The 221,022-nt window shown below is 45.5% G+C and overlaps 4 protein-coding genes, 2 long non-coding RNA genes and 3 pseudogenes across 12 annotated transcripts; 5 read left to right on the top strand and 4 right to left on the bottom strand.

Annotated features, from left to right (window-relative positions):
* Positions 1-7,552: 7,552 nt before the first annotated feature.
* LOC125344442 lies at positions 7,553-18,941 on the bottom strand (annotated as a pseudogene).
* A 1,453-nt stretch (positions 18,942-20,394) lies between these two features.
* On the top strand, positions 20,395-24,866 carry Tmed4 (transmembrane p24 trafficking protein 4). Its single transcript, XM_048339356.1, has 5 exons — positions 20,395-20,615; positions 20,791-20,891; positions 21,055-21,180; positions 21,673-21,819; positions 23,468-24,866. Exons 1-5 carry the CDS (start codon positions 20,456-20,458, stop codon positions 23,615-23,617), a joined length of 684 nt encoding a protein of 227 aa, XP_048195313.1. The 5' UTR covers positions 20,395-20,455; the 3' UTR covers positions 23,618-24,866.
* A 2,194-nt stretch (positions 24,867-27,060) lies between these two features.
* On the top strand, positions 27,061-39,041 carry Ddx56 (DEAD-box helicase 56). 2 transcript variants are annotated; one of them, XM_048339355.1, is made up of 14 exons: positions 27,061-27,219; positions 27,301-27,462; positions 28,908-29,014; positions 29,181-29,351; positions 29,488-29,578; positions 30,678-30,922; positions 31,456-31,575; positions 32,589-32,702; positions 32,800-32,894; positions 34,187-34,260; positions 34,392-34,481; positions 36,156-36,261; positions 38,138-38,211; positions 38,467-39,041. In XM_048339355.1, the coding sequence occupies exons 1-14, from the start codon at positions 27,160-27,162 to the stop codon at positions 38,542-38,544; spliced, it is 1,587 nt and encodes a 528-aa protein (XP_048195312.1). In that variant the 5' UTR covers positions 27,061-27,159; the 3' UTR covers positions 38,545-39,041. The 2 variants fall into 2 exon arrangements, with proteins under 2 accessions (XP_048195312.1, XP_048195311.1); XM_048339354.1 differs by having other exon boundaries at positions 28,854-29,014; positions 38,467-39,040.
* Positions 39,042-44,693: 5,652 nt separating this feature from the next.
* Positions 44,694-85,938, top strand: Npc1l1 (NPC1 like intracellular cholesterol transporter 1). 5 transcript variants are annotated; one of them, XM_048339348.1, is made up of 19 exons: positions 44,694-45,470; positions 57,808-59,336; positions 61,722-61,822; positions 62,236-62,408; positions 62,634-62,762; positions 63,092-63,274; positions 65,121-65,235; positions 65,426-65,553; positions 66,434-66,574; positions 66,802-66,891; positions 71,332-71,522; positions 71,622-71,746; positions 72,509-72,635; positions 72,777-72,832; positions 74,871-75,021; positions 75,920-76,151; positions 76,300-76,413; positions 76,501-76,663; positions 84,600-85,938. In XM_048339348.1, exons 1-19 carry the CDS (start codon positions 45,390-45,392, stop codon positions 84,797-84,799), a joined length of 4,029 nt encoding a protein of 1,342 aa, XP_048195305.1. In that variant the 5' UTR covers positions 44,694-45,389; the 3' UTR covers positions 84,800-85,938. The 5 variants fall into 5 exon arrangements, with proteins under 5 accessions (XP_048195305.1, XP_048195307.1, XP_048195308.1 ...); XM_048339349.1 differs by lacking the exon at positions 44,694-45,470 and adding an exon at positions 55,927-56,232; XM_048339350.1 differs by lacking the exons at positions 75,920-76,151; positions 84,600-85,938 and having other exon boundaries at positions 76,501-76,657.
* On the bottom strand, positions 81,078-83,484 carry LOC125346616 (annotated as a pseudogene).
* Positions 85,939-92,844: 6,906 nt separating the features above from the next.
* LOC125346618 lies at positions 92,845-96,935 on the bottom strand. The gene is made up of 4 exons (XR_007209978.1): positions 96,375-96,935; positions 94,714-94,737; positions 93,953-94,485; positions 92,845-93,456 (listed from the first exon to the last, which is right to left on the bottom strand). It is a non-coding gene; the product is annotated as an uncharacterized LOC125346618 (long non-coding RNA).
* A 1,108-nt stretch (positions 96,936-98,043) lies between these two features.
* Positions 98,044-99,069, top strand: LOC125344426 (annotated as a pseudogene).
* A 946-nt stretch (positions 99,070-100,015) lies between these two features.
* Nudcd3 (NudC domain containing 3) lies at positions 100,016-199,333 on the top strand. Of its 2 annotated transcripts, none has more exons than XM_048339347.1 (6): positions 100,016-100,486; positions 105,252-105,571; positions 167,256-167,388; positions 179,749-179,892; positions 191,013-191,201; positions 199,172-199,333. In XM_048339347.1, the coding sequence occupies exons 1-6, from the start codon at positions 100,295-100,297 to the stop codon at positions 199,196-199,198; spliced, it is 1,005 nt and encodes a 334-aa protein (XP_048195304.1). In that variant the 5' UTR covers positions 100,016-100,294; the 3' UTR covers positions 199,199-199,333. The 2 variants fall into 2 exon arrangements, with proteins under 2 accessions (XP_048195304.1, XP_048195303.1); XM_048339346.1 differs by having other exon boundaries at positions 100,020-100,486; positions 196,986-199,333.
* On the bottom strand, positions 161,842-172,861 carry LOC125346614. Its single transcript, XR_007209977.1, has 5 exons — positions 172,165-172,861; positions 171,748-171,751; positions 169,896-169,901; positions 165,279-165,282; positions 161,842-161,854 (listed from the first exon to the last, which is right to left on the bottom strand). It is a non-coding gene; the product is annotated as an uncharacterized LOC125346614 (long non-coding RNA).
* Positions 199,334-221,022: the final 21,689 nt, after the last annotated feature.

The raw sequence follows: 221,022 nt of genomic DNA, 5'->3' as shown, positions 1-221,022 counted from the left end.
TTGGGCAAAGACAATTCAGACCTTAGGCTCCAAGCTTTACGTGGAAGGTATATGGATTTAGACCTTAAACCGCTTTAAGTTTGTTGACAGTTTATCCATCACATGTAAATTATTTTATCTCCGCCATCTATCGAAAGATACGGTTTTCACCATTTTTTTTTGTTGGATTTTTTTTTTTTTTTTGCTACTCCTAGGGCATGGACTCAGGCCTGGGTCCTGTCGCTGAGCTTCTTTTGCTCAAGGCTATAACTTCATTACTTGAGTCACAGTGGCACTTCTGGCTTTTTCTGTTTATGTGGTGCTGAGGAATCGAACCCAGGGCTTCATGCATGGTAGGCAAGCACTCTACCACTAAGCCACATTCCAGCCCATGTCTTCACCAATTGGCTATCACAAGTAATGCTGCAATGTGCACTAGGATAGAAGTATTTATTTGAGTATTACTTTATTTTATTATTTATTTATTTATTATTTATGTACTTTATTTGAGTATTGAATTATTGAGTATTGAATTGAGTAATGAATTACTTTGTAATTCATATGTTTGTAGTACAAATGATTGAACCCAGTATTTCATGCTTTGTAGACAAGCATTCTTGAGCTATGGTCCCTGCCCTTTTGCTTTTATTTATTTTTTTGTTAGTCATGGGCCTTGAACTCTGGGCCTGGGCACTGTCACTGAGCTCTTCAACTAAAGGCTAGTGCTCTACCACTTGAGCTATAGGGCCACTTCTGGCTTTCTGGTGGTTAATTGAGATAAGAGTCTCATGGACTTTCCTGCCCGGAATGGCTTTGAACTGAGATCCTCAGATCTCAGCCTCCTAAGTAGCTAGGATTACAGGTGTGAGCCACTGGCAACTGGCAGAACCAAATAGTTTTACATATCACTGGTAGAGAATTGTCAAATGCAGGTCTGCATTGTGAGGTTATTTCAGATTCACTTTGAAGTGGACTGTGTGTCACAGGCAGGAGAAAATGCATGTGAGGTGGAACCTAGCAAGAGAAGTCCTTCACTTTGGCAGGTTTCCTGCAAGTGGCTTGCGACTTGTGACTGGGTAACAGGTTAGCATGCCTGAGGTCTCAATTTGGGATATCCTTCCTTTCACAGTGCCAGATGAGAGGGTAAAATCTGGTGTGACAGTCCATGTGTCTGATGTTTCTGATATGATTTGATGTATTTCGAATGTAATTGTTCATTGGCACAGATAAATCAGTTTGTATCTTGTGATGTGTTGGCAAGTGGTAGTTGTTTGCTTGTATAAACAAGATGTGTCATTTTATTTTCTCACTGATACTCAAAATAGAGTAACTTAGGTTGAAACTGGGGCACTATAAAAGAGTAGGTCAAGCTAGACATACCCTTAAAGCTCCTGCTTTTCATAGCATAAAGTAACCCAATGCAGGTCCTACTTGGTCTCCCCCCCCCCTCTCTCTCTCTCTCTCTCTCTCTCTCTCTCTCTCTCTCTCCCTTGCCAGTCCTGGGCCTTGAACTCAGGGCCTGGGCACTGTCCCAGAGCTGCTTTTGCTCAAGGATGTCACTCTACCACTTGAGACACAGCTCTCCTTCCAGCTTTTTCTGTTTATGTGGTACTGAGGAATCGAACCCAGGCCTTCATGCAGGCTAGGCAAGCACTCTACTAAGCCATATTCCCAGGCTCTCCCCTTCCTTCCTTCCTCCCCCCCACCCCCCCGCCACACACACCCAGAGCCTCATGCTTAGCTACCACTTGAGCCAAGACACCAGTCCTTTTTTGCTGTCAGTTTGCTTCTCAGATTGGGTCCAAGATCTTTCTACCTCTATCTCCTTAATACCTGGGATCACAGATGTATACCACAATGCTTAGAAACACTTTTTTTTTTAAAGTTTCTGTAGGTAGGTGCTGGTAGCTTATGCCTGTAATTGTAGATACTCCAGAAGCTGAGATCTGAGGATCACAATTCCAAGCCAGCCTGGCCAGAAAAGTCCAATCTCCAATGGAGCTATGGCTCACTCAACCACTAACCTTGAGTAAAAAAGGGACAGCTCCCAGGCCCTGAGTTCAAGCACCAGTTCTGGCACACACACACACACACACACACACACACACACACACACACACACACTATTTTAGCTATCAAGCTGGAGATGTAACTCAAAGAGTATATGGAGGCCTTCGAATCCCCGACATCTAAAGAAAGTTTTGTTATAGCTGCACTAGTGCTGCACTAGTAAGTATAAGGAGGTACTTTTCTTGTTTTTAAGTGGTTACTTGGAGAGAAGAGTCTCACGGGGCCTTTTTTTTTGCCTGGCCTGGCTTCAAACTGTGATCCTCAGATTTCAGCCTCTTGAGTAGCTAGGATTACAGGTGTGAGCCATGGGCGCCCAACTTTTTTCTTTGCTTTTCTTTTTTGCTTGCTTAACAGTACTGGGGGGCTTGAACTCATGACCTCAAACTTCCTAGACTAATGAAATACCACTAAGCCAAACCTCCAGCCCTGCTTTTTAATGGTTATTTTTAGGATAGAGTTTCACTTGCACTTGAGCACATGCTGGTGCTTTTATCTACTTTTTTAGGCTTTTCATTCTCACTAGGACCATAGGTACACACCACTGCTTCTACCTTCCCATCCTTGGAGATAGAGTGTCATGGAGTTTTCTGGCTGGGCTGGCCTAGAACCAGAATCCTCCTAATCTCAGCCTCTCCTATAGTTTGGTATGCCAGGATGTACCCCTGCATACAGTTATGGGTTGAGGTCTTGAAAGCTTTTCTTCCCAGTCTGACCTTGAACTGTAATGTTCCACTTCTCAGCCTTCCAAGTAGATTATAGGCATAGGCCACCAGCATCCACCCATCAGTGTACTGTTCTGATTGCTGTAGCTTTGTAGTAAGTTTTGAAATTGGGAATTGTGAATTATCCAATTTTGTTCCTTTTTCAGGATTGTTTTGGATATTCAAGGTCCCTTTGCAAAACAGAATTTTGACTAGGATTATATTGGATCAGAAGATCACTTTTGACATTATGTGTCCTGATATCTTAGTAATACTGAGTCTTCTAGTCCATGACTGTAGGTGCTCATTCCTTTCAGCATGTTTTGCAGTTTTCATCCTTGATTGAATTTATTCCAAAGAGGCCTAGGATATTGCTCAGTGATTGATATTACTCACATTTACCCAGTGTGCACTGAGCTCTAGGTTCATTCCTCACCATAGTAAGACAATAAAAATTTATTTCTATGCATTTCATTCTTTCTAACATTTGCAAATGGAATGTATTTTGTCATTTCTCTTTCAGATTTGTCATTACTGTTGTATTGGTCTTGGGGTTGTGAGTTTTCTCCTTGTAATTTATTAGTGTTTTTGTTGTTGGTGGTGGTGGTGGTCATCGGACTTGAACTCTAGGCCTGGACACTGTCCCTGAGCTCTTCAGCTCAAGGCGAGTGCTCTACCATTTGAGCCACAGTGATACTTCTGGCTTTCTGGTGGTTAATTGGAGATAAGAGTCTCACAGACTTTCCTGCATGGGCTGGCTTTGAACTTCTATCTGAAATCCTCAGATCTCAGTCTCCTGAGTAGCTAGTATTACAGGTGTGAACCACCACTCCCTGGCTTTATTACTGGCTTTATTAGTTTTTTTTTTTTTTGGCCAGTCCTGGGCTTTTGGACTCAGGGCCTGAGCACTGTCCCTGGCTTCTTTTTGCTCAAGGCTAGCACTCTGCCACTTGAGTCACAGCACCACTTCTGGCCATTTTCTGTATATGTGGTGCTGGGAAATCGAACCCAGGGCTTCATGTATACGAGGCAAGCGCTCTTGCCACTAGACTATATCCCCAGCCCCGCTTTATTAGTTCTTATAACTATATTATTTTTGGATTCTTTGAATTTTCTTTATATAGAATCATATAATCTATGGATATAAATAGTTTTCCTTATTCCTTTCCAATTTAGGTGCCTTCTGTTTCTGTTTCTGATCTAGCTATTCCACACTAGAACATCCTGTACAGTGCTAAAAAGCAGTGGGGAAAGTGAGACTGCTTGCCTTGCTCATAGGGGAATGTTTTCAGTCTCACCATGAGACATGCTCTTTTCTGTGGAATTTTCATAGATGTCCTTTAGCATATTAAGAAAATTCCTGGCCAGGCACTGGTAGCTCATGCCTGTAATCTTAGCTACTCAGGAGGCTGAGATCTTAGAATCACAGTTCAAAACCAGCCCAGGCAAAAAAGCATGTGAGACTCATCTCCAGTTAACCACTTCAAAACCAGAAGTGGAGCTGTGTGGCTCAGAGTGGTAGAGGGCTAGCCTTGAGCACAAAAGCTCAGGGACATCACTCAAGCTCTGAGTTCAAGCCCCATGACAAACAAAAAGAAAAGAAAGAAAAAAATAGAAAGTTCCTGGGCTATGGATCTAGCTCAGATTGAAGAGCACTTGCTTAGTATATTCATGGCCCTGGGTTTGACCCTAACAAAGGGAAGGAAGGAAGGAAGGAAGGAAGGAAGGAAGGAAGGAAGGAAGGAAGGAAGGAAGGAAGGAAGGAAGGAAAAGGAGAGAGGGAACAAGGAAATAAAGAAGGAAAGAAGGGAATGTGGCTTAGTGGTAGAGTGCTTGCCTAGCATGCATGAAGCCCTGGGTTGGATTCTTCAGTACCACATACGTAGGAAAAGCCAGAAGTGGTGCATGGCTCAAGTGATAGAGTGCTAACCTTGAGCACAAAGAGACTCAGGGACAGTGCCTAGGCCCTGAATTCAAGCCCTAGGATTGGCAAAAAAGAAGGAAGGAAGGAAAGAAGAGAGAGAAGGGAGGAAGGGAGGGAGGAAGAAAGAGGAAGAGTGACAGGGAGGGAGGGAAAAGAAAGAAAAGAGGGACAGAGGGGGGAAAGTTCCCTTATCTTTTATAAAAGTAGTTTTATGAGTTTTTTTTATTCATGAAAGGGTATTGCCTTTTCTTCACTAGTTGAGATAACCATGCATTTAAAACCCTTCTTTTAAGGTATATATTATATTCGTGTGTGTGTGTGTGTGTGTGTGTGTGTGAGAGAGAGAGAGAGAGAGAGAGAGAGAGAGAGTGTTCTGGGGCTTAAACTCAGACCTGGCTACTGTCCCTAAGCTTTTTTTGCTTAAGGATAACTTTCTACCACTTGAGCCACAGTTCTACTTCCAGCTTTTTGGTGGTTAACGGGAGATAAGAATCTCACAGACTTTTCTGCCCTGGTAGGCTTTGAACTGTGATCTTCAGAACTCAGCCTCTTGAGTAGCTAGGGTGTGAGCCCCTAATGCCTGCCCACATTGACCCTTTTTCTTACATTCAAGGTAGGTCTCCAGGTGACCTTGAACTGGCCCAGTTCTCCTTTCTCACTTGTAGTTCTCAGGACCTACTCTAGAATGTGCTGAGAATGCAACAACCCATGATAAGAGTGGATTGACCGAGCAACTTGGGCTTTGTTTCAGTTTTCCCTGCAGACTGGATGACCTTCAGTCCTTCATTGTTTAGCCAAGTGTGTCATGTGGCTCTCAGGATATAAAGCCCTGGGGCAGACTGCTTTCTGGACTCTCAGCTGGAGTGCAAGTGCCGACCAGACCCCATATGCCCCAGGAAATTTTCTTCTGCTTTAGGGTAGCTTCTTTCCCTGAATCAATAGCTTCTCTTGTCCTGTAGTGCCTATCTGTAAATAATAAGCCTGGTTACTAGCTTATTTGTGTGTTTTTGCCTCACTGGCTTCAAGCAAGTAGTATAAGTACAGTGCCAGATGCACTAAGCCAAAGTGGAAACACCAGAGTTCAATGGACCCATTTCACAGACCCACAGCTGCATTCAAGGGAAAAAAAATCCCATAGTGTCAAGGCTGAGTTCAGTGAAACATGCCTGTAATTCTAACTACTTGGTAGGCAGAGATTTGATGTCTTGAGGTAGCAAGGTTTTAGTTTAAGGCAAAAAAAAATTACTTTGATTTGTAGCATTTCTGGGTCTTTGTTAAGGAAGTTCCGTCCTGTGCCAAGGAGCCCAAGTGTTTCTCCTACTCCTTCTTTTAGTGTTTTCAGGGTATCTGTTTTAATTTCGAGGTCTTTGATCCATTTGAAATTGATTTTGGTGCAGGGTAATATATAAGGCTCTAGTTTTAGTTTATTGCAGGTGTTGAACCAGTTTTGCCAGCACCATTTGTTAAAGAGGCTATCTTTCTTCCATCTTATTTTTTTTTAGCCCCTTTATCAAAGATTAAGTAGGCATAGTTCTGTGGGTTCATTTCTGGGTCTTCAATTCTGTTCCATTGGTCTTCAGACCTGTTCCGGTACCAATACCAAGCTGTTGTTATTACTATAGTTTTATAGTACAGCTTGAAGTTTGGTATTGTAATTCCTCCAGCACTGTTCTTTCTGCTTAGGATTGTTTTTGCTATTCTGGGTCTTTTATTGTTCCATATGAATTTCTGGATTGCTTCCTCTATTTCATAATATAATATCAATATTAAATTCTCAACTGTCTCTTAAAATGAATTGTAAACTGCCAAGTATTATTAATTGTCTCATACACAAAGTTTAAGCCTTGAATGAGTTTTTGTAGATTTTACATTATAAAAGATCATTCCTGGTTCAAAAAAAAATTACTGACACTTCGTAGGGCTGGGGATATAGCCTAGTGGCAAGAGTGCTTGCCTTGTATACATGAAGCCCTGGGTTCGATTCCCCAGCACCACATATATGGAAAACAGCCAGAAGGGGCGCTGTGACTCAAGTGGCAAAGGCTAGCCTCCAGAAAAAAGAAGCCAGGGTCAATGCTCAGGCCCTGAGTCCAAGGCCCAGGACTGGCCAAAAAAAAAAAAAAGTAAAAAAATTACTGACACTTAGTCTCAGTTAATAAGCTGGACCTGGCAGCATGCATCTATGATCCCACATACAATGAAGGCAGTAGATAGGAAGATCAAAGGTCTGAGGCCTGCCCTGGGCAAAAAGATGAGACTCTACCTGAAAAACAATTAAAACAGAAAAGGGATGGGTTTGTAGCTCAAGTAGTAGGACACACCTGCCTAGCAAGTGTGAGGCCCTGAGTTTATACCCTAGTACTACAAAAAAAAAAAAAAAATCTTGGGTCATGCTGTATAATTTCCTTACTGTGCTGTTGGATTTGCTTTGGCCCTACTTTGGGGGAGATTTTTGCATCTCTAGCCATAAAGAAATATTGGGGTTTCTTTGACTGGGGATATGGCCTAGTGGCAAGAGTGCTTGCCTTGTATACATGGGGCCCTGGGTTCAATTCCCCAGCACCACATATACAGAAAACAGCCAGAAGTGGCGCTGTGGCTCAAGTGGCAGAGTGCTAGCCTTGAGCAAGAAGAAGCCAGGGACAGTGTTCAGGCCCTGAGTCCAAGGCCCAGGACTGGCCAAAAAAAAAAAAAAAAGAAATATTGGGGTTTCTTGTCTTGTGATATGCTTATCTGACTTTAGTCTCCAGTAATGCTAATAGAATGAGGTAGGAACTTTTCTCTTTTCATTTTATTGAAAGAATTAAAGAAGGATGGTATTTATTAACTGTTTTTTATTCGTTTTGTTCATATAAAAACCCAGAACATATGTCCAAGAACACTCAAATAATAAGTCAAATAAGATCAGACAGTAAGATTGGTCTTCAAATATCATAGCCAACAATGTTACACTTGCCTATGATTTCTCCAATATACAACCACATCCACACCTCAGTGTCCACCAAACCATTCAGCATAGCTTCCTTAACTGTGAGCTGTTTGAAGCTACCAGTCTGAACACTATGGACGATTTTTTTTTAGGCTCTGAATAGCTATGGGGAGCTCAGCAGGGGTTGGAGGAACCAGCTCAATCTTGGCATAGTGCCAGAACGTGGCCAATCAAGGTTTGGAGTTCACCAAGGTTCACCAGTGTTGGGGGCCTTCTCCATGAGGTTGCGCATGAACTGGGCTATGGCTCCAGGAATGACTCATTAAATGTTTTGATAGAATTCACCAGGGTAAGCCAAAATACAGAAACAACCCAGATGCCCCTCTACAGATGAATGGATACAAAAAAAAATATGCGGGACCTATACACAATGGAATACTACATAGTGATTAGAAATGATAAAATATTGGCATTCGCAGGGAAATGGTCAGAACTTGAACAAATAATGTTGAGCGAGACAAGCCTAGAACACAGAGAACAAAGGGGCCTGGTCTCCTTGATATATGACTGTTAAGGTGGGGGTGAGGGGACAGTGGAGACCAGGTCTATGAAACAAAAAACTTCTTGTCAAATGGTATTTCCACAGGTTTGGGTCAGCGGCCTTACATTATGTAAGGTTTACATTATGTAAACCAAACAACTACTAAACATAAAAAGGTCTAAAATAGACCTCTCAGTGGATCACAATAGCTCAGCAGCTATGTATTTATGATTATATAAGACAAGGATAAGCAAACTCTATTGTTGATGTTATATTTAAAGTTCTAGGTGAATTTCCTTTGGCGTATGCCACGTGGCTACTGTATGTGATTTTGGTACACTGGGTATTGTATATATGCCTACCTGATCTAGGGAAGGGAAAGAGAAACAAGGGTGTAAGATATCACAAGAAATGTACTCACTGTCCTATTATGTAACTGTACCTCTTTTGCACAACACCTTGTCAACAAAATTTAATTAATAAAAAAAATTGGAGATCAAAGTCCAGACTTTCCTGCCCAGGCTGGCTTCAAACCACAGTTCTCACATCTCAGCCTCCTGAGTAGCTAGGATTACAGGCATGAACCTCCAGCACCTGGCTTTCTTCCCAGTTTTGATACTGAAGTTCAGTCATATTTCGTAGTATCATTGGGGGAAAGGTGATGAGTGCATGAAACCTCCCTGTATTTTGTGTGACTTTAAAAAGTGTTTTGAGGGCTGGGAATATGGCCTAGTGGCAAGAGTGCTTGCCTTGTATACATGAAGCCCTGGGTTCGATTCCCTAGTACCACATATATAGAAAACGGTCAGAAGTGGTGCTGTAGCTCAAGTGGCAGAGTGCTAGCTTTGAGCAAAAAGAAGCCAGGAACAGTGCTCAGGCCCTGAGTTCAAGCCCCAGGACTGGCAAAAAACAAAAAACAAAACAAAACAAAAAAAAACTATGCATGAGAATCCTGTAACCTATAGCCTTCTACAAGCTGAATAAATTAAATGAAAACAAGACTTTAGGGGGCTGGGGATATGGCCTAGTGGCAAGAGAGCTTGCCTCGTATACATGAGGCCCTGGGTTCGATTCCCCAGCACCACATATACAGAAAACGGCCAGAAGTGGTGCTGTGGCTCAAGTGGCAGAGTGCTAGCCTTGAGCAAAAGGAAGCCAGGGACAGTGCTCAGGCCCTGAGTTCAAGGCCCAGGACTGGCCAAAAAAAAAAAAAAAAAAGAAATTCCCCTTTGTGGGGCTGGGAATATGGCCTAGTGGCAAGAGTGCTTGCCTCGTATACATGAGGCCCTGGGTTCGATTCCTCAGCACCACATATACAGAAAATGGCCAGAAGTGGCGCTGTGGCTCAAGTGGCAGAGTACTAGCCTTGAGCAAAAAAGAGGCCAGGGACAGACAGTGCTCAGGCCCTGAGTTCACAGCCTAGGACTGGAAAAAAAACAACAACAACAAAAAACAAGACTTTAAAAAAAAAAGTGTTTTGAGCTATGTTCATAGGTTAAAAAAAAGAAATCTAAAGACTAAATATAAAAATAATTAATACAGAAAAATTCAAACATTTGGCAAGGAAAGAGAAGCAGAGAAGAGAAGCAGGCTCTGCTGGACAGGGTGTATGCTAGTCAAGGAGGTTGCACTAAGGAGAGTGAATAAGGATAACTAAGTTCTGTCTGATTCATGAAGAGTTCCCAGGTTTTTTATCATTTCAAAGGGAAAGTCATATTTAAGTCACTCAGCCGTCCCATCCAGGAAATCAGGAAGGAGCACATGCCAGAGAGAAAGCACAGGCATGTCCTTCCTGGGGAGGGGAAGCCTCCCAAAGGCCAAGTGACCTTAAGACACATAACAGAACACACACTGAAAAGAAAGAGCATGAATGTCACATCTGTGGGAAAGCCTTCAAATGGCCAAGTCACCTTAAGTGACATAGCACAGTGCACACTGGAGAGAAAAACTATGAATGTCACACATGTGGGAAAGCCTTCACTGTGCAATCTTCTCGTGCCACACATGAGAGAAAACACATAGGAGAGAAATCCTATGAATGTCACATCTATGGGAAAGCCTTCAGTCTGTCATCTCAACGTGCCAGACATGAGAGAATACACACTGGAGAGAAGCCCTGTTAGTGTCACTTCTGTGAGAAAGTTTTCGGTTTGGGCTCCAGCCTTTTTCACCTAAGAAATTACACACTAGAGAAAAAATGATGTGTGTCATCAGTGAGTGAAATCATTCAGTATCTCATTTAAACTTTGCCAGGACAAGAAATGAGAGCAATCACACAAATGCATCCTGTGTGTGAAGGTTTTGGTACACCCTGTAACCTTAGAAAGTAAGAGCAGTCCTCCTGGAGGGAGAACTCAGGAGTCTCATCTGTGTGGGAAAGTCTTCAGTCAATCAACTCATCTTTTTTTTTTTGTGGCCAGTCCTGGGCCTTGAACTCAGGGCCTGAGCACTGTCCCTGGCTTCCTTTTGCTCAAGGCTAGCACTCTGCCACTTGAACCACAGCACCACTTCTGGCCGTTTTCTATATATGTGGTGCTGGGTAATCGAACCCAGGGCTTCATGTATACGAGGCAAGCACTCTTGCCACTAGGCCATATTCCCAGCCCTCAATCAACTCATGTAAGACTACAGCAGAGGACATATACTAGACAGAAACCACCGATAGAAACCATCTTTGTGAGAGGCTTTAGGCCTGACTATCCGCAGGTGAGAAAGACTATGAACATCGCAGCTCTGGGAAAGCCTTCAGTCATCATGGAGAGTTGGCTCCCTCAAAGAACAAACAGCAGAGAGAAACTGTGAGTATCGCTCATGAGAAAGTGGTGAACTGACCTACTCCTCTTATACAGAATCAAACGATGCACACTGATGAGAATCCACAAGAACATTTTTCAAGTGAGAAATCCTTCTGTCTTTAGTCAGCCCTTCAATGTCATGTGGGAATACAAAAAGGAAAGAATATAGCTGTGTGTGGTATTATATCTTGCTTGTATATTATGCACATAAGAACTATGACTGTGACTCAACCTTTAGTGTAAATGTAAATATGATGAACTAGAACCAGAAAAGCCACCTAGAGACCTAAACTTAGTTTGGCTAGTCAGTCCCTATGCACAAACACATTTAAAGATGTAGGTGTGTAATCTGCTTGGATTCTAGTGAATGTAGGAGTCTGTAGTTAAACAATGTTAGTTTCAAATACCCTAAGGGCCTTAGCGGGAAGGAAACTCCTAATCCATCCTTAATGGAGAAGTCTTTCCATCTAAGATGTTTTTGCGTGTGTGTTTTGGTTCTTTGTTGGTCTTCAGGCTTGAACTTGGTGTGAGGGCTGACAACTATCCTTTAGCTCTTTTTTCTCTAGGCTAGCACTCTACCACTTTGAGCCACAGCCCCAATTTCAGCTTTCTAGGTTAACTGGAGAACTTACCTGGCCCGGCTGGCTTTCAATTTTGATCCTTAGATAATCAGCCTCCTGAGTTGCTAGGATTACAGGCTTGAGCCATCAGTACTGGGATACAATGTGTTTGTAAGTAATAGGAGAGCACGTCACTTGAAATACCTCATTTGTTTTTATTTTTTTGAACAAATATTTAAGCATCAGGTATAGCATGCAAAAACCCCTCTAGTGACAAGTTCTAAAAACTCTAAGTATTCTATCTAAATGAATGATGAACTTTTATAATTGTTAGCTTTTTTATTTAACAGCCAGGTTTGTGGTATATGTAATGTTCCATATTGTATATGGTGTTTAGTGTCGTGAGTGATGAAAATCTCTGAGTGGATAACGATGTAGTTTTCAACAGTAAGACTCACTGAGGAAGCTTGATCTTAAAAGAAAGTGGAGTCATTTCTGATTTATTGGATGTCAAAGTATCTTTAAACAATATATAGATATGTATGAGTGTATACGTACAGTAGTGAGATTGCATAAAATTAATAAGGAATCATCACATGTAGATTTGGATGACATGCAATCCAAACTAATGGTCAACCCGACAGAACCTAATTTGCAGTTAGAATTAGGAATACAGATATCAAATAATTGAGAGACTAGTTTGAGAAGATCTGACATTTATTTTGTTCTATTTTTTTTTTTCTCAAGGCTAGCACTCTACCACTTGAGCCACAGCGCCACTTCTGGCCATTTTCTATATATACGTGGTGCTGGGGAATCCAACCCAGGGCTTCATGTATGTAAGGCAAGCACTCTTTGCCACTAAGCCATATTCCCTTTGTTCTACTTTTTATCATGAATTTTAAACCAGAACATTGGATCTGAACTCCTTGATAGGTGGGAAGATATTCAGCCCATACTTTGGGCCATCCCTTCCTTCAATATCCTTTCCACTGAGATAATTTCCAACTTCTTCATGTTAGCAGAAATCCCCAAATGTGCTGAGAAACACAGCACATGGTTTTCTCTCCTTCCCAAGTGTCTAGGAATGCCATGACTATGTCAAAGGTGAGTGCCTGGGTATGCAGTCTAAGGCATTTGGGGCTCCTCGGTCATCATCAGTACGTGGATGTTACCATGTCTGTTGGTCAGGCCCTCAGAATACTCCTGATGTTTGTCCTTAAACATCTCCTTTGGGCAGAGTAATGGTGGGAGCTCCTCTAAGTCAAATCATCATGATAGCCCTGAGATAACTTACATAAAATATATGGAAACATACATCATTCACATCAAAAGTGCCTGGCCCGAGTGTCTCAGATATGTAATCCCAGCTTGTCAGGAGGCTGAGAACAGATTATTATTATTTTTTTTTATTTTTTATTTTTTGGCCAGTCCTGGGGCTTGGACTCAGGGCTTGAGCACTGTCCCTGGCTTCTTTTTGCTCAAGGCTAGCACTCTGCCACTTGAGCCACAGCGCCACTTCTGGCCGTTTTCCATATATGTGGTATTGGGGAATTGAACCCAGGGCTTCATGTATACGCGGCAGGCTCTCTTGCCACTAGGCCATATTCCCAGCCCCGAACAGATTATTTTTTGAAGCCAGCCCAGGAAGGAAGTCTATGAGACTCTTACTAAGTGCCGCAAAGTCAGCTATGCAAACGATGGCTCAAGGGGTAGAGTGCTAGCCTTGAGGAAAGAAGCTCAGGCACAACACACAGACCCTTATCTCATGCCCAAGGAATCAAAAGAAGAAACAAAATGAGAACCTCCTTAATTAAAGAGTTTACCGATATTATGTAAGTAGTCACTGGTGTCATATTTTCAATAATGTTGAAAAAGTATGCTTTTCAATATACCTTCTCAAATTACCTATATTCAGGTTACTGATGACCAAGTACCAGAAGGTGCTTAGAAAGTATATTAAATAGCATTATTGTTTGCTGTAAGATGCATGTATATTTTTAAAATTAGAAATAAATGCCCAAATGTCAAGATACTGAGCATTTTCAAAAACATTTCACAAGTGCCTGTGTATTTAGTGTGTTTTCAATTTGCTTTATAGAATATATTCCTGTTTTTGTGTTTTGATAATGTAATATTCCCGGTAGACTCCTGCTTTTAAAACTTTGTCCCCAGTGGACTGGGCTGTTGTGGAACACTTGTAGACCTCTGGCTGGAAGAAACAGGTCATTTTGGGTATGTCCTTGAAGGCTGTACTAGGAATGTCTTCTGCTCTCCCTCCTCCTCCCTCCCCTCCTCCTTCCTCTCCTTCTGCTCTTCTCTCTCCCTTCTCTCTGTCATTTTCAGTGTCTCCCTCAGCCTACTTCCTGGCTGCTAGGAGGTGTGGTAATTCTCTGCTTCATTTTCCTACTGCAGTCATGTTGTGTCCTGTGCATGGGTCTTAGGAACGGAGAATAGAATACTTTGAAGTAATGAATTAAAATAAATCCTTTGTCCCTTAAAAAAATAAATAAATAGGCCTTCCTATTTTTTTCACTATTACCAGAGCTTAAACGCAGAGCCTTTGCACTCTTGCTCAGCTGGCATTTTACCACTTAAGTCATGCCTCTAAAATTTTTCTTTTTACTTGGAGATAAGAGTCTCAAAGACCTTTCTGCCTGGGTTGGCTTGATCTGTGGTCCTCAGATCTTGTCTTCCTGAGTTGCTAGGATTATAGGCATGAGTCACAGACATTCCTGAATATATCTCCTAATTACCTGTAATTTAAAAAGGTATAGGGGAAAAGAATTTATCTGTTTGGAATTTTTCAGTTTACTTTCTGGTTTGAGCTTGTAGACCACTGATTCTCCTATATTTTTTGCTTTCCATCGCAATTGGAATGATACATATGCCACTATAACCAACTTCTGTTCAGATAAAATCTCAGAGACTTGTGCCTAAATTGCTCTTGAACCATGATCCTTCCAATCCCAGCCTCTAAAGTAGCTAAGATAACAGGTATGAGTCCCCAGGGCTCAGCTTTTTAGTGTATCCTATTTATTTTTGCAAGAACTGGGGCTTGAACCCAAGGTGCTGTCTTTTAGTCTTTTTCACTCAAGACTGGGTGCGCTACCACTTGAGCCACAGCTCCATGTCTAGCTTTTTGCTGGTTAACTGGAATTTAACATGATTCTCATGGGCTTTCTTGCCAGGCTTAGCTGGCTTCAAACCATGACCCTCTGGCGTAGCTAAGATTACAAGCATGAATTACTGGCACCCAGCACGACACTTTTTTTTTTTTTTTTGCAAATTTTGGGGCTTGAACTCAGGGCCTGAGCACTGTCCCTGGCTTCTTTCTGCTCAAGGCTAGTACTCTGCCACTTGAACCACAGCGCTGCTTCTGGCCTTTTCTGTATATGTGGTGCTGAGGAATCGAACCCAGGGCTTCATGTATAGGAGGCAAGCACTCTTGCCACTAGTCCATATTCCCAGCTCAGGACACATCTTTTGAGAGTCACTGTTTAATCAGCTCTCTCTGCTTTCTCTTCCTTGTTTTAGTTTTCTCCTTAACTGTTGAGTCTAGCTGACTTGCTATATAATTTCTCACTTACCTTATTTAGAGGCAGATAATAATTGAGATAAACCTGGAAGAGGGAACTTAAAAGATGCTTTTACTGGGCTTGTGAAATAACTAAAAGCTGAATACCCAGTTCCCCACCCCCACTTTGCATGTAAGCTCTGTGATCAGAGTCGCTTCCCTCTTGCAGTAACTTTACAATTGCCTTGGGTTTCAGGAAGAAAGGATTCACCAATAAACACCTTGTGACAAAAGGTAAACTGCCTCTTGAAGTGGGGCAGTTAAAATTTAATTGGATAGGGGCTGGGAATACGGTGGAGTGGTAGAGTGTTTCCTTAGCATTCATGAAGCACTGGATTTGATTCCACATAAATAGAAAAAGTCAGAAGTGGCACTGTGGCTCAAGTGGTAGAGTGGTAGCCTTGAGCAAAAGAAGCTCAGTGCCCAGGCCTTGAGTTCAAGCCCCAGGACTGGCACACAAACATAAATAAAATAAAATAAATTCCTTTCTTATGTATACTATGTCACTGTAAAGAGACTTAAGGGGAGAATGACCAGACCTAATGTGAGATTCCTGGACGTTGGGTCCCAGTCAAAAACCTTGGTTTCAAAGCCTCAAGGACAAGGAATTTGAACTTTTGTTGCTGTTATGTCCTCTTAGAATATAAGTGCCACAAATGGCTATGTACCACATATTGGCTAAGCAAGCAAAGGAAGGGTGTCTAGACAAACAGCTAGCCATACATGTCTAGAAATGGCCTCAGCATCTTTGAGGAGAAATGTTTCTAAATCTGGAAAATTAAGTTACCTAAACTCAGTTTTCCTTTCCTCTCTTTCTCCCTCCTTCCCTCTCCCCCACCCCTCCTTTCCTTTTTTGTGTTTAACTCAGGGGCTGGGCCCTGTCACTTAACTTTTGTGCTCAAGGCTAGCATAATACCACTTGAGTCACAGATCCAATTCCAGATGTTTTCTTTTTCCTTACCAGTTCTGGGGCTTGAACTCAGAGCCTGGCTACTATCCTTGAGCTTCTTTGTGCACTGTAGAATTAACACTAGCCATGAAGGGTTCTTGCAAAAACAAACAAACAAAAAAATCAAAGTCCCAAATTAACCCAGACTAATCAAGCCTCTAAACAGGCATGGATCCATGTTTTTGTTTCTTTCTTGTGCCTTTACTGGGGCTTGAGCTCAGGATGATGCACTCTCCACAGGGTTTTTCCATTTACAGATCATGCTCTACCACTTGAGCCATGCTTTCAGCTCTGGCTTTTTGCTGGTTAATTGGAGTTAAATTTCTCAGATTTGTCTGTTCAGGCTGGCTTTGAACCTCAATTTTCAGAGCTCAGTCCCCTGAGGAGCTAGGATTATAGGCATTAGCCATCAGCACAGATGTTGATACACTTTTTAACATTATACCTTTTATTTGGCTTGAACTCAGGGTCTGACATCTCATTTTGCTTTCTAATTAAAAGTGGCTCTACCACTTGAGCCACATCTCTAGCCTTTTTTCTCCAGGTCCTTTTTCTGCCAGTCCTGGGCTTGAACTCAGGGCCTGTGAACTGTCCCTGAGCCTCTTTGTGCTCAAGGCTAATGCTCTACCACTTGTGCCACAGTGCCATTGAGTAGTTCATTGGAGAAAAAGAGTCTTCTGGTCTTTCCTGTTGAGGCTGGCTTCAAACTGTGATCCTCACATCTCAGCCTCCTGAGTAGCTAAGACTACAGGCATGATCCACAGGTACTCAGCTTTCGAGGTCCTTTTTAGAAAAAATGCAAAATTGGGCTGGGGATATGGCCTAGTGGCAACAGTGCTTGCCTCGTATACATGAGGCCCTGGGTTTAATTCCCCAGCACCACATATATAGAAAACGGCCAGAAGCGGCGCTGTGGCTCAAGTGGCAGAGTGCTAGCCTTGAGCAAAAAAAGAAGCCAGGGACAGAGCTCAGGCCCTGAGTCTAAGCACCAGGACTGGTCAAAACAAAACAAAAATTCAAAATTGTAATTATGAATTTCATATAAGTTGCTGGGTACCAGTTCATGTGTATAATCTTTGATACTGGGAAGGATGAGAACAAGATCTTGATTATAGGCCAGTAGGAGCTGAGAAGTTCTTGAGAACCTATTTTGAATATGCTTAGTAATATGTAGGACTTGAGGTATGGCTCAAGTGGTAGAGTGTCTGCCTAACAAGCCCAAGGCCATGAATTCAAAGCCAAGTACAGAGGAGGAAAAAAGAAATTAAATATAGGAGTCTGTCAGAAGAGTCTGAAGATTTAACTTCATTTAGATTCACTTAAAGCCTTCCTGACTCTAAATTTAACTTTCTGCTTATAGGACATAAGAGGGACCGAGAACCATATTAAATAAAACATGAGGGGGCTGGGAATATGGCCTAGTGGTAAAGTACTTGCCTCGCATACATGAAGCCCTGGGTTCGATTCCTCAGCACTATATAGAAAAAGCCAGAAGTGGTGCTATGGCTCAAGAGGTAGAGTGCTAGCCTTGAGCAAAAAGAAGCCAGGGACAGTGTTCAGGGCCTGAATCCAAGCCCCAGGACTGGAAGAAAAAAAAAAAGAAAACACCTACAAAAACACGAGGATTCAATCAGCAAGATTAAAAATGTAGAAAATTCTACTGGGGGCTGGTAATATGGCCTAGTGGTAGAGTGTTTGACTCGTGTACATGAAGTCCTGGGTTTGATTCCTCAGCACCACATACATAGAAAAAGCCAGAAAGTGGTGCTATGGCTCAAGAGGTAGAGTGCTAGCCTTGAGCAAAAAGAAGCCAGGGACAGTGCTCAGGCCCAGAGTTCAAGCCCCAGGACTGGCAAAAAAAGAAAAAGAAAATAAAATTCTGTTGGTCACCAAATTTTGTTGGCCAAATGACTGTTCATAAGTAAATGACATGAACAATCACAAAAAGAAAACAGTAATGGTGAAAAAGATATATATTTGAGCAAAAAAGCTAAGGGAAAATTCCTAGACTGAGTTCAAACCCCCTTATGGGAACATACACAAAAGTGCAATAAACCCCTGTGTTACAGGGTTGGAGGGAGGGGATTCCCTGTCCCTCCAAGAGTCCACCACTCAGAGACAGTCTCAAGTAAAAAGATGGGTTTATTGGGGGAGCAAAAAGCGAACTGACCAGCTAGGGATGCAGCACAGACTTGGGAGCTGAAAAGCAAGCGGACTGGCCAGGGACACAATACAAACTCGGGAGCTGCCACCGTGACCCCAGGCAACTCTCAAATTCGGGTTTATAAAGGTAAAAGTGTAGCACAGATGTAGGAGGTTGACGCAGTGGGTAGAGCAAGCAACAAACAAGTTAAGCAAGCCATTTACAGAAACAGAATTTTGGGGTCAGGTCGATCTAATCTACTTCCCCCAACATTTCCTACTCTGTTTCCCTAATCAAGATGGTGTCAGCTGTACTCCCTACAACACCCTGCGGCAATCTGGTCTGTTCAAGCTGCACGTGACCGCTGCAGAGATCTGAAAAGCAGCCATTCTTTTGTATGATGTGATGTATAGAGGAAAAAGTGGTCTGATGGGAAGAGAGCATTATTAAACATCTATTTTAAAAGATTATATACAGGGCTGGGAATATGGCCTAGTGGCAAGAGTGCTTGCCTCCTATACATGAAGCCCTGGGTTCAATTCCTCAGCACCACATATATAGAAAAGGCCAGAAGTGGCACTGTGGCTCAAGTGGCAGAGTGCTAGCCTTGAGCAAAAAGAAGCCAGTGCTCAGGCCCTGAGTTCCAGCCCCAGGACACCTCCAGAGGAATTCCCAAAAGACTCCTGCAAACATTGACCCTTAGAAGTGTTCAGGGCACGGGGGTCACCATCACAGTCCTGGGGCCTAGGATAAAGCAAACTCTTGGCGGCCATCCCTAATGCCCCGGGTTCCCAGGGCCAAGGCATGAGGCTGGCATCTCGATGGGGCCTCCAAGAAATGCAGTATCCTGGCCACCCAGGCGGAACTCGCACCCACGACAAGAAAGTTACCAGCACTTAGTCAATCGGGCTAGGAGTCTTTAGCTGTGCAGCAAGCCTGTTCTCCACCATCGGGATTGTAAAGAACAGCAATGAGGCATCGCAGGGCTGCGTTTTTTTTTTTTTGTTTTGTTTTGTTTTTTTGGCCAGTCCTGGGCCTTGGACTCAGGGCCTGAGCACTGTCCCTGGCTTCTTCCCGCTCAAGGCTAGCACTCTGCCACTTGAGCCACAGCGCCGCTTCTGGCCGTTTTCTGTATATGTGGTGCTGGGGAATCGAACCTAGGGTCTCGTGTAACCGAGGCAGGCACTCTTGCCGCTAGGCTATATCCCCAGCCCCTCAGGGCTGCGTTTTTAAAGGTAAAAGCTATGCATTCTACAGCAGATGGTCATGTAGCACTGACGCAGTGGGTAACTCAGGGGGTAGAGCAAGTCACAAATGGGTTAAGCAAGTCGTTTACAGAAGCAGAATTTCATGGCCAGGCTGACCTAATATCAACTTTAATAATTGTTACCATGTTTCCCTAATATCAACTAGGCAAGCATGATGGGGCTAAAACAATCCAGTACTCAATGATAAGTGGACCGACCTGACAGTTGCCATGGCATTTCTGTAACTACTACTATGGTTGCTACCTAGATACAGAGAGGACCAAGGGTTACACATATTTTTAAATGTCAAATTACAACTAGTCTCATGGGTGAGGGTGCAGCCATCTAGCATGGAGTCACCAAAATGGAGTTACAGAAACTAAGATAGTAAACTCTTAAGACAGTGAAATTTTACAAGCCCTATTGTTTCTAGGAGCTAGGGTGGCTACACTTTTCCTTGGTTTTCACACTGACACTGCCTGGTCCACAAGGGATCCGGGCTGTCACTGTCCCACTCCTCGAGGGCGTGGCCACTTGGCCATTTAGTGCGCACTCCAGCAGACAGTCCTGGAGCCAAGTGCTTACATCCACAGGCCTTCGATCCCACGCCTAGATCCAAACCGCCGGCCTGGGCGGAGAGGGTCCGGAGTGGGGCCGTCCGTCCAGGCTTTGGGGAGGCTTGGGGTCAGCTGAGGTGACTGCGTGCTCTCGGCTCGTTGGCGGTCCGCCAGGCACGCTACGGGGTGCTTCGGCTTTATATGTGGCACTGAAGACACCCCAGGCGCTCTTCGAGCCGTCGGGGCCACTGGGCCTAAAAAGCGACGACGCCCTCCCCACCGCTGAAGCCGAGGACCTCACCCACTCCCCGTCAGTGTACTGGGCAGGCGCCCAAGCCCCGCCCCAGCGGGGGCGGTGCGCAAGCGCGGAGCGGTGGAAGCTCGCGGGCGGTTGGGATGCCCTGGTTTCCTAGGTTTGACTGCGTTGACACGCAGGCGCAAAGCGGTGTGCCAGGTTGCGCACGCGCACGAGGGCGAGGCGCAATGGCAGGTGCTGGCGTGCCCCTGCGGCCAGGGATGGTGCGATCGGCCCTAGTGTTGCTTGTGGTGTACACCGCCGGCGCCCAGGGGCTTTACTTCCACATCGGCGAGACCGAGAAGAGATGCTTCATCGAGGAGATCCCCGACGAGACCATGGTCATCGGTCAGGCGGGCTGAGGGTGGAGAGAGCCTTTGTTTTCGCCTGGTCCTTGGAAGCGCCCCTCCTCCCAAGCCCGGCCCCCTAAGCTTGGCCTGAGGGTACCCCGAGGACGCCCGGCCCCCGCCCAGCTCCCCGAGCCCCCTCGGCGGCCGGTCGTGACTTTGTGTGTGCCCCGCAGGCAACTATCGAACCCAGATGTGGGACAAGCAGAAGGAGGTCTTCCTGCCCTCGACCCCCGGCCTGGGCATGCACGTGGAGGTGAAGGACCCGGACGGCAAGGTGAGCCCGCCCGCAGCAGGGCACTCTTCGTCCTCAGCCAGTCAGTGCTGTTCCCCTGGCCTGCGAGGCACCGCTATGGCCCCGAGTCAAGGATTTGGGGGACCCGAGGTTGCACTTGGAGAGGTCGCAGTGCAGGTGGGACCTTCACCCGTGTATGTTGCAGGTGGTACTGTCCCGGCAGTACGGATCCGAGGGTCGCTTCACGTTCACCTCCCACACTCCCGGTGACCATCAGATTTGCCTGCACTCCAACTCCACTAGGATGGCTCTCTTCGCTGGGGGAAAACTGGTAAGAGGGTTTCTCTTGCCCCAGCCTAGAATCAATTCCAAATTTTGATTAGTCGCCATCATCTGTGACCCTTGTGACATACAGTCATAATTGAGGAGACGATGTGTGTGTGTGTGTGTGTGTGTGTGTGTGTGTGTGTGTGTGTGTGTATGTACCTGTGCACCCAGTCCAGAGGTTTGAACTCAGGGCCTGGTACTATCCTTGATCTTTTTGCTCAAGGCTAGCGCTCTACCACTTGGGCCACAGTGCCACTTCTGCCTTTTTCTGAGTAGTTTATTGGAGAAAAGAGTCTCACACACTTTCTTGTCCTGGCTGGCTTTGAACTGTAACCCTCAAATACCAGCCTCCTGAGTAGCAAGGATTGCAGGCATAAGCAGGTAGCAGTGGGCAGTTAAGTTATTCTTCTGCCCTTCAAACAGGGACAAGAATAATTTACATAAGCGGAGCAGACAGTTGGGGACCACACCACTCAGACACCCTGTTTCCTTTTAGCGTGTGCACCTGGATATCCAGGTTGGGGAACATGCCAACAACTATCCTGAGATTGCTGCTAAGGATAAACTGACAGAGCTGCAGCTCCGTGCCCGCCAGTTGCTTGATCAAGTGGAACAGATCCAGAAAGAACAGGATTACCAGAGGGTAAGGTCATTTATTTCCTTGTTCTTGGAGATGGCAGTTGACTTTTCTACCCACTGTACCTACTTGAAGTTTCCTCTTGGGGTCTTCCCTGCTTGGGCCATCAGAATGGAATGGAGTATTAGTTTGTATACTTGTTTTTTATTTTTATTTTTTTCCAGAGATGGAACCTAGGGCCTCATTTGCATGCTAGGCCATCTCAGACCCTATTAGCCACATCCTAAGCCTTTTACTTTGTGATAAAATACACTTAACATAAAATTTACCATTTTAATTATTGCTAAATATACCACTGAGGCATTAAGTAGATTCATATTGTGCAGTTGCAACTTAATAATCTACCTATAATCTATCTCCTGAACCTTGTCACTTTCCTAGACAGATAATCTGTACCTATTAAACATCAATATCCCATTTCTCTCTCCTGGGCTGTGATGTTTTCTAGCTCTATGATCCTGACCTCTCTCTCTCTCTCAGTCAGTCCTGGGGCTTAGGACTCAGGGCCTGAGCACTGTCCCTGGCTTCTTTTTGCTCAAGGCTAGCACTCTACCTCTTCAGCCATAGCACCACTTCTGGCCTTTTCTGTTTATGTAGTGCTGAGGAATTGAACCCAGGGCTTCATGCATGATAGGCAAGCACTACCACTAAGCCACATTCCCAGCCCTCTGACTTCTCTTAACATACATAAATGGAATAATACAGGAGCATCCCTTTTATTATTTTGTGCCAGTACTGGAACTTGAACTGAGGGCCTGGGCATCGTTCCTGAAGTTTTGTTTTGTTCAAGGCTAGCTCTCTATTACTTCAGCTGGAGCTCTACTTCTGGCTTTTTAGTAATTAATGAGATATGTCTCATGGACTTTCCTGCCCACCTGGCTTGGAACTGCCATCATCAGATCTCAGCCTCCTGCATAGCTAGTATTACAAACATGAACCACTGGTGGCTGACCCTCCCTTAGCTTTTTTGCTCAAGGCTAGCACTCTTTTTTTTTTGGCCAGTCCTGGGCCTTGGACTCAGGGCCTGAGCACTGTCCCTGGTTTCTTCCCGCTCAAGGCTAGCACTCCACCACTTGAGCCACAGCGCCGCTTCTGGCCGTTTTCTGTATATGTGGTGCTGGGGAATCGAACCAAGAGCTTCATGTGTAGGAGGCAAGCACTCTTACCACTAGGCCATATCCCACCTCCCTTCCTTTTTAAAGCTGAATATTCTATTACATGTATCGATACCATTTTGCTTTTTTCTTTTCCCTTGTGGTGCACAAAATTGAATCCAGGGCCTTGTGCATGGTAGGCAGGCACTCTATTACTGAGCTACAGCCCTGGCCTTCTAGTTTTGTTTTTGTTACTTGTATTCAGTTCTATAAGGGAAGATAGAACAGTTCCTGATCTCGTAATAGCCCTGCCCACTTGTTCTCCTTGGGCTTTTATTTGAAATGATAGCAGCATCATTTCACTTCTAACAAAGATGTTTATGGAGGGACAGCACTGTCCTTCCCTTGAGACAATCTCAATGGAGAGACTAAGTTACCATAGGTGATACTTAGAAGGGGTATTTGGTCCTAGCGTTGAACTGTCACATATGAGGAATCCCAACAGTGGAGACTGTTTCTCCTATCCATGTGTCTAGCTCTGTGTTTAATGTTCCATGCAGTATCGTGAAGAGCGCTTTCGTCTGACCAGTGAGAGCACCAACCAGAGAGTCCTGTGGTGGTCCATTGCTCAGACCGTCATCCTCATCCTCACTGGTATCTGGCAGATGCGTCATCTCAAGAGCTTCTTTGAGGCCAAGAAGCTGGTATAATGCCCACTCCACATAGCCTTTTCTTTCCCTCAATTATTTGGTACTTTCCCCATCTAGTCCCTTTCCCACCTAGATTTTGGGAGGGGGAAAAGAACTTATGTTGCCTTGGTATCCTGGCAACAGACCATTCAGATCAGCTCTTTGTTAGCCTAGACCTCAAGGAGACAGGACAGTGGTCCAAGCTTTCAAACTCTTAGGGCTTGGGAGGAGTTAGAATTAACTCAAGACCAAGTCCTGTGTCTTTTTTCCTACAGTGATTCCCACCTGTTCTCTAAGAAATGAGCAAATGACTGTTTTCTCTTTGCTTACAAAGTGGGCAGTTGACATGCTTGTGAACAAGCCCTGCCTTGTTACCCCCTGGTCAGCCCTGGGTTCACCTTAATGGCTTTGTGAATGTAAATAAGGGGCAAGTCTTGGCCCTAGAGAATTGAGATGTTTTTCTATATATTAGAACTATTTTTTGATAAATTATATATTTTCTTTTCTAGTTGAAGTGTTTCTGCCTGTAGCTAACACCAATCCAGTCCTTGTGCATTCTTCTATTCACACATTTTTAGTAACTGCCATAGCATCTCTCTGGATTTCAGCAGATGTTAAATTGCAGATGTTAGATGTTAACATCTAACAGAAAGATGTCAGAAGGCCAAGCCGAATTCTTGTGGACACTTGTGATTCCTAATCCATAGGTCTCAGTCAGAGCTAAGATAGCAAGATAGCTGACACAAGGCAGTGCACTCTTCCCCTCCCTCTTCTCTTGAGTTTTATTTAACTGTAGTAAATTTTTTCTTCAAGGGAATCGGATTTGGTTCTTGATACAGACTTTTTCCCAATAAAATAAAACATATTGTAGTAACTGTGTATGAGATGAAATAAACAGTGGTGGGCAGAGGGTGGCAAAAGAGGAAGAGGAAAAGTTCTTGTCTTGAACTGCCTATGTGGATAACTGAAGTGGACTTGAGTTCATCAGGCAGGTCTGTTCCAGGGGCCTACCAATGGATGGGGTGTTGCTTAATTGTTTTCAAAGGTCAACCAAGTAGACAACATGTCAGTAAGGGACTGCCTGAGTAAATGAAGTACTTGGTTTCTTAGCCTCTGAATCATAAACTTGAACAGCTCTTAGTACACTCTGCTCATGCTCTTCTCCTGTATAGAACCTCATACCATTGGTTGCCCAGTATTGACATTTTATTTCTTAAATTTTATTATATATTTATTTGAAATATTATTTATTAAATTTATCTGACATACAGAACTAAATTCTTCCCTTGTCATTTCTGTGTCCTGTACTATTCCATACATGTGTGTATTTTTGCTCTTAAGATATGTGAAACTTAATTTTATTTATTTTTTTTGTCCAAGACCAGGATTCAAATTCTTTTTTTTTTTTTTTTTTGCCAGTCCTGGGACTTGAAATCAGGGCCTGGGCACTGTTCCTGAGCTTCTTTTTGCTCAAGGCTAGCGCTCTACTTCTTGAGCCACAGAGCCACTTCTGGCTTTTTTTGTTTATGTGGTACTGAAGAATCGAACCCAGGACTTCATGCATGCTAGGCAAGCACTCTACCACTAGGCCATATTCCCAGCCCCAGGATTCAAATTCTTTTTTTTTTTTTTTTTTGCCAGTCCTGGGGACTTCAGAACCTGAGCACTGTCCCTGGCTTCTCTTTGCTCAAGGCTAGCACTCTAACATTTGAGCCACAGTGCCACTTCTGGCTTTTTCTGTGTACATGGTGCTGAGGAATCGAGCCTAGGGTTTCATGCATGCTAGGCAAGCACTCTACCATTAGGCCATATTCCCAGCCCCAGGATTCAAATTCTTGATTTGACACTGTCACTCACTGGCTGATACTCTACTACCTGAGCCATACCTCCAACCCCTTCATTAAATTTTTCTTTGTTGTTGTTGGTCCTAGGGCTTGAACTCAGGGCTTTTCCACTCAAGGATAGCACTCCACTACTTTGAGCCACAGTGCTACTTCTGGTTTTCTAGTGGTTAAACTGGAGGTAAGGGCTGGCTTTGAACCACTATCCTGATTTCAGGCTTCTCAGTAGCTAGGATTACAGGTGTGAGCCACTAGCACCTGGCTCATTACATATATACATACATGCATATATATATATATATATATTGCCAGTCCTGGGTCTTGATTCAGGGCCTGGACACTGTCCCTAGCTTCTGCTCAAGGCTAGCATTTCACTTGAACCACAATGCTGCTTCTAGCTTTTTGTTTATGTGGTACTAGGGAATCGAACTCTGGGCTTCATGCATGCTAGGCAAGCACTCTACCACTAAGCCACATTCCTAGCCACCTCTTGCTGATTTCTGATAGGAAGGGGAGAAGAGTGAATGAAGTATACTTTAATTTGTTTTGTTTTTGTTGTCAGTCTTGGGGCGTAGACTCAGGGCCTGAGCACTGTCCCTGGCTTCTTTTTGCTCAAGGCTAGCACTCTGCCACTTGAGCCACAGTGCCACTTCTGGCCTTTTCTATATATGTGGTGCTGAGGAACCAAACCTAGGGCTTCATGTATACAGGCGAGCACTCTTGCCACTAGGCCATATTCCCAGTGTGAATGAAGTACACTGAGGCAGGTGAGACTGCAATGGCCAGAGAGTACAAACCAACAGTTAAAACACTGTGCCCTACGGGGCTGGGGATATGACCCTCCCACAGTCCAATGGGAGACGACCGGGAGGCGGTCCAGGACCTCAAAGAGTGAGGAGATGACTGCCTCTAGGTGTGCCAGTTACCTAGGTATGGCAGGTACTGGGCAGGGGCTTAAAGGGGGGGGGGGGAATCTGCATTGAGGACCCCCCCACACCTTACAGTGATTGCTGCTTCAATAATACCCTTGATTACACCCTTAAATCCTTGACCTCGAACTCCTTACCAAACATCTCTTACAATATAAAAAGAGGCAGATTGTGGGACACCCACTCTGCACATCCCGTTAACTCAGTATCCATCTTGTACCCAGACGATCTGCAGTGCATGAGCTACTCAACTAAAAAAAAAAAATGGTGTTGGTTTGGGTGCTTGAACTCGGGGATAGGCGCTGTCTCTGAGCCCTTTTGCTCAAAACTACCACTTGAGCCACAGTTCCATTTCTGGCCTTTTGGTGGCGAATTACCGATAAGATTCCCACAGACTGGCTTCGATCCGCGATCCTCAGGTCCCAGCTTCCGGAGTAGTTAGGATTACAGGTGTGGCACGCCTCTCCCTCCACTTAGGCCCGCCTAGTACTGCCGACAGAAGAAATGACCACAAACTGAGTTGCTCAGATCACTCTATTCTCACCCACACTGAGGCTGGATCCAAGAACAGTCAAGCTGGGAAGCCGAGAGACAGCCCGCGCCGGCCGCCAGCGGTTCCCGACCACCTGCCCCTCCCGGCCAGCGGCTCACGCACAGCCCAGGCGCCGCGCAGCCGCGGAGCGGCTCCGGAAGCCCAAGGGCACTTCCGGGAAGAAGTGGTTCCTTTGGCCCGCCCCTCGCATCCTGACGTGATTCCTCCTGCGCAGGCGTGCTGTCAGTGCCTTTCAACGCCATGGCGGACCCAGAATCCCTGGGCTTTGAGCACATGGGCCTGGATGCCCGGCTTTTGCAGGTACTGGGGAGGCTTGTGGGCTTGGGGACCCTGTTCATCCCTCCGCGCCACCGCAGCCTCCTCACTCGTCGTCTCTCACAGGCGGTCACGGACCTGGGATGGTCGCGACCCACACTGATCCAGGAAAAGGCCATCCCTCTGGCCCTGGAAGGAAAGGACCTTCTGGCCCGGGCCCGCACAGGCTCCGGGAAGACAGCTGCTTACGCGATTCCGATGCTGCAGCAGCTGCTCCACAGGAAGGCGGTGGGTAGCGGGCGGGTCGTGGGGAGGGAGAGAGCAAGCCCCAGTGGGAAGGAAGAAGCCCCGTGCCCGAGGGTTTCTCTTGGCCCCTTATCTGGGGAGGCTGACCCGCGAGAAGCAGGTCCTGTCGTGGCATAGGCCCTAGACTGGAGCCTGCGTCTAGTCCAGACCCTTGGTATAATCGTGTTTTCTTTCCTTTTTTTTTTTTTTTTTTTTTTTTTGCCAATCCTGGGGCGTGGACTCAGGGCCTGAGCACTGCCCCTGGCTTTCTTTTTGCTCAAGGCTAGCACTCTAAGCTGAGGCACAGCGTCACTTCCGGCTTTTTCTGTTTTATGTGGTGCTGAGGAATGAGGCAAACACTCTACCCCTAAGCCATATTCCCAGTTCCTCCTTGGTATAATCTTGAACAAACCACTTTATTTCTGTTCTTCTGTAAAAAGGGGGCATGACTCTTTTTTCCACTTAAAAGAGTCATTGGGAGAGTCCAATTACTCTTAAATTATGTTATTCTCATATTGCAGCTCCACAAGTTACTTTTTTTTTTTTTGTGTCAGTCCCGAGGCTTGAACTCAGGGCCTGAGCACTGTCCCTGGCTTCTTTTTTTGCTCAAGGGTAGCACTCTACCACTTGAGCCACAGCACCACTTACGGCTTTTTCTATGTATGTGGTGCTGAGGAATCGAAGCCAGGGCTTCATGTATAGGAGGTGAGGACTTTACCACTTGACCATATCCCCAGCCCCACAAATTACCTTTTTTTAAACACATGACAAAGATCTTAATTTTATTTATTTATTTATTTTTGCTAGTCCTAGGGCTTGGACTCAGGGCCTGAGTACTGTCCCTGGCTTCTTTTTGCTCAAGGCTAGCACTCTACCACTTGAGCCAGAGCGCCACTTTCTGGCCGTTTTCTGCATATGTGGTGCTGTGGAATTGAACCCAGGGCTTCATGTATAGGAGGCAAGCACTCTTGCCGCTAGGCCATATCCTCATCCCCACAAGTTACTTTTTTTTTTGGCCAGTCCTGGGCCTTGGACTCAGGGCCTGAGCACTGTCCCTGGCTTCTCTTTGCTCAAGGCTAGCACTCTGCCACTTGAGCCACAGCGCCACTTCTGGCCATTTTCTATATATGTGGTGCCGGGGAATCGAACCCAGGGCTTCATGTATACAATTTAGGCACTCTTGCCACTAGGCCATATTCCCAGCCCCACAAGTTACTTTTTAACCAAGTAATTTTTTGAATGCAGTGCCTAGGGATAGCCTTGAATTATGTTTTGAATGTAGAGTGAATAGTTGATGGTAATGCAATTAATGGGTCAGACTGTTCGCTAGAGGTAGGGAAAAGCATCAGTGATATGCACTTCTGGGTGAAATCTTTTAACTTATCGTCTTACAGATAGGTCCCGTCGTGGAACAGGCTGTGAGAGGCCTCGTTCTTGTTCCTACAAAGGAGCTGGCACGGCAAGCCCAATCCATGATTCAGCAGCTAGCTGCCTACTGTGCTCGGGATGTGCGGGTGGCCAATGTCTCAGCTGCAGAAGACTCAGCTTCTCAGAGGTGGGTGAAAGCTACAGGGAAGGAAGCTACTCACAGATGTGGGAGTGTGTGTGTGTGTGTGTGTGTGTGTGTGTGTGTGTGTGTGTGTAGCAAGAGAATGGTCTGGTCAAAGGTGAGATTTCAGCAACTGAATTTTTTCCTGAAAGAGTTATTTTGCCATTTGCAGAGCTGTGCTAATGGAGAAGCCAGATGTTGTGGTGGGAACCCCATCTCGCATATTAAGCCATTTGCAGCAGGACACCTTAAAACTGCGAGACTCCTTGGAGCTGTTGGTAGTTGATGAGGCTGATCTTCTTTTTTCCTTTGGCTTTGAGGAAGAGCTCAAGACTATTCTCTGGTAAGGAAACAAGGGGAGTAGTTCCTAGTGGAAACATCTATAGGTAGCTACTTGGGACTGGAGAGGAATGGGTAGAAGTTTACCTTCAATAATTAGAGGCTGGTTGCTGGAGCCTAACTAGGCTGTTTTCTTTCAGTCACTTACCCCGGATTTACCAGGCTTTCCTCATGTCAGCTACTTTTAATGAGGATGTACAAGCGCTGAAGGAACTGGTTCTACACAACCCGGTAAGAGGCACTGAGGGAGAGTCTGGAGCTATAATAGGCATAGAGATCCTTAGAGGACTTTGTCCTTCACAGAGGAAACCTTTGGTGTTTTGAGTGGGACTATTATCTTTGGATGTGTCATCTCTGGTTCAAAGGCATTGAAAGCCAAGTCATCCAAAATCATCATGTATTTCTAAAGGGCCTTAATTCAAACTGTACTTTGCCTAAAAGCCTAAGCAGAAGCCCGTCTATTCCTCAGAGATTGCTTTGAGTGGTATAACCAAAATTGTAAGGCCAGAATTTTCCCCTGATGTTACTTTTACTCTTTAGAAGACCTATTGCTGTTGGCTTTCCTTATGCAACATTGTTGTCTGTCCAAGTTTTTCTTTACCTTAGGTATATTATACATAGTTTCTGTACACCACAATAGTTAGGGAACTTTCTATTTCTCTCTTTTTTTTTCCCCTGATGATCTTGGGGCATGAATTGAAGACCTGGATGTTGCTGCTGAGCTTTTATCGCTCAAGGCTAGCTCTCTACCATTTGAACTACACTTCAGGCTTTTTTCTCAGTAGTTTATTGCAGATAAGAGTTTTACAGTCTTTCCTCCTTGGGCTTAAGTCTGGATTGAACTGTGATCATCAGATCTCAGCCTCCTAAGTAATTAGGTTTACAGTCCTGAGGCACCAGTGCTTAACTTGGCACTTTATATTTCTTTTTTCTTTTTTTTTTTGGTCGGTCATGGGGCTTGAACTCAGTGCCTGGGCACTGTCCTTGAGCTCTTCAGTTTAAGGCTAGCACTTTATCACTCTGAGACACAGCACCTCTTCCAGTTTTCTTATGATTAATTGGAGATAAGAGTCTAATGGACTTTCCTGTCCTGGTTAGCAGGATCTGATCCTCAGATCTCAGCCTCCTGAGTAGCTAGGATTATAGATGTGAGCTATCCAGCCAGCAATTTATATTTCTTAGGCTATAAAACTGAAGGATTTGGGTGCTCCAGAAATCTTTAAAGTTCTGCCTACTCTGTACTGAAATGTAAGTGCTTTGGGTGGCAAGGCAATAGCCATGGCATCTGTCTTCTCTTTTTCTCCTTACCACAGGTCTGTCTTTTCCCCAGGTTACCCTCAAGTTACAGGAGTCCCAGCTTCCAGGGCCAGACCAGTTACAACAATTTCAAGTGGTCTGCGAAACTGAAGAAGATAAATTTCTGCTGCTCTATGCCCTGCTCAAGCTGTCGTTGATACGAGGAAAATCCCTGTTATTTGTTAACTCTTTGGAGCGGGGTTATAGGCTTCGCCTATTCTTGGAACAGTTTAGCATCCCCTCCTGCGTGCTCAATGGAGAACTCCCACTGCGCTCCAGGTTTGACATCATATTGCTTAGCAATAAGTTAAAGATGATAACCAGAGGACCCAGTTGATGTTCCTATGTCTTTTATTTTTTATTTTTATTTTTGGGCTGGTACTGGATTTTGGACTCAGCACCTGGGCTCTGTCTCTGAGCTTTTTCACTCAAGGCTAACACCTTACCATTTGAGCTACAACTCAACTTCTGGCTAAGAGGACATAAGAGTGCCCATAGCCAGGGCTGGCTTCAGACCTTGATTTCAGCCTCCTAAGTATCTTGGATTGCAGGTATGAGTCACCAGTATCTGGCTGATGTCCTTATTTCTGCAGTGGTTAGTAGTGGCTGGGCTCTGAATGTAATTGATCGTTATTTCTCACAACTTTGAAGTAAATATCATTACTCCATTTTCACCTGAGGTAGTTGAGGCCAGAGAGAAAGAGATTAGGAGAAGGAAAAAGTTGGAAAGAGCAATGGTTATTGGAAGGTGCTAAGGATGGTAGGTGCTTACAGTGTGCTCCACTGAGCTGACCTCTCTATTTGGGCTGCAGATGCCATATCATCTCACAGTTCAACCAAGGCTTCTATGATTGTGTCATAGCAACAGATGCTGAAGTCCTGGGGGCCCCAGCCAAGGACAAGCGCCAGGGCCAACGGTCCAAAGGAGACAAGTGAGTCCACATTTCTCTTTTTGTCTCAGCTCTTCCCAGAGAGGCGTGTGTGTGTGTGTGTGTGTGTGTGTGTGTGTGTGTGTGTATTTATTGTTGGTCCCAGGGCTTGAACTCAGCCTGAACGCTGTCCCTGAACTTTTGTGCTCTACCACTTGAGCCACAGCTCCAGTTCCAGCTTTTTGCTTTTTTTTTGGCCAGTCCTGGGCCGTGAACTCAGGGCCTGAGCACTGTCCCTGGCTTCTTTTTTGCCTCAAGGCTAGCACTCTGCCACTTGAGCCACAGCGCCACTTCTGGCCATTTTCTGTATATGTGGTGCTGAGGAATCGAACCCAGGGCCTTATGTATACGAGGCAAGCACTCTTGCCACTAGGCCATATTCCCAGCCCAAGTTCCAGCTTTTTGAGTAATTAATTGGAGATGAGTTTCACAGACTTTCCTGATCTGGCTGGGTTTGAATTGTGATCCTCAAATCTCAGCCTCCTGAATAGCTAGGATTTTGTGGGAGCCATTAATGCCTGGCCCAGAGAGGCATTTGAGAGACTGAAGCCAGACTGCTTGATACTAGAGAAACCCATAGGTTTGTCCCTGTGGATTTGGAGAAGACACTGAGGAGCATGTGCTGCATAGATAGCATAAGGGGTCCGGCTAGGTTGGAGTCAGGTATTGCTGTCTTATAGGAGTGATGGTCCAGTTTGCAGAGAATATGTTTCTTATGGGAAAAGGGAAGGCCCCCTAGTCTGTCTACCTGGAGTTCAGGTCACCTTATAGAGCAAGTCACCCTGTGGGGCAGGAGTTATACTAATAACCCAGAGCTAAGATCACAGCAAGGATTTGGCCATGTTTCCTTGACAGGCCAACTCAAGATATCCTAACTCCCGGAATAGTTCTGAATAAAATAGTCTAGTGTATGCCAGAGTCTTGTCTTCAGGTTTAGTTTAGAAACATTTTTGCTGATTAAGCTTGAGGACACCTTCCCAGAGAAGAGTCTGGCTGACAAGGATATAATTCCACAGGGCTTCTGATCCAGAGGCAGGTGTGGCACGAGGCATAGATTTCCACCATGTGTCTGCTGTGCTCAACTTTGATCTTCCTCCCACCCCTGAGGCCTATATCCACCGAGCTGGCAGGTAAGAGGGAAGAAGTGTGGTGGGCATGCTGGCAGATATGGAATGGGCTGGACAGAGTCTACAGGCCAGAGATGCAGGCTAACTCTTTCTTTTGCAGAACAGCACGAGCTAACAACCCAGGCATCGTGCTGACCTTTGTGTTACCCACAGAGCAGTCCCACTTAGTCAAGATTGAGGAGCTGCTTAGTGGAGGTAAGAGCTCTGGCTTTCATGGCCACAGGCCTGGGTCAGGGCCAGAGTTCAGCTGCAACACTTTAAAATCCATGGTAGTGTGGGGCATGTGCCTATGCCTCTATACCATCATTTGGAATGTAAGACAGGAGGAGCAATAGTGACACTGTTAAAAACAAGAACAAAAGCTTTCAATAGCCACCCATGGTGTCTCAAACCTATAATGTTAGCTACTTGAGAGGTGGGAGTAGGAGAATCACAGTATGAGGCTAGTCTGAGCATAAAAAGATAAAAATTTTTATCTCACTGGGTGCCGGTGGCTCACACCTATAATCCTAGCTACTCAGGAGGCTGAGATCTGAAGATCATGGTTCAAAGCCCAGGCAGGAAATTCTATGAGGCTCTTTTTTTTTCTTTTATATACACACACACACACACACACACACACACTCACACACACATATAATCAAACTGAATTACAGAGAGGTTACAGTTTCATATATTAGGCATTGGATACATTTCTTGTACTGTTTGTTACCTCGTCCCTCATTCCCCCCTCCCCCCTCCCTCTGTGAGACTCTTATCTCCAATTAACCACTAGAAAACCAGAAATGGTACTGTGGCTCAAGCGACAGAGCGCTAGCCTTGAGAACAGGAATCTGAGGGACAGTGCCCAGGCCCAGAGTTCAGGCCCTATGACTGAAAAAAAAAGACTCTATCTCGACCAATGGCTCGGTGTTGTGGTACCCTCCTATCATCCCAAGCTATAAAGAAAGCACAATGGCTGAGCATAGTGACACACACCTGTCATCCCCAAAGGACATTCCTTTTTGTGTAAACAAGGGAAGCCCAAAGCAGATTGCATCTAGGTCAGCCCAAGCATAAAGTGAAACCCTATCTTGAAAATAATAAAAGTTCACAATAGTAATGGCAGGTCACATCCCCATTTATCCCTATGTGATATGTACTGTCTCCAAATCTTACCATCTGCCTCGTAGTCAAGGAGTGACCCGACTGGATACCGGCTCTGGCCGGCTTGTGCATTATCTCACTCCAAGGTACTTGGTGTGCCTGGACTGGGAGTGTGATATCATCATGGTGGCCTTAGAGGGAGAGAAGTGGGTCCTAGGACTGAGGGATGTGCTGGCACACAGGGCTCAGACCCATACACTTGTGCTCGTGGGCACAAGTGCAATGATGCTGAGTGTTTGGCATCTTTAAGAAGTGATGAGTGTGACACTTCAGTTTAGCTTCACCTCAGGAGGCTGCCAGTGGAGGTCTCACATACACCTTCACCTCTTATTCCTTCCCAGAGGGTGAGGCCCCCACCTTGCTTCCCTACCAGTTCCGGATGGAGGAGATTGAGGGCTTCCGCTATCGGTGCAGGGTAAACTGGGCCTCATAAGGAGGGGAGGATGTGGAGGAGGGACTCTGGCCCAGTAATCATGCATTGCTTAGCAAGCAATGTAGAGGAAACGGGGGCAGCCTGGCCAATTGACCTTCAGTGTCTACCTGCAGGATGCCATGCGCTCTGTGACAAAACAGGCTATCCGGGAGGCAAGATTGAAGGAGATCAAAGAGGAGCTTCTGCACTCAGAGAAGCTCAAGGTGAGGGGAGAAGGGAGGGATGGGAGAATCAGCCTAACAGGATGCCTGAGCTCTCACTGCTAAGTGCCCAAGAAAAGGGCTGTGTGCTGACTCCTAGCACAGATGGAGAAGAAAAAAGGAACTAGTCTCTTTGCCTAAATAGAGAATTGGTATAACCCTTGATGGTTTTAGAATTTCAAGTTCTTGCTGGATGCTAGGGTCTCAAGATTCTAATCCTAGCTACTCAGAAGGCTGTGATCTGAGGATTGAGGTTCAAAGCCAGCCCAGGCAGGAAAGTCTGGGAAACTCTTATCTCTACCATCAAAAAGCCAAAAGTGAATCTATAGCTCAAGTGGTAGAGCTACCAGCCTTGAGTGCAAAGCTAAGGGGCAGTGCCCAGGCTCTGAGTTCAAGCCCCTGTATTAGCATAAAGAACCCGGTGAGGTTTTCACTCCCTCAGTACACTAGTAAGTATGCATAGTCACATGTATATCCACACTTATCACATTAGTAGGGAGCCAGAAGATGCCCCAGAGCCCTTGGCAGGACTTTCCAGATGTAGCCTTAGCCAGAAGCTACACAGAAAGATACAAGAGCTGTGTGTGAGGGGCCCTGCTGGGGAGCAGTCTGTGAGACCACGGGAAAGCACATGAGTGCTGCTGTTTGTGGCATGGAGGAGAGTGTGGACATGTCACAGCTATGGATGTCCTTTTATATGTGTGCAGGACTCCGAGCAACCTGAGTCCCACCACCTCTGAGCTGGGACAATGACAAGAAGAAAAAAGGGGAAGAACTTTTCATGATATGTCAATTTTCTTGCCTTTTACAGTCTAAACCACATTGATATGTTTTCCTCTTAAAAACTTACTCTGGGGGTAGGGATATGGCCTAGTGGCAAGAGTGCTTGACTCGTATACATGAAGCCCTGGGTTCAGTTCCCCAGCACCACATATACAGAAAATGGCCAGAAGTGGCACTGTGGCTCAAGTGGCAGAGTGCTAGCCTTGAGCAAAAAGAAGCCAGGAATAGTGCTCAGGCCGAGTCCAAGGCCCAGGACTGGCCAAAAAAAAAAAAAAGATCTGAGGATTGTGGTTCAAAGCCAGCCTGGGCTGGTAAGTCCATTAGAATCTTAAAAACAAAACAAACAAACAAAAAAACTGGGGCTGGGAATATGGCCTAGTGGCAAGAATGCTTGCCTTGTATACATGAAGCCCTGGGTTTGATTCCTCAGCACCAAATATATAGAAAATGGCCAGGAGTGGCGCTGTGGCTCAAGTGGCAGAGTGCTAGCTTTGAGCAAAAAGAAGCCAGGGACAGTGCTCACGCCCTGAGTCTGAGGCCCTGGGCTGGTTAAAAAAAAAACAACAAAAAAACTTTGTGAAATTATAAAAAAAAAGTGGTAGCCAGGATGTGTTGGCTCATATCTGTAATCCTAGCTACTCAGAGGCGTGAGATCTGAGGGTTGTGGCTTGAAGCCAGCTTGGGCAGGAAAGGTCTGCGAGACTCTTATTTCTAATACACCACCTTAAAAAAAACAAACAGAAGTGGTGCTGTTGCTCAAGTGGTAGAGTGTGCTAGCCTTGAGGAAAAGAATCTAAAGGACAGCACCCAGGATCTGAATTTAAGCCCTAAGGACCGGCACCAAAAACAAAAAGGTGCTGATAGTACTGAGATCTCTCTCTCTGCCCCTGTCAGACTTACTTTGAAGACAACCCCAGGGACCTTCAGCTGCTGCGGCATGACCTGCCCTTGCATCCTGCAGTGGTGAAGCCTCACCTGGGCAATGTCCCAGAGTACTTGGGTGAGTGTCACTACAGAGTTGGGGCAGTGGGCAGGGGGAGGTGGCCACAGTGTACCTGCCTTGTGATTGAGGATGCTACCAGGGGAATAGAACCTGGACCCCCAAGCCAGTGCAGCACTCCTGAAGGATGGTAGCTGTGATCAGGAAACAGATCTGGGGTGGAGCCCAGCAGTCTCCAGATGGTAGCTGAGTGATAGGACGACTTCCTATGTGCTGAAGGAACAGCAGGCGTTTTCTTTTTGTCTTGTTTGTTCATTTATATGTATTTGGGAGGGCAAGAGATAAGAGGAGGGTGAACAAATGCAACAGTGATACTCACTAGACACTATGTTGAAAATGAACTATACAACTTGTGGGTGGGAATGGGCATCAGTGGGAGGGAAGGGGTTACATTGTCCAAAAAGGAATGTACTCTTTACCTGACTTATGTAACTGTAACCCTTCTGTCCATCACTTTCATAATAACAATAAAAATTAAAAGAAAAAAAGATTGAAGGAGCCGGGGACCAGTACCTCATCTTGTAATTCTAGCTACTCAAGAGGCTGAGATTTGAGAACTATGGTTCAAAGCTAGTCTGAGAAGCAAAGTCTGGGATTTTTTAAAAAATAAAAATTGGTCATGGAGCTTGAACTCAGGGCCTGGGCACTGTTCCTAAGCTCTTTTGCCCAAGGCTAGTGCTTACCATTTTACATCACAGTGCCACTTCTGGTTTTCTGGTGGTTAATTGGAGATAAGAGTCCCATAGACTTTTCCTGCCTGGTGTGGCTTTGAACCACAATCCTCAGATCTCAGCCTTCTGATTAGCTAGGATTACAGGCATGAGCCACTGGTGCCTAGCTGTCTGTGAGACTCTGTCTGTAACTACCCAAAAAGAAAGAGAAGCTGGAAGTGGAACTGTGGCTCAAGTGGTAGCAAAAACATAAAAACAAAACAGAAAAACTCAAGGATAGTGCCTAGGCCCCGAGTTCAAGTACCAGGACTGGCCCACCCCCCCCCCCCCCCAAAAAAAAAAAAGAAAGATTAAAAGGAGAGTGGCCAGGAGTTACCCTTGAGCAACAAATACAGGTCTCCCCCACCAAGCTAGGGTTTTGGTCTGCCTGGGCTAGAGCCAGCTGGCAAGTGTACTGCTTTAGAGGTGACAGGAAGGTGGAGGTAGGACGTAGGGCAGAAAAGGCTCAAGTCACAGGAAAAGAGAGGCCTAGGAGAGATGGAAGCATGAAAATGCTAGAAGGCGGGAGCCGGATTCCTAAGAGGAGACTCCAGTTCTGGTCCAGGTGTGAAGTACTGGGAGAGTCCCTTTGGCCTAAGGTACCCAAGTAGGAGCAAAGTCACTCTCTAGCAGGAGATTTGGAAGGGCAGGTGCAGGTGGGCAAGGTGTTAAGTGTGGTCTATCCTGGGAGAGGAGCTAGAAGGTGGTGGGGAAAAGGGCAGCACCAATATCCAGTAAGGCTAAGATTTGGCAAGAGAGGGCTGGGGACAGCAGTAGGGCCAGTGCAGAAATCACTTTTTAGATTATTTAGTTTCGTCCCCTTCCTTGTTCTCCCTTCTCATCCCTCATCACTTTTTAGATTATTTAGTTTCCTCCCCTTCCTTGTTCTCTTTTCTCATCCCTCCCCTCGTCTATACTCCAGCCCCTCTTTTTCTTTGTTTATATAAAAGTGATTTAGACAGTGGATAGCCAAGGAGCTTACATTGTTGTATATTTGTGCTTATCTGGTAGCCTATAGCTGTATATGATGTGCTCTAGAAGGCTTGTGAGGGTCTGGGGGCCCCATCAGGGTTGCAGGACCAAGTCTTATGGAGTAGGAGTAGCAAGGGAGGCTAGGGCTGAGGATATGGAGTGAGGATGCCACTAAAGCCCGGTATCTCTTTCAGTCCCTGCCCCTCTTCGTGACCTCATACAACCCCGCAAGAGGCGGAAGAAGCTGCCCTCCAGTAGGAAGGCTAAGGTATGTTTCCTGGGGCCACCTCACCCCTTGGTGGTTTTCTCTTGGGAGGGGGTAGATCTCCCAGGAACCAGGGTAGGAGCTGGAGATAACTCCTCAGTTGCCATGGGCCATACTCTGCTTCCGCTGCCCTCCCTCAGCTCGTCTCATTGGCTCATGGCACGGAGACCTTGCCAAGTGCCAGCACCATCCACTGTCTGTCTCCATTTGGACAATCTGTCTTATTCTCTCAAATAACACACACATTTGTCTTTACAGAAGGCAAAGACCCAGAATCCACTGCGCAACTTTAAGCACAAAGAAAAGAAACCCAGACCCACAGCGGCATCCTCCTGAGGTTGTTTCTTGGCCTGGATGGTGTGTGCTTCTCAACGTACACATGGGCCACACACTGGTGCTGGGCCTGGACACACTGAAATCTGGGGTACCATCTTGCCTGATAATAAAATAAAGGTTCCAGCTGGTCCAGGTGGTGCCCCTGGTATGTTGGAAGAGACTATATTTCCTTATACCTCTGGAATTAGAAAACTTCTAGAACATGACAATTCCTGGCCCTGTTGCTGCATGTGGTGTTGCAGTGGCCCACAGAGGTTAGCTGTGTGAAACCGACCCCAGGACAGTGCTGAGAAGCCCATGCAGCCTGAGGCTGTGGGTGGCCCAGAACCCTCAGCTCAGCTCCTGTAGCCCTACTATGTAAATCAGGTTAATCAATGTGCCTCCAACATGTGGACACAAAGATGCAAAGGGAAGTGTTGCCCACCCCTCAGAAGAGCCAGGGTGGCCATCTCCCCTTTCCTTCCTAAACAGCTCATACTGTGTTTCAGATGCACATATGGTATAACACACACACACACACACACACACACACACACACACACACACACCCAATACTAGGTCTTCTCCCATGTCCTGGTCTACGCAGCTAGCTTCCCTCTCAGCACACACACACACACACACACACACACACACACACACACACACACACACACACACACACACACACACACACACCCCAATACTAGGTCTTCTCCCATGTCCTGGTCTACGCAGCTAGCTTCCCTGTCAGCCACACACACACACACACACACACACACACACACACACACACACACACACACACACCCCCAATACTAGGTCTTCTCCCATGTCCTGGTCTACGCAGCTAGCTTCCCTGTCAGCCTGAAAGCTGTGTCTGCTGGCTGTCTGGTCAGGCTACCTCGCCCTGCCCTGAAGGGTCTGAGGCAGTGACTGCTCCAGGTTTGGTGTCTTGTCCATACTTGCTGAAACATGGTACATAAATATTTCCCTTGATTTTTGTCTCTGATGCTGTTGCTTCAGTCACCCTACTGAGGGCTGTGTCCTAGAACCACCTGGATGGGCAGGCTGGGGGGTTTCTCCAGGGAGATTTTGTCTGTGGGAAGGAGTTGGATGAGCCTAGAAGTGGCGTCAGCCAAGATCTAGCCAGAGCTGAAAGGCTGGGTAACAATGTGGCAGCGGTTAATGCCTGGGTAGGTTCCTTCTGGTTGGGGTGGGGTGAGGATTGAACTCAGGGCCTGAGCTCTTTCACTCAAGGCTAGCACTACCACTTTGAGTCACAGCTCCACATCTGGTTTTCTGGTTAATTGGAGATAAGAGTCTCAAACTTTTCTGCCCAGGCTGGCTTTTTACCTCAATCCTCAGATCTCAGCCTCCTGAGTAGCTAGGATTACAGGTGTGAGCCACTGGCACCTGGCTTCCTTCTAGTTTACACTAACCCTTGGGGAGGCTCTTCTCATCCTCTGGGTGGGATTACTGAGGTGGGATTAATAATTTTTTGGTGAATGTGAGGTCATTGAGCAGGTGAGACTGGCCAGGGTTTTGAGTTGGCATGTCCAGCAGTGTAGGGCCACTTGGCCAGAGCCTACCTTTTAGTGTAACTTAAGCTATTGGTTGGGGCAGTGCAGCCACAGGTGCTTGGGTCAGCCTGTGTCTTATGATCAGCAGGTCCTACACATGAGGTCTGAATTGATAGGACAGTGAAGAGAACGGGAAGAGTCTCATCTCTGAGGTATGGGAGGAAATAAGTACTCAGGGTTGACAGGGTTGCCTGTTGGACTCAGTCTGAGTGAAGCCTGTTCTTTTATCATACAAACAAGGCCAATACTCCAGCCAGGCCTTGCACAAGGAGTGCATGGACTGAGTACTGGGAAAGGCCACCTGGGACTGGGATGGAAGTAGCTATGGTAGGCAAGGAGGGGGTGCTTGCTGGAGGCCTAGGGCTTCACAGAGCAGCAGGGAAGCCCAGACAATCCAGGCTGCTGGGCCCCTGAGGGAAGGGACAGTTCAGTGACATCCTTGTCCCAGGTTTGTCCAGTTGTCCTCCATCTAAGTCTGGGTGATGTGCCTCTGTGTGTCTGGGGCATGCAGAGGGATCTGGTATTGGGTTGGGCAAGGTAGGCTGCATGCAGGGACATCATCATATAGACCATAGTGCCCTCTGGGGTCCTGAACTAACATGGAGGTAGAAAGTAGACCAGTACACAGTCCAGAAGATGGTCATGCTGGCAAGCCCCGGACACTGCAGGTCTCATGCATGGAGCAGGTGCTGTCTTCTTCCTTGAGGAAGTGGGGTTTAAGCTGAGACAGGAGGGTGGGAAGGAGAACTACATAAGCAAATTGCTTGCGGTAGAAGGGAGCCTAACACATTTGAAGTTGGGAAGACAGTGGTTTTCATCAAAGTGTGACAGGAAATACTCAGCCCACCACTGTGGGCAATGCAATCCAGTCACGTTAAAAAGCAAAAGGATGGGCTGGGGATATAGCCTAGTGGCAAGAGTGCCTGCCTTGGAAACACGAGGCCCTAGGTTCGATTCCCCAGCACCACATATACAGAAAACGGCCAGAAGCGGCGCTGTGGCTCAAGTGGCAGAGTGCTAGCCTTGAGCAGGAAGAAGCCAGGGACAGTGCTCGGGCCCTGAGTCCAAGGCTCAGGACTGGCCAAAAAAAAAAAAAAAAAAAAAAAAGCAAAAGGACTTGAAAAGGCACTGGGCTAGGGATGGTGGCATGAGAACAGGGTGTGTCTGGAAACCTCTGGACCCTAAAAAGTGGAAGGTTCAGATTAGGTCCAAGGATTAATGACTCAGCTTTTGGGGAATTCATTAAGGGACTTTGGCCCTCAGGGTTAGTGTTTCTGAAAGGGAAGTATAAAGAATTTCCAGCCAGGGACTGAGGATGTGGCTTAGTGGTAGAGTGCTTGCCTAGCATGCACAAAGTCCTGAGTTAGATTCCTCATAAACAGAAAGCTGGAAGTGGCTCACAGGGAGTGGGGAGGATAGAATGCACAAGAGGGTCCAGGGATACAATGAACTATAAAACAAAGCATATATAAAAATGTTGGGCTGGGAATATGGCCTAGTGGTAGAGTGCTTGCCTTACATACATGAAGCCCTGGGTTCAATTCGTCAGTACCACATAAACAGAAAAAGCCAGAAGTGGCTGTGGCTCAAGAGGGAGAGTGCTAGCTTTGAGTAAAAAGAAGCCAGGGACAGTGCTCAGGCCCTGAGTCCAAGTCCCAGAACTGGCAAAGAAAAAAAAAAAAGGTCTGGGCTGGGAATATGGCCCAGTGGTAAAGTGCTCGCTTGTATACATGAAGCCCTGGGTTCGATTCCTCAGCACCACATATATAGAAAAAGCTGGAAGTGGCGCTGTGGCTCAAGAGGTAGAGTGCTAGCCTTGAGCAGAAGGAAGCCAGGGACAGTGCTCAGGCCCTGAGTCCACACCCCAGGACTGGCAACAAAAACAAAACAAAAGGTCTTCCATTGAACATTACAAAGCTCCTAGGCAGGCACTCTGAATCCCATCAGAATCGTCTAAAATACAGGCTCTTGGAGCTGGAGGCACCCTATGAGTGATTGAGCGCTTGCCTATCATGCCTGAGGCCATGGTTTCTCTCTAGTGCCACAAACCAGAGCAAACTCAAAGATGCTTTTCTGCAGGCAGAGCTTGGGATTCTGCATTTCCTACCAACTCCCTCCCAGACGAGACCAAGCCGGCTGGTCTCCTAACCAAGAATGAAGGCCCACACAGCCAGCCACTTTATGGATTGGCAAACAGGCTTGGAATAAGAAGGCAACCCCAAATCACCAGTCACCTAAGTGGTGGTGAGGGAAAGTTGCTTGCTGAGCTCTAGTCTGGAAAATGGGGTGGGAGACCTAAGTACAAATCTGCTAAGAAGCTGTCGTTATTCCCTGTCACTACCTAGGACCGTCGTGGTAAGTATGGACATCCAGATAGATTAAAATTTGGATAAACAGGATTTTGTGGAATAATCACCCAAACCAGTGATGCTCCATGAAGAAGATTTGCAGAAGGAGGAGGCCTCTAGCAGGCCCTTGGTACTGTGTTTATAACATCACAAAAAGTAATTGCAGTACACAAGAAGATTGAGGCCAAGAAATTTGCAAATCCAAGCAAAACTAGAATGCTGGGGGTGTGAGTCAAGTGGTAGAGTGTCAGCCAAGCAAGCCAGCTGAGTAACTATGAGGACTGGGTTCAAATCAGTACTGGAGTGGGGGGGTGCATATAAGGCTGGCACTTGTGGCTCATGCATCTAATCCTAGCTACTCAGCTGAGATCTGAGAATCAAGCTTCCAAGCCAGCCTTGGCAGGAAAGTCCATGAGATTCTTATTTCTAATCAACTAGTAAAAAACTGGAAGTAGAACTGTGATTCAAGTAGTAGAACATCAATCTTGAACAACAACAACAAAAAAAGGCTAAGGGACAGCACCCAGGCCCTGATTTCTAGCCCCAATACATATAAAATGCAATTTGGGGACAGGTATGGGGAGAGGAATGTTAGGCAATACAATCATAATATTTAATGTACACACATGAAAATAGAGCCAGGTAACTTGGGGGGGATGGGTGGGGTTAAGATAATGGGGAAATTAAGGAAGGAGTGACACTGACCAAGATACATTGTAACTAGCCGGATGCTGGTGGCTCCCTTCCATAATCCTAGCTATTCAGGAAGCTGAAATCTGAGGACTTAGGTTTGAAGCCAACTCAGGCAAGAAAGTCTGTGAGACTAATTTTCTATTAACCAGTAGAAGGCCAGAAGTGGTGCTGTGACTCAAGTGGTAGAATACTAGCCTTTTGAGTGAAAAAGTCCAGGACAACATCCAGGCATTGAGTTCAAGCTCTAACACTGACACAAAGAAAAGATGTATTCATAAACTGACACGTTGAATTGAAAGTCCTTCATACAACTATTTGAAAATTATAGCTACTATTATATAAAGTGGCTAGTACAGAGCCTAGATATGGTTTAGGCAAATCTGGTAACAGGTGCAATCAGTGCTCCAGCATCATGGGTGTTCATGGTGAAGAAAGAGGTTGGAATTTGGTTCAAATGAGTGCTCTCCTTTGTTATGATACCAGGTACATGTAATCTTACCCATTTTTCCACTTCTTACACACTTACACTTCTTGTTGTTGCTACACTGCCTTTTTTTTTCTTTCTCATGTGCAAGTACTAAGGCTTGAACTCATGGCCTTGCACTGTTGTTTGGCTTTTCCACTCAAGGCTGGTACTCTACCACTTGAGCAACACCTTCACTTTTTTTTTTGCCAGTCCTGGAGCTTGGACTCAGGGCCTGAGCACTGTCCCTAGCTTCTTTTTGCTCAAGGCTATAACTACCTCTTGAGCCATACCACTTCTGGCTTTTTCTATATATGTGGTGCTGAGGAATAAAACCCAGGGCTTCACCTATGTGAGGCAAGCACTCTACCACAATGCCACATTCCCAGCTCCAAAAACCTTCACTTTTGTGGGTGTTTTATCCTTGTTAATTAGAGGTAAGAGTTTCACAGACTTTACAGGCTGTCTTTGAACCTAGATCCTCAGATCTCAGTTTCCTGAATAGCTAAGGATTACAGGTGTGAGCCATCAGCAGTGCGCAGCTGTTACACCATTTTATCAATTGAGCCCAAAGATTTCAAAGTGGACCCACTCATTAATTTTGGGTCATTGTGCCTTAGGTGTCTGAGCATCCCTTTAAACAAACGATGAATTCTGACACATGTTCTCTTTAGCTTAAGGCTAGCACTCTACCGCTTTGAGCCATACCACCACTTCTAGTTTTCTGGTGGTTATTGGAGATGAGTCTCATGGACTTTCCTGTCTGGGCTGGCTTTGAACCATAATCCTCAGATCTCAGCCTCCTGAGTAGCTACCTAGGATTACAGGTGTGAGCCACTGAGGCCCAACTCTTTTTTTTTTTTTTGGCCAGTTTTGGGGCTTGGACTCAGGGCCTGAGCACTGTCCCTGGCTTCTTTTTGCTCAAGGCTATCACTCTGCCACTTGAGCCACAGCGCCACTTCTGGCCATTTTCTGTATATGTGGTGCTGGGGAATTGAACCCAGGGCCTCATGTATATGAGGCAAGCACTCTTGCCACTAGGCCATATCCCCAGCCCAACTCTTTTTTTTTTTTTTTTTTAATTCTTTTCTACTGAATGTTGTAGCTTTATATAGGAAGTGTAAGATTTAAGGCAAATAGTTCTTTGATGATTTTATTCAAGTGCATTTAATCAATGTTTATCTCTGAGTTTCTGGCTGCTGGTTTTTAGACTGCCTTTCCCTGATCTATCCTGCCCCATACCCATCTCCCATCTAATATTTGTTATATACTTATAGTAATTATTCCTTATTTACTTAAACTTCAAATTTACCTGTGTCCTGCTTATTTCCTAAACTTGGCAGCCCTAGGGTGTACAACCTTTCTCATTTGGACACATGCTCTTTCTAGAACCCTTCCTAGGTTCAACACCCTTCCAGCTTTTTTCCAGTTAGTTATCAGAGGTAAGAGTCTCAGTGACTTTTTTGTCTGGGCTGACTTCAAACCTCAATCTTCAGATCTCAGGCTTCTGTGCAGCTTTGTTTGTGCTTATGATTGCCTTGAACTTGTGGAGCTGGGGGCCTGATCTGCCCTGGTGCAAGGGATTTGGGGAGGCTATGCCGGGCCAAGTTGTGTTCCTGGATCCATCTGTTTTCTAGAAGCTCCTCCTTAAGAGTGTCTTTAACATCTCAGGAGTAATTTTCTTTCCAGCCCAAGGCTCTTGCAGACAGTTGCAGTTAAGAGGGAGCAAGGAATAATGTAGAAGGGACTAGCTGAGCACCTGTGGACTTTGCACCCAGCACAATGGGCAGGACCCTCCCTCTGTATCACCTCCAAGAATCAGGGCTGAGGTGGAGCTTCCAGCTGGGCTACACCAAAGCCCAGGTAAGTGTCCCGCTTTTTGCCAAGGCTGGGTATGAGGTAGGCAGGAACCCCCAAGCCCTCTACACCTGCCTCATGGGCAGAGACTGTCCTGCCCACCTGGGAGACATTGCTGCAGGTCTCTAGTGCTGCTTTTGGACCTGACAGTTCACAGCATGATTTAGCTCCAGATTAGAGGGTGCAGTGCTGGGTCTAGCAAAACTAACTAACTAACTAAATAAATTCTTTTTTTGTGCCATTGGAATGATTTTCTTAATTTCCTTTTTAGATTGTGTTGATTTTTTAATTTGAATACTGAACTTCCTGAAGTTCATTTATTAATGTTTTCAGTGGACTATCTTTTTGTTGTTATTTTATCATTTGAAGGTACTAGAGGTTGAATCAGGGCCTTGCACTTGGTAGGCAGGGACTCTACCATTGTACCGTGCTCCTGGTCCCTCTATTTTGTTTTTGCTTGCTTTAGTTCTTTTGAGGATGGATTCTCACATTTTTGCACAGGTCAACCTGGACCGTGATTCTCTTATTTATGTTTTTCACATAGCTAGGGTGACAGGCTCATACCATCACATGAAGTTGAGATGGGGTCTTATGAACTTTTTGCCCTCACTGGTTTTAAGCCATGAGCCTTCAGGTTCTCTGCCTTTTGAGTAGTTACCTAAGCTTCTATTTCAGTATTCATTCATTTATTTTTTTTTGTGCTGGTCCTGGGCTTAAACTCAGGGTCTAGGTGCTGTCCCTGAGCTTTTTTGCTGAAGGCTAGCACTCTATGACTTGAGCTACAGCTCCACTTCCAGTTTGTTTGGTAGTTAATCAGAGATAGAGTCTCATGGATGTTCGTTCCTACATGGACTGACTTTGAATCATGATTCTTAGATCTCAGCCTCCTGAGTACTTAGGATTACAGGTGTGAGTCACTGGCATGGGGCTTGGCTTATGGTTTTTTAATAACATTATTTTAATAATACCATGTTATCTGCCAATAAAGATAACTTCACATCTTCATAATTTTCATGTCATTAATTTCTTTTTCTTACCAAATTGTTCTTTGAGTGCTATCTTGAATAGAAGTGGCTAGTGGACATCATTGTCTTATTGGGATCTTGGGAAAATGCTTCCAGTTTTTCAGGTGTGTGTGTGTGTGTGTGTGTGTGTGTGTGTGTGTACTAGGGCTTGACCTCAGGTTCTTGTTCTCTCTCTCTCTCTCTCTCTCTCTCTGGTTAATGCTGTACTGCTTGAGCCACAGTTCCACTTCCAGCTTTTTTGCTGGTTAATTGGTGATGAGAGTTTCTTGAATTTTTCTGCCAAGGCTGGTTTTGATCATGTTCATCAGATCTCAGCCTCCTGAGTAGTTAGGATTATAGGCACAAGCCACAAGTGTCTGGCTAGTCTTTTGGTATCAAGTATAATATTAGGGCTGGGGATACGGCCTAGTGGCAAGAGTGCTTGCCTCGTATACATGATTCCTCAGCACCACGTATATATATAAAAAGGCCAGAAGTGGCGCTGTGGCTCAAGTGGCAGAGTGCTAGCCTTGAGCAAAAAGAAGCCAGGGACAGTGCTCAAGCCCCAGGACTGGCAAAAAAGCAAAATAAAACAAATTATCAAGTATAATATTAGCTCTAGGCTGGGAATCTGGCTTAGTGGTAGAGTGCTCACCTAGTATGCATGAAGCCCTGGGTTCAATTCCTCAGAACCACATAAGTAGAAAACACTGGAAGTGACACAGTGGCTCAAGTGGTAGAGTGCTAGCCTTGAAAAAGGAAGCTCAGGGACGTACCCAGGCACTAAGTTCATGCCCTACCCCACCCCACCCAAATTAGCAGTAGATATTTTTCACATCTTTTCTTTATCAGGTTGAGGGTATTTCATGTATTCCAGGTTTTCTGAGTGTTTTTCATCTGGAAGGATATTGGATTTTACTAAATGCATTTTATTTTTGGCCAGTCCTGGGCCTTGTACTCAGGGCCTGAGCACTGTCCCTGGCTTCTTTTTGCTTAAGGCTAGCACTCTACCACTTGACCCACAGCGCTACTTCTGGCCTTTTTATATATATATGTGGTGCTGAGGAATCATGTATATGAGGCAAGCACTCTTGCCACTAGGCCATATTCCCAGCCCTAAATGCATTTTCTGTATTAATCTTTTCCTTACATTAATGTATTATAATAATTGATTTCCATATGTTGAACTATTTTTACATCATGAGAATAAAGACTATTTGGCATTGTGTATGATCCTTTTAATATGCTCTTGGGCTAACTGAAGGAGCTCATGCCTGTAATTCTTCACATCTGTAATTGTGCCTACTTGGGAGACAGAGATTAGAGGATGAAGGTTCTAAAGCAGCTCAAGCAAAAAGGAAAAAATGAATGAGTAGGCACTGTGTCCCATGCTTGTTATACCAGGCACAAGGGGAAGCAGATATGGAAAGACTGACAACTAGGCTAGTCCAGGCCTAAAGTAAGACTCTAATCTCAAAGGATAGGCAAAACAAAGAGCTATGGAATCACTCAAGTAATAGAATACTTGCCTAGAAACACAAGGCCCTGAGTTCAAGGCCAATGTTAGAAAAAGAAAAAGCTGGGCTGGGAATATGGCCTAGTGGTAAAGTGCTCATCTCATATACATGAAGCCCTGGGTTCGATTCCTCAACACCACATATATAGAAAAAGCCAGAAGTGGTGCTGTGGCTCAAGTGGCAGAGTCCTAGCCTTGAGCAAAAAGAAGCCAGGACAGTGCTCAGGCCCTGAGTTCAAGACCCAGAACTGGCAACAAAAATAAAACCAAACAAACAGAAGAAGAAAAAGCTATTGAATTTGGTTTCCTAACATTTTGGTGGGCATTTTCATTCTATATTCATAAAGATTAGTGGCCTATAATCTCCCTCTTTTTCTTCCTTCCTTCCTCCTTCCTTCTTCCTTTTCTTTCTTTTTCTCTCCTTTTCTTTCAACAGAAGCTCCCTATGTAGCCCAGACTGGTCTTAAATACACAATCCTCCTGCATCAGCCTCTTGAGCGCTACAATTATAGATCTGTAGCAACCACACCCACCTTACAGTCTCTTAAAAAAATCTTATAATATCTTATCTTTGGTATCAGAAATCACAAGATTAAAGTACTATAAGGATGGCCTCATAAAATTGTGTACTAGTTTTTCATTACTTTCATGAAATACCCAAGGCTGAGTAATTTGATATAGAAAAGAGGTTTTAGAGGCTTAGAGTCCAAACAACATAGTGCCAGCCCTGGCAAATCAGAATAGTAGGAGCACACAAAAGGAAGGATCATGTGGTAAGCCAGAGAGACTATTAGGAGTCAGTTCATGCTTCCTCAGCAATTTGCCTTGCAAGAACTCAGGCCTCACACTCACTGAAGAACTCAGGCACACACGTATGTGCACATGCACGTGCACACAGACACATATACATGAGCACTGGGGCTTGAATTCAGGGCCTCATGTTCTCACTTAGCTTTTTCACTCATGGCTATCACTCTACCATTTGAGCTTTGCCTCTAGTCCATCATTTTGCTGGTTAATTGGAGATAGTATTTGGGGCTTTACTTCCCAAGCCAGCTTTAAATGTTGATCTCAGCCTCATAAGTAACTAGGATTATAGGTGTGAGCTATCAGTGCCCAGTTCTAGGCTGATCTTAAAGTCAAAAGCCTTCTGCCTCAATCTCTCAATCTCCTGAGCACTCTACCATGCCTGTCATTCCCTTCCCTCTTTCTTTTTCCCTTGTGCTGGTCCTGGGGCTTGAACTCAGGGCCTGGGTGCTGTTCCTGAGATTTCTTTTTTTTTTTTTTTACTCAAGGCTTATGTTCTTCTTGAGCCACAGCTCTACTTTTGGCTTTTTGATTGTTAATTGGAGATAAGAGTACATAGACGTTCCTGTCTGGTCGTTCAAACCAACATCCTGAGATCTTAGCCTCCTGAGTAGCTAGGATTACAGGCATGAGCCACTGCACCTGGCTCCTTTTCCTCTTTTTTGATACATATATTTATAATTAAAAACTTCCCAAAGTGGAGATGTGGTTCAAGTGGTAGAGTGTCAGCTTTGAGCAAAACTAAGCAAGGACTCTAGGCCTAGAATTCAAGCTCTAGTATTAGCATCAAAAAACAACCATTAGCACAGCTGCTTCCAACATTTGGTATGTAGTATTTGTTTCAAGATATTTTATCATATATATCATGTTTGTTACACACACATATATATTTATATTTTTTCACTAATAAAATGTTAGAAGTGGAGGTGTGGCTCAAGTAATAAAGCCCCAGTCTTGAAAGGAAAAAGCCAAGCAAGAACACAAGGCCCTGAAATCAAGCCCTAGTTTCAGCACAAATCTGCAAACTAAGTTCCCTATATATCCAGCTGTTCTTGAATGTCTTAGCTTCCCATGGTCTCCTCAGGGGCCTCAGAGGAATCATTTTATGGCTCCACGTAGAATCTCTTGCCTCGGACATAGCAGTGTCTTGCTTTCAGGCAAAAGAGAGACAGTGTTTACTTCAGTCCTTCAGGTATCCCCCGACAGGTTAGAAAAAAAAATGTACACAGTGATTTGCACATCAGGCCTGTCCTGCTTGCTCTCCAGAGAGAGGAAACTGTGCTGCTATCCCTTTAAGACCAAGACAGTCATAATGCTAGGGAGGAGGGGCAAGGGTGAGTAATAGCCCCATAAAACTTACTAGTGTTCTCTCTCTCTTTTTTCCAGAGTATTTATTTGGTTGCTATGGACCTTTGTCTGCTTTTGTTTGTTTGTTTTAAGCATGCAAGGTCTTGATATTTCTGTTTGTCAGTGGATTTGAACTGAAGCTACCAAGTTCACCATTTTTCTGATATCACTTCCAAATGAGCTATTTGCATCTTTTCTTTTTCCTTAAGTTTGATGCCTCAGGACCACAAGATGATTGCTACAGCTCCTGACATCTATTTATGTCTAGAGCTGTTGAAGGTGGGGGGAATGGGAGAGGCTAAAGTCCCTTTCTTCTTCCTTCCTTCCTTTCTTCCTTCCTTCCTTTCATACCAAGGCTTGAACTCAGAGCTCTTGTGCTTGCTTGATTTTCTTGTTCAGGATTAGCACTTGAGCCATGCTTCTACTTCTGACTTATTGCTGGTTATTTGGAGATAAGGGTCTCTTGGGGGCTGGGAATGTGGCTTAGTGGTAGAGTGCTTGAGTAGCATGCATGAAGCCTTGGGTTCCATCCCTCAGTACCACATAAACAGAAAACTCAGAAGTGGCACTGTGGCTCAAGTGGTAGAGTGGAGCAAAAGAAGCCCAGGGGCAGTGCCCAGGCCCTGAGTTCAAGCCCCAGGACTGGAAAAAAAAAGTCTTTTGGATTTATCTGTTGGAATTAGGTTTGAATTAGGATTCTCAGATCTCAGCCTCTTGGGGGGTGGGGATTATAGATGTGAGCCTATGCTGGCTTCAAACTGCAGTTCTCCAGCTCTCAGCTTCTCCTTTTCCTTTTCCTTCTTCCTCCCTCTCCTTCCCCTCTCTTGTTCACTTTACCTCCTCTCTCTCTCCCCCCCCCCCTCTCTCTCTCTCTTTCTTTCTCTTTTTTGCATATTGGTATTGGAACTTGAACTTAGGGCCTGGGTACTGTTCATTAGCTTTTTTGCTCAAAGCTGGTACTCTACCACTTGAGCCATAGCTCTAGTTAGGCTTTTTTCTTGCTGGCTAACTGGAGATAAAAGTCTTGGGGATTTGTCTTTCTGGACTGGCTTCAAACTGTGACTTTCAGATCTCAGGCCCCTGAGTAGGAAAGGTATGATCTAGTAGCACCTGATTGTTCTTTTAGAAGAAGGTCCTCACTGTATAGCCCAGGCAGGACTCAGACTTATTCTGTACCTTAGGATGGCCTTGATTTCTCAATCCTGTTTCAGCCTCCAGAGGGCTGAGATTACAGGTGTAAACCATCATACTTGGTTTTCATACACTTTTAATGAGGAAATCCAGAATTAGATCATATTGTCACTGCTGGCTGCAAGAGGAACAGGGAGTCATCTCTCTCTCCTGAATTGTAGCACAGTCCTTCTAGAGCCTGCAGTCTGACAGAAAGGCTGTATGAGGTGCCACTAATTGGCTGCTCCTGCAAATAGCCAGAAATGGGGGCAATGGCTCCCCACATTCATGCTGATCACATATGGTTAGGAGCAGAGGTAACCATGGCCCAAATCAGGTGACTGGCTTAGCAGTGCTGCCTACCTTGCTTTCAGTATGGACCCCCAAACCCACTGGATGCTGCTGGAAGTGGAGAAGAAGCCCATGACCCATCCTGCCACCTCTACCCCCAGGCCTGTTCACATGACCTTCTTGCAAACTCTGCCAGACATGGTTTTGTTTTGTTTTGTGCCAATCCTGGGGCTTGGACTCAGGGCCTGAGTACTGTCCCTGGCTTCCTTTTTGTTCAAAGCTAGCACTCTACCACTTGAGCCGCAGCGCCACTTCTGGCTTTTTCTGTTTATGTGGTGCTGAGGAATTGAACCCAGGGCTTCATGCATGCAAGGTGAGCACTCTACCACTAAGCCATATTCCCAGCCCAAGACATGTACGCCAGATCTGGCCACGAAAGTCTGCTTTGCCCATGCTGCCTCCTGACTTAGTGAGAGAGTGCAATCCCTTCTCCCTGCTAAATAATAAGAAAAAGTTAAAAAATGAGATATAAGAAATTGATGGCAGTGGCTCATGCCTGTGATCCTAGCTACTCAGGGAGCTAAAATCTGGAGGATTAGGTATATAGCCAGCCTAGGTAGAAAAGTCTTTGAGACTCCATCTCCAAAATAACCAACAAAAAGCTGGGCTGGAGTGTGGCTCAAGTGGCAGAGCACCGGCCAAACAAGAACAAACAAGTTGAGTGAGCTCAAGGCCCTGAGTTCAAAGTCTGTTATCAGCAGAGAGAGAGAGAGAGAGAGAGAGAGAGAGAGAGAGAGAGAGAGAGAGAGAGAGAGAGAGAGAGAGAGAGAGAGACAGAGAGACAGAGAGACAGAGAGACAGAGAGACAGAGAGAGACAGAGACAGAGAGACAGAGACAGTGACAGAGACACAGAGAAACAGAGAGACAGAGACAGAGAAGAAGAGACAGGAGAGACAGACAGAGAAGAGGTTGAGGGCTAGGAGATGTATGTCACTAGTATAGCCTATGTTTGGCATATTAAAGGCTCTGGGTTCATTTCTCAGCACACAATGAAAGGAAAAATGTTTTCTGGGCTGGGAATATGGCCTAGTGGCAAGAGTGCTTGCCTCCTACACATGAAGCTCTCAGTTCGATTCCCCAGCACCACATATATGGAAAAAGGCCAGAAGTGGTGCTGTGGCTCAGGTGGCAGAGTGCTGGCCTTGAGCAGGAAGAAGCCAGGGACAGTGCTCAGGCCCTGAGTCCAAGGCCCAGGACTGGCCAAAAAAAAAAAAAAAGAAAAAGAAAAATGTTTTCTGCAGTGTTTAAGTTTGTAAAGTCTGACTAATGTAAGGAGTGATGAGTCGCTGCCCATGCTGACTGGCTGGCATTAGTGGGAGGAACCCTTGGGAAGTCATTATAAGTCTGGCATCCAAGGGTTGGGATTGACCCTTAAGCTTTAGCAGCACCTGATAATAGTCTGATAATCCCAGACTAAGGTGAGGGAAGAAATGATGAGCTGTACATTTAAGATTACAAACATGTTCTTCCTCATAAAGCTCATCATTGGGAACTTATTCTTTTTTTTTTTTTTTTTTGGCCAGTCCTGGGCCTTGGACTCAGGGCCTGAGCACTGTCCCTGGCTTCTTCCCGCTCAAGGCTAGCACTCTGCCTCTTGAGCCATAGCGCCGCTTCTGGCCGTTTTCTGTATATGTGGTGCTGGGGAATCGAACCTAGGGCCTCGTGTATCCGAGGCAGGCACTCTTGCCACTAGGCTATATCCCCAGCCCCATTGGGAACTTATTCTAAAAATAATCCCTTGGCTGTGAATGTGGGTTGATGGTAAAGTGCTCGCCTCATATACATGAAACTCTGGGTTTGATTCCTCAGCACATATATAGAAAAATCAGGAAGGGGCGCTGTGGCTCAAGAGGTAGAGTGCCAGCCTTGAGCAAAAAGAAGCCAGGGACAGTGCTCAGGCCCTGAGCTTAAGCCCCAGGACTGGCAAAAATCAAACCAAAACAAACAAGAAAATAAGCCCTCAAAGAAGGAAAGAAATATCAGTAGGCACAAAGAAGATAACTAGAAACTTCTTTTTAATGGTGAAATAGTGGGCTGACTTTGAACCATGATCTCATTCTCCTTAATAGCTCCTATTATACCTGGTGATGGTGAATTGTTGGAAGCCAGCCAACTGTTTTTTCTTTTTCTTTTTCTTTTTTTGGCCAGTCCTGGGCCTTGGACTCAGGGCCTGAGCATTGTTCCTGGCTTCTTTTTGCTCAAGGCTAGCACTCTGCCACTTGAGCCACAGCACCACTTCTGGCCTTTTTCTGTATATGTAGTGCTGGGGAATCGAACCCAGGGCTTCATGTATTTAAGGCAAGCACTCTTGCCACTAAGCCATATCCCCAGCCCCAGCCAACTGTTTTAACGGGGAGAGCAGACCTATCGTGCTGGGCTTCATTATCTAGGATCTATTTGGAGATAGAAGGCAGTGGAGAGGGTTTAAAAGTCAAGCACATCACGATAAATAATAACCAGTATTTTAACTTTATACATAAAGCTTGGAACTTCAAAGTATCAACAGAGGATGCTGAAATGTATTTTACTTTTACTTTGGTCAAATGACTATTTATGATCTGATTTCTTAATTTGAAATCTTTTGAATTAGGACTGTCATTTTAAAGTATATAATTAAAGTCTAATAGTAAAAACTAAATGTAATTCAGCAATATGATTCAAGAAGAAAGTTTTATTTTCTGGATAAGATATAGTTCATTGTATCAGATTTAAATATTGTCTTATAATGGTACCTTCTCTGAAAAGAAAAAACTATCTTAAGTATTTCCTATCCCTCCAAGACATCAAAAAATATTGTAATCTTGTGTTAACGAATCTAGGTGAATTTTGCCTTATTAATATATATATATATTCATATTTGTAGGGTTTGAACTCAAGGCCTACGTGCTGTCTCTAAGCCTCTTGGTGTTCAAGGCTAGCACTCTGCCACTTGAGCCACAGCACCACTTCTGGTTTTTGAGTGGTTAATTGAAGATAAGAGTCTCATGGAGCCTTTTCTGTCCAGGCTGGCTTTGAACCACAATCCTCAGATCTCACCTTCCTGAGTAGCTTACAGGCATAAGCCACCAGCACCCAGCTCAGCTTTATATTTTGGAAAAATAGCAGTATTTTGTTCTTAATGAATAAGAATTTACTCTTTAAAAATGTAAAATACGGGGCTGGGGATATGGCCTAGTGGCAAGAATGCTTGCCTCATATACATGAGGGCCTGGGTTCAATTCCCCAGCACCACATATACAGAAAATGGCCAGAAGTGGCGCTGTGGCTCAAGTGGCAGAGTGCTAGCCTTGAGCAAAAAGAAGCCAGGGACAGTGCTCAGGCCCTGAGTCCAAGCCCCAGGACTGGCAAAAAAAAAGTAAAATACTTACAATGTATTTGCTTATTATATCATCGGTTATCTGTTTATTGAATTTATTCATACATGAATCCATAAAAAAATGTCAGGCATAAAGCAGATGCATAAGGGGATGCTAACAGTGTGTGATCATGATTAATCAATACCCCTTCTGGGCCAGTTCTGGAGGACCCACAGGCAGCAGCACTTGTGGTGAGATTGTGAGCCAGATTGTTACAGTTCGTGCTTCAGAAAAGACGCAAGGAGACCACAAATCTGAACCCTATCTGTCTGTGGGCTAGGTGTAACTGGGCTCTGGGGCTCCACCCGGGTAGCCCCTGAAGGAGTCAACTGGAAGCATCCATGGCAGCTGGTGGAGGTGCTGTGGCCACTTTTCTGTGGTGATTTCTTTTGTTTTTGGCCAGTCCTGGGCCTTGGACTCAGGGCCTGAGCACTGTCCCTGGCTTCTTCCCGCTCAAGGCTAGCACTCTGCCACTTGAGCCACAGCGCCGCTTCTGGCCGTTTTCTATATATGTGGTGCTGGGGAATCGAACCTAGGGCCTCGTGTATCCGAGGCAAGCACTCTTGCCACTAGGCTATATCCCCAGCCCTGTGGTGATTTCTTGTTTGGGGATTCTTGACAAGAAGAAGCTCCAGGGATAGAAGTCATTTTCAAATGACTCTGGATTTCCTCTGATTCTTTTTTTTTTTTAGTGCCAGTACTGGGGCTTGAAATCAAGATCTCATACTCTCACTTGGCTTTTTTTTTTTTTTTTTTCCTCTGAAGGCTGGTGCTCTACCACTTGAGTCACACCCCTACTTCTGGATTTTTTGGTGGTTAATGGAGATAAGTGTCTCAATGACTTTTCTGCCTGGGCTGGCTTTGAATTTCCTGAGTTTGGGTCTGAGTCACCAGTAGCCAGCTGTTCCCTGGTTCTTTACCACCCCACTGCTATTATATGAGGTCACCTCACAAATAATTCAGACCGAGAGTTTAGTCTCCAGGTCTGTTTTGTTGGAACCTGGATGATATCACCTCAGCCCATGGTGTCATCTGGCAGCAGAAAGAGATGAGAAGTTCTGGACAGGGCTATCCTTGCACAAGAGGAGGCCATGGGCACTTCCCCTCAGTCTCTGTTGTCCCCTGCCCGCCTGATATCTCCTGAGTGCAGCCAAGGTCTATGCAGCACAGGAGACAGCCAGGCTGGATGGCTGAAGCTGTCTCACCCACAGGCCGCGTGAGTGGCTTTCAGCATTATCAGTAACTCAGCCTTGACAATAGGGGCCAAGGTCCTGGCCCATCCTGTTGATAGCAGGAACCCAAGGGAGGCCTTAAAGGTTCCTCTCAGGAGCGTTGAAAAGGTGTATGCATGGATTAAGGCCCAGGTGGTACTGGGCCACCACCCAGAGCTCCCAGTTAGGGCTGGCCAATGGGACAAGAGGGAGATAAGAGAGGAGGAGGGGGAGGAAGAACAAGATGGACAGAGAAGTCTGGAGTTGGCTGTTGCTTTATTTTCTTCCCAAAGGGGACTTTTGTCACTGTCACTCCACCCAAACTGTCCCTTGTTATCAGGCTGTTAATATTAATTTACAACTGTTGCTAAGGACTATAGTACAGAGGTTGTGTCTGAGCCCATGGTTGGCTCTGGTCTTAAGAGGTGGTTGGTTAAAGTGTGTGTGTGTGTGTGTGTCGGGGGGTGGTCTTAGGTGGAGCTGGGGATAGTATAGATGTCTTAGGGGCTACATGAAGCCTCCAGGCCAGGGCCTAGTCAGTGCCTGGTTCCACCACTGCCTCTGGCCCTGGTGCTCCCGTTAGCAGGGATTGGGGGTGGGGAGCTGGATCACCAGCCACTCCTCAGCTGCCCTGGCTCTGGCCAGGCTTCAGTTGCACTGGGGAGTGTGTAGGGACCCCAGCTTGTTTAAGGCAGGGGTGGGTGGACTGGGTGGAGGTGGTGGTAGGGTGGTGATGGTGGCAGGGGATGGAGTCAGTGAGAGGGAGGAGAGCAAGTGGATCATTAACCAGCAGGGTTCAGCCTCAGTAGTTCCAACCCCGCCAGCCCAGGGCTGTCACTGGCAGAGGAGGTTGCCTTATTGCGCATTAGCCTTTCTCCAGTACAGCCTGGCCCTCCCTGACCCTGGGATGGCTGCTGTCTGGCTGCTCTGGCCCCTGCTCCTGCTCCAGCCTTTGGTGAGTCCAATGCTGGAGTCCACTCTCCAATGACTCCCATGGAGGAAGAGCCTGGCTGGGTAACTGGGAAGGGCTGCTGTAGGGGGAGAGGGGGATTGTTCCAGAAGAGGAGCATCAGTAGAGGTGAGAGGAGGCTCTGGCCTGTGGTTAGGGGCTGGAGCCTCACAGGAACATCACCTGTGTCTTCCTGGGTGGCTGAGGGGAGGCCCTGGCTTTTGCCTGTGAGGGTTCTTGCTTGCACCTGTGCATGGTTGATAGTGTCTGGCTCTAAGCAGAGGACGGGACAGGGCACTTTTGCACTGCCTAGAGGTTTAGCATGCAGCTTGGGTGACAGTAATGTGGGCACCTCTGCCATCTTACTAGTCCCTCAGCTCTTCCTAAACTGTAGTTTATGAGTCAGTCCCAATGCAGTGGGTCTTTGAGTGACTCCATTATGCCCAGGAATAAAGGCTATACTCCCAGAGGCTCCCTACAGCTCTCCCAGACCCCCTGCTGTGGGTCCTGTCTTCCCCCCACATTCCCTCTGGCCCCATGCTGCAGAGTGTCTGGCTGTGGCAACCACACATACCATGTGTGTCATACACAGAGCCTGGGACCCATATGTGACATTGCCTTTGTTCTTCAGGCCCAGGGGGAGCTGTACACACCCATCCATAAGCCTGGCTACTGCACTTTCTATGAGGAGTGTGGGAAGAATCCGGAGCTGTCTGGAGGACTCACATCACTGTCCAATGTGTCTTGCCTGTCCAACACTCCAGCCCTCCTTGTCACTGGCGACCACTTAACTCTCCTGCAGAGAATCTGTCCTCGTCTCTACAATGGCCCTAACAACACCTATGCCTGCTGTTCCATCAAACAGCTGGTGTCCCTGGAGAGAAGCATGTCAATCACCAAGGCCCTCCTTACCCGCTGCCCAGCTTGCTCTGACAACTTTGTGAGTTTGCACTGCCACAATACCTGCAGCCCCAACCAGAGTGTCTTCATCAACGTCACCCGTGTGGCCTCCCAGCAGGCTGGCCAGCCCCTCGCTGTGGTGGCCTATGAGGCCTTCTACCAACAGAGTTTTGCAGAGAAGGCCTATGAGTCTTGCAGTCGGGTACGCATCCCGGCCGCTGCCACGCTAGCCGTGGGCAGTATGTGTGGTGTGTATGGTTCTGCCCTCTGCAATGCCCAGCGCTGGCTCGACTTTCAGGGAGACACAGGGAATGGCCTGGCTCCACTGGATATCACCTTTCACCTTTGGGAACCCGGTCAGGCCCTGGGAAATGGGATCCAGCCTCTGAATGGGGAGACTACAGCCTGCAATGAGTCTCAGGGTGGAAACATGTCAGCCTGCTCCTGCCAGGACTGTGCAGCTTCCTGCCCAGTGATTGCTCATCCTCCAGACCTGCATCCTTCCTTCTACATGGGACAGATGCCAGGCTGGCTGGCCCTCATCATCATCTTCTGTGCTGTCTTTGTGTTGCTCACTGCTATCCTTGTGAGGTTTCGTGTGGTTTCTAACAGGGCCAAGAGCAAGAGAGTGGGACCCCAGGGGACTCCAGGTGGCACTCACAAGCACAGACTCTCTCCCCATAATGTCCTTGGCCAGTTCTTTGAGAAATGGGGCACAAGAGTAGCCTCATGGCCACTGACCATCCTAACTGTGTCCACTGTGGTAGTGTTGGCCTTGGCGACAGGCATGATGTACCTAAAACTTGTCACTGACCCCGTGGATCTGTGGTCAGCTCCCAAAAGTCAAGCCCGGAAGGAGAAGGCTTTCCATGATGAGCATTTTGGCCTCTTCTTTCGAACCAATCAGGTTTTCCTGACAGCTCCGAACCGGTCCAGCTACAGGTATGACTCTCTGCTGCTGGGGTCCAAGAACTTCAGTGGGATCCTGTCCCTGGACCTACTGTTGGAGGTTCTGGAGCTGCAGGAGAGGCTGAGGCACCTGCAGGTATGGTCACCTGAGGCCCAGCGCAACATCTCCCTGCAGGACATCTGCTACGCACCCCTCAACCCGCACAACACCAACCTCTCTGATTGCTGCGTCAACAGCCTTTTGCAGTATTTCCAGAATAATCGCACACTGCTGCTGCTCACAGCCAACCAGACGCTGATGGGCCAGACTTCTGAGGTGGACTGGAGGGATCACTTCCTCTACTGTGTCAAGTGAGTCCTCTGCAGTCCCAGAGACAAGCAGGTGGTGGCTGCTGTGGCATCCCAGGAACCGAGTCAGGCCTTCAGTCCCATCCTGCAGGCACAGGCGGCTCCCACATGTGCCATCCTGTGCCTTATTCTCTCTGCACCCCTTCTCTGGCTCCACTACCTTTACATTTACTTCCTGTACCAAGTTTTCACCTAGCTGTCACAGCCTGAGTGCTGCTGCTGCTGCTGCTCCTCCCCCTTCTCTTCCCTTTTCCTCCTCCCCCTTTCTCCTCCCCTTTCCTTTCCCCCCTCCCCCTCCTCTCCCCTCCTCTTCCCCCTCCTCCCCCTCCTCTGCCTTCTCCTCCTTCTATACTGGTACTGGGGCTTGAATCTGGAGCCTGGGTGCTTTTGGTGGTTAACTGGAGATAAGAATCGTACAGACTCTCCTGCCCTGGCTGGCTTTGAACTGTGATCTTCAGATCTCAGCCTCCTGAGCAGCTAGGATTACAAGCATGAGCCACAAATGCTAAGCCAGTTTTATTTTCTTATGTCTGTGCCATGTGCTACAGAGCCATTGGTAGAACAAGAGTGACATAATAGGAAAAGGTACCTTTGGGCTAGCTCAGGGTTGTAGCTAGTCTCTGGCCTTGGTCTAGGTGACTCAATTCAGGTCTCATCCACATCCTTTCCTGCTAGGGCTTCTGTCCCTGGCTCTGTCCATTCTGAGTGGTAGCCACAAAATGCTGACAAGGCTGCTGGGCCAAGGAAAGGGGGACAGGCGGGTCAACAGCATCAGAGGCTCCTGGAGGTAAGAGGTCATTGAAGTGGGTTAGTTATAGTTTCTCCACTCAAGTGCAAATGAGAGTTAAAGTGGCAACAGCTGCATCTTAGTGCTATTATAAGGACAGTTTTGACCTTGAAGATTCTGGAGAGATCCCCAGGATTCCCAGGGACTCCAGGCCATACTCACTCTGTGGTCCATTGCATTAGAGGTGAACCAGTTCCCTTTACCACTGGATCTACCTTCTGCCTGGCTCAGAGTATCAATGCCAGGAGCCAGGGACTTTCTCTCAGCAATAGCAGAACAGAAAGGAGCTGTCAGCTGTCCCAGGAAGGCATCAGTGGCCAAGTGTGCCATCCTGGTATGGTGTCTTCATTTTGATTTTGGATGCTCACAACTTTGGAGGTGGTTTGGTGATGCAGGAAAAGGGAAGAATATAGTGAGCCCAAGATTGTACAGAAATCTGTACTGTTAACCATCTCACTCGCTTGCTCAGAGCTGAGCAGGCCAGGAGAGAGCTTTGCCCTGGTATCTTTGTCTCCTAGAGAGGGGCTCTGTAGAAAAGGTCAAGTTGAAAGAGACAAGCTTGTCCAAGGGCAGTAGCTGGTGAGCTGTGGACACAAGGCTCCTGGGATCCAGGGTCCAGATTTTCAACTCAAGCTTTGGGAAGGAGGAGGCACTGAGAGTAAAGCAGAAGACTACGGCCTAAATACAGACTTCCCAACTCACAAGCTCTTAAGAGCTTTGCTTATTTGGGAATCAAATAGTGACAGGCCTGGCTGTGGGAGGGAGCTCACAGTGAAAGCAGCCTATTAGTCCCTGCCTGGCTAAAGGAGGCATTCTTGGAAGCTCCGTCACTCTGTGGATTGGAGTCCATTTGAAATCTTCAGGAATGGGAATGTGGCTTAGTGGTAGAGTGCTTGCCTGGCATGCATGAAGCCCTGGGTTCGATTTCTCAGCACCACATACACAGAAAAGGCTGAAAGTGGTGCTGTGGCTCAAGTGGTAGAGTGTTAGCCTTGAGCAAAAGCAGCTCAGGGACAGTGCCCAGGCCCTGAGTTCAAGCCCCAGGACTAATGAAGAAGGAGGAGGAGGAGGAGGGGGAGGAAGAGGAGGAGAAGGAAGAGGAGGAGGGGGAGGAGGAGGAAGAGGAGGAGGGGGAGGAGGAGGAAGAGGAGGAGGAGGAGGAGGAGGAGAATGGAGAAGGAAGAGGAGGAGAAGGAGGAGGAACAGGAGGAGGAGGAGGAGAAGGAGGAGGAGGAGGAGGAGGAGGAGGAAGAGGAGGAGAAGGAGGAGGAACAGGAGGAGGAGGAGGAGAGGAGGAGGAGGAGGAGGAGGAGGAGGAGGAGGAGGAGGAGGAGGAAGAGGAGGAGGAGAAGGAGGAGGAACAGGAGGAGGAGGAGGAGAAGGAGGAGGAGGAGGAGGAGGAGGAGGAAGAGGAGGAGGAGGAGGAGGAGGAGGAGGAGGAGGAGGAGGAGGAGGAAGAGAGAGTCATTTATGACCCACTGGGTCAGACAAACTGCACTAGTGCCCCTCTTCCTTGAGTGCTGTGGTCCAGGGATGGGAGCAGGGCCAAAGGAACCAGGCAGAGTCAGGAAAGCCTCCTTCCCTTTGTGGTCTCCCTCCAGTGCTCCCCTCACCTATAAAGACGGCACAGCCCTGGCCTTGAGCTGCATAGCTGACTATGGGGCCCCTGTCTTCCCTTTCCTCGCCGTAGGGGGATACCAAGGTAAGCGGGTGGGTCCTGAGAGGCCAAGGAAGGGGCAGCATTGGGGCAAGAATGGTGGGATGGGGGTGTTGGTGATGGGTGGTCCCACAGCCTGGGAGTGACCTGGCATATGGGGACAGCAGGTGACCTGTCCTGTCTCTGCCACGCCCCTCATCTTTTGGAGAGGCTGACTGACAGGGCTCTGGTTTGGTGTCTGAACCCAAAGGTCTTGCCTTTGATTGACCAAAGAAAATGGAGGCTATGGAACTAGGCTATGAACATTATGAAGAAAGGGAGATGAGCAGGAGAGGAGAAGCAGGAGGAAATGGGTGCAGCTGGAGGGAGTAGGGGATGTACTAGAGGAGAGTCAGTGTGGCTGGAGTGAAGAGGAGGGCAGGGTATGCCTGGAAATGGACTGAATGTTTCTTATCCAGGGATGGACTACTCGGAGGCTGAGGCTTTGGTCATGACCTTCTCCCTCAACAACTACCCAGCTGAGGATCCCAGACTGGCCCAGGTCAAGCTCTGGGAGGAGGCCTTCCTGAAGGAGATGCAGGACTTCCAGCAGAGGACAGCTGGAAGGTTCCAGGTTGCCTTCATGGCTGAGGTAGGGGCTGCAGGGTCCCTGGCTCTGCGGGTGCGGTTCTGGGGGTCCTGAGTCAGTTTCTGTGACTCCATCCTGATTCTACCTCTTCCCGGGTGGCCCTGGGCAGTGACTGCCAATACATGATGCTTGTCTTAGCCATTCCTGGAGTCTCACCAGGTCTCAGGTACGGAGCCCAGACTCCCCCTGCCCCCCATGTGATCTGCAAGCGGGTTGATGTGTTTACAGCGCTCTCTGGAGGACGAGATCAACCGTACCACCTTGAAGGATCTGCCCATCTTCACCATCAGCTACTTTGTCATCTTCCTGTACATTGCCCTGGCCCTGGGCAGCTACTCTAGCTGGGCCCAGGCGCCGGTGAGAATGGGAGGGGCACAGCAGGGAGAGCCCAGGGCTAAGGTATCTCCAGGGGGCCTTCTAGAACTTTGCTCAAAACAGCAAGCTGGGGATTGGGGATTTAGCTCAGTGGAAGAGCACTTGCCTGGCAAGTACAAGGCCCTGAGTTTGGTACTCAGCTCTGAAAACAAAACCCAAACCAGTAAGCTGTTCATCTAAAGAGGCCCCTCCAAAGTAAGCTCCTCGCTGGGATGGGTGGCACTGCCCGGTCAGCTGCCCAGCCTGGGAAGAGGGGAGGGTGTGGGCAGTGGGCGGTGGTGGCTGGGAGATTGAGTTTAGCTGCATTGCAGGTGGAATCCAAGGCCACGGTGGGCCTGGGTGGGGTGATGGTGGTGATGGCAGCAGTCGCAGCCCCCATCGGCTTCTTCTCCTACGTGGGGGTGTCCTCTTCTCTGATCATCATACAAGTGGTGCCTTTCCTGGTGCTGGCCGTGGGTGCGGACAACATTTTCATTTTTGTCCTTGAGTACCAGGTAAGAAAGGAAAAGTTTTTATTGTTACTGTAAAGGTGATGTATACAAGGGTTAGAGTTACACAAGTCGGGCAAAGAGTACATTTTTCTTAAGACAGTGTTGCCCCTTTCCTCGCTCTCCCTCAGTTCCTCCCCCAGTCCGCACCTACACAGTGTATAGATCAGTTTCACCATAGTGTCTAATGAGCAACACTGTTGCGTTTGTTCATCCTTTGTCCTTGTATTTCTGTGCCCCTTCACCCTACCAAAGACAGATGAATGAAGAAATGAGATAAAAATAAAAGAAAACAAAAGCAACAATAAAGAAAAAACCTCTTGTTTCCATTTCCTGGAGTTCATTTCAATAAATATTTTATATGATCAGAGGCACATAGGCATTGCACCTTTGTGTTCCTCTTCTAAGAAAGAACTTCTCCACCCTAATTTGTATCTGTAACACTAACATCCTCTCCAGATAGAGCCCCACATCAATTTGTTGGGCATTTTTTCCCTGTCTTTGCTGGTTGTGGGCTTAAACTCTGGGCCTGCGTGCTGTCCCTGGGCTCCTTTTGCTCAAGGCTAGTGCTCTACCACTTGAGTCACAGCACCACTTCCAGCTTTTTCTGTGATTAATTGGAGATAAGAGTCTCACAGACTTTCTTGCCTAGGCCAGCTTCAAACTGAGATCCTCAGATCTCAGCCTCCTGAGTAGCTAGGATTACAGATGTGAACCACCAGTGCCCGGCTCTTTCTTTTCTTTTAAAAATTTTTAAGTAGTTGTTCAAAGGGATTTCAACCCTCAAGTTACGTAGCTCAAAGTTTTGTTGTTTTTTAGGTTGTTTATGAGGTTTGAACTGAGGGCCTGGGCACTCTCCCAAGCTCTTTCACTCACTCAAGGCTAGCACTCTGCTGCTTTGAGCCACAGTCCACTTTCAGTTTTCTGGCAGTTAATTGGAGATGAGTCTCATGGACTTTCCTGCTCCGACTGGCTTTGAATTACAGCCCTCAGATCTCAGCCTTCTGAGTAGCTAGGATTATAGGCGTGAGCCACCAGCACCTAGCTTAGTTCAAAGTTTTATATACTGTACATTAAACATAATGACTGTACTTGTTCACCTGTTCTCTCTCCATTTTTCTGTCCCCTTTTTTGCTCCCCCCCAACAAAACATGTTTTTCTGGGTATTCTTGAAGAGTCCTTTTTTTTGGCCAGTCCTGGGACTTGGGCTCAGGTGTCCCTGGCTTCTTTTTTTGCTCAAGGCTAGCACTCTGCCACTTGAGCCACAGCACCACTTCTGGCCGTTTTCTGTATATGTGGTGCTGGGGAATTGAACCCAGGGCCTCATGTATATGAGGCAAGCACTCTTGCCACTAGGCCATATCCCCAGCCCCTTGAAGAATCTTTTATACATGGGCACTCATCTATTTTAGAAGAAAATAGTGTGTGTTGACATAAATGCATTCATCTTGCCTATATCAGGCTGCAGAGGGAGATTATGGGCAGAGTTAGATGGGAACACACTTTCTGTTAAACCCACGCAATATCTGGGGGCACATTTGAGCAACCTCCTGTCTTTACACTGTGGTGTGGCACCCCATGGCAAGCACAAATCAGAGCCATTTAGCCTCTCCCTGCTGGCAGACATTTAGGTATGGCTGGGAGCAAGCATACTGTCGACTGCCTGAACAAACCAGGTGCTTCTGCTTAGAAGTAAAAAGCGAGCTTGTGTTAGCAGGGTCAATTCCTGCCTCTAAAGGTCAAGCATTTCCTCAGGGTTGGCCATGACTCTGAGCACTTGCCAGCCCTTCTGGCCTTCAGGGGACAATGCCCAGGGCACTCTTTGTACCCTCTACCTCTTGTTTCCTCACAGAGGCTGCCACGAAAGCCTGGGGAGCAGCGAGAGGCCCACATTGGCCGAGCCCTGGGCAGGGTAGCCCCCAGCATGCTGCTATGCAGCCTCTCTGAGGCCATCTGCTTCTTCCTAGGTAAGCTGGACCGGCCCTGCCCTATTTAGGCTCTGCCTTGCTGGATTAGTCCAAGGGAAGTCAGAAATTCTCAGAGGATAGTGGAGCCTAGAGACTCCACTCCCCCGCCCCCTTCTCTCTGCATGCTGTCTGTGTAGGTATTCACCCTGCCCATGATACCAGGGTTCCCTGACAGCTGTCTCCCCCACAGGAGCACTGACTCCCATGCCAGCTGTGCGGACCTTTGCCCTGACCTCTGGCCTGGCCATCATTTTTGACTTCCTTCTGCAGATGACCGCATTTGTGGCCCTGTTCTCCCTGGACAGCAGGAGGCAGGAGGTGGGAACAAGTGGACCATGACCAAGGGGCTTGCTCTGTCTAGGTCCCAACCTTGGCTACAAGATAGATGAGCATCACTGTTACAGATGTGACTCAGAGATAGGGGTGGGGACTGGGGCTATTGTGCTGAGAGGGAATATTTGGGGCCATGTAACCCTCCATTTCCCAAGCTAACTTTTGATAATTTTTGGAAGCATGATCAAACCTTCTAAAACACCCAAGGTTACAAAATAAAAATGCTAATACTTAAACTCAGGGCCTCGGTGCTGTCCCTTAGCTTTTTTGCTCAAAGCTGGCACTCTATCACTTGAGCCACATCTCCACTTCCAGTTTTTTGGTGGTTCACTGTAGATAAGAGTCTCACAGAGGGGGCTGGGGATATAGCCTAGTGGCAAGAGTGCCTGCCTCGGATACACGAGGCCCTAGGTTCGATTCCCCAGCACCACATACGCAGAAAACGGCCAGAAGCGGCGCTGTGGCTCAAGTGGCAGAGTGCTAGCCTTGAGCGGGAAGAAGCCAGGGACAATGCTCAGGCCCTGAGTCCAAGGCCCAGGACTGGCCAAAAAAAAAAAAAAGAGTCTCACAGACTTTCTTGTCTGGGCTGGCTTTGAACTGCAATCCTCAGATTTCAGCCTGCTGAGTAGCTAGGATTATAGGCATAAGCCATTGACTCCAGCTAGACATGAGATGTTAACAAGAAGTTGCATTGGTGGCTCTGTGATGATATAAAATTCAGATAATGGATTAGGGTAGAACATAAAAACAAAGAGAATAGTACACTGGGTATCCCCAAAATGCAGCAGTGGTGACCCCTTCCTTCCTATAGGAGGCAGTCTCCAGAATACAGTGATTCTGAGACACTGCCTCCCCTGGCCATCAGGCTTCCCGTCCTGACTGCTGTTGCTGCCTTGCACCTCGAGCTTTGCCTCCATCTGAGCAAAACAGTGAGGGGCTCCTGCTCCACTTCTTCCGCAAGAAATATGCTCCCTTCCTGCTGCATCCGTTCACCCGCCCCGTCGTGGTGAGTGGGATTAGGGTCTGCTCTCAGCTGCAGGATCTCTACCCCCAAGGGCAGGAGGACTGGGAGAGAGCAGGGTGGAGGATGGATGGAGGGATTGCCTAGCCCAGGTGCTGGAACTTGAAACCTCCCACCTCCAGGAAGTTTCTCATAATCCTCCAGTGGGTACACATTTGGGGAAGATGGAGGCTCTTGATGAAAAAGTTCTCATGCACTGCTTTCCTCTTCAGATGGTGCTGTTTCTGGCCCTGTTTGGGGCAAGTCTCTACTTCATGTGCCACATAAGTGTGGGGCTGGACCAGGAGCTGGCTCTGCCCAAGGTGAGCCTGGCATCTTTCCACCATAGATGCTCTTAAATTTGGAAAGGGGGCAGCACAAGACAAGTGCTCAGCAGTTGTACAGCATTAGCACCTCAGAGACCCCAGCAGACTAGGGTAGAGAAATCTCATGTGTCTGAATATGCTGGAGCTGAGAGCCAGCTTCAGGCCACAGTAGGGGCGATGCCCTGTGTTTGGAGAGCTGGCCACATGATGGCTGGCCACGCTGAGCAACTAACGGTTATGGTCCCAGTTCTATGGATCTGTAGGTGAAATCCTCAACAACATTTATGATTTTCTTTCTTTCTTTTCTTTCTTCTTCTTCCTCCCCTACCCCTTTCCCCTCCTCCTTCCTCTTTCCATTTTCCTAATGTTTATGAAGTAGAATCTGTCCCCTTGTGTTTAAAAAAATTTTTTTTGAGTTAGGGTCACTATGGCCCCCAAATTGGCCTAGAGCTCATGGATCCTCCTGACTCAGCCTCTCCAGTGCTGGGATTAAAGGTGTGCCTGGCTTTGCTGTGGTTTTGATTTAATTTCCCCTAATAATTTGTAATGTTGAATATCCTTTCATGTGCATTTGGCTATTTGTCTACCTTCTTTGAAAAACAAGTCTATTTAAATTCTTTGCCCAGTTTTGTTCTTTCTTTCTTTCTTTTCTTTTTCTTTCTTTTTTTTTTTTGGTGGTGGGGTTTGAACTCTGGACCTGAACACTCTTAGGAGAAATGGGAATACTTCATGGCATTGAAGTTGACAATTTTTTCTTGGATATGGCACAGGTAGCAGAAGAAAAAGAAATGAACAGGAATTTATAAATATTTTAAAAATTGTGCATATAGAAGAACACTGCCAAGAGAGCCTTGGGCTTGCTAGGTAGGCACTGTAGTATTTGAACCACACCCCCTCCTACATTTTTACTCTGACTGGCCTCAAACCACAGTCCTCTCAGTCTCTGCCTCCTGAGTATCTGGTATTACAAATGCGAGCCAATGTACTCAGATTGGAAATAGGATTCTTTTTTTTTAGACTTTTTGAGCTTTTATTTTTGTGTTGGTCCTGTGTCTTGACCCCAGGGGAAATAGGATTCTTTTTTCCCCTAAAAGTTTTTTTTTTTTTTTTGCCAGTACCAGAGCTTAAACTCAAGGCCTGGGCACTGTCCCCAAGCTTCTTTTGCTCAGGCTAGCACTGTAACCACTTGAGCCACAGCACCACTCCTGTTTTTTTTTTCTGTTTATGTGGTACTGAGGAATGGAACCCAAGGCTTCATGTACTCTACGACTAAGCCACATTCCCAGCCCCCAATGATTTCTTTATTGAGATTAAGTAACTACATAAATTTTACAGTACTGTGGTGCTTAGCTAAAGTCACAAACACATTTTAACCTTCACAATAATAAGCATGATCATTATAATCTTCAAAGCTTATGAGCTCTATGAACATTAACAATAAAATTGTTTCTTCCAGATTGAGTGATATGTACATTTCTTTCCTTTTGCTTAGCATTATCTGTTCTCTCTTTTTTCTCATTCTCTCCCTCCAACAATCACTGCCCATGAGTTGCTTAGTTCACTTTTACCAAGGTCCAATGCAGCTGATGGTTTCATCTGCTGTACTCTCTCTCTTTTTTTTTTTTTTTGCCACTCATGGGTCTTGAACTCAGGGCCTGGAAACTTTCCCTGAGCTCTTCTGCTTAAGGCAAGGGCTCTAGCACTTTAAGCCACAGCGCCACCTCCTGGTGATTAATTGGAGATAGGAGTCTCACAGACTTTCCTGCCTGGAACTGGGATCCTCAGATCTCAGACTCCTGAGTAGCTAGGATTATAGGCATGAACCATCAGTGCCTGGCCCTAGAATTGCTATTTTCTTTTTGTGTTGTTTTTTATGGATCCTCCATTTTGTTCATAAATTATTTTCTTGACTTTGTCTATATTTCCTCTCAGCTGTTTGGGCAACATTAGGAAAATTATTATGAAATATCTTAGGTGATGAGACTTAGCTCAGTGGTATGGCACTTGCCTAGTATATTTGAAGTCCTTAAAACAAAATCAACCAACCAAATAAACAGACAAACAAACAAACAAACAAAAGAAATTAAAAGTCTTTATCTAGTAAGTCTGATGCCTATTCTTTCCTGGGGACACTTTCTGTTGATATTTTTTCCTTTGAATGGGCTATATTATTTTTTTCTTGGTGTTTTTTTTTTTTTATCAATTTTTGTTGAAAAATGGAGATTTCAGTCTTATGTTTACATAACCCCCCCCTTTTTTTTTGTCAGTCTTGGGACTTGAACTCTGAGCTTGGGTGCTGTCCTGATTTGAGTCTTAGGATCTGGAGCTCAGATTCTCAGCCTGCCACAAGATTTGCTTCTTAAAAATTAATTTTATTTTGTTTATTGTTTTTGGTGTTTCTGTGCTACAGATCAATCTGAAGTATAGAGCTAATCCTTGTTTGCTTGTTTTTGTGTCCGTTTTGGGGCTTGAACTCAGGGCCTGGGCACTGTCCCTGAGCTCTTTTGCTCAACTCTAGTGCTCTACCACTTTGAGTCCTAGCTTCACTTCCAGTTTTGGAGTGGTTAATTGGAGATAAGAGTCTCTTGGGAACTTTTCTGCCTGGGTTGTCTTCAAACCGCGACTCTCAGATCTCAGCCTCCTGAATAGCTACAGGTGTGAGCCACCAGCACCCAACTGAAGCTGATACTTTCTTATATCAGTTCTGACCCTGTGTCTTTCTCTGGGTACCTGTGGTGCCTGTCTACAATTCCCTGTATTTGTAGTTGCTTTTGGATATCACGGTTTTAAAAGAAATGGCCCAAAAAGAAAAAAGAAAGGAGGAAGTCCAAACAGGTTCTTGCCCTTTAAGTAGAATGAAAGTTGCAACAATGGTTGTGGGAGTTGTAACAATGATGTCTGTACCTTTAAAGCCAGAGACAGTGATTAGTGGTCAGAACATAGGCCCTTGCTATTTGGAGGTCAATGCCTCCCCTAATGCTTATGCCATGTCCATGTGTGTGTTTATGTTGCATAAGGAATGCATAGACCACTGCATGCCTGGGGCTGGGGGTGGAGAACCATAGTTGCTACTGTGCTAAGAGCTGAAATTGATTGAAAGTAACCGGAATTACCAGCCAAGCCTTATTCAGAAGCTCCCAGGCTCAAAAGATCCCAGAGTTCCAAAATAGGAATATCACACAGACTAAGTCAGCGCAATTGTGTGGGTAGAAAGGCAGATCCTGGATGCTTCCAGTTCTTCCACCTTTCCCAATGTTTTTCTGTTATAGAAAACCTTGAAGATGCCTGGTGGATGACTGCAAGTGTGTGTGAACACAGATATTCACATACGCATGTTAATATGGATATGGTCACAGGCCAGCTTGTCTGTCTGTAGAAATTTGGGGAACAACACTGGTGGCTCAAGCCTGTAGTCCTATCTATTTAGGAAGCTAAGATCTGGAGGATCACAATGAAGCTATCCTGGGCAGAAAAGTCTGATTTTATCCAATTAACCAGCAAAAAGCCAGGATGGAGGTGTGGCTTAGGTAGAACACTAGCCCCAAGCTCCTAGTTCAAGCCCTGATACCAGAAAAAAAAAATTAGGTGATGATAGAAAGGGGTAAAATTGTGTGTATGTGTATGTTTGTGTGTTTTTAGATGTGGATTTATATAGGATGAGCATGCTTTGTTCTGAGTTTGCTTACCTGTGTGCATTACCCCCAGGTTGTTTATCTCTGGCTGTGGATATTTTTGTATGTATCTCTGCATGTGTTTCCTATTCTACCTGTTCTTTCTATTCTACATGCCTCTAAGTGTACCATTGAGTACACATTTGCCTATATCTCTGTGTACTTTTGAGTGTATCTCTGAGCATGCATTTCTTTCTTTCTTTTTTTTTTTGTAAGTCCTGGGGCTTGGACTCAAGGCCTGAGCACTGTCTCTGAGCTTCTTTTTGCTCAAGGCTAGTACCACTTGAGCCACAGTGACACTTCCAGCTTTTTCTGTTTTATGTAGTACTGAGGAATTGAACCCAGGGCTTCCTGCATGAGTGTGCATTTCTATATTTACCTTATATGTATGTTACGTGTGCTCCTGTGCATGCATACCTCTGTGCATACTTCTGCATGCAGCTCTGCATGTACCTCTGGGTGTTTACCTCTGTGGGCTTCTCAGTGCATCCTTCTGCATGTACTTTTGAGTACCTCTGTTTACCTCTGAGTATACATGTCTTTTTCTTTTGTCTGACACTGGGACTTGAACTTGTTATCTGATGATTTTGCTCATTGGCTGGTGTTCTCCCATCAGAGCCATGCCTCTGGCCTCTTTGAGCATTTACTTCTATTTCTGTCCATGTGTTCCTTGGCAAGTCCCCCTGCGTTCTGTCTGTCTGTGAGCTGGAGGGATCCCTTGAGGAACGCATGTGGGCCTGACCCTCCCTAACCTTCCTCCCTCCAGGACTCCTACCTGCTTGACTACTTCCTCTTTTTGAACCATTACTTTGAAGTGGGCCCCCCGGTGTACTTTGTCACCACTTCAGGCTACAACTTCTCCAGTGAAGCAGGCATGAATGCCATCTGCTCCAGTGCTGGCTGCAACAACTTTTCCTTAACTCAGAAGATCCAGTATGCCACTGAGTTCCCGGATCAGTAAGTGTGGGCTCTGCCCAGCCCCTGCCCTGCCCAGAAGGACGGATCTCTCCACTTGCTCACTGGTCCTGACCTTCACTCTTCTCTCCTTGTCCTCAGGTCTTACCTGGCTGTCCCTGTATCATCCTGGGTGGACGACTTCATCGATTGGTTGGTCCCATCCTCCTGCTGCCGCCTTTATACCTCTGGCCAAAATAAGGATGAATTCTGCCCTTCAACTGAGAGTGAGTCCATTACAGCTTAGGGAAACTGAGGCAAGGGAAAGGAAAGGACTTGTTAGGCCCTTCAACCACTTCGCTTCCCATAGGGTCCGTGTGGGTAGGAGTACAGGCTCAGCCTCAGAGCAGAAGTCCCTATTTAGGTGATCTTCAGCCACTCACATGCTTGTGATCCCCCTGTACTCTTCTGCCCATGCTCTCAGGACACATTAGCTGTGGGAGAGTGTGGTGGAGTTGCAAGTGGCCCTGTGTTGTTTGTAGGTGATGGGAGAGCTTGTGTTTCTTGTCTCTAGGCATCTTTCCCAATCTGCCATAGGTGAGGGGCTTTATGTAGCGGAGAGGGGATGATCTCCCACAGTTCAAGATGACAGATTAAGCTGGGTACTGGTGGCTCCTGCTTGTAATCCTAGCTACTCAGAAGTCTGAGAACTGAGGATGAAGGTTCAAAGGCAGCCTGGGCAGGAAAGATCATAAGACTCTTATCACCAATTAACTAGCTGAAATCCAGAAGTGGAGCTGTGGCTCAAGTGGTAGAGTACCAGCCTTGAGCCAAATAGCCAAGCAAGAGCAAGAAACCCTGAGTTCAAGCCCCAGTGCTGGCACATGTACACACACACACACACACACACACACACACACACACACAGTTGACAGCATTGATATATTCAGATCCCTTTATGAGCCTTCTATGGAAGCAGATGGGTGGGGGTCAGAGCAGGTGCTCCCCTGCCTGAGGTGCCACTGCCCAGAGCTGCCCTCTCTCCACAGACTCTTGGAAATGCTTAAAGAACTGCATGAACTTCACGCTGGGTCCTATACGGCCCACGGCGGAGCAGTTCCACCAGTATCTTCCCTGGTTCCTGAGTGACCTGCCCAACATCAGATGTCCCAAGGGGTAGGTACACTGGGGAGGGTGACCCTGTGGATCCTGGAGGTGGTGGACAGAGGGGCAGAAGGGGCCCAGGAGGGGCATCTCTGGGTACTATGGGTGGAGGCCTTGCCCTCATGAAGCCTCTGCTTTGTCCTCTACCTACAGCGGCCTGGCAGCATATAGCACCTCTGTGAATTTGGGCCCGGATGGCCAGGTTCTAGGTAAGCATGACCTAACTTGGGAGGGAGAAAGGACTCAAGTTGGCTGCTTCAGAGATCCCCCAAAGCCCTAAGGAACAGCCTCCTGAGTGTGTGTGTGTGTGTGTGTGTGTGTGTGTGTGTGTGTGTGTGTGTGTGTATACCAGCCCTGGGATTTGAACTCAGGATCTTGGCACTGTCCTTGAGGTTTTAGTTTTCTCTCTCAAGGCTAGTATGCTACCATTTGTGTCACAGTTCTACTTCTGGCTTTTTAGTGGTCAATTAGAGATTTTTTTTTTTTTGTCCAGGCTGGCTTTGAACAGGGATCCTCAGATCTTAGATTCCTGAGTAGCTAGGATTACATGCTTAAACTCACCCTCATCTGGCAGGAAAAGCCTCTTTAACTTTGTATCTTTTCTCTTCCCTCCCTTGTGAGAGGCAGGGCTTCTAACTCTCCTGGCACTGTTGGCAGGGGTCCAACTTCCCAATTTCATGCTTCAGACTCTATTCTTCCTGCCCCAAGCCCATGGTCTTTCAGTTGATGTCCTACTCAGGAGCCACTTGCCCCTGCCCCCCCTTAGGTTAAGCCCCTTTTTCCACATGCATAAACCATACCTAGATGTCAGTGAGTTCAGGCAGCTGTCAACAGTAACAAGATAAGTTGCATTTAGACTGGTGGGGAGAAGGCCCTACAGCTGCTGACAGTGTAATACAGCAGGTGGCAGAACTAGATAGCATCTGCCAGAGGGAGCCAGCCATAGCTCACCCTGAATACAACATTCAGGGTGGTGGCCCTGACACAGAGATGGGCCTGGGGAATCAGTGGCAGGCAGGGAAATTTTAGACAGATGGTTTTATTTTGCATAGCAACAATTCATGATTTTAATTACTGTCTACAAACATACTTACTGCGCCCTCCTAACTAACTCTCCCATGAAATCCCTACCTTCCTGGAATGAATGGCAGCCCATGTTGCCCCATCCCTGATCCCCAGGCACAGCCAATGTAGACAGAGTGGCTGGGGATGTTTCAGTTAGGGACAGAGGAATGGGTCCTGCCATGGAGAAAACTGACATGGAACCATGCTTCCACGCCATGGTCTGGGGCTGTTCTGTGCCCAATTTTAGCCTTGGTTAGTTAGAGCAGTATTGCTCAGAGTGAGAGTTTTTGGCCAGCAGCATCAGCATCACTAGGAAATCGCTGAAAAGGCAAATTCCCAGGCTTCATGTCACACTTGGGCTCAAATCTCTGGACTGGGCGAACATCTGGGTGTGAACACTCTCCAGGTGGGTCAGAGGCCTGGTAGGAGGCTCTTCAGGCACCTTCCTACTTTAAGGTTGTATGTCCAAGACCATTCTCTTCTGCCTTTATGTTCTCTACATGTGCATAGCTCTTTTCTTTCTTTTCCTGATACATACCCTCTGTGGGTATGTCTTTTAAACGTTTCCATTTTTCTGTCTTTCTTTCCAGTCTTTTCTTATAATATGCAAGTTGTTAAGTTACTTTTCAAATATCCAATTCTAGTCATGCCTATAATCCTCAGGAGGCTTAGATCTGAGGATCCTGGTTGAAGCCAGTCCGGGAAGACAAATCTAAGAGACTCTGGTCTCCAATTAAGCAGGAAAAAGCCAGAAGCGGAGGTGTGGCCCAGGTGGTAGAGCCAGCCTTGAACAAAAAGCTAAGGAAGAGTGCAAGGTCCTGAGTTCAAGCCCTAGTGCCTGCACAGACATATACACAGAAAGACAAAGACACATACCTACAAATCCAGTGCATATTTTGAAGCCATAGGGAAAGATTTGAGCTTGCCAGGGAGCTCTCTTGCGGCTCCCTCTACCAAGCCAGATTTGGGCTCAGCTCTCCCACAGTGGTAGGAGAAGCTGGAGTTTGGGGGATGGTACAAACGAAGATACAGGTCTCTTGCACAGAGTTTACTAGCAATCTCAAATGATGGTGGCAGAGACCTGAACCCAGCCTGGTCACGTGCCCATGTCCCTATCCCTGGTGTGTTTGGAGGAGGTTCTGACATTCAATTTGCTCTCCTCCATGTGCTGTGACCATCCAGCCTCCAAGTTTATGGGGTACCACAAGCCACTGAAGAACTCTCAGGATTTCACAGAAGCTCTGAGGGCAGCTCGACTGCTGGCAGAAAACATTACAGCGGACTTGAGGAAGGTGCCAGGAACAGACCCAGACTTTGAGGTCTTCCCCTACACGTGAGGACCTAGGGGGCTGGGCCAGATCTGGGGAAGAGGGAGGGAGGGAATAGCTAGATGTAGGAGGTCAGGGCAGTGGGCTTCTGAGGGATGGTAAGGGACAAGGACCAGCTTTGGGGCAAGTTGTCTAGAGCCTTTGCTTTTCTCACACTGGCCAGAATCCTAAATTAAGACTCTCTGAACCTGAGTCCTCTCCTTCTCCTCCTTTTCCTTTATTTCCTCCTCCTCTTTCTTTACTTTCTTCTTCATCCTCACTTTTCCTACTCCTTCTCCTCCTCTTCCTTTACCTCCTCCTCTTCATTTGCCTTCTTCCTCCTCCTCTCCCTTCTCTTTCTCCTCTACCTTCCCCTCCTCCTCCTCCTCTACTTTCCTCCTCCTTCTCTCCCTCCTCCTCCTCTACCTTCTTCCTCCTCTTCTCCCTTCTCTTTCTCCTCTACCTTCCCTTCCTCCTCCTCTCCCTCCTTCTCCTCCTCTCCCTCCTCCTTCTCCTCTCCCTCTCTCCTTCTCCTTTTCCTCCTCCTCTTCCTTTACTGTCTTATTTTCTCTTTCTTCTCCTCCTCCTTTCTTTCTTTTTTTTTTTGTCCTGGTACTGAGCACTGAACTCAGAACCTGGGCATTGTCCCTTAGCTTTCTTGCTCAAGTCTGGCACTCTACCATTTGAGCCACAGCTCCACTTTGAGCTTTTTGGTAGTTGATGGAAGATAAGAATCTCACAGACTTTCTTGCCCAGGCTGCCTTTGAACCTCAGTCCTCATATCTTAGCCTCCTCAGTAGCTAGTATTACAGGCCTGAGCCACTAGCTCCCACCAGTATTGTCCTTCTGAAATGGAGTTTTTCCTGCCCATCAGAGGGGCTCATGAGGAGGTCTATTCTGTGACCACACCTTGCTCTTTGGCAGGATTTCCAATGTGTTCTACCAGCAGTACCTGACTGTTCTTCCTGAGGGCATCTTCACGCTCGCCCTTTGTTTCGTACCTACCTTCATAGTCTGCTACCTTCTGCTGGGCCTGGACATGTGCTCCGGTATCCTCAACCTCATCTCCATCATCATGATCCTTGTGGACACCATGGGCTTGATGGCTGTATGGGGCATCAGTTACAATGCTGTATCCCTCATCAACCTGGTCACGGTAACCTGTTATGCTTGAGCACCTGGTGGCCTTGGAGGAATGATCGGGATGCAGCTTAATTGGATGCTCCCAGTTCTGTATAGAACCTTGATACCTGCCCTACTTCTGCCTTCTGCTCTCTCAGCTGAAATTCCTTTTCTGCCCACAGGCAGTGGGCATGTCTGTGGAGTTTGTGTCCCATATCACCCGCTCCTTTGCTGTTAGCACCAAGCCTACTAGGCTGGAAAGGGCTGAGGAAGCTACCGTCTTTATGGGCAGTGCGGTGAGTAGAGTGCGGTGGGCTTCCCTGTGCCAAACCTAACACTTTGTGTCTCATCTGACAACTGGTTGTGACTTCTCTCTCCCCCAGGTATTTGCTGGAGTGGCCATGACTAACCTGCCAGGAATTCTTGTCCTGGGCCTCGCTGATGCCCAGCTTATCCAGATCTTCTTCTTCCGTCTCAATTTATTGATCACCCTGCTGGGCATGGTGCACGGATTGGTCTTTCTGCCAGTTGTGCTGAGCTACCTGGGTGAGTAGCCAGGCCTGCACCAGCAAGGCAATGGTGACTTTGCTGACGAAAACATACATCCCAGGGAGACTCAGAAGTACAGGATGGCCACAAATGTTGGCAGAACTCCCAGGGCCTAAAGCACGGCCACACCTGATTTGATTTCAAAACCTTCCTTCTCCTCTTCTCTCCTCCCCTTTTCTTTCTCTCTGTGCCAATCTTGGGGTTTGGGCCATGCCCCTGTGCTTTCTTTCTCATCTGGTGCTCTACCAGTTGACCTACACCTCTACTTCTAGTTTTTTCGTGGTTAATTGCTAATAAGAGATTCACAGGCTTTCCTGCCTAGACTGGATTTAAACCATGATCCTCAGATCTCAGCTTTCTGAGTAGCTAGGATTATGGGTGTGAGCCACTGGTGTCTAGCATTTATGACTTTCTTTCTTTCTTTCTTTCTTTCTTTCTTTCTTTCTTTCTTTCTTTCTTTCTTTCTTTCTTTCTCTTCTTTCCTTCTTTCTTTTCTTTCTTTCTTTCCTTGCCAGTCCTGGGGCTTGAACTCAGGGCCTAATCACTGTCCCTGGCTTCTTTTTGCTCAAGGATAGCACTCTGTCTCTTGAGCCATAGTGCCACTTTCAGCTTTTTCTGTTTTTTTTTTTTTTTTTTCCTGTTGATGTGGTGTTGAGGAATGGAACCCAGGGCTTCGTGCATGCTAAGCAAAGCACTCTATTGCTAAGCCACATTCCTAGGCCTTATTTTTATTTTAAACATGCTTTCAGTGGCTCACTGCATTGCTGTTAAAACTTCAAAATATAACCTTCAGAAATACATAAATATATATGTACACACACGTACACATGTAGGGATCAAACTCAAGTAGTGCACATGACAGGCAAGTATTCTACTACTGAGCTACATTCTAGCCCAGAAATACATTTTATGTTAAGAAGTCAGTATGTTCATATAAAGAGGCCTGGGTAACTAAGACAAATATTTCACAAAATAGTACTTGCTCTTACTAAATGTGGAACTTTCTGGTATTTTAGGTTCTAGTCTGTCACTAATTAAAAACAAATATTGGTGTCAATCAACTGAATTGATTCCATGACTCATTAATGGATGGTAACACATACTATTATATGCTTCCACCACGATTTAACTAGCTTTTCCACTGTTAGACAGATTATTTCTGTATTTCTACTACTATTCCCTGTTAGCAGTGAATGGCCTTTAGATAGAATCTTTTTTTTTTTTTGAGGCACAAATAATTCTTTTTATTTCATCCTGGTGGAGATTTTTTTCCTTCTTTATTGTCAGAGTGAAGTACAGAGGGGTTAGTTTCATATGTAAGGCAAGTACATTTCTTTTTTTTTTTTTTACATTTCTTTTCTTTTGGGGGGAGATTAAGCTATTACATATATTTTACAGAATACATTTTGACATTCACAATGATGAAAATTTTTCTACTCTACTTAGCTTATGAAGTCTATGATCTTTAACCATACAGACACTTTCTCCATTTGGGGTGTAGATAGAATCTTTTTAAAACTTTTCATGCTGGTCCTAAGGCTTGAGCTGGTCCTAAGGCTTGAGCTCGGGCCTGTATGCTATTTCTGAGCATTTGTACTCAAAAGTAGTACTCTACCACTTGAACCACAGCCCACTTTCTGCTTTTTGGTGGTTAATTGGAGATAAATCTCATGAACTTTCCTGTCTAGGCTTGTTTTGAACTGTGATCCTCAGATATCGGCCTCCTGAGTAGCTAGGACTATAGGTGTGAGACATGTGCACCTGGCTGAGACAGAATCTTTTGACTTTGTCCTTCAGTGTTTCATTGTGTCTGGGGTGTGTGTGTGTGTGTGTGTGTGTGTGTGTGTGTGTGTGTACGTGTGTGCCAGTAATGGGGCTTGAACTTAGTGCCTGGGTATAGTCTCTTGGCTTTTTTGCTTAAGACTGGCATTCTACCATTTGTGCTACAGCTTCATTTCTGGCTGTTTAGTGGTTAATTGGAGATAAGAGTCTCAAGGATTTCCTGCCTGGGCTGGCTTTGAATTAAGATATTCAGATCTCAGAAGTGGTGCTGTGGCTCAAAGTGATAGAGCACTAGCCTTGAGCAAAAAGAGCTCTGGCCCTGAGTTCAAGCCCTAGGACTGACCAAAAAAAAAAAAAAAAAAAAAAAGAAAGAAAGAAATTCTATAGCCAGTGCAAGTGGCTCATGCCTGTAATCCTAGCTACTCAGAAGGCTGAGACCTGTAGTTCAAAGACAGCCGGGGGCAAGGGGAGGGGGTGGAGGGCTGGGAATATGGGCTAGTGGTAAAGTGCTTGCCTTGCATACAGGAAGCCCTGGGTTCTATTCCTCAGCACCACATATATAGAAAAAAAAAAGCCAGAAGTGGTGCTGTGGCTCAAGTGGTAGAGTGCTAGCTTTGAGCAAAAAGAAGCCAGGGACAGTGCTCAGGCCCTGAATTCAAGCCCCAGAACTGGCAAAAAACAAAACAAAACAAAACAAAACAAGACAGCTGGGCAGGATAGTCCATGAGACTCATCTTCAGTTACCCACCAGAAAACCAGAAGTGGAGCTGTAGTTCAAAGCAGTAGTGCACTAGCCTTGAGCAAAAGGAGCTCAGGGACAGACAGTGTCCAGGCCCTGAGTTCAAGTTCCACAACTGATTAAAAGAAAAAAAACCCTTCAGATCTTATCTTCCTGAGTAGCTAGGATTATCACCATGAGTCACCAGCACCTGGCTGCCATGTAATATTTCTTTGGAGAGAACCTGTGGCTGTTAGCTGTTAACAAGTATTAATACTCTGTAGTAAAGTTTTGCCATTTAAACTTGTACCAGCAGTCGGGCTGGGGATATGGCCTAGTGGTAGAGTGCTCACCTCGTATACTTGAAGCCCTGAGTTCGATTCCCCAGCACCACATATACGGAAAATGGCCAGAAGTGGCGCTGTGGCTCAAGTGGCAGAGTGCTGGCCTTGAGCAAAAAGAAGCCAGGGACAGTGCTCAGGCCCAGAGTCCAAGCCCCAGGACTGGCCAAAAAACAAAAAACAAAAAACAACAAAAATAAACTTGTACCAGCAGTGTGTGCAATTGCTCATTCTCCTGAATCCTCTCAGTTGAAAAAAATCTCTCTGCAGATTTAAACTGAGCTCCCAAGAATGAAGATGTTTGTGACTCTCAGGAGGACAAGCTGGGAGGAATCCAACTTTACTGGTCCTCTACCCCCACTAGACTGTCGTGATAATGTTTGACTTATCAAAGGTTGAGTTTGTATATTAACCTGTATATCATTCCTGAAGTCAATATGACAGATGAGGAAACAGAGACATCTATACTAGGTCACAAACTTAGTCTGCAGAAGTTGTAGCCTATCCAACTTTAGCATCACTAATGTTGATGTCATAGTCTCCTATAGGAACTCCTTGGCCCTCTTTGGAGAAGAGAACAAGTGTGTAGATGAAATGCAAGAGAAGGAAGGAAGGGACAGCTCAGAGCCCGAGTTCCTCTTGGAAATATCTAGAATGCCTGAGGATGGGGAGGGTACATAGAAGCTTGCAGACCACCTTCCTCCATGGAGGAATCAGAACTTACATGAAACTTGGGTCATGTAGGCAGTGATGTAGAAAGATACACGGCAAGCATAGGGGTCCCTGTGCTCTGACTTCGTGTGTGTGTGTGTGTGTGTGTGTGTGTGTGTGTGTGTGTGTGTTCAAGCCCAAGGCCTGTATGCTGTCATTGAGCTGCTCAAGGCTAGTACTCTACCACTTGAACCACAACTCCATTTGACTTTTTTTTTTTTTTTTTGCCAGTCCTGGGGCTTAAACTCAGGGCCTAAGCACTGTCTTCTTTTTGCTCAAGGCTTGTCTTGCTCAACATTATTTGTTCAAGTTCTGACCATTTCCCTGCGAATAACAATATTTCACCATTCCTAATCACTATGTAGTATTCCATTGTGTATAGGTACCATATTTTTTGGATCCATTCATCTGTGGAGGGGCTTCTGGGTTGTTTCCATATTTTGGCTATTGTGAATTGTGCCGTGATAAACATGGAAGTGCAAATATCTTTTTGATTTTTTTTCACTGTTTAAGGAATTTTATTAAAGCAAGAATTTTATAATCCAAATTACGTTTCCTTGCACAGTTATCAATTCTGTTACTTAGAACTGACATCCTGAGGTATTCCACACTAAAGAATTACAAAATTAAAGAAAGGAATGCTTTAAATTTTTGTACTTTGCTGAAAATTCTTTTTCCCAGGGTCTATAAAACATTAATTTGTTTTTATATTTTAATATTTTTGTAGGTTTTTTTTTGTTTTTAAATCAAGCAATCTAGGACTAGCACTGTTTGCTAGACCTGGCATTTGCTCAGTACATAAGGTTCAAAGTTTCCTTTCCTTTTTTATTTATTTATTTTATATTTTGCAATTTTTAAAATAATATTTAAGTTTTTCGATGTTTAGATATTTTTCTTCGGTGAAGCACGAGTTTCTTTTCATGGTCTCTGATCAATTTTTTAAACAGTTGGAACACCAGTGGCACTGTTGACTGCTTTCTGGGCAGCCTCTTTAGCTTGGTGGGCTTGTAGTGCAGCTACAGCTTCATCAACCTTAGAACGCAGAGACCTGGAGACTCAAGCACATGAAGTAATTCTGAATTATCTATCTCCAACAACATGCCAGTGATTTTACCAGCAAGAGTAGGATGCATGGCTTGGATAAGAGGAAACAGCCTTTCACCCAACATTTGCTTTTGCTCTTGAGGGGGGGCAGATGCCAACATGGAAGTAGTCAAAGGTTCCTGACCTTGTACATGAACAGCAGGCTGTTGCATGGTAACTTGTGGCTGTGCATTAAGATGTTGCTGAGGATTTCGGACTCCTGCAGCATATTTATACTGGGGAATGGTGCGGACAGCAGGAGTGGCTGCTGCAGCAGCAGCTGCAAGACGTGGACCCATTGTTTGTGTTGATGTGTTAGCAACATGCTGTGTGGACATGACTTGTGGAACCTGTGAAGAAGCTGGTCTCATAGTACTAAATGGTGGTCTAGGAGCGGCTGGGCGGATAGCACCGGGCATATTTTGGAATGGATGAGGTATGGCACCCTGAGCAGTCCAGCGAGGACTTGGTCTTAGTTGAGCAATTTGGCTAGGAGGATAGTAGGCAGCACGGTTCTGAGTCTGTGGGATAGCTGCCATGAAGTAACTGGAAGGAGGTGCTGGCTGGTAGGGGTTGATTACAGGGTTGGGCACAGCTCGTACACTTGCCATTCTCTGCATGTACTGGTTAGTGAGGTGAGCTTGGCGCTCTTCTTTGCGCTGAGCTAAAGCTACATAGAGTATCTTTGTGGCCACAATTCTACCATTCATTTCTGTAACTGCTTTAGTGGCTTCTTCTGGGGAGGAGAAACATACAAACCCAAACCCTTTGCTTCGACCACCTTTCATCATAATCTTTGCACTAGTGATTGTACCAAATGGAGAAAACTCTTTCCGGAGATGTTCATCATCAATACCATCATCAAGATTTTTCACATAAAGGTTAACACCCTGGTATCTCGTGATCCTATCTTGCTTCATCTGCTCAAATTTGCGCTTCAGTTCTGTCTGTCGTTCCACTTTTTTCTGAGCTCGACCAACGTAAATTTGTTTTCCATTGAGCTCCTTTCCATTCATCTCATCCACAGCTTTCTGTGTATCTTCATGCCTTTCAAAGCTTACAAATCCAAATCCTTTGGATTTCCCACTTTCATCAGTCATTACTTTCACACTTAAGGCAGGTCCAAACTTGCCAAAGAGTTCCTTAAGGCGCTCATCATCCACGTCTTCTCCAAAATTCTTTTTTTGCCAGTCCTGGGCCTTGGACTCAGGGCCTGAGCACCGTCCCTGGCTTCTTACCGCTCAAGGCTAGCACTCTGCCACTTGAGCCACAGCGCCGCTTCTGGCCGTTTTCTGTATATGTGGTGCTGGGGAATCGAACCTAGGGCCTCGTGTATCCGAGGCAGGCACTCTTGCCACTAGGCCATATCCCCAGCCCCTCCAAAATTCTTGATGTAAACATTGGTGAATTCTTTTGCCCTAGCTCCAAGTTCTGCTTCTCGTTCCTTACAAGACTTAAATCGTCCAACAAATACTTTGCGATCATTTAGAAGCATCCCATTCATTTTTTCAATAGCTCTTTCAGCTGCTTCTTGTGTCTCAAAATGTACAAATCCATAGCCCTTGGAACCATTTTCATCACAAACCACCTTAAATGAAAGGATGTTACCAGAAGCAGAAAATGTATCATACAGTGCTTTATTATCAATGGATTTGTCCAATTTTTTTTTTTTTTGCCAGTCCTGGGGTTTGGACTCAGGGCCTGAGCACTGTCCCTGGCTTCTTGCTCAAGGCTAGCACTCTACCCCTTGAGCCACAGCACCACTTCTGGCCATTTTCTGTATATGTGGTGCTGGGGAATCAAACCCGGGGCCTCATGTATACAAGGCAAGCACTCTTGCCACTAGGCCATATCCCCAGCCCCTTGTCCAAATTTTTAATGAATATGTTGCCCACTCTACTTTTACCAAGTGATGGATCACGCTGAAACCACATGATGCGTACTGGCTTGCCCTTTATAACATCAAAATTCATGGTGTCCAAAGCACGCTCCGCGTCCACCAGCTGCTAGAAGTTCACTTACACGTAGCCCAAGGAACGGGTGATCATGTCCCTGCAGACCCGGATGCAGAGGATGGGCCAGGCCGGGCTGAACTTCTCGTAGAGCATTGCCTCGGTCACGTCGGGGTGTAGATCCCCCACATAGAGCGAGGCCATGGGGTAGCTGGGGGTGCTGGGGTTCATCTTGGCACCGCTGCCCGCAGGGCCACAGGCCTCAACCTTTCCGTGAGAGGAGAGCAAGTGCTAGGGCCTGGGGCCTGAGCCAGAGCAGGAGCCGGAGCCGGAGCCGGAGCCGGGGGGGGGGGGGGGGGGGGCGGGGAGGGGAGCGGGGGCGAGCGCAGAGGGACAAAAATCAACCAGAATCGACGACTACTCAACAGCCGCAGAGCCCGGTCGCTTTCGCTGCTGCCATGGCGTGGCCGGCTGCTGGCTGGGAGAGAGGCTGGCGGTGCCGGGTGGGCGGACGGGCGGGAAGGCCTTGGTCTCTGGGTTTCTTCTTGGAGCTGCTGCGGGGCCGCGGGCGGGCGGGTTGGTCTCGGCTGCTTCACCGGGTTATTTTTTGTTTGTTTTTGGCCAGTCCTGGGCCTTGGACTCAGGGCCTGAGCACTGTCCCTGGCTTCCTTTTGCTCAAGGCTAGCACTCTGCCACCTGAGCCACAGCGCCACTTCTGGCCGTTTTCTGTATATGTGGTGCTGGGGAATCGAACCCAGGGCCTCATGTACACGAGGCAAGCTCTCTTGCCACTAGGCCATATCCCCAGCCCCTTCACTGGATTATTTTATAAAAGAGGAGGAAGGAAAAAAAAAGTCTCTGGCGGGGGAGATGTGGATTTTTTGTAAATTTTTTTTTTTTTTAGATTTTTTTTTTTTGGATTTTTTTAATAATAAATGTGTGTTCCGAGCCCGAAGCACACACTCCGCACTCTCAGCACTAACTGCCGGGAGAAGGGTTTTTTTGATATCTTGGGACCTGTTGTTCAGGATAGATGCCTAGAAGTCGAATGGCTGGGTCATAGGGTAGGTCTATATCGAGCTTTTTGAGAAACCTCCATATTGTTCTCCAAAGTGGTTGTACTAATTTGCATTCCCACCAACAATGGAGAAGGATTTCAAGGGTTTTTCTTGAGAGAGCAGGGGGTAGCATAAATGTTGGCTGAAATGGCAACTGGTAAGGTAGAGCAAGAACAGATGAGATTAGAAGTTCTGCTTGTGCTTTGTAGTTTTGCATTCCTGGCTATGATGTTGCTTATATCCCGTTTACACTTCTGAGTGTGGGCCTATGTCTCTGTCTTTCTGCAGGGCCCGATGTTAATCCAGCACTGGTACTGGAGCAGAAACCAACCGAAGAGATAGCAACAGCCAATGAGCCCTCCTGCCCGAAACATCCCTTCCCTCCTGATGTGACCACCAATGTCTATGTCAACCATGGCTTCCAAGATTTTACCCTTGGAGCTGGGGCCATCGGCAGCTCCTTGCCCAAGAGTACACAAGAGTTCTGACGAAGCCAAATCTTTGTCCTGGCTCCATGAATGTGGCTGAGAGGTCACAAGGGTCTCCTCTATGGTAGACTCCCAGCTCCTTCCCTTCTTAGGGCCTGGGGAGTGGTTCCAGGGAAGTATCTGTCACTCTGGCCGTGAGGTGTCCCGCAGCACCAGCAGGGTCCCTTCTACTCACATCACAGGTCTCTTGTGTCCAGGTCCCTTAGATCTTGGCTGGTCTGAGATTACTTCCTCCTTTTGCTTCCAGGGACACACTTGATGTGGGTCCCAGGTACAGATTCTCTCAGGAGTGTCACTTCCTACCCAGCTTTCCCCTCCCCTTACTTCTATCAAAAAGTCTTAATTCCATGATAGTGTCCCTGAGAAGAGACAGAGGGACCCAATTCTAGGCAGTGACACCACAGGAGACTAGGGAAGGCTAATGCTGTCCCTGTATACTTATTATCCACAAGTCTTTCTGATGAGTGAAAGGTCCTGAGAGAATCTAGTTATGGCTTGACCCCACCCAGAAAGTGGAATTTTGTTTGGCCTCCAGTGACAGCAACTATGAATGTTGTTACCATCAACTAGGCTGATGTCTGTGATGGCTGGGAGCTTAGAGGCCAGATGGTTCCCCAGTTCTTGCTCTGGAACACAGACCTGTTGGCTTCAAACCAACCCAACCTAAGCCTCTGCCAAGAATTCTCCAGGTCCATCAGCTGCAGAGGGGGAGGAAGAGGTCTTGCCTGTGCCAAGTATAGGAGTGAATAAAAAATACTTGCTTAGTGAGGAGAAATGTTTTTTTGTTTTTGTTTTTGTTTGCCAGTCCTGGGGCTTTGACTTAGGGCCTGAGCACTGTTCCTGGATTCTTTTTTGCTCAAGGCTAGCCCTCTACCTCTTGAGCCATAGCACCACTTCCAGCTTTTTCTGTTTATGTGGTGCTGAGGAATCGAACCTAGGACTTCATGCATGCTAGGCAAGCGCTCTACCACTAAGCCACATTCCCAGCACCAGAAATGGCATTTTATGTCACATGTTCTGTTCTGGATGTCTCTAGGTTTAAGACAACTTTGCAAATGACACAAATAATACAAGTGTGTGGGGAGTGATGTATGGAGATATCAATTTGTCTTCTCTTTCTCCTTCTTTTCAAAAAAATGGTCAGGGGACTGGAATATGGCCTAGTGGCAAGAGTGCTTGCCTCATATACATGAAGCCCTGGGTTCGATTCCCCATCACCACATATATAGAAAACAACCAGAAGTGGTGCTGTGGCTCAAGTGGCAGAGTGCTAGCCTTGAGCAAAAAGAAGCCAGGGACAGTGCTCAAGTCCTGAGTCCAAGCCCCAGGACTGGCAAAAAAGAAAAAAAAGAATTGAAAAAAAATGGCCAGGCTGGGGTGTGCCTTTGTTTTATGAGTGTCTGTGCTGAGTAGGACTAATGGTTCTTCAGAGAGGGCACAGACCCTGGAGTCAGCAGGGTAGGAGGTTTCATGGGAATAGCCCATTGTGGGGGGAACACCTGGAGAAACCAGGGGCTTACTCAGAGGGAAGGGGCCTATTGTATACAAACAACCAGCTCTGTGAAAGGTCCTTTGCAAAGGTAGTGAATAAAATTATCAGGGAATACTCTAGATTTCCCTTGAGCCTTTGACTTCCCTAGTCTAGCCCTGGCTTGGATGAAGAGCTCCTGTGTCTTCTTAAACAGGAAGGTGATGTGAGGATGAGCCAATGAGTGGAAAGGAGTTAGCATCACTGGAATTAACTTGTAGGTGTGTGTGTGTGTGTGTGTGTGTGTGTGTGTGTGTGTTGGTGCCAAGACAGGAGCTTGAACTCAGGGCCTGGACACTATCTTTTAGCTTTCTGCTCAAGGCTTGGGGGGGGGGGGGGGTTCTATCACTTAAGTTATAGTTCTACTTCTGGCTTTTTGGTAGTTAATTGGGGATAAGAACCTCATGGACTTTCCTACCCCAGATCTCAGCTTCTTGAGTATCTAGGCTTACAAGCATGAGCCACTAGTGCCAGTTTTGTGTGTGTGTCTTTCTCTCTGTGTGTGTGTGTGTGTGTGTGTGTGTGTGTGTGTGTCTGTGTGTGTCTGTGCTGGCACTGGGGCTTAAACTCAGGGTCTAGGTGCACTGTCCCTTAGCTTTTTCTGCTCAAGGCTAGCACTCAGTTCTACTTCCAGCTTTTTGGTGGTTAATTGGAGATAAGTTACGTGGACTTTCCTGACTGGGCTGGCTTTGAACCACAATCCTCAGATCTCAGCTTCTTGAGTTTCTTTTTTTTTTTGCCAGTCCTGGGGCTTGAACTCAGGGCCTGAGTACTGTCCTTGGCCTCTTTTTGCTCAAGGCTAACATTCTACCACTTGAGCCACAGCACCACTTCTGGCTTTTTCTGTTTATGTGGTGCTGAGGAATTGAACCCGGGGCTTCATGCATGCTAGACAAGCACTCTACCACTAAGCCATATCCCTAACCCCTCTCAGCCTCTTGAGTAGCTAGGATTGGAGGCTTCAGCTACAGATTCCCAGCTCGATAATCAAGTTTAAATTAAAAATATTATTATAAAGGTGATTTATGAAGGGGTTATAATTACATCAGGTAAAGAAGACTTTTCTTTTTGGACATTGTCACCTCTTCCCTTCCTTGCTCTCTCCCAGTTTTTCTCTCTTGATAATCAGGTTTAGAAGTCTTAACTGAATTTTATTTTTTGGCAGCACTAGGATTTAAACTCAAGGCCTTACACTTGCTAGGAGGTGGTATGACATTAGAGCTGTGTCCCTAGCTTTCTTTTTTGCTTTAGTTATGGTTCTCTCTCTCTCTCTTACTCTTTCCCTGTCTCCTTTCCTCCCTCTCTCTCTCTCTTTTTGGGTGGGGTTTTGTATTTTTGTTTGGAGCTGATCTCAGGCCACCATTCTTCTATCTACATTCTCCAGAATAGCTGAGACTACAGGTACACACACACACACACACACACACACACACACACACACACACACACACACAAACACACACACAAACACACATGACTTACTTGTTAAGATATGAATTCTTGCTGATCTCAAACCCAATTTCACCTGTAGAGAAGCTAGGATTACATAGGGATTAACTAGAGTTAACTTGGAATTTAAAAGCCCTGGCTTCCTCTCCTGGCGGTTTCTATGGTGGAATTCAGTGGAGAGATGGTGGCCGGTGGCACTGATCCCCATGTGGGTGACGTAGAAGAGGATGCCTCACTCACAGCTCATCTTTCCCAAGACTGCTAAGGAGTCCAAACCTCTGATCCCAAGCCTAGAGGGGCAACTTGAAGATGAGGGTATGCAGCAAATTCTTGATACACAGACCAAATACGGTTTTCAATATTAATCTCCAGATATCACTTTGCTCATTGGGGGGAACAATGTTAGAAAAGTCCCACCTTTCCAGGGGCTAGGTCTGCCTTGCCCAGAAATTACATTGCAGAAGACAGTTGGGCTTCTTCTGGAGAGGACAGCCTAGCTTTCTGTCTCAAGTGTGGCTGTGAGACCATGAGAACCATGAAATTTTTCTGTGGCTTTACAAGTGTCTGCACGGCTACCTAACCATGCCACTAGCTGGGAAGGTTGCAGCAGGACAAAGTGCAAGCCATACTGTTGACGACCTCATATTATGTTTTTGGACACCAGGCTACTTTTTTTTATCCCTAACAATTCATGTTAATTTCAATTTTACAGTTTTTGAACAAAGCTTAAAGAGCATAGTAAGTGTTATAGAGTAAGAATGCTCTTACCCAGGGGGAAAAGGAAAGATTAAACCTGACTAATTTCATTATTTGAAAGGACAAGTGTGATTTTCTATCACTGTGACTAACCCAGGAGATAAAAAGGAAGCCCACCGTAGGAAGTATGGTGAGATGATGTCCTGTGGCATGGGCCCTGGGCTCTTAACCTTGTAGTACAAATACTTTACTTCTTTGGCTGTCTTGCAGAATGTAGATTTGGATTGGCTCTGAAGCACTTGTTTTGCCATCCTCAAGTTAAGATTTTCCTTCATAGGCCAGGCTAAAAGAACTAAACACTTTGAAGTTTTCTCTTATGTGTTATCTAGTCTCTATCTCTGTTCTGCTACAGCTGTTCTACGATACAGTGATGAGGAGGGAATGTGTGCTTTTGCCCGAGCAACTGCAGTTGCTAAGTGGGGGAGATGCAAATACCCAAACATCCTGGCTTTGATCTTTCTGAAAGGAAATATATATTTTCCTCATACAAAGATAAAAAAGGGGCCGCGAATATGGGAATATGCTAGAGTGCTTGCTTCACATATATGAAGCCCTGTGTTGATTCCCTAGCACCACAAATATAGAAAAAAGCCAGAAGTGGCTCTGTGGCTTTAAGAGCTAGAGTGCTAGCCTTGAGCAAAAAAGAAGCCAGGGACAGTGCTCAGGCCCTGAGTCCCACACCCCAGGACTGGCAAGAAAAAAAATTAACTCATATGCTGCTCTGTGAAGTTCACAGTTTCCCAATAATTAAATATTTCTTAGATGAGGTCAGGGGCAATACTAATGATTGTAACTATTTGATATTTTATAGTAAGTAAAAACATGGAAGAGGTACATAGCATATTAAAGCAAACTTTCACACTACTTCACTCATTATAGTACAAAATCATGCATTTAGCCAGGTGCTGGTGGCTCATGCCTGTAATCCTTGCTACTCAGGAGGCTGAGATCTGAGGCTGGTTCAAAGCCAGCCTGGGCAAGAAAGTCTGTCTTTATCTCCAATTAATCACCAGAACACTGGAAGTGGTGCTGTGATTCAAAGTGGTAGAGTACTAGCATTGAGCAAAAGAGCTCAAGGATAGCACCCAGGCCCTGAGTTCAAGCCCTATGACTGACAAAAAGAAAAAAGAAAAAAGAAAAAAAAGAATCATGCATTTAAGGAAAGGTTCATTAAATCGGAACATGTTTGTTGTTGTTGTTGTTGGTGGTGGTGGTGGTGTTATTATGGGGGACAAAGGGAGGACACAGAAAGGGAGGGAGGAAGGGGGAACGGTGAACAAAGACAATCATGCTTGTTAGTACATAGTATGTAGAAAGTGAACTATGTAACTTGTAGGTGGGAAAGGGAAGGGAAAACTGGAAGAAAGTGAAGGAAGGGGTGACATTGTCCAAAAACAGAAATGTACTCATCCTGGCTTATGAAATGATAATCCTTCTGTGTACCACCTTAGTAATAATAGTGACATTATATTTAGAAAGGAAAAGATCCATTAAAACTGTAGGGTAGGGCTGGGAATAGGGCTAGGAATGTGGCTTAGTGGTAGGGTGTTGCCTAGCATGCATGAAGCCCTGGGTTTGATTCCTTAGCACCCCAATATATAGAAAAAGCCAGAAGTGGTGCTTGACTCAAGTGGTAGAATGCTAGCCTTGACCAAAAGAAGCTCAGGGACAGTGCCCAGGCTCTGAGTTCAAGCCCTAGGAATGGCAATAAACAAAACAAAACAAACAAATAAAACTGAAGGTAGACCAATGAATAATAAAGTAACAGAAGAGAAAAAGTATTGATATGCTTTTAGATTCCACATTTCACGTAAACTTTAAGAAATGATGACTTATTGACTTCTGATGCATCATAAAGATCAGACTTGTATTTATCTGGAGAGATAATGAAACAGTTCCCTCATTCCTAACTACATATTTGTGTGGGGTTGGGTATGGTCATGTACCTCAATCAAACTACTACTGCACTGCAGTGAGTGAACAAGGTGTGAGGATCTTGCTATCATGTTAAAGAAATGTGAAAAAAAATGTAAAAGTATGCTACTTTTTTTTTGGCCAGTCCTGGGCCTTGGACTCAGGGCCTGAGCACTGTCCCTGGCTTCCTTTTGCTCAAGGCTAGCACTCTGCCACTTGAGCCACAGCGCCGCTTCTGGCCGTTTTCTGTATATGTGGTGCTGGGGAATCGAACCCAGGGCCTCATATATACAAGGCAAGCTCTCTTGCCACTAGGCCATATCCCCAGCCCAAAGTATGCTACTTTTCCTCACTAAATTTTTATTGTTGTGAAGACCATTAAAATATTGACATTTCATCTCATACCAGTTAGATTGGTCAACATAGTTAATTCAAACAACAAATGTTGGCAGGGATGTGGGGGAAAAGGAACCCTATTGCACTGCTGGGAGGAATGTAATCTGGTACCACTCTGGGTAGCAGTCTGGAGGTTCCTCAAAAAAAAAAAAAAAGTAAGCATAGATTTACAGCCATACCACTCCTGGGCATCTACCCTGAACATCACAAGCCAGGATACCATAAAGACACCTGCACACCTATATTTATTTACAATAGCCAAGTTGTGGAAACAGCCTAGATTCCCTACAATAGATACGTGGGTCAAAAAAATGTGGTACCTATACACAATGGAATTTTACACAGCCATTAGAAAAAATAAAATAGTATCATTTGCAGGGAAACAGATGGTTCTCACTGAACAAATCATGTTAGGTGGGGTAAACTAAGCTCAGAGAGATAAATGGTGCATGTTTTCTCTCATAGATCTAAAATACACCAGGACATGGTAAATTACAGTGATCCCTCACCTATCGCAGGAGTTATGTCCCAGAGATCCCTGCAAGTAATCGGTAAAAATCCACGAAGTAGCAGTGTTATATTTATTTTATTGCATATATATAAACCCTTCCCACTCTCCTATTAACCTTTCTCACTCTTATTAACCTTTCCCATACTCTTATAAACACTTCATATGCTCTTAAGCACTTTTACACTTTCAAATCTATGTAATTTTAACAAAATACAAAATTCTAGATGGTACTTACCTGTGGGACACACCTGGAAGTCAACTAGCCGGCCCCGCCTGTTTCTCAGTCTTGGGGCCTCGTGTGGCTAAGATAGCGGCACCTAACAACAACGGGCAGCTGCTACAAGTGTCTTTGGTTATAACCCGGAGGCGGCTCTTCCACCCTTGATGGACAGCTCATGCCTCCCCTTCCTGCTGATCTTAGACCTGATTGGCTCCTGTGCCTTACATTAGTGGCACGTACTTCCCCAATTAACGAGATCTTGCACCAACTTGACTCCCAGGCCGTCTGATTGTCCTCCTATGAGGGAGGACTGGGTGCGGGCCGTCTGTCGACCCTTTCCTTTCTTGGCTTGTCTGGTCAGAGCGTGCCTTCCCCGTCTCTCTTGCGGGTCAGGGGAGCACGGGGGGCTAGAGTCCCTGACACTATCCATGAAGAATATACAACTTTAGTGATGAAGATCATGAATTAGTAGCTGTGCAGTGCTGATGGTGCTGAAGGTGATGACGATGAGATGACTGTACTGCACAGCCAAGCAGAGCATTACAACTCTTCTGAAGGTACCACTTCATCTGGGCCATCATCAGGTGGTGTGGTATCTTCACCCTGGGCTGTAACTTCTAGTTCCACTGAAGGCTTGGGTGTAATTGAACTCTTCGTCCCAGTGATGAACATAGTTATGGGGAGTTGCTAGCACTGCTTTTTCTTCAGAGTGAGGTTTTTTATAAACTGACATATTATTCTAGATTGTGTTTATGAAGTGCAACCAATAAAGCATCTTGGAAGCCCCATTCTTCAGCCACTCTCTGAGGTTCTTTGGCCATTCTGACTATGGTTGCAAGATGATCGAGTGTTAGGCCAACCTCCTCCTCTTCTCCAATCTGTAGTTTGTCTTGTTCCTCATCCTCTTCTTCACTTGCTGACTTTATCATCTCCATCGGGTTGTTGTCCATCAACGGTTGTGAGTGGATGTCGATCAGGTCATTCATATCATCAGGACTCATATCACTGAAACCATCACCTCCCAGTAGTTTTTCCACCTTCATGGTAGCTACCACAGAGTGATGAACTTTATCAGGAAAGAATTCCTTGTAATCGTGGACCACTTCTGGTTTTTTTTTTTTTTTCTTTTCCAGCTGGCATTTACTGTTTCACTCTTCACCTCCTTTATGGCCTTCTGAATATCTAGAAAATGTGATACAATATTGTAGTCATGCCAGTACACCTTTAGCAAGTTTTCATCTGAGTCCAAAGCTTCAACCAGGTGTACTCTGACCAGTTTGTCTCTGCCAAATAAAGCTCAGCCTCCAGGGTAAAGCACTGGTAGAACCAAGCATCCATGAAGAGTTTCCTGATCCAGTACTCAGGCAACACAGTCTTACTTTTGTTTTTTTAGGGCCCTTGAGTTTCTTGACTTATAGACTCTGGCTTTATCCTAAAGCCCATAGTATCTCCACACATAATCACAGTTACTCCATCTTTTTGGACCTTAAAACCAAGGGCTTTGGCTTTGTCCTTCATGATCAAAGTGTGAGAGAGCATCTGTTTCCAAAATAAGCCTGTCTTGTTCAGGCTTTTAACCCCCTTCCTTGATGATGGATTTAAACATGTTGTTCAGGTACTCCTCGATTCTGGCTTTATCTGCAGAGGTGGCTTCTCTATGCACAGAAATGCTTGATGTGAGAGCACACAGAGAGAAGTAGAGGTGATTGGAAGAGAGTTTATTGGGGTACACTCCAGGGTGGACCCTCTGGTGGGGATCAGAAAGGTCGTGCTTGGGCCTGGCTAAGGCAGGGGTTATACAGGCAGGATAAAAAAGTGGAACAGCTAGACAGTGGGGACTTTTAGTCAGTGGTGGTAGTTAGCACATAGCTTGTTCTGCAAGTCTGGGTGTGCCGGGATAAATTTCTACGTCTCCTTTGGGGAGATGCCAAGCCTTTAATTGTGGGGGACCCTCAGCTCTGTGCGCTACTCCCACCGGCGGGAGGGCAGAATGTATCCCAGTTGGGACTAAGCTGAGAAGTAGTAGGGTTGCTAAAACCACCTGTCCCAGCCCCCCTTACGTTTAAGAGCAGACACTGGACACGGAGATTTCGGGGAGCCGTCTGATGGACTACCGGCTTCAGTTTATTTAGAGGGAGGGCAGCAGAATTTATTACAGTGATGATGGCAGGAAGGAGGGATTTGGGGGCAGGTAGCTGGAAGTTAGCGATTGGCTAATGAACTGTCCATCACGGTGATGTCACGAAACTTCCCGCAGAGGTAGAGACCACAGTCCCCAAAGGACTGGAGGAGAGGCTGGGCTGGTTCCAGAATCCGGGAGAAGGTGGGAGTGGCTAGCAGCCAACAGTCCCAGGTCTTAAAGTTATAGCCACCCCCTACATGGGTGGTTTTAGTTAGTCTCAGGCTAGTGCTTCTAGGAACTGCCTATGCAGGTGGCATTTCCCAATAGGGAGGTAGTTTATTCTTGGTACCTGTGAGCCCTCCAGTGGTCTGACACTTGAGCCGTCAAAGCATCTTTGAAATTTGTCAAATCAGCCCTTGCTGGTGCTGAATGGGGTTGGTCTGGTAAGAGAAGTACTTAACTGTTCTGCTTCTGTGTCATTTGTCCTCATCTTCATCCTTGCTCATCATGAACATCTGTGATTTCCACAGAACTATCATAAGGTTTCTTGGCCTTTGTCTGGGTGGTATCAGTAGTATCCAGCAGGCTATTCTTCTTCCTGCAGTCCTTTATCCACAGGGCCAATGCAGACTCCATCCTCACAATGGCCTTACTGCAGGAGTTGACATCTCCCTTTGCAGTCTTGTTAAAAGCCATCATTGCTGTAGACCTAATATTCTTCTTGTCTTTATGTAGCAAACAGTAGATCTGTTGATCCCATAATGGCAGCCTCCAGCCTCATAGCTTTTACCTTTCTTTTTTTTTTTTTTTTTTTTTGCCAGTCCTGGGCCTTGGACTCAGGGCCTGAGCACTGTCCCTGGCTTCTTTTTGCTCAAGGCTAGCACTCTGCCACTTGAGCCACAGCGCCACTTCTGGCCTTTTTCTGTATATGTGGTGCTGGGGAATCGAACCCAGGGCCTCATGTATATGAGGCAGGCACTCTTGCCACTAGGCCATATCCCCAGCCCCCAGCTTTTACCTTTCTTTACCATATCAAGAAGCTCTGTTGTAGGCACATGGTCTCCCTGATATGTGGTTGTTGGGGTTGGGGGCGGGGAAGAATAGTAGAGATCATGTCTATAAAATGACAAACTTCTTTTCAAATGGCATTTCAACATGTTTTGGTCAGTTACTTTACAGTATGTCTCTAAAACCAAACAATTACTAAATAAACATAAAAAGGTCTAGGATAGACCTATCAGAATAAAAAAGAAGCTCTGTTGTAGGGCAAGAAAAAAGAAAGGCTACATTTTGAGAGACTGAATTGCTAGTCCTTATTAAAAGACTGTTGTCTGCAGATAGACTCCAGTCCTGAACAAAGCCTGCACTAAGCTTTTAAAGACAAAAACCACATGCCTGGGGTAGAAGCACTCAAGCCCAACAAAAGCAGAGCATATTTGGACATACTCAGGCAAAAGCTCAGGTAGCAGTAGAACTTTTCCATCTACTGAAGATAATACCTCAACCTTCCATTTAGGGGAATCTTAGAGGCTACTCAGAAGCGGTGGTTTAAGCTATTTAGGGAGGCAATTTTTTTATTTTTATTTTTTACAGTTTCACATGGTATGTTGAAAAGAATTACAACAGTGATATAAGCCTTGTTTCTGTAATGTGGGGTTCATTTCACTTGGCATCATCTTATGGGTGTAGCTATTGGGGTATTTTTTAAAAATTAAATTTTATTGACAAGGTGATGTACAGAGGGGGTACAGTTGTGAGTACTTTTCTTGTCTTATTTGTTACATCTTCCCTCATTTTTCTTTCCCTTCCCTAGTTCAGATAAACATATATACAATATCCAGTGTACCAAAATCATATACAGTAACCACAGAGGGTACACAACTGGAAATTCACCTAGTATATTAAACATAATGACAATAAAATCCTCCTGTATTCATCTTTTGGAGTTCATCTTGCTTAGCCTCATCTTATATGTACACAGCTGTTGAGCTATTGTGATCCTCTGATAGGTCTATCATACTAGACCTTTTTATGTTTATTTAGTGATTATTTGGTTTTAGAGACATAATGTAAAGTCGTTGACCAAAACATGTGGAAATACCATTTGAAAAGAAGTTTGTCATTTTACAGACATGGTCTCTACTGTTCCCCCCCCCCCCCCGCCCCCACCACCAACCACATATCAGGGAGACCATGTGCCTTTTTCTCTGTGTCCTAGGCTTGTCTCACTGAACATTATGTGTTCAAGATCTGACCATTTCCCTGCGAATACCATTATTTTATCATTTCTAATCGCTATGTAGTATTCCATTGTGTACAGGTACCACATTTTTTGGATCCATTCATCTGTAGTAGGGCATTCCATATTTTGGCTATTGTGAATTGTGCACTGATAAGCATGGATGTGCAGGTGTCTTTGTGGTATCCTGGATCCTGTTGTTCAGGATAGATGCCTAGGAGTGATATGGCTGGATCATAGGGTATATCTATGCTGAGTTTTTTTTGAGGAACCTCCATACTGTTCTCCAGAGTGGGTGTACTAGTTTACACTCCTACCAAGAGTAGGGAAGGGTTCCTCTTTCTATGCATTAGGACATTAGGGAGGCAATTAAGGCAGAATCAGAGCATTCTCTAAGCAAAGTATTTCTAAGGGTATGCTATGGCTAAAACAGAGCTCACCTTGAGCTAGGCCTTTGCATTCAATGAATAGCCTCTCCCACCTCTAGGCTTTTCAGCACTGGGTGGAGGGAGTTCTCCACCCCTGGTGCCAAAGGATAGGTGTAAGAAGTTACTTAGGCTCAGCCTCCTTGCTTAGTTCCACCTTTTCTCTAATGGTAAGCATCTTCCTCTTGGTCTGGGGTCCACCGCAAGCCTTAGAAGGCGCAGAACATTTGGGTGGCATCATAGGGTTAGAAATAAATTCAGACTTTTACAAAACTTTCAGAAAAACAACACCGTAGAGCAACACTGTGCACAGCGATAAAATGTCCATGTGAAGTAGACAAGGAGAGATGCTGAATGTATTGGCAATGTATGAGAGCAGACTGAAGCTACAGTCACTGAGCCAATCAGCACCCTGGACACACAATACAGTGCTGTGGTTGGTCACCTTCCATTTCATCAGCCAATAGTGTGCTGTGTACAATCTCACGTTGGCAGACCTGCATAAGTGGTAGTGGTCTACTGCATTTCCATTGCGTATAGTATGGTATTCATGCTGTATTTTATTTCAATTTAATTTCTTTTAATATTAAAATTTTACTTTTTGTATTGCTTAAATTTTTAGAAAAAATAATTAAAATAATAAATATTATATAAATATCTATATGCTGCAAAATCCTGATATAGGGAGAATTCCATGATACAGAATTAGATACATTTTTTTAGCCAGGTGCTGGTGGCTCATGTCTGTAATACTAGCAGCTACTCAGGAGGCTAAGATCTGAGGATTGCAATTTGAAGCCAGCCTGAGCAGAAAAGTCCCCCATGAGACTCTTATCTCCAATTAGCCACTCAAAAACTGGATGTGGCACTGATGCTCAAATGGTAGAGTGCTACCCTTGAACACAAAGAAGCTCAGGGACAGTGCTCAGGCTGTGAGTTCAAGCCTCATAATCACCATTACCAACAAAAATAATATATAGTAAAAAAACATCTGATACAGTGGAGTTGCAATAAGTGAACTGTGATGTAACGAGGGGTGACTATATATAGAACTCTAGGCATTCATACACAGTAAGACCAAAGTAGGAGACTCTTAGGGGTGAAACACAAAAGCTCAATGCCTCTGTGCCTCTGATAATACAAATATTGATCAAAATGAAAAAAAGTATGTTAAGATGTAGGTGTGTGTGTGTGTGTGTGTGTGTGTGTGTGTGTGTGTGTGTGTTTTGTGGCCAGTCCTGGGGCTTGGATTCAGGGCCTGGGCACTGTCCCTGGCTTATTTTTGCTCAAGGCTAGCACTCTTCCTCTTGAGCCACAGTGCCACTTTTAGCTTCTTCTATATATGTGGTGCTGAGGAATTGAACCCAGGGCTTCATGTATATGAGGCAAGCACTCTACCACAAGGCCATTTTTCCAGCCCACTCTAACATTTTCTTAAAATGTCTATAAATATTAGTTAGGAGGGGAAACACTTGAAGCAATGGGTGTGGGTGTGGGGTTGGACCCAGGGCTGAGGCAGATTCCCTCTCTCACCTCATTAGATCATGCCTAGGGCAGCAGCAGTGGTGGTTGTGGGGTGGAGTGGAAGGGTGGGTGGGTGGGTGGGTGGAGAGAGTCTGGGTGGAGTAAAAGGGTGGTACCTGTGCCAGTTACAACACAGGAATCACAACAAACACAGACACCAATGAAGCTCTATGGCATTACTTCTCCAATCAGCTTAGCAGTCTCCAAGGAGACTGTAAACTGACACAGAAACTGATTGAGATATTGAAGACCTTTGTAGTTGTTTGAAGAGGAAGAGGCCCTGCAACACAGGCTTTTAATTTTGGAAAAATAAATAAACCTGGTGAAAGTGGACATGAGAAATCAGTGAAAGTGGGGGTGGGAATGGGGGGGAAAGGGGGAAAATGAGGGAGGTAACAAGTTGGGTAAGAAATGTACATTGCCTTACATATAAAACTGTATCCCTCTGTACATCACTTTGACAACAAAGAAATACATTAAGAAAAAAAGAAATCAGTGAAATCAAGAATCTTGTACAATTTCGTAACTGAAAATGGTGGAGGAAAAATCTTTACATTTGGGTCTTATAGATTAGGGTACAAACAAAAGGAATCCGAGATTTAAAGAAGCAATGATACTTGAACAATTTATCCTGCCTACCTACTGATAGAACCAGATAATAGAATCAGGTGCTGATACTGATGTGTTGTGTGTTGCAACAAAACATGAAAGAGACTTTTACATCTCATTCCATGACAAGTTGAAGTTAAAGGTAGAAATAAAAGGTTTAAGAACTGTCAAAGGGTACCAGTTATCAAATTCTTTTGATGACACATTAATATTTTTTTCTTGGCACATTAATATTTTGCAAGATTAGCACTGCAGACTATTGCAGAAGACTTGGACCTATGAGATGACAGTCTGTTTAAAAATTTAGATATAAGATGTTTAAGAAGTCTTAATGTTTTCAGGGTAGCAATGTTATAGCTAGTACTAAATTTTGACAACTTTAGGTTAACTCTGAGAGCTATTAAACTGTGGGCCAAATGGCATAACATCCATTCCAAAATATTAGATATCCTCAGTGGTGTTTCTAGGGCTATGCTAGTAGCAAGAACTTGCCAGCTTATTCAAAGGCAGAGCAGCAATTCTTGTACATAATCTTTTCTTGGTATCTTCCAAACAGTATGTGTTCAGATTATATTAAAATAAAATTGATGGCAAAATGTCTTAGAACCAGTTTTACCACCTCTGGTGATTTTCCTCAAGATTATACTTTGACAAACATATTTATGCACGGAGCATATGCTTATAATACAGTATTTCATAATGCTGTCACAATACATTATTCTGCACCAAGCTTTTCCCACTTAAATGTGGATACAGTCTGTGTTTCTTTTTCACCTTTTCCTTCCTGCCTTCCCCCCTCCCCTCCTTTTTTTGGTGCTTGTCCCAGGGCTAGAACCTAGGGTGTGGGTGTGGTCCGAGATTTTGCTCAAGGCTAGGGCTCTACCATTTGAGTCACAGCTCCATTTGTTTTGTTTTTGTTTTTGGCGGTTAATTACAGATAAGAATTTCACTGACTTTCCTGTCTAGACTGGCTTCCAACCGCGATTTTCAGGTATCAGCCACAGGAGTATCTAGGATTACAAGCGCGTGCCACTAGCACCTGGCTCAGTCTACAATGTTGTGCCCTTTTATTCAAGTTATAAGGTCCACCCCGGGTGCTTAAGACTCCGCCCAGTACCTGCGTTACCTAGGTAACTGGCACACCTGGAGGCAGCCACCGCCTCCTTTTTGGTGCTCACGCCTGAATCCACTTGGCCACACCTCCCCGCACCTGCCCTAGATAGGGCCTGGCCACGAGTGGACCTTCTGCTGCCCGGTGTGATCTCTGCCATGGGCCAGCAGTTCCCGAATACACTTTTATCTCCTGCCTGTATACCCGGAGGTGTTCTCGTCCATCGGCTACCTACTTTAATAACTCGTACAAAAGTCATCTTGAGCGTCCCACATACAATCCTCGAACATGCCTTTTCCCTTCCCAAGCCTACTAATAAGACTCTCGGGGTAACCCCACCAGGAGGTGCGGACGGAGCCCGGGCGGTAACGTGACTCGCGCAACGTCTTCCGCCCGTTTCAGTCAGGGCCGCCGGAGGTCCCACGCGCCCCTCACACCGCACCTCCAGACCATAGAGCTACACTGGGCCCCACGTCGGGCTGTTTTACCAGGGTGCCACCACGAGGAACGTTTAGCGAGGACGTAGAGCCGGTGTAAGCAGCCCGGAGCCGCAGGGGATGGGACTCGCGCGGACCGGAAGTTCCGCGGCCCCGCCAACCCCAGGGTAGAAGTTAAGCACGCACACCGGAAGTGGCTGCTCAGCCAGTGCGAGGCCGCGCCCGCGGGGGTGAGCGTCCCTGGCAGTGGAGACATGGAGCCCGGGACTGCCGAGCTTTACGACCAGGCCCTGCTGGGCATCCTGCAGCACGTAGGCAACGTCCAAGATTTCCTGCGCGTGCTTTTCGGCTTTCTCTACCGCAAGACCGACTTCTACCGCCTGCTGCGCCACCCGTCGGACCGCATGGGCTTCCCGCCGGGGGCCGCGCAGGCCCTAGTGCTGCAGGTGAGTCCGTGACCCGTGTGGGCCGTTGGGGTCCTGGCCATCCCTGCGCCGGCCCCGCCCGTCGCTCCGGACACGCCCCTTGGCCCGGCGTCCCAGCTCGGTCCGCCCTCTGCTCCGCAACTCTCCTCTGGGTCACGGCGTGGCTTCTGCTCCGCCAGCCCCGAGTAACTTGAGCTGATCAGATGTCTGGCGTCTCTGCCTTGGGAACAGTCTGGCGGTTTGCAGGACCGTTCCCAGGCGTCAAAGACAGGATTCGTCACATCGCCCGCAGGCATACCAGGCAGGTGCCGGGGCTTCTAAGTTGTGTGATAACCATGCTGGAGGTGCAAGGCACCGTTGCAGAAACCTGCATGTTTCAAAACTACCTGGCTCTGGAGACAACTGAAGGACCGAGGGTGTTTTGAGGGGTGGGTGTGGTCACTTACTGCGACGTGACTTCCTAGGTAGAAGACTGTCATAAAACAAGTGACTCAACCTGCAAGCTACTCAAGAGGCTGAGATCTTAGTATCACTGTTTGAAGTTAGGTCAGGCAGAAAAGTCAGTGAGACTCCTCTATTTCTAACTAGTCACCACAAAATAAGAAAATAAAGCTGGAAAGTGGAGTTGTGTTTCAAGTGGTAGAGCGTTAGCCTTGAGTGAAAAAGCTAAGCCAGGCCCTGAGTTCAAGCCCCAAGAAAGTCATTGTAGTGATGATGATGATGATGATGATGATGATTTTTTTAGTTCTGGGGTTTGAACTCAGGGCCTCGTATTTGTTAGGCAGGTTCTATACCATTTGAGCTACTCTACCAGTCTCTGTCTATGTGCCTGTCAGACCTGTATTTTGATCCTCTTGTTTTTCCCTACATTGTTGGGATGACAAGTGTGCCACCTGCCCAGCTGTTTTGGTTGAGATGAAGCCTTGATAACTTTTTCCTGGAATGGCTTGAAACCTCAATATTTCTAGTCTCTGCCTTCCACATAGCTGAGTTAACAGGTGTGAGTCACAGTGCTCTGTTTATAATGATTATTAGGTTTATGTCTGGATTTAAATCTGTATATTCTAGGTTGAATTAAAATTCTATCTTTGAAACTCTGTTAATACTTACTGAATGAAATTACCCTAGCACCGTCTTTTGGTAGTACTGAGGTTTGAGCTCAGGCCACGTGCTTGCTAAGATGCTGTGCCATTTACTCATGCACCCAGCAGTTTTTGCTTTGGTTATTTTCAGATAGGGTCTTGGGTTTTTTTCTCAGACTGGTCTAGACTGAAGTTTTACTGTAGCTGGGATGACAGGTCCATCACCATGCCAAGCTATTTTTTTTTTTTTTTTTGCCAGTCCTGGGGCTTGAACTCAGGGCCTGAGCACTGTCCCTGGCTTCCTTTTGCTCAAGGTTAGCACTATACGTCTTGAGCCACAGCGCCACTTCTGGCTTTTTCTGTTTATGTGGTTCTGAGGAATTGAACCTAGGGCTTCATGCATGCTAGGCAAGCATTCTACCACTAAACCACATTCCCAGCCCATGCCCAGCTATTTTGGTTGAGCTGGAGTCTACTATTTGTCTAGACTGGCATGGAACATCAGTACTCCCAGTCTCCACCTCCCACATTGCTAGTGTCACAGTCATGAGCCACCACAAACTACTAACTAGGTACTTTTGAATGTAGTAATAAGCATTTACTGAATATATTATACACTCTCAGCTGCCACAGGCACTGGTGATGTGGGTGTTTAATATTCTCTATTCATTACATTTATTGTAAGAAAATAAAACAGAAGGCCATAGGGAAGTCTACAAAGCCACTTAAGTGATACAGCTGGTTGGAAGAAACAGAAATGATAGATTGAGAAGGTTTAGTAGGAGAGGTGGAAACATACTCAGGGGATTGAGACTGTAGGAATCTGAGAAAATGGAGCTGCTGTTGATACCTTCCACAGTTCTTTGCACTTACAAAGAACTTCAGTATTTTACCTAATGAAGTCTTACAGACCTGTAGGATGATTAGTTGTTATTCTTCCTTAGTATCTGCAAGAAGAAACCAGAGCTTTGAGTGACTCAGGACTACACTAGCAGTGGTGCTCAGATGAGAGGAGGACATGGTGTTCATTAGGATTCAGTTTAACTTAAGGTTATTTCTCATACTTATCAATGGTTCAGATGATATTTGAGTGGCTAAAGAGAACTGTCCAAGGTAACTTTTAGCTGGCCATTATGGCAGTTTAATGAATCTTGTCCCTTAAGCTTCACAGTATCTTTGTACACTAGGTAAGGTTGAATTTTATGTAAATATCAGTTCAGAAAGGTGAAATGATGTGGTGAGAATACAGGAGCACAAATCTTTTTCTTCTTACTAATTTTTCTACTGTGTTAATTGCTTCTCAGCTGAAAACACTTTGGAGTAGATGATTGTAGCTTGTAGAAAGGTGTGGAGGAAGAGGGAACATTTACTGAGAGCTAGTATGAGCCAGTAGCAGGTTATATTACATTCTGGGGTATTCAACACAATCTGAGACCTGGTCTTGATCCTTTTCACGGATGAACCAACAGAAGTAAGGCATTTGTTTATCTTGTAACCACTTGTGAAACACTTCTGAAAGGTCAAGACATTCCTATAACTAAGATCTGGTAGTATTGTAGTGAAATGGAGGAGGAGCAGGGGCAGAGGAAGGGGAAGGATGAAGTAAAGATGATCCAAGCTTTCAAACCCTTATGACTGGAAAATAATTAGCTGAACAATCACCTGAATCTGGGGGAGAAGTTTAGGTATCAACAAATTGAATTTGAGTTTGAAATAGTAGATAAATATCCCTGTCCACAGGCTATTGGATGCAGGGCGTGGATCTTGCAGAAGATGAAGGAAAGAAGGGATCTGAGAGAGAGAAGAGCCAAAGATAGAAGCCGTCTGGGGTCCACCACAGTACAGAGCAGCATGGGTCACAGAAACTTGGGACGATTTCCAACAGATGCTTGAGAGGGATGTCAAAAGAAAAAGTTTCTTAACCATTCTTGAATGTTTTTGTTGGGTAGATGAGGGTGAGTCCTAGGGACCTTCTTTGTGTACCCATGTGTATGCATGTGGTGTGTGTGTGTGTGTGTGTGTGTGTGTGTGTGTGTGTGTGTGTCGCTGTCGCGCGTGAGTTGGTCCTGGGATTGAACTCAAAGCCTGGGCACTGAGCTTCTTTTGCTCAAGGTTAGTGCTCTCCCACTTGAGCCACAGCTCCATTTCCAGCATTTTTGGTAGCTAATTGGAAATTAGCTCACAAGACTTTCCTGCCCAGGCTTATTTTGCACTTTGATCCTCAGATCTCAGCCTCCTGAGTAACTAGGATTACAGGCATGTGCCACTGATACCTGGTGGGAAACTGCTTTTTCTTTCACAGACAAATATTTAGCAGAAGGCTCATAAGATGATTTCAGTATTGGCAATAGTTTGGTTGTGGGATAAGTTATAAAATACCAAATCAGATTGAATGACTTGGTAATATCACAAATTATCCCTGGATGGCATATGCTTTTTAGGTTTTGCCCCCAATTCAGTGGTGCAGAATTCTTTCCTGAAGCTCCCATTCCCATGTGGAGGATGCTCAGGATCTATGAACATAGAGTTGAGCTGCTGCTTTCTGGAACTTGAATGCTTTTCCCTGATACTTTGGGGGAGTGGACTGTTGAGGTGGTTAATATAAAGCATCTCATATTTTCTGTCCACATTCTAAGGGCCACACTTCACTTTGAAGGACCCTCATCAAGAGTGATGTATGTGAAACCTGTATTCCATTCCTTAATAGTATGTCTGTAGAAAAAAGTAGTTTAGGTTGGCATGCAGTCTCTACAGTTGATACATGTGCTTATCCTTTGAGAATTGCCGTTTTGTACAAACCTTCAATATGAGACTCTGTGCAGTTCACAGATGCTGTTATTGCATGTCTGTTGCATGTCTGACTCCTACCCAGTACCCAGGTTGGTCCTCATCCATTCATTCCTCCCTACAGCTACTGCATGGGATCTTGTTTTGTCTTTTCTTGGCCTTGTGCTTGCTAGTCAAACACAAGCACTCTACCACTAGAGCCAAGTGCCTAGCCCTGTATTTTTTCTTTTCCTCCTGCAGTGCTGAGCTTTGAACTCAGGGCCTTTCTCATAGTAGGCAAGCACTTCACTGTACTTCACCCTCAGCCCCTTGCCTGCACTTTTTTGGTAGACAGGTCTCAGCCCTTTCACAGATGAAATTGTGTATAAGGACTTGTGCACATACCATAATTAAAGATGTTAGAAGGCATTTGTGTGTGTGTGTGTGTGTGTGTTGCACACTGTAGGCATCTAGCCAGATGCTTGTGGAATGGAATGCCAATACTTCCTTAGAACTTACAGTGTGGGAAGGGTAGTCATAGTCCAGGAAGCCTCGGTACATTTTATGGGTTGCAGTTTGCTAGATTTTCTTTCATTTTTTGAGTCTGAGTGGTTGACACCTTCACAGACCCACAGTATAAGGATAGTGTAATTTTTGCATTGTGAACAAGATTGGGGCTGGTAAAAATCATGATAGACAAGACCATCTGGCTTTGCATCCTTTAGGTTGCAAACACTGTTAGCTTAGGCATGTTTATGATTTTGGAAAATTCCCAAAGGACATTTCTCTAACTTTTGGTGAGGTTCTAACAAATTTTTTTCCAAGGGAAATTTTTTGTTTATAAATTCTGTACTTAGCAGATTTTGCCACCTTTCTGCAGAATATGTAGTCCAGTACTGAGCAGATGAGCTAAATGCTGGGTTGGTATTTGATTTTAGGTCTTTAAAACCTTTGATCACATGGCTCGTCAGGATGATGAAAAGAGGAGGAAAGAACTTGAAGAGAAGATCAGAAGAAAGGAAGAGGAAGCCAAGGCTGTAGCAATTGCTGCAGCTGACAAAGAACCAGTCCCAGCCCCAATTCAGGAAATAGAGATTGACTCTGCCACAGAATTGGGTGGGCTTCAGGATGAGGAGAAAGTGGAGCCTCCAGTCCCACAGGGCCCCAAACAGGAGGTGGCCCATAGCTTGGAGGAGGCAGAAGCTCCAGGGGCAGTCGTCACCGGTGCTGCTGAAGCCCTTCCACCAGCACTTCCCAGGTATGAATTCCTTTGCAGCTACCACCCCCCCCCCCCCGAATTGGTTTTTACTTTGTGTGGTTTGAAAACTGTGTGTGTGTGTGTGTGTGTGTGTGTGTGTGTGTGTGTGTGTGCGTGTGTGCGCGCACATGCATGCGCATGTGTGCTGATACTGGGCTTGAACTAAGGGTCTGACATTCTCACTTGGCTTTCTTTTTCATAGCTGGTGCTCTACTCTGGAGCCAAGCCTTTGGTGTGGCATTTTACTGGTTAATTATAATTGGAGTATCTCAGACTTTTCTGCTCTCGCTGGTTTTGAACTGTGATCCTCCAAAGCCTCAGCCTCCTTGACTAGATAGGATTACAGAAGTGAGCTACCAGTGCCAGGCTGAAAACAGTAGTTGTTTAACTCAGCATTTATTTAACTCTTCACACTTATAAACTGCATTATAGTCCTTCAGTTACATAGGATGGGGCTCCTTTCCTCCATTATAAGGGAAGGTAATGATCAGTGCATACAACTAACTCTGGGCCATAGCCAAAATTAGAGCACTTGGCCTCCCTTTCCCCAAGACCTAGCCATCAGTATAGGGCTTGGCCTCAGTATCTAAATTCTTTATGTTTTTCCTGCAGAAATACTACTGGATTACGTGCCCATAGATAAGTGCCCAAGATAAAGCGTGTTCCTGAAGAGGCAGTTTAGTGTAGGCATCTGGATTCATACCCTACATCTGCCATTCCTAATGTATGGCCTTGGGCAAGCAGTGTAACCTTTCTGGAATCCCAATAACATCTGTCTTGTAGTGCTGTTGTGAATTTATTTTATTTCACTTTACTACTTTATGCCAAGTCTGTGTGTGTGTTTGTGTGTGTGTGCTGGTACAAAAAACCGCACTTTGCTTGGCTTTTTCACTTAAGTTTAGTGCTCTACCACTTGAGTCACACCTGTTTCCAGCTTTTTGTTAGTTAATTGTAGATAAGAGTCTTCCCAATTTGTTGGTCTGAGCCGGCTTCCAACCTTGATTTTCAGCTCGTAGCTTTCTTTTTTTTATTTTTAAATTTAATTTATTTATTAATTGAACACAAATTTTTTTGACAAGGTGTTGTGCAAAAAGGGTACAGTTACATAGTAGGGCAGTGTGTACATTTCTTGTGATATCTTACGCCCTGTTTTTCTATCCCTTCTCTAGGTCAGGTAGACATATATACAATATACAATGTATCAAGAACATATACAGTAGCCACGTGGCCACGCCCAAGAAAGTTCGCCTAGGGCTTTAAATGCAATGTCGATATTAGACAATATGTCGATAGTAGTCTTATATGAACGTACATACATAGCTTTTGAGCTATTGTATTCCCCTGAGAGGTCAATTTTTTTTTTTTTTTAGTGTGGAATTTTTTAATGAGTGAAAATTGAGTAACATGTAGCTCACATAATTAAGGACTTAAACAGAATAGGTAGAAACATTTTTTTTGAAGAAAACCCACCAAAATATTCAATCAAATAGCAATAAAGGATATACTCAGATACAATGGTATTGCACACTTAACAGAATGAAACATTAATAAACAGTCTGTCAGTATTAAATGTTAAAAAAAAAAACCAACCATGGGCCAACAGAAATCCATGCACCACTGTTGAGAGTGAGTACAGTTGGATGACCGCTTTAGATTTGATCAAGCATAATGATGTAAGGCAAAGATATGCACACCCTGTGATCAGAAGTATGGCTCTTAGTTTAGGCGAAGACATTACATGAACACAAGGAACCGGGCACAGGTGACTCACACCTGTAATCCTAGCTACTTGGAAGGCTGAGATTTAAGGATCACAGGAGCTAGCTCAGGCAAGAAAGTCTAAGACTTTTATCTCCAATAAGCTACTCAGAGAAAGCAGAGGTCAATTTTTGACCTTTATATGTTGAGTAATTGTTTGGTTTTAGTTACATACTGTTGGGTCGCTGCCCCAATCCTGTGGGGAATACTATTTGACAAGCAGTTTTTGGTTTCACAGACTTGGTCTCTACTGTCTCTCCGTCTCCCTTTCTTAACAGTCTCGTAGCTTTCTAAGTAGCTAGGATTACAGGAATGGACCTTCAGCATCCAGTTAAAACTGCCAAGTCTTAAAGGTCAAGCTAAGTTATGGGGTTCAGAGAAAACAGTTGTTGGGTCAAATTATAGAGAAAGGGATCAGGTCTTTTTTTTTTCTTTTTTTCTTTTTGCTCAAGGCTAGCACTCTGCCACTTAAGCAACAGCGCCACTTCTGGCCATTTTCTGTATACGTGGTGCTGGGGAATTGAACCTAGGGCTTCATGTATGGGAGGCAAGCTCTCTTGCCACTAGGCCATATCCCCAGCCCCAGGGATTAGGTCTTGAATATGAAGTTATAGAAAAAGAAGAGTCATAATAGAATTTTGAATCTAAAAGGGGGGCAGGTACATAGAGGAAGTGTCTAGTTTAGCCTTCTAACACATAGTCTTTGTGAGATGATTGCTGAATGCTATAGGTGTTGAGTGAAGTCTCCTTGTTTTGGCTGAAGTTTTACATATCCCTAACCTGTGTGGGCTATAGGGACCATCCAGATCAGTTACTCAGGGGTTTCAACCTGCCTTGTGGATACACTACAGGTATGCAGTTAGTGTTCATTCAAAACAATTCTTCTTCTTCTTTCTTCTTCTTCTTCTTCTTCCTCCTCCTCCTCCTGCTCCTCCTCCTCCTCCTCCTCCTCCTCTTCCTCCTCCTCTTCCTCTTCTTCCTTCTCTTCCTCCCTCCCCCTCCTCCCTTCTTCCTCTTCCCTTCTCCCTCTTCCTCCCCCCCCTCCTCTTCCTCCTCCTCCTTCTCTATTTTTTTTTTTTTGCCAGTCCTGGGGCTTGAACTCAGTGCCTGGGCACTGTTCCTGAGTGTCTTTTGCTCAAGGCTAATGTTTTACCACTTGAGCCACAGCTCTACTTGAAGCATTGTTGGCAGCTAATTTGAGATGAGTCTTATGGACTTTCCTACCTGGGCTGGCTTTGAACCCTAATCTTTAGATCTTAGCCTCCTGAGTAGTTAGGATTATAGGCATGCACCACTGGTACCTGGCAATGTAGCTTCTCTTTAAAATAAGCAGATAGTAGGATGAAGATTGAGTACATAAAACTTTTGCCTTAGTTCAGGCTGCTGTTAACAAAATACTGTAGACTTGTTGGTTTATAGACATCAGAAATTTATTTCTCAAGAGTTCTGGAGGCTGGAAGTCCAAGTGACTTGGCTTACTTTCTGGCTCATACACCTCTGTCTCAGGGTCTCTTCACATGGTAGACCGGGTGAGAGAGTTCTGTGAAGTCTTCCTGATATGGACACTAATCCTAGTCATTGGCAATCCCTTTTGGGAGGTGTCCTAAAGGATCATCTCCTAAAACCATTGTTTTGAGGTTAGGACTCAGCACTCTGTAACATTTAGTCTAATACCAATACTAATTGGGCACTTAAGTTTGGTTTATTCCAGTGCAACTGATATCAATTGTCATGATATGGGAATTTTTTAAAAGTGTGTGTGTGTCTGTGTGCAGGTCCTGGGACGCAACTTATAGTCTGGGCACTGTCACTGAGCTTTTCTCCTCAACACAAGTACTCTGCTACTTGAGCTTCACTTCTGGCTTCATAGACCTTTCTTCCTGGGCTAGCTTTGGATCAAAATCCTGAGATTGTAATTCTGAGTAGGTAGGATTATAGGCATTTGGCTATATGGTAAGTTTAAAATATAGGCATGCCTCAGAGATGTAGCTTTAGTTCACCGTCTATAAACTGGAAAGCCTTGATGAATTCTGTTCCAGATTACTGCAGTAAAGGAAAATCGCATCAGGATCTGGTGGTTCATGTCTATAATCCTTGTTTCTCAGCAGGCTGAGATCTGAGGATCTTGGTTTGGAACCAGCCCTGACAGACAGAGATGCTTATCTCAGTTAACTAGTAACAAAGCCAGAACTGGAGGCATGGCTCAAGCCATGAGTAAAAAGCCAAACAAGAGTACAAGGGCCCTAGCTGATGCATATAAACACACACACAATTGCAATAAAATTGCACTAAAATGAGTTAGAAATATTTTGATTTCCTAGTGCATATAAAATTGGTTTATGTTGGTAGTATAGCTCAGTGGTAGAACTTACCTAGCATGCCTGAGGTCCTATGTTCAATCCCCCTGCACCATGAAAAAGTTATGTTTACATTGTATCATAGTGTACTACATGTGCCTTGCATTATGTCTAAAAATGTACATACTTTAAAATACATGATTGCTGTCAAGCCTAGTGACAGATTCCTGTAATTCTAGTATTTTGGAAGGTAAGGCAGGAACATTGTGAGTTTGAGGCTAGCCTTGACTGTAACAAAACCCCATCTGAAAACAAAATAAAATGAAACCCATTGCCAGAAAAAGCTAAAGATCCTTAGTGGTTTCAGTAGTGCGAATGGTTTGCTGGTGGAGGGTCTTGCTCAGTCCTGATGGCTGCTGACTAATCACGTGGTGGCTGAGATTGAGGTGGCCAATGCAGTTTTTTTTTTTTTTTTTTTTTTGCCAGTCCTGGGCCTTGGACTCAGGGCCTGAGCACTGTCCCTGGCTTCTTTTTGCTCAAGGCTAGCACTCTGCCACTTGAGCCACAGCATCACTTCTGTCAGTTTTCTGTATATGTGGTGCTGGGGAATTGAACCCAGGGCTTCATGTATTAGAGGCAAGCACTCTTGCCACTAGGCCATATCCCCAGCCCCAACACAGTTTCTTAAAATAAAGCATCAATGAATTTTGCCACACTGTCTACCTTTTCTTCATGAAAGATTGCTCTGTAGAATGTGATACATTTCAGCCACAGTATAACTTCTTTCAAAAGTAGAGTTGGTCCTCCCAAACTCATCTGCTTTACCATCTGAGTTCATGGGATATGCTTAATCCTTCGATGTTCTTGCAACAGTGATCACAGCATCTTCAGAGTAAATCTTCGGAGTAAATTCCTTTGCTCACACATGAAAAACTCCTAATTTGCTTAAGGTTTTATCAAGAGATTGCAGTACAATTCGGTCATATCTAGTTCTCTCTCTCATGTTCTCTATTGAAATCTTGAGCCCCTCAGAGACTCCATGAGGGTTGAACCTAGCTTCTTCTAAATTCCTGTGAGTGTTCATTTTAGCAGTTGGTATTAACACTTTTGAATCATAAAGCTTTTATTATTATTATTTTTGCCTTGCCTCCTAAGTGCTGGGATAATAGGCTTGTGAAACCATACTCAACTGATGACTGGTCTTAAGGGTGATTAGGATGGTGGATCTTTCCTAGAAGCTCTTTCCATATTTATCTAGAAGCTACTTTTCCATATTTATCAGAGGAATAACTATGGTAGTTATAGGCTTAGGAAATATATGAATTACAAGTTGAGATTCCTCCTTGACCTTAGGCTGCAGAGCTATATTAGTAGACACAAAAACAACACTGGTCTCATTGTACATCTCTATCAGAGCTCTTGGTTGAACAGGTTTGTTGCCAATGAACAGTCATATTTTGAAAGAAATGTTATTTTCTAAGCACTGATTTTGAACAGTGAGCTTAAAATACTCAGCAAATCTAGATATATTCTCATCCAGGATTTGTTATTGAGTTTATAGAGGGCAGGCAGAATAGACATGCTATAATTCTTGTGGGCCTGGAATTTTTGAAATGGCAAATGAGCATTTTCTTCAAGTTTAGGTCATTAGCCTTGGCCCCTAACAAAATAAGCTGAATATGTTGTAGCACTTTTTTTTTTTTGCCAGTCCTGGGCTTGGACTCAGGGCCTGAGCACTGTCCCTGGCTTTTTTTGCTCAAGGCTAGTACTCTGCCACTTGAACCACAGCGCTGCTTCTGGCCTTTTCTGTATATGTGGTGCTGAGGAATCGAACCCAGGGCTTCATGTATAGGAGGCAAGCACTCTTGCCACTAGGCCATATTCCCAGCCCTGTTGTAGCACATTTTTAATCCTAGCCATGTGGGAAACAGATAGGAGGACCAGGGTCTGAGGCTGGTCCTGGGCAAAAATGCAAAGCACTATGTTAAAAACAAAGCAAAAATGGTAGGGACATTGGCTCAAATGGTAGAATTCCTGCCTAGCAAGTATGAGGCCTTGAGTTCAAATTCTAGTGCCTAAAAAAAAAAAAGTAAAAAGACTTACTGAAGGCAGGCACTGGTGGCTCATGCTTGTAATCCTAGCCACACAGGAGTCTGAGATCTGAGGACCACTGAGGACTACAGTTCAAAGCCAGCTGGGGCAGGAAAGTCTGTGAGACTATCTCTATTTAACCATAGTGGTGTTGTGGCTCAAAGTAGTAGAACCCTTGCCTTGAGCAAAAGAGCTTAGGGACAGCTCCCAAGCCCTGAGTTTAAGCCATATGATTGACCAAAAAAAAAAAAAAAAAATCACTCATCACTAAAATGGATGTAATAAAATAGTCTGAAATATTCTTAGGGCTAAAATGTGACACAGGAACACTGAAGTAACCATATAATGTTGGGAAAATGTCTGATAATAGACTTGCTAGATGCAAGGTTGCTACCAACTTTTGGTTTGTAAAAGTACAATGTCCACAAGGCTCAATATAAGGTGGTATGCTCATATAGTTGTAAAGGGTTTTTTTTTTTTTTTTTTTTTTTTTTTTTTAAAACGAGGCAAGCACTCTACCACTAGGCCATATTCCCAACCTAAAGTGTTTTTTTTTTTAATATTTGTTTTTATTATTTATTTTTATGCCAGTCCTCAGGCTTGAACAGGGTCTGGGAACTGCCCCTAACCTTTTTGGCTCAAGGCTAGTGGTTTACTCTACCACTTGAACCACAGCTCTGTCGGGATCTCTGAGGACCCCTTTCCCCCCCATCTCCCGGGGGAATGCCTGAACCTCGATTCTATGGAAGAAACTCCGCCCTACCCCTCATACTGGCAGAAGGAGTAAGGCGTGTCCTTACCGGACTGCTCTAGACTGAAGTGGGATGCCGAAATCCCTTCCTCGGCCCCCCATAATGTGTCAGGGGCCGCAGGACAAAGATAACCGGGAGACGGTTGGATGGTTGAATGAGTCTCAAAGGATTTAATTGGGAGGGGGGTTTATATAGCGGTAATAGTGGGAAAGGGAAGGACTTGAGCCATTGGCTAAGCCAGGCTGTCCATCAGGTGATGTCATGAAACTTCCTTTGTGGGCTGGACAATCCCTATCATGGTGGCACGAACATGTCTGTCTCCCCAGAGGCAGGGTCTTCTCTTCCTGTTGAGGCCGGAAGGTGGGAGGGACTCGCTGTTACACTGTCCCAGGGCTGCACCAAGGCCAAAACTGAGTCCCCAACACAGCTCTACTTGGGGCTTTTTGATGATTAATTGAAGATAGGAGTGTCATGGACTTTTCTGCCAGGACTGGCTTTGGATCGTGATCCTCAGATCTTAACCTCCTAAGTAGCTCGGATTATAGGTGTGAACTACTGGTGCCCAGATATAAAGTGTTCTTAAAGTGAGTATTGTGGGTTATTTTATTATTATTATTATTGTTGGTGCTCCTAGGGTTTGCACTCAGGGCCTTATGCTGCTAGGCACATACTTTGCAATGAAGCCAAACCTCTGGCTGTGGTGGTCATTTTAGTGTAACTACTTTGGCAAGGCTACAGTGTCCCTAGTCCCAGTGTTGCTGTGAAGGGACTTGTGGGTAGGATGTACCATCAGTCCACTTTAAGCATGGAGAGTGTCCTGCAGCTGCGTGGCCTGATAGGTCAGCTGAAAGTTTGCAGTGAACACAGGCTCCCTTCCCTGAGTAGAAGAAATTCTTTCTCTGGGCTCGGTCTGGCCTTAATGTTTAGCCCTACAGTCATGTGGATGTCATGATTAGTCTCTACTGCTGGTTGTGTTTCCCTTGTTTTTGTGGTACAAATTATGTGAGAAAAGGTACCGAGGAATCGAACCCATGGCTTCATGCATGCTAGGCAAGCCCTCTACCACTAAGTCACCTTTCCAGCCCCAGGGTTATTAGTTTTTGATTTTAGAGTAGCAAGCTAGCATAGCTCCTTTATTGTATTGTGGAGACCCTAGGTTTTTTGTTTTGTTTTTTACCTGGTCCTGGGCTTGAACTCACCACCTGGGCACTGTCTGTGCTCAAGACTAGTGCTTTACCACTTGAGCCATAGCACTACTTCCTGTTTTTCTGCCTATGTGATACTGAGGAATCGAATCGTAGGCTTCATGCATGCTAGGCAAGCACTCTTCCACTAAGCCATATTCGCAGCCCTAGTTTTTTGTTCTTGAACCAATGAGTTGGGTGCTGAGTTTTGATTCCTGTTAGTTTTGCGAGTGCTGCTGAGTTTCTTGCTGTGTTCAGAAAACCTGCCTTGCTGCCTGCCAGTCATCACCCTGGGCAGGTTAGACTGATAGTGTAAGGACCCTGATCTGCCAACATTCTCAGCCTTCAGTTACTTTTTTCCCAGGAGCACACAGGAAGCAGAGGCATTGAGCTCTAGCTATACCTGAGATGCAGTATTTCTGCACATCTGTACTCTTTTTGGTATACAGCTCATGACTTTTGGCAAATAGAGTCTTTTTTTAAAAATTTATTTATTAAACAAAATTTTTTTGACAAGGTGTTGTGCAAAAGGGGTACAGTTACATAGTAGGGCAGTATGTACATTTCTTGTGCTATCTTACACCGTGTTTTTCTTTCCCTTCCCTAGGTCAGGTAGACATATATACAATACACAATGTACCAAGAACATATACAGTAGCCACGTGGCCTACGCCAAAGAAATGTCGCCTAGGTCTTTAAATGTAATGTCTACAGGGCTGGGAATATGGCCTAGTGGCAAGAGAGCTCGCCTCATATACATGAAGTCCTGGGTTCGATTCTCCAGCACCACATATCTAGAAAACGGCCAGAAGTGGCGCTGTGGCTCAAGTGGCAGAGTGCTCGCCTTGAGCAAAAAGAAGCCAGGGACAGTGCTCAGGCCCTGAGTTCAAGCCCCAGGACTGGCCAAAAAAAAAAAAAAAAGTAATGTCTACAATAGACAGTATGTCGACAATAGTCTTATTTGAATGTAATGTACATACATAGCTTTTAAGCTATTGTGATCCACTGAGAGGTCAATTTTGGACCTTTATATGTTGAGTAGTTGTTTGGTTTTAGTTGCATAATGTAGGGTCGCTGACCCAAACCTGTGGGAAATACCATTTGACAAGAGGTTTTTGGTTTCACAGACCTGGTCTCTACTGTCTCCCTGTCACCCCATCTTAACAGTCATATATCAGGGAGACCATGCCCCTTTGTTTTCTGTGTTCTACGCTTGTCTTGCTCAACATTATTTGTTCAAGTTCTGACCATTTCCCTGCGAATAACAGTATTTCACCATTCCTAATCGCTATGTAGTATTCCATTGTGTATAGGTACAAATAGAGTCTTGTACAGCACCATGGTCACAATGGAGATGTCTGCATCAGCCCCAGCTCCACCAGGCCATTGTTCCCACTCTGTTCCGTATGCTTCAGGCTGTGCTCTGTCCTATAATTTTGGTACTGTTCATATTTATTTATTTGAAATAATATATAGGTTTTTATACATAAGGCCACATGCACAGTGGCCTCATGTATAAAGCCTTTTGTGTGTGTGTGTGTGTGTGTGTGTGTGTGTGTGAGACACTTGAGATTTTTTTTTTTTGCCAGTCGTGGGCCTTGGACTCAGGGCCTGAGCACTGTCCCTGGCTTCTTCTTGCTCAAGGCTAGCACTCTGCCACTTGAGCCACAGCGCCACTTCTGGCCATTTTCCGTATATGTGGTGCTGGGGAATTGAACCCAGGGCTTCATGTATACGAGGCGAACACTCTTGCCACTAGGCCATATCCCCAGCCCCGACACTTGAGATATTTGAGAGGAATTTTGATTTGGCCTAATTTTGCCATCACTAATTTTAGTACTTCCCTGACTAATAATCTGCAAGTTCCCTAAATTTCATTTTTGTCTGCCCTCCTGTCACTGCTGGACTTTTCAAATGAAGATCATAAATGCTCCAGTTCAGTTTTGAGCCTAGTATGGTGTTGCATGTCTATAGTTCCATCTACTTGTGAGGTTGAAGTGGAATTGCTTCAGCTTTCAGGTTTGAGACCAGCTGAGCAATATAGTGAGATCCCTCCCCTGCTTCTTAAAATCAAAAGCTCCATTACACTTATTTCTCAGAGGAGAACATATGAACTCAAAATTTCCCTGTTTTAACAAGACATTACTGGGTAAGGAAACAGTTTTAAGGGATAGCCATAGTAGACATTGTAAAACATGGTTGTTTTGTTTTTAACTTTTGCTGTTTTCATTCTGTCTTTGGACAGTACTGGTGGGATGAGAGGGACACAGTGTCTAAGCAGCTCTTGTCTAAGCTAGAATCAAGCATCTCTCAGGAGCTGCATGTTTGTTAGGGTGGCCTTGGGTGGTATCACTGCAGGACCATTGTAGTGCCTGCAGTTCAGACTCTTAAACTGTGGGTGTCGCTGCATGCAGCAGGTTTTTTTTTTTTTTTTTTCTTCTTTTTAAATGCTAAATTTGGTGGTGCTGGGATGCTGATGAAAAACTCTCAAAGGCTGTACCAGTCCTGGATTTTCCCTTGTATAAATCATGAACAGAATTTGTTAACAAGGAAAAGAAAAAGCAAGAATATCAGTTTTCAGCCAGGCATGGTTGCATCTGCCTGTAAACCCAAAATTTGAGAGGGTGAGGCAGGATGGTCATGAGTTTGAAGTGAGCTTGGGATGCATAGTGAGACCCTGTATGCAGACAGACAAAGAATGTCAGTTATCACCTGGAAACAGTCATTCTGAGTGCTGTCCTTTTTCCTTTGGGTGAGGGTGTTTTATGCTGTTGAATGGGCATTGCTGTGAACTAGTGTCCAATTAGGACATCCCTCCTGCCTTGCACAGAGAGGTATTAGCAATAGAGTGGGGGGGGCATTGTGGAGCAATCACTTCACATAGTAGGGCACGATACTTAAGAAAATTGCTTAGTACTTTGGCTTGCTTTTGGTAGGAAGGGAATGACATGTCTTAGAAGAGAAGTCTCCTGGTAGTAGCTTTGGTAGGTCTTCTGTCTCCCTTGGACTTCTCCTACCTGTCTCAGCCACCTCAGGTGTGGGTGCTCTTCACCCTCTGCTCCCCTCCCACCTATTTGCACCTGGTCATCAAGGTCTCCCCAGCACTCTGCCCCTCCACTCTCAGCCCCTCTACTCTCTCCAGCAGGTAACCACTGTTTCTCTGAAATGCACTTCATTTTAACTTGCTTTTTTATGGCTGACCAATCCTGCATCTTGGGGGGCAGAGCTGTGTGGGAGCTGAGCACTCCTGTGTGGACCTAAGTCCCTTCAGGCTGCTGTACCATTCCCATTATCTGGATGGTATTTTAATCAGTTTTAGAGGCTGAAAGTCCAAGGTCATAGTGCCTAAAGGTTCAATGTCTGGTAAGGACTCCTTTTCTGGTTTGTAGACTTCTGTCTTGTTTGCTCCTCCTGTGGTTGAGGGAGCTAGTGGCCAATCCAAGGCCTCACATGTAGGGCACTGACCTGAGTCATGAGGGCTCTGCCTCCTCACCTTCCAAAGGCCCTGTCTCCAGTTACCATCATTTTGATGGATAGGGCTTTATCATAGATACTTTTTAAGGGAACATTAACATATACTCTATAGCACTCAGCCACTTACCATGCTATCTGTGCCCCTTGATAACCCTCCGAGGAGTTGTCAGAGCAGACAGTTGCCTGCTTGCTGGGCCCACAGTTTCTCATTGTGTGGTCACACTTCCTGGAAAAGTTGTATTTGTTGGTTTGTCTTTGATGCTTTCTTCAGGTGCTTATTACAGGATGCTCCTTAGTAGAGTTACAGGGGCATTGTTATAATGCACCCCACAGGGTGTGGTAAGCGTTGGATGATGGAAATACCTAAGATCTGCTTAGCGTGATTCCTAAGCAGTGACTGTGTGTGTGTGTGTGTGTGTGTGTGTCAGTCCTGGGGTTTGAATTCAGGGCCTGGGTACCTTCCCTGAGCTTTTTTTGTTCAAGGCTAGCAGTCTACCACTTGCCACAGCTCTACTTCCAGCTTTTTTGGTGATTAACTGAAGGTAAGTGTCTCATAAACTTTCCTGCCTGGGCTGGCTTTGAACCATGATTCTCAGATCTCAGCCTCCTGAGTAGCTAGGATTATAGATATATAGATATGAGCCACTGGTGCCCGGCTGTATTTTTGTAATTTTAGTTTTATTTCGCAACGAAGCTTACAGGGTTCTTTTTTTTGGTGTGTGTGTGGGGAGTAGTTGATGTTGAATTTGTGAGTTACTGAAACATCTGAAAATGACCTGCTGTCAGTTTGGAGGGGGTAAGGAAGCACAGGCACTTAGGGAGGGAGAGGAGGAGGAGGAAGAGAAGGAGGACACATGGTATAATCTTTTGAAATATGTATACTTTGGGCTGGGGATGTGGCTTAGTGGTAGAGTACTTGCCTAGCATGCATGAAGCTCTAGGTTCGATTCCTCAGCACCACAGAAAAAGCCAGAAGTGAAGTGGAGAAGTTTGCCGGATCAAAGTTGAAGAAAACTAATACTGAGGAAAAAAACACTCTGCCCTCAAAGGAAACTATCCAGCAGGAGAAGGAGCGTATCCAAACATTCTAAAATGGGGACATCTTCTCAAGAGCAAGCTCAACACCACCTGGGAGCCTTGCTTTTGTAAGCCAATGAGTAGCAATTTGACACACCTGCAGATGGTTTTCCCCACTATGTTCCCAAAAAGGTCAGCAGTAACCAAGTTCCCTTAAATTTGTTTTTAAATTGAAATTCTAGACAGCAGATGCACAATAATCTCACTATTGACGACCCTTGTGTGTAACAGAGCAAGCCAGTTTTAATCTAGTAGATGCCTTCATTGCTTCATAATCATTAAAAAGTTGAATGCTTTTGAAAGAAAAGAAAAAGCCACAAGTGGTGCTGTGACTCAAGTGGTAGAGTGCTAGTCTTGAGCAAAAGAAGCTCAGGGACAGCCCAGGCCCAAACATAACAGCCTCATAACATTTTATCTATTAATGTTTTCAGCCATTTAATCACTAATTTTAAAAAAGTGGTTTGTTTGAATCATTCTGTAAAGAAGATTGCTAATACTGATGGCTTGCAACTAACATTATTTCTTTTTCTTCTTGCTTCAAAATTTCTTTGTTAAAAAGAAATCTGATTGGGCTGGGGATGCAGCTTAGTGTGTGAGAGGGCTTGGCTAGCATGTGCAAGAGCCTATGTTCTATCTCCAACACCACAGGCTAAACCAAACTAATCCAGTGGAAATGGGATTCTTTGTTGGGCCTTGATTTTGCTTATTAGTTACCTGTGATGTGCATACGTTAGCATATTCTAAATCCTGTTCCTGTAAGTTGGAGTTGGAGTAAGGATTTTCAAAGTAAGAACAATATATAAGGGGAATGAGTTATTCTTACAACCAACCATTGTCAGTAACTTATTTTCTAAGTCTGTATGTGTGTATGTACTTTGCCTCTTATGTACAGTACATGTGCACATACAATACATCTGTGAGTATTGACTTGGCTACTTTCCCCAAATGTGCTGTGCACACTTCTGCTTCTGACAGTGCTTTCTGTTGCCAGGCACATCTGGGCGTTCCCCTGTCCTCCCATAGCCATGAAGCAGGACTGCTGGCCTCCTCTATTTTGCAGTAAGAGGGAGTAGCCTGGCATAGGCTTGTATTTGGGTGGTTCATCCTGAGGTTTTCTAGCTCTTCTGTGCTTGCTGTCACTAGTGGTTAAAATGCCGATTTCTAGGCTCCTTCCCTAAAGATCTGCTTTTAATAGGTCTGGATGTGGTCTCCATATCTTGTGGATTTTCAGAAGCTTTCTAATGAGTGATGTGTGACCAAAGTTGTTTTTAACTGTCATATAGTAGTCTCTGTATAGTCCTGAGCCCCATTAGCTAATGAGTCCCTAAGGGGTGTATTTAAGTTGTTTCCAGTTTGTTGCAATCGCAGATGACACTGGAGTGAGTATGCATGTGTATGTTCCTTGGAATGTGTAAGAATATCAGTTGGATGGGTTCCCAGAATAGGAATTACTGGGTTAAAGGGTTTTTAATTTTGATGGGTGTTGCTAAATTGGCCCCAGAGAGTTTCTTCATTTGTTCTCCACTGCTAGCTTGTCTGTCTGAGTTAACCTGATCCCATCCCAGGTTAGCCAGCAGCCAGACCCAGGGCTGGTCTATGCTTACCTTCTGTTCTTTGAAATGCCTCACTTTTTACATAATGGGATTCTGTTTTGTCTTTGTATGCTTCTGAGGTTTTCCTCTCTCTCTCTTTTTTTATTTGATTCAATTTATTTACAGATACCAAACTATTTGTTCTGTTTGCTTGCTGTGGCTTTATAATACATTTAAAAACATTTTTGAAAATAAAGGTAATGCAAAGAGGGGTTACAGTTACATAAGTCAGGTAAAGAGTACATTTCTTTTTGGACAGTGTTACCCTTTCCCTATAGTACATTTTAACACTTGGTAGGAATTGTGTTTTCTTGACTATGGAAATTACTTTTTCTGTATGGAAATGTTGAAATTTTCACAGGGGATATATTTGATTTATGTTTTGGATTTGAACAAGTTGGCATCTTTATATTATAGAGTGTTCAGTTTAAGAATAGGGTGTGTCTCATTTACTCAGGTTGTGTTTTATGCTTTCCTGTAGAGTTGTGTGGTTTTTGTGTGTGTGTTTTTTTTTTTTTAAATTTATTTATTTATTTATTTATTTTGTCATGGGGCTTGAACTCTGGACCTGGGTGCTGTCCCTGAGCTCTTCAGCTCAAGGCTAGTGCTCTACCACTTGAGCCACAGTGCCACTTCTGGTTTTCTGGTGATTCATTGGAGATAAGAGTCTCATGGACTTTCTTGTCTGGGCTGGCTTTGAACCACAACCCTCAGATCTTAGCTTCCTGAGTAGCTATGATTACTGATGTGAGCCACTGGTGCCCAGCTCCTGTAGAATTTTAGTGTTTTTTTCCTATAGGTTCTCTATACTGATACTGAATTCTCTGACTAGCTTCTAATAGTTTTTTACTTCATTTTGTTGGATTTTCTACATGTATAGATTTAGTATTTAATAATACATTACACATTTTATTTCTGTAATAACCATAGTAATAAATTATATGTATTTTTCACACTTATAATTTTAAATGTAACTGTATATTCCTCCCTCTCCATGGTGTTGCCAAGCAACTGGAGGATGAAGCTGAGGATCATGGAAGTGGGGGAGGGGCAGCTTCTGCTGGTGGTGAGGGCTGTGGCTGTTTTGGTTTGATAAAGCCGACCAGTGGTCTAGGCAATGGTTGTGGGTCTGGAGTTGTGGAGGAGAGCAGGAACTGCAAAGGGTTTACAGAGCACTCTTGTTTTAGTTGTATCAGAGGCTGCAGGGTGGGTGAGTATTTATTCCTAAGGGGGAGGGGACAGATGGAGGAGAGAACAGGTCACAGGATTGGATCTGGGTATGGGGCATGGAGAGCTCTGCCCAGGAGAGTGAGCTCCTAAGCTAGGGGAGTCAGGTCAAGGATGAGGTGACCCATGTAGTACCAGTGTGGTCAGACTTGGTGCTGCTGTAGCTGTCCTCAGTGTGATCCTGAGGTCTTCATGAACATGACCTCTTGGGCACACTTCTTTGTTAGCCCTTGTCACATCTGCCCACTGAGGTGCACATGTAGGCTCTCTGCTTTCTGGTGGCCTTTCCATGTCCTTAGGTAGTGTGTGACTGCAGATAGTCCAGCTCTCCCAAGTGCTGGTTGGTGAGCACACAGTCTTTGTATGTCTTCTGTCTTGGCTCCTCACTCCTACCCACCCTGTTCTTTCTCTTAGTAGAGTCAGGAGAGGAAAGACAGCTGACAGGCAGGCAGAGCTGGCATGCACCATCCCTGGCCCTTCTCCACAGTGGACAATTGCCTTTTCCCTGCAAGGAAGGGCCTTTGTCTCCTTATTCCCTGGGGAATAGCACCTGGCATGCAGTGGACACTCAGTAAGCAGCTGAACATAAATGGCTGATGGAAGTTCAAAATCATGTTCAAAATGGTTAACCTTCTATTTTTGGCGCATCTTTTTTATTTCCTTTATTGTCAAAGTGAAGTTTTGGCGCATCTTGTGAATGCCATTGCCCATTAAAATTGGACATTGAATTTTGCTCTCATTTTCACATCTGTGCACATTGCACTTTACTGCCTTTCTATGACAACTCCAAAGTTGTGCTTGAAACTTGCAAGTAGAGCCATCGTCTTACATCTGCCATGTGTGCACCTTCCTGTCTCTCTAGCCCTTTCCCTGCTGGCTTTAATCCTGTGTGAAGCTCAGGACTGTACCAAGCGGGTGCTCTGCGCAAGAGGCTTCTGAGTGCTCAGTGTTCAGCCTGGGCAGTTCCATCTTGCAGAGTTCCCTGGAGTGAGTCTTCAGATGAGTTGGCTCAGAGACCTGGGAGAGGCAAAATCAGATTTGGAGACTATGGACTGGTCCCTTGAGCCAGCAGTCTTGGGGGCCATGAAGGTCAGGCATGTGGCATGAATGCTGATGTTTGCAGGTTGTACCACTCTTGTTTTTGGCTAAACAAGGACTAATATTTTCTCTTTCCTGCAGTTGTCAGTGTTCTTCATCATCTTCATCATTATCATCATCTGGTTGTTAGACAATTAAAGTTGTTAGACAATTCAAATTGTTAGACAATTCAGAAAAAAGAAATTTGCAAAAAAGTTATACCATGAATCCCTGAATTTGCTTTACTCTGCTTCCACAAATGTTAGTGGCTTTTATAACCAGAGCTTGCCATTAGCCCATCTATAGGCCTGGTTCAGATTTCACCCATTGTTGAAGTGTCCTGTTTTCTCAGCCTGTGGCTCAATCTGTTATTGTCATTGCATCTGTGGCTACGTCTTCTCAGTCTCCTTTATCTTGGACAGTTTCCTAGTCCTTATTTTTCATGACCTTGACCCTTAAGTTTTATTCTTTTTTTTAAATGTCCCTTGTTAAGGTTTTGCTTGGTTCTTCCTTATGACTATATTCATGTGATGTAGTTTGGGTAAAAATACCACAGAAGTGCTGATGTATTTTGGGCACCTCATATCAGGACACTCATAATGTCATTTGTCCCATTCCTGCTGGTGTTAACTATGATCACTTGGCTGGTAAGATAGCTGCCACAATTTCCTTTTTTTTGGCCAGTCCTGGGGCTTGAACTCAGGCCCTGAGCACTGTCCCTGGCTTTTTTTTTTTTTTTTTGTCTTCAAATTTTTATTATCAAACTGACGTACAGAGAGGTTACAGTTTCATACGTTAGGCATTGATACATTTCTTGTACCCCTGGCTTCTTTTTGCTCAAGGCTAGCATTCTACCACTTGAACCACAGTGCCACTTCTGGCTTTTTTCTACATATGTGGTGCTGAGAAATTGAACCAAGGGCTTCATGTATATGAGGCAAGCACTCTACCACTAGGCTATATTCTCAGCCCTGGCTGCCACAATTTTTCCAGCATGGAGTTGGCAAGGATGTAACAGGTAGCTATCTCCTCGGAAGATACTTTGAGAGTCGGTAAATGTTTGTTTCTCAACATACTTTTGCTAACTAATCTTAGGAATCATTGATTATTCTGCCTAAAATAATGATTACGTAAGTAATCATTGCCAAAACATTTGCCATTTTTTTCTATTTCCATCATTCTACACTTATTAATTGTAATAATACTTATCAAAAGACAAAATTATGACAAATTTAGTTCAAAGGTATAATTGGCTACATGTGACCTGTTTTGTACTTACCGTTTTATGAGGTAGGATGAGCATTCCAACTGAGCTAAGAAGGGGATTGGTTTTATATGTTATAAGTATGCTCTCCAAGAACCATAAGAGTTATAATGATAGATACAAAAATAAAGAATTGTCTCAGCAAGTTGAAATTTACTTCTGTAGAAGGGTGTACCGTTGGCCAAAATATGGCAAGCAATCAGGCTGTTCCCGTGTTTATCCCTAATGCAGCAGGCCTTGCCCCTCTGCTCAGATTGGATAAGCTCAGGTTCATAATGTGCTCGTGTTTGGTTAGTTTGAATAGGGTAAAATGTATTTACATAAGGTGATTTTGAAGTAAGATTAACAGTACACAAGTAATCTCAAAATATACCCACACCTTCTACTATTTCTTTCTTTTTTTCCCCCCCTCCAGTCCTGGGCCTTGAACTCGGGGCCTGAGCACTGTCCTGGCTTCTTTTTGCTCAAGGCTAGCACTCTACCACTTGAGCTACAGCACCACTTCTGGCCTTTTCTATATATGTGGTGCTGAGGAATAGAACCCAGGACTTCATGTATACAAGGCAAGCACTCTATCACTAGGCCATATTCCCAGCCCTTCTACTATTTCTTGAACAGTCTGAGACATGTCTTAATTCTGTCTTGAGAAGAAACCAGTTTTAGAAAAACCAATCCTTTCTTATCCCAAAGTGGTTCCTCTTTTCCTTAACAAGAGTCAAGCTACCAGGCCAAAACAGGAACTTATAAGGAATATGCTTTGATAGAAAATACATTTTTTCTCATATATAGCAGAAAGTGGCAGAAACAGAGGCAAAAGCAGATTGGCCATTTCAAACTTACTTTCCTCATAGGGTTAAAACAGAAGGCACAATGGAAGGACTTGGAAAAAATTATACTAAGTGAAGTGAGCCAGACCCAAAGAAACATGGACTCTATGATCTCCCTCATAGGGAATAATTAGCACAGGTTTAGGCTAGTCACAGCAGAGGATCACAAGAGTCTAATAGCTATGCCCTTATGAATGCATAAGATAATGCTAAGTGAAATGAACTCCATGTTATGGAAACGACTGTTATATTACTGTTGTAATTACTTTCAACATGCCATATGAAACTATAGCTTCTATTGTTGATGATCCTCTTGTATCCCCTTCCTGTGGTTGTACCTGCACTATCACTGTATCTTATCTGAGTACATTGGAAACTGTATATACTGATAATAGAACTAGGAAAGTGAAAGGGAACATCAAAATCAAGAGACAAAGGATAAAAAGACTACTTGCAAAACCATTTGGTGTAAATCAACTGAACAACTAACTCATGGAGGGAAAGGGAAAGGGGGAAGGGGAGGGGACAATGAGGGAGGAGGTAACAGTACAAGAAATGTACCCAAGGCCTAATGTATGAAACTGTAACCTCTCTGTACATCACTTTGACAATAAATAAGAAAAAAATAAATTCAAGAAATAAATAATAAATAAATAAATAAACAAAACAAAGAAGGCGGGCTGGGAATATGGGCTAGAGGCAAGAGTGCTTGCCTCTTATACCTGAAGCCCTGGGTTCGATTCCCCAGCACCACATATATAGAAAATGGCCAGAAGTGGCGCCGTGACTCAAGTGGCAGAGTGCTAGCCTTGAGCAAGAAGAAGCCAGGGACAGTGCTCAGGCCCTGAGTCCAAGCCCAGGACTGGCAAAAACAAAAACAAAAACAGAAAACAAAGAAGGCACTACCATTTTTTTTTGCTTGTTTTTTTTTTTTTTTTTTTTTTTTTTGCCAGTCCTGGGGCTTGAACTCAGGCCTGAGCACTGTCCCTGGCTTCTTTTTGCTCAAAACTAGCATTCCACCACTTGAGCCACAGCATCACTTCTGGCTTTTTCTACATATGTGGTGCTGAGGAATCGAACCCAGGAACCTAGGAACCTGGATGTGCTCAGCCCTTCTAGATTCTCCAGCAGATGAGCAAGGCAGATGCCTGTCTCCTACCCTTTTCACTTCTTTGTTTTGTTTTTGTTGCCAGTCCTGGGGCGTGGACTCAGGGCCTGAGCACTGTCCCTGGCTTCTTTTTGCTCAAGGGCAGCACTCTACCTCAGTGCCACTCTGCTGGGCTAAGTCTACACTTCCTTCCGTGTAGAGATCCTGGGCCTATCTTCCCCCTCCATGTAGTCCCTTTTCGCTCTCAACGCATATCCTCTGGCCAGTATGAATTACTGTGGGAGCGAGGTCCTCGCCAGCGTGTGGTTGCGAGAATGCCCTCCCCCTCCCTATACTTGCTAAGGAAGACAGGGGCGGGTGGGCTGTTGGAGAAGCTTCAAGGAGCATTCTGTTTATTCAAGGGAGGGGCTAACAGACTTATAGCAATAATGAGGAGCGAAGGGGAGGGACTGACCAGGTGCCAACGATAGGCTAATGAGCATATCCATCACCGTGATGTCACGGAACTTCCCGCAGAGGCCCGGCCTCTTGGCTCGGCCAGGCGCCATCATGACACATGTGCTTGCAGCGGGGGCTGGTTTGCTATCTCTGGCAGAACCTGGAAGGGCAGCCAGCTGTCCCAGGTCTTAAAGGAATAGCCATCCCCTACACCACTCTATCACAGTGCAACTTCTGGCTTTTTTTCTATATATGTGGTGCTGAGGAATTGAACCCAGGGCTTCATGTACACGAGGCGAGCACTTTACTACTAGGCCATCTTCCCAGCCCCCCTTTTCACTTCCTGATTCCAGCCTTTTTTTTTTTTTTCTTTTTCTTTTTTTTGGCCAGTCCTGGGGCTTGGACTCAGGGCTTGAGCACTGTCCCTGGCTTCTTTTTGCTCAAGGCCAGCACTCTGCCACTTGAGCCACAGCGCCACTTCTGGCCATTTTTTGTATATGTGGTGCTGGGGAATCGAACCCAGGGCCTCATGTATATGAGGCAGGCACTCTTGCCACTAGGCCATATCCCCAGCTCCCCAGCCTTTCTTTTTTTTTTTTTTTTTCCTTAAGCTCCCAAGACTCATTTCAAATTAACTGCTAACAAGCTGGAAGCAGAACTGTGGCTCAATGGTAGAGTTGTTAGCCTTGAGCATAGAAGCTTAGGAACAACACCCAGGCCCTGAGTTCAAGCAGATTTGGCATTAAAAAAATCCTTTTTAGTATGTATTGAGAAAGGTACCTTCAGTTGTTTAGCTTCTACTCTGATACACTGTCTGGCTTTGGGAATATTGTGTTTTGAACTATATTTTTCTCATGTAAAATTGGGTGGTAATACTTAGGGGTTATTGTAAGGATTAAATGAGATAGTACAATAAGTTGTCTGAAGTGCATTGCCAACATCAGGTGATTTGGCTATTGTGTGAGCATCTTGGGTTTGTGTACCTACACAAATCTAGGAGGTAGAACACCTAGGTCTTGTGGTAGACCTTACTGCTCCAAACTTGCAAACCTGTGTAACATGTGAGTATTGGTATATCTAAATACATGTAAGCAGAAAACAGGACAACACAAACGGTGAAGTAATAACAGTGGTGTGCCTGTGTTACTATGAGTAGAGCATGCAGGATGGGAAGTTGTTCTAGTGAGGGCTTTTACATCTCTCTTGTATTTTAAATTTTTTATTGTTATTATAAAGGTGATGTACAGAGGGGTTATGGTTATATTCTACTATTTTTATGATTTTTAATTTATAAAATATTATTTCAGTGTTTTTTTTTTTTTTTAACTAAGACAGAAACACATACATTAGCCCAGTCCCACCCAGGGCCAGCATGTCACCCATCTGCCTTCCATGCCTGCATCAGGTCCTTTGGAAAATCTTCAGAAGCATTGGGAGCAGGCATGGGATGGTCACCTCCTAGGATGGCAGTGTCCTTGGTGCCCCTTCTGAGGACCTGCTGGAGGCTCTGCGAGAAGAGTTCTCCCTGCTTCACCATCCTGTCTATAGGGTCTGCCTGCTTTCTTCCTTTCATCATAGTTGAAAGGTGAGCACCAGGGGACACGCCTGTTAATGAAAATCTTTTGAGTACCACGGTTGTGTTTATACAATTTTGAGCATCCTTCACTGTGCTTTCTTTTCCTTTCTTACAATTCCTTTTTCCTCACCTTTCCTTTCAGCTGTATGTCCTCTTCGAGCTCTGTTTTGGTCTTCTAGGGCCATTGTATATGTGGTCCACTATTGACAGAAATACCATATTAAGGAGATGACAGTCCTGGGCTTGGTTCTTCAGTTCAGTAAACATTTGTAGAATGGACAAGTGGTGTGTTTGTTCCAGTTTGTCTGTGCGCCTTGGAGCATATGGGGTTTGGGCGTACCAGCCTTCTTTGACCTCCTGCCCTGACTCTGGTGTCCTCAACTGTTGAACTTGGCCTCTGGTTAATATGGAGGAGCCTCTGACTTCTCTGTTCTTTGTTCCTTTGGGCTTTTGTACAGTTTAAGTCAGTAATGGAAAAAGGAAAGATTCTTTGTGGCCACCCACTAGCAGGAGTTTTGGTGTGGGTGTTTCGCTGCACCCGAGTTAAATGAGCAGTCCTGATTCTGTCTGGGCACATTCTGCTTCTGAAAGCAAAACCCCACTGATCTGTGGGTGGAATTGCTGTGTTGTGCAGTAAAGGGACTCCTCCTTTCTCCCTTCTTTTCTGGAATAACTTTTTGCCTTTATTGACCCATGGCCTCACTCGGAGCAGATAGATGCTGGCTCCTTAAAAGCAGATGTCATCTACTCTCTGGGGGCAGGAGGAGGCATCAGTCAACCTTCTTCACTTGGAACAGTGAAGGTTATGTTGAGAAGGAAACCCACCAGGCCTACTCAGTTTCCAGTAGTGGCGGAGCCCCACATTGTAGCTTGGACTGAGTTATCTCCCAGCAAGAGCCTATGCTCTCTTGGCAGCACCAGCCACAGGCTGGCCCTCCTCCGAGGGCTTTGTGACTTGATGGTCCTGGGAAGCTGTAGTGTTTGCACACTTTTCCCTTCCTTCCCAGGCTCATTCAGAGTTTCCTCTTCGCTGCTGCCAGAACCCCACAGTAAGTGGGTAGGTAGGACTGGCTGTGACCTAAAAATGCTAAAGCATCATCTGGAAGTCCCTTGTGAAAAGCTGAATACAGCAGGAAAAATGTCACGTTGGAAGCTCAGATTCTCCCAGGCCATCAAACTTCCAGAATCTGTTTCTTCTTACTTTTGCCAGGCTGTACAGCTGGCTGAGCCTAGAACCATGCAGCTAAGCCTGGCATCTGGGTGCCTGGCAGTGCCTATGGAGGTAGGCATGGTGATCAGTGACACCATGGGCACCAGGACCATGTCCCAGAAAGGGGTTCATGGTGTAGGATGTGAACTCCTGCCAGCACACTGATTGGCAGTGTACTTTGAGGGGCACCTGCACCTGCTGAATGTTTTTATATTAGGGTGAATATGAAAATGAAGACTCTTGGCCTTTCCCTTATTTTTTAGCTTTACTATGGTGATTTTCCTATGTGCCAGGGGCTCTTTAAGATTTGGTGATTTCCTAGTCAGGATTCATACTGCTGTGGCTGTTCTCAGTAAATGAGTGCTGTCATTCGAACTCAGAACCCATGAAGTTGTTGCTGGTGTTTGGCAGTTCAGAGGATTACATCCCGAGCCTGTACATGCTAAGCAAGTGCTGTTGCTCCACATCCCTCATTGAATTTAACTCAAATGAAGGGACCATGGAGCTCTTTTCCCTTCCTATTAGCCTGTTTTCCATTTGAGAGACTTATTTGGAAGAGTCCAATTTAGGAAATAATTCTGTTCTTCATATTGCCTGCAAGTAGAAGTACTAAATTATTGCTTCCTAAAGAAAATGTAGATTTTGTGTGTGTGTGTGTGTGTGTGTGTGTGTGTGTGTGTTTGGCACATGTGATACTCAGGGCCTAGACACTACTGTCTCTTAGCTTTTTTCACTCAAGGTTAGTGCTCTACTACTTGAGTCACAGCTCCACTTTCAGCTTTTTGTTGAACTTTTCTGCCTGGGCTGATTTTGGACTGTTATTCTCATATCTCAGCCTTCTAAGTCCCTAGGACTATAGCTGTGATCTACCACCATCCAGCTGTTGTGTTCTATTTTTGAGACAGAGTTTTACTGTGGTAGTCAGGCTGGCTTTGAACTCAAGATCCTGCCTCAGCCTCCTGAGTGCTGAGATATATTCTTTTTGTAAATAGGTGAAACTCAAGACCCCTGTTATCAACCTTCCAGTCTTAGACTTCTCTGAGACAACAATTGTTCTTAGGTTCAATTTTTGTGTTTTTTGCTTTTTAAATTTCAGTGCTCCTAGTTTTGAATGTTGAAGATCACTGGTCAATTCATATAAGGGTACTGTGTCCTCTCAGTGCCAGGAGATTTGGCTGGAGCTGGTAGCAATTCCTGTTGCTTTATTTTATTAATTCCATGTCCTGCACATCACCCATGTGCATCTAGAATTTAGTGTCTCCTCATTGGGGCTTGGGGCTTCTCAACTGTGCACTCCCTTTTGAAGTCAGTGGCAATTCCTGTTAACCTGTCTGGAAGCTGCATCCATATTCTGTTGTTGGTTTCAGATATTGGAACTGGATACGGGGCAGACCTCAACTAGTGTTTCTGAAGTCACGGTAGAGCTGGTATGTTTCTGGCCATCTCTACCTCTCAACCCTGCCAGAATTTGTCTTCTACTCAGCTCAGACTTGGAGGTTGGAACCCCTGTCTTCTATGATAAGCTGGCCCCATGATTTTCCCTCTCCAGATGTTTTTTCTTCTAGCTTGTAGATAGATTTGTCTCATATGCACACATACATGCTGAGATACTCTAGAGATCCTTGCACTCCTCCCTCAACTTGTAGATCTAGTCAGTGGCCTTTTCCTTTCCTTTGAATTTGCCCCAATTGTGTTCTGTATGATCTTTCTTTTCTACTTCCTGATTCCCTAGTTTCTTCGCTGAGCCCTCCACTCTGCCGCTGCTCTGCCCTCCTTCCCATCCCATTCTGTGGGTGCGCACTGTCAGCCTCACTGAATCATGCAGTGCCTCTCTCTAGTTCCTTTCACTTCCCTGCATCCAAACCAGGACAGCCTTGTTTGGATGATTATGATTGGAAGTCTGAAGTCTGCAGCTTCATGATCTACTTTGCTTTCCATTTGAAAATAAGTTAGAAATGAAAAAACCTTATCCTGACAAAACTGTGCTTGCCTCTTGCTGTAGTGCTGTCTGCTTTCCTGATTCTGGGAAGATACAGATGCTGACTGCTTTCACCAGTTCCTACTCCTCTGGGGCCTGGAACTCTTTTACGAATGACCTTTGCTCCTTCTTCCTTCCTCCTCTATTGCTCTATTCCTTCCTTCCTCCTATTGGCTGTCCAGAGAGAAGGCAGAGATTTCTGCTGAATGGCAGGGTTACTTACCCTTCATGCTGCTGAGGTCCTACAGACTCCATGAAATTTCTATCTGCATATTACCATGCTTGGCTATTCTGCTGTCCAGCTCTGTAGGGTTCTGGCTCACCTCCTGTCTTGGCCTATGGCTGTTGTGGGGGCAAGTTGCTACACATACTTGGTAGGTTTGGCTCTTTCTGCTGTGTAGTATTAGTGGGGTTCATGCAGATCTGACATGGCTGGGATTGTATTAGCTCCAGCCTTTAAGGTTCCTCAGTTACTCTCAGACCTGAGGTATAGCCTCACAGTTTAATCACCTGCCATGGAGCTAAAGAGATGAAGCTGGAGCCGTCAGATACCCCTTGCCTATCTGTGACAGTTTCAGTTTATGTGATAATCTCCTAGATAATTGCATCTTAATTATTATTATTATTATTAATATTTTTGGTGCCAGTACTGGGGCTTGCATTTGGGTCCAGGGAACACTCCTTTAGCTTTTTTCACTCAAGGCCTAACTCTACCACTTGTGCTGTACCTTTACTTTCAGTGTTTTGCTTAATTAGAGATAAGAGTCTCATGATCTTTTCTGTCTGTTGGCTTTGAACAATGATCCTGAGATTCTCAGAATCTTGAGATGCTAAGGATTATAGGTTTTAGCCACCAGCATCCATCTCAGTTTAATTGTTATTATTTTTTTCATGAACTGAATATTGCTACCTATAACAGAATATTTCCCAAACAAGCAGTAATTGAAAGCAAGTCTCCAGCTACCTAGTCAGTTGTCCTGACTCCTGCTACCATAACAAAGTACCACTAGCTTGGTGCTTTATTTTATTTATTTTTTAATACTTGAAGACTATTTTCTCAAATGAGCACCAACACAGATTGGAAATATGACAGAAACAATGTACTTCTCTAATACTGAATCACTATGTACAAATACAGGAAAGGGTAAAGACAAATTATCTGAAAGCAATTGCTTTTGTTATTGAAGCAAAAGTGACTTGAAAAATGCCACCAAAGAAAATAAAAAAACAAAAGCCCATATCCAACAAATACAATTTGTAAACACAAGCATAAATAGACAGATTCTGTATTGTAGGATAGTCTTTGCAGGTTGGGAAAAAGAAGCCAACGCCTGCTTGCTTGGTGCTTTAAAACAACAGTAATATATTCTTCTATAGTTGTGGAGGACCAATGACTGCAATCAAAGGGTTGGGCATGGCCATACTCACTCTGAAGGCTGTGTGAGAACTTTCCTGTCCTTTCCAGCTGCGTGGCCCTAGACATTCCTTGACTGTGGCTGCATCATTCCACTCTGCCTCCGTCATCCCATGACTTCTCTCCTGTGTGTCTCTTACAAGGATGCTCATCACTGGAGTTAAATCCCTCTGGATTATCCAGTAAGATGTCAACTGAAGATCCTTAACATAATTACATCCGCAAAGTCCCTTTTTCCAAGTTAGGCCACTTTCACAGACTCTGGGGATTAGGATGTGGGCATACCTTTTGGTGGTGGCTGTGGGGGGTATGCACAGAGCCCCTTAGCTCACTACCAGATTTTGGAGCTTACATATGCAACCATACAGTATATTCTCTTCTTGTCTGACCTCTTTTGTTCTCTGCTTGTGAGACTCACTCATAAATAGAATCCATAGTTCTTTTTCCTATAGTATTTAGTTCGGTGACTACAACTTAATCCATCCCACTGCTGGTAAGCTGTTGTTTCTCTATCTAGGATCCAGAGATAGCACGTTGCACTTGGTTAGCCCATGTCTCTAGTCTCTCTTCATCTAGAGTAGTTATCACTCTTTGTTTCATTCCTGACCTTGACTTTTTGTGGAGTTGAGAATATTAAAATATCCCATTATTATGTAACTGTATGTAACCCATTCTGTTTTTAGCACTTTCAAATAAAAATTAAAAAAAAAAGATTCCATTATTTTTTCTACTTGTGTACCTGTGTTAGCTGGCATTACTCCCTTGAATTTTTTCTCGCCTGCCTGCCTGCCTGCCTGCCAGCCCCCCTCCCTCCCTTCTTTCCTTCCTCCCTTCTTTCCTCCCTCCCTCCCTCCCTCCCTCCCTCCCTCCTTCCCTCCCTCCCTCTCTCCTTTCTTCCCTTCCTCCCTCCCTCTGTCCTTTACTTCCCTTTTTTAGTCTTGTTGTTTAGCCCAGGCTGACCTCAAAACTCTGACCCCCTTGTCCTAGTCTCTCAAATGCTGGGATTACATGGTGCATACTACCATACCTGGCTTAGCAATTTTCTTTTGAAGATCTCAGTGGTTTTAGGAATTTCTGTTGTTTTTTTTTGTTGTTTGTTTGTTTTGTTTTTGCAGTAGTGCTTGAATCAGGGCCTCCTGGGTGCTGTCCCTGAGCTCTTTTGCTCAAGGCTAGAACTCTGCAAACTTTGAACCACAGCTGTACTGCTTTTCTGTTGGTTATTTGGAGATAGGCTCGGGACCTTTCCTGCATGGGCTGATCCTCATATCTCAGTCTCCTGAGTATTTAGGATTACAGGTGTGAGCCACTGGCACCTGGTTGTACTGTTATATTTTTGAGTTCAGATTGTCCCTGGTTTGGCCAGTGGGAGCCACTCAGCTTACTCTGTGGCCTGTCAAGTATGTCTGAGTTCTGGAACACTTCTAGCTGTTGCACAGAGTGTACTGGAGTCACCCGTGTGTTCTCTGTTAGCTTGAGGACCTGCTGTTTCCCCAAGAAGCTCTGGCTCTCTTCTGATGAGGTAGTAGTTAGAATATGGGCAGGAGATGTGCTTACAGCTAAGGGTAACTATGTCTAGACCCATCTAGTAGATAGAGCTAGGAATTAGTCAAGATAAAGCTGTTCAGTGGGTATGTGCCTAAGATTTGAATCTTACTCATCTAAGATCTAAGAGGTGATGTGTACTAGCTGGGCACCAGTGACTCATGCCTGTAGTCCAAGCTACTCAAAAGGCTGAGATCTGAGGATCACAGTAGCCAGCCTAGGCAGGTGCACAAAACTCTTATTTCCAACTAACTGCCAAAAAGCCCAAAGTGGAGTCATGGCTCAAGTGATAGAATGTTAGCCTTGAGCCAGGGGGCAGTGTGTAGGCCCTGAGTTCAAGGCCAAGGACCACCATGCATGCGTTAGCCAGTATCTATAATCCCACACATCTATAATCCCTGCTTCTTTTGTAGCCATAGGTGTCTGGGTGGTGCCCTCTTCTGCTTCCTCTGGTCTGTGTCATTGCTGTGGTGCTGTCCTACCTGCACTGTGTCATGCATTGTCAGAGCCTTTGGGCACCTGGCCTGTTTTCTTGATGGATGTGGTGGGAGGCAGGTGGCTTTTTCATAAGTCATGTGGTGGTACTGGAATTTCTGTCCAATCCTTACATACTGTTTACTTTCAGACCTGTAATCATGTGTCTCCAGAAAGATGATACTACTGAAGAGCTCCAAGTTTCCATTTATTTGAAGTGTAAACAGTAGATTTCATTTAACCTTAACTGCTTTTACTCTGCCAGTGTTCTATTTTATTATTTATTTGTTTATTTATTTACTTATTCGTGGTGCCAGACCAGGGACTTGAACTCAGGATCTAGGCACTGCCCCTGAGCTTTTTTGCTCAGGTTTAGTGCTCTGCCACTTGAGCCACAGATTCACTTTCAGCTTTTGATGCTTAATTAGAGATAAGAGTCTTGTGGACTTTCTTGCACAGGCTGGCTTCGAACCTCTTCTCCTGAATAGCTAGCATTATAGGCAAGTACCACTGGCACCTGGCCAGTATTTGTTTTTATAACAAATACCTTGTAACACTGCTCCCTTACTGTCTTGCTTTTGAAAGTATAGCTAGAATACACATGTATACACACATGCACATATAAAGAAGGTCAAGGACTTCATATTCATAACCTTACCCCCCCCCCCATTACTGAGGTTTGAAATTAGGGCCTCCTGCTTTCCTAGCTAGTTTATTTGCTTGTCTAACACTCTATTACTTGAGCCATGCCTCCAGTTCTCCTTTTTTTGCTGGTTATTTGGAGATGCAGTTGTGATTTTTTTTCCTACTGTTTTTTGGACCATGATTATCTGGGTCTCAGCATCTGGAATAGCTAGGATAATAGGTGTCATCTCCAGTACTTGGCCATAACCTTTTTATTGTTGTTGTGTATATCTGGTTACCTGAGGAAGTAGCTTCTGGTGATGTCCAGTGACATCTACTTGTGCAGCTCAGGAGTAAAACAGCAAAAAATAATTCAGGTTTTATCTAAAATTGAGCTAGGCTCCAGATTCAGATGAATTCTGAACAGATTTCTACCTCCCAGAATGCCGGGATATGTGAAGGGGTAGGGTGGAAAGCAGTTCTCTGTGGGCCTGGGGCACACCCTGCCCACTGAGGTCACAGACAGCTATCACTGTGCCCCAGTCACCGGTGACCAGGGGTATTGTTTCTTCATTCCCTTTGTGTGTGTGTGTGGGGGGGTGGGGGTGCAATACTGTGACTGAACTCAGAGTCTCATGTTCTTGCTCAATTTCTTTGTCATAACTGGTCCTGTACCACTTGAGCCACACCTCCAGCCTAGCATTTTGCTAACTAATTGGAGGTAGAAACTTGTGAATTTTTGCCTGGGTTGGCTTTGAACTACAATCCTCTCATCTCATCATCCTGATAATGCCAGGATTACAGGCATGAGCCACCAGTGCCTGGTAAAAAGTCAGAATATATCTACTGTATGATTCCTTTATTATGTGAAAAGTTATGCTAATGTTCTGGTCAGTGTTTTCTTACCTAGGAATTTTTCTGGCTAGATGATGAGCAGAGATTGTAGAATGTAAGTTGTGTATATGTTCATTTGTCTTCTAATTACATGGAGAAGATGACAATGGCACTACCTCATGGTCTCCTTTGACCAATAACTGTAACTAGAGCCCTGGAAACTAGGTGTTCTCGTGCAAATTTACAGCAGTTCATGAAATGTTTGTAAGCATAATGTGCTGGCTCCATGATTGAGTTACCTTAAATATCCTCAGAGATAGAGAGGGAGTGGATAATCCCTTTCTTTCTTTGTAGGTGTGTTCCTGTTTCTGATAATTACCATCTCAGAGTAAGGAAGATGTCTTAGTTTGAATAAAGGCTTACATATGTTATATTTGTAGACTACTGTAGAACATTCCCTTGGGGAGACCACCTGTGCTCAGGGGACCATCTGCCTGCACAGCTGAGTTATCTGAGCCCTGATTTTGATGGCCTCAGCACTGGGCAGTTGGATGTTGTCCCATTACCACCTGTCCACGCCACTGTGGGCAGCCTCCACATGGCTCCAGGTCAAGGCCGACCTTTCACACTTGCCTCTGTTGGGGATTCATCTTAGCCTTAAGGGGGGAAGGGCGATGAGAGCGCGCCTGAGACGCTGCCCTTCCCCCAGCCTGGGGGCAGTGTGGAAGTGAGCCACACCTATCTCCTTCTGGGTCCGGAACCAGAAGGGATAGCTTTGAGACCATCCCCCACCTTTTTCGCGGGCTTTGCCCAGTGGGCGGTACTATGGGAAGTGACATTAGCCCATGAGGGAGGTCCTTGGGAGCTGCTCTTGGATGGACAAGCTCACCGGCCTATCGCCAGCTCATGCTCAATCCTCGTCATCATCATTATATTACTGTAAGCCCTTCCCGATTAAATCAGATTGCTCTCCCAAGCATCTCTGAGATCCATCTGCACCTGGCTTCCTTGGTGGGTAAAGAGGGAGGAAAAGGGGATCTCATTTGGCCATGTGCACTTTAGGCTTGCCCGTGTCCCTTCGCTCCATCTTGGCCGCCTGCGGGTCGGGCACCGAGGGGAGAGGGTGAAAAGGGGAGCACTGATAAGGGAGTAAGCTTAGCATCCCCGCACCAGGGGAGGTAAATCTAGCCCGGCACCCCTCTCTTTGTTGCCACTTCTTTTTTTTTTTTTGGCCAGTCCTGGGCCTTGGACTCAGGGCCTGAGCACTGTCCCTGGCTTCTTCCCGCTCAAGGCTAGCACTCTGCCTCTTGAGCCACAGCGCCGCTTCTGGCTGTTTTCTGTATATGTGGTGCTGGGGAATCGAACCTAGGGCCTCGTGTATCTGAGGCAGGCACTCTTGCCACTAGGCTATATCCCCAGCCCAGTTGCCACTTCTTCCCAGCCACTGTGGTTGAGGCCTGGCTAGACTCATGCTCCATGGCTAGTGGGGAGGTGTCCTTTCTCTCTTCCTGTTGATGCCTTTGCAAAGGTTCCTTGGCCTCAGTAGGGAGCAGCTGGGAAGCTTTTCAACCTTTTGCACAGCATCCAGGATGGATTTCTTTATTAGCATACCTCCCGTGTGTGAGCTGGGATGATTAAAAATGGTTTCTTTTGCAGCTCCTGCTAACTTTTAGGAGACATGTTCATGTGTGGCTTGGTTCCCCTCCCCCATGGTAGTCCCTTATGTTTTGTTGTTGTTGTTGCTGTTGTCTTTGTTTTTGCCAGTCCTGGGGCTTGAACTCAGGGCCTGGGCACTGTCCCTGAGCTTCTTTTACTCAAGGCTAGCATTCTACCACTTGAGCCACAGCCCCACTTCCAACCTTTTCTGGGTATGTGGTACTGATGACTTGAACCCAGGGCTTCATGCATGCTAGGCAAGCGCTCTACCACTGAGCCGCATTCCCAGCCCATCCCCTTACATTTTATGATGTGCCAGACTCTGTTCTAGGACTTGGACTTCTCATGGGGACCTTGCACAGGCAGCTGCAGGCCATTGTGTAGAGGAGGGGTTCACAACTAGTTCCTAGGATGTCAGAAATGCTTCCTGATCCTGGGGTTCTTGTACTGCCCTTGTGGGTATAGGGCCAAGGGACAGGAGAAAGGGGAGACTGTGGGATATGTTCCTGGGATTCCCCTGGAGGGGCGTGGTCCGCATTTGAAATGAGCAGAATTGAGTCCCTTCTGACTCTTGGGTGGGTTGTCTAGGGCCACCTGAAATAATGTGATAGTAGAAAAGAATTATGACCCAAGTCAGATAGGTCTTTACAGACACTAAAAGATTTTCCAATGGAGGAAACCAAAAATCTCTTAATGCAAGTTTTGCAAAAAAGAAAGAAAGAAAGAAGAACATAGCAACTATGATTCCTCTAGTGTCCTTGGGTGCCATGCTTCATGGTGTTTATAAAATTCTGTATAGGCTGCAGCTTAACTCTTTGTCATCTGCCCTACCCTCAAGATAAAATCTCTCATTCTTTATGTTCATTATATTATGTATGTATATATACACACATGCATAATATATACACATATATACATATATATAACATTGCATAATGTAGTATATAAAATGTATAAGGTTGTATAGTGCGTATACAACTAGTTTCATTTTCTCTTGGGAAAACAGGTAATAGGAGGGTTTAGAGTATCAGGTGAATTAAAAACCCAGATGTAGTCAGTGGTGAAAGATAATTTTTTTCTTGGCAACTGTAGGTTTGGTGGTAATAAGAACTATGTATGCCAGTGGTTTTGGAAAAGAACTTATAGAGTCTGGTGTTCTAATGCAGACAATATTGTAAGTGCTTACTTCCTGTTCATGTGGTAGGACACATTTCTTGTTGTCTTCTGCTTTTCCCTTCCTGGAACAGGCTGGGTGTAGGTCATAACAGGTAATAAGTATGGTGTGTGTGTGTGAGTGTGTGTGTGTGTGTATGTGTATACTTACACATGTATGTATGTTGGTACTGGGGCTGGTGGTGCCCTAGCACTTGAGTCATACTTCCACTTCTGGCTTCATTTTTTTTCTCGCTAATTAATTGGAGATGAGAGTCTTGTGGATTTGTTTGGTTTTCCCAAGCTGTCTTCAAACGAGGCTCGACAGATCCCAGCCTCCTAAATAGCTAGGATTATAGGTGTGATCTACCTATGGATCATAGGCCCCAGCTATGAGTATGATTTCAAATTTTAGTTTTAAATTTAAGTTTTAAAGTTATATGATGATGCCTTATGGATTAATTTGCATCTCTTTATATGAAAGATTATAGTGTGTGTAGGATGATTTTCTCCTACTATTTACTTTTTTGTTGCTTGATGGGTTCTGGATATTGCTCTTCTTTAGAGTTTTATCAATAACGCTTTACAAGTGTTCTTTTTACTGCTTTTTTTCTTCTAGGTTATTCACCGTCTTGTCTTTAGCAATTTCCTTTATGTCAGATTTTAGAAATTTTCTCTCCTTCAATATTATGTGCTATGCTAAGTATTTTTCTTTTGTTTGTCTAGAAAAGGACTCAAGACAGTTCTTTTTTTTTTTTTTTTGCCAGTCCTGGGGCTTGGACTCAGGGCCTGAGCACTGTCCCTGGCTTCCTTTTTGCTCAAGGCTAGCACTCTACCACTTGAGCCACAGCACCACTTCCGGCCTTTTCTGTTTATGTGGTGCTGAGGAATCGAACCCAGGGCTTCATGCATGCAAGGCTAGCAATCTACCGCTAAGCCATATTCCCAGCCTCAAGACAGTTCTTTACTGCTGCTTTTTTTTGTTTTTTAAATGACTTTCATTGTGATTCACTCAAGTTCTGCATTATGCCCCTTGGGAACTTTAATTAATATTTTGTTAAAACTACATATTAACTTGAAGACTTTTTTTGCTTTTATTAAATTTCCCATTAAAGTAGTTCTATCACTCCATTTTTGGTGGGCTTTTTTTTTTTCTCCTATTAAATTCAGTTATAGAAAGTTACCCTGGAGAATCATATACAAATTGTATGTGTTTTAAGTTCCATTAAAAGCCACATATTTAATGCTTTTAGGATTGATGTGTTTCCCAGTGTTTGTTATAGCTGGATGGAAGGAAAGGAATTGCTTAATTAAAAGTAGTTACAGCTGTTTTTCGTAAGAAGCAGATGGTGAGTTTGAGGCCAGCCTGCATAGCCAGACACTCACACATGTACAAACTCAGGCACTCATGTGCTCTCAGGCTCTCACTCTTCTTACCTCCTGCTGTTCCCTGTGATCTCTTGAGCACTCATGTGCATTTGCACATGCCCCTAAAGGTATGCTCTCATGCTCATGTATGTACCTCTGTGCACATTTGTTCCACAAGGATTGGATAGTGTGAGAACGGGAAAGGCTAGATTCAGGGAGCATGGGTAGAAGGTGGCTGGAGGGGAGATCTGAGCCAGGCTAATGCACAGCCTTAGAGCTGCAGGACACATGGGAAGGTAAGCCTGGTCCCCAGTAGCCTTGCTATTTATGTAATAATAAATGTTTACTTGCTTTCATCTAAGAGTTAGTGATTTTGAGCTGTGAGTGGAAGAAACCAGTTGGGCTTGGGGATGTGGGGTCTGAAGTTTGGAGAAAGAAAGAAAAGCTGACATTCTTTGGGAGTGGTCATCTTTGAGTTAGTTGGGACCATGGGAATTAGATGATATTGCTGAAGGAGTGAGGTCAGAGGTCACTGCCAAGACTGGCTAAGAACAGGAGGTGTAGAAGAGGACTGAACAGGTAGAAAGTGGGTCTGGAGAGACTTAAAGGGAAGTCCTGGGGTTGTGAACAGGCTGGCCAAGTTGAGTATTTGCCATAGATGAAAAGCATGCATGGAATTATGTTCACTCATACAACAATAGTGTGACCACATTTGAGATGACACGAATTGGTACACGAGGAGAGCATTTTATTTGTGTACTCTTTGTAAACACCTGGAGGCTGGAGTTTTTCACTTTTGGAGACATTTGGCCATGTGGTGTTAGAGGTCCTGTGTGCTCCCTTCCCTCCAGTTCTCGAGCCACACTCAGCACCATCTCAACTCAACTTCAGAGTTAGGATGATGGGGCCAGTACATTAAAAGTCATTTCTTCCCAGCAGTGTGATCTTTTACCCAGAACCGTGTCTTGTTAGCAGTAATTGGGCTCTTGGGCTGGGTGGAATGTTTCTGAGACCCTGAGCTGCTTTTTCCCAGAACAGTATATGTGGAGGAAGTAAGTGGGTGAAGGACTTCTAAAGCATGATTTCAAAGGACTTGGAGTTCATTGACTCCACAGCCATGGCCCAAGTAACACCAACTCTTTGTGTATGTCTTTCTTTAATCTATTTACAGAGGGGCCAAATACTGGTGCTATTACCCAACCCAGCCCCTTCTTTCAGCTCTTCCTGGCTCCTTCAGTTACAAACTTGTTTTTCCTCTCCCCAAAACATTGAGGAAAAGGAGGCAGAGGCAGATTTGAGAGTGCCTGTTGATACAGCCAGCCTGTGCTTTATCAGCTTCCTGGAATTCTTGCCACCCCAGGAGGGTGCTCCTATGAGCATTCCTGACCCAAGGCAGTCTTACTGTCTTTGTGGAGTGCTGTGCCTTTATGAACTCCACACCTGGCCTTGCTGCCCTACTGAGTCAGAAAGCCTCTTCTCTTTATCTCTGGGGCCTTCATAGCCCTGTCCTGTGATGGCTTCTTGGACTCTGGTTCTGTTTGCAACTACAGTTCAGTCTCTGTACCACAAGGGAAGAGAGTTCAGCCTTCCCCTTTTTTTTTCCTTCTCTTACAATGTGGACTTTTCCTCCAAAAATGGACTTCGATTGTGTTGATGAGATCTGAAGCATAGCCTTTGTGTTCTCTGTCTCGTGGTGGTTGTCAGCCACCCTAGACACTGTTCCAGCTTTTTTCTTCTTCCTGTCTTTCCTCCTGCACCATCTTTTCAACCGAGCATACTTTATGTTCTATATCTTAATCAACTGATAAGTTGTGATGTGTCACCTAGGATGTCTCATAGTCCCTCTGGCCGGCTTTCCTCATACTCACCCTTAGGCTGAACTGATCCACTTGCTGTCACAATGGATCAGTTGATATTTTCTACATTTATGTAAATGGAATAAAGAGTTGTTTATACCAGATTTGTGGCATACCCTGTAAGCCCACACTTGGGAAGCTGAGGCAGGAAGATTTCAAGTTTGAGTCAGCCTAGCTTCATAGTAAGACCCTATCTCAGCAAAAATTTAAGTTCTGAAAATAGTGGAAAGACAAGCATCATACAAAATTTGTAATTTTGACCATTTCCTCTTAATTTTGGTGCAACTAGAGGGTTTGAATTCAAGACTTTTCACTTGCTAGGCAGGGCTCTGTCACTTGTCCCCAGCCCTTTTTTAAAAGGTTTAGGTTTTAAATAGGGCCTCACATTCTTGACCAGGTTGATCTGGACTATGTTTCTTTTTACATTTCCTGAGTAGCTGAGATGACAGGTACATGCCACAAGCCCAGCCTTAAAAAAAAAAAAATCCAGATGTGTTTATTGAATGGCTTCCCATTCTTCTTGGTTCTCCTTGTTTTTTCTCCTGCAGGCTGGCAGAGGACATTGGGTAGCCCATATACAAAACTACTGTGTATGGCTAAAGATAGTGAGATTTTATAGCGTCCTGGGCATTTTACATCCATGAAGTAGGAATTAGGGCTCTGTACCACGTGCCGCTTCTTGTGTTTCTTCTCTTCTGGAGAAGGGATGAAGAAGGTCCTTTGTGAGAGGAATGTTCTTGTGTGAGGAGATTGTCACCATTGCAGAAATGCTAGGCTAAATTTTATTGTTTGAGATGGAGGTCTCACGAACATTTTGCCTGAGCTGTCTCAAACTTTGTTCCTTCTGATTTTCTTCTCCCAAGTAGCTGGGATTACAGACATGAACCACTGGCCATTTTAATGATTTTTAAGTGTACTGGCATTAAGTAAATTTAAGTTGTATATTTGTTACCATCATCTATCTCCAGAATTCTTCTCTGAAAACTGAAACTTTCTTCTCATTAAACAGTAATTCCCCAGCTTTCCTCCTTATAGCTCAAGGAGATCCCATTTTACCATTCACTACGTGCCCTCCTGTGACTGGCTGGCTAGTAGCATCATGTCTCTTAACACTCCTTCATGTATCAGAACTCTCTCTCTCTCTCTCTTTCTTTCTTTCCCTCCCTCCCTCCCTCCCTCCCTCCCTCCCTCCCTCCCTCCCTCCCTCCGCCCCCCCCCCCCCCCCCCCGTCAGTCCGACTCTGTCTCTAAAATGATATGGGAAGTAAAGGAAGGGATGAAACTGTATGAAAGTAAATGTGCTTATTACCTGATTTATGTAGCTGTAATCCTTTACTTTGATTTTTGGGTAAAGTCTTACATTTTCACCTGGGCTTAACCATGGAACCATGATCCCCCTGTATGCCTCCTTCATAGCTAGAATTACAGATAAGAACCATTGTGCCAGCTTGTTGGTTGAGTTGAGGTCTCATCACCTTTCTATCTGGGCTAGCTTTGAACCTTGATTTTCCTGATCTATGCCTCCAAAGAAGCTGGTACTATAAGCATGAGTCACTGCCTGGCCAACTTCCTTCCTTCCTTCCTTCCTTCCTTCCTTCCTTCCTTCCTTCCTTCCTTCCTTCCTTCCTTCCTTCCTTCCTCCCTCCCTCCCTCCCTCCCTCCCTCCCTCCCTTCCTTCCTATGATTATTATAGAATTATGTTCTTAGGGTAATGAACAACAACAAAAAAAGAAAAACCAGTCTCAATTTAAAATACCCACTGTCCAGGCAGTGCTGACATTGGTAGATTGGCCATGATAAGGCATAAATATATGTGCTGTCTGGTGTAATTTCTGGCAGATCGAGTTTGGATCTCCTCTCTTGAAGTTGTTCTTGATTTTGTTAGCAGTTTTCATCTAAATCCATTGTGAATGGGTCTATTTTCTTGGCCAGAAATCACTGAAAATTTCCTGAAAAGGCATAGTGAGAAACAGGTTATGCACCATGGTGGTGGACAAAAGCAGAAGAGAATCCTTCCTTTTTTAAAATTAAAAAAAAATTTTTTATTGGCAAACTGATGTACAGAGAGGTTACAGTTTCATATGTTAGGCATTGGATACATTTCTTGTGCTGTTTGTTACCTCCTCCCTCATTCCCCCCTCCCCCCTCCCCTTTCCCTTTCCCCCCATGAGTTGTTCAGTTGATTTACACCAAACAGTTTTGCAAGTATTGCTTTTGTAGTCGTTTGTCTTTTTACCCCGTGTCTCTCAATTTTGGTATTCCCTTTCAGTTTACTAGTTTTAATACCAGTATACACGGTTTCCAATGTACTCAGATAAGATACAGAGATAGTGCAGGTACAACCACAGGAAGGGGGTACAAGAGGATCATCAATAATAGAAGCTACAGTTTTACATTGCATGATGAAAGTAATTACAACAGTGATATAACAGTCGTTTCCATAACGTGGAGTTCATTTCACTTAGCATCATCTTATGTGGAATCCTTCTTTTTTAAGGCAGAATAATATCTACATTATATGGGTGGACCACATTTTGTTTATCCATTCATCACATAGACATTTGGATACTTTCGTCCTTTCAGCAGTTAAATGAATAATACTATAATTATAAGAGTGTTACAAATAATCTCTTCCAAGTTTATGAATTTTTGTTTTGTTTAGGTTTCCTTCTGGATAATTGTTTTGAAGTTGAATCTCATATATATATATATTATTTATTGATTGATTGATTGATTGATTGGCCAGTCCTGGGCCATGGACTCAGGACCCAAGCACTGTCCCTGGCTTCTTTTTGCTCAAGGCTAGTACTCTGCCACTTGAGCCACAGAACCACTTCTGGCCGTTTTCTATGTGGTGCTGAGGAATCGAATCCAGGGCTTCATGTATACAAGGCAAACACTCTTGCCACTAGGCCATATTCCTACCCCCTGAATCATGTTTTATATGTCAGTAGTTAACTCATTCTTTAAAATTGCTTTTGAAATTATCTAAGTAATTAGTTGCACAAAGGTGTTTCAGTTCAACAAATCAGTACAGTGCATCTTGATTAATAGTTAAAATTTTTTTTTTTTTTTTTTGCCAGTCCTGGAGGTTGAACTCAGGGCTTGGGCACTGTCCCTGAGGTTCTTTTTTGCTCAAAGCTAGCACTCTACCACTTGTCACAGCACCACTTCTGGTTTTTTCTGTTTATGTGGTATCGAACCCAGAGCTCCATGCATGCTAGGCCAGCACTCCACCACTAAGCCACATTCCCAGCTCAAGTTAATTCATTTTTATTGTATTTTTTTCATTTGTCATTTGGTGGATATTTAGGTTCATGTGAATCTTCTGAACTTGATTGGGTGGAGAGATAGCTAGATTTATAAAGCACACCTCCAAATGTGTCTACAGAAGAGGGACTCTTCAGAGATTATTTGATAAGAGGGCATTGATTTAATCCATTGATAGATTTAAATTTTAAATAGACTATTGGGAGGTGATGAATTGTGGATGGTGGCCTCTTGTTGGACTAAGTGGACACTGGGGAAATGCTTCTAAAGTGTGTCTTGCTACTTGCTCAGCTTCCCAGCTGCCATGAGGTAAATGGCTCTCCTTCATTATGCCCTTTTGCTCTGATTTTCTCCTTTACCATAGGCCCAGAAATTATGTAGCCAGCCAACTATGAGTTGAAACAAATCTTTCCTCCTCTAATTGTTTTTCTTAGGTGTTTAGGGTGTTGTCCTCCTTTTGATTGGTCACAAATCCACCAAGGGACCTTTGTGTGCAGCTCTCTTGTGTGGATGGACATTCATTCTCTTAATAACCTGAGTAGGGCATGGCAGGTGCAGTATTTTTCTCTTGAGTGCTGTGTGTCTTGCTGCTCACCAGCCTGCCAGGCTTGCAGTGGCTCCTCATCCCAATCAGTATTTGCTCTCTAAGTCTTTATAACTTTAGACGTTCTCATAGATGCGTAGTGGGTTTGAATTTGCATTTCCCTAATAAGCAATGATGGTGCAGTTCTTTATACCTTCTTTGGTGAAGAGTCTGTTCAAATCTTTTGCCTATTTTTAAAAATTAGGTTATTCATTTTCTTGTTAAGTTTTGAGTTTTCTATATTTGTGAATATGAATACTTTGTATTAGAAATATAATTTGCAAATATTTTTTTTTTCTAATCTTGGGGTTGTTTTTAAAGTTCTCTTTTAACATTGCCTTTTCTGGTGGTTTTGGGATCAAACCCATGCACATATTGAACACATATTCTACCACTGGGTTACACCCTCAGTTCTAACATTCCTTCTGTGCTCCCTCACCCTGCCTGGGGTTTGAATTTCGGGCCTCTCATTTGCTTACCTTTGTTTGCTTTGCAGATGCTCTGCCAGTTGAGCCACACTTCCACCCTAGCTTTTTGGCAGATTATTTTGGAGATGAGATTTTGTAGACTTTCTGCTTTGGCTAGCTTCAGACCACAATCCTCCAGATTTCAGCCTTTTGAGTAGGTAGGCTTACAAGTGTGAGCCACCAGCGTTCAACCCAACATTGCCTTTTTTGGTGTGTGCATATGCATGCCAGGACTAGGATTTGAACTCAGGGCCCGAGCTCTGTTCTTTAGCTTTTTTTGGTGGTCAGTGCTGATGGACTACCACTTGACTATTCCTCCACTGCTGGCTTTTTTTTTTTTTTTTTTCCTTTTCCTGGCTCTTTGGAGATAAGAGTCTCACAGACTTTCCTGCCCAGATTAGCTTCAAACTGCAATCCTCAGATCTCAGCCTTCTGAGTAGCTATGATTACAGGCATATACCACTGGCACCCAGCCCAACGTTGACTTTTGAAGAACTGAAGTCTTTTGTTGACATCTAGAATATCAATTTGTTCTTTTGCATATCACTTTTTTGGTGTGATATCTAGAAATTTTTTGCCAGACACAAAGTTACAATACTTTCTATTATGCTGTTTACAAGAAATATTGTTTGAGTTTATATTTAGTTCGGCGTCCCATTTGGGGTTTTTATCGTAAGATAGGAATTATGGCCTGAAGTCCATGTCTTTTAGGTAAGAATGTCCAGTTATGCCATCATCAAGGACTGCCCGTAGCTGGTTTTAGTTTTTTAGTTTGGCACAAATGATGGAATCCAGGGCCTCACACTTGCCAAGCATGTGCTTTCCCACTGAGCTATACCCACTGCCCTGCATTCATCGTTTACTGAAAATTCAAATGCTTTTTTTTTTTTCTTTTTCTTTGTCTTCTGCTTCTTTCTTTGCATATCTCACCTGGCCCTGTTACCCCAAGACTATTCCTTTTTACTCTGCCCTGTGCCTTCCTTCATTGTCCTCAGTTCTGCCCAGTCCCTGGTTCTTATGTGCAGTTTGATCTTCCTTTTAAAGTTAAAACAGTAGCTCCCTCCCAAGCCGTGGATGAGAGGGAAGCTCTTTGGGGTTAAGAGTGAAGCTCTTTGGGCCTCTCTTGACTCATCCATGTTGGTTGTTGTTGACTGCCCATTTTTGAAATGTGTTTGGCTTCTCTGCTTTCCTGCTTCTCTTACTCACAGTGATTAATTGTTCAGTGTTTTCCTTCGGACTTGTCTTCTTTCCACCCTTAAATGTGGTGTTGTGGAGATTATGTCTATAATCAGCCCTTGTGGTTTTCCCTGAGGTCTCCTCCTAGGAGAATGCATCTACTTCCTGAGCCTCACATCTGTGTCACACTACGTTCTCCATGCTTAGTCCTAGAGCTTAATTGCTTCTATGTCCTGATGGTCTCAGGTGACACTTATGTTCTTGATCTCCCTTCTCTGTGAAGGGTCCTACCAGTCTCCCCATTTCCCAAGCTCAGCACCCAGTCACAACTGGACTGTGATTTCTCTGGATATTTGGAACAAAATGAAAGGGTGGGAGATGGTCCATGTCCACCTTCCACCCTGGCCCTAGGTAAGGGTGATCTGTGTGCTTGTGCTTGGCCCTCAGTGCCAGCAGTACTGGGAAGCGACATCATTACCTGTAACCCAAGCGTAAGAAATGGCCCATACGCACTCTGTAGCATCTTTGGCAGGTGTTCTGGGCTCTGTAGAGAGCTTCTGGTCTGGGTCAGCAGTCAATCTCCACATCTTTGGGACATGCAAGGTGACCTGTCTTTGGGAGTGACTGGGCCATCTGATGGAAAGGTGGCTCATGGCTTGTAGAAGCCTTGTTGCTGCAGACCAGATTCTGCCTGCTAGACTTCTGAAATTGGGACAGGCAGGCAGGAGCACATTGAAGGAAACAAGAGAAGCCTAGTGAAGGTGAAGGAGAGTGGGGCTGGAGGCCATGCAGCTTGGCTATATTAGTGCCCTCCTGAAGGATATCATCTTCAAGTCCTACATCCTGTGGTCATATGTGTGAAGAACAGGAATGAGTCCAGATTTTGGCCACCTAGACTTTGGACTTTTTTTTATTTTTTATTTATTATTATTTTTGTTTTTGTTTTTGTTTTTTGGCAAGTCCTGGGCCTTGGATTCAGGGCCTGAGCACCGTCCCTGGCTTCTTCCCGCTCAAGGCTAGCACTCTGCCACCTGAGCCACAGCGCCCCTTCTGGCCGTTTTCCATATATGTGGTGCTGGGGAATTGAACTGAGAGCTTCATGTGTAGGAGGCAAGCACTCTTGCCACTAGGCCATATTCCCAGTCCTAAACTTTGGACTTTTATTAGCTTCTGGGAACCTCTGGTAGAGCTGACAATCTCCTAGGACTGAGGTAAAGCTTATACATAGTCCTGTGTGCCAAGGCAGTGTGCTTTGCTGATGGTCTGTTCTTCCTTAGTTACCACCAATCTGTGGTCCTCCATGTGAGCCCACCTAGGATTTATGACTGTAATGATATCAGAGATTAGGTAACTTACACAGAGCAAGAATTTATTTTCTGATAGTTTTGAAGGCTGGAAGATCAATACACTGGTAAGCTTGGTATTTGCTGATGGTCACTTGCAAACTTGTTTCCAAGATGGTGCCTGTAGCTTGTATCCTTGCATGGCTATAAGAGAATGGAAAGCCAAGAAAGACAGCACTAGGAGGCCACATGCCAAAAGAAACTTCTTTTATGGGCCTCATAAATGAGGGAAGAATCCCCCTGGCCTACTTGCCTTTAATACCAGCCATCACATTGGCTGTTGAATTTCAGTGCTTGAATTTTGGAGGTGATATGTTAAACCAGAGCAGATGGCAGATGTATGGAAACTACTGAAAGTACTTGCTACAGCCTTTTCTACCACTGAGGAAGGGCCACCAGGCCCATCACTGAAAGAAGCATCTTTTGACAGGTGAAGGTCATGGCTGTTGCACTTGCCTGGACAGTCCCATGACAAGCTGAGACTTGAGTAAGGAGTTAACAGATGGGCTTTCAGATCTGTTCACACCAGGCCTGTCCCCAGGAGATGAAATAACTTTGCAGCAAAGCATCTCCTTGTTAAAGGCTCTAAGCCAAGAAACAATTGCTTTTCCTCAGCAGCCTAAGTAAATGCTTTCTTGTCAAAGCTGAATCTGACATTTGTTTCATTGACACTGTGCTTATTGAAAGACTTCTTGTAATTCACTACAAAGAATTCCCTAATGAACATAATGAATATTGCTAGAAACTGGACTGGGTTTCTGAGACATTGTTTATTTACTTATTTTTCTGATTTTCATTTGAATTGTACAATTATGTTTGCTGGAGTGTCTAGTCCTATAAAGAAATATAATGGTGCATGAACTAAGAATGTGTACATTCATCAGTATTCCTATGAGGCACATATATTTCTTTAGGGTGGTAATAAAAGGTGACTCTTGGGTTTGCAGTAGGTTACACAGTCTGTGTCCTACCTGAATGCCAAAAGTAAAGTAACATAATAAGACATTTGTAAGGACTCCTGTGTGGTATGTGTTTTAGTTTGTGGTATGTGTTTTAGTTTGTCCCAAGCAGCAGTCTAGTCTTTTGGAAATGAGCTCACTTGGGGGTGAATCTTAGCCCACTTATTTACAGAAGAGGATCAAATTGGCTAACATAGAGACTTTATAAATAGTAGGGCTGTTTCTCCAGAAGCTTGACTGCGTTCTATTCAGTGCTAAAATTTCCTGGCAGCCTGTAACTAATGAGAATGGAAAAATACTGTTTACTGAGAGTTAGGGGACTTGAGTGTTCTTCCAGTGCCTTGTTTGCCTATGGTTGCGCTTGCTGCTCTCTGGTGGCCAGGCCCTTCTAAGTTGAGCTGTTGCTTCAGGTACAACAGCAACACTTTGACCAACAGCCCAAAGTAGCCATGGCAAAAGCCCATTTTATTATCATGAATGTATGCTGGAAGCAAGAGGTCCCAGGCTGTACCAAGCCATCTCTCTGGACTTGAACAGTCTAGCATGTGTCTCCCTTTTGTACGTAGTTGGACTGATGGAGACTTAAGGCAAGGTGAGCAGAATATCAGGTACATGCAGGTATTTCTGCAGTGTAGGTGTTGTTCCCCCCCCCCCCTTTTTTTTTTTTTTACTGATGAGCAGACCTAGGCTTAGAGTTCCAGTGGTGAGTAGTCCAAGGTTGTACTCTGGCAAGTGACCAGCCTCAGATTTTAATACTGCTTCCTCTTCTTCCTCTTTTATCTGGAATTCTTCAAAGATGTACCTTGCTTTGAATGTGACATGAAACTTGTGTGGCTTGGATTTTTACTTGGTAATATTGTTAGGTTTTTAAAAGTAGGTAGCCAGTAAAGGAGAACACCACACGGTATTCAGGCAGGAAAGAAAGTTTATTACCGAACTGCTGTCCTGTGGCCAAGATGATCCATGGCCGGAGAGAAGGGAGGGGGAGAGAGAGTGCCCCCCACCCAGCCCTGCCTTATATCTAGGGCAGGGGCAAGGGGTGTGGCCAGGTGGATTAGGTTGTGACCTCAGGGAAAGGGGAGGTAACTGCCTCCAGGTCTGCAGGTTACCCAGGTAACTGGGTGGAGACTTAATGAGGTGGGGGCATCTGCATGGAGCCCTCTGGGAGAGGACCTAACATTCCAGCCTTTTAATAGTTATGAAAAAGGACGGAAGACTCTCTCTGGCTGCTTCCTGCTGGGCGTCGGCATTAGGGGTAAAAGGCAGAAATGTGGCCTCTCCTGGAGAAGGCGAGCAGCAGGGTCCCTTGGTGGTAGATGCCAGTCCTTGAATGAAGCCTGGAAGAAGTCTCATGAGGCAGGGGCTGGACAAAAAAAATACTAAGGTAAAAGGAAGGGCTTAGGGCACAAAATTAAAAATTGGGTGACTTGGCTAGCGCTCATACTCAGGTATGGACATTAGATGGACAAGCTACTATCTCTTGATACCCCGGCTCTGATTAATTTTCAAAGGGCGAGACAAGTGACTCCATTTAGGATGTGACATAATTCTCCTCTTACTCCTCTCCATGATCCTTGTTCCCTGAACTGGCTGAGTCCCAGGGGTCTAAGTGCTTGTTGCTGGGATGGCTTGCCCCCATTGGCATTGACGGTGTTTAAACTCAGGGCCTGGGCACGGTCCCTGAGCACTTCTGCTCGAGGCTAGTACTCTACCACTTGAGCTCCACTTCCAGCATCTGGCTGGTAAGAGATAAGTCTCTTCAGCCATGCTTCCAGCCTGGCTCTTCGCTGGTTAGTTGGGAGATGGAGTTTGAGAGAGATTTTCTGTCCTGGTTGGCTTCGAACTGCAATCCAAGGAGTCTTTGCCACAAAAGCCCTTTTTGATTTCCAATTAAACAAGGAGACCAAGGGGACTAGAGCTTACCTGTACCTTGTCAAGAACTGACCAAATACTTGCCAGAATTCTGCAATGACAAAACTCAGTAGATGTGATGAGTATTAGCACAGATATATAGCTAGATGGCCATACTAACAAATGATGTTTACACACACATACACACATGGAACCACACATACACACTGTGCATATAGGTTTTACAGCATGCAAAAATGAATTTCAGCAGTAGACTCTTTCGGAATTCCAATAGTAAATGACATTTTTTTGTCCAATATTTTAGAACCACGTGGTCGGTTAGAAAAACAATTTTGCTAGCAAACAACAATTTTCAGATTATAAAATGGAGAAATCATATTTTGATAAACTCCAGTGGGATGCCATGTTGAGGGGGGTGGCAGGAGGACACAAACACACTAATAGAGAACACGTGGCATGGCATAATGGCGCCTGAGCTGGTGCCTGTTCAACCCAATATCCACCACGTGGTCAATGCTAGAGAAAATAACTTTTAGATATCTTTGCTGACAGAGCACATTGGTGGTCAAGCCTCAGTTTCGGAGGTCTGTGAAAAGAGGCAGCTTTGTGAGCAAGGAACATTATCAGGATGGTACGACTTGGAGTTTTATAAAGTAAGCAGGCAGATGAGAGTGGGAGAAAAAGGAAGGGAAAGAGAAGAAAAGAGAAAAAGAGAGAGCCTGAATATAAGTGACCTCTAACCATTTACCATTGCAGTGGCAAAAACTGTATTTGAGCGAGTATTTCGAGCAGGCCTCATTGCACTGTCAAGAGGAGTGCTAGCATTTTCCCGGCTTGGGTGTGACTGTGATGCAAAACCCAAAAAGCACGGGAGGGAGGCGCCTGGTGAGTGGATGAGAGCTTACCGGGCAGAAGCGGCGGACGGAGCAGCAGAGAACCAGAGCAGCAGCGGTTTCACTCACCAGGGTAGACAGTGGTGTGGAGGTGGAGGTGGATGTGGAGGCCAGCAATGGTATTAGTGAAAAGTGCCACGTGGCATCTCGCAGCAGCTCGGTTCGCGGAAAAAGGGCCATCAGGACTGGGGATACTCCCAGAAAAAGGAGAAAAATAGATGGGAATTCCGCCTGTCCTGACTCTTAAGCCCCATCCGAGTCATGGCACTATGTATGTTAGGTTTTTAAAGTAGGTAGCCGGTAAAGGAGAACGCCATGCGGTATTCAGGCAGGAGAGAAAGTTTATTACCGAACTGCTGGCCTGTGGCCAAGATGATCCATGGCCGGAGAGAAGGGAGAGAAAAGAGAGAGACACCCACCCAGCCCTGCCTTATATCTGGGCAAGGGGTGTGGCCAGGTGGATTAGGATGTGACCTCAGGGAAAGGGGAGGTAACTTCCTCCAGGTCTGCAGGTTACCCAGGTAACTGGGTGGAGACTTAATGAGGTGGGGGCATCTGCATGGAGCCTTCAGGGAGAGGACCTAACAAATATATTCCTGTAGAACCTCACATCTACTCAGAGCCGCTGGCCCCAGTTTCCAAGCTGTGTGCTCTGTGTGTGTTGTTTGTCTGTGTTGTTTGTTTTAATCTGTCCAGAAGCACCTTGCACCATGTCCACCCATGGGCAGACACACAGCAGCCCTCCTCCTATCCAAGGAACAATTTGACAGTTTCTCCACAGAAATCAGTTAGGACTTTGTGAAAGAGGTGTCATTGGAGGTCAGCACACAGTCAGAAGAATAACCTTGCAAGTAAACTAGCATTAGAAAGACATTAACATTCCTAGGGGATGGGGCTGGCAGGGGTGTACTTTATATATCTATATCATGAAGATATCGATACCTGCCAGAGGATTGTATTTTATCTTTAGAAATGGGATGGCCAGTGGTTTCTGACTCAAAAAGTGCTCTTGTTTGTTAGGAAGTTTTAACAGGTAGAAGTCAGAGTGGATGATGAGGTAGGGGAGGTGAAAAGGTGCACCCCAGCCAGCTCTTGCAGTGGCTTGGGTATTTGTATAGCACTATGCTCTTTGGAGCTTGGGGGTGGCAGGAGAGGTCAGCCAAAGGAGATCAGGTGGTGGAAGAGAGGAAGAGCCATATGGTAGGTGTGATGGTAGGGGAGGGGAGGACTTGGGAAGTCCAGAGGGTATGGGGACATTAGTTTCAGATGTAGTGGTGTCAGAAAGACAAAAGCTTTGGGGAGGCAAATTTGGATCTGATGCTTGGATTGACACATGATGAGGGAGACATGGTGGAGCATTCTAGATGGCGTGTCAAGGCCATTCCCTGGGAATACAAGGAAGAAAATGGTCCAACCTATACTGATGCTGCTTAAAGAGGTGTATGTCCTTATGTTTGATTGATTTTAAGAAAAGATGAGGATTACAGGAAGAACATGGATCCAAGAGACAAAGGGATTCTGATGTGAGGGCTACCTGCAGGTGGAAGCCGGAGCTCTTCCCAGATGCACAGGGCTCAGCATTATTGATAGGGGTCCTTGCTTATTAATGTCCAAGTTGTGTTATGTAAATATTAAATGAGGAGTCTGTCTTGGCAGAGGAATTCTTCCCTTTACCAAAAGCTTCATCCTTGGCCTCCACTGAACAGCAAACTTCTGAGTTTGTTGGGATTTTCTCTTGGTAAATATGTAGTCATGCATTGATATCAATGCTTTGATCCATGATGGAGCATACAGACAATGGTGATCCTATAAGATTAAAATGGAGCTGAAAAATTCTCCCTGCCTAGTAAATTCTTTTTTTTTTGCCAGTCCTGGGCCTTGGACTCAGGGCCTGAGCACTGTCCCTGGCTTCTTCCTGCTCAAGGCTAGCACTCTGCCACTTGAGCCACAGCGCCGCTTCTGGCTGTTTTCTGTATATGTGGTGCTGGGGAATCGAACCTAGGGCCTCGTGTATCCGAGGCAGGCACTCTTGCCGCTAGGCTATATCCCCAGCCCAGTAAATTCTTACTGAAGGAGAGGCAAGGGAAAAGAAACTGCAACTGAAGAAAACACACAGTGAAGGCTGTAGCAGAAGCTTTTGCAGACCTTAATAGGTCCTTAAAGGGTCTGAAACATGGCCCTGACACACAAAAAATTCCATTAATAGAAGTGTCTGGCGCACTAAATACTCAGAAACAAATCCATGATGAAAGGAAGAAAGCAAGCATGCAGACCCCATGGGCAAGTCTGTGGAAGAGGGAGGACTCTTCATACAGTTCCTGGAGCAGATCCTCAGGAGGCGTCCAAAAGAAGACTGTTAGTGTCATCAGATGGGGGGAGTTGGGGGTGATGACCTGCTGCTGCTTCTGCTCCTGAAGACCTTCAGGGGACTAGGGTGGAGGTGGAAGTTAGTGGTAATATGTGGGGACTGCTTTCTCTGCTCCGGCTCAAATGCTTATTCCTTTCTCTCTTATTACCCTCGTATCGTCTTCTCCCCCGACCCTCGGCCTGCAGGTCTGTCGGGGTGAGACGTAGGGGCGTCTCCGTCCTGGCTGCGCGCGACCCGCGTGGCAATGTGACCATTTTCCTACCTACGGACATAGACCACGGAGTCAGCTTCTGAGAGCGAACTAACTTTATTGAGAAAGGGACAAGGGTAGATGATCCGGGGGAAGGGGGTTGGCCAGGATTCCCATAGGCCAAAAGGCTGTCACTTGACCTCCAAGGGGCTGGTCACTTGACCTCCAAGGGGCTACGTCACTCTGAGCGTGCCAAACCAGGGCGGGGCTGGTAGGCGCCAGGCTGGCTGCCAGCTAAGTCGGGGGTCTCTCTACCCGACCGGTTTCTCCGGATTCCAATGTATAGAGGATGGAAAGGCCGCATTCCCCAGCTGGGGGAGGTGCCTCAGGCCCCTTCCATCTAGGGGGGAAGATGGACCCCAACATCTGCCTCTTTTATATATTTTTTTTTCGAACAGCAGGAGGCGCCCTACTCGAGAGCGCGCCATGTCTTAGGTTGCCCACCCCCCAAGGGGAGTCTTACCTGTCTTGGGCTAACGCCCTAGCTCTTCAGGCTGACCTTCCTGCCGGGCTGGCGGGCCCGATGAGAGGCCTTGGGGAGAGTGGGATTGGCACTCGAAAGAGAGCCTGATAATTTTTTCCGGTGCCGGCGGACCTTACTGAGCAGCAGGGCCTAGGGTTCGAGTGACGAGCCTCTTGGGGTTCTTATATGGCTAAAAGGCTAAAGGCCACTTGGTACCTAGACAGCTCTGGCCCATCGCTTACAACAAGAGACTCAATGTAAACATAAGGTAAATGGGGGCATAAAGCAGACATGAGCATAAACAATCGTAATACAAGGCAAATGCAAACATGAGCAACTGTAACACATGAGCAATTGTAACACATGAGTAATTACAACAAGGCACAAGGCAATGGAGGGTCTCTTATCGGGGTCAGTCCACGGAAAACAGGAATTCTGGTCCAGTCTGGTGTCGCTCAAGGCAGCGCAGATGGCTCTTCCTTCCCTCGATGGTGAGGTAGAGGTGCAGGTTCAGGTCCTGGTGATGTGGCAGCCAGGATGCTGGTAACTTAACAACTGAGGTTAGTAAAACACTTCACAGTAAACATTACAGCAAGGTGCCAATACCTTACTTATTATAAACATTTATAATAAAACATTAAAGTGTCCAAGTCCTTTAGCTCCTATTTCCCTCCAATGGGGACCCCCAAGATAAGCAGCAAAGGGGGGAGCGAAAGAGAGGGACAACCGTGCAAAATTTCCCTTTGGTCCTTGTGCAAGGCTGTGGGCCACGCTGCCACAGCAAACGTTACTCCAAAGGGCGTCAGGCAGGGTCCAGGGAAGAAACAGGGCCGACACTGGGTCCAGGTCCATCGCTGGTGCAGGCAGGCTTTCCCGTTTCTCCTTAGAAAATTCCACCTCGGTCTTTGCTTTCCTGAGAGGAAACAAGGGGAGACATCCCTCAAGGGCAGGTGCCCTTGGGTGGTCATTCTGTTGGACAATATTTTACATCTCTAGCTGGTATCCAGATTGGATTCGGTTCCCCAGTAGGGAAGACGCAGGCGAATCCCCTTCCTGCGCTGATAATTGGGTCGGGTCCACGCCACGCCCCTGTCAGAGAATCCTTCCACCGGGCCTCCACTTTTAAGTAGGGTGTTTGGCTTGACCAGTGTCTCTGGAAAGCCGACAGAGGTTGGTCCTTAGAGAAATTTAAAATATTCAATGTAAACATCGCTGTCCTCAGCTGGTCCTGGGGGCTTCCCCCCCTTTTTGTTTTAATAATTGATCCTTCAGGGTCCTGTTATGCCTCTCAATTATGGCTTGACCCTTTGGGTTATAAGGTATTCCAGTGGTATGTTTAATATTCCACATTTGGAAAAATGCCTGTAAAGGCTTACTGGTGAAACAAGGTCCATTATCTGTTTTAACCTGTAAAGGCAGTCCTAGGATATGTATAGTCAAGCTGAGCCTCACATGGGGGAGGGGTAGCAAGCCTGCGGCTGCTCTGCTCATCTCCTGCCTGCCGCGGCTTGGATTCCTGGGTACCGAACGAGATTTGGTCCCAGGGCTTCTCGCGGAGTAGGGCATCGGGGGCCCCCTCCAGATCAAAATTCCCTCTGGCCGTCCTTCTCCTGAATCCAGGGACTCCCCGCCCGGGTCCCAAGAGAGGGAAGCCTTGAGAGTCTTAATGGCTCGCAGTGGGAGTTTTCCCCATGGTGCTGTTTGTAATTCCCGCTCTAGTCGGTCCCAAGTTTCCCATGAGAGTGGGTTGGCTCCAGTCAGCCTCGGGACCCTGTGGGTCAATTCCTCCCAAATTTGTATAGCGCAGGGCTCTGAGATATTAATCCCTGCGTTTTGGAGGGTGAACTTTAGGATCTTAAGGGGCGAACTGTTTCGCCGACTCTGGACTTGTCCCATCCTCTTACCTGGGGTGGGAGGATCGCGCGTCTCAGGATTTCCAACCTGTTTCCGTCAGGGCCGGTCGGGAGCCGGGCTTTCTCGCGTGGATTCGTGCAACCCACGAGGGCGCCACTGTGTGGGGACTGCTTTCTCTGCTCCGGCTCAAATGCTTATTCCTTTCTCTCTTATTACCCTCGTATCGTCTTCTCCCCCGACCCTCGGCCTGCAGGTCTGTCGGGGTGAGACGTAGGGCGTCTCCGTCCTGGCTGCGCGCGACCCGCGTGGCAATGTGACCGTTTTCCTACCTACGGACATAGACCACGGAGTCAGCTTCTGAGAGCGAACTAACTTTATTGAGAAAGGGACAAGGGTAGATGATCCGGGGGAAGGGGGTTGGCCAGGATTCCCATAGGCCAAAAGGCTGTCACTTGACCTCCAAGGGGCTGGTCACTTGACCTCCAAGGGGCTACGTCACTCTGAGCGTGCCAAACCAGGGCGGGGCTGGTAGGCGCCAGGCTGGCTGCCAGCTAAGTCGGGGGTCTCTCTACCCGACCGGTTTCTCCGGATTCCAATGTATAGAGGATGGAAAGGCCGCATTCCCCAGCTGGGGGAGGTGCCTCAGGCCCCTTCCATCTAGGGGGGAAGATGGACCCCAACAGTAATATGCTGACCCTGGGTAGGCCTTGGCTAATGTGTGTGGGTCTACCTTAGTTTTCAACAGAAATACTCGAGAAATAAAGAAAAAAAAAAAAAACAATGAAAAAAATCTTTGCATAGAGCCATACATGTATTTATGTTTTAAGCAATGAATTATTATAGAAGACTCAAAAAAGAAAAATGTTTATAAAGCAAAAAAAGTTAGATTAAATTACTTCATTGCTGAAGGAAGAAAAATAATTTTAATAAATTTGGTGTAGTTAAGTGTGCAGTGTGTAGTGATGGCCTGGTCCTCTCCATTCACAGCCACCAGAGCAGCCTCTGTCCCACAGGCTCCCCTCTGGGTGAGTGCTCCTGACATACATGCTAGTTTCTTCCCTTTGTACTATATTTTTTCTCTGCCTTTTCTTTCTTTGCTTTTTTTTTTGTGGGGGGCACTAGGTGCTGTCTCCAAGCTTTTGTGCTCAAGGCTAGCATTCCACCATTTTGAGCCACAGCACTACTTCTTCCTCTGCCTTTTCTATGTTTAGATATGCTTAGGTTCCCAAATGCTTACTATTCTGTTGCAATTGCCTATAGTTTAGTAAATATTTGGAGCCTAGGAGCAAGAGGATTTATCACTAACTTAGGGAACACTATTCCCAACACAATAGACCATATCATTTTGTAGAAAAGTACTAATCTCTTTTTGTGATAGTTTTTCTTGAGCCTGAGGGAAGTCTGAGTGTCTTGATCTTAGATGAACCAACCTGGGATGTCACTTTTTCTAACATATCCTAGATTATGTTCTTACATTTTTTTTTTTTGTTTGTTTTTTTGGCCAGTCCTGGGGCTTGGACTCAGGGCCTGAGCACTGTCCCTGGCTTCTTTTTGCTCAAGGCTAGCACTCTGCCACTTGAGCCACAGCGCCACTTCTGGCCATTTTCTGTATATGTGGTGCGGGGGAATCGAACCCAGGGCCTCATGTATATGAGGCAGGCACTCTTGCCACTAGGCCATATCCCCAGCCCCATGTTCTTACATTTTTGAGCTGCACATTTTTTGCTTGCAAACATAGACATTTCAGGGCACAGTGAGAGGAGGCTGGTGCCCTTAAGAAGGCTGACCTTGAAGTTCACTATAGTTCTCCTAAGAGAACTTGAGCCATCCTTGAGCTGTGGTGGGCACTCTGCCATTGGCCTGAGCAGAAATGGGTTTCAGTTCTTTATCAAGACAGCTGAGGACATTGGACTAATAAAGTGTGAAGCTTTCTTAGCCTCTGGAGTAAAACTAGGATTACATGTGTGAGCCACTGGTACGTAGTGTGACTGCATTTTTACATGTGATTCCTCTGTAAGGAAGAATTGGGCCCTTCCCTCCCCTGGTTGGTTGGTTGCTTGCTCATTCATTCATTCAGTTATTTCTATAGATATAGACTCATGTTGGTTTTATATGTTTTGCATTATTCTCCAGCACTGTAGCCTGGGGTGTCTCACTTGCTGCCCTTTCTTCCTGCTCTCTGGGTGCTTTTGAATTATTTGTCCTCTTGCACTGCCCATGTGTTATTTGCTGCTCTCTACAACATTGCTTGGTCATCAGCATGAGCCTCCTTCTGACTGGGGCCTGTTTCTCCCTGTTGGCAGGGCAGGGACTACAGTTCTGTGTGATAGGTTTTCACAGGCAGTGACTTCCCCACCAACTCATCTGTAGACAGACAGTCTTGTGAACAGCTCACTTTCTCTGTACAGTGTAGTGGACCGCATGTTTCATTCTGTCCTGTGCCGGGCTCGGGTCGCCTCCCCTGGCGTGGGGGTTCAGGCTCTACTCCAATCGCTCCCTTTCTCACCCTCTCCGCTGGTCACCCAACCTGCAGGTAAGTCCAGAGTGGAGTGGGGGAGCTCAGGAAAGACCTCAGGTGCACGCGGCCGTACAAGATCGCTTTACCTCCCTCCTTACCCGTGAAGAAAGCCAGGCATACGCGGTTCTTGGAGATGCTTCAAGAGCAAATCTGATTTAATAAGGGAGGGGCTAGCAGCTGATATAGTAGGGGGCGGTGAGAGAAGGGGTGATCGATCAGAGAGCTAGCGATAGGCTGGCGAGCTTGTCATAGGACCCCCTCATGAGCTAACATCACTTGCTTAGCACCACCCCAGGGGGAAAGCCCGCGAGACTGGGGGGCACATGGGCTGGCGAGAAAGTTGGGGGGCTGGTTGCAAAGCCAGTTCTTTTGGTTCCGGACCCAGAGAATTGTGGCCTGCTTCCGCATTCCCCCAGGGCTGGGGGAAGGGCGCCGTCTTGGGAGCGCTCTCCATTGCCCTTCCCCCTCAAGGCCAAAGCTGACCCCCAACATCTGTTATGTGCAAAACACTGATATAGTATTTGAGAAGATGGCATTCCTTCTGTGCTAGTCCTTTCATGCTAATGAATGCCATGAAACTTTGAACTCAGCAATGTGTCATCGGTCCTGCATCATTTTTTGCCCTACTCCAAGCATTGGTTTTGCATTGGATAGAACAGATCTTATACATCATATAATTTCAGCCATTTCATTTGAAATAAGGATTTAACTTTAATCATATTTTTACAAATCTATAATTCCTTTTTTTATTTTTTTATTTCTTTGGTTGGAGACTGGAACTCTTAACTTGGTACCTGATGCTTTTACTCATTGGCTAAGATTCTAATTGAGCCATGCCTTCAATCCCTACATTTATGATTCTTTAATCATCTGATATGCATTCTATGTTCATTTCTGATTGTGTCAAAAGTGTCTTTTGGCAGGATTTTTTGTTTTTGTGTTTATTTAGCCACATTGAATTTGGTTGATGGGTCTCTTAAATCTCTTAGATTAATTTCTCTTACCTCCTTTTCTCTCTGACCACACATTTGAAGTTTGTGTAGTATAACTTTCCAGAAGCTATTTAGACTGGTTGTGTATTCCTGGTTCTGGTCTTTCCTGTGAGCTGGTGGTTAGACCTGCTGATTGGGTCCTCTCAGAGGCTGTGTTGTGTCTGGTCACCACAGACATTTTGGAGATGATCTGGATGTGAGGATGTTTTGCTAGAAGGTTCTCTGTGCTAGTAGGTTCCCACCCGGTGTTCAGCTGTGGAAGAATGTTGGTTGCTCATAATTTTCATCACAAGTCACCAGACCAGCAGTTTTTCTCTTACATTAACTTCTTTGCTTATTATCTAGAGCTCCTATTTAGGAAGTGGCTTTTCTAAAATTATGGTTCCTTACTTGGTATGAACTCATAGATTTTGTGTGTGCGAACATGCGTGTGTGTGTGTGTGTGTGTGTGTGTGTGTGTGTGTGTGTGTGTGTGTGCTGGTACTGGGACTTGAATTCAGGGCTTGGGCACTGTCCCTGAGCTTTTTTGCTCAAGACTGGTGTTCTACCACTTGAGCTACACCTGCACTTCTAGCTTTTTGGTGATTAATTGGGAGTAAGAATCTCATAGATTTTCCTATTCTGGCCAACTTCAAGCTGCAATTCTCAGATCTCAGCCTCAGTAGCTAGGATTATAAGTTCCAGCCACTGCTGCCCCACCCGAATTCTCTCATAAGTCTTTACCATTCCAGTAATTTCAGTCTGTTGTAGACTTTATTCTTCTTGATTGGCTCTTGTGTCTTCTGATCTTTGAGCCTTCCTCTCTCATTGGGAAAGCAGGCAGTACAGGCTCTCCCTGTGCATTTATTTGCACCACCTCTCCAGAAGTGCTGAATTCTGTTGTTGGGTCATCATCATCTTTGAAGTAGACCAGCTACTTCAAACTGGTGAAATCAGGTATAAATGAAACTGTTAGTACTAAGATTTTAGAAAAAGAAGTTTGAGGACAGAACTGTGGGATTACTAAGCATAATATATAACTTAGATCTGAACATTGCAAAGGATTAAGAGTCAAACTTGCCCTGTGAGCCTTCTGAGAGGCTGAGTACTCAGTAATGGTAACATGGTTGGGCTGGGGATAAGTAAAGCCTGTGCTGCAGTGGGAGGAGCTGGGAAGGAAGCCACCTGGTCTGGGCTGTATGTAGGTCACCACTGGGACAGGAGGTAGGAATAGCAGCGAGAAGGCCAGGGTTGGAGTCTGGGCATCACTAGATGTGTTGGAAGACTGAGAGTGGTATTTGAGGATGATTTTGAGGAGTGGACAGTCAGAGGAAGCAAGCTGTGAGTGTGAGGCCTCAGGAGCAGGGGAATGGATTAGCTTTATAATAATGCTCATTTTTCAAAGCTCTAGGAATGAAGAAGCCCAGAAGAAAAGTCACTGTAATTTCTTCCAGATGGAAAGGCTTAGGTTGAGATTGAGCACATTCAGGAAAAAACTTGGCCAAGAGGAGGAGGAAGATTCCTTTGTGGGGGCAGAAAGAAAAAAGTAGAAAAGAAGTCATGATGACTAAACTGGGAGTGTCTAGAAGGCCTTGTTGAGATGCTAGACTTTGTCTCTGGGACCATGAGAGCCTAGAAGGTTGTTGGGAACCACATGGCCACAATGGCGTGAGAAGAAGCCAGGAGAAGCCTGGCTCTGGTTTCCATTAAGATGCACAAGGTTAGTGAGAGGAGAAAGAACTGGTACGAGAGATGCTGAGTTCAGAGAACTGATCCTGTCCCGGCCCCTGCATGCACACACCACAGGCATGCCTGTACACACACATTACACACAGATGCACACCACATATAGGCACCTATTTTGTCTCAGTCTGTGAAGGCTGTTAGAAAAGCCAATGCCATAGACTGGGTGGCTTACAAAAACCAACATTTATTTCTCATAATTTTGGAGGCTGAAAATTCAAGATCAAATTCCTTGCAGACTCAGTGTCTGATGAGGACATGTTCCTATAGACATTACTTTTGGTGTGTCCTCACATGGCAGGGGGAGGGAGGGGCCTCTCATTAGGAAGGATACTCATTCATAGGGGCTCTACCGCCATGACCTAATCAGGGCCCACAGTCTGGCTATCTCCTAATACCATCAGGTTGAGGCTAGGATTTAACATGGATTCAGGTATATGGGGCACAGAGTTTCAAACCACAGCAGGTATATGGCAGGCACACTGCATATGTGAGTTATGATGCTTCCCCCAGCGGTGGGAGGAGAGAGGTGATATTGTAGTCCACAGGTGGGTAGCAAAGTGTGATGAGAGCACTCACATCTGGCGTCTCTGAGCACTACAAGGATGAGGAGTGTTGTCAGCCATGCCCAGAGGCAGTGATCTTCCCACTCTGTTGCACAGGGTAAATGTGCATATTTATAGGGTAAATCTGATCCAAGCAGCATGAAGGATTGAGTAAGGATGGGGTCCTGGCAAGCCATGCCAAACCCCAGACACTGAACTCCTCACACCTCACTGTAACATGGAGGTGTCAGTTAGGAAATGTCTGCTGTATACATTCTTTCTGGCAAGTAGCTTGAGGGCAGCACCCATAGCCCCACTGATTATAAACCCATCATGTTTAGGGCTTTAGTTTCATGGACAAAGATCTTTAGGGCTCTGGTTTCCTTCTATTCACTATTACTCATACTTGCACTTCCTGTTTGATACCCAGGTTTGTCTCAGAATCTTTGAATTTGAATAGCAAATCAGAGGAGAAACTAGGGGGTTATAGCCCAGTGGTAGAATGCTTGCCTAGCATGCATAGGGTCCTGAATTCAATCCCCTGCAAGACAAAAGCAAACTAACAAAGAGTGGAAGGAGAGAGGATATTTGTTTTGCCCAGTGGCTATGCTCAGACAGGCTGACCAGGTGGGTTGAGTCCCAGTCCATCAGCATGGTGGTAACTCTGGACAACAGAGCCACCAGTGCCCAACTGAGCAGGCGACTCTGGTTCCTGGCTTGCCCCACTCAGTTGCACACGGGCCTGCTGGGAAGACCCATCTGCTGGGAAAGATCTAGCAGCCAAAGCCAGCCTGTCTCCAAGGAGATGAGCTGTGGCCTGTGGCACTTGTCAAGCTGTAGGACCTGTCTATTATTATTATTTTTTTTGAACTTGTTCAGAGCCCTGTTGTCCCAGCTCCTCAGGAGTGGGAGCTGCATTGAGACCTGCTCCCAAATCTGCAACCTGGCTGCTGACTCACTGTCTTCCTCCCACCGTGGGTGCTGAAGCTTCAGTGTGCGTCCCCCACCTCCCGCCTCTCTGGCCCACAGCTGCAGGGGTAGCCATGGACTTGTGCTTGGTGGGGTCCAGAGCCACCTGCACTTGGCAGGACGCTTATTTTTACATACTGTCGCCTGGAAATAATCAACTTTATTTAAAGAGAATGTGGATTCAGAGTGCTAAAAAAAGCATATAGCCAACTTGCTAGGGCTGTTTTAGGAGCATTTCTTCTGTGTCTCTGGAAGGAGGCTGCAGGGCCTATGCAAGCAGAGCTGGACTAGGGCTGCCGAGGACAGTGGGAAGACAGGCCAGGCTAGCCCCCTGTGACCACAGCCCTCCTCCTCCACCCCCCCCCCCCAGAGGGCAGTGTTTACTGACACTTGCAGGCTCCCCAGTTCTCCCTGGAGCAGCAGAGCCCATGTGGTGTTGCTGGTGGTAGTGGTCCACTGTGTTGAGCTGCTGTCTGAGACCCCTGACTGTTACACACTATCTCTTCTCTCCACTTTTCCTTCGGGAGCCATTGTGCCTAATCCCAGACCTCTAGTGCTAGGGCCATGTTGATCTTTATTTTGGGAGAGAAGTTACTTTGTTTTAATTGCCTTGGTTATTTTCACATGGTAATATAGGTGTGGGGTCTTGGTGGGGGCCATCTCTTCTTCCCAGTCACCAGTGCTCCCTCTGTAAGCAGAGGTGACCCCATTCAAGCATGTCCTAGACCTTAGATCTTAGATCACACATAGGAAGGTCCAGGGATAACTGGGGGCTGGACAAGTCCATCTCCCTGTGCCTGGCTCCTCCACAGCTCCTATACCTGGGTCACTGGGCACATCACTGTCTCCTGTAGATACTTTAAAACAGCTATTTTTTTCTTTGCTTGTTAAAATGCCTACATATTGTAGGGAATTTGAATAACAAGCAAAAATGCAAAGAAGATTTCTTGTTATCCTCTATCAGAGATACCCACAGAGATTTAACCTTCTAGTGATATATATATATATATATGCACATGTATATATAAATGCACACACACACATTTCCTCTTCTTAGAAGCTAAGGATATGCTATACGTGGAAGTCCTATATCTTTTTTTTTTTTTTTTTTTTTTGCCAGTCCTGGGCCTTGGACTCAGGGCCTGAGCACTGTCCCTGGCTTCCTTTTGCTCAAGGCTAGCACTCTGCCACTTGAGCCACAGCGCCACTTCTGGCCGTTTTCTGTATATGTGGTGCTGGGGAATCGAACCCAGGGCCTCATGTATACTAGGCAAGCTCTCTTGCCACTAGGCCATATCCCCAGCCCCAAGTCCTATATCTTTGACATGAGAGTAAAACAGGCTGTCTTGAGGGGTGGTTTGGGAGAGAATGAGAGGAAAGGGGGAGAGTGGATAGAGAGGGCAAATGAAAGTGAATATAGCTCAAGTACTTTATATGCATGTGTGAAAATAGAACAATAAAACCAGTTGAAATGGTTTTAAGAAGAGGGGGTGGTGTAGAGAAGATTGATAGAGGGGGTGAGGTTGATGAGGTATATTGTATCCATTTATGGAAATGTCACAATAAAACATCTTTTGTACTACTAATGTATGCTAATAAAAAAATCTTGTAAACCTTTCTCCAAACCATTAAATAGTCTTTGGGAATCCTTTATTGGTTGCATACACATGGTCTTTCTTTTGCTGCCTGGCCCTGCTCTTTTTTTTCAGGTTGACGAGCCAGGCAGCCTCTGTCTCTCTGGTTCCTGTGTGTCATCATCCCAGCGCTCCACAGTGCCATCCTTGTGGGCAGTTTCAGGCTGACACCTGTTCTGCTGTCAGTGCGAAGTCTTACCAATATTCAATGCTAAACTTGGTTGCTTATGCTGCCACAGAGGGTGGCTTAAGCAAGATTGTGACTGTCATTCTGAGGTGGGAATCTGAGATTAGGGAGGGAGTTTTAGCCCACCCCTATTCCTTCTGTTTGTTTGGTTTTGTTTTTGTTGCCAGTCCTGGGGCTTGAACTCAGGGCCTGAACACTGTACACTGTCCCTGGCTTCTTTTTGCACAAGGCTAGCACTCTGCCACTTGAGCCACAGTGCCACTTCCGGCTTCTTTATATATATATGTGGTGCTAAGGAATTGAACCCAGGGCTTCATGTATACAAGCCGAGCACTTTACCACTAGGCCATATTCCCAGCCCCACCCTATTCCTTCTGAAGGCCTTAGATCTTCCTGCCTCTTTCAGCTTCCCGTGGTGGCCAGCAATCCTTGGAGTGCCTTAGCTTGGAGCACCACCACTCCATTCTCTACTTTCTTCAGATGGCCTTCACGTGGGGTATTCTGTATCCCAAGTTCCCCCTGTATGGATACCAGTGGTGGTGGATTAGTGCCCTCTAGGACCCCATTGTAGGTCACATTTTCTGATCTAGGAATGAAGATTCCTCCCTGTCATTTGGAAGGACACAATTCAGCCATTAATAGCCTCCTAGCCCGGAGAACTCAGGTCATGGTGGAGGACCAGTCTCACGCATGGGGGAGGGCAAATTCCTGCCTGAAAATGTGAAGCAGAAGTGTGTCCTCTTGAACCACTAAAGGTCTCTTGTGTTCTCTGGGGAGAAAAAAGAAGTGTACTTTTGTTTGCAGGTCCCTGGAGCTCCCTCCCTGTCATGCTTTGTCTGTAGGCCCTGAAGAAGATTGCCAAAGCCCCACATACTTCAGACTGTTCCACATTCAAAGCTGCCTCCTTATGACAAGGCTTTTATCTGTGATTTAAATCTTCAACTCACCCATGGACTTCTGAATCTAAGCTCATTTTAAAAAGTGTTTATATGAGTAATATTGTTAGATTTTATGACAAATACTGTCTTTCATTTTCACAACCAGCATCTTGGCTAGGCCTATTTGCATCTGTGCTGTATAATGAATGTATAACAATAGAATTTGGTTGACTGAGGTTTTTAGGCCATCTCATTAAATGTATTGCTTACATCTTACTAATGATGCGTATAGTTTGAATGGAGTCCCTTTGGCTTTGATTTGCTTATTAGACACTAGAGGCTCAGAGATGGATTATGACTGAAGCCTAGCAGTTGCAAGATGAACTTGAATTACCTTTTTTATTTTTAAAGAGTGTGTGTTTGTGTGTGTACATGCACACACGTACATGCATGTGTGCACATGTGCAGGGGGCCTGCCAAAGAGCAAATATAGGCACAAAGCACCCATGAAGCAAGGATTTTTTATTAACTAGGGCACTTGCCTGGTTAATAGGCATGGTCTGAAGACTGTGGCAATTAGCAGGACCAGGCTGTGCTTTGATGGCAGTTATATGGATACTTTGCCTAAACTTGAGGATTCTGCCTCTGGGTCTCTCCTCTGTGGCTTTTCCTTTATTCTCCCATTGCCTAGGAGTGTTATTAGGAAATTGCCCCAAAGAGAATTTCATTTGGTTCTTTTTTTTTTCTTTCCAATACGTAAAAGTCAGTAAGCTTGAGATGAAGCCTGGACTGGTCACTCCTCAGGACATAGGAGTGGCCCATGCCAAGCTTCCCAGAGGGCTCCTCTGCTTGCACTTGCCTGTCTGCATCTCACTACTCTTGTCTTTCTCAGGGTTCAAGAGCAGTTCCAGAGAAACCCTGACAGTTACAACGGTGCCATCCGTGAGAACTACACTTGGTCGCAGGACTACACTGACCTGGAAGTCAGAGTGCCAGTGCCCAAGCATGTGATGAAGGGAAAACAGGTAACAGGCGGGGTGGGGGCTGCATTCCCTCAGTCTTGGCTCTTGAGATGGAGCCAGTGTCTTTGCAGGAGGATGAGATAAGCTCCTGTCCCCGGATATGGTGCCTAGGTTGTCCTTGCCCCTTCTTCACTCATAGCTGCTTTCAGATGGTCTGCAGGGCTCAGAGTCCCTAGAGAGCCTCCTATCCCTGCCAAGGCCAGTGCAATGTTGTGGCTGATATACTTTGTTCCCACCAGGGCTCAGTGACTTGGGCCTCTCATCTCAGGTACTCATGGAGGGCTTGTTCCACTTCTGGAAGCACAGGTGCTATAGTATGGGTTTTGTTTTTTTTTTAACCAACCATTGACAAATACAAAACTACTGTTCTTTGCTTTCTTTAGCCGTGGAGATGTCCACACCTTACTTTAAATAATGTAAGATTGTGGGTGACCCATTGTACCCTGGGCCAGTCCTGAGGTAAAGTGAAGAAACCCAGTCAGTCACAGTGTTCTTAGAGGATAGGATGCTCTGGTCTTTGCCCTATCGGCTCTTCTGTGGAGAAGGGGAGGTGGCAGGTATAGAGGTGACACTCACAACTGGTTGACTTCTGAAACCTCCGCTTACTGAGTTGGTGTAGAATTTGATCTTTCAGGGGAAGAGCTGTTTATTTTGGCTGGGCTGGAGTGAGCCCCTCTAGCTTCCCTGTGTGAAACAGATAGGCCTGCTTTATACCTGCAGTGCATTAGGGGTCTGGGTACAGCCGAAGCTGACCTAAGAAAACGGCAACTTCAGATATGGAGAGACAGCCAGTGTCAGCTGAATGCAGTTTATTTTGTGTCATGAAAGATAGGATGTGCTCACCTGCCATTCGTGGAGTAAAGGTGGGAACCCTGAGCCAACCTGTGAGGTACCATAGCTATGGTACCAGTTGTGGGTCAGTGAGTTGTGATTGGCTCAGCTTTGGCAAAAAGCAGCCATCCATACAATTCTCCTCTCCCTCTCATCCCCCATTACAATATATCTTTTACCAGGATTTGGTGACCCCTGGAGTTAAGTGTAACCTTAGGAATCAAAGTCAAACTGAATCACTAGGCATCACCTACACAGAATTTCGCCTTTGAGTGACTATTTCCTGTGGATTTTGAATAAGTCAGGAGTGGGTGCTGTTTTCCTCCCTGATCTGTTTACCCAGCATCTTCTTGGGGTCAGGTGCTGATTTCCATTTCATTTTCTAGTAGGATTGCCTTGTTGTACCTTTCATAGCAACCTGACAGCCCCATAGGACACAGGCCCCAAACATGCTGGCTCATTAATGGGGTTGAAGCTACAATTCTGCTCTTTGGGCACTGTTTTATAGGGGTGTTGCCCTGTGTTTCAGAACAGCAAACTATTCTGCCTGAAGTTCAAATGCAGTAGTTAGGACCTCTCAGATAATGTGCCCCCCTGCTATCCCCAGTAATTACTGTGGATTTTGAGCACATAGCCCAAGTGGTATTCACAAAGATAGGGCATCTGCTGGGACAGAGCACAGAGCTCATGATGCGTGAGGTGATTCCAGGTAGTGACAGCATGGTGTGTTTGTGTGTGTGTGCGCGCGTGTGTGTGCACGTGTGTGTGTCCAGTGCTAGTGGTGTGCACATTCTAGTGACTGGCCCATCTCACAGACTCTGCATACACAGGCTGGCAGCAGTGTACAGGTTTCAACCAACAGGAGCCAATGTTTCTTCCTACTCCCAGAAGGTTCAGAGCAGCCCTTTGTATCACCACAGTGAAGGAAGGGGCTTCCCTCAAATATCAAAAACTCCTTTTGTGTTGGCATTCTGTGACATCACTGACGTAACACTTGTGTCCTGGTTGTGAAAACCTTTGTCTCCTACATGGTAGAAAATTTTCCTTTTCTCTCTTTCAATTGTATTGTTTCCATGTCATTTTTATAATACTGCAAGCGTCTTTTAAAAATCCGTGGTCTGTCAGTTTCTTAGTGACCTAAGGGTTTTAGTCATGCCTCACTTAAAACTTATAAATAAGTTTATTTTGTGTCTCTTGGGGTTTTGTGGCCTAAGGGCTTTTCCTCAGAGTTGTACTTTGTTTTTGGACTGGCTTCCTTTCCAGTTGCTCCCTAAATGTACCTGTCACAGCTGCTTGTCAGCAGAATTTATTTTTGGGTTTTGTCTGTGGCATCTATCAGATATAATCATGATGGTAGCCATGACTGTACGCCCCAGCAGATCAAGTCACAATTGGTTCTGGTGGGGGGTGGAGGCATTCTGTGTGGACAGCTCTGTGTAAGGATAGGATGTGGGAGGAAACATCGCTATAGGGCCCTGCCCTCATTTCTGTTGGAGGTTGATGCTGGCACATCAAAACTTTGCCCCCTGAGCTTTCTCTTACAGACCCTCTCAAGAGGAATGGGGAACAAATGACTATGTACACAGTGTACTGTGTTCTTCAAGGGAAAAGTAGAAAATTTCTTTGTGTGTGTGTGTGCGCGCGCACGCGCATGCATGCGATTGTGTGCACACCAGTACTGTGGTCTGAATTCAGGACCTCAAGCTTTAGCTCAGATAAATTTCTCATAGCTGACGCTCTTGGGCCACATCTCCAGTTTCAACTTTTTCCTGGTTAATCAGAGCTAAGAGTCTCTCAAATTTGTTTGCCAAGTATGGCTTTGAACTAAGATCTAAGGATCTCAGCCTCCTCAGTAGTAAGTCACCAGCACCTGGCTGAAAATTTCTTCTTTCACGTGTTGCTTTAAAAAACAAAATTGGGGGCTGGGGATATAGCCTAGTGGCAAGAGTGCCTGCCTCGGATACACGAGGCCCTAGGTTCGATTCCCCAGCACCACATATACAGAAAACGGCCAGAAGCGGCGCTGTGGCTCAAGTGGCAGAGTGCTAGCCTTGAGCGGAAAGAAGCCAGGGACAGTGCTCAGGCCCTGAGCCCAAGGCCCAGGACTGGCAAAAAAAAAAAAAACCAAAACAAAATCGGGGCTGGGAATATGGCCTAGTGGCAAAAGTGCTTGCCTTGTATACATGAAGCCCTGGGTTCGATTCCCCAGCACCACATATAAAGAAAACGGCCAGAAGTGGCACTGTGGCTGAAGTGGTAGAGTGCTAGCCTTGAGTAAAAAGAAGCCAGGGACTGTGCTCAGGCTCCGAGTCCATGCCCCAGCACTGGCAAAAAGTAAAAAAATTAAAAAAAAAATGGGGCTGGGGATATGGCCTAGTGGCAAGAGTACTTGCCTCCTATACACGGGGCCCTAGGTTCGATTCCCCAGCACCACATATACAGAAAACGGCCAGAAGTGGCGCTGTGGCTCAAGTGGCAGAGTGCTAGCCTTGAGCAAGAAGAAGCCAGGGACAGTGCTCAGGCCCTGAGTCCAAGCCCCAGGACTGGCAAAAAAAAAAAAAAAAAATCATTTTGGTCTGGATTGAGATAGATGGGGCCAGAGGTAAAATTGGTCAAGCTACATTGGCTCATAAATTGACAAGCTGAATTGAAACTCCTTTGTCATAACAATTTAAAGGTAATTAAAAAAATAAAAAATCACTTTGTTGGCAAATCTAAAGTTCTTCTCAGTGCAAGGCTTTTAATCTGCCTCAGTAAAATGTGGTTCACTCTTTTCTTCACTGTGTTCTTTGGTTAGGAAGGTCATTGACATCCTTTTGCTCAGGGTACTGTCAAGACTAGGGATTAGGAGCTTTTGAATTCAGGGCATAGATGTCTATGTGTTTGCTTGCTTCAAATCAGGGTGGTTATAAAACTGGCATTTCATTGAATCATAGAATCTCAGTGCTCCTGGAAATTGAATGAAGGGTGGAGATTTTTCTTGGGCCTCTCACTTTGCAGACCAGCAAGCTCTCCTGTAAGATGGTGGTGGAATGATGACTTGGACCCAGATTCTCATCCTTTTCTCTTTTATTGACTGTCTTTTGAGTGGAATGTGTTATAGTATTGATGCAAACAGAGGCATTATTGGGCATCATTGAAGGACAAATGAATGGCTCTTCTTGATTCTCCTTCCCAGAGGTTGTGGGTACTTATAGCCCTGTTGCATGTCCATGCTGGCTCTGTCTACATACCAAAGAATCTTCTGGAACAGAACCTTGTCCTTGTGACATTTGACTCTTAGCACTCACTAGGCTTAGACTTTTTATTTTTTTGGCCAGTCCTGGGGCTTAAACTCAGGGCCTGAGCACTGTCGCATTGTCCCTGGCTTCTTTTTGTTCAAGGCTAGTACTCTACTGCTTGGGCCACAGCGCCACTTCTGGCTTTTCCTATATATGTGGTGCTGAGGAATCAAACCCAGGGCTTCATGTATATGAGGCACTCACTCTTCCACTAGGCCATATTCCCAGCCCAGGTTTAGACTTTTGACACTCTCCTTTTGAGCTCAATGCAGGTGCTGGGATGTGTGCTGAAAGCTGTGTCAACATATGGCATTCCCTTCTTAGAACTTGTCTGGAAAAACTGTAGGAAGGCTTTTTATTATAGGAAACTTCTATAACAGAAAAGGCTAATAGACTATATTTATCCACTTTATTTTTTAATTTATCTAATTGCATAACTCATTTATATGTTCACAAATGTAAATATGAGCAATGAAGAATCTCTGACCTGGCTCCATGCCTCTTGAGCCTTGTACTGACCTATGATCATGTAAACAGTCTGGAAGATAATTGAGCAGCTATTCTTTATGCATATATAATTAAGTGTGAATGGCTATTTCTTTATTTCTTCCTTTAGCACAGGTGATATATTTCACTTATTGAGGTGGCCCCATTCTTCCTGCCCTACCAGGGCACTCCACCTCGCCCTACCAGGGCACCTCTTATTACTTCTGTGCCCCCCAGTGCCTCTGGTGGCCTTCCTGTCCCCAGTCATCTGGCTCAGGTAACCAAAAGCTCACACCAAAAGCTTTTATCTCTGCTTTTGCCTTCTCTAGGCAGCAGGCTGATTATTAAACTAGTCCTTTGATAAGCACAGTGAGGTTATTGCCTCTCTTCTGCTGCTAAAAACTATGAAACAGTGAATGGTCTTTAGTGTATTTTATTTGGCTATATACATTTCCATATGAGTAAATACATGAAGTGCTGTTGATAGGCCAAAAGCTATACATGTTCTTGTAGGTATCACACAGTTGTTTTCCTTAGGGTTGTTCTAATTTACATGCCAACCAACAACGTACAAGACTCCTTGCTTTTTCACAGATTTGCTGACAATATGGTTTTATCAAACTTCTGGGCTTTGTTAAGTTGATTAGGTTAAAGCATCTAGGCATAAGTATAAATTTGTTTCTCTGCTCTGAGCAGAACCTACCAAGGGATGCCTAAAACTGGAAATGTCACTCAACTATATGTATGATAATTTTTTCCAGTACATATATTCCTGTGATAAACTTTAACTTATAAACTAGACACAGTAGGGGATTAACAAGTACTGATAAAATAGGACATTTCAAACAGTCTATTATAATAAAGTTGCATCAATGTGATTGCTTTCTTTCACAGTATCTTTGTGTGTGTGTGTGTGTGTGTGTGTGTGTGTGTGTGTGTGTGTACATGAGGTTTGAACTTGGGGTCTAGGTGCTGGTCCTGAGGGTTTTTGTTTTGTTTTGTTTTGATTTGATTAAGGCTAGTGCTGTACTTCTTGAGCTCTTCTTCCAGCTTTTTGGTGGTTAATGGGAAATAAGAATCAGTGACCTTTCCTGCCTGGGCTGGCTTGGAACCACAATCCTCAGACCTTAGCCTCCTGAGTAGTTAGGATTTACAGGTGTGATGCCTGTAATTACACTGGTACCTGGTTCTTTCCAAGTACCTTAGTACTGTATTCTTCCTTCTCAGGATGATGTGAAATGCCTGTGTGATGAGTTGATGTGAGGTGAATGACATTGTGATGTAGCATTAGGCTGTTTACTTTCTGATTAAATGAGACCAAATACCAGGGGGTGTCTGTGGTCTTATGAAGCCAAATAATGCCCTGGTCAAGCAAATGAAGCAATGAGATTGTATTTGGAGGCAAACCAAAATATCCACTTTATGTTTTTATAGCAGATTCAAGATAGTCAGATGCACTATTATTAATAGGACTTTAAATTCTAATATATTCTCTTCCAAGTTTTTTTTTTGTTTTTTTTGTTTTTATGCCAGTCCTGGAGCTTGAACTCAGGGCCTGGGTACTGTCCTTAAGCCTCTTTTGCTCAAGGCTAGAGACCTCTACCACATGAGCCACTGCCACTTCTGGCTGTTTCTGGGTATGTGGTACTGAGGAATGGAACCCAGGGCTTCATGCATGCTAGGTAATAAGCACTCTACTACTAAGCTACATTCCCAGCCCCTAAGTGTTTGTTTGTTTGTTTGTTGTTGTTGTTTTTACTCTGAAATGAAGCATTGGTGGAACCATTCCATAAATGAGATGGCTGTCACCCATGCTTTCTGATTATATTGCCAGAACATGGGTAGCTAATTCTTGCTTATGTTTTTGAGTGTGTGTGGGTTCTTCATTCTGTATACTGTGCCTGGCTTTGTTGTGTGTCCTGTAGCATTGCCACGTACTACCAGAGTTATCCCTTTGTACTTCTATGAGTACAGGCTCTGTTGGACACCTTCTTCCATAAGAGCTCAGCTTCCTCTCAATTGAAGATTTGCTTTTTCCTTAATTCACTTCATCAGGTAGTAGCAGCTTCTTTTGCAGATGCAGCCTCTCTAGTATTTTTAAAAAATGTTTTCAGTGTAACCTTCTTCCTGACTCTCTGTAATCATCCCTCGTTTGTAGTAAGTAGTGTGGCATTTCTCATATCAAGGATCCTTTGATGAAGCCTGTATGGGTTCATCATTTTCTGGTGCCGCACAGTGCCATCAGTCAGCACTCCCACAGATTAAATGCCTTTTCCATATTAACCAAGCGCTTAGCATACACTGTGGCTATCACTGTTGCAGGCTGAACTGTGATAGAAAAACATCAATTTTTTCCCTTTTCAAAAACTTTAAGGATTCGTTCTTTTTATAGATCTTAGCAATATCAGCATGAATTTTCTTCATTAAGTCAAGAACTTTTACCTTTTCACCAAAGGAGGACCTCTGTGGCTTATCTTTGGTGCATCTGAATTGCCAGCAAGTGCTTTGTACTTTGTACTTTGGGGGCATTAAGTAAAATAAGGATTACTGAGTGCAAGTTTTGTTCTCACTTTAGTTGTGGATCTGATGCCTATAGCAGCTACCAAGTGATTCACAGACGGGAGCATATGAGGAATGGATAAACTGGACAGAACAGTTTATGTATCAGGAACAGGGTGGGCAGTACATGACTTCAGCACATTATTCAGAACAGCTTGTAACCTAAAACCTACAAATTATTAACTTCTGGAATTTTCCCTTTTTTGTGTGCTTGTATTGGGGCCTGAACTCAGGGCCTGGGTGCTGTCCCTGTGCTTTTTTGCTCAAGGCTAATGCCCTACCACTTGAGCCACAGCTCCACTTCCAGCTCTTTGGTGGTTAATTGGAGATGACTCTCATAAACTTTCCTATACAGGCTGGGTTTGAGCTGTGATTCACAGATCTCAGCCTTCTGAGTAGTTAGGATTACAGGTGTGAGCCACTGGCACCTGGTCAGAACTTGGCAATTCCTATGTAGTCATATTTACCAGTTCTGTTAAAAAATGCTTTCTGGAACTTGAATTCAGCATAGAAAGTAACACAGTGCATTTTTATAGTTTCTTTAATATTCTGTTACTTGAACTTTTGCAAATTATGTGCTTTGCTTTTCTTCCCATTAGAGCAGCTTTGTCGAAATTCTAGTGGTTTACAGTTTGTTACAGAAATAAAAAAAATTAATAAAAGGTCCTTTTCTGTGGCAATTTGTGTCTTATCACATTTGTTAGTAGCAAACAGTTTACCATGGTATGAATTATACCACTAGCAATTGGTCTTCCCTGGTATTTATTAGATAGACACTCCAAAATTCAACTGTTCAAAAAAATACCCGGGAGCTCAATGGTGGTGGGTTTTGCCAAGCATGAAGGAGGTCCTCTATTTATAGATTAGCACTTCAAGAAGAAAAAAGAAAAAAGTGAAACAGTAAAACCCAAACAACAAAACCAGTGAACTTGCAATGAGACAAATTAGAGATTTTTTTTTTTTGACATGGCATTTTTACAAACAAGTCTTGGTTATATGCACTGTCTGTTGTGTGTGGGTGAGAAGGTGTGTTGGGGGGGGGGGTGCCTTGTGTTTTAAACCAGCTCTGGAATTGAATATAACTTTCTGCTCAGCTAGTATGTATGTGCTCATGGGAGCTGTCTACACTCAGCACACTTGCACGCCCTCTTACTCACTACTCAGGCCTCAACATTGCAGCTCTGGTCCTCTGCCACCTCAGGGTGGCAGGTTTTTCTGCCATCTTTTTTTTTTTTTTTTTGCCAGTCCTGGGGCTTGAACTCAGGGCCTGAGCACTGTTCCTGGCTTCTTTTTGCTCAAGGCTAGCACTCTGCCACTTGAGCCACAGCACCACTTCTGTCCTTTTCCATATAGGTGGTGCTGAGGAATCGAACTCAGGACTTCATGTATACGAGGCAAGCACTCGTATTCCCATATGAGCCATTTCCCAACTCAGGGTGGCAGGTTTTGTCTTTGACACACATTTCCCTGAACCCAAGTGGACCATAAGATTCTTCCTGAGATAGTTTTAGTTGCTCTCCAGATGCCTTGCTCATCCTTCACTCATGTCCCAGGATGCTGAGATAAGGTCTGGAAAGAAGGAGCCATCTTGGTGTTCTCTCTACACACATACACAAACCTGCACCTTCTTTTCCCCTCTATCACACCTCTACCATCTATTCACATAGAATTTCAGTTCCCTTAAGAGTTTTGTTTTTTAAAATAAAAAATAATTTTAGCTCTTACATTTAGGCCTTTGGTCCACTTTGACGTGTGTGTGTGTGTGTGTGTGTGTGTGTGTGTGTGTGTGTGTGTCAGGGCCTGGGCTCTGTCCCAGGGCTTTTGTGCTCAAAGGTATTGCTCTACCACTTGAGCTACAGCTCCATACCTGGTTCTTTGGTGGTTAGTTGGAGGCAAAGATCTCACAGATTCTTCTTGCCTGGGCTAGCTTTGAACTGTGATCCTCAGATCTCAGCCTCTTGAGTTGCTAGGACAACAGGCCTGAGCCTGAGCTGCCTGTGCCCAATGTGGCGTGAAGTCCAACTTCATTTTGAGGGAGTAGGCCAATTAGACTTTTTGTATGTGGATATCCATTTGTCATAGTACAATAAATTGAAAACAAACATTGTTCTCCATTGAGTTGTGTTGTTACCCCTGTCTTAAGTTAATAAACATTATTGTAGGGTTTGTTAATGTATTTTAATTATATTCCATTTTTCTGTATGTCTATCTTTATGCCAATACCATAATGCTGTGATTACTGTGGCTTTTTAATTTTCTTTTTTGAAGTCTGTGGCGAGACAGGGTTTCACTATATGATCTATCTCAGGCTGCCTGCCTATGTAGCTTCACTTCACTGTGTATTCCATACTGGCCTTACACTCAAGATCCTACTGTTTCTACCTACCAAGCATTAGGACTTCAGGTATATGCCACCATACTTGACACATAATCTGGCACATACATTGACATTTCTCTAGACTTTTGTGTGTATGTGTGTGTTTTTGTGTACATGTGTATACATGTTAAGTCAGCACTGTATCAGTGAGTTATATGCCTAGATTTTTTTTTTACATTGGCCTTACAATGAGATTTCTGTTCTGCATTAAAGTTTTCTGTTGGTTAAAATGGTGATTTTTGCTAGGTGCTGGTGGCTCAAACCTGTGATCCTAGCTACTCAGGAGGCTGAGATCTGAGGGTTGTGGTTTGAAGCCAGCTCAGCAATAAAGCCTATAAGACTCTTACCTTGAATTAATCACAGAAAAAGCTGGAAGTGGCACTGTGACTCAAGGGGTAGAGTGCTAGTCTTGAGCAAACAGGAGCTCAGGAAGATTTTTCTAGAGTAGTATTTTATTCCCTGGTTGTTTTATAACTTCTTTTTTTGGTTATCAGTGTTTGTAATTATTTCTGATAATGCCAATTTCATTTTAATAACATACAGAACTATTCAGTTCCCTTTCTGTATATTCCATTTTGTAGATGCTACTTGTGCTTTGTGCAGTTACCTTTTATAATAAAATAAATAAATAAAATAAGAGAGAAAAAACACAAGCAAAACAGAATTAGTATCCGGGGGGGGTGCTGGTGGCTATAATCCTAACTACTCAAGAAGCTGAGATCTGAGGATCACGGTTCAAAGCCAGCCCTGGCAGAAAAGTCCCTGTGAGACTCTTATCTCCAATCAACCATTCAAAAACCAGAAGTGGAACTGTGCCTCAAAGTGGTAGAGCAGCGCTGGCCTTGAGCAATAAGACTTCAGAGAACACCCAGGCCCTGAGTTCAAGCCCCACAACTGCAGAAAAAAAACAAACCACAAAACCAGAATTAATGCTGTCTTCTGTATTTCCCTATTCTAGAGCTCTACTTTGAATGTAATATACCGTGTAATGACCTCTCATTCCAACCACAAGAAAGACTCATATTGCATGTAGGAATTGGCAATAGGTCTGCTAACAGTGAATCATCTTAAGTTTTGTTTATCTGGGGATATCTTAATCTTCATTTTGGAAGAGTGATGTTGCTGGATGTAGAATTCTTTGTTGAAGTTTATGTTTATTTTGTCGTTGAGCTCTTGGAATGCCTCACCCCACACTTCCTCTCAGCCCGCACAGTGTCTCATGAGAAGACAACTATTGCTTTTACAGAGAATGCTTCATATGTGATGGATGGTTTCATTCTACATCTTTGCATTTGGATTTTTTTTTTTTGCCAGTCCTGGGGCTTGAACTCAGGGCCTAAGCACTGTCCTTGGCTTCTTTTTGTTCAAGGCTAGCACTCTGCCAATTGAGCCACTGCGTCACTTCCGTTTTTTTTCTATACATGTGGTCTGAGGAATCAAACCCAAGGCTTCATGTATGCGAGGCAAGCACTCTACCAGTAGGCCATATTCCCAGCCACGGCATTTGGATTTTTGTATAGCTTGATTTTGATGGTCTAAATCCTAATCTCTTTTAAATTGTCTATTTGGAATTTATTGAGCTGCTTTGATATGTAGGTTAATTTCTTGTGTCAGATTTAGGAAGTTTGATGCCATTGTTTCAAATATTCTTCTGCCCTTTCTTTTCTTTCCTTATACCTGTAAATCCTGTTTTACAAATAATGGTATGTTCCATGATACTGCTTGGATTTCTGAAGCTCTGTTTATTTTTCCTTATGCTTTTTACTTTCTATTCCTCAAATTGGATGATCGCAGTCAAAGTTTATTGATTTGATTTCTAAATGCAGAGATCTACTTTTGCCTTCCATTAGTGATTTTTTTTTTTACATATCCTCACTCTAGTTACTTTGTAACTTTCATAATATTTGACTCTTTTTTTTTTAAATATCAGAAGAGGAGGAGAGAGGGAAACCACAAACTGATCTCCATCTCTTTGTTGATCTCATATTTTTCCTTTGGTTCTTTGCACATTGTTTTCTCTAGCTTTTCAAGCATATTTAAAAATAAGTGGTTTAGGGGCTGGGAATATGGCCTAGTGGCAAGAGTGCTTGCCTCGTATACATGAAGCCCTGGGTTCAGTTCTCCAGCACCACATATACAGAAAACGACCAGAAGTGGCTCTGTGGCCCAAGTGGCAGAGTGTTAGCCTTGAGCAAAAAGAAGCCAGGGACAGTGCTCAGGCCTTGAGTCCAAGCCCTAGGACTGGCAAAAAATAAATAAATGGTTTAGTCTTCTAACTATGTCAAGGCTTCCTAGATTGTTGATTGTTTTCATCTCCTTCCTATGGGTCATACTGTATTTCTTTATAAGTCTTGAAACTAAAATAACACAATGTGGTGGCCATGGAAATCAGATTCTCCCTTCTCCACTTGATTATTACTGGCATCTCAAATTGTTGCTCTTGTTTGTTTAACCTGAACTTAACACTTACTGGTAGTTGGGAAGTTTGTTTGCTTGTTTTGTTTTTGGTACCAGTTCTAGGGTTTGAACTCAGATCCTAGACACTGTCCCTGAGCTCTTTTAAAAGCTCAAGGCCACTACTTGAACCACAGCTCTACTTCCAGCCTTTTGGTGTTTAATTGGAGATGAGAAGCTCACAGCCTTTCCTGGCCCTGCCCCTGCCCCATCCTCAGATCTTGGCTTTTTTGGTAGCTAGGATTTACAAGCATGAGCCACCAGCTGTTTTTGTCTAAAGGAGTTGAGAAGTGCAATAGCTGTAGTGTGTAGACAGGTGCAATGCATTACTACCACCCTCAGTGGCAAGTTGATTTTCTTCCGCTCTATTCTCAGGTCTCAGTGGCCCTCAGCAGTGGCTCTATCCGTGTAGCTGTGTTGGAGGAAAATGGGGAACGCGTCCTCATGGAAGGGACTCTCACCCACAAAATCAACACCGAGAGTTCCCTTTGGAGCCTGGAGCCAGGGAAGTGTGTTTTGGTAAGTGTGAGCACCTGGGTGCAGCGCTTGCAGGTAGGTCTCAAACCTGCCATGAGACAGAGCCCTTAGGCCTGGTCTTTACACTCAAGGAGGGAGGTTGTTGATTTTGAAAGTTGGGGCCAATGGAGTTTCCTGAGCATTTTGTATACTGCTCAGAGTACATCTTCCCATTTATATAGTCACCAACCCTCATGTGCTTGAGACCATCACTCTCCTTCAGTAGGTGAAAATTCAGGGTGACATACCCTGATGTCAGTCTGGAGTGTGCAGTTAATGAATTAAAACAGGGCCATTTAACCAAGAGGCAGAGCATAGCTTTGAGTATAGGATGGTGGGAATCCAAATGAACAGCTCCACTTATTACCAGTTAACAGATCACAAACTGTGCCGTACTCCCAGGCCAGGTCTGTGGTCAGCTCAGTCTCTTCTCCTGTGATAGCTTCGGTCCCATTTAGTGGTGACTGACACCAGTAGAGATAAGACATCCCAGTGGAGGCTTCCTACCAGAAAACAAGTGCATAACACATTTTGGATTAACTTGTTTCTTCTTTCTTTCTACTGGAATGCTTAATCAAGGAATAAATTGAAAAGAGAAACATTAAATCTGGATAAAAAGCTTTGAAGTTTTATATAGACATAGTCTTCATATGAAGAAGGGACTTTTTTTTTTTGCCAGTCCTGGGGCTTGAACTCAGGACCTGAGCACTGTCCCTGGCTTCTTTTTGCTCAAAGCTGCCACTTGAGCCACAGCACCACTTCTGGCCTTTTCTGTATATGTGGTGCTGAGGAATCAAACCCAGGGCTTCATGTATACAAAGCAAGCATTCTTGCCACTAGGCCATATTCCCAGCCCCGAAGAAGGGATTTAATAAAGGAAGAAACATGTATCTGTTCAGTTTCTACAAGACAGTCTCAGTTGGTGGCCTCCCTGGGGCCATTCTGACTACTACCAGCAGAGAGGACAAAAAGCCTGGCAGGTCAACAGGGGCTCTGTCCTCTGTTCTGGTGGCTCTTGTGCTCAGAGAGAGATGTGCACCCAGGGACTGTGAGCTCACTCATGGAGGCTTTGCCATTGCCCTAGGTATGTACCTTAGTGCTGCCTCTCTCCTCCAGAGGTCTTCCTAGGTCTGGGTATGGTATGTGGAGTTCTCAGCAGTGGGGCTGGGGCTAGCTCACCTCTGGTTCTGGTTCTACCAGGTCCACTGACAACCAGTGTGATGATGCCCATGAGGACTGGCACAGGGCATCAGCTAGTCCTTGTTCTGTCTCAGTTCGCTGTGTGCCCCCCTCAGGGGTAGTAGTTGGCAGCCCGAGAAAAAGAAAAGTGCTCTCATATCCATAATATGACCACTGTCTCTGTGAAGGTTCACTTTGGATGTCAGTATGACTGGACCAGGAGAACTGCTGAACTATGCCATATACATGTTTCTCTGGATACTGTTTCTAGACAAGATTGGCATGTGGGTCAGCAGTCTGATTGGGCAGGACCTGCCATGAATATGGGCTAGGGCCCCAATGTGCCAGGAAGTGGAAAAGGAGAAGTTTGTGTACATCTGCTGTTTCTCCTCCCCCTGCTTCTGTTTGTGCTCTGGGATATCAGACTCCAGATTTCTTGGCCTTTGGACTTCAGGACTCATACATATATCCCAGTGAGCTCTTGGGCCTTTTAGTCTCAAACTAAGGCTGCTTAGTAGGTCTCTGGTTCTGAGGCTCTGACATTCTGAACTCTTGTGGAGAGTTGTGCAATTTGTGGCCCTTGTGTTTCTAGGCCACAAACAGGCCTAGAGAGTTGTACAGTTTTAAGCCTCTGTGATCATTGGTTCTGCCTCTCTTGAGAACCCTAATGCAGCCCTGTTATCATGGTAGCCAAGTGCCTTGTCCCCTCACCCCTCATGTATAAAATCAATGTATTAATTAGCAAAGAGGTGCAAATGGTGCAGTGGCCGCTCAGCAAATGTAGACCCTGAGTTCAGTCCCCAGTACCACTAAAAAGAAAGAAATCAAGCCTGTGCCTTAAAAATGCAGTGCTGCCAGGTGCCGGTGACTCATGCCTGTAATCCTAGCTACTCAGGAGGCTGAGATCTAAGGACTACTGTTCAGAGCCAGCCTAGACAGGAAAGGCCGTGAGATTCTTATCTCTAATTAACCACCAGGAAACCAGAAATGGTACTGTAGCTCAAAGTGGTAGAGCACTGGCCTTGAGCAGAAGAGCTTAGGGATAGTGACCAGGCCCTGAGTTCAAGGCCCAATACCAGCACACACATATGTGTATGTGTGTGTGCGCGCACACACACACACACACACACACACACACACGTGGAGCTTGGCCATAAAGTCACACTTGCCTTCCTGGAACTTTCCCTGGAGAAGGCTTGGCCTGAGAGGGCTAGGAATCGTGGCTCTCCAGCTAAGGAGGAAGGAAAATTGAGGAGCAGGGGATCTGGCCACAGTGGTTTTCAGAAGCGAACATATAGGAAGATAGATGTAAGAAATGAAGCTCCTATCCAAAAAATATGGTACTTATACACAATGGAATACTACATAGCGATTAGGAATGGTGAAATATTGTTATTCGCAGGGAAATGGTCAGAACTCGAACAAATAATGTTGAGTGAGACAAGCCTAGAACACAGAAAACAAAGGGGCATGATCTCCCTGATATATGACTGTTAACAAAGGGAGACAGAGAGACAGTAGAGACCAAGTCTGTGAATACTGTATATGTTCTTGATACATTGTATATTGTATATACGTCTACCTGACCTAGACAAGGGATAGAAAAACAGGACATAAGATATCACAAGAATTGTACACACTGCCCTACTATGTAACTGTACCCTTTTTGCACAACACCTTGTAAAAAAATTTATGTTCAATTAATAAACAAATTAAAAAAAAAAAAGAAATGAAGCTCCTAGGTGCTGGGCATATACCTCCTCCTCCTGGCTGAAGAACAGCAGGCCTGAGGCCCTCCCTGCAGTGGATGAATGTAGGATGGACCTCTCATTTGCAGTGCACCACCCACAGTTCCTAGTCTCCCACCCACAGGCTTCCTCAGGCCTGTCCTCAGCATCTGTGTCTACTATAGTCTAGGCTTCTCTATGTCCCCACTGCTGTTTGGCCGTGCACCTGCTACCTGACAGAGTTGGAACCAGCTACAGACCGGAGTGCCTACATTACACAAACATGGAACCCATGTGTGCTCTGCCAGTTATGTGAGGGCCTAGAGAAGAGCTCCTGGAACTGAGCTGCTGCCTGAATCCATTCCTTTGGTCCCTCTGTCACTGTTGGTGGACAGATTGCATTTCTACTTCAGTGAAGGGACCAAGAAGAAGAGTCATGCAGATGTTGTAAAGCTCTTGCTGTGGTTCTGCCATCAGCCCAGTCCCTGACCTGCACAGGTGAATTGCTTCCTGCTGGGCACAGGGCTCTGCCTGCCTCCACCCACTCTCAAGCATTCAGCCTCAGCCAGCAAATGCCTTGTGTGGTAAGGGTTGGCTGCATTCTTGATTGATTGATAGATTGATTAATTAGTGACCTTTGGGGCCACAGTTTTTCTTCTGATCACATATCTCAGGTAATCCTGCAAATCAGTTGAGCAGATTGTCTGGATTCATGAAGATCCTGTTTGCCTTCCTTGCGCCACCGCACTGCATCTGCTGTGTAGAACTTGGCACACTGCCTCTTCTGAGCAAGTAGATGTGGAGAAAGAAGCTTGCCTAGCAATTGGGGCTGGGCTTTGAGCCATCACTGTGGCCACTCTGGACTTCATTCCTGTCCTCTGGACAAGTAGTGCACCTGTCCTGGCTGTTTCCCACATCTGTTGCTTGCATATTGTTGCATGCCTGTGTGTGCAGATATACAGAGGGACAAGAGGAGTGAGTAGAGTGCCTGCTCCTCAGGTCCCAGAAGATGTCCATCAACATGGCTTATTTTGGAGAAAGGATCTTTGCAGGTGGGCTTCAGCCTAAGATGATCAAGGTGAGGTCATCCTGGATCCTGGTCCTAAATCTTGGTAAATATCCTTATAAAGACCCAAGAGAAGACAAACTTAGAAAAGGCCACATAAAGACTAGACAGAGAGGTGGGATTGTGGCTTAGCGGTAGAGTGCTTGCCTAGCATACATGAAATCCTGGGTTTGATTCCTCAGCACCACATAAATATAAAAGGCCAGAAGTGGCGTTATGGCTCAAGCGGTGGAGTGTTAGCCTTGAGCAAAAAGAAGCCAAGGACAGTGCTCAGGCCCTGGGTCCAAGCCCCAGGACTGGCAAAAAAAAAAAAAGATGAGGCAGAGACTGGAGTGATGGGGGTGACAAACCAAGGGAGCCACCAGAAACTGGAAAAGACAGGAAGGGAAAGGTTCTCCTCTGAAGCCTTCCTGGGAACACAATCCCACCAATATCTTGATTTTGGACTGCTGGCCTCTAGAACAGAACGTGTGCTGTTTCAAGCCCTGGTTTGTGGGGTTTTAGCAGACCTGGGATACTCAAGCAGAGCTTCCCTTGCAGCTGGGGGGGTGGAGGGTGGTATTTGGAGCTGGTTCTATCAACGCTCTCCCTCCCAATTCTGCAGTAAGAGTTTCTGACCTTCTCATCTCTTGCCGTACCCATGCAGACATGCCACTTCTATAGTACCTTCATGTGGCCTGTTTCCTCCTCCCTGTTGTGGTGGATCCCACACCAGACAGCCAGGGCAGGCAGAGGTGGCTGCTAAAACTGTGTGACAGTTCTGCCTCCCCTCTTCCCTCCCACACTGAGAATGTTAAATGAGACTTCTTGACTCAGGCAAGCTCCGTGCCTGGTTACAGAGATGTAAAATCAGTTGTGGTAACAGCGCCAGCTCCTTTTCCCTATATCTCATTTGGTTCCAGAAGCCAGGCACTGGGCTTGTGCATTGTCCTTGTTTCTTCCTCCCCATGGAGAGCTGCCGGGCTGCCCTCTGCCCAGCGTGGGTGGCTGAAGGCAGGCGGCAGAGCTCTGCTGGGGGAGCCTTTCAGACACATCTGCATGGGGATGTACACTTCTCCACATGTACATCTTCATGTGCTGACAGCATGTACACATAAGCCATTTAACATTAGTGAAATAGCTCTAAAACATTCTCTGGGGAAGGAGACATTGAGGCTCAGGCTTTAAAACTCAGTGCAATGTGTTTGTTTATGATTTTTTTCAACCCTGTGAGTATTTTTATACAAGCTGCAGATCCTCCTCCCTCTCTGTCTGAGATGATTTGCTGAAGTTATTATTTCTCAGAGTGGAATTCCAGGGTAATTGCAGTCTACAAGCTGTTTGCTGTCCCCCTCACCCCACCCCGAAAAGGGAGCGCTTCTGGAGTGTGGCCTGCATCCTATTCCCACTGCCAGGGACTTCTTAATTTTCCCTTTGCAAGTTTATCTGGACACCTCCCATTGTTCCTTTTGGTTTTCTTGTGAAGATACAATGGCCTGTGAGGCTGCCCTTGCAGGTCACTTAACACACTTCTTCACAAGTTCAGAGCAGAAGCTACAGATTGAATTACTCTAGCAGTTTGGAAAAGGCACAAAAGCTCAGGAATTGTTGTACGAAATGGGATTTGAACCCTACACCTTCGGTACGGTGCTGTCTCGAGGGCTGGCCTTCAGTGTTTCCAGTGAACACTACAGTCCTTTGCATTGTTCCCATCCCTAGATGGCGTAGGGAAGAGCTCAGGCGCATCCTGCCAGGATGGAAGCAGAAGGGGCGTCCTGAGCAGTGAATGGGCCCTGAGCCTCCTCTATGGTGGGAGGAGAGTCCAGGGGTTTAGTGTGGCATCACTCCATTGTCCCTGTCACTCAAAACATGGCATTCTGCCCTCTCAGGCGAGCCCAAGAGGCCTTCCACACATGCACAGACCATGGTCATGTTCTTTCTCATCTATTCATTAGGAGTCTTAATTCTGTTTTTAATTTTTGTTTTGTTTTTGTGTTTGTACTTGAATTCATGGCCTACGTACCATCCTGGAACATTTATGGGCAAGGCTAGTGCTCTGCCACTTAGAGCCACAGCTCTACTTTTGGCTTAAAAATTACATTATTGTTCTTATAAGGTGATGTACAAAGGGGTTACAGTTTCATAAGTCAGATAAAGAGTATTTTTTTTTTTTTTGTCAGTCATGGAGCTTGAACTCTTGGCCTGAGCGCTGTCCCTGAGCTCTTCAGCTCAAGGCTAGCGTTCTACCACTTGAGCCACAGTGCCACTTCCAGTTTTCTGGTGGCAAATTGGGGATAAGAGTATCATGGATCTTCCTGCCCAGGCTGGCTTTGAACCGTGATCCTCAGATCTCAGTCTCCTGAGTATGCAAGATTACAGGCGTGAGCCACTGGCACCCAGCAAAAGTATATTTCTTTTTTGGATAATGTTACCCCTTCCCTTGTTCTCTGCTAGTTTTCACTTCTTGTCCCCATCTACAGGTTATATATAGTTCATATCCACATAGTGTCTAGTGAGTGTCACTGCTGCATTTGTTCACCTTTGCCCACTTTAGGCTTTTTGCTGGTTAATTGGAGATAAAGAGCCTCATGCATGAACTTTCTTGTTGAGGCTGGCTTTGAACCATGATCTTTCAATCTCAGCCTCCTAAGTAGTTAGGATTACAGGTGTGAGCCACTGATGCCTACCTTTGTTTTTAATTTTTAAGCCCAAAGAAAAAATAGTTGACAACATTAAAACCCAGGAGATAGTTTATGTATTGCTGGCTTGTGGTATATGCCAAGAGACCAGGGGCTGGGTGCCTTGTTCAGCCTCCCCCTTCCCTCCCGTCTTTCCCAGAGCAGGTTCCCCTTTACACATTGTCCTCTCACCCCATTATCTGCCCTTATTCCAAGGTGCCTTCCTGGAAGGAATGTCCCACAGCATCTCCTTTGGCTCAGACTTGATCACACGGGCAGCTATGAAGAGTAAAGCCATCCTCACTGGGCATAGCACTTCCCTGAATAGAAACGAGGTTCCGTTACTAAGGAAAGAAAGGGATATAAATGCTGGTGAGTCATCAGCACAAATTGGGGGTGCTGAGGTGAGTTTATTCACGTTGGCAGTGAAGTTTCTGTGAGGACATTTTGGGAACACTCTTCAGTCAGCACTTCGGGGTTTCTTAGAGAAATGATCACTGGTCTGAGGCCAGGTAGGTAAAAGAGGCCCTGAGAAGTATTGTTACACTGGCAGACAAGGGTACACGCAGGAAATGATGGGGCCACCAGATCACAGCGATCTCTGTCGACTTTGTCTGGAACTGTACCTGCACCACAATGAAGGATGGTTTTAAGTGATTGTACCACTGAGAAATGCTGAGTCTAGGAGAGTTCCTGAGTTCCTCATGAGGTAGCATGGACCCTGCTGGAGGGAAGATGAGCAAGGCTGTTACATCGGAAGACTTTTCCTAGGAAGTAGTTTGGAATAAAGGGTCAATATAGGTCCAACTTACTCTTAAATACTTAAAAAAACCTGTTGTTACGTGTTATTTTATGTGTACTCATATTACACATATTGAGCCTACATAGCTACTAAACACCTGTATGGATTGTTCTTTTATTTTTTTAACTTAAGTAGTTGTACAAAGAGGTTATAACTTCATGTGTCAGGTTATGGATACAATGTACCTTGATCATTGCCACCTCTTCTCCCCCATTTTCCTCCCTGGACTTGTCTTACGGTAGCAACTTGTAAATGTTATTTCCAAATAAAGGTTTTAAAAAATTAAGCTTTCCAATAAGCATATGAGCAAGCTTGCCTAATTAAGGGAGTGAAGTCAAAACTACACCTATAGCTGGGCACTGGTGGCTCACTCCTGTAATCCTAGCTACTCAGGAGGCTGAGATCTGAGGATTGCAGTTCAAAGCCAGCCTTGGTAGGAAAGTCCATGAGACTCTTTTTTTTTTTTTTTTTCAAATTTTTATTATCAAACTGATGTACAGAGAGGTCCATGAGACTCTTAACTCCAGTTAACCCCTAGGAACGTGCAAATGGCATTGTGGCTCAAAGTAGGAGAGTTCTAGCTTTGAGCAAAGGAGCTTAGACAGGGCTTGAATTCAAAGCTCCAGGACTGACAGAGAAACAAAACAAAACAAAAAACCTATACCCATGAGAATGACTGCCAAGAAGTCAACTTGTGCCTGGTTTGGAGGAGCTATAGCACTGGCGCTCCTACTCTAATGGTAAGCATGTGGGGCCCCCAGTGTGCCCATAGCATCCTGTGCCTGGTGCACCCACGCTGGTGCCTGCCCACTGCTACTGGTGTTAGCCAAGAAGGAGAAATGTATAGACCCTTGTGGCAGCTTCCTGCCTAATTGCCACACCCTGGGAATACCCCCATGTCTACCGATATACAGATGTGCGGTCGCCTACATAATAAATAGCCTGGCTGAGCATCAGGTCCCAGGAAAGGAAGCAAGCTCACCAGCCTGTGAAACCAATAACTCCATGGGTATTATTATTATGGGTATGGATGAGCTGGATGACTAGACCAATGTCATTGGCTGACATGAAGGGAAACGGTGTGTAAGAGTGTGGGGTGGGTTGTAGAGGTGGCTCATAGAGGCTCTGAGTTCAAGCCCTGGTATTGGCACACGTGCACACATACACACACACATGTATGGAAGCAGAAGTCTTGTGCTATGTAAATAGCCACTAAAACTGGGAAATGACACCTTGGGCCTTTAGTAGAACACTTGGGTCTTTTCTGTTGCCTCAGCCCAAAAGTGGCCTGTACCTTGGCATCTGTGAGAGGCCCACTGCTGCCCACATGCTGTTTGGGTAAAGATGCCAATCACACATGTGAGGATGACAACAGTTTCAGCCAGAATATGGATAAATCAGAACGCTGTACACTGCTAGTATGACTGAAATTACTCAGTCCCTGTGGAAAACAATCTTGTGGTTTCTCCAAAAGTTAAATAAATCACCACATGACTCTGAAGTTCCATCTTCATGTAAACATTCAAAACAGTTGAAAGCAGGAACTCTAGCAAGTATTAATATGTATTTTGTTTGTTTATTGCTAGTCTTGAGGCTTGGACTCAGGGCCTGAGCACTGTCCCCAGCTTCTTTTTGCTCAAGTCTAATAACACTCTACCACTTGAGCCACAGCGCCACTTCTGGCTTTTTCTGTTTATATGGTACTGAGGAATCAAACCCAGGGCTTCATGAAGCATGCAAGGCAAGCACTCTACCACTAAGCCATATTCCCAGCCCAATATTTAAGTGTTCGTAGCAACATCATTCATAATAGCCAGAAAAGGTAGAGACAACCTAAGAATCCATCAGATGACTAGATGCATAGAATGTGGTACATTAACTCAGAGGGACATGATTTAGTCTGGAAAGGAAAGAAGACAGTCTAGCTACAGCATGGATGAACTACTGGGACTTTATACCTCGTGAACTAAGCCAGATACCAAAAGACATATCTTAGGATTCCATTTGAGTGAAATGCCCTGAACAGGTAGATCTATCGACATACACTCAGTATGGTTGCCAGGGGCTGAGAGGAGAAGCATTTAGTGGGGGGGAATAGTGGCAAAACAGGGAACAGCTGCTAATGGCTGCAGGGCTTCCAGGGTGATAAAATGTTTTGGAGACACAGAGGATGGTTGCATACCATTGCAAATGCACTAAATATCCCTGAATTGTTTGCTTTTGGATAATATTTAATGTCAATTTTACCAGAATTTTTTAAAAACAAAGATGGCTCCCATCTCCTCTCAGGATAGATTGGTGATTCGCATAGATGATCTTTGTGAACAAGCTGGTTGTCTTTGAGACTGCACCACCCAGTCCTGTAGCCTCTGGTGTGTTCTCAACATGTGCAATGTGACCAAGGAACTAAATGTGTTTAATTTGTATCTAAAAACCTAGTAGTTAAATGTGCTAGTACACACTTGTAAACCAACAAGATGAAGATGAAAAGATCTCAAGCTCAATGCTAGCCTGGGATATATAGCAAAACCCTGTCTCAAAAATCAAGGACTGAGCCAGGTGTGTTGATGTACTCCTGGAATCTTAGCACTCGGAAGGCTGAGGCAGGAGGAATGATGGTTTAAAGCTAGTCTGAACTACATAGTAAGTTCCAGACTGAATTGGAGGGGAAAAAAAGTATAGCACTCACCTTGATTTTGTTGGATTTGCTAAATGCATATCTGGACATATGATATAGAGGTAGGCCCGGGCTGGGGGGAGGGGAGGCATTCCTGGTAGATGCAGGACAATCCTCTCCATTGTAATCATGAGCTATCAAGTTGGCCTGTCTGATTTGGAGTGTACAAAGGCCACCACCGCCAGCAGCAGTGCTAGTGCTGAGCTGCTGACTGGGGGTGGTCCTCCCCTGCACCACCCTGGTGTGTTGACTTTATATGTTACAGGGCAGGGCTGTGAGTTCTAAACATATATGCTACAGTGGCTCTCAATCATCATTTAAAAAAAAATTTAAGCCACCAAACTTACAAGATCTCTCTCTCTCCCTTTTTTTTCCAACTAGGAGACTGGGTGTTGCTCTTGGTGGCAAGTTTTTTTGTTTTCTTGTTTGCTTCTTATTTGAATTCTGGGCCTGGGCGCTGTCCCTGAGCTCTTCAGCTCAAAGCTAGTGCTCTACCACTTGAGCCACAATGCCATTTGCAGGCTTTCTGGTGGTTAATTGGAGATAAGAGTATCATGGACTTTCCTGCTCAGGCTGGCTTTGAACTACGGTTCTTAGATCTCAGCCTCCTGAGTAGCTAGGATTACAGGCATGAGCCACTGGCACCTGGTGGTGGCAAGGTTTATTAACAAGAGAAGGGGTTAACAGAGAATGGGAGGGCCGGCCTGGCAGCACTTTATCTATAGACAGGCTCTCCATTGCAGGGGATGACAGGTAAGATGTGCCAGAGCCAGGTCCTGGTATACAGGGGTCCTCTCTTAGTAGTGGCCTCCTGGTGAGTGTGGACAGAATGGGCATCTATGGTGGGCACTGTTCTGCTTCAGGACCAGGGATTTGGTGAAGAAAGAGTGCCCGCAGTTCTCGGTGTGTGTCCCCAACATGTGCTCAGGCATAGTGGCTCCGGTGAGACCCTGGTGGACACCTTCCCATACAGCCCCTGCCTACCGGATACATATTTTAGCCCCTCTTGTTCCAGGTGAGCTTGAGCAAGGTGGGTGAGTACTGGTGGAGTGCCATCCTGGAGGGAGAAGAGCCCATTGACATCGACAAGATCAACAAGGAGCGCTCCATGGCCACTGTGGACGAAGAAGAGCAGGCAGTGCTGGACAGGCTTACCTTTGACTACCACCAGAAGCTGCAGGGCAAGCCACAGAGCCACGAGCTGGTACGATCGCCACAGTCCTCACAGCAGAGGAGTGGGTTGTGCATGGAAGCAGTGGGACAACCCTGCCTTATCCTTGCTATAACACATGGCTGCCCTCTGTGTCCTCTCTCAGGGGTTCCAGCCCAGTGCCTTGTCTTACACATTCATGTCACCAGGGACACAGTGTTAATCTAGCCACATCCTCACACATGTGAGCCAAGTTACGCCCTGCCCACACTAGCAACTTGGTAGAGAGTTGATGGCCCTTGCCTGTGTTCCTCACACATATGTGACTTCCCTGAGCCCCGTGGTAGAGGGGTGGGCCAGGCAGCTGGGCCATCTTAAGTGCTGACGGGTGGGGGGGAGGGGGCTGATGCAGAGGAGGTGACTACAAGCATATTTTGTGAATGAGGGTCAGGAGCTGTGGGAGCAGGGTAAGGTCACCAGCTGCTGGGTAAGCAGAAGGGTGGTTTAAGTCTGGCCTGCCTAGTGCCCAAGTCAGTCTTTCCATGAGAAAGGAAATGACTGGCCAGATAAATGTGGTCCTTCTTTCTCTTTTGATAATCCTGAGAGTAGCTGCTTGGGGGAGAAAAGGATTCTTACTGACCATTGCCCATCCACTTCTCACCATGGTCTGAGGATGCCTACTGACTGGGCACAGCACAGGTTTGGTGTAGAAGGATCCGTTTCTGGGTACCGATCAGGGACCAGTCCTCAGAACGCTACTTACACTCACATGGCATCCCTGTTGTCCCTAGCAGGAGCCTGCCTCCCTGTGTGGCCATGTGGACTATCCTGTCCTTGTCCTCTAGGGTGACATACACACATCACAGGGGTGGTGTTCTGTATGCTCTGTTGCTGTGCTGGCTGCTATGGCCTGTCTTCCCAGATGTGCCTGCCCCTGGCCACCCCTCCCCCCCCCCACCGAGGCTAAGGAACCTGTGGAGGTGGTGTGAGGTGGTATGGTTCCCCCCTCCCCTGGTCCCACCATGCCAGGGCACCCAGTGAGCGTGAACTTTGTAAGGGCAGGTGGATTGACTGTCAGTGAGCCTTGCACAGAACCCCCGGGAAGATGGTCCTTTTTCATAAGAGAGGTTTCAAGATTCTAGAATTGTTCAAGGTCTCACAGCAGCTCAAGCAACAAGGGTGGGTTTGACCCTAGGCCTTTCTGTTCTGGCCCTTCCTTGGTGGGAGAGAATGCTCCTCTCAGCCTCGCCCTTTCCCCTCAGGGGGCACAGTGAGGGGTCTGCATGGCACAAAGGATGTGAGGCCTTGTAGGCAGCAAGGGAAACTTGGAATGCTTGTGCTGTGTAGACAGGTAGACTATTGAGTGGTCCAGCCTTGCTGCCTTGACCTGTGGCCACCTTTGTGATATGTGCAGGACCTAATTTGTCTGCCTACCCCCATGTCTAGGGGCAGTGCTTTGTTTCTGAGATGGGCTGAGATATATTCAAGAGGTGAAGAGTAAGCAGTTTTATTTTTATTTTTTATTTTTTGGCCAGTCCTGGGGCTTGGACTCAGGGCCTGAGCACTGTCCCTGGCTTCTTTTTGCTCAAGGCTAGCACTCTGCCACTTGAGCCACAGCGCCACTTCTGGCCATTTTCTGTATATGTGGTGCTGGGGAATCGAACCCAGGGCCTCATGTATATGAGGCAGGCACTCTTGCCACTAGGCCATATCCCCAGCCCGAGTAAGCAGTTTTATTGTAGAGCATGAACACATGCCAGCATCATGGCCTATTAGAAGAGCCTACTAGATGTCCTTTAGAAGTGCAGTCTGTGCCAAGGGTGGACTGATGAAGGGCTGCTGACTGTATGTCTTCACCAGAAGGTAACACTGAGTCTTTTCGTTTTCTTTCTTTCTTTTTTTTTTTTTTTTTTTTTTGGGCCAGTCCTGGGCCTTGGACTCAGGACCTGAGCACTGTCCCTGGCTTCTTCCCGCTCAAGGCTAGCACTCTGCCACTTGAGCCACAGTGCTGCTTCTGGCTGTTTTCTGTATATGTGGTGCTGGGGAATCGAACCTAGGGCCTCGTGTATCCGAGGCAGGCACTCTTGCCACTAGGCTATATCCCCAGCCCCTCGTTTTCTTTTTTTGGCCAGTTCTGGGGCTTGGACTCAGGGCCTGAGCACTGTCCCTGGCTTCTTTTTGCTCAAGGCTAGCACTCTACCACTTGAGCCACAGCACCACTTCCAGCCTTTTCTGTTTAGAGGTGGTGCTGAGGAATTGAACCCAAGGCTTCATGTGTGCTAGGCAAGCACTCTACTGCTAAGTTACATTCTAAGCTCTGGGTCTTTTTTTTTTTTTTTTTTTTTTTTTTTTTTTTTTTTTTAAGAGAGAGTGAATTTGTGAAGACACAGTGATATCTTCCACACTCCGGCCACAAGATACGAGCAAAGCTAGAATGTGTATTTTCACCTGTGGACTCAAGCTCCCTGAGAGAACATACAAGTCAAAACTGAACAGGAAGGCACTAATGTCACATGTCTAGGGATTGCCAGTAGTGCAAGGTTCTGCACTGAGGCACAGGGCTTCTAGCTTCCTATTTCCTTTTTTTTTAAAAAAATTTTTTTATTATCAAACTGATGTACAGAGAGGTTACAGTTTCATACGTTAGGCATTGGATACATTTCTTATACTGTTTGTTACCTTGTCCCTCATACCCCCCTCCCTTCCTATTTCCTTTTTCCTCTCTTCTCCTTTCTTTGCATTCTGTACTGATGCCCTCCAGGAAGAGTGCAGGTTAGTCTTTATTAGTGAGGAGGGCAACCACATTGGCCTTATCTTCTCCCAAGGACATTCACCTTGCTCTGCAGTCTCATCCATGGGCCTTTGCAGGAAGTGGTTGCTCTGTCTTTCCCTTCCTGGAGGCCTGAGGGTTCCTCATTCTGGTAGTGCCCACTCAGCCTACTACCCACACTTGGGAACAGGATGGTCTGTTCATTTCTGGAAAATGGAGGCATCTTCTGGAAAGTTAGACCACCATCCTCACTGCCAGCCTGGAATGGGCTAGCTTCGGATCAGGAATTGATGTTGCACACGACACTGTGCACACTTACATGCATGCAGCCACCTGTACCCTGCCACTCCAGAGGTGTTGGTTCTTTCTGGGCTGCCCTGCTCAGAACACTGCAGAGACCAGGATGGAGCAGAAAGTCCCAGCACTGGCCACTGAGGGCTTGCCCAAGCCCCGTGCGTGCACACTGCTTGTGACCCAGTACTAGGCAACTTGGGCTGAGCAACAGCCCAGTTAGGAAGGACCTGGGAGAGGCTATAGTGTAGTGGAAAGATCTCTGTTTGGAGATTCTTGATTTTACTGTGGGCCAGGCCGCATTCTGACCCTCAAGGGATGTATGTCTCTAAGCAAGGTGCCCAGTAAGGCCTTCAGCAGCAAGAAAACTAGGAGAAGACAAACTAGCTAGAGATTTCATGTAAAATAGTCTTAGCTTCCCCCCACCCACACCCCTCTGGTACTGAGATTTGAACTTTGGGCTAGCTAGCTGTCCCTGAGCTTTTTCAATCAAGGCTGGTGCTCTACCCCCTTGAGCCATAGCTCCACTTTTGGCTTTTTGGTGGTTAATTGGAGTTAAGAGTCTCATGGAATTTTCTGCCTGACTAGCTTGGAAACATGATCCTCAGATCCCAGCCTCCTATATAGCTAGGGTTACAGGTGTGAGCCATGGGCATGCCCAGCTGCTCTTCTTTTTAAACAGACCTGGAAGTCTGGGCCCATGCCCTTTGGTGGCCTTAGGTAGCACGTTTTGACTCTTGGGCCTCCAAGATACCTCCCAGGCAGAACAGCCCTCCGAGGGTTACCTGGGCGGTAGAGGCCACTGGCAAGGATCGCCAGACCTTACTACTTACTAGAGCAGAGGGAAGGGAAGCGGGGGCCCGGCTCTCCTGCCAGCCTCCGTCTGCTGTGTGCATCCTCACAATCACAGTTACCAGAGTGCTCTGGCATCGATGCCCATTTATGGTGTGAACTCAGAGCTTTCTAAATTTGCCAGCATTTCAAATTGTGCTTCTAATGCCACAGATGCTGTATATTTTGAAGCTTTTTAATTTTAAAGTGTTAATATGTCTCCTGTTGTTTTAAAGCCTTTGCTGTCACTGTGAGGTCACCTATTGTCAGAGTGAACAAGTTGAATGCCCTCCATTTTTTCCCTAATTTAATTTCTTTAAGCAAGTTTCTTTTCTCTAGGAAGGAAGGTTGGAACACACAGGTGCTGTTGCTCAGTCTGCACTCAGAAGTGTCTGTCTAGGATTCCTTGAGCCAATGGGATTCACTGTGATATCACATAGGCAGAGGCCATCGTCAGCATGGTCAGTGTTCCTGTGGTGAATTGGGTACACAGTTACACCTCCTCTACACTCTTGCCTCAAGGAAGGTCTAAGCCCTGATCCTGGTACCCTTGGTTCCCTTGATTGTAAGATGAAGTTTAATAGCCTTACTATTATTGTATCCTGGACTTCCTACAGTGAGCCCCACCCAGCCACCAAGTTTCTAAAGCTATTCTTTGTCCTTTAGCCAGCTCAGGCTCTGTTATAGTTGTTTACTCTTGTGTTTGGTTGGGACTGTACAGCTCTACCTGCTGTGGGTTGAGATGGAGACTAGGCCCTCCAGGGTGTGTGAAGGTGGCTTCCTACAGCCATTGCTGTACCCTTAGTCACTCAGTGTGTGTCCCTTGCTCAGATCCTATGATAGTGCCTTCTTCTCAAAATAGTCATCCTAGTTTCTGACCTGAGTTACCCTAAAAAGTTAGAGATTGGTTCCTAATATGAACTGTCCTGCTATGTTTGTTGTTGTTTCACTTGGGTTTCAAAACAAGAAGAGAGCCCTCTTGTCAGAAAGGCTGTATTTTATATAAGGAAAAGTGGTGATACTCAGAATCCAGGAGCTTCTTCAGGCACTAGGAATTTTCCACAGTGTTCAATCCTGTTAGCCTTGTGTTGCAAGAAGAGGTGTCTGTCTGCAGAGTCCATAGATGCTCTGTGGGGTAACCTCGGGCCACATACCCAGGTAGTCTCTCCAGTTTCTCATAGTTGGAAGAAAGGAGAGACTATCTCATCCATGGGTACACTTGCAGTGGCAGCTAAAGAGGGCAAAAGGAGGGTGCACCAGCTTAGGTCAGATGCCTCCCTTGGGTACATCCTTTGGTCTATTTCTGATCTTTGAAGGCTAGATAGTGGCAGAGTAGCCACAAGTGAAGAGGAGCTGAGTCTACCAGCTCTGAGTGTGTTCCCAAGGAAGCAGTGGGGCATTGCTGATGGACAGATTTGTTTCTGACTGCTGGACATGAGAGGCCTCCCCTTCTGCATCACCTCCTGGATTGTCAGGTGTGATGCCACTCTCAGTGGCTAGAATGGCCTCCCATGGAAAGGGGGTTCTGGCATACCTCTGCACATCTTAGTCGTGTCCCCACAGTGCTAGGATAGCCCCTCTGCCTCTTAGTCATGTTCCTGTGAAACGTAGGCCTTATAGACTGTGCTCAGTTTGTGTAGACATCTTAGTGGAAAGGGGGCTGAAGATGAACCATGAGGAGAGCCAGCACTTACTGGAGACAGAAGATGGAAGGCTAGAAATTCTGTCGGTGGGAAGCACAGCATTACAGAGGAACTGGCAGTCACTCAGCATTTCCCTGGCATAAGCTGCCCAGGGTATGTGAGCCTCCCACCAATTGGTCCTGCCAAGGCGAGTCCTCAAGTCCAGAGGAAGCAGGATGGCTCTGTGCCCACAGTCGATCTTTTCTAGGAGAAAGCATGCAGTGCCCTGTGATTCCCTTTAATTTCTCTATTTTCTATTTGTAGAAAGTCCATGAGATGCTGAAGAAGGGGTGGGATGCTGAAGGCTCTCCCTTCCGAGGCCAGCGATTCGACCCAGCCATGTTCAACATCTCCCCGGGGGCTGTGCAGTTTTAATGACCAGAAGGAAAGGAAACCCTCGCCAGCAGGGGGGCCGAGGCCTTGTCCTCAGCCATCCCCCTCAGCACCCTGCATGCCAGGGACTTGCTTGTCTCTCTTACCCCTGGCCATCATTTCTTGCCTTCCACACTGACCTTGCACCTCCAGATGGTCCCAGAGAAGGTGCAGGGCCAGCTCTGGCAGCCACTGTGGCCAGCACTGAAGGAGGGTATTTGAAATGCAGGAGGGACACACCCCAACATGCTGGGAGCACACGCTCTGTCTCCACAGCAACCAGCACTGCGGGCAGCATTTCTCCCCTCCTGTGCTCTCTGCTTGCTGTTGTTTTGACACTATTCTTTTTGCTTGCTTGTGTTCTGGGTAGGGGTGGGGAATTGCAGGGCTCTCAGGGAAAAGCAGAATTTGACAAACTGACCGGTGGGGCTCAGTGCCAGCATGTGGGCACATGGGGTACCGTGGAGCTGGTGCTGGGCTGCTGTGGGACCCTTGGCCTTTTGACCTCTTCCTGGGTGTGTTCACCTGCATTAACTGTGCTCGACTTGCCTCAGCCTCATAGCAGAAACTGGGGGGCCTGTTTGCATGTTCTAGTTATGGGGAAGAGGCTGGAGGGCCTAGCCTCAGGCCCAGGTGTGGCAGGTCTGTGTGCTGTCTGGCTGCAGTTGCTGTACTTTGCATGTTGAAGTGGACTGAGCCTGGCCAACACTGCATGGCACTCTTCTTGCTCCCTGTGAGACCTCCTCTTTGGGTGCCTGGCACAAAACCATGGGCTGGATCAAAGAGCCACAGAGACGCTCAGAGACCACAGTATGTCTTGCAGCCCATTGGAAGGCCAAGTTAGCCATAGGTCCCTGGCAGCCTTCACATTGGGGTGCCCTCAGGAGGAAAGAATTTCTTCCTGGGCTTGAAGGTACACTGTCTCCCTTCACATGAGCTCCTGGTGGCTGGCACCAGATTGCTCCCCACAGCTTGCAGCCTGTCCCACCTGTTCTCTGGTGCCCCAGTAGCACTCCACTAATCCCCCATTATTCCTCCCACCTTTTGAGGCCCTCAGCCAGAGCTGCTTACTGACACCAAACCAAGGTGTGGAGATCTGATAAAGGGACAGGGTTTAGGTGCCCTAGTGGGCTCACCCTGAGGAGTCCTAGTGCCACCATCACTGGACATTGCACACTGCCTGGGCAGCCTTGGCCACACAGCAGGGCTCTGTGCCCCGGCACCATGTACAGGCGTGAAAGTCAAAGCTCTGCAAACCCCGAGAGTTTGGGGGAGCAGCCTAGGAGGGTGAAGTAGACATCCTTCCACAGGTGTCCCATCAACTGCATAAACATCTGGCTCATTGCAGTCACCTGGGCAAAGATTTCTGGTTTATGGTGGTGGTGGACAGCCCTTGCAAGAGCTATATACTACCAGGTGTGTTCTGTGGGTCCAGGCATGTCACTGATTGTCATAGAAGAGCAGAGGGCCACAAATACCCCTCACCAAGCTGGTGAGGGCCCTATGAACATGTCTTAGCTTCAGGAACAGAATTGTGTCACCCAATAGTGGCCCCAAGGAGCCCTTTTTCTTTTCCTGATGTTGCCATCGAGATCCTGAGATTTTCCACATCACTGCCTCACCTAACCAAAGGAGGTCTCATGGGGAGTGTGTGTGTGTGTGTGTGTGTGTGTGTGTGTGTGTGTGTGTGTGTGTCCTCCTCCTGTAGTCCCCTAGCCCTACCCTGCAGGCGGTCTTCCAGAAGGACTGGTGAAGTGTGAGAGCTCTGCTTTTTGTTTGGCTTTGAGTCATTCATTCCCATGCTGACTTCTCTTCCTTGTGCCTGGTATTATTTTCTGTGTTACATTTCTTCCCACTTCCTGCCCTATTAAACAAGAAATGAGTGTGAAAGAAGAGTAGCTGGGAGGAGGACATGGCAGGAGCGGCCACTGTGCTGTATCGCAGTATGTGGTATGGTTGAGGGGTCCTGTGTGCCTCAGTCCTGGCATGGCCTAGTTCCAACAAGCCCAGTTAATGATTCCCTGCCCTGGGACTGCCCGGCCACCAGAGCTGGCACACTGCCTGTTTTCTCTTTTTAGACACAGCAGCTGCAGTTTGGCCACTAAATCCTGCCAGCTGAGGTCTGAGGAAAGTGGGGTGTCTCGTTCCCCTTGTCCAGGGACCCAGGAGAATGGGGTGTCCAGCCTGCAAAGCTGCTTCAGCTCCTCAGTGTTGGTTTGCAATAAATCTGTATTTAAGCAGTTTTGGGTCTGTGTGTGACATTTGCTGCGTGTATGCCAACCTGTGTGTGGCGATCATTCATTACCCATGATTTCTGGCCGAGAGGCCCAGGCTCCTCGGCCTAGCCAGTGCCAATGGAAGTTGTTTCCTTTCCTTGGGCTTGGAAGCCCTGCTAAAATTGCATAACTTTAGAAATCCTGTAATCTTTTCGTGTAGATCTTACATGGCTTCAATTGGGTTCTGGAAATCTATTGTTACCTAAAGGCTCTGTGTGAGCATAGGATTCTAAACACCCCCACAGGAGCCACCTTCTCTCACTAGCCCACATCTGACTCATAGCCCCTCAGGCTGTCATCTGTCCCTCACCCCCATTCCAGGGAGAGCCTTCTCTGACCAGCTAGCTCTCTGGGCAAGACCTGGGGTGGGGGTGGGGGGCAGAAGCATTTTTCAGTAGTGAATCCCTAAAAGGCTAGGTGGAATTAATTGCCCAGAAAATCCCAGGGCCAAAAATAACCCTCCAGAAGGGGGAGGCATCTTCAGTAACATGCCCCAGAGAGTGTGGGAATGTGCCTAGGAGGCAGCAGCTGCTGTGCAGGGAACTCACTGGCCAGAACATGGTGCTTGGGGAACAGACCCTCACCCCACCTCAAATCTGCTCTCCCAGCGGGCCAGCTGGCAGCCGTGGCAAGGACTGGGATGGCTCATTTCTTTGAATTAAAAACATGAAGTTGTCAGCACAGAGCCCAGCTGGCCCTTTGTAAGCTTCCTCCCCCGTGGTCAGAGGCCTCACAGCCTGCTTAGTGGGGGTCATGGTATAGAGTTTGGTGGCCCCCCAAATGGGTCTCCCTGGAGCCAGCCAAGGCTGATGTCACTGCTTGCCTAAAGGATAGGGGCAGGTGTCAGAGCCAGCCAGTGGCCTGGGAGCATCTACGGGTACCAGACACCTCTCGTGGACAAGCTCTGAAAGCCCAAGGCACCTCCTGCAAGTCCTGCTTAGGATGGAGGACACAGTCACTGTCTTAAGGATGAGAAGAAACAGGTTCTGCTAGCAGACTCAGCTTGCTAACCAGCTCATGCTAACTTGTTTTTCTTTATTTTCTTGGGTTTGTCTCTTCCAAGGAAAATTGAACAGGAGGAGAGTACCCTAACATCCCTAAACTTGCATTGTGGAGGGAGTTGAGGTCAGCTGCCCATTCCTTCACAGAGGGCCTTGTTCCAGGGAAGACACACTGGCCCACAACAGACTTGGCCCCCTGCTTCACCCAGCTAGGAGAGACCAGAGCCAAGGACCAACACATTCTTGGGACTCCTGTGCTTCCTGTGTCATCCTAGTTTGCAGAGTGGAGGCACTAAGTCACAGGCTGTGGACAGTGGTCCCACTGGTGCTGGCCTGTCAGGACCACTGTGGGCTTATTTACTAGGGCTGCTGGATAAATGCATCCTGGCATGTGCCAGCAAGGATGCAGGTGAGTAAGAGGGCCCACACATAACCTTGGCCTGTGGGTGCACCCACAGGTGGATTTGTAAGGCCAGTCATGTGTGGCCTCCAGCAGAGTGAGCCCCAAGCCCCTTTCCCTGAAGAAGGCCTGATGGCCACTAGCAGGAGAGACATCTAGATTGAGAGGTAACCCTGGAAGGCTTCTTGTCACCTTCCCAGTCCTGGGTTTTTTTAGTTTTGTTTTTATGCCAGTCCTGGGACTTGAACTCAGGGTCAGGGTTGTTGGGGATTCACGCTGCCCTTCCCCTAGCCCTGGGGCAATGTGGAAGGGAGCCCCTCCCACCTTCCAGTCTCAACCGGAAGAGAAGCAAGCGGTCCCCGCCTCTCGGCTCAGCCACATGTCTAATGGCGGAGGCCTGGCCCTTGGGGGATTGTGGTCCCCGCCCATAGAGGAAGTTTCATGACATCACCTGATGGGTAGCCCAGCTCAGCCAATCAGCTAGTCACCCCAAGTCCCTCTCCTTCCGCCTTTGTCACCGTAATAAATTCTTCTGCCCTCCCTCTGGACGGGTGAGACTTACGGACCATCGAATCGTCTCCCCATGTCTCTCTCCGCTGCCATTCCTGACACGTGAGGGGGGACGGTGGGGGGGGGGGAGGTTTCGGCAACCTTCTCAGCTCAGCGCAGTCCATAAGAACACGCTTTGTTCCTTCCGCGGGCGAGAGGGATAAAGTCGAGTGTTCTTTCATAGTTTGGGATTCAGGCATCCCCCTAGGAGATAGGGGGAAGGGGGTCCCGAGCCCCCAACATCTGCCCAAAAGCAGGGCGGGAACGCACAGCCGGGAATTTGCCCCCAACACGGTATTGTCCCAGAGATTTTTTTTTTTTTGCTCAAGGCCTAATGCTTTACCACCTTCCATCTCCAGTTTTATGGTGGTTATTTGGAAGTAAGTCTCATGGATGGAAGCCCAGACTCACTACAAACTGTGATCCTCAGATCTCAGCTTCCTGAGTAGCTAGGATTACAGGCATGGACCACAAGTACCTGGCCAGCCCTAGGGGTTTTGCCAGAGAAAACAAGGGCACCAGTTTGGTCCAACCCCTCATGCTAGTCACAGAAGCAAAGGACTTTCCCAAGATTGTGTGGCTGTGGCATCTGTTCTGGGATGATTGGCGGGGCGGGGGTAGGGCTAATGAGTAGAGTTACACCGGTCCCTCCTGTTGAGCTCAGGCTTGCTCTCCTCTCTAGATTTAAAGAGCAAGACCAGCTGCTCAAGGTATGGTCCTGGCTACAGCACATGCTCTATGGCACTATGACAGGTAAGTGGCAGGGCTGGGATCACTAAAAAACCTCCTTGGGCCCCCTGGTCCTAGAGGATGATTAATCATAAGACTGCCTCCACACTGGCCTAGGCCCATGTTCCTCAGCTCTATGTTGAGTAGAAATGGCATAGGCAGGATCCCCAATCATTCATTCTTCAATCCCTCAGCAGGCCAAGTGCAACCTCAGTGACCACAGGTCAGGCAAGGGTACTGCTCCCCAACTCCTTGCTGTAGGCAGGGGGTACCTTTTACAGGAAGTTTGTGTATGGCCGAAGATGAAGACTAGGAAAGTAGAGGCTCAGCTGCAGGGAAGGGAGCCTGCTCCAGTCCTGGGTCCATGGCATGGAAGCACAACTTCCAGGAAGCTGTGTTCAGGGCCATCTTGATCCATCAGTGGCCCCTGGTGAAGCTACCATGCTCTGTTATAGATACCCAGCTCCCCATTGGCTGCTTGTGTGGATACTGAGCTCCCCATTGGCTGCTTGTGTGAACACTGAGCTCCCCATTGGCTGTTTGTGTGGACAAGCTCACAGCTGCTTGGGGGCCAGCCTGCCTCTAGAGAACCCCCACCTACAGGAACTCAAAATGGTCCTGAAGGAAGAACTTGTGAACAGAGATTGTTCCAGTAGCCCTGGGTGACCCCTTATTTCTGGTTGGCAATGCAGAGAGGGCCTTTGTTGCCCCAGGGTAACATTTCTAAGCCTGACTTACTAAGTATGCTGAGCTCAGTGTGAGTGAGCAATGAGTCTGGCTGTCCAGGCAGAAAGGCTCCAAGCACTTTGTGGGGTCTGCAAAGCTCCTTGTAGGGGACAGGAGACACATGAGGGATAGGACTGGTTTCATCTGGATGTTGGCCTGTGCTGCTGTCCCACAAGCATCCATGGTGCCCCTTAGTCAATGTTCTGGAAGCAAAGTGTGCCCAGGGCTCAGCAGTCTGCTCTGAGACCTTCATCCACCTGCCTTCCACCTCTCTGCATATGTGGCCACCTCCAGTGCAGAGAGGAATTGATTTTATGACACCCCTCCTACCCCTCATCCGCCGTGCAGCTCTGCACTGGTAATTCCCCACCCTTCCCTCGCAGGGCACCGCTCCTTACGGCCTTACAGGCACAGACGGACTTGATGGTCCCAAATGACCTTTGGTCTCCCTAACACCTGTCCCCCTGGCTGGCTTTTTCTAGGTATAGTGGTGGGGATTTGGTTACCCCTACACTGCTACTCAACATTCTTAGTAGTGGTTCCCATCATATTATCAAGAAACACACCTTGAGCTTTTAGTGTCTCTAGAACCTTAAGGCAGGGCTAGCTGTATGCATGTCAAGCAATAGGATCCAGAAAAAGCAACCATGTCCTCTTCTTCCTGGTGCTAGGGGAGCCAACTATACTCACATGGGCACTTCCAGTGGACCCCTCATTGATGTCCACCTACCACATTGGTCCAGGGAGGATGTGGTCCCACAAGGGTATTCTGGCCCTGTGCTCCCAGCTCCTCTCCCCTCCTTAGGTTCTCTTATCCAAGACCCTGTAACCAAACCACTGGGACCGGACTCTTGCAGTTACTTCATGTTTCAACACCAACATGGGGCACTCACCTGCCATCTGCCCTTCCCCCTCAGGGAAGAGCCCCCAAACCCAGAGACATCCTGTGCCTTTAGCCCCAGAATAGCGCAGGCCAAGCAGCAGTAGTGAGAGAGAGGGGTTGGGAATATAGCTTAGAGGTAGAGTGCTTGCCTAGCATGCACGAGGCCCTGCGTTCAATTTCTCAGTACCATATACACAGAAAAAGCTGGAAGTGGTGAGAGAATCCTGCCTACAGTGAAAAAAAGCGAATGTGAGGATCTGTAGCCCTTCTTAGATAAATCAAGTTTGCACTTGTGCAACAAGCCATTGTCCCAAATCAGGCAGATGGATGCCAAGCTGGAACCAACTGCAAGGAGCAGAGGGCATCAGCTGGGACAGACAGACAGGAACACAGTCACCAGCTCCGTGGAATCCTCCATGGAAGTCCTGAGAAGCAGCACAAGGTAACCTCAGGCAGCACCTGTCAGCTCAGCTCTCTGAACTAACCCTCTCAGCCACCTCACATAGACCCCTAGTCCTAGATACAGGACCTGAGTCTATGCCTGTCACTCAGAGCTTGAGGGCCAGATTGGCTAGAGGTTGAGAGGCCAGCAGGGACAGGACAGGGGGACACTCAAGGCACTCCACTCAGGGACAGTGCCTGCATAGCAAGTGTTAGACACTAGGTCCAAACTCCCAAACAGAAAAAAAGATTTTATGAGAACTCTATTTTGTTTTCTGGGTTCTTAGAAAAATTAGGCACCCAGGTTGTGCTGCTGGAGAGAGAGGTCGCTGTAGCAGGTGGCAGCCCCTACTTCTCCCCACTGCCTAGTACAGGGAGTGTCCAAGGTGGGGGGCAGCACACCAGGTGGTTTTGCTGACAGTCAGACCAGCTTGGCTGAAGCTCTGGATTAAGAGAAATCCAAGGCTGAGAGGGAAGGCGGCCAGGTCCTGAGGGACAGGTGGGTAGGACCTCCCTCCTGAGAAAACCATTGTGCTACAGGAATGGCCAGTTGAGGGTGGGCAGGTCTTTGGAGGGGGTGAGGACCCCTGCAGTGTGTGTGGGAGTTCTGTAATGTAGGACACAGGAGAAGGAGGAGCTAGGTCGGATGCTGAGCAGAAGGGAATAGCAAGAAGAGGGGCACCTCGGCCTCACCTCTGGGGCCTTTATCCAGAAAGCCAAAGCAGATAGGGAGCTGTCTCAGCCTTACCTGCATAGCCCACCAAGGTTGTCCTTCACTTGTGCCAAAAATAATCCTGGATAATGAGTTTGGGGGATTTGTTTTCAATTTATTTTGAAGCACTGAAGCACAGGCAGTTTCAGCTACACCCAGCCTCCTTGGCCATCACTCCACCACCACCTGTGTGGCGCTGGCTAACCACCTGCGACTCCATGGAACTGCTGCTCCAAGCAAGGTGTCCAAGTGTTTGGTCACTACTAGGTTTCCTCATGGCTCAGAGGGCCTCATCTTGTTAAGCAAACTCTCTACCACTTGATCTATGTCTCACCTTAAGGGCTTTTGCTGGTTAACTGGAGATAAGGTTCAAGGGTTTCTCTGCCTAGGCTTGATTCAAACTAGATTTGTCAGAGCTCAGCCTTCTGAAGTAGCCAGGATTATAGGCATGAGCCACTCATACCTGGACAGGGATGGGTTATGGTCCTCCTATTTTATTTTCCTAAGTCACTGAGGATGGCCATGATTCATCAGGCCCAGCCATTGAGTGAGAAAGAGTCTCAGGAACTTTGATTCCTTGTCAGGCCTTGAACTTCAGTCTCCTGATCTCTTCCTCCTATGTAGCCAGGATTACAGGTTTGAACCGTTGTGCTGGACTTCTGTCATGGCTCTTTCCAGGGCCCCTATCTCTAGCACCTGCAGGCTGTGATCTGGCTCTCCTTTCTTATGAATGCCCTGCCTCATGCATGTTATATAAGTAGGATTATATAGGATATATCTTTAAATTGGTTTTTCACACACCATAATTTCCCTGAGGTTCATTCAAGTTGTCATGTGTATTCTGGCTCATTCCTTTTCTTGCAGAATAGCATGCCAAGAATGTGGTTGCACTGCATTTATTAAACCATCCACTGATCAAAGACATTTGGATCTTGTTTCCAGTCCTTGCCCATCCAAAATAAAGCTGCTACCGATATTTTTAAATAGGAGTTTAGGTGTGTGTGTGTGCGTGTGTGTGTGTGCGTGTGTGTGTGTGTGTGTGTGTGTGTGTGTGTGTGTGTGTCAGTCCTGAGGCCTGGGTGCTCTCCCTGAGCTTTTGTGTTCTATCACTTGAACCATAGCTCCACTTCTGACATTTGTTTGGTTAACTGGAGATAAGAGTCTCACAGACTTTCTTGCTCATGATGGCTTCAAATTGTGACCCTCAGATCTCAGGTTCCTGAGTGGCTAGGATTATAGGCATGAGCCACTGGTGCCTGGCCTGTTTTTTTAAAAAATCATTATTATATATTGTTGTTATTATAAAGGTGATATACAGAAGAGTTTCAGTGACATGAGTCAAGTAAAGACTACATTTCATTTTTGACAGTGTCAATCCTTCCCTTGCTGTCTCCCAATTTTTCCTTCCTGTCCCCCCCCCAAGTTATATTTTCAACATACAAGTTCATTTTCAACATAGTTCTAGTGAATATCACTGCTGCATTTGTCTACCCATGTCCCTTCATTTCTGTATCCCCCCCCCCCTTTTTAAAAGTGAACCTAAAATACCCAGGAATGCAATGCAGTCACTGGGCCATGCTTTGAAGTGTATGTGTGACTTTATCAAGAGCTGTCAAACTGTTTCCTGGACGGCTATACCATTTCACTTCCCCAACCACATCCTGAGCTGTCTCCAGTTCTGTCCATGCTGTGATAGGATAACAGTCTCGCGGATGTCTGCTGAGGGTCCTCAGCCTGTGAACTATGTTGAGTAAGAAGAACCACCATAGTTACAGATTGAATCAAAGATGGTCACTGCTTGACCTGGGTCTCTGGGTGGCTCCTGTAATTGCCTGCTCCATCAATGAGGAAAAGGGAGACAGGAAGATCAGGTGAGGAGGAAGCTGCCATTGCAGCTTCAAAGATGCACGGTGGGCCAGGCACTAGTGGCTCATGCCTATAATCCTAGATACTCAGGAGGCTGAGATCTGAGGATTACAGTTCAAAGCCAGCCCAGGTAGGAAAGTCCATGAGACTCTTATCTCTAATTAACCACCAGAAAACTGGAAGTTGTGCTGTGGCTCAAGTAGTAGAGCACTACCCTTAAGCTGAAGAGCTCAGGGACAACGAGTAGGCCCATAGTAGCCCCACGACTGACAAAACAAAGATGCATTACTGACAAGCAAAGATCCACCATGGTCATCACTCTTGAGAGACCCATTTTTGACTTCTTATCTCTAAGACTTAATATAATGAAGTGCTTCTGTTTTGTTTTTTGCTTTGTTTGTGCCAGGGCTTGAACTAAGGGCCTTATGCTCTTGCTTAGCTTTTTCTGCTGACAGCAGATGATCTACTGCTTGAACCACATTGTCATCTCTGGCTTTTTGCTGGTTCATTAGGAGAGTCTTGAAGACTTTTCTGCCTGGGCTGGCTTCAAATCTCTGTCTTCAGATCTCAGCCACCCGAGTAGCTAGGATTTCAGGCATGAACCAGTGCTATTTTAAGGTATTTAACTTTTTTTTTTTTTGTCAGTTGTGGGGCTTTAACTTGGCCTGGGTGCTGTCCCTGGGCTCTTTTGCTCAAGGCTAGGCTCTACCACTTTGAGCTACACCTCCACTTCTGGTTTTTGAGTGCTTAATTGGAGATAAGAATCTCACAACCTCAATCCTCAGATCTCAGCCTCTTGAGTAGCCACTAGTGCCCATCTAAGGCACTAACTTTGTGTTAATCTGTTACAATAGCAGCAGGAAATAGAAGTACTGTCAGTATATTTTATCCCTTCTAATAGGTGCAAGATGACATCTCATTATGATTTAATTTGCATATCCTCAATGGCTAGCAAAATGAAGCATCTTTTCACATATGGTGAGAATTTGCTGAGCCTGTTCCTATGTTGATTATGCATTGCCTTTTTAATATCAAGTTTGGAACACACACACACACACACACACACACACACACACACACACATTTCCAGATAAAAATTTCTTTGCTGGCTATTCACAAGTATGTTCTCATAGTCTGTGTTGGAAACACAAACCATTTCCTCTCTGCTCTTGTAACTAATGGTTTAGGATGTTCCAGATGTTCCTCAGCCCTTGGAAACAGCATCTAAAATTAAGACGCTGCTCAGGTGTGGCAAAAGCACCATGAACAGAAAGAGCAAAACATAAGTACATCTCAAGGCACAAAGTGAGTGACTGCCCAGATGGAGATGTTGCATCTTAGAGCCTATCTGAATTTGGGATTTTGTCCAAGAGGATGAGGTGACTGGATGGCAAGAAACTTATGCCTCCCCCTTGTGGCCTTTCCCCAAGATGGTCAGCTATAGACTGCCCAGGTATGGGAAGGCAGATGCTTAGGAATTTGATCCTCTTTGCTCTTCCTGGTTTAGCCTTGACATGGGTGTGGGGTCTACAGGAAGGATGTAGGGCCATTGTCTTAATCTTTGATCTAGGGAGTAGAAATGAAGTAGCCCTAGCCTACCCATGTCCCAAATATCAACACAGATGGCTTCTCCATAATATGTGGGGATTTCCCCCAGCATCATGCTGCTTCGGCCTTGCCAGCTGGTGTCCTTGATCAGTTCAGTTCTCACACTGGCCACAGGAAGACATCACATGGGTGGGGGACAGACATTTACCTGTTTTGCATCACACAGGTTGAGGGTTCATCCCCAAGACAGCACTCACTTCAGATGCCAATCACAAGCCCCAGATGGTTTTATCTGGCCTTTGACTAATTAGCTATAAATTGGGGTTTCCACAACCCCCTCCTCAGGTTTATTAATTTGCTTGAGCAGTTCCTGGAACTTGGAGAAATGATTACATCTACCTGTCTATTATAACGTGCATCACAAAGGATACAGTTGGTGGGATGCACAGGGTGAGTTGTGAAGGAAGAGCCAGGAGCTGCCAGGCCCTCTCTGAGGCTCCGCCTTCCAGGAACCTCCATGTGTTTGGCTATTGGAAAGGTCTAGAAACCCTGTCTTTGGGGATTTTATGGAGGCCTCCTTACTGAGGCGTGATTGATTAAACCATTAATCATTGGTGACCAATCTAAACAGCTCTTCCCTGTACTAGGAGATTGGAGGTGGGGATGAAAGTCCCAACTCTCTAACCCTGCCTTGACCATCCCAGTGAGGAGCCCCAATCCTAAAGACACATAGGGGACCCCAGCACTGGTCATCTCATTAGCACATAAAAATCTGCTGTCACTCCAGAAGATACCAGGAATTTAAGGAGTTGTATGCTAGGAATATTGAATAGGTCCAAATAATATATTTTACATTATCACAGTCTGTGGTTAGTAACTACTCTTCTCATCCTTTAACCTAGTTTTACTCAGAGCAGGTTTTTAATGTACATGAGATCCAGTGTATCACAATTTCTGTTTATGAATCAAACTTTTGGTGTTGTCTTTTAAAAAAAAATCTCTGCCTTACTCTAGATCTTGAAGATTTTCTCCTGCTTATTTTTTTCTAGAATTTTTAAAAAATAAAAAGGTCGTAATGAAACCCATTTTTACTTGCAAAATTCTTTTAAAAGGTGGGAAGGGGTACAAAAATGAATAATAAAAAGTGTGAATATGATCAAAGTACATTACATGCATATATGGAAAATATATCAATGAAACTCCTCATATTATAAATTAATATGCACTAATAAAAATGAAAGACAAGAAAGTTAATCATTTGTCATAGAGATATCGTTCGTTATCATTTGAACATCACTGAACTTAATATAATCATAGATAAACTTGTGAACATAATGGCAAATAAAAGCATATCATATTGAAACAGAGAATGTATAATTCCTATGGCTTTTGTTGACGTAAGTCCACAGTCTGTTTTGTTTTTGTTTGTTTTGTTTTATGTTTATACTGGTATTGGGGCTTGAATTCAAAGCCTGAGTGTTGACCCTTAACTTTTCTCCCAGGGCTGGTACTTTACCACTTGAGCCACACCTCCACTTCGAGCATTTTACTGTTTCATTGAAGATATGAGTCTCACAGACTTTTCTGTCCCAGATGACTTGGTACCTTGATCCTCAGATCTCAGCCCCCTGAGTAGCTAGAACTATAGGTGTGAGCCACCAGTACAGGCATGATAATCTGTTTTGACTTAGTTTGCATACAAAATGTGGGGGACTTTAAAATTTCCCCCCAAATGCCCAATTTCCTCAGCACTAAGTTGCAATGGCAGTCTTTCCTCCATTACATTGTTGGTGTTCTCTTCAAAAATTAGTTAGTGGACTGCTCTTTAGTCCACTTGCCCAGGAGTTCAAGACCAGCCTGCTCAACACAGCCTTCTGAGTGTTTGCCTAACATGCATGAAGCCCTGCATTCAATTCCTCAGTACCACATTATCAGAAAAAGCCAGAAGTGGTGCTGAGGCTCAAGTGGTAGAGTGCTAGTCTTGAGAAGCTCAGGGACAGTGCCCAGGCCCTGAGTTCAAGCCCCCGAACTAGCAAAAAAAAAAAAAAAGAAGAAGAAAGAGAAGGAAGGAAAGAAAAAAGGAAAAGAAATGAGAAGAAGGAAGGATGGAAAGAAAAAAAGGAAAGAAGAAAAAAGAAAGCTAGAAAGATAAGAGGAAAGAAGGAAGGAAGGAAGGAAAGTAAAAGAGAAGAAGGAAAGAAAAGAAAGAAAAAGAGGATGGAAGATAAAGGAGGAAGAAAAAGAGAAGAGGAAAGAAAAGAATTGGTTATAGTTGTGTGGATCTATTATTTCTGGGATTTCTATCCTGTTCCATTTATCTATGTGTCTACTCTTACCACACATACGACAGTCTTAATTTATTTCTTTTTGAAGACAGGGTCTCACTGTGAAGCCTAATCTGGCCTGGAACTCACAATCCTACCTCAGCCTTTTAAGTGCCGAGATGACAAGTGTGTATCCCCATGAAACCCAGTTTTAAGTCAAAAAGTCTTGGCTTGGGAGTCCTGGTAGGACTTGGCTAGACCACCCATCCTAATCCATGAAACAAACAGCTGTGAGTTGCAGAGATTTACTTGAATGTGGCCATCTCAGGAAGACAGTGGCCCAAAGATTGTCATCAAGGGGGTTACAGAGATTTAGATGTTTTCTTTATTAATTGTGCCAAGTCTGAGACTTGAACTCAGGGTCTCCCACTCTTGCTAGTTTTTTGTTGTTGTTTTGTTTTTGCTCCAAGCTGGTGTTCAACCACTTGAGCCACACTTCCACTTCTGCTTTTTTTTTTGTTAGATAATTGGAGATAAGTATGTCTTGGATTTGTCTGTCTGGACTACTTTCACACCGAGATTCTAAGATCTCAGCCTTCTGAGTCACTGGGATTACAAGTGTGGGCCTTTTATACATTTTCATGTCTGTTACAGTGGCTGCAACTTTGAATTCTATGTTGAAAAGGATTGTGAAGCGGGTGCTGTTGCCTCACAATAATCAATTTTCAAATAGTCATCCTGGCATATCTAGAAGAAACATCACTTGGTTTGCACTTTTTTGGGTTCAATTTGAAGTTTTGAAAATTTTTTTGTGTATGCTCCCTCCCCCCCCCCGTCTCTCTCCTTCTCTCTATCTCTAACTCTGTTGTTGTTGGTCATGGGGCTTGAACTTGGGGCCCTGAGTGCCCCCCCCTTTTTCAGTCATGGGGCTTGAACTCTGGGTCTGGGTGCTGTTCCTGAGCTCTTAAGCTCAAGGCTAGCACTCTACCAATTAAACCACAGCACCACTTCTGGTTTTCTGGTGGTTAACTGGAGATAAGAATCTCATGAGCTTTCCTGTCTGGGCTGGGTTTGAACCATGATCCTCAGATCTTAGCCTCCTGAGTAGCTAGGATTACAGGCGTGGGCCACCAGCACTGACTCCTGAGCATTGCTCAAGGATAGTGCTTTGATCACTTTTTTTGTTTCAAAATTTGTGTGAGAATATTCTGTGGTTTCTTGTGAAATATTTTTATAGCTTTATAACCAAGGTAACCATAGCCTCATAAAAGGAATTTTGGAAAATTGATATTGATTGTTGAATTTTTTGTGTGGTACTGGGATTTGAACTCAGGCCCTTGCACTTGCTAGACTGCCACTCTACCATTTGAGTCACTCAAGTTACATATATATATATATATATTTATACAAACTATATTTATACAAATTATATTTATATAATTATAATCCGAGTTTGAAATGCCCCCAGAGGTTCATATATTGAAGATTTGGTCCCCAGTGTAGCAATGTTCAGAGAAGCAGTTTTGGAGAAGTGATTAGATTATATAGGCTATGAGCCCATCAGTGGACTAATTTATTGATGGAGTCACGGTGTGATGACCTACTGGGAGGTGATGAAAATGGGAGGTTGATGAAAATGGAAGGTTGATCTGGTTGGAGACTGCAAGTCTTTAAGGGCATGCCCTTGGTGTCCCTGGCTTTTCTCTCCCCCCTCCCCTTTCACTCCTGTAATTCTAGCTAGTCAGGAGGATGAGATAATACAGTTGGAAGCCAGCCTAAGTAGGAAAGTCCATGAGTCTTACCTCAAATTACCTACCAAAACCTGAAGTAGAGCTGTGACTCAAGTAGTAGGACACCAGATCTGAGCAAAAAGCTAAGGCACAGCACCCAGGCCCTGAGTTCAAGCTCCAGTCTAGACACACACATACACACACAGAATGAGATTGTCCGGAATACATTGTATACATGTGTAGAAATGTCTTAATTAAATTTCCCCTTGTGTAACTAACATTTAATAATAAAAATATACAATTGTCTTAAATATTTCCTCTACATTGAATAACTACATCAATGTTAAAAGTCAATTATTTAGTCATATATTATAATTAAAGAAATTCCTGCAGTAAAGAATAATCTATTGAATAATGTTTCATGCCTGTAATCTTAGCTACTCAGGAGGCTGAGATCTGAGGATTATCGTTCAAAGCCAGCCCAGGTAGGAAAGTCTGTGAGACTCTTATCTCCAATTAAACACCAGAAAAGCTGGAAATGATGCTGTGGCTCAAGTGGTAGAGCACTAACCGTGAGCTGAAGAGCTCAGGGACAGCACCCAGATCCAGAGTTCAAGCCCCATGACCAACAATAAATAAGTAATCTATTGAGTTTATCTCTATTATTATTTATCTCTACTATTATTCTTTCCATTGTTTGCTTTCCATTTTAAAGGTTCTAGTCTTCTGTTATCCTTTTCTTGGTTTAGGTAGCCATTTCATAAGATTGGTTCTGTAATTAACAATCTGTTGATTTTTCTTTTTCTTCATCTGAGAATGTGTTTCCCTCACAGTCCTGAAAGGCAACTTTGCTGGATGTAGGATTTTCATTTGAACTTGCAAAGCATTCTACCACTCACTTCTAACTTCCATGGTTTCAGGTGAGAGGTCTGCTGTCATTAGAGTTAGTGTTCCTCTACTGCTAATATGTCACTTTCCTTTGGTTGTTTTGGAAGACTTTCCTTTGCTTCTAGTTTTCAAAAGTTTAATTATGTGTCTTGATAGGGATTCATCTTATTTAGGATTTTCTCCACTTCTTTAATCTGTAGGCTTGTAGCATTTCTTAAAACCGGCATGTTTTGGGGCAATATTTCTCTATTTTTTCTTTCAGTTCATTCTTCTCCTTTTTTTTTTGGCCAGTGCTGGGCTTGAACTCATGGCTTGAGCACTGTCCCTGGCTTCTTTTTGCTCAAGGTTAGCACTCTATCACTTGAGCCACAATGCTGCTTCTGGCTTTTTCTGCTTATGTGGTGCCGAGGAATTGAACCCAGAGCTTCATGCATGCTACGCAAGCACTCTACCACTAGGCCACATTCCCAGTCCAGCTCCTTATTCTTTATTTCCCTCTTCAGGAACACTGATGATATGAATGTTGGTTTTTTGTTTTCCCATAGATCCCTGCTCTGTTCATCTCCTCAGTCTGTTTTCTCTCTATGTTGATTTGTCTTCAGGTTTACTGATTGTATTTTCTGTTATGTCTACTCCATTAGTAAATCTACTAAGCAAATTTTTTATTTTTGATTACTGTATTTTTTTAGCTTTATAATTTTCATTTGATACTTTAAAATAACCATATTTTTATGTGATTTTTCTGTTTATACATTTGTTCTGAGACAATTTGTAATTGTTTAATAAAGCATTTTTATGATGGCTGCTTTAATATCTTTGTGAGATCATTCTAATATGATTCACTTTGGCATTTATCAGGGTTTTTTTTTTTTTTTTTCCAAATTATGACTCTCCTTGTTCTTGGTATGGTAAATGACTTTAGATTTTATCCTGGACATTTTGGGACTATATTAGGCAGAGTATGCTCCTATTTTGTCTGTTTTAGCTTTTTAATTTAGCCGTTGGTTTGTCCTGCTTTTTTGGGTTGCAATTCCAATCACAGTGTAGTTCTCAGAGCCCTTATAGCCCAGTGCCTTAGTACCCCACTGTCCTGGGGGAGGTTCCTGTCAGGGTAGAAGATGCTTTTCCTGAGCCTGGACTCATCACATAAATGGAGAGTAGGGAGATACAGGCTCCTTGGATGCTGCCCTGTGCATGGACCTGCCTCCCTTTCCTGTCACATATACAGAACACAGAGTCCCAATTTTGTTGGGGATCTCTTTTCTCCATTCTTGGTTGAGAGAGTTGTTTCTTTGTCTATTCCTGTTGGCACTTTGTATTGTGGGGCTCTCTGTGCCTTTTCTTGCATGTGGGTGCTGAGAAGACAGCCCAGGAACTCAACACCATGGCCAAAGGTCCCAGCCAACCTGCCATTGTTCCAACTGTTGAGGGGCCTTGAAATCTGCTTTGTGAATTATGTCATGGGAAGGAGCATCTTGGAAGTCTATACCATCTTGTTCTGGCACTTGACCTGGTGCAGTTCCAGAATTCACATCCTATATTCCTGGGGGAACTCCTGGGGAAACCCAGGAGCCCTCAAGGCCCCAAAGAGGACAGTGTGGTAGTGAGCAGTCCACACAAAAGGCACCCGATCTTCAGGCTGCCAGAAGGCTGTGGTCACTGTGGGGTGGCAAGAGACACAGGGAAGGGACAAAGGGAGAGCAAAGCCCAGAGCACTGAGCAGCTCTCAGGAGCTCACTTTGCCTGCCCAGGGCAGCCAGGGGGCCCCAGCTCTGCACAGCCCCCAGTCAGGTGGGCCTCAAAGTGCTAGTGGGAGGTACTAGAACAGCATGGAAAAGGGCAAAGACTTTAGAGTGAGAGGAGAGAGGTGAGGGAAAGGGAGGGAAGACAGTGAAGGGACGAGGAGAGGTCAACTTAGGCCTCTGAGTCCTGAACTCTTGGTGCCTCCTCATGGATCCAGGCTTCATGCTCTCTGCTGGGAGCTGCCAGGATCCATCCTCAGCCCCCATCAATCAGACACAGGCAAGAAGGAAAGCAGCCCTGGGCATGGGCTGGGAGGGATGGGTGGAGCAGGCTTCTAGGTGGCTCTGGAGGGGAGCAGCACTTGGGAAACAGGAGGTGGCCGTTCCCTTCTCTCAGGGATAAAAATACCAGTTTGCAAAATCAGCTGCTAATCTTGTTGCTAGGTAGAATTCAGCCCCTGAATTGCTATTCTGTGCTAAGTTTGGATGAACAGCTTTTCCTGGGAATCAAAGACTCTCAGCCTGCTGGCTCTGGGTCCCTGTAGGAGGAACAGGGAAGCATGCATTAGGCTTATTGCTTTATAGGGAGAAAGCCTGATTATCTTCACACACACACACACACACACACACACACACACACACACACACACACACTCTTCCCAGCCAGACATATAGCTGAAACACACATGTACGAGGTCCTACAGAGAACGCCTAGGCCCCTGGCCCACAGAGCTGCCTTGGACTGTGTCAGGGACCCTATTTCACAGGGTCTGTGCAGATACACAGACATGGGGAGCTGTCACAGGACAGTAGTGGAAAGGTGGCACCTAGATGGGCATCCTGGTGACAGAGGCCCGAGGGACAAGACCATGAGGGAACTCTGAGGAAAAGGGACCCACTGCACCCCCTCAATAGGGCCTGACCTCCAAGGCACTGTGGTCAAGGCAGAGGGCCCCAGGAGGGACAGGAAGGGGCCTCAGGCACTCACGGGGCATTTGATGACTACAGTTAAAACCTCAGGGCAGGTCTATTGCCTGTCCCAACAGCTGGACAAGGTTGAGATGCATCAAATGGATAAGACACTGAACACAGGGCCTGCCGGGCCTCCTGGAGCCTCAGGGCTCATGGCCAGGAGGGACCCCCTGAGAAATCCTACATTGGGGGCTCTTTGTACTTCTTGATGACCTCAGGGACTTTGAGTCTTGCCCTCACTACTTTGGGCTGCCTTCAGGGCCTTGTAGGACAGCCATACTGCCTGGGAAGAGGCCACGAAGGGTCTCCACAACAGCGTCACAGCCAGACTATCAGCTCCAACCCAGAGCCTCAACCACAAACCCAGGGACTCACAGGAGACCTACCAGGGCTGCTTTTATAAAGTCCTCAGCTGAGGAAGGCCACCAAGGCACCCTCCCTGCAGGCCTAGCAGCACCTGTGAAGGATGCCAGAGAATGAATTCTGGGTCCCCAAGTCTGTGAGTTCAAATATCAGTTGGTGAGCTTGTCAGCAAAGAGGTCCATGCTTAGTTTAAGTCAGCTTGGCTACAAGAGGCCAGCGCAAGAAATCATCCCCAAAACTTCCTGCCTGCACCCCCGTTCTAGGGAACGATGAAAACCTGGCCCATGGAGGAGACACAAGGGAGGATCAGAGCCTCATCTTGGTTTTGCCAGGGCTCTTTGGGCTGCCAGTGCTCCTGCCCTTCCTTTGAAGCTCCTGTCCACTCTCAAGAGCTGAGCAATTACCACCTGTGCTGTTTCAGTGGCCATCAACTTGTCATTCATTGACTTGCCAGGATTGAAGAGCCAGCAGCCACATCTGTACTGGAGCTGATGTAAGGAAAAGTTCCCTCAAACATGTAGAAGACAAAGAGCCTAGGATGCTTGTCTGATCCAGAACATGACCCTGGCAATGTAGGGGCCTGGCACATGGCCAGGGGAGGCCATGAGCCACACGTTTCCTTGCATGGAAGTGGGAGGCAGGGCTGCCAGCTCTGTCCTCCCTCATATGGGCCTCCAGCTGTTCTTTTTTGTTTGTTCCCTTTAATAACAGCTTTATGGAGGTATAATTCACCAGCAAAAAGTAGGCCCTTTTAAAATGCACAATTCAATGTGTTTAGCATAATCACAGAATTGGGCAGTCTTGCCACTAAGCTTTTGATCACTCCGGGAAGAATCCATGTACCCATTGTTAGCCATTCCTTATTCTTTACACCCATCCCAAAGCCTGGTCAGTCATAACCATTCATTAATTCTGTATGAGTTTGTCTATCCCATAGAACGGAATTAGACCTCTCAAAATGGATCAAGAATCTAATATACCAGTACCAGTAGCTCACATCTGTAATCCTAGCTATTCAGGAAGCTGAAATCTGAAGATCACTGTCCAAAGATAGCCTGGGTATAAAAGTCCATGAGACTCTCATCTCCAATGAACCAGCAAAAAGCCAGAAGTGATGATGTGTCTCAAGTTGGAAAGCACCAAGCTCTGACTTCAAGCCGAGGAGGAGGAGGAGGAGGAGGAGGAGGAGGAGGAGGAGGAGGAGGAGGAGGAGGAGGAGGAGGAGGAGGAGGAGGAGGAGGAGGAGGAGGAGGAGGAGGAGGAGGGGAGGAGGGGGGGGGGAGGAGGAGGAGGAGGAGGAGGAGGAGGAGGAGGAGGAGGAGGAGGAGGAGGAGGAGGAGGAGGAGGAACTATGAGAAGTAAAACCATGAAATTCTGAATAAAATGGATATAAGTCTCCTTAGCTTTGGATTTGATGACGATTTCTTAAGCCATGACACCAGAGCATGAATAGCAAAATTAAAAATAGATGAAATGTTCCTTATTAAAATTAAAAACTTCAGTACATCAAAATATATTATCAAAAAAGATGAAAATATCTACACCTACATCCCTACATACATCTAACCTACAGAACACAAGAAAATATTTGCAAGCCATACCTCTGTAAGAATTTAGTACCTAGAATGGAGAAAAAACTCCACAACTTAAAGGCAAATAGTACAGGCAAAGGACTTGAACAGACATTTCACAAATACTCAAGAGACACATGAAAAAATATTCAACACCATTAGCCATGTTATTACAAAAGTGATATACAGAGGGGTTATAGTTACATAAGTCAGGTAAAAAGTACATTTCTTCCTCCCCCCCACCCCAAGTCCTGGGGCTTGAACTAAAGGCCTTAGCACTGTCTCTGAGCTTCTTTTTGCTTAAGGTTAGCACTGTCCCACTTAAGCCACAGCACCACTTCTGGCTTTTTCTGTTTATGTAGTACTAGGGAATAGAACCCAGGGCTTCATGCATGCTAGGCAAGCACTGTACTGCTAAGCCACGTTCCCAGCCCCAAGAGTACATTTCTTTTTTTGAACACCCCTTCCCTTGTTCTATTAAACTTTTTTTTTTTTTTTTTGGCCAGTCCTGGGCCTTGGACTCAGGGCCCGAGCACTGTCCCTGGCTTCTTCCCGCTCAAGGCTAGCACTCTGCCACTTGAGCCACAGCGCCGCTTCTGGCCGTTTTCTGTATATGTGGTGCTGGGGAATCGAACCTAGGGCCTCGTGTATCCGGGGCAGGCACTCTTGCCACTAGGCTATATCCCCAGCCCCTATTAAACTTTTTAGAAGCAGAACTGGGGTTTGAATTCATGGCCTGGCAGTTTCTCAGCTTGCTTGCTCACAGCTGGTGTTCTACAACTTGAGCCACACTTCTGGCCCTGCTTTTGGTTAGTTAGTTGAAAATGGAGTCTGGTAGACATTTCTGTTAGTGCTAGCCTCAAAGAACAATCCTCTGGATCTCAGTCTCCTGAGTTGCTAGGATTAAAGACATGAGCCATCAGCACCCAGTTTCAAATGACTATACTTTGTAGTGTGTGTGTGTGTGTGTGTGTGTGTGTGTGTGTGTGTGTGTGTGCTAGTATTGGGTTTTGAACTCAGGGCCTGAGCATTGTTCCTTAACTTCTTTGTTGAAGGCTGATGCTCTACTACTTGAGCCCCAGTTCCACTAACAAGCTTTTTGCTTGTTAATTGGAGATAAGAGTCTCCTGGACTTACCTGCCCAGTCTGACTTTGAACTGTGATACTCAGATCTTAGCTTCCTGAATAGCTAGGGTTATAGGTGTGAGCCACTGTCACCTGGCAAATAGATGTAATTTTATTTTTTAATTATTATAAAGATGATATACAGAAGGGTTACAGTTACATAAGTCAAGTAAAGAGTACATTTTTTTGGACAATGTCACTTCTTCCCTTGCTTTCTCCCATATTTAATAGCTGTAATTTTAAAGAAAACAAAGAACAAGTGTTGTTGAGGCTGTGGAGAAATTAGAAGCCTTATCCATTGATGGTAGGAATGTGAGATGAGGGTGCTGGTAGGGAAAATAGTTTGGCACTTTCTCAAGTTCAACGTAGAATCTCCATATCACAAGTAATTCCTCTTTGGTATATACCCAAGAGAAGTAGAAGGAGGATTATGGAGATACTTTTATGCCATTGTTCATTACAGCACTTCAAAATAGTGAAAATTAGGAAAGAAACTGAATGTCCATCAGCTGATGAATGGACACATGTGTCAGGTCATACAATGGAGTGTCATTCTGCCATAAAAATGATTGAAGTTCGGATACATGAGCCAGACACAAAGGACAAATGCACTATGACTCCACTTATCTGAAAATTTCCTTTTTGTAATTTTTTATATTCTTCAGTTTGAACTCGGGGCCTTTTGCTCACTGGCAGGTCCTATCATTTAAGCTATGCCTCTAGGGGCTGGGAATATGGCCTAGTGACAAGAGTGCTTGCCGTGTATACATGAAGCCCTGGGTTCGATTCCTCAGCACCACATATACAGAAAAAGCCAGAAGTGGTGCTGTGGCTCAAGTAGTAGAGTGCTAGCCTTGAGCAAAAAAAAAGCCAGGGACAGTGCTCAGGCCCTGAGTTCAAGCCCCAGGACTGGCAAAAAAAAAAAACAAAACAAAATGGCTTGCAGGGGCTGGGAATATAGCCTAGTGGTAGATAGAGTGCTTGCCTTGTATGCATGAAGCCCCTGGTTCGATTCCTCAGTACCATATATGTAGAAAAGAAAAAAAAAAGATGGAAGTGGCACTGTGGCTCAAGTGGTAGAGTGCTAGCCTTGAGCAAAAAGAAGCCAGGGACAGTGCTCAGGCCCTGAGTTCAAGCCCCAGGGTTGGCAAAAAAAAATTTAAAAATGACTTAAGCTATGCCTCTAGCCCTTCTTCTGCACTGGTTATTTTGAGACAAGGTCCTGTGCCTGCACTTCAATCTTCCTATTTTATACTTCCTCTCATAGCTAGGATGATAGATGTGCACCATGTGCCCAACTACTGATTGAAATAAGAATCTCATGACCTTTTTACTTAAGCTGGCCTTAAAACTTGATTCTCTTATATTAGACTCCTGAGATTACAGGTGCATGTGTCAGCCTTAGCTATTTCTCTGAATATCTAGATGAGGCAAACACAGAGAACAAATTACATGGAGTTATTACTAATATGGCTATAGAGATTTTGTACAGTGAAATGGAAAAGTTTGGGAAATGCATAATAATGTGGTTACAGAACCACATTAATACATTGTGGATGTATTTAAGCCACTAAATTGTATATGCACTTAATATGATTAAAGTGGAGCTGGATACCCATGGCTCATACTTATAATTCTAGCTACTCAGAGGTTGACATCTGAGGATTGTGGTTCAAGCCAGCCTGGTCAGAAAAATTCATGAGACTTTTACTTCCAATTAATCACTAAAGAAAGCTATATAAAGTATAGCTGTGGCTTAAGTGTTAGAGTGCTAGTCTTGAGCACAAAATCTCAAGGAAAATGCTCAGGCCCTGAGTTAAAACCCCAGGACTAGCATGCACATGTGTGTGCTCAAGCACACACACACACACACACACACACACACACACGACTAAAGTGATACTGGGCAGTGGTGGCTCATGCCTGTAATTCTGATTATTCAGGTAACTGAATTCAAAACTCTAATCCTAGTCAAAAAGCAAAGAAAAAGAAATAGTAACAGAGATTTCACTAAAGAAAAAATACACAGATAAAAATTCTAGAGTAAAAAACAAAATGTTTAGATGAATTTAAGAGTGGATAAACACAGAATGAAAGAGAAGACTGAAGATATGATAGTAGAAAATGTCAAGGATGAGCTGGA

Source organism: Perognathus longimembris, chromosome 2, assembly GCF_023159225.1.
Source record: "Perognathus longimembris pacificus isolate PPM17 chromosome 2, ASM2315922v1, whole genome shotgun sequence".
Lineage (NCBI taxonomy): Eukaryota > Metazoa > Chordata > Mammalia > Rodentia > Heteromyidae > Perognathus > Perognathus longimembris.
Note: the sequence above shows the minus strand (reverse complement) of the source record. Positions and strands in the feature narration are given on the sequence as shown.

Excerpts from the sequence above, each read along its gene's own strand:
- Tmed4 (XM_048339356.1), top strand. The coding sequence starts at position 20,456 with ATGGCAGGTGCTGGCGTGCCCCTGCGGCCAGGGATGGTGCGATCGGCC. Across the intron at positions 20,616-20,790 it reads CGACGAGACCATGGTCATCG|GCAACTATCGAACCCAGATG; the intron begins GTCAGGCGGGCT and ends TGTGCCCCGCAG. Across the intron at positions 21,820-23,467 it reads AAGAACAGGATTACCAGAGG|TATCGTGAAGAGCGCTTTCG; the intron begins GTAAGGTCATTT and ends TGTTCCATGCAG.
- Ddx56 (XM_048339354.1), top strand. The coding sequence starts at position 27,160 with ATGGCGGACCCAGAATCCCTGGGCTTTGAGCACATGGGCCTGGATGCC. Across the intron at positions 29,352-29,487 it reads GAGCTCAAGACTATTCTCTG|TCACTTACCCCGGATTTACC; the intron begins GTAAGGAAACAA and ends GTTTTCTTTCAG. Across the intron at positions 32,895-34,186 it reads TGAGGAGCTGCTTAGTGGAG|AGGGTGAGGCCCCCACCTTG; the intron begins GTAAGAGCTCTG and ends ATTCCTTCCCAG.
- Npc1l1 (XM_048339348.1), top strand. The coding sequence starts at position 45,390 with ATGGGCAGGACCCTCCCTCTGTATCACCTCCAAGAATCAGGGCTGAGG. Across the intron at positions 71,523-71,621 it reads GCCACTGAGTTCCCGGATCA|GTCTTACCTGGCTGTCCCTG; the intron begins GTAAGTGTGGGC and ends CCTTGTCCTCAG. Across the intron at positions 76,414-76,500 it reads CCGTCTTTATGGGCAGTGCG|GTATTTGCTGGAGTGGCCAT; the intron begins GTGAGTAGAGTG and ends TCTCTCCCCCAG.
- Nudcd3 (XM_048339346.1), top strand. The coding sequence starts at position 100,295 with ATGGAGCCCGGGACTGCCGAGCTTTACGACCAGGCCCTGCTGGGCATC. Across the intron at positions 105,572-167,255 it reads CTTCCACCAGCACTTCCCAG|GGTTCAAGAGCAGTTCCAGA; the intron begins GTATGAATTCCT and ends TGTCTTTCTCAG. Across the intron at positions 191,202-196,985 it reads AGCCACAGAGCCACGAGCTG|AAAGTCCATGAGATGCTGAA; the intron begins GTACGATCGCCA and ends TTCTATTTGTAG.